Source organism: Elephas maximus, chromosome 3, assembly GCF_024166365.1.
Source record: "Elephas maximus indicus isolate mEleMax1 chromosome 3, mEleMax1 primary haplotype, whole genome shotgun sequence".
Classification (NCBI taxonomy): domain Eukaryota; kingdom Metazoa; phylum Chordata; class Mammalia; order Proboscidea; family Elephantidae; genus Elephas; species Elephas maximus.
Window position 1 is genome coordinate 164,465,273 of NC_064821.1, and position 288,358 is coordinate 164,753,630.

The following is a 288,358-nucleotide window of genomic DNA, read 5'->3' on the forward strand; positions in this document are numbered from 1 at the left end:
TAACATCCGAATAGCCTGAGCTAGAGGGAGAACTCTGATAGGGATCTGACTGCACTTTTTTTTAGCGGATTTTCTGGAAAAACTAGTTTCCCAGTGATGGCTCGGAGATAGCAGTCCATATCAAACCACATAAAGAAGCAGACCATGACAGCTTCTCCAACCCCCCAAACAAAAGAATCAAAATCTTTCCCAAATGAAGATACAATCCTGGAATTATCAGATACAGAATATAAAAAACTAATTTACAGAATGCTTAAAGACATCACAAATGAAATTAGGCTAACTGCAGAAAAAGGCAAGGAACACACTGATAAAACTGTTGAAGAACTTAAAAAGATTATTCAAGAACATAGTGGAAAAATTAATAAGTTGCAAGAATCCATAGAGAGACAGCATGTAGAAATCCAAAAGATTAACAATAAAATTACAGAATTAGACAACGTGATAGGAAGTCAGAGGAGCAGACTCGAGCAATTAGAATGTAGACTGGGACATCTGGAGGACCAGGGAATCAACACCAACCAAAAAACCAACCAACATAGCTGAAAAAAAATCAGATAAAAGAATTTTAAAAAATGAAGAAACCCTAAGAATCATGTGGGACTCTATCAAGAAGGATAACTTGCGAGTGATTGGAGTCCCAGAACAGGGAGGGGGGACAGAAAACACAGAGAAAATAGTTGAAGAACTCCTGACACAAAACTTCCCTGACATCATGAAAGACGAAAGGATATCTATCCAAGATGCTCATCGAACCCCATTTAAGATTGATCCAAAAAGAAAAACACCAAGACATATTATCATCAAACTTACCAAAACCAAAGATAAACAGAAAATTTTAAAAGCAGCCAGGGAGAAAAGAAAGGTTTCCTTCAAGGGAGAATCAATAAGAATAAGTTCAGACTACTCAGCAGAAACCATGCAGGCAAGAAGGGAATGGGACGACATATACAGAACACTGAAGGAGAAAAACTGCCAGCCAAGGATCATATATCCAGCAAAACTCTCTCTGAAATATGAAGGCAAAATTAAGATATTTACAGATAAACACAAGTTTAGAGAATTTGCAAAAACCAAACCAAGGCTACAAGAAATGCTAAAGGAGATTGTTTGGTCAGATGACCAATAATATCAGGTACCAGCACAATACAAGGTCACAAAACAGAACATCCTGATATCAACTGAAATAGGGAAAGCACAAAAACAAACAAATTAAGATTAATTCTAAAAAATAAATAAATAAATAAATAAAATACACATAACAGGGAATCATGGAAATCAATAGGTAAAAGATCACAATAATCAAAAAGAGGGACTAAATATAGGAGGCATTGAACTGCCAGATGGAGAGTGATATAAGGCGATATAGAACGATACAAGTTAGCTTTTTAATTAGAAAAATAGGGGTAAATAATAAGGTAACCACAAAAAGGAATATCAACTCCATAACTCAGGATAAAAGCCAAGAAAAACGTAACGACTCAACTAACATAAAATCAAACACTATGAAAATGAGGATCTCACAATCTACTAAGAAAAACGTCTCAGCACAAAAAAGTATGTGGAAAAATGAAATGGCCAACAATACACATGAAAAGGCATCAAAATGACAGCACTAAAAACTTATTTATCTATAATTACCCTGAATGTAAATGGACTAAATGCACCAATAAAGAGACAGAGAGTCACGGACTGGATAAAGAAACACGATCCATCTATATGCTGCCTACAAGAGACACACCTTAGACTTAGAGACACAAACAAACTAAAACTCAAAGGATGGAAAAAAATATATCAAGCAAACAATAAGCAAAAAAGAAGAGGAGTAGCAATATTAATTTCTGACAAAATAGACTTTAGACTTAAATCCACCACAAAGGATAAAGAAGGACACTATATAATGATAAAAGGGACAATTGATCAGGAAGACATAACCATATTAAATATTTATGCACCCAATGACAGGGCTGCAAGATACATAAATCAAATTTTAACAGAATTGAAAAGTGAGATAGACACCTCCACATTTATAGTAGGAGACTTCAACACACCACTTTCGGAGAAGGACAGGACATCCAGTAAGAAGGTCAATAGAGACACGGAAGACCTACTTACAACAATCAACCAACTTGACCTCATTGACTTATACAGAACTCTCCACCCAACTGCTGCAAAATATGCTTTTTTTTCTAGTGCACACGGAACATTCTCCAGAATAGACCACATATTAGGTCATAAAACAAACCTTTGCAGAGTCCAAAACATCGAAATATTACAAAGCATCTTCTCAGACCACAAGGCAATGAAGCTAGAAATCAATAACAGAAAAACTAGGGAAAAGAAATCAAATACTTGGAAAATGAACAATACCCTTCTGAAAAAAGACTGGGTTATAGAAGACATCAAGGAGGGAATAAGGAAATTCTTGGAAAGCAACGAGAATGAAAATACTTCCTATCAAAACCTCTGGGACACAGCAAAAGCAGTGCTCAGAGGCCAATTTATATCAATAAATGCACACATACAAAAAGAAGAAAGAGCCAAAATCAGAGAACTGTCCCGACAACTTGAACAAATAGAAAGTGAGCAACAAAAGAACCCATCAGGCACCAGAAGAAAACAAATAATAAAAATTAGAGCTGAACTAAATGAATTAGAGAACAGATAAACAATTGAAAGAATTAACAAAGCCAAAAGCTGGTTCTTTGAAAAAATTCACAAAATTGATAAACCATTGGCTAGACTGACTAAAGAAAAACAGGAAAGGAAACAAATAACCTGAATAAGAAACGAGAAGGACCACATCACAACAGAACCAAATGAAATTAAAAGAATCATTTCAGATTACTACGAAAAATTGTACTCTAACAAATTTGAAAACCTAGAAGAAATGGATAAATTCTTGGAAAAACACTACCTACCTAAACTAACACATTCAGAAGTAGAACAACTAAGTAGACCCATAACAAAAAAAGAGATTGAAACGGTAATCAAAAAACTTCCAACAAAAAAAAGTCCTGGCCCGGACGGATTCACTGCAGAGTTCTACCAAACCTTCAGAGAAGACTTAACACCACTACTACTGAAGGTATTTCAAAGCATAGAAAAAGACGGAATACTACCCAACTCATTCTATGAAGCCACCATCTCCCTGATACCAAAACCAGGTAAAGATATTACAAAAAAAGAAAATTATAGACCTATATCCCTCATGAACATAGATGCAAAAACCCTCAACAAAATTCTAGCCAATAGAATCCAACAACACATCAAAAAAATAATTCACCCTGATCAAGTGGGATTTATACCAGGTATGCAAGGCTGGTTTAATATCAGAAAAACCATTAATGTAATCCATCACATAAATAAAACAAAAGATAAAAACCACATGATCTTATCAATAGATGCAGAAAAGGCATTTGACAAAGTTCAACACCCATTTATGATAAAAACTCTTACCAAAATAGGAATTGAAGGAAAATTCCTCAACATAATAAAGGGCATCTATGCAAAGCCAACAGCCAATATCACCCTAAATGGAGAGAACCTGAAAGCATTTCCCTTGAGAACGGGAACCAGACAAGGATGCCCTTTATCACCGCTCTTATTCAACATCGTACTTGAAGTCCTAGCCAGGGCAATTAGGCTAGACAAAGAAATAAAGCGTATCTGGATTTGCAAGGAGGAAGTAAAGCTATCACTATTTGCAGATGACATGATCTTATACACGGAAAACCCTAAGGAATCTTCCAAAAAACTACTGAAACTAATAGAAGAGTTTGGCAGAGTCTCAGGTTATAAAATAAACATACAAAAATCACTTGGATTCCTCTACATCAACAAAAAGAACACCGAAGAGGAAATAACCAAATCAATACCATTCACAGTAGCCCCCAAGAAGATAAGATACTTAGGAATAAATCTTACCAAGGATGTAAAAGACCTATACAAAGAAAACTACAAAGCTCTACTACAAGAAATTCAAAAGGACATACTTAAGTGGAAAAACATACCCTGCTCATGGATAGGAAGACTTAACATAGTAAAAATGTCTATTCTACCAAAAGCCATCTATACACAGAATGCACTTCCGATGCAAATTCCAATGTCATATTTTAAGGGGATAGAGAAACAAATCACCAATTTCATATGGAAGGGAAAGAAACCCCGGATAAGCAAAGCATTACTGAAAAAGAAGAAGAAAGTGGGAGGCCTCACTCTACCTGATTTCAGAACCTATTATACAGCTACAGTAGTCAAAACAGCCTGGTACTGGTACAACAACAGGCACATAGACCAATGGAACAGAATTGAGAACCCAGATATAAATCCATCCATGTATGAGCAGCTGATATTTGACAAAGGACCAGTGTCAGTTAATTGGGGAAAAGATAGTCTTTTTAACAAATGGTGCTGGCATAACTGGATATCCATTTGCAGAAGAATGAAACAGGACCCATACCTCACACCATGCACAAAAACTAACTCCAAGTGGATCAAAGACCTAAACATAAAGACTAAAACGATAAAGATCATGGAAGAAAAAATTGGGACAACCCTAGGAGCCCTAATACAGGGCATAAACAGAATACAAAACATTACCAAAAATGATGAAGAGAAACCAGATAACTGGGAGCTCCTAAAAATCAAACACCTATGCTCATCTAAAGACTTCACCAAAAGAGTAAAAAGACCACCTACAGACTGGGAAAGAATATTCAGCTATGACATCTCAGACCAGTGCCTGATCTCTAAAATCTACATGATTCTGTCAAAACTCAACCACAAAAAGACAAATAACCCAATCAAGAAGTGGGCAAAGGATATGAACACACATTTCACTAAAGAAGATATTCAGGCAGCCAACAGATACATGAGAAAATGCTCCCGATCATTAGCCATTAGAGAAATGCAAATTAAAACTACGATGAGATTCCATCTCACACCAACTAGACTGGCATTAATCCAAAAAACACAAAATAATAAATGTTGGAGAGGCTGCGGAGAGATTGGAACTCTCATACACTGCTGGTGGGAATGTAAAATGGTACAACCACTTTGGAAATCCATCTGGCGTTATCTTAAACAGTTAGAAATAGAACTACCATACAACCCAGAAATCTCACTCCTCGGAATATACCCTAGAGATACAAGAGCCTTCACACAAACAGATATATGCACACCCATGTTTATTGCAGCTCTGTTTACAATAGCAAAAAGCTGGAAGCAACCAAGGTGTCCATCAACGGATGAATGGGTAAATAAATTGTGGTATATTCACACAATGGAATACTACGCATCGATAAAGAACAGTGACGAATCTCTGAAACATTTCATAACATGGAGGAATCTGGAAGGCATTATGCTGAGCGAAATGAGTCAGCGGCAAAAGGACAAATATTGTATAAGACCACTATTATAAGATCTTGAGAAATACAAAAAACTGAGAAGAACACATACTTTTGTGGTTACGAAGGGGGGAGGGAGGGAGGGAGGGAGAGGGCTTTTTATTGATCAATCAGTAGATAAGAACTGCTTTGGGTGAAAGGAAAGACAACACTCAATACAAGGAAGGTCAGCCCAATTGGACTGGACTAAAAGCAAAGAGGTTTCCGGGATAAAATGAATGCTTCAAAGGTCAGCGGAGCAGGGGCTGGGGTCTGGGGAACATGGTTTGAGGGGACTTCTAAGTCAATTGGCAAAATAATTCTATTATGAAAACATTCTGCATCCCACTTTGAAATGTGGTGTCTGGGGTCCTAAATGCTAACAAGCGGCCATCTAAGATACATCAATTGGTCTCAACCCACCTGGAGCAAAGGAAAATGAAGAACACCAAGGTCACACAACAACTAAGAACCCAAGAGACAGAAAGGGCCACATGAACCAGAGACCTACATCATCCTGAGACCAGAAGAACTAGTTGGTGCCCGGCCACAATCGATGACTGCCCTGTCAGGGAGCACAACAGAGAACTCCTGAGGGAGCAGGAGATCAGTGGGATACAGACGCCAAATTCTCATAAAAAGACCATACTTAATGGTCTGACTGCGACTAGAGGAATCCCGGCGGCAATGCTCCCCAGACCTTCTGATGGCACAGGACAGGAACCATCTCCGAAGACAACTCATCAGACATGAAAGGGACTGGTCAGTAGGGGGGAGAGAGATGCTGATGAAGAGTGAGCTAATTAAATCAGGTGGACACTGGAGAGTGTGTTGGCAACTCTTGACTGGAGGGGGGATGGGAAGATAGAGAGAGAGGGAAGATGGCAAAATTGGCACGAAACGAGAGACTGAAAGGGCTGACTCAACAGGGGGAGAGCAAGTGGGAGAAGGGAGTAAGATGTATGTAAACTTACATGTGACAGACTGATTGGAATGGTAAATGTTCACTTGAAGCTTAATAAAAGTTAATTAAAAAAAAAAAAAAGTTGCCTAAAACTATAGGGTTGGGGGTGGGAGTGGGGGAGCCCTTGTCATACCTAACAAGTCCATCCCGGCCATGGCATGTTTGTGTTTTGTGACTTAGTGTAGACAGTTTAATGAAGGTCATCCAACAGTTAGCCTTGGCCACCCTTCCTTTAAATGTATGATCTTCAAAGCCTTATTATCTTTTAAATGTGGTTCCTATTATAAACCAGAGCAAGATTTTTCACATGGTAACACAACTTCAGTTTTGAGAGGTCCGCTCATGGAAAAAATATAATCCTGTTAACCAAAAATTTTCTTGAAGCCATCCTCTTAAGAACTCATCTCTTTTGTAAAGTAGGTATATTTATGTTTCTATTTTCCTTTAGGGATAGAGGAGGGAAACGGAGTAGGCAAATGCAATCAGCTCACCAGTTATTAATGTTGTGGATTACATTCTCTGTGGATTATCAGGGGCATGTTTTTCATTCTGGGCCGACACTGGCCAGTCTACCTGGGGAATACAAACTCATTTTAAAATTATCCCAAGCAAAAATAAATAATGAGGAGAGAAAATCCATTGCAGAAAAGAATAATATGATACAGGTGAAAGCCCGATATAAATACTTCTTTGATCAATCACTGCTTGAGACTGTCTTATCCCTGCTTTCCCTTCATTTGCATGCATAATTGAGTGTTGACTACACAATGAAAATCAACATTTATGAGAAAGTATAGCTACCAAGATGATCAAGATCTGTTAAACTTCTGCTATAGATCTGTTAAACTTCAAAGCCCCCTTCAGAAAATTTCTCCCTTTTTCAGATACTATGCATCCTTAGATTTTAGGCCTGGTTTGTCTCTTTCGGGGAGTTGATGGACCTTCAAGAAGCCCTGGTGGCACAGTGGCTGAGTGCTCTACTGCTAACTAAAAAGATCATTGGTTTGAACACACTAACCGCTCTGAGTTTAACCCGATCCTACAAATGCCAGTAAATTCCCTTTAGTCCTTAAACTAGATCAAGCCAGACTTGGCCTGCCTGGTGTGCACAGAAGGGCCAGCTGTGACTGCTAATTGACCTCAACAGAGGACGCAGAAACAGGAGGAACAAATCAGAAGGAAAATCATCACCCAGACCCTATTCCAACGTGAGACAAGAACTATGTCATCTCCTGTTTCCTGGCTGCCTTCTAGAATTTTCCCTCCCTCATATGCCTGTGTGGCCACCATCTTGTTTCCCAAATCACATATAAGCCCGGCTTACCGGTAGCTTGGGGAGCCTGATCTGAGGAACTTCCTCCCAGCTTCTTGCTCTACGCGTTGCAATAAAATTAATTTCTCATTCTCAAAGATTGGCGTCAAGATAATCGGCAAGTCTGAGAGCCCAGAGAAGGACCCACCTTTCCAGGTTCAGTAAAATGAAAGAGAAAGATGTGGCAGTTCACTTCCCTAAAGATTACAGCCGTGGAAACCTGCGGGGCAGTTCTACTCTGTCTAATAGGGTCACTATGAGTCGGAATTGACTCATAGGCAACAGGTTTGGTTTTGGGTTTTTTTGGTGGGGGGATTCACTTTCTAGGGAAGGGATGTGAGGCTCTCGGCACTTCCATTAGTGAACACTAACGACATTTCATTACCAACTATTCTCGGGCTTTCACAATTGTTAGAGCACCTAAGATGCCTTTCTTAAAGCTCACATTTGCTTTGTTTTCCTCTTCCTTTCTCCTTTTTATTCTATGGAAAATATTTGAAGACGTAGTCTCCTTCCTTCCCCACGTACACAGTGACCTAAACATAGTAACTCCTTGGCAGTCTGTTTGTGAATCCCTTCATCCCTTTCTTATCTTCCTTTCCACAGGACTGATAATGTCAGAATTAACTCAAGAGGAGTGGGTGGAATTCATTTTATGCCCTTTTGAAAGAATAATCAGGATGTACCTATGTGAAACCCTGGTGGCATAGTGGTTAAGAGCTACCGCTGCTCACCAAAAGGTCGGCAGTTCGAATCCACCAGGCGCTCCCTGGAAACTCTATGGGGCAGTTCTACTCTGTCCTATATGGTCGCTATGAGTCAGAATCAACCGGATGGCAATGGGCTTGTTTGTTCGTTTGTTTGCTGTATATGATGGCAACACACCTATTGGAATAACTGATTTATTAAAACATAAGGTTTATAATATGGACAAAAGAAAAATTAATAATCTGATGGCAAATTCAATTTCCCATCTAGGGTAAATGTCCAGCCTGAATTTGGCGGAATAATATTCAGGAAATCTTTACTCCTGCCTTGAGGAGCAGCAGCATATATGAGAGTGTCTGCAAACCTTGTAAAATAATCCCTTGAGGGAGTTCCTTTGGGATTTAGGAGTCATGTCTCTCCAGACAACCTCTGTGAACAGCCGGGTGGGGGCGGGGGCGGGGGGAAGTTGTCTTGACCTTCCAGATAGTTGCTTGCCACGCTTTTGTGGACAAGCCATTGACCCAAGGGAAGGAGGGCAATGGGTTTTCTTGTCTACCACTAAAAAAAATTACAATATTTTCATGGACTCTTCTTAGAAAGAGAGGGAAGTGACTTCTTTTATTCCTTTTGTTATAATGTTAATTACCAGGACCTTGAATTCATGCAAAGGGAAAAATTGGTCTTCTATAACTCACACTGCACAGGTGGGTTACTCAGCCGATTTTACTACAGCCAAATTACTTTTCTTCCCTTTCATATTTTCCATTTTTTAATCTAGACTTACAAATGCAATCATTGGAAAAAAAAAAAACTAACCTTTGGGCCTAATGCATTTTTTAAAAAATAACGATTATTTCTTTTAAATGGAGTCTACATTGGCCTGACTTCCTTTTGTCTGAACAAAAGCTTCAGCACAGTGTAAAAGGGTTGCATGTGCTGAAATGTTGCCCAAGGATATGTGTTATTATTCCTCCCCCCTTGACCAGCAGGGTCTCGGTTCTCTTTCCCTTTCAGCCTTTGTTTGAACAGATGGGATTGGGGAAGCAAGGGAAAGAAAGCCATTCTGTTCTCATTAACTCTCCCCATACACAAACACAAACCTGGGCTTTGGGGACTCCGACAAGGGACAGCTCCCACTCCATTGCCATTGAGATCTGATGTAAGGAGATGCGAAGAAAGCTGGCTGAGGACCTACATCACCATATCAATGAGATCCCTAACCAGTGGGGCTCTATGAGTCTCATTTTGAAATTACGTTTATATATGGTTTCATAAATAGACCTACAAAAATATGTGCTTATGTAATACAACACATGCCATCTTACATGTATAGAATAAATCAATTATTATATATATATGTGTGAACCTATGGAATATTTTCAGAAATTCCCTTACCATGTATAGTGATATCTCAACTACACATGGTAAAGAGTGTAATGTATTTGTAATGAAAGATAGAGATAATATATTCTGTGAACTATGCAATTCTTTTCACTTTTATCATATCTTCTCTCTATATAATAGCTAGAATATAGACAGAAGCATGGGGTTCCTATTATTTCATGCTCTTTTGTTCAGTTGTGATGAAAAAATTACTATTAAAGTTCCCCACTTGGATGATGTTGCTGTGTGTGAAAGAATTCCTGACCAAGAAAAAGGCCACAAAATTTTTAAAAGAGGTCCAAATACTGAAGGCTTTTCTTTTAGGGGACCTTCTAAAAGTTTAAGACTTTTGTGAGACAAAGGGGAAACTTTTTCAGAACTAGATGAGCGGGTTACACTCCTGATGAGCAAATTCTGGATGTGGTTATCTTTTGTTCTGGATGCTGGATTAAAAACTGGTCTGGCCAATTTGTTACATAATGTTTGCTTTTAAATCTCCAGCCATCCTCATGACTCTGATGAGGGTACCGAGGAAAAGATAAACAGAGCCAGAAAAGATGTCTTCTCACGGCCAGATGCTATCACATAAGCTTTTGACTCCATGAGCCCTGAGTCTCAGGAGGGCAAAGAGCAGTCATATTTATATTCCATAGTAGATCCATGCATTCAGAATGCAAACTCCAGAGGAATGAGGCACCATTCTTTTTCATCTAGAAATATAGAATATGCAGAATAAAATCAAATATAAAAATGAAATGGATCTTCCCAGCATCTCTCTTGGCAGGATCCCCAAATGAGGGAATTATGTGTCAAAAGACAAAAGCATGTCTAGGTGATAAACAGTCTCTGTAGCTGTAGCAAATATTTCCTTGGCGTTTGTGATAAATACAAATTAGCCAGCTTACTTTATTTACACCTGGAGAAACTGAGGCACAAAATGCGCCAAGCCTGAGTTTGTGATCAAAAAGGAGAAACGGAGTGAAATGTTTATTCTTTATTAGCATGTTTATTCTTTGTTAGAGCCTTTTGAAAATAAAACATTTAGTCAACTACCCGGATAACATCATAATATGCTGATATTTAACAGCTTCTTGTGGGAAGAGGGGGAATTGGCTCTGTTGTTCAGTTTTTTATCAAAATTGTTTCCTACTGTCTGGAAAAAGAGTTTAGATTTTTCTACAGATTTCATTTTAGACTTTAACTGGAAAAGCCTGGGCTATCTCTCAACATTTTTACTTTCAAAATCGGTTCAGATTGACTCGGCTCCGAACAGGGGAAGATGACAGTAAATCGGCCAAACAACTCGAAGAAAAAAAGGCCACTGATAAAAGGCAGCCAGTCCCCAGAGGGATTGTCTAGCAGGGTGCAGCAGGGGTCAGTGCTGGGTTTAGTCCTGTTTAATATTTTTATTACCCATCTGAAGGGGGAGGGGAACCACATAAAAATGAAACCTGCAGATGGCGACTCATTACAGAGGATTTGCAGTCCCCAGGAAGAGCAGAAATGAAATTCAGAGGTGCGCTTGGCCAGAAGAGAACAAAGAAGACACAGGCTGGAAAGCCGTAAAGTAGTGACATCGAGGGTAAGAAGTCAGATGTGGTGGGTGAAAGGAATCTCATGCTGCAGGAATTCCGGAAATGCCCTGGCAGTGGCCTTGCACACAGGCAGCTTGTACCTCTGCTTGTTGAGGGGCGCACACGCCATTTTGGGTGTTTGCACTGATGAGACAAATGTCTTCTCCATCTAACCTTATGAGATTGTCCTTGGACTACAGAATTTAGTTATGAGAAGAAACAAGGACATTAAGTTAGAGCTCCTGACTTCATCACTGCAGGCGTTATTGCTGAGGGTGATTTAAGTACCACGGATGACTGGAAGGCCAGTGTGCAACCAGGGTCCTGCCGTGGGGGTCTATGGAAGGACATTCCTTGATGTGCACGGCAGCCCTGTTCTCGGAGCCTGTCACTCTATGTAGCTTGGCACTTTAGGTGCACACTTAGCACAAAGCTCTTCTTTAGGAACAGCCCCTATCCACCAGCCTGTTCTCCCAGGACTGAAGTTTCCCAAAGGCCCATTGTCTCTGTCTCATTATTTGAAGCCCCGCCCCTGAGATTACTTGTACATATTACCTGACAAAGAGGGGTCATCATCGACTGATTAGATCTCCCCTTTGCTCCTCTGTGGCTACCCACTGTCCATAGATACATCAACATTCCTTAGTCTAGGATTTTGGTTCGTCTCCCAAAGAGCATATAGGCCCGGGAACTGGTGAGACTGGCTTCAAAATGTAAAGTGTTTACACAGTATCTGACACACAGTAAGTACTCAGTGGAACCCAGCGACTGCTTATCATTTTACAATTACTTATACCTTACCCCTAAAGATATCACCTTATAAAATGTATTTTGTAAAATACTTTCTACTCTTTGTAATTATATGCTTTATGAAATATAAAATATGCTTTATAAAATCACTTTATAATCACTCTTGACGTATTTATACCATATGTTTTATCTTCCAGAAAAAGGTGTTGCCAGGAAAAGCATTTGCATCTGTCATACAAAAGAGGCATTTTCCCACAGAAGCTACATGGCATGTGTGTTAGTTTCTTAAGGCTGCTGCAACCAAGTGCCACACATGAGTGGCTCATGAGAACAGAAATTATTATCTTACAGCTCCGGAGGCCAGGAGTCTGAATTCAGGGCACTGGCAGAGCCATTCTCTCTGTTCACTTTAGGGGAAAATTTTTCCTTGTCTCTTAAAGTTTCTGGCAGATCCAGGCATTTCTAAGTGTTCATATGGCTGTTTTCCTCCTGTGTCTCTTCTCTTTAATAAGAACACCACTCAGATGGGATTAGGACTCACCCTACTCTGGTATCACCTCATATTACTTCACTGATAATACCTTCAAAGACCTATTTCCAAACAAGGTCATGTTCACAGGTACCAGATGTTAAGACTTTAAAATAACTTTCGGGGGGACAAAATCCAATTTATGACAACCTGTTCCGTGTTCAGAGCAGGTGCCGAAGTTTGCAACTCTGCCTTCCTATCTCACTAGCTTGTCATATAACACCTTCACCCTCTAATCGCAACCCAACTTTCCAGTCTCATCTTTTACCCCTCCCCTTCCCTGGGCCCTCTCACAGCATGTCTTCCAGACACATCAGACCACTCACCATGGTTCAGCCCACCATGAACATGAATGCAATTGCTCCTGCTGTTCCTTCTCCATACCCACCATGGATTTTCATGCCTCTATGTTACTCACGGAAACCCCGATGGAGTAGTAGTTAAGTGCTATGGCTGCTAACCAAAGGGTAGGCGGTTCGAATACGCCAGGTACTCCTTGGAAACTCTATGGGGCAGTTCTACTCTGTCCTATAGGGTTGCTGTGAGTCGGAATCAACTCCACAGCACTGGGTTTGGTGTTTTTTTTTTTTTTTTTTATGTTACTCACACTGTTCTTTCTGTCGTTCCATCACTCCCTAATTTGGAAAAATCAGTTATTCTCGTAAAGGCCAAACCAAGATGGCACCATGTTATGAGTTGAATTGTGCCACCCCCACCAAAAGAAGGTGTGTTAAAGTCCTAACCCTCAGTCGACTGTTTGGAAATAGGGCCTTTGCAGATGTAGTCAAGATAACGTCATACTAGATAAAGATGGGCCCTAGTCCAATATGACTGATGTCCTTAGATGAGACTCAGAGAGACACACAGAAGAGAATGCCATGTGAAGACAGAGGCGGAAACTGAAGCAATGCATCTACAAGCCAAGGAAGGCCAAGGATTGTGATAACTGCCAGAAACTAGGAAGAGGCAAAGGAGGGGCCTCTGCTACAGGGTTCAGAGGCAGTATGGCCCTACTGATGTCCTGAATTTGAGCTCCTAGCCTCCAGGATTGTAAGACAATACATTTCTATTGTTTTAAGCCACCCAGGTTGTGTAGCAACCCTGGGAAACTAATACATACCCATTTTGTGCAGTCTCTCAGAACTACTCCCCTCCACGCCTTCTCTGAGAGAACAAATCTCTTCTCCTTGGTTCCCACTATGATAATTCCTAACCTGTCTCCATCTCTCATGTGAGAGTTCCTGGGGTCCGAACGGTGCCTGACTCAACCTAGGTCTCATGTTCCCGGCACAGAAGTGCCTCAATAAACGCTTACCCAAGTGTTTTAGTTGAACTTGATCTTGTTCTTGCTAGAGAAAAGAAAAAAAGCCCAGGGAATCCAAGGATTGCATAGAAAGGGGCAAATCTGAGGTCTGGGGAGAGAAGAGAGCCTGGTCTGTCCACTAGGACCCCCTACTGGAAGGAAAAAGTGAGCACAAGTAGCTTTGAAATTAACCATGGGCCAGGGAGCCCCACTGCCTGGCGGATCTGGGCCTGGGTTAGCCACAGAGAGGTGTTGGAAGCAATTTCACAGTTGGAGCTGTTTTCGTTTTCCGGCGTGGTGGCAGCAGCAGCAGCGGCGTCTGTCCTGGGACAGGCACACAGACTGTGTAATCGGGCTCAGCTGGTGATCAGGGAGCTGCCAAACAGATAGGAGACTAAATTATCTCCCTATCCCAGATAGAGTGGCCTTCTAGATGAGGGTTAAAACCAGTGATGGTGGAAAAAACAAAAGGAAGGAAAGCGGCAGCTGCTACCCAACACCTGGCCAGTGGACGACTCCCAATCCATCCTTATTCACTGCAGACCCTCTAACGCCAGGGTTGCTTAACAAGAGATGGGTAAGTCAGACCAAAGGTATTTGGTGCCAAAGTCATCATCTGAGGAGGAAAAGAATTGATACCCACAGGGATAATGAAAGGGGGCAGAACCAATTTCCTGCCAATAGCTCTAACACTTGCCACTGCCTGACTGAGTAAACTCGGATCAGACATTGTGCCTCAGTTTCCCCCTTTGTTGACTGAAGGGGATGTGCCCTCACATCCTAGATGCAGGTGATAAGACCTTTTTGTGAGGGAGGATTCCTCTCTGTGCCTGCATTTGTGAACTTGAGGGGCTGGAAGGGGCCTTGCAGTCGTGGTCAAAACTGTATGAATTCATGAGCTGTGGGATACAAAGTGCCAGAGAAAGGATGGAAAACCCAGGAAACCAAAGGATTGCCTAGGAAAGAGACAGGTCTGCAGTTTGAAGAGAGACGAGAGCCAGGTCCATTGGGTAGATATTTATTAGACAGTCTATGTGCCAGGTGGAGCTCCTGACTGGTGTAAGCAGTTGACACACTCAGCTGTTAATCAAGAGATTAGAGGTTCAAGTCCACCCAGAGGTACCTTGAAAGAAAGGCCTAGTGATCTACTTCCAAAAATCAGTCATTGAAAACTCTGTGGAGCACAGTTCTACTCTGATACACACAGGGTCCTCACGAGACAGAATTGACTTCTCAGCACTGTGATGGGCACTGTATATGCAGCCATGAGCAAAAGAACAACCTGAAGCTTGCTCTTGCCACCTGAATTTTACAGACTGTATGGCAAGTAGACATTAAATGTAAAATTGTACCTCTGATAAGTGTTGTGAAAAAGCAAAGAATTATATGAATGGCTAGTGGGGACTTGATTCGGTCAGGGAAGGCTTCCCTGGGAAAGTGAGAACTGAGCTGACAGCTAAAGCATAAGTGGAGCTAAGTCTGTGAAGAAGGGAAGGATGGGCATTCCAAGTTGCTGGAATAGCAGGTGCGAAGAAAGACTTATGCCATTACAGGTGTGCTACGTCTTACGCACGGCATCAATTATTGTCTGGTTCTGACATTGTATACTAACAAGCCTATTGTTCTTGCTTGCCATTGTGTCAACTCCAACTCATGGCGACCCGTGTACAAAAAAAACCAAAATGTTGCCCAGTTCTGTGCCATATGCTCGAGGCCATCGTTGCAACCATTGTGTATTTTGTGTGCCTTCCAACCTAGGGGATTCATCTTCCAGCACCATATTGGACAGGATTTTGTTGTCATCTATAGGGTTTTCATTGGCTAATCTTCAGAAGTCTTTCATCAGGCCTTTCTTCTTAGTCTTTCCTAGTCTGGAAGCTCCGCTGAAACCTGTCCACCATGGATGGCCCTGCTAGTATTTCAAATACCAGAAGCATTGCTTCCAGCATCATAGCAACACTCAAGCCACCACAGTATGACAAAGTGACAGATGGGTGGTAGACTGTAAGTCTACAGAATACTGGAAAGCAAGCTTGTTTTCCACTGTGGGGGTGGGCGAGGAAGCGGGGGCTTTTCCTGGGTATGAATGGTAAACTTTCCCCTCATCAGGAGGCCGGAGTCAGGTCCTGTGTCTCACTCAGCTGTCTGGCCAGTAGGAAAAGGGTCAAGATGTCTTGATACAGCTCCTGGGCAGCAGAGAGGAAGGTGGACAGGATTCGAACCAATAAATAGGCTTTAGACAGGTCTCATGATGTTGCATTGCCTGTATTAGTCAGCTAGTGCCTCAGTAATGCCGAGAAGCCAGCCAGCCCAGCTCAGAGGCCCACCACAAGCAGCTGTATGCTCATGCTCCTGTGTCTGCAGGTTTTCTGTAGTTGAGCTGGTCTAGGGTGGGCTGCCTGGGAGGTGCTTCCTCAAGCTGCAGGTCAGCTAGGCTGGGCTCCTGGCTGCACATGGGGTTCAGGTCTGTTCCATGTATCTCATCTATGAGCCCGGGCTGATGGGGCAGCGCTACCCAAGGCATGTTCTCTCATGGTGGGTCACTGGACCCTTTAGGCTAGCCAAACCATGCAAGCACATTTAGGGCTTCCATTCACTTCTTGTCCACTAACATTCCAGTGGCCAAAGTTTCATGGCCATCCTCAGCATCAGTGGGACAGGGATGTATATTCCACTCATGGTAGAAATGGGAGGGCAATGAATATCTACTGAACAATAATTCAAATTATCGCACCATCCTGAAGACTGGTATGTGGTTATCTCAGGATCAGAAACTCACTATTTGTACTGTCTGCTATTATTTCCTTTTTGTTCTCCCTTTGTGTTTAGTTAAATTCTTTTTGAAAATGTCAGGCTGTCTCAGCTGTGCTACGGAGAACCAAAGGAAAACAATTTCATCCACCCTGGAGCCCAAGTTTTAAGTAGAAACTGGCATATCCTGGGGTGAGAATCCCAAGTGTGTGATGAAACCCAAGGGCACAGTTTCTAAGAATTCTTGTTCAGCAGCCCCTTCCGCTGGAGTGGGTTCTCCTTCAGCATTCTTCTCTGCTCGCTCCTGGGAGGGTTTTGGGGTTTGTTTTCATAAGGACATGGTTTTGTTGCACTGTGCACGATGTGCCCAGTTACAGCATAAATAAATGCAAAGTGCTGTCCAATCTATACCAAGATGTTGCCAGCTGACTTGCCAACGAGATTAAAAAAAAAAAAAAGCTGTCATCAAGTCTTGGAAGATTGCCAGGCTTTTCTTCTGAGACACCTCTAGGTAGGTTCAAACTGTCAACCTTTAGGTTAGTAGCCTAGCACTTTACCGTTTGTGCTATGCGGGGACTCTACCATGGAGACAAGCCTCCGTTAAGTATTTGCGGTTGCTTCCACCATCCTGGCAGAACTCTACAACCCTGGTTTTAGGCATGCCTTCACGTCCTGCCAAGGGAAGTGAAGTCCACAGATGCTCTGATTTTAGAAAGTGAGATGTTAGAAAGTTAGAAGCATACTTATCCTGTTCCTGAGAGAGACTGCTGGGGGAGCCCAGCCTTTACCACTAAAAATGAAAAGCTTCGTCAACCTCTGTGTTACAGAGGGGATCCAGACTCTCACCCCTCTTCTTATAGGCAGCGGTTTCTACTTGCCAGGGAACTTTCCAGACTTTAATGGGTGTAGAAATCAGTTGGGGATCTTGTTAAAATGCAGATTCAGTGGGCCTGGACTGGGCCTGACGTCTGCATATTTGATAAGTTACCACGTAATGCTGATACTGCTGGTTTGTCAATCACCCTCTGAGTAGCAAGGCAATTTGGAAATCAAGTTCTTTTCTTTCTAGGAACTAAACTACAGAGGGAATGAAACTGTCATCTTACCCAAAAACCAAGACAAACCTGTTGCCATCAAGGCAATTCCGACTCATAGGGTTTCTAAGGAACGGCTGGTGGATTCAAACTGCCAACCTTTTGGTTATGCAACCGTAACTCTTAATCACTGTGCCACCAGAGCTCCTGCCTGTCATCTTAGGCACATCAAAATGTTAAGGAAGGTATGGGGTGACGTTTGTCAGGCTTTGGTGGAGATCAAGACTGGATGCATATAGTTTCAGGAACAAAACTGGGGACAGAAGGGAAAAGTTACTGAAGGTGATTTATGCTCAATCCAAAACAAAAGCTTTCTAACCAGAGTTGTCTGGCAATAAGCCAAAAACCAAACCAGTTGCCGTCGAGTTGATTCCAACTCGTGGTGACTCCAAGTTTGTCAGGGTAGAACTGTGCTTCACAGGGTTTTCAATGGCTGATTTTCAGAAGTAGATTGTCAGGCCTTTTTTTCAAGGTACCTCTCAGTGAACTTGAACTGTCAACCTTTCAGTTAGCAGCTGAGTGCTTTAACTGTTTGTACCACCAGGGACTCCTGTCTGGCAAAAACATGGGCTTTTTCAGATGTACTGAATTCCCTGCTACTGAAAGCATGGAGAGGGGGCTAAGGAACCACTGATCTAAGGGTATGAAGAGCCTAGGTGTGGACTGGGACTGGAGGACCATTAGTGTGCCTTCAAGCTGTTGGCCTAGAGTTAGATTGTACGTGTGGTTTCTAAATCAGATACAATTCTTTCTAATATGTGATTTTTTATTTTTGTTGTGAAATGCTTAGAAACGATAGATACTATAAAGCAATATGGTTGAAGGAAAACATTTCTATCCCCCCACCCTGCCCCCATAAGATTTTTATTCCTAGATACTCTTCTGTTTGTTTGGAAATAAGGGGCAGAAGAGAGACTTGGTGCTTTGCACATAGACCTCAAGATACTAGCTTTGGAAGAGTCCATGAGAAACAAAGGGGAAACCAAAGCACAAGGGGACTCAGTAAGACAAAGGAGAGAGCACCAACCTGGGAGCCAGAGCCTGTGGGCCCGAGTGCTGTGTGCCAGTCCTAACTGGGTGCCTTGGATAAGCTACTGAACCCACCTGACTCTCCCTTTCTCCATGTGGGAATGAGGGAATTAGACTAGATCCATTTGCTTTGTTTTTTTTCTTTTTCTTTCTTTCTCTTTTTTTTTAAGCAGTGAAACCCAATATAAGAAGCAAAGCTGCACTCAGTGGAGCAGGGGCATCTAGAACCTTCCTGTAAGCCCCCTTGACCCTCCGTGGGATACATATTGGAAGCCAGCAGCTCCTGGAGCACAGTTTGCAAACCACGGCAAGCCACTGGCCTAAATAACCTCAAAGGTCCCTCCTGTTCCAAGGCCCAGGGATCATCTCATGTGCAAGAGTGTCCCCTGAGACTGGATGAAAGACTGGAGCTAAACCCCTCCCAACAGTAGGGCATCCGACTATAAAAGGTTTGGGGTTCCTTCCTTTCCTCTTCTACACACAAACTCAGGTTTTATGGGATTCAGAATTTAAGTTAAAATGGTGTACTGTTCACACTGTTCTGCCCTTTTGGTTGCAAGGGCAGAAACCAAACTTGACCCAGATTAAGCAAAAGAGGGAGAGAGAGAATTTTTTGGCTTACACATCCAAACTTCAGGAAGGATGGGGGAGCTGGTCTAAAGACAACTGGAAATAGAGACTCAAACGCCCTTTCTCCATTGAATTAACTTGATAACATTGTTGAAAACCAATTGATCATATTGATCATTGATCATATTGATCACTCATATGAGTTTATTTCTCAACTCTCTATTCTGTTACACTGATCTATATGTCTAGGCTTATGCCAATCTAACACTATCTTCATTAACGTAGCTTTATAGTAAGTCTTGAAATCAAGTAGGATAAGTTCTCCAACTTTCTTCTTCAAAATTGTTCTGACTATTCAAGATTGTTTATATTCTCATATAAATTTTAAAATCATCTTGTCAATTTCTATAAAAAAGACCACTGAGATTTTTATTAGGGTGTCATCGCATCTATAGTTCAGTTGAGGTCTTAACAATATCGAGTCTTCCAATCTATAAGCCTGGTATACCTCTTTATTTGTTTAGGTCTTCTTTAATTCCTCTTGGCAGTATTTTGTAGTTTTTAGTGTAAAGGTTTTGTACATCTCTTGTTAAATTTATCAGTGATACTTCATATTTTTATGCTATTGTATATAGTGGAGTCCTGGTGGCACAGTGGCTAAAGAACTTGGCTGCTAACCAAAAGGTTGGCAGTTGGAATCCACCAGCCCTTCCTTGGAAACCCCTATGGCGCAGCTCTACTCTGTCCTATAGGGTTGTTACGGGTCAGAATCGACTTGATGGCAGCAGGTTTGGTTCTTTTTTGATTTATTATACGTAGTATTTTAATATCGATTTTTAAGTTTTCATTGTAGTTGTTATGTGCTGTCGAGTCAGTTCTGTTATGTAGAAATATGTGTTTTTTGTGTATTGACATTGTATCTTGTGATCTCAATTAACTCATTAATAGTTTTTTATAGGCGAGTTCAAACTACTAACTTTTCATTAATAGTCATGCACTTAACTTATTACACCACCCAGGGACTCTTACATGTATGGTGGTGTTGTCGTTGTTAGGTGCCATCAAGTCAGTTCCAACTCATAGCAACCCTGTGTACAACAGAACAAAAAACTGCCTTGTTCTACGCCATCCTCACTATTGTTATTCTTGAGCCCGTTGTTCCAGCCACTGTGTCAATCCATCTCATAGAGGGTCTTCCTCTTTTTCACTGACCTTCTAACTTACCAAGGATGCTGTCCTTCTCCAGGGGCTGGACCTTCCTGATAACATGTCCAAAATATGTGAGATTGAATTCTCACCATCCTCGCTTCTAGGGAGCACTCTGGCTGCATTCCTTCTAAGACAGATTTGTTCTCTCTTCTTGCAGTCCATGATATATTCAACAGTCTTTGCCAACTCCATAATTCAAAGGCATCAATTCTTCTTCAGCCTTCCTTATTCTTTGCCCAGCTTTGGTATGCATATGAGGCTATTGAAAACACCATGGTTTGACTCAGGTGTGCTTATTCCTCAAAGTAACATCTTTGCTTTTCAGCACTTTAAAGAGGTCTTTTGCAGCAGATTTGCCCAATGCAATACATCATTTGATTTCTTGACTGCTGCTTCAGTGGTAAAAACCAAACCCATTGCCATTGAATTGATTCCAGCTCATAGTGACCCTATTGTTATCCACTAAATATTTTCCCACAGGTCAATAGAGCTCTGTGGTTTTTTGGGTTTATTTATTTGTTTAAATTTTTTTTGTCAGCACTTCATTTTAGATCATTTTTATTGCCATATCTTCCGGCTTTTGATGTATTCTTCTCCAATGTCTAACCTGCTTTTAATCTCATCTAGAGTATTTTTATTTGAGTTATTTTATTTTTCATTTCTAAAAATTTCATTTGGGTTTCTTTCATTTGAGATCTACTCTTGTCACTTAGATAATTTGACCAGTTCTGCCTACTGTCTAATAAGACCATGAAATCTCTTAGAAATAGCCCAGCAAAGACTAGAGAATTCAAAATCTACACACATGGATCACTGGCTTATTGGTTATGTCACCTCAGGAAAGTCACTTAACTTCTCTGAGTCTTAGATTTTCTACCTATAAAAATTGGAGTTATAATAATATCAACCGAATGTGCAGGAATTGGTTGGAGTAGCAAATAGGTGGAGGAGTTTTGGGGCCCTCAGACCCCTCCCTCAAGCTCTATAACCACACCGCTTTAGAAACTGGCTTTGGTTATGAGTCAGAGCGGGGATTAGCAGTCCCTTTGCCCTCAGGGGAGTGGCAAAGGAATGTTTCTAGATGTTACAAACGCGTACCACACATTGCAAGATATAGTGGCTATTTATGGAGTAGTGTTGAGGTGATGATCTAGAGGATAACGTCCCTGCTCCTGAGATCCCACTGTATCAACGCCAGAAATACCTGCCCCATGTTTCACTTTGGTCATATGTCCATGCCCTCCTTGGTGTTTGAGGATTGAGTACCTTAGCTCCATCAGGCTGGATGTGTGCAGAGGATGGATAACCAGGGAATTTCAGAGAATGAGCTCCTACCATGAAGCTCCAGCCAACAAGACAGACTGTATTAAAAAAAAAAAAAAAAAGAGTTGTCAAAGGACCATATTATAGCATAACTCCAGGAAATCTAAAGGAAGCAGGCATGCCACAGATATTTGTCCTGGACCAGTTAGGGGAAGGGTAGCCTTCCAATCTGAACTTACCCATAGCCTAGGAGGCAAGGAGACAGAGGTATAAAAATCAACAAATTATATAGCCAGAGCTAGAGCCATAGGCCAAAAGCACTGCTCATGTACCACACAAGGAACGAAAGTATGTCACATATTCTTGTCACATATTCTTTGGGTTATATGAACAGGGTCAATTTCATATGAGGTAACCCCAATGTCCACAGAGAGGGAATCTCAATTAGCACACGGAGAACTCTGTTTCAGTCTATCCCAAGGTTTCTCGATCTCAGCACTACTGACAGTTTTGGACGTTTTGGACAATTCCTTGTTGTGATGGGGTGGGAGGCTGTCTTGTACATTACAGAGTATTTAGCAGTATCCCTGGCCTTTATCCACTAGAGGCCAGTGACATCTCCCCCTCCCCTGAGTTGTGACAATCAAAAGTGTCTGCAGACATCGCCAAATGTCTTCTGGGACTGCGAAATCATCTCCTGGGGGCCAGAAAGAGGACCACTGATTTAGCATTCCAGTCCTAAGCCTCAGAGGAACTGACGGTCTTTTTAATAATATTTTCTGAGACTTGAAAGGTTAGATGGGAAGCTTTGGGGCCAGTGAGCTTATGTTAATAGGGGAGGAACAATTCAGAAAAAGAGGCTGATAATGATTGTTCCACTTGAAGAATATAATCGATGTCACTGAATGCTACATGTAGAAATTGTAGAATTGTTGTATGTTTTGCTATATATATTTTCAACAACATTAAAAAAAAAAAAAGAAGAAGAACACATATTCTGGAGCCAGACAGGCTGGCAATTCTTGAATCCCAGTGTCATTGCTTATTAATTTGGTGAATTTGGGCAAGGCAATTTCATCTCTTTGCACCTTGGATTTCTCATCTGCAAGCTGTAGGTAATCACAGTGCCTACCTCACAGGATATACACTAGTTGTCTCATGTAAAGTGCTCAGGCCAGCACTTGGCACATGGTGAGCCCAGCAGATGATCTATTTCAGCATTTCTCAGCTGAAGGCTGGTGACAGTCTCCCAAGTGTTCACAACATTAATGACACTAAAGCTTCTTTTGCAATTATATATTTTTTATAAATCACTAACATGTTTACTTAAATATCTTGCCTCTTAAAATGAAACTGTTTGAGAGCCTCTAATCAAATATTACAACATATGGCCATTAGTGAGATCGAATGAGCCAGCTCCTAACTCAGAAACTCAGATTATCACTTAGCTGCCATGGTGGTTTTAACTATTGCAGAGCTTTCAATTATCTTCGTTCTTAGTCATCATGAGGCCTATGGGTTTTCATGAGCAGGAATGATATCCTCTTAGCAATAATTTGTGCCTTTAATACACAATTGTATAAAGGCAAGAAATACAAGTAACATTGGATCTGAACCCCAAGTTAAGGGGAAGCATAAATACTAACTCTGCAAATTCAGCTGGAGGTAATCATCACGATCCATATTATTTATCTGACCCATACACTAATATACACATCCAGATTTCAACAAAATTTCTAAACTCCGTATATAAAAATTATTATAATTAGAATGAATTTGGCTTTTCATTTATTAGGAAAAAAGAGACTATTTACACTGTGTTGTGTTATTTCTACCAAAATACTTACAAATAGTCTGACATCCACCCAAGTGGACTTTGTGTTTGCTTCCCCACACACCCTTAACGGTAACCACGATCTGAGTGTTGTTTGAGCGTCCCACCTCCTCCTGGCAGCCCAGGGCTATGGAGGAGGCTGAGTCTATCAGAGCCTGAGTGATTCACTCCATGTGCATCTCCTGGACTCTGTTTTCCAGACTTGGGTAGGTGACCCCATTTGGGCTTATGAGATTGGAAAAGATGGTTTCTGATTGTTTCCAGGAAAAAATTATTTTCATGCTCTCTTTCTGGAAGTGGAAGAGAAAGCATGAAGCCCAGGAGCTGTTTGCAGGCATCTTCAACAACCAGGCAGAGCCCGTGATACCATGAGAGTTTAAGACAAAAGAAGGCACAACACAGAAATAAAAACAGAAAAGACCCTGAGGACATTTTTGAGCAGCTGAATCATACTGACACTGTATCATTCCTTTCCATCTCTAGTTATACAAGCCAGTAATTCCCTTTTACTGCTTAAGCCACCTTGCTTTGGGTTTTTGTTATTTACATCTAACATAATCTCACTGACATATTTTTAGCTTTTATAATTATCCAGAAATTAACTAAAAAATTATATGAACTAGTTGAAATAAATGAAATCTGCAAAAATGACAAATGCCAGATCAAAAAAGTAGTTTTAGTCTATTTTTGGTGATATAATCCATAGTTAAATTTTAATTTTTGAGACTTCTGCTTTCAGCCAAGATAGAGCAACAGGGACCGATTTACTCTCAAACCTGAAACAACCAAAAAGCCAGAAAGATCCATGAAACTAGTTTTTAAGACACCTCACATTAGGCAACAAAAGAGAATGATCCCTGAGAGATAGGAAACAAGTGAGGTGAGTCCTGAAATTACCCCAACTTACTACCTGGAGTTTCAAGACTGCAGAACAGGGAGGGGTTGCCAAGTGGAGCCCAGCGGAGTCCCTGTGTTGAGGAGATGAAACTAAGAGTTGGGGAAAACCAAGGAGACTAAAGTTCACAGCCCAAAGTACCAGAGAAGAGAGCTACACAGAGAGATAAAGATGAAGATCTGCAAAGGGCTTCCCTCAAGGATTCAGGAGAGTACTGATTGCATAGTGCATCTTGTAAGGAAACTACACAAGGATGGGGAAAAGAACAATAGAAAATTATTAGACTAGAGGGAACAGTACCCAGGGCTCACATAAAGCCAGTGATGGTGCCTGTTTCCACCAGCCAGATGGAAAAACTTCATAATTCACACGGCATTGGGTAGAATACTTAGAAGAGTCTTACCTTAATACCTATTGCCATCGAGTCAATTCCAACCCATAGAGACCCTATACGAGAGTAGAACTGCCCTATAGGGTTTCTAAGGAGCCGCTGGTAGATTTGAACTGCTGACATTTGGTTGGAAGTCGGGTTCTTAACCACTATACCACCATGGCTCCCTTGCCTCAGTAGTGGAGAATAATGAGATATATGCCAACTGATGCTCTAGTACCGCAAAAAATAAAATTAAGAACTGAAGGCATAAAACTCTTTTCAAATAACTCATCTCAGAACAAAGTTCAAGAAGATGAATAAACATTTTTTTAAAAATCCAGCACCCAATAAGGTAAAACTCGTAAGGTCTCTCACCCAATGAAATATTATCAGCCACTCAAAGTAGGAAAATATGACCCATAATGAGAATACTAATAATTGAAACTAACCCAGAACTGACTCAAAACCAAAAATACCAAACCCAGTGCCGTCGAGTTGATTCCAACTCATAGTGACCCTATAGGACAGAGTAGAACTGCCCCCATAGAGTTTCCAAGGAGTGCCTGGCAGATTCGAACTGCTGACCCTTTGGTTAGCAACCATAGCACTTAACCACTACGCCATCAGGGTTTCCAGAACTGATTCAGATATTAGAATTAGCAGACAAGGACATGAAAACAGTTATTATAACTATATTCCATATGTTCAAAAAATTAAATTGAGACATGGAAGACACAAAAAAGAACTAAATCAGACTTTCAGAGATGAAAACTATAAAGTCTGAGCTGAAAAATACTCTGACTGAGATTAGCAAAAGATTATATTTTGAAGAAGAAAAGATTAGTGAACTTGAAGACAGTGATAGAAACTACCCAAAATGAAACAGAAAAGAAGAATTTTAGAAAAAAGTGGCAGTGAGCTGTGAAATGACTTCAAAGGGCTTTACATATGTGTAACTGGAGTTCTTAAGGATGAGAGGAGACATAAAAATATTTTTTGAAAAAATAATGGCCACTAAAGAAAGACATGTCATAATCAAATTGCTTAAAACTATTGATTAAAAAAAAAAAAATCTCATGAATAGCCAGAGGGGAGAAAAAGATATGTACAGAGAACTAAAATAAGTATGACGCAATTGCTGTAAGAAGCGATGCAATCAAGACAATAGTGAGGCAACATCCTGAAGGTACTAAAAGAAAAAGAAAACTGTCAGCATAAAACTGTTACCCAGAAAAAAAAATCTTTCAAAAACAAAACAAAGACCTTTTAGATAAACACAAGCTAAAAGAATCACTGAAGCACTTACTGATGAAGGCCAAACACTACAGCCTTCAATATAGATTACACCTGAACGTGAAGAAAATGAAAATCCTCACAACTGGAACAATAAGCAACAACATGATATGTGGAGAAAAAATTGAAGTTGTCGATGATTTCATTCTACTTGGATCAACATTCAACACCATAGAAGCTTCAGACAAGAAATCCAAAGACATATTGCATTAGACAAATCTGCCACAAAAAGACCTCTGTAAAATCTTAAAAAATGAAGACGTCACTTTGATGACTAAAAAGGTACATCTAACCCAAACCATGGTCTTTTTGATCAACTCATATCCATTTAAAAATTGGACAATGAAAAAAGGAAGACAGAAGAAGAATTGATGCATTAGAATTTTGGTGTTGGCAAAGAATATTGACTATCCCCTGGACTGCCAAAAGAACAAACAAATCAGCCTTCAAAGATCTACCACCAGAATGCTCCTTAAAAGGAAGAAGTGAGACTTCAACTTGCTTATCTTGAACACATTATCAGGAAAGACCAATCACTAGAAAGGGACATCATGTTTGGTAAAGTAGAAGGCCAATGAAAATGAGGGAAACCCTCAATGAGATGGACTGATACAATAGCCATAACAAGGCCTCGAACACACCAACAATCATAAAGGTGACGCAGGACCAGGCAACATTTCCTTCTGTTACACATAATGTCACCATGAGTTTACATATAACAGAATAAACTCCATGGCAACAAACAACAACAACAAAATCATCAGCAGCAGAGCTGCACCGAAAGAAATGCTAAAGGCAGGCCTTCAGGAAGCAAGAAAATGATATCAGACGGCAACGAGAACGGACACAAAGAGCTACAAAATGATATACCTCATGAACATAGGTGCAAAATTTTAAACAATGTTTTAGCAAATCACATCTTAAAATATATAAAAAGGGTAATATGTCATGACCAAGTGAGGTTTATCCTACTTGGTTTAACTTTCAAAAACCAGTCAATGAATTTGGTGATGCACCAAATTAACAAGGTAAACAAAGAAAAACCACACGGCCACCTCAGTATATGTAGAAAAAACATTCGACAGGGTTCGGCACCCATTTCTGATAAAAACTCTTAGCAAACTAGGAAAAGAAGTGAGCTTCCTCAACCTGATAAAGGGCATCTGCAAAAATCCGCAGCTATCGTCATACTTAGTAGTGGAAGATTTCATTCTTTTCTGCTAAGATCAGGGACAAGCCAAGGATATTCCCTTTCACCATATCTATTCAACATTATACTGGATGTTCTAGTCAGTGCAATAAGGCAAGCAAAAACAAAAAAAAGACTTCCAAATTTTAAAGGAAGAAATAAAACACCTTAATTTGCAGACAACATGACTATGTAGAAAACCCAGTGTAATCTCCAATAAAACATCTAGAAGTAATAGGTGATTTCAGCAAATTTACAAGATACAAAATCAATATACAAAAATCAATTTAATTTCTACATACTGGCAACAAACAAAAGTTGAAAATTTAAAAATTTATCATTTTGATAGCACCAAAAATCTGAAATATGGATAAATCTGACAGAAGAAGTATGAGACCCACCTGTATACTGAAAACTATAAAACATTGCTGAGGGAAATTAAAGAAGACTTAAATATATGGAGAGATATGCCTTGTTCATGTCACAGAACATGAAAAGTTGTAAATTCTCCCCAGATTGATTTATAAATGCAACACAATCCCAACAGGCAATTTTTTTTTTTTTTTTTTTTGGTAGAAATTGACAGGCTGGTTCTAAAATTCACATGGAAATGTGAACAGCCCAAACTTTTTAAAAAAGAACAAAGTTAGAAGATTAACGCTACCTGAGTTCCAGACTTTTAAAGTTACAGTAACTAATACAGTGTGATACTGGCATAAAGAAAGATAAATAGATCAAAGAAAGAAAATGAAGAGCCCAGAAACTGACCTACGGGTACGGATAACTGATTTTTTACAAAAGTACAAAGGCAGTTCAGTGGAGAAAGAATAACCTCTTTAAGAAATGATGCAGTAACAGTTGAATATCCATATGCGAAAGTAAAAAAAACTTTGATCCATACTTACACCATATTAAAAAATTAACTCAAAATGGATCACAAATGTATAAATCTCCTAAAATTTATTTTGTTGCTTTTGAGAATATACACAGCAAAACACACATAAATTCAACCGTTTCTACATGTACAGTTCAGTGACGCTGATTACATTCTCCGAGTTGTGCAACCATTCTCACCCTTCATTTCTGAGTTGCTCCTCTCCCGTTAATATAAACTCACTGCTCCCTAAGGTTCCTATCTAATCTTTCAAGTTGCTGTTGTCACTTTCATCCCATTCAGATAGTTCTTAAAAGAGCATAATGGTCAAGGCAAATATTTTTTACTAGTTAAGCTAAGCTATTGTTTGGTTTTAAGACTTCAAGGGATATTTTTGGTTTAAAGTTTAAAGATTATCTTGGGGCAATAGTTTCAGGGATTCATCCAGCCTCCATGGCTCCAGGAAGTCTGAAATCCATAAGGATTTGAAATTCTGTTCTGCATTTTCTCCCTTTTAACAAGGATTCGTCAATAAAATCTTTGATCAAAATATTCAGTAATGGTAGCCAGGCACCATCCAGTTCTGGTCTCATGGCCAAGGAGGCAATTGTTCATGGAGGCAGTTAGCCACAGATTTCATAGCTTGCTCCTATTCCTGGTTCTCCTTCTTCCGCTGTTGCTCCAGGCGAGTAGAGACCAATTCGAGTAGAGACCAATTATCATGCCTTGGATGGCCACTTGCAAGCTTTTCAGACCCCAGGCGCTACACAACAAACTAGGAGGTAAAATAGAAGCCCTAAAGAAGTTATTTGGCCAGTTAACTGGGATGTACCATGAAACCATGACTCTAAACCTCAAAACCAAGGCACCAAATACAATGAGGTTTTTGGTTGTACATAAGCAGTCTCAGAAGCTACACTTTTTTTTTTTTTTTTTGTCGTTTTTGTAAATGTATCTGTGCTGAAGTTCCTACAATAATTGTGGAGCTGTCTATCTGACTTTTCAATGCTGATAGAGTTTGTTTTATGTATCTTGCAGCCCTGTCATTGGGTGCATAAATATTTAATATGGTTATATCCTCCTGGTATATTGTCCCTTCAATCATTATATGGTGTCCTTCCTTATCCTTTGTGGTGGATTTAACTCTAAAGTCTATTTTATCAGAAATTAATATTGCCACTCCTGCTCTTTTTTGATTGTTGTTTGCTTGATGCATTTTTTTCCATCCTTTGAGTTTTAGTTGTTTGTGTCTCTAATCCATTCTAATCCATTCTGCCACTCTCTGCATTTAGTCCATTTACATTCAGCGTAATTATAGGTAGGTTTTTATGAGTTTAGTGCTGTCATTTTGGTGTCTTTTTTTGTGTGTTGTTGACAATTTCTTTTTCCCACTTAAGTTTTTGTGTTGAGTAGTTTATATATTGCCTTTTCCTCTTATTTGTTGTTGATTTTGTTTCTGCCAAGTCTCTATTTTTTTCTTGTATTTTGTTTTGATGAGTAGGATAGTTAGTCTTCTTTGTGGTTACCTTACACTTTACCCCTATTTTTCTAAGTTTAAACCTAACTTTTATTTCTTTTATATCACCTTGTCTTCTTCTCCATATGAAAGATCTATGGCTACATTTCTTTTCCATAATGACATCACTGTTTCCCTGTTTTGAGAGTTTTTTCAAATCTTGATTTATTTTTGTGATTTCCCCATCTGGGTTGACATCTGTTGCTCTGTCCAGTGTTCTAGTCTTGGATTGATGTCTGATATTATTGATTTTCTAACCAGAGAACTCCCTTTACTATTTCTTATAGTTTTGGTTTGGTTTTTATGAATTCCCTAAATTAAAAAAACATTTTTATTATTTTTTTTATTTAAACTTCTGTTTATCTGGAAATATCCTAATTTTCCCTTCATATTTGAGAGTTTTGCTGGATATATGATTCTTGGCTGGCAATTATTTTTCCTTCAATGCTTTATGTAAGTCATCCCATTGCCTTCTTGCTCTGTGGTTTCTGCTGAGTGGTCTGAGCTTATTCTTATTGACTTTCCTTTGTAGGTGACTTTTTGTTTACCCCTAGCTACTCTTGGAAACCCTGGTGGCATAGTAGTTAAGTACTACGGCTGCTAACCAAAAGGTTGGCAGTTCGAATCTACCAGGTGCTCCTTCGAAACTCTGTGGGGCAGTTCTACTCTGTCCTATAGGGTGGCCATGAGTTGGAATTGACTCAACAGCAGTGGTTTTTTTGGTAGCTCCTCTGAAAATTCTCTCTTTATCTTTGGTTTTGGCAAGTTTGGTTATAATATATCTTGGTCACTTTCTTTTAACATCTACCTTATGTGGAGTTCGATGAGCATCTCGAATAGATATCTTTCACGATATCGCGGAAGTTTTCTGCCAACAAATCTTCAACAATTCTCTCTGTACTTTCTGTTATCCCTCCCTATTCTGGTATTCCAATCACTTGTAGGTTATTTCTGTTGATAGAGTCCCACATGATTCTTAAGGTGTCTTCATTTTTAAAAATTCTTTTATCTGATTTTTCTTCAAATATATTGGTGCCAAGTGCTTTATCTTCAATCTCACCAATTCTGCCTTCCACTTGCTCAGTACTGTTCCTCTGACTTTATATTGAGTTGTCTAATTCTGTAATTTTATTCTTAATCTTCTGAATTTCTGATTACTGTCTCTCTATGGATTCTTGTAGCTTATTAAATTTTTCATTATGTTCTTAAATAACCTTTTTAATTTCTTTAACTGCTTTATCTGTGTGTTCCTTGGCTTATTCTGTGTATTGCCTGATCTCCTTCCTGATCTTGTTCCGATGTCTTGGAGAGTTCTGTGTATTAATCTTTTGTATTCTGCATCTGGTAATTCTAGGAAAGCACCTTCATCCAGAAGACCCCTTGATTGTTTTGAGAGCTTGTTGAAGTGATCATGGTCTGCTTCTTTATGTGATTTGATATTGACTGTTGTCTCTGAGACATGTGTAAGTTATTGTATTAGTTTATGTTTGCTTACTGTATCCTAGCTTCTTGCTTTGTTTTCTTTTGATATGCCCAAATAGGTTGCTTGAGTGAGCTAGCTTGGTTATTTTCACCTTTGAAGCTCTAACTTCCTGTCACCAGATGGCTAGAGTTGTTATCAGGTATACGAGCCTGAGTCCATTTACTTTTCTTGTATGAATTCAGCTCAGGTGTCCAGGTAGTTGGTCATCAAGTGTGTGGTACAGGCCCTGTCCTACAGTCTTAGAGGGTTAGGGGTGATTGGTGTGGGTACCAGCATCTGGTTGCCACAGGGGGTCATGCTCTGAACAAAGCAGGGGGCTGGAAACCATCCCCCGAGTGTCTGTGAGTAAAGCGCATCCCTGTTCCCTAGAGCGCACACAGGCGGGTGGGTTCTGCAGATGGACCATAAGCACTCAATGCTTTTGGTTGTAAGGACTGGGAAGTACCACTTATCCTTGGACCCTTGTCGTGGGTGGCTAGGTGACCCGAGTGAAGCCACCAGTCCTTGGGCCCCTGATATGGGTAGGTGAGGAACCTGTTTAATAGGCATAGTGGAGTCAAAAAGTAAAACGCCCACCTCTCCACTGCACAGCTGAAACAGTTGCAGTCTGCCAACAAGAGCCTATTCTCCTGAAATAGGCCCACACAGGTCCATGCTGGAGGGAAAGGTATTCTAAGTCCACAGACAGTTTATGCCTGGACAGGAACCACTTCTGTCCTGAGCTCCCCAGGTTAGTGGAGCTGACAGATTATCTTTTCTCCCAGTTGTGAGTTTATTCCTTCTCCAAAGCTGGGGGGATGGCTCAGAGTGCACAGCAGGACCTATCTCAGGCCCAGAGAAATCAACGGCCACTGAAGCTGGCTTGGGGGCTAGGGGCATGGTAAAATATACACAAGTGCTTTGCTTTTAATGAAAGCATCATTATCCTCTGCTTCCACAGTAGGCTGTGTGGCTGGCTTTTTCTCCCTGACAAAACTGTGGCTGAACACTACCACCAACCCACAGTAGTCGCTCCCGGGAATGGTGCCTGAGGGTTCCTGGCAATTTAGGTCCAGCAAGTCCTCTCCACTTTTGAACCATCTCTCCCTCTCCCTGCTGCTCAGTCCATTTTCTAACTTTGCCGTTGATGTTCGGGGCTCCAAGCTTGTCATAAATATAATCGTTTCACTTGTTTTTTCAGGTCTTTGTTGTAAGAGGGATCACCGGAAGTGTCTGACTACTCTGCCATCTTGGCCCCACCTCTCTGTAAATATATCTGTCACCCAACTTTTCCAAGTTCAACTTTTTATAGGTTACAACTTCCTGACAGCACTTACAATAATCAGCTTTGCAACCCTACCTTTAATCAATGTGATTTTTGCATCACCATTAACTCCCCTTCTTCTCTCCCTCACCCCCCATCCCTCATCCCAACAACCACTATATAAACTTTGATCTCTATACATTTGCCTGTTCTTGTGTTTTTATATAATTTAGGTCATACAATATTTGACTTTTTGCGATTGACTTATTTCGCTCAGCATAATGCCTTCAAGCTCCATCCATATAGTAGCATGTATCAAGACTTCATTTCTTCTACTGACTGAGTAGTATTCCGTTGTGTGTATGTACACACTTTATGTACCCATTCATCTGCTGATAGACATTTAGACTGTTTCCACCTTTTGGCTATTGTGAATAGTGCTACAATGAACATTGGTGTACAAGTCTCTGAGTCTCTGCTTTCAAGTCTTTTGGGTATATGCCTAGGACTGGAATTGCTGGATCATATAGTAATTCTATTTTTAGGTTTTTGAGGAACAGCCACACTGTTTTCCACAATCACTATACCATTTTGCACTTCCACCAGCAATGGATAAGGGTTCCGATTTCCTCACATTCTCGCCAACATTTGTTGTTTTCTTTTTTTTAATCTTAGCCATCCTTGTGGGAGTGAAATGGTATTTCTTTGTGGTTTTGATTTGCATATCCCTGATGGCTAATGATGTTGAGGATCTTTTCATGTGTTTGGTGGCTATTTGAGTGTCCTCTTTGGTGAAATATCTATTCAAGTCCTTTACCCATTTTATGATTGGGTTATTTGTCTCTTTGCTGTTAAGATGCATAAATTTAATGTCTGTTATTGTTGTTGTGTACTGTCAAGTCAATTTTGACATATAGCGACCCCATGCAACAGAGGAGAACTGTCCCATAGGGTTTTCTAGGCTGTAATCTTTACGGGAGTGGATTGCCGGGGTGGGTCTGAACTGCCAATTTTTCTGTTAGCAACCAAGCACAGTTTTATTCTATAGCCTGTACGTGGAAACAACCTAAATATCTACCAATGGGGAATGAATAAAAAATTATGCATATTTATGGGTTTTTTTATACAATGTCATTCTAGTTAGCAATAAAAATGAACTGTTAATGCATGCAACAACATTAATAAATCTCAAAATAATTATGCCAAGTGAAAGAAGCCAGATCAAAAAGAGAGTACATAATGAATGATTCCATTTACATAGAATTCTAGAGAATGAAAACTAACCAAGAGTGCTAGAAAGCAGATCAGTGGTTGACTAGGGGCCGGGGGTGGAGTGTGGGGAGTGGGAAGGAACGGTGGAAGGGAGGAATTACAAAAGGACAGGAGGAAGCTTTTGTGGGGGATGGATATATTCATTATCTTAACTGTGGTAATGGTTTCATGGGTATATAAACCTGTCAAAACTTATCCAATTTTATACTTTAAATATGCACAATCTTTTTTTGTTGTATGCCATTGAATTGGTTCTGACTCATGGAGACTACACATTTTACAGAGTAGAACTGCCCATAGGGTTTTCTTGGCTCTAATGTTTACGGAAGCAGATTGCCACTTCTTTTCTCCTGCAGTGTCACTGAGTGGGTTCAAACCACCAACCTTTCTGTCACCAGCCAAGCGCGAAACTTTTGCATGTCAATTATACCTCAGTTAAAAAAAAAATTAAAAATTTCAACCTTCTTTTCTTGTATACATGTGTCTCCCAAACCAATTTATTATTTAAAAAATTGTTGACAAATCAATCTTTTTCTTGCATAATTATTTCAATTAAACAGAATAGATAATTTATAAATTGAGAAATTAAAATTTATGTTTTGTATATGTAATGATTATTACTAGGAATGATATTAAATGAACTTTTTAATAGAGTCTACAAAATAGACCAATCTAAAATGTTTGAAAACCATTTCTTTTTAATATATTATTCCACAGTGACATTTTTTTAATTTGTATTGAAAGGTATTGAGAGATTGTGTATCATGGTAAAAAGGTAAATCAAAAAGGTAGGTGAATGCTGATCCAGTTTATCTCTCTTATTTTAGAATTCTTTAGAGGGAAGTGACTTTCCTGAACAAACACATGTCCTGCTTCCTCATGGAATGTGGATAAAAAAAAAAATACAGTTGACTCTGATTCATGCTGACCCCACGTGTATCAGAGTAGAACAGTGTTCCACAGCATTTTCAATGGCTGAGTTTTTGGAAATAGATCTCCAGGCCTTTCTTCCAAGCTACCTCTGGATAGATTCAAACCATCAACCTTTTGGTTAGCAGCTGAGTGTGTTAACCATTTGTACCACCCAGGGACTCCATAGAGATCAAAAAGAAACATAAATATAAAAAGACCTGGTCAATGGTACTTGTGCTAAAGCGTTCTCTCATAACTTTTTGTTACAGGCCATGGGACTAGATAAAGATGCAAATTATTCTTACAGGTAAAACAGCTAAGGTCATAGGATAAGCAGGGTTTATTTATTCCAGGGGTCAATTTTCATTGATTTCCCTCTGTATTAGTGTCTTATTGCTGCTGTAACAAATTGCCACAAATTTAGTGTCTTAAAACAATATAAATTTATTATTTTATGGTTATAGATGTCAGAAGTCTAAAATGGGTTAGCAGGGCTGTGTGCCTTCTGCAAATCGTAGAGGAGAATTCATTGCCTTGATGTTTCCAGCTTCTAGAGACTATCTACATTCCTTGGCTTGTGGGCCCTTATCATTCCAACCTCTGCTTGCATAATCACATCTCCTCTCACTCTGACTCCTACCTCCCTCTTCTAAGGACCTTCCTGATTACATCAGGCCCACTGGGATAATCCAGGATAATCTCCCCACCTCAGGATGCTTAATTTAATCACATTTCCCAAGTCCCTTTTGCTATAGAAGATAACATAGTCACAGCTTCTGGGGATTAGCCGCTGGGTATCTTTGCAGGGCCATTATTCTGCTAACCACACCCTCTATCTGGACACCTTGATATGGCCTCTATATCCAGGCTTTTTTCTATTCTTTTGCTGCTTTCCCTGAGAAGTCTATGTTCTCCCACTAATTCCAGGACAAATAAACCCTAATCTTCCACTTATCTGCTCTTGTTAAAATTTTCTTCTGAGCTACATTTCTTTTTCCTTCTCTTTTATATGTTCCCTCCTGTCAAAACACCTGGTTTCCCTTTATTTTCTTGTCCTGTAAATTCTGCTAATCTAAATTTGTCCATTTTTGTTTTTCCCTTAAAGAGACAGAGGAGACTCCTGTTCCTTAAGCAGAGCAGCCTGGGGGCATGACAAGCCAGTCAGACCAGAGTTCTGTGTTACTTACTAGCTGTGTGACTTGCGGCAGGTTACTCGACCACGCTGAACCCCAGTTTCCTCATCTGTGAAATGTAGAAATAATACTTAGCTTGATGGGCTTTAAATGAGGTGATGTGTAAATGTAATGAGCCCAGTGACTAGCTCATAAACCAAAAAACCAAACCCATTGCCATTGAGTCGATTCCGACTTCATAGGACAGGGTAGAACTGCCCTACAGAGTTCCCAGGGAGCGCCTGGTGGATTCGAACTGCCAACCTTTTGGTTAACAGCCATAGTTCTTAACTCAGCAGAATTTCCAACTAGTAAGCATCAGAAACATTAGTTCCTTTCCTTGCTTCCCTCCTATGCATACAGAAAGCCCATACGTATGGTATCAGGTGATTCAGTGGAGGGCCAAAAACCAGGGCCTGTCCTGGGCATTCTCACGTGGTGGGCAGCCATTATTATTCTGAAGCAATTACTGGCTTGTCTGAAATGACTTCATGAGCCACCAGGGAGAGCCATCTATCAAAGAAAGAAAGATGCCATATTGTGCTTTGTCCACTGGGTGGAGTATTCTAGCCAAAGAAGGGACCTCTTTGGAGGCAGAAAAGTCCTAAGAAGAGCTATTTAGCTTGAAGAGGCAAGCTTCGACTTGTCCAGAGTGCCCAACTGTCAAACCCTCCTCCGCAGTAACATTCATCAAACTTCCTCAAGCTCGAGGGCTGCACCAAGGCCCGTCCTGGTAAAAGAAAATCCTCTATGGCAGCAATACATTTAAAAAATTTAGAGCCAGAAAGGGGGCCTCAGGAGATCAGTGAGCCTGACACCCTTTTTCACAAATTAGAAATGAGGACCCAAGAGGTAAGGAGGCATGACTAGGACCACAGATGTAGGTAGTGTCAGAATTAGACCAGAACCCACCCAGCTCTCCTGGCTTCCTGGTCATCATTCTCTCACACAATTACCTCAGAGTTGCTCAGATAGGCTTCTTGCCCTGTAAACCTTAGAATGCAAGTACAAACATTCCTTCATTTAAAAATAAGAAAGCCTGAGAGAGAAAACTAATCTTGACACCTGAGGAGGCAAGAGGTGGATAAAACCTCCTCAGGCTTTGTCTCCCTGGCAGGGCTGTGAGATCCCCTGAGGGCTTGAGAACAGAGGCACTGAGCTCTTCTCCCTGGGACTCAGTTCCTCAGTATTTTGCTCTCGGCCTCACTCCCCCATCTCCTGTGGGTCTCTGCTCCAAAGTTTCCTGCTCAGAGATGCTTTCCTTGACCGCCCCATCTGTAGAGCCACCGCTACCCATTGTCTCTCGCTCCCCCTCGCCCTGCTCAAGTAGAGTGGGTTCCTCTACTTGACACCGTATTTCACACACATACACACACCATGCATATATGCATTTTGTTTGTTTGTTGTCTGCCTCCCTTCTAGGATAAAAGCTCAGTGAGTTCAGGTTTAGCATCTATCCCTTGTGCCTACAAGAGCATCTGGTACATAGAAGATGCTCAATAAAAATCTGCTTAGTTAACAAATAAATGAGAGACCATGGCTTCAAATCCTGGCTCTAAAATGAATAATTGTGAAGTAAAATGAAATAATATATGAAAAATCATTCTGCCACTTTTCGAGAGTAGACAAATGAAAAGGGCTAGGTGAAATTAGGGGTCCCTAGGATGCGCAAGCAGTGTTTGTGCTCAGCTACTAACTGAAAGTTAGAGGTTTGAGTCTACCTAGAGATGCCTTGGAAGAAAGGCCTGGTAATCTACTTCTGAACAATCAGTCATTAAAAACTCTAGGAAACAGAGTTCTATTATAACACACACTGGGAGCCATTTATTGGCATCAACTTGATGGCAATTGGGTTTTTTTTTTAGATGAGATTAAGGGATTCTAGGTGGTGTCCATTCACAGAACAAAGGACTGGAAATTGTTAGCAGAATAAGAGACCTACCTCATATATTGTGAAAAAAATTAACTCTTATTTGTATTGACTTGTTTATTTTGTTTTATCCTTCTTCTTGTTCAAAAAAACAAAACTGAAAAACTCTAATAGCGGCCCGTAAACATACATAACGCTTCAACAAGATCACATAAATTAGAAGGAGCTGCCACACTGGCTTGCGCAGCAGCTAAAACTGAGAGGAGACAGCCAACTCAAAAGATGCAAAGACAAGATACAGTGAAACCTGTGAGAGCCAGAACTCAACGGGGCTGCCTTGTTTTTCCAGGTCTTGGGAGTTTTCCACCATGGACAGGGTGTAGTCTTACCACTTTTCTATTACTCTCTATTAGTGGAAAATGTTTGAATTTTCCTTCCCTGACAGGTTTCTGCCTTACACAGGTTCTGGCTTAAACAGGTTTTACTGTAAATAAATAAAAGTTGATGAGCGGTAAAACGGAAAAAAAAAAAAAAAAGGAAGAAATAAAAAGCTGGTACATAAAAAGTAGACCATGAAAACCTTGGTCTTACTAAGAGTGGGACTTACATTTGGATCCTCACGTCTGCCTGTGGACACGGAGAGAAGCCAGACTACTGCAGCATATGTCAGGGGTGTGCTGTCCTCAGGGTGGGGCCACAAGTCCCCAAATAGAGGCCAGCATTGGGACGCAGGAATTTGCACAATGGGGGCTTTTTTCTATTAATTCCTTTTGGTTGTAAGCTAGGCTTGAGGACTAAACTAAATTTTCAAGAATGATCCCTTTGTCCTGGTAGTTTTCCTCAGTTGTAAATCAGTGGGAAGTACAAAGACTCTGTCTTTAAAAGTCTCCCAGTTTTTCACTAATAGTAAAAAAAAGAAATTTGTATATTAAGAAAAGTGGAGCAAATTCTAAATAAAGGCAATTCAGTGAGATTGAGACAATTGGGAACGGTTTTGGGAGGCTGACCTGGAAAAGAAAAGACATACATTGTTTCACTCAGAAATCTCTTCCTCCTCCCCGCAAATGTTCTAAAGAAAGCAGAGGTCTCAAATGCTTACCAATGACCAAGAAAGCCAACCGCACCCAAGAGCTGTTATTCTTGGCTATATCTTTAAAAAAACAGAGAGATTACACCATTGGAAAGAATCGAATGCTGTCAAGGGTTTCAGTGATGGGTTCTCTGCTGTCCTGAGAGCTTTCCAGTCCAAACAACTTCTCTTCAGTCTGAATCTCAGTGTAAAGCACTCTGGCTGCGATAGAACACCCTCACCTCACTCATGTAGGCCTCTGAGCTCCTCTTCTTCTTCTGTCCCCTGCAAAAGTTGTGAGTGATGGAATCATCTTTATCTCCAAAGCTGATTTTCCAACTGAAGGAAGGTAAAAACTTGGCCAGGATCATAAGAAGAGAAAAAACCCAAACTCATTGCCATTGAATTGATTTCAAATCATAAAAGAGCCATAAGAAAAAAAAAAAAAAACGCGTGCAGTGGAGTCGATCCCAAGTCATCACAACCCTGTACGTGTCAAAGTTGAACTGTGCTCCACAGGGTTTTCAATGACTGCTTTTTCGGAAGTAGAGCACCAGGACTTTCTTTCAAGGTACCTCTGGGTGGATGCAAACCTCCAACCTTTCAGTTAGTACCTGAGTGCTTAGACATTTGCATCATCATGGTATCTTTAAGAGAGCCATTGTTGTTGCTGTTGGATGCCATGGAGTTGATTCTGATTCATAACAATGGATGGCCCATGGCAAATGGATAGAAAAGGGCACCTAATTATTATAATAACAAAAGTTCTGTCATCGAAATAATTAAAATACCTACTGTTTTTGAGGAGTCCCTGGGTGGTGTAAATGGTTAGCCCCCTTGTCTACAAACTGAAAGGTTGGAGGTTGAGTCCAACCTGAGGCACCTCAGAAGATAAGCCTGGCAATCTAGTTCCAAAAAATCAGCCATTGAAAATCCTGTGTAGTGCAGTGCTACTCTGACACATGTGGGGTCACTGTGAGCCAGAACTGACTCCATGGCAGCTGGTTTTAGGTTACTGTTTTTGAACACCTCTTTTTTTTTTTTTTTTTTGTGTCATGCTTTCAATCCCTATTTCCCAAACCTTACAATTACAGTTGTAATTATCCACATTTTACATGGGAGGGAACCAAGGATCAGAGAGGGTACGTAACTCTTCAATGTTTATTCTGCTATTAAAATGCAGAGGAAGGATTTGAACTCTGGTCTGCCTGGCTTTGACTCTACACCAACCTGTCTCGAATGAAGAGGAAAGGGGCAAAAACGACCGCTAAAGAGCCAAACTCGTTGCTGTCGATTCCGACTCACAGCAACTCTGTAGGACTGAGTAGAGCTGCCCCACAGGGTTTCCAAGGCTGTAAATCTTTATGGAAGCAGACTGCCACGTCATTCTCCAGAGGAGCGGCTAGTGGGTTCAAACTGCTCACCTTTCTATTAGCAGTCAAGTGCTTAACCACTGCACCACTAGGGCTTTTTAAAAATGATCACATTAGGAATTAGTGTAAAAAAGAAATATGACAGGGACAATAGGGAAAAACCTAAGGGTTTCTCAGGGGGCCTATAGAACTTTTCTTTTCAAGTGGGACCGGACGCAGCAGAGTTCAGCGATGGCCCAGGGCGGACTGGGTCTGTGGAGCCCTATATGTGCAAGGACTTGAACCTGGTGGGAGAGATGTCCTCACATCCCTCACCCAGTGACTGGCAGAGCCCCATGTGCCTGGCACAGCAGCACCATCAGAGCTCAGTCTCTAAGAGGAGAGGATGGGAGATGGGAATGGCACGTATCTAGTGAGCAGAAGTCCACCTCGGGGCTGAGCTTTGTTCTCATGCCAGCAGGGAGCAGGCAGAGAATGAGCAGCCTGCCAGAGGGGCACGGGCTGAATTACTTCCCTAGAATAATTTAACAGTTCAATAATATAGGCGTGGCATTCTGTATGTTCTAACCTCTCCGTTTGCTCGTTGGTGTCAGGCTCCCTAATCTCTCTCCTCTCATTTTCTCTTCCCCCTCGTGAGTGGATTTCTATTCTCTGACCTTTCCAGCCTCTTTAGTCCCTGTGCACACATGCCGTTCTTTTCCCTCCGGCCTCGTTCTTCTCCACCACGCTGACAGACTGTATCAGCAAATCCTTCAACAGTGTCATATCTATCTTTTTTATTCATTGCATGATTTATTTTTAGCCTGAAACAACTGCCTCCTAAAAATGGAGCTCCTAATGAGACAGGGGCTGGGCAGAACTATGTAAGTTATCTAGGGCTTGGCCTCCCAGCCTCCCCTGCCTGGCTCTGATTCCGCACACGCATGTGTGTGTGTGAGCCTCTGCGCTCTTTGTCCTGAGCCCGCGATTACAAAGCGAGCTGGACCCACGGAGGTGAAAAGTCTGGAAGGGCAAAGAAGAGAGACAAAATCAGCCTCTCTCTGTTGCCCCTACAACTCAGCAAGGCCTCTAACAGTCTTCTTTCCTCTCTCCTGGGAAACAAAAACAAAACTTTTCCCAAATGAAGAGAACTCACCTGTTTCTTCTGGGGGTCTACTTGTTGTCCTCCTGCAGGGCAGAAGAGGGGCTGAACTTCCCCACCTACGACGGGAAGGACCGTGTGGTAAGTCTCACTGAGAAGAACTTCAAGCAGGTTCTGAAGAAATACAACATGCTCTGCCTCTACTACCATGAGCCTGTGTCTTCAGATAAGGTGGTGCAAAAACAGTTCCAACTGAAAGAGATTGTCCTTGAGGTAAGCAGGGGGCATGCTGACTGAGTTGTCTAAGTGAGCACAGGGCCTAGTTGCATCTTTGGCCAAGGCTTGGGATATGGGGTGCAGCGGGAATATGTACCAAAATCTGTCTGCATTTTAGTCTCACATATATCTGAAGGTATTCTTGCTGCAAAGCTGGGACAAACAAGCAATGCAGGGTGGATCTGTACTCTTAAAATGGAGATAACTGGACTTTGTACAATGCATGGATCTCATTTAAAGGCTTTCACATTACAATCTCTTGATTTTCCAAGGAAATCATCCCAGGAGCCTTGATGGTGCAGTGGTTAAGAACTCTGCTGCTAACCAAAAGGTCGGGAGCTCGAATCCACCAACTGCTCCTTGAAACCCTGTGAGGCAGTTCTACTCTGCCCTATAGGGTCACTATGAGTCAAAATCAACTTGATGGCAATAGGTTGTTTTGGTTATTGTCCCAGTCACTTGTTTTTCTGAATGTTAAAACTGTTGGCTGAAATAAAACTCAGGGATCATTTATGGATTTCACACAGGGTACTAATACCCCACGCCTCAACCCCTTAAATCCCCCATGATCCTGGAGAAACAAAAGTCATTTGACCTTGCATCTCTTCCTGGGTCGGGTGGGGAGCATCACACATTACGCAGTACAAATGTGTGAAGGTCTTTACTGCACCTTCATTAATGGGACTTTTTTTTTTTCCTCAGAAAGTTCTTGGTGTGGGTTTAGGGCAAATGCTGAAGTCAGTTCTTATTTTATCTGTTTGAATGGTCCATTTATAACCTGGTGCTGGGGCCTGTCATCTCATTCTGTGTGCATGCCCCAGGAATGATTCTCATATCTCCTCCTGGACAGCTTAAGATCGTTTACACTTAGGAGTTCTATGGGGGCCAAGGATTCCTCAGCAGCCCCTACATCCAGCCCAGCTCAGGGCAAGCCTATAAAAAGGGGTTATTTGCAAATCACAGCAATTTATTGACCAGCCCAACCAGAGAACTCAGGTTAGCCAAATACTTAGATTGCCAGAATTACTATATAAAACTCATGTGGATTTGAATTCTGAAAAAAATTTTTTTTGACTGTAATAAAATCCGGAAAAACCATACCAAACATATAAACATGTCTTTGATGATTCTAAAAGCACTTCGGAATCCTAAGTGTCTCCTGATCATCGTACAAACATCTATTTTTACAGGATTTATACATGGTTGTGTGCTAACTAGAGGGAGCTCTAACTGACATAATGCTAGAGGTTTTAAAAATATCACCACTACAAGGTTATATTCCCCCCATCCCCCCTCCCCCCACCGCCCCAGACTCCAGCCTGAGGGCTGACTGTGACAGTTCAGTTCCCTCTGCGAGTTGCAAATGGGAAACAAAGCAGGGACAGCTATTAGGTCTTTGCACTACGTAAATGGGAAAAATCTTAAGCTGGAAAAAAATAGGACATATAACAGCTGCTTAGCCTGTGGAATCGTCAGTTACCTTACCATACCTGTCTCAAACTGCAGGACTCAGCTACTGAGAGAGATTTTTATAGAAAAGTTAATTGAGGGCATAAGGACTACCTGTTCATCACTGCTCAGTTAGCCTAGAACTCAAAAAGAATGCCTTCGGGTGCCCAGTGCAATGACTCCCATTTCTGATTCTCTCTCATATTAAAAAAATACGTATACCTGTTGCCATCCAGTCGATTCCAACTCATAGTGACACTATAGGACAGAGTAGAACTATCCCATAGGCTTTCCAAGGAGCAACTGCTGGATTTGAACTGCTGACCTTTTTGTTAGCAGCCAAGCTCTTAACCACTGTGCCACCAGGGCTATATATACATACATATATATATATGTATGTATGTACATACATACACAGGCCCTTGGGTGGCTAAAACGGTTAAGCTTTTGACTGCTAGACGAAGTGTTGGTGGTTTGACCCACCCAGAGACCTTGGAAGAAAGGCCGGACAGTCTGCTTCCAGAAGATCACAGCCTTGAAGACCCTGTGGAGCACAGTTCCACTCTGCACACGTGGGATCTCCATGAGTCAGAATCAACTCGACAGCAACTAACAACGACATACACATGTTCGTATGTATGTGTGTGTGTGTGTGTGTATCCTCTAAAAACATATCTCCCCCAAAGACCAAGCAAAATGACAAGAAGGGGCTTGCCCTGGGCCTCGCCATTCCTCCAGACACCTCTAAGAGTGCCCCTTTTGCAGGTGGCCACCTGGCTGGGCAGACTGATTAGCACAGCAGGTAGTCTGCTGCCCCACAGGTTCCTAAAGCTGGAACGAGCCATCATTAAGGGAAAAGAACACCACCCTCGGAGCGAGGAGATCCTGATTTAAGTTATAGCTCTGCCTTTCCTAGACAGATGGCTTAGGGCAGGTTGCTTGATTTCTCTCTTACCTACAAATATGGAAAAAACAATAACTATAAGGTTTAAATATGATTAAATAATGACAACTAACATTTGTTGAATGTTTGCTATGTGCAAGGACTGTTCTGAGTACTTTATACATGTTAGCTGATTTGATCCTTACAATAATTCTATGAAGTAGGCACAGTTACATTCCCCATTTTCCAGATGGAGAAACTGAGGCACAAAGAGGCTAAGTTGCTGAAGGTCTCACTAGTGCTGGTGAAGGCAGTCTTCGCCCCTACACTGCACCACTCCTGGAATCAAATGAACCCGTGTGCATGGAGCTGCTGGATACCCTGTCCAGAAGGGTTGCAAGAGTCGTGATTAAATAGAGCTACTGAGCCCTCGGAAACCCTGGTGGTGTAGTGGTTAAGAGCTACAGCTGCTAACCAAAGAGTTGGCAGTTCGAATCTGCCAGGCTCTCCTTAGAAACTCTATGGGGCAGTTCTACTCTGTCCTATAGGGTTGTTGTGAGTCGGAACCGACCCGACGGCAATGGGTTTAGTTTTGTTTGGTTTTACTGAGCCCTCGGGCTGAAACACATAGCCCTGGAGGCACTGCTCATGCATATGTCCAAACTCAAAAGGGGGCATGGGCCCCTTAGTGAGGGCTGGGGGTGGGGGAGCATTTGTCAAGATACAGGTGCAAGCTGTGTTTCTCAGAATCCACGACAAAAATGGCTCCAGGAATCCCATGGGTGGAAAGAGAAGGCAAGCGTGAACTTCAAAATTTTCTTCATTGTCAAAACAAGTATTTTTGCCCTCTTACTCCCCTGGGTCCCAAACCTATGCTAACAAAAGTATTCTACCAGTTCCAGGGGCTACGGTTGTGTTGCAGGAGTGGATGGAGAAGAAGCAGTTCCCGGAACTGTACATCCACATAGCAACGTGCTCTCTGCCATGGGCCAAGCAGCTACAGGGAGAGGCAGGGCTCCTTTCCCTCCTGGTAGTTTAGGAAGGTGGCTTTCAACATTTTTTTTTTATCATAACCCACCGTGACCCAGGGCACACAAGCACATGGGCATACGCATATACACACAGACACAACTGAAACAAAATTTCATGGAACAATACTTAGCTTTATTACTTATAGAACACTTGGGCTTATTATTATTATTTTCTTTTCTATTTCCTCCTGTTCTATTCTATTCTGTTTAACTTTAGAAAAAATATTGGTCCTGATCCATTAAATCAATTTCAGTTTCCAATGGTGAGCTGCTCCCCTCAGTCTGAAAAACACTGGTTTAGGGATTAGAAGTTCATTAATCATCATGCAGGGCTAACCCACTCTGATAAAAACCCAAAGGCAACTGTGGTGGGTCATGAACATTTTGTCTGCTTTAACGGACGGCAGTGAAAGGGCCCAGAAACAGCCCCATCCACAGGGAGAGGAGTTCACTGCCTGCTAAACCCAACCAAAACTCGTTGCTGTGGAGTTGATTCTGACTCATAGCGATCCTGTAGGACAGGGTAGAACAGTCCCATAGGGTTTCCAAGGCTGTAATCTTTATGGAAGCAGACTGCCTCATCTTTCTCCCAAGGACCAGCTGGTGGATTTGAACCACCAACCTTTCCTTTAGCAGCCAAGCTCTTAACCACTGTACCACCAGGGCTCCTTATTGTCTGCTAGGGGCCCTGGAAATTCAGTTCAAGTAGTTGTACACCTGTCAGGTACTGACTCTGTGCTGGGCCTTGGGTAGATGCCGTGGATACAGGGAGAATGAGACCTCAGGTGGCTCACAGCCTAATACGGAAGAAGGTATACAAACACAAAGCTACAGCGCAATGGGGTCACTGCATTAGTAGAGCTGTTTATAAGGTTCTCTGGGAATGCAGACAACAGAGGAAGAGCTGACTCTGGGAGTGACGTGGAAGGTGTGACAGGGAAGAACTGGTCTGTGAAAATGGGTAGGAATTTACCAGGTAAATAAGCAAGGGGAGGGGAGGGAACCACAAGAGCAAAGTTCTGATAAACCAGTTGCCATCAAGTCAACTCGGACTTACGGCGACCCCATGTGTGTCAGAGAACAACTGTGCTCCACAGGGTTTTCAATGGCTGGTTTTTCAGAAGTAGGTCACCAGCCCTTTCTTCTGGGGCACCTCTGGTTGGAGTTGAATCTCCAACCTTTTGGTTGGCAGCCAAAGCATTAGCCATTTACACCACCCAGTGTTTCAAGTATTTTCCCACCCACGAGCTTTTTCTTCAAATTTGACCATATGAGCCTCATTCCTATAGTATCAAATTTTGATCCCCACATAAACAAGTCTGTCTGGGAGAGATAGTACTTTAAGATGTTACCAGTCATTTATGCCTCCATGTGGCCAAGTTTTAAATCTGTCGTGAGAACAGGGTTTGATAAGGGGAAGAGGATGTAAGGCCACTAAAACTTAAGCAGAAAAGGAGCAAGTAAAATGACTCTAAGAAACCCCGTGCTCCAACCTTGCATCCCAGTTTGGTCTCGCACTAGCTCCAGAGGGCCCTAGGGTCAGTGCATGGTACAAAGTTCAATACAGATGTTCTATGAATGTTTGTTGAATGAATGAATAAAATGTTAGAGCTCAAAAGAATCTTCTGAATCATGTAGTTTGTTCTGACCCCTCGTTTCATAGATGTGGCCCTGTAGAGGCGTGATTTGCCTAAGATTACATGACTGGTGATCCTAATCCACAACACAGTGTATACTAACGTAGAAATGCTAGAATATGTGGAAAAGAATAAAGAAGGCAATAAAAATAACCACTGAGAAATTAACGTGGCTAATTTTCTGATAGATGTCTTTTCAGTATTTTTTCCTATGCATAAACATTATATTTTTCAGTTTTTCATTTATACAGTTTTGTTTCCTGCTTTTTAAAAATTTTCATTGTATTGTGAGTGTTCCTGTGTCATTAGTCTTTTTTTTTGCAAAAAAAAATTTTTTATGTGTATGAATTGTTTAATGAGAAGCTAGTTTGCTCTATAAACCTTCATCTAAATACAAAAAAAAAAAGTCTCCAAACATTGCCAAATGTCCCTGAGGGGCCAAAATCACCCCCCTCGCCATGCCTCCCTATGATGACTGCATCAGAGCTAGAAAGGCCCAAGCCAGTTTGGGCCAATGAAACACAAGGAGAGATTTCCTGTGGGCTTCTGGCAATAAAGAGTCCCTGGGTGGTGCAAACAGTTAGCACTCAGCTGCTAACCAAAAGGTTGGAGGTTCGAGTCCACCTAGCATCACCTTGGAAGAAAGTCCTGGCAATCCGCTTCCAAAACATCAACCATTGAATCCCCTACGACACACATGGGGTCGCCATGAGTCAGAATTGATTCAATGGCAACAAAGCTTCCTTACTTTTTTTTTTAATTTTTATTGTGCTTTAAGTGAAAGTTTACAAATCAAGTCAGTCTCTCATATAAAAATTTATATACATCTTGCTATATACTCCTAGTTGCTCTTCCCCTAATGAGACAGCACACTCCTTCCCTCCACTCTCCCTTTTTGTGTCTATTCCACCAGCTTCTGACCCCCTCTGCCCTCTCATCTCCCTCCAGACAGGAGATGCCAACATAGTCTCATGTGTCTACTTGAGCCAAGAAGCTCTCTCTTTACCAGTATCATTTTCTAACCCATAGTCCAATCCCTGTCTGAAGAGTTGGCTTTGGGAATGGTTCTTGTCTTGGGCTAACAGAAGGTCTGGGAACCATGACCTCCGGGGTCCTTCTAGTCTCACTCAGACCATTAAGTCTGGTCTTTTTAAGAGAATTTGAGGTCTGCATCCCACTGCTCTCCTGCTCCTTCAGGGGTTCTCTGTTGTGCTCCCTGTCAGGGCAGCCATTGGTTATAGACTGGCCCTGTCTAGTTCTTCTGGTCTGAGGCCGATGTAGATTTTGGTTTATGTGGTCCTTTCTCTCTCTTGGGCTCATAATAACCTTGTGTCTTTGGTGTTCTTCATTCTCCTTTGCTCCAGGTAGGTTGTTACCAATTGACACATCTTAGATGGTTGCTTCCTAGAGTTTAAGACCCCAGACACCACTCTGCAAAATGGGATGCAGAATGTTTTCTTGATAGATTTTATTATGCCAATTGACCTAGATGTCCCCTGAAACCATGGTCCCCAAACCCCCGGAAGCTTCTTTGCTTTTGGTTTAGTCCATTTGTGCTGACCTCCCCTGTACTGTGTGTTGTCTTTCCTTTCACCTAAAATAGTTCTTATCTACTATCTACTTAGTGAAAACCCCTTTCCCTCCATCCTTCCCCACTCTCATAACCATCAAAGAATATTTTCTTCTCTGTTTAAACTAGCAAAAAAATAATTTTAATGCCAGCATAGCATTTCACTATATAACCATACATATTTTCAAAATAATTTCCTTATTTTTAGATACTGACACAATTTTCATGGTTTTTGAAATCTTTGTGTATTTAGATTTGCATTGTTGTTTTAATGGCCATTTCTTTGATTACTAGCTAGATTGGATTTTTTTTTCATAAAATTAGTTGTCATTTACTTTATTTTCTTCCTTGAATTATTTTCCATACCTTTTCCCCATTTTTCTATTGGGATGTTGTCTTAGTCATCTAGTGCTGCTGTAACAGAAATACCACAAGTGTATGGCTTTAACAAAGAGAAGTTTATTTTCTCACAGTCCAGTAGGCTAGAAGTCCAAACTCAGGGTACCGGCTCCAGGGGAAGGTTTTATTTCTCTGTCAGCTCTGGAGGAAGGTCCTTTTCATCAGTCTTCCCTTGGCCTGGGAGCATCTCAGTGCAGGAATCTTAGATCCAAAGGACACACTCTGCTTCTGGCACTGCTTTCTTGGTGGTATGAGGTCCCCATGCTCTCTGCTCACTTCTCCCTTTTATATTTCAAAAGAGATTGGCTTAAGACACTAATCCTGCAGATCTCATCAATGTAACTGCCACTAATCCATCTCATTACATCATAGTGATAGGATTTACAAAACACAGGAAATCACATCAGATGACAAAATGGTAGACAGTCATACAATACTGGGAATCATGACCGAGCCAAGTTGACAGATACTTTAGGGGGACACAATTCAATCCATGACAGATGCCAACACAAACTATAAAAGGAATTGTAATTTTGCATGTTGTCTCCTTCAGCTTCAGCTCATATAGCAAATTTATTCATACCACAGTGGCCAAATCCTATTAGCATTGGAGGCCTCAGAGACACAAGAGGGGGATCTGGGCAATGAATTCAATTCCTCTCGACTCCTTTGTTTCCTGCTTCCTCGTTCCCCTGGAACCTGCTGGGCAAGCCACTGTTCATATCATGTTCTATGAATATTAGCAGAGAAAGTCCTCCAACATCACCAATCTTGTCTTGAGTTGAAGTGCTTGAGAGATGGTGTGCTCCAACATGGGCTTCCTCAGATAGACTTGGGTTCAATTCCCAAATGAAAAAGCCTCTCTGCATCTGGTTTTCTTATGGGTAAAGTGGAGATAACAGTGTTGCTGTCAAGAGTAAATGACATGGCTTCTGGCACAGGGAGTGTACTCAAACAAGTGGAGGCTGCTTTGACCCCCACACCTTCCATTTCAGTCAGGACTTTTGACACGACCCAGCCCAAACCCATCATTTTACACACTGAGGAAACCAGGCCACTTTCAGCGAGCTCAGGGACTTGGGATATTGATGCCATATTGCTTTCCCATGGTCAGTTGAGTCCCAGAGAGGAGGAGTGACTTGCCCATGATCACAGCTTCTTGATTTCCCCCATGTTCAACTCTCCCTCTGGTCTCTGAGGCTTTGTTCAGCCTGTGTCTGAAATATTCAACAATCTCGTCAATACCATTTGTTATATTATGCTCCCTTCACATTTTAAGTCACAGTTCAGTCTCACTCACTTTGAGAAGTGTTTCCAGTTTCCTTCAGGCTCCTTTTAACTTATTCTTTCTTCCAATGGAGATATGTGCTGGATATTCCCCTCTAAACTGGAAGTAACCTGAGGCCAACCTAAATTTAAAGCAAATTAGTAGTAACCAAAAAGCTGGTTGCCAACAAGTCAATTTCAACTCATGGTGTTCCCATGTGTTTCAAAGTAGAACTGTGCTCCATAGGGTTTTCAGTGGCTGTGACGTTTTGGAAGCAGATCACTAGGCCTTTCTTCTGAAGCACCTCTCGGTGGATTCAAACCACCAACCTTTTGATTAGCCTTGAGCACATAACTGTTTGTGCCACCCAGAGACTCTGTAAAATTAGTAATAGGGAGTAGGGGAAAAAAAAAAAACTGAATCAAGTTCACACTGGGCAAGGATTAAGTAATTGCTTATGGGTCAAAATACAACTGAATGAATGAACTGGTGATACTGATATAAAAATGTAGCAGGAAGGTACCTTGATGTTAGAAGGTGCTGGGGCTGACTGTGCATAAGTTCTATGGCATCCACATTACCAGTTCCTGAGGTGTCTGGGAACAGTATCACCCTTCTCCTAAACACCTAAGCCAGGGATGGAGAATATTTACTCCTTCCTCCTCCCCCTCCTGTCTTCACACAGATCTTATCCCTGACTCCAATGCCCATATCTTTTCCTCTACACAACTCCACCTCTAGGGAAGCAGCATTCCAACCTGAAAAAGAAGGAAGGAGAAGGACAAAATCTTCTTCACAGTCAGCTTCACACTTACATAGGCTCAAGTTCATGGCAGCTTAAGCCATCTCTAGAAGGAAAGGGGAAAAGAGACATGCGTGGCCCTCAGGGCTCAGTTTTACGATTTCTGGGCATTGTATGTCACATTCTGTTTTCAGAGTGGATGCTGTTACCTTTGTATGTGTGTTTTGGAGGATGAAGGGGTAGAGCAACTAAATAGGCCATCTGCTACCAATATACATTTATTGGAGTAAGGAAAGCTACAGAAGATTTTCTCAGGGCATGTTGTCACTGTTGTTAGGTGCCATTGAGTTTGTTCTGACTCACAGCAACCCCATGTACAACAAAACAAAACACTGCCTGGTCCTGCGCCATCCTCACAATCGTTGTTATGCTCAAGCCCATTGTTGCAGCCACTGTGTCAATCCATCTTGTTGAGGGTCTTCTTCTTTTTCAATGACCTTCTACTTTGCTAAGCATAATGTCCTTCTCCAGGGACTGGTCCCTCCTGATAACATGCCCAAAATACGTGAGACAAAGTCTCACCAACCTCGCTTTTAAGGAACACGTGGGTGAGTGTTTTATAACATGAAAGTAAGTATGTGAATTCCTTATTAGAAATATCCATTCATTAAATATTTATTTCAGTCAGCAGACACTCAGAAATCTTAGCATGAATAAATGAATGAATGGATGGATGGATGGTGAATGAGCAATATCTTCCACATCATACATGATAAAAATTGGTTAGTTTGTTTAAGGTAAGCCAAGTCCCTTGGACTGGCAAGCAGTCTGGGTCCTTGGCACAAAAATAGCCCCATCATCCCTGATAGTTGCACTCCTGGCTGACTGTTCTTTTTCAACAGGCATCAGTCGGGGCTCAAGGTCTGAGACTGCTCCTTGGCATTCCCTCAAAAGTTGCCTTCTGCAATTCTTGCTTAAGGAGGTCTCACTTCAGCTCACCACATAAAAGATGTGGGAATACTCTGCTGCCATTCACTCACAACCTGCCCAGGCACTCTCTCCCAAGGCCTCTTAGATATTAAATGACAGGATCACCACCTACAAATGATTGGAAAATAGCCTGTCCGCCAGCAGGAAGGCTTGTTGTTACAGCCAACTTTCCAGTGCCAGTAGACAGGTTATTTTCCAATAACTTTTAGGTGGTGATCCTAGCTTGGATTACCCATTAGACCTATGGGGCGGGGGATGGGGGGTACTGGTTCCATCGTCTATGCAGAATCAGGAATCAGAACGCTTTGCAATGTAGGTCTCTGGGTTCTGCCTCTGCTTGGTAAATGTCTTATTATCACTGCTCTCATCTGCCAAGATCCCTAAAGAACTGAGCTCCCTTTTTTTTTTTTTTACCATTTCAGTCTCTGAATTGATCAGAGCGAAGTTGATATCAGCGAAAAGTAGTCTTTGGCTGGGACTGATTGCAGCCTCTTCAGGCTCTGTGATACACCCACCATCATCAGCTTGGCTCTTGTGTGCACTTCGAGATCACAATCCTCATACATCTGACCTCAGATGAAGTAGCAGTGCTGGGGAATAGCAGAGGACTAGAAAGTCAGAGCACCTGAACTTGAGGTGCTTCTCTTCTACTTGCTCTAGATTTGATCTTGGGAATTCATAGAGATTCATCTCATTTGACTTATCTATAAAATCAACTACCTCAATGAATTAAGGGAATTAAAAGTGTGGAAGTGAATAAGAATTAAGGCACTATACAAGTATCAGGTATTATTATTCTGGTTCTGTCAGTTACTACTTAGGAAATTGTTGTTGTTGGTTGCCATTAAGCTGGTTCTGACTCATGGCGACCCCAAGGAGAACAAAATATTGCCTGGTCCTGTGCCATCTTCATGATCATTAGTATATTTCAGCCCATTTTTGCAGCCACTGTGTATTTTGAGTGCCTTCCAATCGATGGGACTCATCCCTCCAGCACTATTTTGAACAATATTCTTTATAAGTCATAAGGTTTTCATTGTCTAATTTTCGGCAGTAGATCACCAGGCCTTTCTTCCGAGTCTGGAATTCTCCACTGAAACCTGTCCACCTGGCTGACTCTGCTGTTACAGGTAGTCCCGGGTTATGAACGAGATCTGCTCCTAACTGTGTCTTTAAGTCGAATTTGTAGGTAAGTTGGAACAGGTGCACACGGTTCTTATTTAGCCTTACTTAGTGCAAGAAAAGGCTCAAAGTCTTTTCAATGATTTAAAAGCTGCACATGCAGCAAGTGAAGGTGATTATGATAAAGAATTTGTAGCGAGTAGGGGTTTTTTTTAGGGGTTGGATCAATCATTTTCAAAGTGAAGGCAAATTTACATGATGTTAAAGGCCAAGTATGAGTGTCTGTAAGTCAGATGTTCATAACCCAGGAACTGCCTGTATTTGTAATACTGGTGGCAGAGCTTCCAGCCTCATAGCAACATGCAAGCCGGCACAGTATAACAAACTGACAGACAGGAGGTGGACTTAAGAAATTAATGTATATAAAATGCCTATTCCAGTGACTGAAATATAGCTAACCCAAAAAGCTCATTGCCATCGAGTTGATTCCACCACTCATAGGGACCCTACAGGACAGGGTAGAGCTGCCCCATAGGGTTTCGAATTGTGGACGTTTTGGTTAGCAGCCAAACTCTTAACCACTGCACCACTAGGGCTCGAAATATAGCTAGTATTATCAAATGCTCTTTCCCTTCACCTGCCACTTGAAATTTAAAAACATGTTTTTAGCCAATTGTGGTCATTCTCAACCTTGGCTACATATTGGGATCACTTAGGGAGTTATTAAAAAATACTGATGCCGGGGTCCATCTCCAGAGATTCTGATTTAATTGGTCTTGGGGTGAGAGATGAGATCCAAGTACTACAATTATTTCTCTCTCTCTCTCTCTGTTTTTTTTTTTTTTTTTTTTACTGAAATAAACAACAATATTGTCTCTTATAGTTCTGGAGGCTGGAAGTCCACAATCGAGGTGTCAGCAAGGTTGGTTTCTTCTGGAGGTTTTGAAGGAGACTCTGTTCCATGCCTGTCTCCTAGTTTCTGGTGGTTGCCCATAACCCTTAGGTTTCCTTGGTTTACAGCTGCAATACTCCAATCTCTGCCTCTGTTGTCACATGGTGCTCTTCCTGTGTGCCTGTGTGCCCAAATTTTCCTCTTCTTATGAGGACATCAGCCATATTGGATTTACCACCCAAACCAAACTTGTTGCCATCAAGTCAATTCCTTAATAATCCAAATATTAATATGCAAAAGAAGGAAGTTCAAACTGGAAATGTGCAGATGATGTTAAATAAAGAATTAGATCAAAGAGCTAACAATTTTTAGTGGTAGAAGCAGGGGAAGAAAGCAATTTGGAAAAATGTACCAAAAGTCTTAAAAGGGTCTCTACCTCTTTACCCAGAAATCCCACATTATAAGAATTTATCTTGAGGAAATAATCAGAGATTTATAACAAAGATGTATATACAAGTATGTTCACCACAGCCATATTTACAATAGAGAAAAACTACAATCAGAATATTCAGGAAAAGGAAATGGTTAAGTAAATGATGTTACATGCAAATAAATGATGATGCATAACCAGTGATTGGATACAAAACAAAAAAACAAACGCACTGCCACTGAGTCGATTCTGACTCATGGTGACCCTGTAGGACACAGCAGAACTGCCACATAGGGCTTCCAACGCTATAAATTTTTACTGAAGCAGACTGCCACATCTCTCTCCAGAGGGGCCACTAGTGGTTTCGAACAGCCGACATTTCAGTTAACAGCCAAGTGCTTTAACCACTGTACCACCAGGGCTCAATGAATCAATGAATGAGTCCCAAATCAAGAATAGCCAGGAAACCCTTAAGAGAAGACAAGCGATGAGAGGGGACTAAAACAAACAAACAAAAAACAATTGCGGTGGAGCCAACTCCAATTCAGGCAAAACCATGAGTACCAGAATAGAACTATACTCCACAGGGGTTTCTCTCTTTTTTTTTTTTTCTCATTCATAAATTTATACACAAATTGTTTTGTGACATTGGTTGCAATCCCTGCATTGTGTCAGCACTCTCCCCCTTTCTTTTTCCACCCTGGGTTCCTCATGTCCATTAGTCCAGTTCTGCTGTCACTTCCTACCTTTTCTTCATTGCTTTTGGGCAAGGTATTACCCATTTTGTCTCTTGTACTTGTTTGAACTAGGAGGCACGTTCCTCACTTGTGTTATTGTTTATTTTATAGGACTGTCTAATCTTTGGCTGAAAGGTGGACTTGGGGGGTGGCTTCAGTTCTGGGTTTGCAGGGTACCTGGGGGCCATAGTCTCAGGGTTCCTCCAGACTCTGTCAGACCTGTAAGCCTGGTATTTTTTTTTTATAAATTTGAATTTTGTTCTACATTTTTCTCCCACACTCTCCAGCACCTTTTAGTGTGATCCCTGTCAAAAAGGTCAGTGGAGGTGCCAGGCACCATCTAGTTCTCCGGGGCTCAGGCTGGTAGAAGCTGTGGTTCATTAGTCCTTTAGAATAATATTTTCCTTGTGTCCTTAGTTTTCTTCCTTCTCCTTTGCTCCAGACAGGATGGGACCAATAGATGTATTTTAGATGGCTGCTTGTAAGCTTTAAAGATCCCAAATGCTACTCAACAAAGTAAAATGTAGAAGGTTTTCTTAATGAACTATGTTATGCCAATTGACCTAGATGTCCCCAGAGACCGTGGTCCCCAGTCCTCAGCCCCAGTAACTTGGTCCCACAAGGTAATAAGATGTGCTTAGGAAGCATCTTTGACTTTGCCTTGGTCAAGTAGTACTGACTTTCCCTATATTCTGTGTTGTCTCCCTTCACCAAAGTCAACGCTTGTCTACTATATAGTGATTTCCCCTCCCCTCCCTCATAACTATCAAAGATTTTTCTTCTGTGTGTAAATTTTTTCCTGAGTTTTTATGATAGTGGTCTTCTACAATATTTGTCATTTTGTGATTGACTTATTTCACTCAGCATGATGCCCTCCAGATTCATCCATGTTGTAAGATATTTCAAAAATCCATCATGGTTCTTTATCATTATGTAGTATTCCATGGTGTGTATGTACGATTTGTCTATCCATTCATTTTTTCATGGTCACTTCAGTTGTTTCCATCTTTTTGCTATTGTGAATAATGCTGCAATGAACATGGGTGTGCATATGTCTATTCCTGTGACAGCTCTTATTTCTCTATGATATATTCTTAGGAGTGGGATCACTGGATCATATGGTATTTCCATTTCTAACTTTTTAAAGAGGCACCATATCATTTTCCATAGTGGTTATACCATTTCATATTCTCACCAGAAATGTATTGAAGAGTTCCAATCTCCCCATAACATCTCCAATATTTTTTTTTTTCTGATTAGTGCCAGTAATTTTGGAGTGAGAGATGGTGTCATGAACTGAATTGTGTCCCCCCAAAATATGTGCCAACTTGGCTAGGCCATGATTCCCAATATCCTGTAGTTGTCCTCCATTTTGTGATCTGATGTGATTACCCTGTGTGTTGTAAATCTTAACCTCTATAAAGTTAATGAGGCAGAATTAGAGGCAGTTATGTTAATGAGGCAAGACTCAATCTACAGGATTTAGGTTGTATATTGAGTCAATCTCTTTTAAAATATAAAAGAGAGAAACAGAGAAGAGAGGGAGTTCTTGCCACCAAGAAAGAAGCTCTGAGAGCAGACTGCATCCTTTGGAACTGGGTGCCTGTGGTGAGAACCTCCTAGACCATGAGAAGATTGATGACAAGGACCTTCCCCCAGAACCAACAGAGAAAGAAAGCCTTCCCCTGGAGCTGGTGCCCTTAATTCAGACTACTAGCCTCCTAGACTGTGAAAGAATAAATTTCTCTTTGTTAAAGCCATCCATCTGTGGTATTTCTGGTATAGCAGCACTACATAACTAAGACAGATGGTATTACATTGTAGTTTGCATTTCTCTAATGACTAATGATTTTGAGCATTTCCTCATGTGTCTGTTAGACCCCTGAATATCTTCCTTAATTAAGTACCTGTCCATATCCTTTGCCCATTTTTTAACTGGATTTTTTTTCTTTTTGTTGTTGAGGTGTTGAAGTATTCTATAGATTTTACAGGTTAGACTCTTGTCAGCTATGTCATAGCCAAAAATTTTTTCCCAGTCTGTACTTTCTTTTTACTCTTTTGGTGAAGTCCTTTAATGAGCATAAGAGTTTGATTTTTAGAAGATTCCAGTTGTTTAATTTATCTTCTGGGGTTCATGCATTGTTAGTTATGGTTTATATTCTCTTTATGCTATATATTAGGGCATCTAGCATGCCCTATTTTTCTTCAATGATCTTTATCATTTTAGGTTTTCTATTTAGGTCTTTGACTCATTTTGAATTAATTTTTGTGTATGGTGTGAGGTATGAGCCCTGTTTCATTTTTTTTTTTTTTACAGATGGGCATCTAGTTTTGCCAGTACCATTTGTTAAAAGACTGTTGTGAGAGGCAGCGCTAGGATGGCAGAATAGTCAGACACTTTCTGTGGTCCCTCTTGCAACAAAGACCTGAAAAAAAACAAATGAATCAACTATATATGACATTCTAGGAGCCCTGAACATCAAAGACAAAATCAAGAAGCTGGACTGAGCAACAGGGGAGGGAGAGACAGTTCAGAAGCAACAAGGAAGTGCCAGACTTGACCTGGCTGGCACCTTGCAGGTTGGATCAGCTGGCTCGTTCGGGTTAAGGCAAGCAGTAGTGGTCAGGATGGGTTTTCTACAGTGGGAGAAACTGAGAGGCAGAGAGTCTGCCCAAGCCTCTGGAGCCAGGCAAAAGTGGCGCCGTATCTGCAAAAGCTAAGTGCAAGCATTTAGCCTACTGTGCAGGATCAAAATAGCCCTTCCCTCTCTGGGAAGTGCCTCTCTCTCCATCACCTGCCCCTGCCCCACTCTGCTCTGGTCTAGGTCCATCAGTGTTCAGCAGTTCCTGTGACCTGTAGGCCAGAAGTGGGACCTGTCATGCCCATGCCAGCCTCTTGGCTTTGGGGAAGAAACAAACAAACAAACAGGAAAAAAGAAACTTCCAGCTCCCCTAAGCTGAGAACTCAGGACAGGCATTAACTCTTTTCCTAGGCACAGGCAGGAGGGATCTACTGACTTCAAAAGCCTTTCAATCCTGTTTAGACCTGCTTGGGCGCATTTCAGCAGCATAGGCCCTCATTAGTATAGTACAACAGGGTATATACCTGGAGCCTATTTTCAACTGCAACGGCTAAGGGCGAGTGACAGATTTGTGATATTTGACACCACCCTGCCCATTAAGCAGGGTCCTCATCTACCCACATCAAGGGCCTGAGGACTGGTGGCTGTATGCACTCCACCCAGACACCCACAGCAAAGGTCTGAGAACAAGCGGTGCCTCCCAGTCCTTACATCCAACAGCATTGGGTGCTCAAAATCTGGATGCAAAACCCACCCACCTATGCACTCTAGGGAAAGGGACATGCCTTCCACCTAGGCACTCAGGAGCACCCATCAGGCCCCTAACTTGCTCAGCACATAAGCCCCTACTGCAGCCAGATGCCTGTGCCTGCTCCAACTACCCCTGTGTACCCCTGTAGGTGAGAGCCTGCACTACACACTTAGTGACCAGTGACCTGGACATCCGAGCTGAATCCACTCAAGAAAAGTAAATGGACTCCTGGGCACACACACTTATAGCAGCTGTAATCACCTGGTGACAGGACATGAGAGCTTCAAAGCCACCAATAATCAAAGTAGCTCACACATCCAGTCTATCTAGGCATATCAAAACAAAACAAAACAAGAAGCTAGGACACAGTAAGCAAACATAAAATAAATCAATATAATAACTTTTTGATGGCTTGGAGACAACAGTCAATATCAAATTGCATAAAAAGGCAGACCATGATGGTTCCAGCAAGCTAACAAAACAAGAACCAGGAAACCTCCCAGAGGAAGAGAAGGCCTTGGAATTACTGGAAGTAGAATTCAAAAGACTAATATACAGAGCTCTTCAAGAGACCAGGAAGGAGATCAGGCAAAACATGGACCAAGCCAAGGAATACACAGATAAAGCAATAGAGGAATGTAGGAAGGCGATACAAGAGCAAAACTACAAATTCAACCAGCTGCTAGAATCCATAGGGAGACTGCAAATAGAAATCCAAAAGATTAACAATGAAATTTCAGAATTAGACAACGCAACAGAAAGTCATAGGAGCAGAATTGAGGCAATGGAAGTCAGAATGAGTGAGATTGAAGATAAAGCACTTGACACCAATTTATTTGAGTAAAAATCAGATAGAAGAATTAAAAAAATGAAGAAACCCTAAGAATTATGTGGGACTCTACCAAGAGGAATAACCTATGAATGACTGGAGTACCAGAATGGGGGGTGGGTGATGGATAACAGGAAATAGAATTGTAGAAGATTTGTTGGCAGAAAACTTCCCTATATAGTGAAAGATGAGAAGGTATCTATCCAAGAAGCTCATCAAACCTCACACAGGGTAGATCCCAAAAGAAAGTCACAAAGACATATTATAATCAAACTTGCCAAGACCAAAGATAGAGAATTTTAAGAGTGGCTAGGGATAAACAAAAAGTCGTCTACAAAGGACAGTCAATAAGACCAAGCCCAGACTACTCAGCAGAAACCATGCAGGCAAGAAGGCAATGGGATAACATACATAAAGCATTGAAGGAAAAAATTGCCAGCCAAGAATTATATACCCAACAAAACTGTCTCTCAAATATGATGGTGAAATTAAGGCATTTCAGATAAGCAGAAGTTATGGGAATTTACCAAAACCAAACCAAAATTATAAGAAATACTAAAAGGAGTCCTCTGGTTAGAGAATCAATACCAGATCACAAACTGAGACTAGGACACAGGACGGAACAACCACATACCAACCTAAATAGGGAAGTCACAAAAATAAATCAAAGCTAAAGCACTGAAAATAGAGAAACAGAGACATCAATATGTAAAAGATGACAACGTTAGAGCAAAAAGGAGGGACTAGATAGTGTAATCATAAAACTTTCATATGGAGAGGAAGTTAAGGCAATATAAAAAAAAAAAAAAGACTGGTTTAAACTTAGAAAAATAGACATAAAGTTTAAGGTAACCAAAAGGAAACTAACAAACCTACACATTAAAATAAAAAAGAAGAAAATATAAAGACTCAGCAAATACAAAATCAATAAGAAAAGAAAACAAATTAAAAAAAAAGAAAAAGAACTCAGCACAGAAAATTAAGTGGAACAAAGAAACTGTCAACACCATGAAAAAAAAAAAATCAAAATCACAGTGCTAAACTCATAAAAAAAAAAACCTATCAATAATTACACTGAATATAAACGGACTAAATGCACCAATAAAGAGACAGAGAGTGGCAGAATACATTTAAAGAAAAACACAATCTGTCTATATTCTGCCTACAAGAAGCACACATTAGACTCAAAGACACAAACTAAAACTCAAAGGATGGAAAAAAATATATCAAGCAAACAACAATAAAATATGAGCAGGAGTTCCAATATTAATCTCTGACAAAGTTAATCTCAACAAAATCCACCACCAAGGATAAGGAAGGACACTATATAATGATTAAAGGGTCATTATACCAGAAATAGAAGTATCATACTATCTACCAATCCCACTCCTTGGAATATATCCTAGAGAAATAAGAGCCATCACACGAATAGATACATGCACACCCATGTTCATTGCAGCACTGTTCACAATAGCAAAAAGATGGAAACAGCCTAGTTGCTCATCAATAGATAAATAAATTATGGTACAGACACACAATAGAATACTACACAATGTTAAAGAGCAATGATGAATCCGAGAAACATCTCACAACATGGATGAATCTGGAAGGCATTATGGTGAGTGAAATTAGTTAATAGCAAAAGGACAAATATTGTATGAGACCACTATTATAAGAAGAAACACAGAAGAAAACATTCTTCGATGATTATAAGGGTGGGGACGGAGGGACAGGGGAAGTCACTAACTAAATAGTAGACAAGAATTATCTTAGGTGAAGGGAAGGACAACACACAATACAGGGGAAGTCAGCACAACTGAACTAAACCAAAAGCTAAGAAGTTCCCTGAACACAACCAAATACTTTGAAGGACAGAGTAGCTGGGTCTGGAGTCTGGGGACCATGGTTTTGGGGGACTTCTAGGTCAATTGGCATAACAAAGTTTATTTAAAAAATGTTCTGCATCCCGCATTGGTGAGTGGCATCTGGGGTCTTAAAAGCTTGTGAGTGGCCATCAATTGGTCCCAACCCACTTGGAGCAAAGTAGAATGAAGAACACCAAAGACACAAGGAAAATATTAGCCCAAGAGACAAAAGGGCTAATATAACCCAGAGACTCCATCAGCCTGAGATCAGAAGAACTAGATGGTGCCTGGCTACCACCAATGACACCCTTGACAGAGAAAAAAACAAAGAGTCCCTGACGGAACAGGACAAAAGTGTGGAGCAGAACTCAAATTCATGTAAAAAGACAGACTTAATGGCCTGTCTGAGACTGGAGGAATCCTTGAAACCATGGCGCCTGGGACTCTGTTAAGCCAGAACAAAAACCATTCCCAAAGCCCACTCTTACTATTAAACATAAAATAATACTCGTGAAGAGTGTGCTTTTTAGTTCAAGGAAATACACAAGAACGAATGGGCTGCTCCTGTCTGGAGGCAGGATGAGAAGGCAGGAAGGGACAGGAGCTGGTTGGAGGGATATGGGAAACCCGAGGTGGAAAGGAGGAGTGTGCTGCCACATTGTGGGAATTGCAACTAGTGTCACATAACAATATGTGTATAAGTTTTTTATGAGAACTTGAGCTGTAAGCTTTCACCTAAAGCCCTATATATCTGTCTCCGTCTCCGTCTCCGTCTCCGTCTCCGTCTCCGTCTCCGTCTCCGTCTCCGTCTCCGTCTCCGTCTCCGTCTCCGTCTCCGTCTCCGTCTCCGTCTCCGTCTCCGTCTCCGTCTATCATCTATCTATCTATGTAGAAAAATGAAAAGACTCTCCTCCCGCATTCATAAATGGACTTTGGCCCCTGTCAAACATCAACTGACCACTGGAGGATAGGATTTAGGTCTGGGTTCTTGATTCTGTCCCATTGGTCTATGTGTCTGTCATTGTACCAGTACCAGGCTGTTTTTACTATGGTGGCTGTATAGTAGGTTCTGAGATAGGTAGCGTGAGACCTCCTACTTTGTTCTTTTTCTTCAATAATGCTTTACTTATCTGCGTCCTCTTTCCTTTCCATGTAAAGTTGGTGATTGGTTTTCCATCTTGTTTAAGAATTCTGTTGGTATTTGGATAGTTATTGCATTATATCTGTAGATTGCTTTGGGTAGAACTGACATTTTCACAATGTGAGTCTTACTAAACATGAGCATGGTATGTGTTTCTATTTATGCAGGTCTCTTTTAAACCTGTTGGCATCAAGTCAATTCCAACTCATAGTGACCCAATAGGACAGAGCAAAACTGCCCATAGAGTTTCCAAGGATTGTTTGGTGGATTTGAACTGCTAACCTTTTGGTTAGCAGCGATAGCACTTACCCACTACACCACCATGATTTTCAGGTCTCTTTTAGTTTCTTGCAATAACGTTTTATAGTTTTCTTTGTATAGGTCTTTTACATTCCTGGTTAGATTTATTCCTAAGTATTTTATCTTTTTAGGGTCCATTATAAATGGCATTGTTTTCCTGAGATACTTTTCAAAGTTCTCTATCTTGGTGTATGGAAATCAAACTGATTTTTATATGGTAATCTTGTGTCCTACTACTCTGCTGAATCATTCTAACAGTTCCAGTAGCTTTTTCTGTGCAGTTGTTCAGGTTCTCTATGTACAAGGTCATATCATCTCCAAATTGCAATGCCCTTTATTTCTTTTTCTTACCTTTTTGCTTTAGCTAGGACTTCTAGCACAATGTTGAATAGGAGTGGTGATAAAAGTATCCTTATCTTAGAGGGGGGGGCCAAGATGGCAGAATAGCCAGACACTTCCGGTGAGCCCTTTTACAACAAAGACCTGAAAAAACAGGGGAAGTGATTATATTTATGACAAGTTAGGAGCCCTGAACATCAAAGGCAAAGTTAGAAAATGGATTGAGTGGAAGGGGGAGGGAGAGACAGTTCAGAAGCGGAGAAGAGTTGCCGGACCTGAATCACTGGGATCCATCAGCACCATTCCCAGGAGTGGCTGCGGTGTGCTGGTAGTAGTGTTCTGCCGCAGTTACCTCAGGGAAAATCAGCCAGCCTCACAGCCTACTCACACCATGGAACCAGAGAAGAATGGCGCTCTCGGCAAAAGCTAAGTTCTTGCATATATTTTACTGTGCCCCAAGCCCCCAGGCCAGCTTCAGTGGCTGTTGATTTCCCTGGGCCTGAGATAGGTTCTACTGAATGTTCTGAGCCATTCCCCCAGCATCAGAGAAGGAGTAAATTCAAAACTGGAGGAAAAGATAATCTGCCACCTCCACTAAACTGGGGAGCTCAGAACAGAAGTGGCTCTTGTCCAGGCATAAACGGTCCGTGGACTTTGAATAACTTTCCCCCTGCATGGACCTGTGTGGGCCTATTTCAGGAGAATAGGCCCTTGTTGGCAGACTGCAAACTGTTTCAGCTGTGCAGTGGAGAGGTGGGTGTTTGATGTTTGACACCACTTTGCCTATTAAACAGGGTCCTTACCTACCCACATCAGGCGCCTAAGGAATGGTAGCTCCACTCAAGTTAGCTAGCCACCTGCAACAGGGGTCCAAGGATAACTGGTACCTCCCAGACCTTATGACCAAAAGCATTGGGTGCCCGTGGTCCATCTGCAGAACCCACCCACCTATACGCTCTAGGAAAGAGGGATGTATTTTCCTCAGAGACACTTGGGGGATGATTCTCAGCCCCCTGCCTTGTTCAAAGTGTGTCTCTCTGCTGCAACCAGATACTGATACCTACACCAATGATGCCTGTCCCTCTAAGACTGTAGGACAGAGCCTGTACCACACACTTGTTGACCAGCTACCTGGACACCTGGTCTGAATCCATACAAGAAAAGCAAATGGACTCCTAGACTGATGTACCTGATAGTAGCTCTAGCCATCTGGGGACAGTATGTCAGAGCTTCAAAGGTGAAAATAATCAAGGTAGCTCACTCAAGCAACCCATTTAGGCATATCAAAACAAAACAAAGCAAGAAGCTAGGATACAGTAAGAAAACATAAACTAATACAATAACTTATAGATGTCTTTGAGGCAACAGTCAATATCAAATGATGTAAAGAAACAGACCATGATCACTTCATCAAGCTCTCAAAACAAAAAATGAAGGGATCTTCTAGATGAAGGCGCATTCCTGGAATTACTGGATGCAGAATACAAATGATTAATATACAGAACCCTTCAAGACATCAGGACGGCAATCAGGCAATATGCAGAACAAGCCAAGGAACACACAGAAAAAGCAGTTGAAGAAATTAAAAAGGTTATTCAAGAACATAATAAAAAATTTAATAAGCTGCAAGAATCCATAGAGAGACAGCAATCAGGAAATCAGAAGATTAACAATAAAATTACAGAATTAGACAACTCAATAGAAAGTCAGAAGAGCAGAATTGAGCAAGTGGAAGGCCGTATTGGTGAGCTTAAAGGTAAAGCACTTGGCACCAATATATTTGAAGAAAAATCAGATAAAAGAATTTTTAAAAATGAAGAAAACTTAAGAATCATGTGGGACTCTATCAAGAGAAATAGCATACAAGTGATTGGAGTTCCAGAACAGGGAGGGATAACAGAAAATACAGAGAAAATTGTTGAAGATTTGTTGGCAGAAAACTTCTCTGATATCATGAAAGATGAGAAGATATCTATCCAAGATGCTCATCAAACTCCATATAAGATAAATGTTAAAAGAAAGTCACCAAGACATATTATAATCAAACTTGCCAAAACCAAAGATAAAGAGAGAATTTTAAGAGCAGCCAGGGATAAACAAAAGTCACCTACAAAGGAGAGTCAGTAAGAACAAGCCCAGGCTACTCAGCAGAAACCATGCAGGCAAGAAGGCAATGGGATAACTTATGTAAAGCGTTGAAGGAAAAAAATTGCCAGCCAAGAATCATATATCTAGTAAAACTGTCTTTCAAATATGATGGTGAAATTAGGACATTTCAGATAAACAGAAGTTTAGGGAATCCATAAAAACCAAACTAAATCTACAAGAAATACTAAATGGAGTAATTTGGTTATAAAATCAATAATATCAGGTATCAACCCAAGACCAGAACACTGGACAGAGCAATCAGATGTCAACCCAGACAGGGAAATCACAAAAATAAATCAAGATAAAAAAATACACAAGCAGGGAAATAGTGACGTTATTATATAAAAGAAGACAACATTAAAACAATAAAGAGGGACTAAGAAATGTAGTCATAGATCTTTCATATAGAGAGGAAGACAAGGTGATATAAAGAAATAAAAGTTAGGTTTAAACTTAGAAAAATAGGGGTAAATATTAAGGTAACCACAAAGGAGACTAACTATCCTGCTCATCAAAATAAAATACAAGAAAAAATGGAGACTCAGCAGAAACAAAATCAACAAAAATGAATAAGAGGAAAAGACAATATATAAAGATAAACGACACAGCACATAAAATTAAGTGGGAAAAAGGAACTGTCAACAATACAAAAAAAAGACGTCACAATGACAGCACTAAACTCATACCTATCTATAATTATGCTGAATGTAAATGGACTAAATGCACCAATAAAGAGATAGAGAGTGGCAGAATGCATTAAAACACATGATCCATCTATATGCTGCCTACAAAAGACACATCTTAGACTTAGGGACACAAACAAACTAAAATTCAAAGGATGGAAAAAAATATATCCAGCAAAAAACAAACAAAAAAGAGCAGGAGTAACAGTATTAATTTCTGACAAAATAGACTTTAAAGTTAAATCCACCACAAAGGATAATGAAGGACACTATATAATGATTAAAAGGACAGTATACCAGGAGGATATAACCATGTTAAATATTTATGCACCCAATTACAGGGCTGCAAGATACATAAAATAAACTGTAACTGCATTGAAAAGTGAGATAGACAGCTCCACAATTATAGTAGACTTCAACACACCACTTTCAGTGAAGGGGAGGACGTCCAGAAAGAAGCTCAATAAAGACACGGAAGATCTAAATGCCACAATAAATCAACTTGACCTTATAGACATATACAGAAAACTCCACCCAACAGCAACCAAGTGTACTTTCTTTCCTAGCGCACATGGAATATTCTCTAGAATAGACCACATATTAGGTCATAAAGCAAGCCTTAGCAGAATCCAAAACACTGAAACATTACAAAGCATCTTCTCTGACCATAAGGCCATAAAAATAGAAATCAGTAACAAAAAAGCAGGGAAAAGAAATCAAACACTTGGAAACTGAACACTACCCTGCTCAAAAAAGACTGGGTTATAGAAGACATTAAGGATGGAATCAAGGAATTCATGGAATCCAGTGAGAATGAAAACACTTCCTATCAGAACCTTTGGGACAAAGCGAAAGCCATATTCACAGGTCAGCTTATATCAATAAATGCAGACATTCAAAATGAAGAAAATGTCAAAATCAAAGAATTACCCCTACAACTTGAACAAATAAAGAGAGCAACAAAAGAAAACTGTCAGGCACCAGAAGAAAGCAAACAATAAAAATTAGAGCAGAATTAAATGAAATAGAAAACAGAAACAAAATTGAAAGTGTTAACAAGACCAAAAGCTGCTTCTTTGAAAAAATTAACAAAATTGATAAACCATTGTCCAAACTGACAAAAGAAAAACAGGAAAGGAAGCAAATAACCTGAATAAGAAATGAGGTGGGCAATATTACAACAGACCCAACTGAAATTAAAAGAATCGTATCAGATTACTATAAAAAAATGTACTCTAACAAATTTGAAACCTAGAAGAAATGGATGAATTTCTAGAAACACACTACCTACCTAAAGTAACACAAACAGAGGTAGAACAACTAAATAGACCCATAACAAAAGAACAGATTGAAAAGGTAATCAAAAAACTCCCAACAAATAAAAGCCCTGGTCCGGATGGCTTCACTGCAGAGTTCTACCAAACTTTCAGAGAAGAGTTAACACCACTACTACTAAAGGTATTTCAGAGCATAGAAAAGGACAGAATACTCTCAAACTCATTCTATGAAGCCACCATATCCCTGATACCAAAACCAGGTAAAGACACCACAAAAAAAAAAAAAAAAAAAGAGAAAATTACAGACCTATATCCTTCATGAACTTAGATGCAAAAATACTCAAGAAATTCTAGCCAATAGAATTCAACAACATATTGAAAAAATCATTCACCATGACCAAGTGGGACAAGTGGGATTCATACCAGGTATGCAGGGATTGTTCAACATTAGAAAAACAATGCAATCCATCATATAAATAAAACAAAAGACAAAAATTGCATGATTTTATCAATTGATGCAGAAAAGGCATTTGACAAAGTTGAACACCCATTCATGATCAAAAAAAAGAAAACTCTCAGCAAAATAGGAATAGAAGGAAAATTCCTCAGCATAATAAAGGGCATTCATACCAAGCCAATAGCCAACATCATCCTAAATGGAGAGAGCCTGAAAGCATTCCCCTTGAGATCGGGAACCAGACAAGGATGCCCTTTATCGCCACTCTTATTCAACATTGTGCTAGAGGTCCTAGCCAGAGCAATTAGGATGGATAAAGAAATAAAGGGCCAAAAGTATCTCTATTTGCAGATGACATGATCTTATACACAGAAAACCCTAAAAGCGCCCTTGTCTTGTTCCTGTTCTCAGGGCGAAGGTTTTCAGCCTCTCTGCATTGAGAATGATGTTGGGTGTTGAATTTGTAGATGATGAATTTCCCTTGTAGTCCTATTTTATTGAGATTTTATATCAGGAATGGGTATTGGACTTTATCAAATGTTTTTCCTCTATTGATTGAGATGATCATGTGATTATTTTGTTTTGTTCTGTTTATGTGGTGGATTACATTGGCTGATTTTCTAATGTTGAACCATCCTAGCATACATGCTATGAATCCCACAGGGTCGCAGTGTATTTTTTTTAACATAATGCTGAATTCTACAGCTACAATTTGTTGAGAATTTTTACATCTATATTCATGAGAGATGTTGTTGTTAGGTATCAACTCATAGTGACCACGTGTACAGCTGAATGAAACACTGTCCAGTCCTGTGCCATCCTCGCAATTGTTATCCTTGAGCCCATTGTTGCAGTCACTGTGTCAATCCATCTCGTTGAGGGTCTTCCTCTTTTTAGCTAACCCTCTACTTTACCAAGCATGATGTCCTTCTCCAGGGACTAGTCACTCCTTATAACATGTCCAAAGTATGTGAGATGAAGTCTCACCATCCTTGCTTGTAAAGAACATTCTGGCTGTACTTCTTCCAAGACTGATGTGTTCTTTTTTCTAGCAGTCCACTGTGTATTCAATATTCTTCACCAACACCATAATTCAAAGGCATCAATTCTTCTTCAGTCTTCCTTATTCATTGTCCAGGTTTCACATGCATATGAGGCAATTGAAAATTCCATGCCTTGAGTGAGGCACACCTTAGTCCTAAAAGTGACATCTTTGCTTTTTAACACTTGAAAGAAGTCTTTCAAAGCAGATTTACCCAATGCAATACATTGTTAAAGAGCCTTCCTCCAATCCTGATGCCGCCTTCTTCTTCATATAGTTCAGCTTCTCAGACTATTTGCTCAGCATACAAATTGAATAAGTATGGTGAAAGAATACAACCTGATGCACACATTTCCTGACTTTAAATCAGGCAGTATCCCCTTGCTGTGTTCAAACGACTGCCTCTTGGTCTAGATACAGGTTCTGCATGAGCACAATTAAGTGTTCTGGAATTCTCATTTTTCACAAGGTTATCCATAATTTTTTATGATCCACATAATTGAATGCCTTTGCATAGTCAATAAAACCCAGGTAAACATCTTTTTGGTATTCTCTGCTTTCAGCCAAGATCCATCTGACATCAGCAATGATATCCTTTGTTCCATGTCCTCCTCTGAATCCGGCTTGAACTTCTGGCAGTTCCCTGTCAATGTATTGCTGCAACCGCTTTTGAACGATCTTCAGCAAAATTTTGTGTGTGATACAAATGATATTGTTTGATTATGTCCACATTCTGTTGGATCGTGTCATAGTTTGAATTATATCCCCCCAAAATGTGTGTATCAATTCAACTGGGCCATGATGCCCGGTATTGTGTGATTTTCTTTTATGTCGTAAATCCTGCCTCTATGATGTTAATGAGGGAGGATGGATGGCAGTTGTGTTAGTGAGGCAGAACTCAAACTACAGGATTGGATTGTGTCTCTAGGCAATCTTTTGAGATATAAATGATAGAAGCAAGCAGAGAGACAGGAGGACCTCATACCACCAAGAAAGCAGTGCCAGGAATAGAGAGCATCCTTTGGACCAGGTGTTCCTGTGCAAAGAGGCTCCTAGTCTGGGGGAAGATTGATGAGAAGGCTGACAGACAGAGAAAGCCTTCCCCTGGAGCTGGCACCCTGAATTTGGACTTTTAGCCTACTTTATTATGAAGAAATAAATTTCTTTTTTAAAGCCATAGCAGCACTAGATGACTAAGACAGAATTTGGTACCAGGAGTGGGGTACTGCTCTAACAGATACCTAAAATGTGGAAGCAGTTTTGAAACTGTGAATGGATAGAGTTGCAACAGCTGCAGAGGACCAGTGCAGCAGAGAACCAGCAACAGCAGAGAAACAGCAGTAGCAGAACCAGGAGACCAGCATAAGACAGTGTTGGAGCCTACCCACAGAAAAAGATAGCTGAGTGCCTGTGTGCAGAAGGCTTCCTGGTGGAGTGGGTGCCTCCAGAAACTTATCAGTGGAACTACAGAGCTTTGGAACGCTTGCCCCAGCAGGCAGATGTGGGCATGAGGCCCGAGGAGCTGAGAGGCCAAGAAACCAGGAAGAAGAAGCCGAAGATACAACAGAAGAAGTAGAGCTACCTCATTCTCAAAAGGTATGGCTGTGACCTCAGGGGTTTCAAAGCATGGAGCCATGGCCTCTGGTGTTTCTAAGCATGGGGTTGCCACTGAGATGGATGAGGAGAGTGGTGTGCCTAAAGCCGAGGGAGTAGAGCTGCTGTCCCGGTGGGCCTGGAAGGCAGAGCTGAAGCCCAGATCTTCACTCAGAAGCCCAGATTCCAGTCAGAATCTGAAGAGTGTGGCCAATACCTAGAGTCTAGAGGGCAGGGCCATTGTGTAAATTGTCTCAGAGAACAGAGGATTATTTTTAAAGCTTTGAGGGCTAATGTAACGTGTTCTGCTGACTTGTTTGGTGCCTGTATGCCTTCTTTTCCTCCAGTTTCTCCCATCTGTAATGGAAATGTCTAGCTTGTGCCCGTTATTCCATTGTACCCTTGGAAGCAGATAACTTGTATTCTAAATTTCACAGATGAAGAGGAATTTTTGGATTTTGGACTTGGAGTAAAGGCTTTTGCTATGATACGATGGGGTAAATATGTTTTGCACGTTGCAAGGGTGTAATTTTGGGAGTGCCAACGGGTGGAATGTCATGGATTGAATTATGTCCCCCCAAAATGTGTGTACCAATTCAGCTGGGCCATGATTCCCAGTATTGTGTGATTTTCCTATATATTGTAAGTCCTGCCTCTATGATGTTAATGAGGGAAGATGGATGGCAGTTGTGTTAGTGAGGCAGGACTCAACCTACAGGATTGGATTGTGTCTTGAGGCAATCTCTTGAGATATGAAAGATAGAAGGAAGCAGAGAGACAGGAGGACCTCATACCACCACGAAAGCAGTGCCAGGAGCAGAGAGCATCCTTTGAACCAGGGGTTCCTGCTCAAAGAAGCCCTTAGTCCAGAGGAAAATTGATGAGAAGGCTAACAGAGAGAGAAAGCTTTCCCCTAGAGCTGACACCCTGAATTTGGACTTTTAGCCTACTTTACTGTGAAGAAATAAATTTCTCTTTTTTAAAGCTATCCACTTGTGGTATTTCTTTTATAGCAGCACTAGATGACTAAGACAGATCTTCTGTGTTTGGAATGGGCAGCTATATGGTTCTCTTCCAGTTCATTAGCCAGGAGCTGTCTCCAAATTTCCTGACATAAGCAAGTGAGCACCTCTAGCACTGCATCCATTTGTTGAATCATCCCAACTGGTATTCCACCAATTCCTAGAGGCTTGTTTTTTTGCCAATGCCTTCAATGTAGCTTGGACTTCTTCCTTCAGTACCAAACTGTTGAAAGATTTTTTTATTACCTCTTCAATCTCTTCTCTTGTTATGGCTCTGTTGAGATTTTCTATCTCAGTTTTTGTTAGTTTAGGTATGTAGTATGTTTCTAGAAATTTGTCCACTTCCTCTAGTTTCTCAGCTGATGTGTTTTCATTCTCATTTGTTTCTGGGAATTTGTTATTCCCTCTTTAATTTCTTGTATTACCTAGTTTGTTTTTAAGCAAGGTGTTATTCAGTTTCCATGTATTTGATTTTTTTTCCTTGCTCTTGCTGTTGTTTTTATGGTATTGTGATCAGAAAGAAAGCTTTGTATTCTTTCAATGCTTTGAATTTTATTGAGTATTGCTTTGTGGCCTAAAAGGTGGTATATTGTGGAAAATGTTCCATGTGCTTTGGAAAAGAATACATACTTTGCTGCTTGTTGGGTGGAGTGTTCTATATGTATCTATGAGGTCAGGTTGGTTGACTGCGGCCTTTAGATCTTCTGTATCTGTGTTTTCTTTCTAGATGTTCTGTCCTTTACTGAGAGTGATGTGTCCATGTCTCTTACTATTATTGTGGAACTATTTCTCTTTTCAGTGCTGTTAGAGTTTGCTTTATGTATTTTGGAACCCAGTCATTGGGTGCATAGATATTTCTTAGGACTATATCTTCTTGGTGGATTGTACCTTTAATCATCATATAATGTTCTTCCTTGTCTTTTACGGTCATTTTGCCTAAAAGTCCATTTTATCTAAGATTAGTATTGCCACTCCTACTCTTTTTTGGTTACTGCTTGCTTGATATATTTTGTTCCATCTTTTGATTTTTAATATATTTATGTATTTATGTCTAAGGTGTGCCTCTTGTAGACAGCATATTGATGAGTCATGTTTATTTATCCATTCTGCCACTGTCTGTTTTTTTACGGGTGCATTTCAGCCATTTACATTCAGTGTGATTATCGACATGTGTGAATTTATTGTTGTCATATTGTTTTGCTTTTTTTTGTGGTGCTGATGTTTTCTTTGTTCCTCTTACTTTCTTGTCAGGTACTACAATTTTTAAGAGTCCCTGGGGTGTTTCTAGGTCTCTGGGTGGTGCAAATGTTTTGTACTTGCTCCAACTAATGCCACACAAGAAAGACCTGGTGACCTGCTTCCTTAAAGATTACAACCAAGAAAATCCTATGGAGTTCAGCTCTACTCTGTAACTTATGGGGTTGCCATGAGTCAGAATCAACTTGATGGCAATGGGTTTGATTTGGTTTGAGGTGCTTCTAATGTGCAGTCAAGTTTGAGTACAACTAGAGCCTTCACACACAAAATGCATGCCCGAAACCATCAGCAACTGTATCACCTGGGAGCTTAACAGAAGTGAAGAATCTCAGGCCCCAGAACAGAATCAGAATGTACATTTAAAAAGAAGACCCGGGTGATTCAGGAAAGTTAAGGTTTAAGAAGCAGCGTTCCAGCCTACTGGGTTGGATAAATTTTCCGGATGACCAGAATCATGTTGTACCTGTTTGATCTTTGGTCTGTTAAATCACCCGAATGATTTTGGACTTCTTAGCAAACCTCTGATTTGGAGAACTGCTGAAATGTTAAGATGGTTCTGGAGCTGCAGGGATTCATTCGGGTATGCTCTGGGACTTAGCCATCTTCCCAGGGTCCTTCCCACTGAACCCTCACTCACACAGTCACTGATGAACACTCTGGGCATCCTTGGAAGAGTGCGATCTGGGTCCTTGAGAAGGCTTACCCTACTTGAGAGATTTCCAGTTGAATGGCCCAGATTCCTAAGGCCAAATCAGAAGGTGCCCTTCTACGTACCATTAGGTCCACCACACTGCCAGTTGCTGTGGAGTTAATTTCAACTCATGGCAACACATATGTGCAGAGTAGAACTGTGCTCCATGGCCAGGCCTTTCTTCTGAGGTGCCTTTGAGTGGACTCAAACTGCCAACTTTTCAGTAAGCAACCAAGCATGTTAACCTTTTTGTACCTTCCAGGGACTCCACTCTTAGACCAGGGTATAGGGTTTACTTTCAGAAAGAAAGGGAGGGTGCCTATTTGGTTGTTGTGTCACATTATCCCTTTCCTCCAAAGCGATGGTAAATCTGAGAACCTTAGAGGAGTATGAATGTAGAATACTAAGATGTTATTGTGTTTAAAAGAAAACTGCGAAAGTTTGTTTGAGCAAGCTGGTGAGTATTTTATAACGTGAACCTAAGTTTTATAAATATCTGAATAGAAGTATTCACTATTTCATTTATTCACCAAATATTCAATCACTGCATTCTTACAAAGATTCAGATGACATGCCTCCTGATATTGAAGGAGATGTCCTTTTAGGCATGATGAGAACTCACTTCCTCCAGGTCTATGCTTAAATGTCACCTTTTCAAAGAAGTTATCTTCTCAGCCACCTATATAAATCACACTGTCCAAGCACTTCTTTTATCCTCCTACCCTGCTTTATTTTTATCCATAGCACTTAACTGTCATATTGCATGTTGTCTGACATCCCCCTAAAATCAAAAAAACCAAACCATTGCCTTCAAGTCCAACTCATAGTGACCCTATCCCCCTACAGAATGTAAATTTCAGAAAGGCAAGGACTTTGTTTTATTCATTGCATGTATATCAGTGCCTTACTCATAGTGGGCACTCAACAGTATCTTAGTCATCCAGTACTACTATAACAGAAATACCACAAGTGGATGGCTTTAACAAAGAGAAATTTATTCTCTCACAGTTTAGGAGGCTACAAGTCCAAATTCAGGGCACCAGCTCCAGGGAAAGGCTTTCTCTTTCTGTCATTCTAGGGGAAGGTCTTTGTTGTCAATCTTTCCTGAGCCTAAGATCTTCTCTGCACAGGAACTCCAGGTCCAAAGGATACACACTTCTCCCGGTGCTGCTATCTTGGTGAAATGAGGTCCACCTGTCTCTCTGCTTGCTTCTTTTCTATACCTCAGAAGAAATTGACTTAAGACACAAGCTAATCTTGTAGATTGAGCCCTGCCTCATTAACATAACTGCTGTTAATCCCATTGCATTAACATCATAGAGATAGGATTTACAACACGTAGGAAAATCACATCAGATGACAAAATGGTGGACAATCACATAATACTGGGAATCATGGACAAGATAAATTGACACCCATTTTAGGGGGACACAATTCAATAACAAACAGTATTTGCTGAATGAATGTTGAATGAACAGAAGAGGAAGGAGGAGAAAGGAAACATCACTTATCACAAATTTACCATAAACCATACCCATCATAGGCACTTTACATATATTATAGAAATCCTATAACATATATTCACATTTCAAAGAAATTATCCCAGAGATTTAAGTAAAATGCCCCCAAGTCATGAAGCTATAAAATGGCAGAGCATGAGGCAGGATTTGAGCCCATGTCTATTTGATTCCAAATGCCATGTTCTTTCCACTACAACAAGGAAGAGCTGGAAGGGATTGTTTCATGTTTGTAAACAGTGCCAATTTACTAAGGGACAAGTGTCTAGTTTGTATTCTGGATTTTCACTTACACTGGAGCAAAGCTGAGTTGTACAGCTGGGGCATGTGTTGAATTGAAATCACCAGGGTGAGTAAATAGGCTCACGCTTAGCACCTACTAGTATTTACTAAATGTTTGCTAGACAGATGGCTGAATGAAAGGATGGATGGAGAGAGGAGAAGCCAAGGAGTTATAAACACTGCCTAACTGAAGAAATAGATCTCCTTTTTAATTAATATTATTATTACTACTTTTAATATTGGGTGGAGTAAATAAAGAGTTGGAGCCCTGGTGGCGCAGTGGTTAAGAGCTCGGCTGCTAACCAAAAGGTCGCCAGTTCAAATCCAACAGCTGCTCCTTGGAAACCCTATGGGGCAGTTCTACTTTGCCCTATAGGATCGCTATGAGTCAGAATCAACTCCATGGCAAAGTTTTTTTGTTTGTTTTTTAACGAAGAGTTAGATTGAGTCTCAGATTCAGGGAGCTGTTGTTTGTCACCCTTGCTTCTTGTTGTTACTGTTAGGTGCTGTCAAGTCTATTCTGACTTACAGTGATCCTATGTGATACAAAGTAGAACTGCCCCATGGGGTTTTCTAAGCTGTAATCTTTACAGGAGCAAATTGCCATATCTTTCCCCCACTGGTGGGTTTAAACCACTGACCTTTCAGTTAGCATCCGAGCGCTTAAGGGTTGTGCTACCAGGGCTCCTTAGTGTCCTGAAATGTAGCTAAAAACTGACATTTTCTTTTTTACCACGGGTCTCTCAGTTTGAAATATCTACACTGCCTGAATAGAAACCTCTGGACTCTCTAAGGTTGATCCACATTCCAAACCTTTTTAGCCCTGGCAAATGTCCCAGTGGTTGCCTTTCTAAACCCTAAGAGAGGAAGCCAAAATCAAGTTTCTGGACCAAAGTAAATCTGCAGATGGAGTGATGTGGGAACACTGAACAGAGAATAGCAACACAAACAGGATTCCAGGTATTTTTTCCAACTGTTCACTGCCAAAGATGGCACTCTCCAAACTCACACCTGCTTCCCTCTGAAAAATCAGATGAGGTCGGGCTTATTTTGGTTTGGCTTTGGGAATAATGCTCGCATATGACCAGCATTATCAATGCTCGCATATGACCAGCATTATCTCAGAAGGACATACCCATACCATACCCGTGAGTCGGTTACAACTCATGGCAATTCCATGTGTGTCAGTAGAACTGCGCACGATAGGGTTTTCAATGGGTGATTTTTTGGAAGTAGATTGCCGGGCTTTTCTTCCAAACCTCTGGGAAGACTCAAGCGACCAACCAGTTAGTAGCTGAGTACATTAGCTGTTTGCAGCATCCAGGGACTCCTATACACCCATGCGGCTGTTGTGTCCGTCAAGTCGATTCCGACTCATAGCAACCCTATATGACCCAGTAGAGCTGCCCCATAGGGTTTCCTAGGCTGTAATCTTTATGGGAGCAGATCACCAGGCCTTTTCTCCTGCAGAGTGACTTGCAGGTTTAAACCACCGATTTTTCAGTTAGTAGCCAACAGCTTAATAACCATTGTACCACCAGGGCTCTTTTGAATACCCATATTGTTGTTGTTGTTGTCAGGTGCTGTCAAGTCAATTTTTAACTCATAGCGACCCATGTGACAGAATACAAGTGCCCTATAGAGTTTTCTAGGCTGTAATCTCTACAGGAGCTGATGGCCAGGTCTTTCTCACATGGAGTTGCTATGTGGCTTTGAACCACCAACCTTGCTGTTAGTAGCCAAGCACTTAACTGTTGTATCACCAGGGCTCCTGTATACCCATACAAGTACTCTTAAATTGTAGCAAACTCATCAAATAGTACATCCACTTTTGCACTCTAAGGAGAACTACAATTTAAGAGTATATCATACCTGCTGCCATCAAATTGATTCCGATTCATAGCAACCCTATAGGGCAGAGTAGAACTTCCCCATATGGTGTCCTTACAGAAGCAGACAGCCACATCTTTCTCCCACAGAGTGGCTGGTGGATTTTAACCACTGATCTTCCGGCTAGCAGCTGAGCACTTAACCACTGTGTCACCAGGGCTCCTTTACATACCCGTACTCACTATTGTAGTTCACCCTAACGCCCGAGTGCCAGTGGACTATTTGATGAGTTTGCTGTGTACTGTTCAGTAATAAGACTGACCTTGGTGAAAGGACAAGAAGGTCTATTTTAAGAGCATGGATTGAGTTCATTGTAGTTAAATTCTTCCTTCCACTTATAGAATAAATAGGAAAATAGAGATTTTAAAAAATGGAAAGTGCGCTGTTGATTCAGAGGTTTTTAGACATTTTGAACTTTCTGCTCTCACTATTCACCCCCAAAAGTCCTCAATAATACTCTAGCTCAAATGGAATATCAAGTCATTGTTGCCCTGAGCCACTGACCCTCTCCCAAAGCTATACATTTTTAAGTGGGAACATGAAATACCATGAAAGTCATCATTATAGAACTATTATAAGGACTATTATAATGTTAAGCAGTAAGATAAAAAGTATGAAATAAAATTTGTCTCAGAATCACAGTATTTCTCTTTAAAAGCAACAGCCCTGCTCTTTTGCAGTTTGAACTTACTGGATGGTGCAGGATGGTGCAGGGTACTTTTGTATAATTATCAAGTTAGTCTGAGCACACATCTAAAATGCCTTGTCCCACCAAGAAAGCCAGCGCCACTCCCTCCTGCCCCTCCCCGCAAAGTACTGAGCCTGTTCAAAGACGCTTTGAGGCCTCCCTCTTCTACAAATTGGATGTGGTAGGCCAGAATTACCCAGATAAGCTGTTTCTATTTGGACAGCCATGAAGGAAAATAGCCAGCACACCATCTTGCAGTGTGATGGGCTGGGCAGGCCAGAGCCACTTCTGAGTGCCCAAATGCCTGTTCCAGGGGCTCCCACCTTCTGCCTGGGTGCCCTATGCCAGGCAGGCCTCTCCTCACCATCTGCTGCATGCTGGGCAGAAAGACAAGCAAGGCCGACCAACAGGTACTCCCTCCCATGCTCACCTGCCTCTACCTTACACCGACACACACAGCCACCCTGGCTCAAATCTTTTAGTAGCCTGACCACACAATAATCAGTTGCCAGGGAGTTGATTCCAACTCATGGGGACCCCATGTGTGTCTGAGTGGAACCGTGTGCCACAGGATTTTCAATGGCTGATTTTTCAGAAGTAGATTGCCAGGCCTTTGTTCCAAGGTGCCTCTGGGTGGACTCCAACCTCCAACCTTTCAGTTAGTAGCCAAGCGCACAAACCATTTGCACCCCCCAGGGACTCCCATCCTGACCACACATACCTGGTTTATTTATGAAGGAAATGAAAGCATCCCCAGGACACAAAGGAAAAAGTGGCTACAATACACTTGTTAGCCCACAATATCACATAGCAGTGTAAGGAGCTCAGGCTGTGCCATTAGACCCACCTCAGTCTGAGTCCTAGCACTATCCTAGCTGTCTGAGCTCAGGCCAATGACTTAATTCCTGCAGGCTACTTCAGATCTCCACTCAAATTAGTTACCCATAGTATTTGTTGTCATCAGTAGATTTGTTGTCGTCAGTAATGACGACATAAATTATTTTGGTAACTATTTTTTTTATGTTTGCTTTAGATGAAGGTTTACAGAGCAAATTAGTTTCTCATTCAACAATTAATACACTTATTGTTTTGTGAGATTGGTTGCCGGCTCCATGAAGTGTCAACACTCTCCCCTTCTCAACTATGGGTTCTCCGTTATCAGCTTTGCTGTCCCCTCCTGCCTTCTTGTCCTTGCCCCTGGGCTGGTGTGACTATTTAGTCTCATACACATGGTTGAACTACACATGTATTATTGTTTGTTTTATGGGCCTGTCTAATCTTTGGCTGAAGGGTGAACCTCAGGAGTAACTTCAGTACTGAGTTAAAAGGGTGTCCGGGGGGGCCATACTCTCAGAGTTTCTCTAGTCTCTGGTCAAACCAGTAAGTCTGGTCTTTCTTTGTGAATCAGAATTTTGTTCTACATTTTTTCTTCAGCTCTGTCCAGGACCCTTTATTGTGATCCCTGTCAGACCAGTCAGTGGTGGTAGCTGAGCACCATCTAGTTGTGCTGGATTCAGTCTGGTGGAGGCTGTGGTACTTGTCATCCACTAGTCCCCTGGGCTAGTCTTTTCCTTGTATCTGTGGTTTTCTTCATTCTCCCTTGCTCCAGATGGGGTAGAACCAGTGGAGTATCTTAGATGGCCACTCACAAGCTTTTAAGACCTAGATACTACTCACCACATAGGGTGTAGAACATTTTTTTTTATATAAAGATTGTTATGTCAATTGAGCTGGATGTCCCACGAGACCATGGTCCCCAGCCCTCAGTCCAGTAATTTGGTCCCTCAGGGATTTTAGATGTATCTACGGAGCTTCCAGGAACTTGCCTTGGTCAAGTTGCGCTGACTTCCCCAGCATTGCGTACTCTTTTACCCTTCACCAAAGTTAGCATTTATCTATTGTCTAGTTAGTGTTTTTCCCCGCCTACCTCACCCCTCCCTTGTAACTATCAAAGCTTGTTTCTTTTTGACAAATAACCCAATTAAAAAATGGGCATAAAATATGAATAGACACTTCATTAAAGAAGGCATTCAGGTAGCTAGCAGATATATGAGGAAATGTTCACGATCATTAGCCATTAGAGAAATGCAGATCAAAACTACAATGAGATTTCATCTCACTCCAACAAGGCTGGCATTAATCCAAAAAACACAAAATAATAAATGTTACAGAGGTTGTGGAGAGATTGAAACACTTATACACTGCTGGTGGGAATGTAAAATGGTACAATCACTTTGGAAATCGATTTGGCGCTTCCTAAAAAAGCTAGAAATAGAACTACCATACGATCCAGCAATCCCACTCCTTCAAATATATCCTAGAGAAATAAGAGCCTTTACATGAACAGATATATGCACACCCATGTTTATTGCAGCACTGTTTACAATAGCAGAAAGATGGAAGCAACCAAGGTGTCCATCAATGGATGAATGGATAAATAAATTATGGCATATTCACACAATAGAATACTACGCATCGATAAAGAACAGTGAGGAATCTGTGAAACATTTCATAACATGGAGGAACCTGGAAAGCATTATGCTGAGTGAAATTAGTCAGTTGCAAAAGGACAAATATTGTAGGAGACCACTATTATAAGAACTTGAGAAAAGTTTAAACTGAGAAGAAAACATTCTTTTGTGGTTACGAGACGAGGGAGGGAGGGAGGGTGGGAAAGGGGCATTCATTAATTAGATAGTAGATAAGAACTACTTTAGGTGAAGGGAAAGACAGCACACAATACAGGGGAGGTCAGCACAATTGCACTAAACCAAAAGCAAAGAAGTTTCCTGAATAAACTGAATGCTTCGGAGGCCAGCCTAGCAGGGGCAGGGTCTGGGAACCATGGTTTCACGGGACATCTAAGCCAATTGGCATAATAAAACCTATCAAGAAAACATTCTGCATCCCACTTTGAAGAGTGGTGTCTGGGGTCTTAAACGCTAGCAAGCAGCCATCTAAGATGCCTCAAGTGGTCTCAGCCCACCTGGATCAAAGGAGAATGAAGAACACCAAGGACACAAGGCGATTACGAGCCCAAGAGACAGAAAGGGCCACATGAACCAGAGACTCCATCATCCTGAGACCAGAAGAACTAGATGGTGCCCAGCTACAACCGATGACTGCCCTGACTGGGAACACAACAGAGAACCCCCGAGGGAGCAGGAGAGCAGTGGGATGCAGACCCCAAATTCTCATAAGACCAGACTTAATGGTCTGACTGAGACTAGAAGGACCCTGTGGTCATGCCCCCAGACCTGCTGTTGGCCCAGGACAGGAACCATTCCCGAAGCCAATTCTTCAGACTTGGATTGGACTGGACAATGGGTTGGAGAGGGATGCTTGTGAGGAGTGAGCTTCTTGGATCAGGTGGACACTTGAGACTATGTTGGCATCTCCTGCCTGGAGGGGAGATGAGAGGCTGGAGGGGGTTAGAAGCTGGCAAAATGGACACGAAAAGAGAGAGTGGAGGGAGAAAGTGGGCTGTCTCATTAGGGGGAGAGTAATTGGGAGTGTGTAGCAAGTTTAGCAAGGTGTATATGGGTTTTTGTGTGAGCGACTGACTTAATTTGTAAACTTTCACTTAGAGCAAAATAAAAATTATTTTAAAAAAAGATTGTTTCTTTTTGTACGTAAACCTTTTCATGAGTTTTTATAGTAGTGGTCTTATACAATATTTGTCCTTTTGTGATTGACTTATTTCACTCAGTGTAATGCCCTCCAGATTCATCTATGTTGTGAGATGTTTCTCAAATTCTTCACTGTTCATTATCATTGAGTAGTATTCCATTGTGTGTACGCACTATAGTTTGTTTATCCATTCATCTATTGATGGGCACTTAGGTTGTTTCCATCTTTTTGCTATTGTGAATAATGCTGCTGCAGTGAACATGAGTGTGCATATGTCTGGTGTTGTGATGGCTCTCATTTCTCTAGGATATGTTCCTAGGAGTGGGATTGCTGGATCATAGTGTAATTTTATTTCTAGCTTTTTAAGGAAGCACCATATCATTTTCCAAAATGGTTGTACCATTTTGCATTCCCACCGGCAGTGCAAAAGAGTTCCAATCTCCCTACAGCCTCTACAACATTTGTTATTTTCTGTTTTTCGATTAGTGCCAGTAATGTTGGGGTGAGATGGTATCGCATTGTAGTTTTGATTTGCATTTCTCTAAAGGCTAGTGATCATGAGCATTTTCTCATGTATCTGTTAGCTGCCTGAATGTCTTCTTGAGTGAAGTGTCTGTTTATATCCTTTGCCCGTGTTTTAACCGGATTGTTTGTCTTTTTGTTGTAGAGGTGTAAGATTTTCCTATAGATTTTAGAGGTCAGACCTTTGTCAGATTTGTCGTAACCAAAAATTTCTTCCCAATCTGTAAGTTGTCTTTTTACTCTTTTGGTGAAATATTTTGATGAGCATGTATGTTTAATTTTTAGAAGATCCCAGTTATCTAGCTTATCTTCTGGTATTTTTTTGTTGTTAGTTATAGTTTGTATTCTGTTTATGCCATGTATTAGGGCCTCTAGCATTGACCCTGTTTTTCTTCTATGATCTTTAGAGTTTTTGATTTTATAGTTAAGTCTTTGATCCACTTTGAGTTATTTTTTATGTATGGTGTGACATATGGGTCCTGTCTCTATTTTTTTTGCAGGTGGACAGCAAGTTTTGCCAGCACCATTTGTTTAAAAGACTGTCTTTTCCCCATTTAATGGACTTTGGGCCTTTGTCGAAATTCAGATGACCATAGGTGGATGGATTTACATCTGGGTTCTCAATTCTGTTCTCTTGGTCAATGTATCTGTCGTTGTACCAGTACCAGGCTGTTTTGACGACTGTAGCTGTATAGTAGGTTCTGAGGTCAGGTAGCGCAAGTCCTCCTACTCTATTCTTCTTCTTCAATAGTGCTTTACTTATCTGGGGCCTTGATAACTAGTTTTGATAAACATTAGTCAGACATTTCATAAAGTTCAGCCAAGCGGAAACAGGTCCCTCTTCTGATTTTTAATGTGCAGGGTGGGAGGGACAAGTCAAAGATCTCTTCTTCCACTCATTGTCTTACAGTTAGGAGTTCTCAGGAGCTGAAAGAAGCCCTGATGGTATAATGGTTAAGCACTCAGATGCTAAATGAAAGGTTGGCCGTTCAAAGACACTCAGCAGCTCCAAGGGAGAAAGGCTTGGCCATCTGCTCCTGTAAAGATTACGAATAGCCTAGAAAACTCTATGGGGCAGTTCTACTCTGTCACATAGGGTCGCTAAGTCAAAATGGACTCAATGGCACCTAACAACAACAACACGAGCTGAAGCCCTCCCCCTGTTTTTTTAAATAAAAAGCACCAGCCTAAGGAGGGCTCAGTTAGAAAGGGAGAGATCTCTGTCTGGGTTCAGGAAGCCAGTGAATACCAGATAGGATTCCTTCCTCAGAGAAGGCTTTGGCTCTGCCCTTGAGCATACCTCTTGTGAGGGTTACCAGAAGATATTTATCAGGGCTTGGGCTACCAGACTGCATTTTCACCAGTTCTCAGGCACAGACTACTTTTGAGAAAACTTAGGAAAAGGTATGGCCTAACTCCTTGTCAGTCAAATCTACTTTTAAAAACTTCAATTGCAATGTTAGTTTCAGGATTTAAAAAAATCTGGCCTCAAGGAGCAATCTCCCTTGTGAAGTCAATTTAGACATCTCAAAATGCTACACAAAGATTATGGGTTATATGTCAGAGCTTGCTGTAGATCCGTGGTTGTCTACCTGTGGTCCTGGGACCAGCAGCATCTGCATCAGCATCACCTGGGATTTTGTCACAAATTCTGAATCAGAAACTCTGGGGTAGGCCCCGTAACCTGTGTTTTCATAAATCCTCCCTCCCGGGAATGTTGGTTCATGCTCAGGTTTGAGAGTTTCTGGCTTACAGTAATAGAGTTTGCCCCATAGAGGATTTATAGGGAGCATTCACTAAGTACTTGCATAAATATTCAAAACAAAACCAGTTGCCATGGAGCCAATTCTGATTCACGGCGACATCAAGTGTCAGAGTAGAACTGTGCTCTGTAGGATTGTCGATGGCTATCTTTGAGTAGTAGATTGCCAAGCCTTTCTTCCAAGGCACTTGTGGGTGGACTCAAACTTTCAACCAGGGCTTCAAACCAGACCCCTGCTGAGAATTTGCATTTCTAACCAGACCAAACCAATTCAAAGCCCTGCTGTGGATCTTTCCATTAGCAGAACTCACATAGTTACTGTTTTTGTGATTGTTAGGTACTGTCAAGTTGGTTCTGATTCATAGTGACCCTAGGTACAACAGAATGAAACACTGCCTAGTCTTGTGCCATCCTCACAATCACTGCTATGTTTGAGCCCATTGTTGCAGCCACTGTGTCAATCCATCTCATTGAGGGTCTTCCTCATAACTGTTACTCCTACAAAAATTAGACCTCATTTTTTAGATTAGAAAATTGAGATTGAAAAAACTGTGACCTGATCAGATTATCACAGCTGATAATTTTCAGAGCCAGGATTTAGACCCTGTCCCTCTAAGGTCCAGGTGCTGGGAGTAGAATGTAATGGATGAGAGCTTGTAGCCAGAGTGCCTTATTGGACCCCAGCATTATTACTAAAGAGCTGTGTGGCCCTGAACAAGTTGGTGAACCTCGCTGTGCCTCCATTTCCTCATCTGTAAACATCCATCTAATGAGGTTTTTGTGAAGATTCAATAAGATAATCCGTGTGAGGTAGTTGGAGCAGTACCAGTCATTTAGAAAACACCCAACAAATGCTGGTTTTGTTGTTGTTGTTATACTGTCTCTCAGCCTGGTGGAGTGGAAGGAACATTGGTTGTTGGGGTCTCTTCCTTGGCATTGACCAACACTGAAGTCAAATCATTCTCCCCAAAAGCACCAATATAAACAACCTCCTTCTCCCACACAGCTCTTTCAGAGGCCACCCAATCCAGCCTCCAGAGCCAACTGACATCAAGTCAGTTCCAACTCCTGGTGACACCATGTGTGAGAGTAGAACTGTATTCCAGAGGGTTTTCAATGGATTTTTCAGAAGTAGGTCACCAGGCCTTTCTTCTAGGGCACTTACGGTGGACTCGAACTACCAACCTTTTGGTTAGTAGCCAGGCATATTAACCATCTTCATGACCCCCAATATTCTCTTTAGTATCATAAAAGAGCTGTTCCATCCCCTTGGCCTCCTCCTCCATGGACACATCACATGCTACCTCCCAGCTATACATAGCCGAGGCCTCATTTGAGGGCAGTGGAAAGTGACAGGAGATTACCGGAGATAAACGCCAGCTCTCTGATTTCAGGGGAGGACATACAGTTGTTGAATTGCTTGGCGTGTTGCCCAATTGTATCAGGGACAGTGGGTAAGAAAAACAGCCGCGTTTGACTCTTGGCTTACACGGAGGGAGCAGGAGTACAGCCAGAGCATTTTTAATGGCTGGCCTGAGAGACACTCGCTTGGAGCAAAGATTTGTGACATTTTCCCCCAGGGTCCTCAGTTCTCAGTTTTTTGTTTGTTTTGTTTTGTTTTTCAGGTTCTGAACCCTGCAGTAAATATTGTGTAAGACTCCTTCCTCAGAGAGGGGTTGGGTTCTGCGCCCTAAGCATGTCTGTGTTGGGGGTTACTCACGCCCTTCAACAAGTAACCATTCCTTTTTCCTCCACTACCCCACTCCTTCTCCACCTTCCCTCTGGCCAGGAAGTGTCTTTCTCTAAAAAGGTGGCTCTCAGGGACTGGAACAAATGTAACTTTCTTCCTATATTTCCCTGAATAAGAGCTGATAAAACCCTGATGAAAAGACTAGACTTGGAGGACAGACATAGACATAGAGGGCCCCAAGGAGTCCCTGGGTGGTGCAAATGGTTAACGCACTTGGCTATTAGCCAAAAGGTTGGAGGTTCAAGTTCACGCAGAGGTACCTCAGAAGAAAGGCCTGGTGATCTGCTTCTGAAAAATGAGCCATTGAAACCCTGTGGCTGACTTCCGGACATTCTGCTAATCCAGAACGGAAACCATTTCCATAGCCTACTTTTCAGCCAAAGATTAGACATGCCTATAAAACAAAGATTAACACGTGTGAGGAACGTGCTTCTTACTTCAATCAGATATATGAGATCAAATGTGCAACTCCCAATCAAAGGCAAGATGAGAAGGCAGGAAGGGATGGAAACTAGACCAATGGGCACAGGGAACCCAGGGAGATTGCAACCAATGTCTCAAAACAATATGTGTATAAATTTTGAATGAGAAACTAACTTGAGCTGCAAACTTTCACTTAAAGTACCATAAAAAAAGGAAAAGAAAAGAAAGCCTGTGGAGCACAGTTCTATCTTGACACACATGAGTTCGCCATGAGTCAGAATCAACTAGACGGCAACTGGTTTAGCATCACTGATGTACTGTCCTCTCTGCCCAGGGGCAGTCACGCAGCACAGGGAGCATGCTCCTCTCACTGCTGTGCTAGTTGACTCCCTCCTTTCAGGGGCACACTTCTTGAACAAGTGATCCACACCTGCTCTGACATGTCCTTGCCACCCACTCAACTGCTCAACTCCCAGCGCTTTGGCTTCTTCTCCAGCACTTCCGTGAAAGGTCAGCCATGACTTACCGGTCCTGAAATGAGAGCCCTTCTGGTGGTCCCACCCCTCCTTGGCTCCCTGGAACATTTGACATAACCACCCTCTCCTTCATAAGGTTCTCTTCTCCCACGACTTTGGAGTCAAAATACTATGATCGTTTTCATCCTCCTACTTCTCCAAAGGCAACTTCTCTGCCTCCTGTGCAGGCCCCTCTTCGTGTGTGTGTGTGTGTGTGTGTGCGTGGGAGTGTGTGTGTCAGTCTGTGAGAGTGTTCAAAAACAAAAAACTTTGTTACAGAAAATCTCAAACACAAAAAGTAGAGGAAAGAGTGCAATGAATCCCCATGTTCTCCCAGCTTCAACAACTATTGCCTGTTTATAAAAAGATATACTTTAAAAACAATTGTATTTTTTAAAACCTTTTATTGTGCTTTAGGTGAAAGTTTACAGAGCAAATTAGTTTCCCATTTGATAGTTTGTACATAAACTGTTCCACGACAGTGGTTAGATTCCCCTCAATGTGTTACCACTCTCCCCATTTCTGTCCTGGGTGCCCGATTCCTTTCAACGGGGTTTTCTACCCATTCCTGCCTTCTCGTCTTTGTTTTGGGGTAAATGTTCTTTTGATCTTGTATAATTGATTGTTCCAAGGAACACATTCCTCTGAGGTGTTGTTGTTTATTTTATGGGCCTGTCTATTGTTTGGCTGAAAGGTCGTCTCCGGGAATGGCTTCAGGCGGGCCCCTCTTCTTGCTCTTGCTTCTACTAGACAACCAGTCTTTGACCCTGTGGTGTTCTTTGTACACAGTCTTCCCTGAAGATGTCACCTCTCTCAGTCCTTCACCTCTCACTTTCATAGCTCTGTTCAGTACCTTTCCCTGAGCTCCAGAGCAGCACCTCCAGCTCTTGGCTAGACTCCCATGACCATGAACTCAGGACACCTAAATTGAACCTGAGAACCTTGTCCCAAGTTTTGGCATGCCCACCTGGTGCCACTGTTCTGTCCTTCCCTCTGTTCCCTGGCTGGAGACCCTCAGATCATCTTGCCTCCTCCTCTACCTTGGTCTCCCTCCATTCTCTGTCCAAAAGCAGGGAGAGCTAGCAGTTCTGACTGATTCCTTTCACATAACATTACCTGCGTGAGTTACTTGTTTTCTACCCACTGCCAATGCCTTAGTCTTAGGGTCATGCCCCACCTAGACCATGGCATCAGCCTCCAAACTGGCCTTCTTTCCTCTCCACTCTCTTTCTCTCTGTCTGACGTATGCCATTAGATTAACCCTCCCTGAACTCAAATCAATCCTATTGTTCCTCTTCTCAAAAATCTGCCAAATCAGAACTTCTAGTCCTAATAGTCAAGGTCCTTCACATTCTTTTTCTAATATGACTTAAAATCACTACTGCTTTCAGCTCCCTAAAATAAGTTCTCAGCTCAAATAAGCTAGCCCATTCTCCTATACCCATCCTGAACATCTGTACCTCCAAACCTTTGCTTAAGCCATCTCCCCTTCCTGGGCTCACCTTGCTGCTCCCCTTTGCCTATCCACATACTCTGCTTTTAAGATCTAGCTGGCCTCCTTTCTTCTATTCAGTCTTACCTTTCATTCATCTAATATTTTTTGAGCTCTACTCTACCCAGGTACTATACTACTTGCTAGAGATAGCATGGGGAGAAACACAGACATGAACCCTGCCCTCTTAGAGCTTACAGACTATCAAATGGATAGTTGGTAGACAAATGATCATATAAGTTAGTATGCAATTACAAGTTGAGAAAGGGTTGTGAAGGAAAAGCACAGAGGGCTATTGTCATGGATTGAATTATGTCCCCTCCCCTCCCCAAATTTGTGTATCAACTTGGTTAGGCCATGATTCCCAGTATTGTGTGGTTATCCTCTATTTTGAGATTGTAATTTTATGTTAAAGAGGATTAGGGTGGGATTGTAATACCACCTTTACTCAGGTCACCTCCCTGATCCAAGGTAAAGGGAGTTTCCCTGGGGTGTGGCCTGCACCACCTTTTCTCTCTCAAGAGATAAAAGGAAAGGGAAGCAAGCAGAGAGTTAGGGGTCTGATACCACCAAGAAAGCAACACCAGGAGCAGAGTGCATCGCTTGGGCCCAGGGTCCCTGTGCCTGAGAAGCTCCTTGACCAGGGGAGATTGAGGACAAGGACCTTCTTCCAGGGCTGATAGAGAGAAAGCCTTCCACTGGAGCTGAAGACTTGAATTTGGACGTTTAGCCTACTTTACTGTGAGGAAATAAATTTCTCTTTGTTAAAGCCATCCACTTGTGGTATTTCTGTTATGGCAGCACTAGATGACTAAGACAGCTATGAAGAAAAAGGGACCCCAATTTAGATTGGGTGGCAGGGGAATGCCTGTTGAGGAACTGACATTGATGTGAAGATTTCAAGGATACATAAGAGTTCGTGAAGAATAGTGGAAAGGGTCTTCTAGACAGAGGGGAAAGTGTATATGTATATGGAAACAGAGCCATGTTTTTGTGCCTTTGTGTGAGTTAGAACACAGTGTACCCTTCAGGCAGCTGCAGCCTGTGCCAGGCCTGGGTCTTGAGAGCAGAGCATGACTGACTTTCACCTCCCTCTTTGTTAGGTACCCAGTTGTTTTGATCACCTCCTCTTTACCCCTTTGGTGAGGGAGCTTAAGATTATAGGGATGGTCAATACACAACATCTAACACTGGAGGGATGAAATTGACAGTAGTTTATTACTCACACATGCTCACAGTCAGGAAAGGGAAACCACACCACACAGAGTCACATGGCAGTTGCACTTGGAAACAGAGTGAACAATCAGGGGCTGTGGGAGGTAGGTTTTTAGTAACAAGAGGGTGAGGTGACCCCTGGGTTTTGTGAGAGGATAAGATTGACTTGTTTGAATAATTCTGTGAGCCGTCAGGGAACTAAAGCCCACTACTCTAGGATTAGCAGACACAGTGCCTGGACCCCATGATAAGGAAGGTTGTTTGGCTTGGGGATTTTATCTATGGGAGTAAAGTGGTTAGGTGGCCTTGCTGTTAAGCTATTTGAAACCTTCCTGATTTTAACAGATGTCAATGTAACACATAACATTGGACCTTAGTTTCAGGTCTTACATCACACCTGTGTGATAAACAACCTGCACAATTGAACAAGGTGATCCTGTGCAAAGGCCTAAGGAGGAAAGGGCTTGATGTTTTGAGGCACCGAAAAATAGTATATTAAGTGAGGGGGAGAGTGGCACCAAATGAAGCTGAAGAGGCAAGGAGGGCAAATCATGTAGGTTCTTGTAGGCCATGTTAGGGATCTGAGACTCCATTCTGAGTGCAATGGAAATAAAATCCACAGTACTTAACACAGCCCACTGGGCTCTGCATGACCTGACTTCCCTGCCTACGGAGCTCCCGCTCTCTCCCATAGCACTTGTGTCCTATCCTAGTCCTTGCACACATACCAGAATCTCTGTGTATTGTTATAAGTTTTCATTAGCTTCCTCAGGTGTGCATGCCATGCCTCCCTAACTAAGTCATAGGGTCCTCGGAGCTGAGACATGTCTTGCACATTTTTGTTTAGCACAGTATCTTGAACATAGTAGGTCCTCTATTAGTAATTATTGTTCTATTTCCATTCTAGTAAGTTAGGCTTTGGTGTTTCTGAATTGACGTTAAGTCCCTGAACTCTATCCAGCTGTCATAATATTAAGAGAAAATCTAATATTTATTAAGCACTTTTTATAAGCCAAGAACTGTGCTATGTACTTTACACGCATTATATCATTTAATCTTCAAACAGCTTTATGAAGTAGATATTGTTATTGTCCCCATTTTAAACTGAGCTACAGCACAGGCTTATGATCCAGCCAGGAGTCCAGATCTCCGATTCTAAGACCTGTGCTCTTAACCACTGGGACACACCACCCCTGGGTCATTTACTCCCTTAACAATGAGGTATACTTGGATCCCATCATTACAGAAGTAAAATGCTAGTAAAAGTACAATAAGTATATGCACAATACAATATAAAAGGAGAAAGAGTAACAATATGCTATAAATAGCCACTTCTTGAATTTTGAATTATGCATATTATTTACCTAGAACTTTTTTTTTTTTTAAGTTCTTTTTACACTCAATGGAACCTGCAATAGTGAAAGCAAATTCTACTGTTTCTGGAAAGGATGAGCATTGCACCAGTGCTCAGGGGATGCCACATGACCAACCAATAAGAGATAACCCCTATTCCCTAGGAGAGACTGACAACAGGAGTGACCATCTGGGAAGAAACCAAACAAACAAAATCAGCAGGGGGGAGATTAAAATTCAAAAGGAGAAAATTGTAATCTGAATTAGTAAGAGTATTCCTGTTTTCTGGGAACTTAGGAAGCTGATGTGACTCTACCTTTTCTTCTCGTATCTACAACTTCCGGTCACTATATATTGATAAAATTGCCACCTTTCCCACTGGCTCACAAGAACCTAGAACTTGTGAAGTACATGGGTCAGTGCTTTTATTCATCCACAAGAATGTTGAGTGTTTCCAAGGAACTGTGCAAGATACAAAAGAAGCAGAAAACGGGGTCCTTCTCCTTAAAGGTGGAAAGATTCACAACACAGAAGAGATTTATATCCATTGGAAACTCTGGTGGCATAATGGTTAAGTGCTACAAAGGGTTGGCAGTTCGAATCTGCCAGGCACTCCTCGGAAACTCTATGGGGCAATTCTATTCTGTCCTATATGGTCACTATGAGTCGGAATCAACTCAACGGCACTGGGTTGGGTTTGGTTTTTTGTTGTTGTTGTTGTTTATATCAGTTGCTGTCCAGTTGATTCCAACTCATGGCAACCCCATGTGTGTCAGGGCAGAACTGTGCTCCATAGGGTTTTCATTGGTTCAATTTTCAGAAGCAGATCATGAGGCCTTTCTTCCGAGATATCTCTGGGCAGACTCAAACCTCCAAGCTTTGGGTTGCACCAAAATAAGTGCTAGAATACTGCGTCCTTGTGATAGGGTGTGGGGATTAACAGAAAGGAGAAATCTATGGGGACTAGGGTATAACATAAGACCGAAGCTGGGCTTTGCACAGTTTGGATTGAAAAGAGGTGAGAAGGTGACATTTGAGCTAGGGAGTTAGAGATTGAGCAGAGGTAGAAGCAAGACTTAGTCAAATGTGAGAGGCAGACAATGTCATGCCAGCCTCACTGGCTCAGCAGGGGTCACTGGTCCTGAGGGGGCCAGATAATGCCAGGAGTCAGCCCAGAAGGCTCTAGGCTTTCGCTACGGTCATTTTCTTCCCACGCAGTCTCACTGTGATGCCACTGGTCACTAGTAGCCCAGGCCACTCCTGGCATATACCCATCGGCATGCTTGCTGGGCTGCTGAAAGTGATGACGGGGCTCAAGTGGGCAGACTTTGGGCCTAGTCAGTGTGGGAGGCGAGAATGACAGGGTGCTGCAGGAATTGTGAGGCAGGGTGCCAAGGAGGAGGCGGGGCAGGTCTCAGCTAGTTCCAGTTCCTGGTACATCTCTGATTGCTGGCTGTTTTATCCATTCGTGGGAGAGGACAGTGACTGGTTGTACTTAGTTAAAAAGGAAAACAGAATTTAGTTAGTCTGAGATATTACCTTCCACTCATATATCCTAAAAAAAAAAAAAAAAAAAACCCTGTTGAGTCGATTCCGACCCATAGTGACCCTATAGGACAGAGTAGAACTGCCCCATAGAGTTTCCAAGGAGCGAGTGGTGGATTCCAACTGCTGACTTTTTGGTAGCAGCTGAGCTCTTAACCACTATGCCACCAAGGCTCCATATCTTCAAAAGTCACCTGAATACCAGTTAGGTAACTAGCAAGGCCATGCTTAACATGACTAGGAGAGGCACACCACTTGCATCTACCTGAAAAAAATCAAAACATGTCTGTGTATGCAAGGAGAGATGACAGTTAAATTCTCTGTTTAATTCTCAGATTAAATTTTTCATTTGCTCTTTCATTTCTTATATTCTCACTGTTACTAATTCTTTTTACCTACACGAAAGGCAGAGGGGATGAGAGAGCCAAGCATGGCCCCATGGGTCACAGTTGGAAGAACACTAGGCCAGATTACTTTTGGATGAATTGACAACCATTTATAGCAGTGTTTTCCAGCGTGTGGTATGAGATGTGCTGTGTCAGAATCATGGGGTGCGGTTGTGTGGTTTATAAAAATACAGATTCCTGAGCCCCACCCCACCTCTACTTCACTTTCAGAGCCCCAGTGATTCTCCTGCACACTGGAAGTTTAAGAACCACTATTAGAAGCTCCTACCCTAGTGTACAGAAACTTTCTAATATCACTGTTATGAGTAGTCAAAACAGCCTGGTACTAGTACAACAACAGACACATAGACCAATGGAACAGAGTTGAGAATCCAAACATTAACCCATCCACATATGAGCAGCTGATATTTGACAAAGGCCCAGTGTCAGTTAATTGGGGAAAAGATAGTCTTTTTTAACAAATGGTGCTGGCATAACTGGATATCCATCTACAAAAAAATGAAACAGGACCCGTACCTCACACCATGCACAAAAACTAACTCCAAATGGATCAAAAACCTAAACATAAAGTCTAAAACGATAAAAAGCATGGAAGAAAAAATAGGCACAACTTTAGGAGCCCTAATACAAGACATAAACAGAATACAAAACATTACTAACGATGACGAAGAGAAACCAGATAACTGGGAGCTCCTAAAAATCAAACACGTACGCTCATCTAAAGACTTCACCAAAAGAGTAAAAAAAAGACCACCTACAGACTGGGAAAATATTTTCCTCTATGACATCTCCGACCAGTGCCTGATCTCTAAAATCTAAATGATTCTGCTAAAACTCAACCACAAAAGACAAACAACCCAATTAAAAAATGGGCAAAGGATATGAAAAGACACTTCACTAAAGAAGACATTCAGGCAGCTAACACAAGGAAATGCTCTCGATCATTAGCCATTAGAGAAATGCAAATCAAAACTACAATGAGATTCCATCTAACTCCAACAAGGCTGGCATTAATCCAAAAAACACAAAATAATAAATGTTGGAGAGACTGTGGAGAGATTGGCACACTTATACACTGCTGGTGGGAATGTAAAACAGTACAACCACTTTGGAAATCGATTTGGCACTTTTTTAAAAAGCTAGAAATAGAACTACCATATGACTCAGCAATCCCACTCCTCGGAATATATCCTAGAGAAATAAGAGCCTTTATACAAACAGATATATGCACACCCATGTTTATTGCAGCACTGTTTATAATATTACTGTTACGGATTGAACTGCGTCCACAAAAACGTGTGTCAACTTGGCTAGGCCACGATTCCCAGTGCTGTATGATTGTCCTCTATTTTGTGATCTGATAGAATTATCGTACGTGTTGTAAATCCTAACCTATAAATTGAAACTGACTTAAGGGCACCTAACAACAATGACAGTGATGTTAGTGAAGCAGGACTAGAGGCAGTTATGTTAAATAAGGTAGGACTCAATCTATAGGATTAGGTTGTATATTGATTCAATCTCTTTTGAGATATAAAAGAAAGAAGTACGCAGAAAGGAGAGGGACCTCAAATTGCAAAGGCAGAAAAGCCAGGAGAATAGTGCATTTTTTGGACCTGGGGTCCCTGTATTGAGAAGCTCCTAGACCAAGGGAAGATTGATGACAAGGACCTTCCCCCAGAGCCAACAGAGAGAGAAAGCCTCCCCCTCTATCTGGCACCCTGATTTCAGGCTTCTAGCCTTCTAGACTGTGAGAGAATAAATTTCTGTTTGTGAAAGCCAACCACCTGTGGTATTTCTGTCGTAACAGCACTAGATAACTAAGATAATCACCAAGCCATTAGGTCTCAACATCATTGGCTTTGAATGATAGACAAGGAGACATTTAAGGTAAAATTTTGACAGCACTAGATAGGACAGAATGACTTACACTGAAATCCAGGAAGTTCATTCAGAAGTGATCTTTTCTAACAAATTTAATGCAATACTCTAAAACCAAGTGAGTTTCATAACAACTGACATGTGCAGGCATTGTAGGGAAGCTCAAGATGAGTCACAGCATAAATATTAATGATAATGCCTTTCATTCTAAGCCTTCCCTAATCCCAGCCAAAATCCAAGAAAAAGAAAAGCTGTAGAGGGGAGGGTATCATTTGTACATCCCCCTCCCCCCGAGCCACCAAGACACTACACAGAGCAGCTTTCTGTGTTTCTGCCCAATACCCTTAGCCTTCAAAGAAGGGGTTTTGGGGAGGTAGAGAGAAAGAGACTGAGGACCAGGTGAGAATGTTAGAGAGGAAAGAATAAATAGCCAAAGGAAGACCTCAGAGACATTAACAACAAGAGAATAAATCCAAGGAGAGAGGCCACAGATGCTGGGAAAAATGAAGAAAGATGTGGGAGTGAGAAGAAAGAAGCAAACATAAAAGAGAAAGTAGAGGGTTTTTCAACATACCTTGTAGAGCCAAATAGACCTAGACTCTAATCAATCTTCTACTACTTACGTCAGGTTCACAATCCCTTATCCACAATTCCAAAATCCAAAATGCCAAACCAAAAGCTGGAAACCAAAAGCTCTTTTGTCAGTTTACTGGAAGCTTATTTGGTGACAAAACCTAACTGAAGTGATATGAGGATATTTACAGTCTTTATTTATCCTGCTTAGTACAAATATGCTATAGAAATATTAGTGTGTTTGACACTTCCTGCCCAGACTGTGATCAGGGTTATGTAGTATTTGATATTTGTACCATATTGCCTTTGTAAACTGAAGGAAAAAAAAAAAAAAACTGAATTCAGATGAATTGGCTCTAAAGGACCAGTTCCTAGAAAAACACAAACTACCTCAACTCATCCAATATGAAACAAATCATTTTAATTTCTCAAGGAATTTGAATTTGTAATTTTAAAGTTCTCAAAAAAGAAATATCTGGGCCCACATGGTCTCACTGGAAAACTCTAACATTTTTTTTTTTTTTTAAATAATACCAATCCTACACAATCTCTTCCAGAAAATAAAACTCTCAGCAAACAAGGAGTAAGAGGAGCTTCCTCAACTTGATAAGGAGCAGCTACATAAAACCCACAGCTAACACTATACTTAACAGTGAAAGATTGAATGCTTTCCCCCTAAGGTTGAGAACAAGGCAAGGACGTCCTTTCTCACACTCATATTACTATAATGCCGGACATTCTAGCAAATGCAATAAGGCAACACAAAGAAATAAAAAGCATACAGGTTGGAAAGAAAGAAACAAAACTGTCCCTATATGCAGATGACATGATTATCTATGTAGAAAATCCCAAGGAATTTACAAAAAAAAAAAAAACCTTCTGGCACAACAATTGGTCTTTATTCACCTGGAGCAACAGAGAAAGAAGGAGAGTCAGAAATAAGAGGAGGACATGGAAGGTGTGGCTAATTGCCTGCATGAACAATCACCTCCTTTGCCACGAGACCAGAAGGACTGGATCAGGTGCCCGGCTACATTACTGAACATTTTGATCAAAGATTCCACGAAAGAATCTTGATCAAACGGGGGAATATGCAGAACAGAATCTCAAATTCTCATGCACTCCGGACTTCCTGGAGCCATGAAGTTTAGGTAAACCCCTGAAACTATTGCTCTGAGATAATCTTTAAACCTTAAACCAAAAATATCCCCTGAAGTCATCTTAAAACTGAACAATAGTTTAGCTTAACTAGTAACAAAGTCTGCCTTGAGTATTATGCTCTTTTAAGAACTACCTATATGGGGATCAAATTGACAACAGCAACTCTAAAGATTAGATAGGAACCTTAGGGGACAGTGAGTTTATGTTAATGGAGGAGGAAAAACTCAGAAAAGCTGGGTGAGAATGGTTACACAACTCAAAGAATGTAATCAATGTCACTAAATTGTACATGTAGAAACTGTTGAATTGGTGCATGACTTGCTGTATATATTCTCAACAACAGCAAAATAAATAAAAATAAGAAAGAAAACAAACAATAAAAAAAAACTAGAATTAGTGAGCTCAGCGGGGTAACAGAATACTAGATAAACATACAAAAATCACTTGTACTTCTATGTACTAGCAATGAACATGTGGACACCAAAATTTAAAATATGATGCCAATTTAAATTTTTTTAAAAAATTAGTTAGGTGTAACTTTAACAAAACATGTATAGGACTTGTGTGCTGAAAACTATACAATGCTGATGAAAGACATCAAATGATATCTAAATAAATGGAGAGACATAACATGTTCATGGATTGGGAGACCAACATAAAATAGATTTCAATTCTCCCTAAATTAACACACAGATTTAACACGATTCCTATCAAAGCCTCAGCAAGAAGTTTTATACTTCTAGACAAGATTGGTGGCACAGTGGTTAAGCGTTCGGCTGCTAACCGAAAGGTCAACAGTTCAAATCCACCAGCAGCAACTTGGAAGCCCTATGGGGCAGTTCTACTCCGTCCTATAGAGTCACTGTAAGTTGGAATTGACTTACAGCAACAGGTTTTACACAAGATTATTCTTAAATTTATAGGAACAGGCAAAGGATCTAGAATAGCTAAAGCAATTTTGAAAAAAAAAGAATGTAGTGGTAGAAATCAGTCTATTCAACTTCAAGACTTATCATATAGCTACTGTAACCAAGACTACGAGGTATTGGTGGAGGGATAGGCACATAGATCAATGGAACAGAATTGAAAAACCAGAAATAAATGCGCACAAATATGCCAACTGATTTTTGACGAAGGTGCAAAAGCAATTCAATGGAGGAAACAAATAGTGCTGAAGCAATCAGATATCCGCCGGCAAAAAAAAAATCAAACCTCAATCTAAGTCTCACATCTGAAGCAAGATTTACCTGAAGATGAACCATGAGTTTGAACGTAAAATATAAAACTTTTAGGGAAAAAATAAGAGAAAACGTTGAGATCTAGAGCTAGGCAGAGTTCATAGACTTCACACCAAAAGCACAATCCATGGCAAATAAGCACATGAAAAATATCTTTAACATCATTAGCCATTAGGGAAATGCAAACCCAAACCACAGTGAGATCCCACCACATGCTTGTCAGAATGGCTGAAATAAAAATAGTGACACCACCACATTCTGGCAGGTTTGCAGACAAGCTGGATCACTCATACATTGTTGGTGGGGATGTAAAATGCTACTGCCAGTCTGGAAAAGCTCGTTACTTTCTTTAAACACTAAATATGTGGCTAGTATGTGACCCAGCAATTGCCTGCCTGGGCATTTATCTCAGAGAAGTTAAGATCAACATTCACACAAAAACCTGTACATGAATGTTTATAACAGCTATATTCATCATGGAAACCCTGGTGGCGTAGTGGTTAAGTGTTACGGCTGCTAACCAAGAGGTCGGCAGTTCGAATCCACCAGGCGCTCCTTGGAAACTCTATGGGGCAGTTCTACTCTGTCCTATAGGGTTGCCATGAGTCGGAATTGACTCACTGGCAATGGGTTTTGGGTATATTCATCATAGCCCGAAAATATAAATAGCCCAGATGTCTTTCAACAGGTGAAGACTAAACCAGCTGTGGTACCTCATATCATGAGCTACTACTCAGCAATAAAAAGGAATGATCTATTGATACACGTAACAACCTGGATGGACCTCCAGGGAGAGAATTATGCTGATGAAAAAAGTTAGTCCTAAAAGTTACATGCTGTATGATCCTGTTTATAAAACACTCTTGAAATGAAAAAATTATAAAAATGGAGAAGAGATCAGTGGAGGTGGGAACTGGAGTAAGTGAAGGTGGCTGTAAAAAGGCAATACAAAGGGTCTTTAAGGTCATGGAAAAGTTCTATGTCTTGACTGTGTTGATGTCAATGTCCCAGCTGTGATAGCATACTATAGTTTTGCAATATGCTACCATTGTAGGAAATAAGGTAAAGTGTACTGTCTGTATTCTTTCTTACAACTGCATTCTAATCTCCAATTGTCTTTTCAAAAGTTTAATTTTAAAAAAGTAAGATTAGTGTCTCATGATCTCTCCAGTAGCATCTCCACTCTATTTCTATTTCAAGCCTCCATTCAGCCATATGGCAGGGATTAGATCTCAGGCAACTGAGGGTCTCCCTATCTCCTCATATCTAAGTTTCAGGGAGCTTAGCATGGTGCCAATCTCGTGCTCTGTGGCATCCTCAAAACTGGTATCAGCCCAGAGTAGTTTTCAGCCATCTGCCCACTGAGGACACTGCTGCATCCACCTTACCTTTGGAGCTGAAGTCTCTCTGTGCTTTCCTCCCTCCCCAACTATACTTCCTACTGTGTCACTCTTGGCCACACAGGAGACACTCTACCACTCCTTCCTGTCAATGGGCTTCAGGAAATCTGGAGAGGCCCTCTCAGGCCTATTTGCCAGATACACCAAATGAGCATTTCTATGCCACAAGCACTGGGTGGGGGGACTGGGGGATTATGCTAGGATATAGGGGATTTGGGCCTCCTTTATTCTAAGATCCCTCAAACTATCTGTGGTCCTCTTGCGTCCCCACCCTATTCCAGGTTGACCTGGCAGCAGGGGCAAGGCTCAGAGCCACTTCTCAGGTACTTTTGCTTCCTTTCTGATTCTCTCTTCTCCCAATTCAATTTTACCTATGGCAAAGGCAGAGGAGGGTGTCACATTGGATATATTCTTTCAGCTCTTTTATCTTAGGCCTGGTCTTCAGATTTGATCTCCTTGGTTCTCAGCATTCTGCTGAGTCATCCTTCACCTGAGATAATAAGCACAGAATTCCTTAGCTGCTGCTTCAATTGCCCAGACTAACAGGAAGTATGGAGGAGAACCATCCTGTCAATACATCAAAATATTGTTTTGTGATATTTTCTACCGTCTTTCTCCCTCAGCCCACTTACCCTCCTATTTGTCTTTCCCTTCAGCTTGTGGCCCAGGTCCTAGAGCATAAAGATATAGGCTTTGTGATGGTGGATTCCAAGAAAGAAGCCAAGCTTGCCAAGAAACTAGGTAAGTGTGACTTTTGGGATATACAAGGAAAAAACAAATATCTCTTGCCAAAAAAGGACAGTTGCATTTATTCTCCAATGATAGTTGGACTATTTTTAAGATAAATATAAAATGATGGTGCATAGCTTAGTTTGGGTTGGAAAGAGTTTCATAAATATAAGTCCCAGCCTGATCTGAATAGTTTCACATTAATCATCTGATAATATTTTTGTTTCTGTACAATGAGCAGTTCCTTCCTAGAGAAAATAACACTAAAGAACTAAGCCTTTATTCTTCAGCAACTAGAGCAAGCTCAAAGGCTAGATTCTCTATTTCTCCACCATGGTGATCTCTCTGAGAGATGTCGGATCTCTTCTTCCATCACCTATTATCTCCTTGTCTCTTGGCTGAAGCAAGCAACAAAAGATAGCTTTAATAGTAGTGACTCTGGGGTCCCAAGTGGCTTCTAAATTTAAGGCTAAAACCCAGCCGGGCATTATCACAAAGGATGACAGGGAGCATTGAGGAGAGGAACGGGTAAGTGACTACACAGTGGAAGTTGTAATCTCTTGTGTCCTTAGGTCATACTTAAATGCAAGTGCTCTTTAAGATTCTTGTACCTGTAATCCCAAGCACAGAGAGTACAGGTAACTCCTCCAGTTTTCAAACACCCACACACATGTTCTGCGCATTTGCCTTTTTCTGCATGGTCAGTGAAGAGAGGCTCTTTAAAAAAATAGCAGCAGATTATAAAACAGGACCTTTGAAGAAAGGTTGATTGGATTCGGAGTAGTAAGCATAGGGAAAAAAAAACATTATTAGTGGTGATTCAATAAATATTTTCAGGCCCGTGAAAGTTCATTATCCTGGAGAATTACAGACAACTGTTTTCTATTTTATTTTCAAGAAGTCCAGATTTTTTCAAAAAGATTTAAACTACAGGAGTCAATATTTAGGTTAGACAGGAGGAAGAACTCATGACTGTAAAATGGTAATGAATTATTAATACGAATGTCTGCGGTATCTCCTTCCCTGGAGATAAATTAAGGAGTGTTCTTTCCCTTGAGCAGGGAAGCAAAGTATGTTAAACTCTTTCCGTAGAGTCAAAAGCAGCTTAGTGAGTTCTGCCTTCTCCCCTAGCAGCCTATTGATTCCTTAGTAGTCCCCCTTCCCATTGTTTTAGTGAGAAATTCAATTTGGGAGAACTTCCAGTAAACTTAGCTGCAGGGAAACAGTGGCGTTCCAGTGATTTAAAAGTTTGGGTAGAACAAGCTGGGGCAAGCACTCGTAAGAATGGACCAGTGGGTATTCTTCCAGCAAAGACATGATGGGGCTTGGTACGTCTTAAGGAACCTTTCTCCAAGCTCAGCCTAGAGGAATTGGAGTAGCGTCTTTCTGGCTATTTGACCCTTGGAGTTACTGGACAGTTGTTGTATTTTGTGAACTTGCTCTTTTCATGTTTATCTCTTCTCCATTTGCCTTAGATTGGCTCCCATCAGGCTCTGCCTGAACTAGTGCAACAGCCTCCTAACTGGTCTCACTCAGAAAAAATCTAACAGTGGGCACTGAGTGACGTGTCTATTGAGATTGGCCATTGCTGACTTCAAGCAGTGCGGGCACGATGCTCCTTTAGGTTTATAACCAATGATCCCCAGTGTGCCAGGGGATCCTCAGAGTTGCCTTGAGGCATAGCAGGCAGCAGTCCAGCTGCCTTTTCCCTGGAGGTTCTGCAGAAGAATTCATTTGGAGAAAGCATTCTCCAGCAATAGAGAGTTTGAAAACAATCAATCTAAGGAGTTAGGATGCCAGGCAGTTGGACTAAATGCCAACCTCAGCTATTTAGCATTCCTGGGGGAAAATGCGGTTTTCCAGAAAGCATTTGTTAAGTACACAGACTTACACCAAGGGCAGTGGAGGGTAGGAAAGGAGAAGATGCCCTTGCAGTGTTTACAGGCTAAATGGAAAAGCAGATATACAGGATTCTGCTAGAACAGGAAAACAAGGAATTCATTCTGTCCACTCATTCGTTATGTCCAGGCTCTGGGCAAGGAACTAGGATACCAAGAAGACTGTGGTCCCACTCTCAGAGAGCCTTCTGTTACAGTTAACTACCATCACATCAACTTTGACTGATGGCAGCCCCATGCACAACAGAATCAGATCCATAGGGTGTTCTTTGGTAGGTTTTTCAGAAATAAATCACCAGGTCTTTCTTCCTAGTCCATCTTAGTCTGGAAGCCCCATTGAAACAGGTTCGCATCATAGAAACACCCAATTCTCTACTGATAGAAGGGTGGTGGCTATGCTTGAGGTGCACTGACTGGGAATTGAACCTGGGTTTCCTACATGGAAGGCAAGAATGCTACCACTGAACCACCACTGCCCCCTTTCTGTTATAGTGGACACCTGTAAATGGAGCTGGGGACTATCAATAAAGACCCCAGTGTTATTGAAGTGGCCTCATTAGTAAGATGAGTCCTAGGTGAGGTCTGAAGGAGCCAACTGAGCTGGGGGTTGTGGAGGGTGGAGGCTTCTCCAGGTTTGGGAACAGAGAGAATGTAAGTATAGAGAATTCTGCTCTGTCATGTTTCCTTTTATTGCCCTTACATCTCAGCACGTGTACAAGAAGCATAAGGAGTGGCACAAAGGATTAAGGGAGTGTTTTTCAAAGGAAAGCAGGCCTACCCAAGGGAGGATGCAGGAGATAAGGTTGGCACTAGAGTGTGGAGGGGCTTGACTGTCAGATTTAGGAGTCAGGTGGGCAGTAGAATCATTAAACCTTTTTAATAAGGAGAGTGACATGGGGTCACCAGTGTTTTTGGAAAAGCAAAGTAGTGGTGGTATGGAGAAGAGATTTTTCTTTGAAGTTCAAATTCAGGTTGGTTCTTGACTATTTCAAACTCAATTCCCAGTCTGGGAGCTCTTCAGTGGTGGTGTTTCCAGGGAACTGGTCCTTAGGTTAATGCTAGTTCCTCTGATCCTGATCCACTGTCATCGAAGACCCAGAGCCAGGCCTCAGACAACACGATGGCTACTCCTACATCAGGACAACCTTGTCCTGGAATCTTTTTGTTTCTTCCAGGTTTCGATGAAGAAGGAAGCCTGTATATTCTTAAGGGTGATCGCACAATTGAGTTTGATGGCGAGTTTGCAGCCGATGTCTTGGTGGAATTTCTCTTGGATGTAAGTATATATGCACAATGGCCTGCATAGAGCTATTTAGGCTCAAATATAGGTGGAAGGTAAAACCCCAATGTAAGCGCAGGGAAACTGGAGAACCTGACCTGGTCTGAGACAGATTTCTCAGGCTTCACAGAACAGAGTTCCTACATCGCTGTGCTATTTCCTTCTCCTAGGAAGCTGACCCTTAAGTCACCTTTTATTAGTGACCAGAGGGTCACAAATCAGGACTGTGTGGTAGTAACATGCTAATTTTCTTACCAGTTATACAATGACATCCACCGAAATTCCCTTGGCTTTATTCCAGCACTACTAAGGAGAGTGTGGGAAAGAGATTTGAAGATAGAATAGGGAGAGGAGTAACAATCGGCTAAGTTACTCTGAGTTACCCTCAGAGCAGAATAAAGAAAAGACAGGACTAAAGAGCCCCCCAATATCTCACTCACTCTCAGCCATGGAGGTATACACACCCTCGGATCTATATGCTCAAACAAACAGAGAAACAAACACAATAAAAATACTTTCCCCATAGATAAACTCACACTTTTAATAGCAACTGTGAAGCTAAATGTTTGTGAATACAGGTCCCTGCACAGACAAAGGAACTGCTGTTGAACATCCATACTGGTTATTCCTATTGACCAGCTGGTACCCAGTGGCCTATTGCTTTTCTTCAGAGCCTCCAAAACCCAGTGAGAAGATTAGAAGTGAGTTGAAGGCCATCTCTTGTGTAAAAGTGCCCATAGACCCTGCTTTGCTATTTCATTGACCCATACTCAAGTCCTAATAAAACCGAGGGGGCACCAGAGCAGCTCTGGGACAACACGGTGCTGTCCCAATTCTGTCAGCTCAGAGGCTTTTAGATGCAAGTAACAGAAACCAGACACTAACTACCTTAAACAATAAGCAATGTGGTTGACCTACATAGGCTGAAGATCAGACTTCGGTCAGATTTTAGACTTGATCAGGGCTCCACCTCCATTTTTCTCTGTAAATCCAAGAAAATGCTGTTTTCAGTAGGTTGGCTTTGCCCTCAAGCTAGTTACAAGGTGGCCAGCAGCAGGTACATCGTATTCCCTCATTTATATGTAGTGGCTTCCCGTGCTCTCTCAAGAATAAACAATTTTCCAAAGCCCTTCAGCAAATCTGTCCTGAAGTCTCATTGGTCAAAATCAGATCACATGCCCATTCTTGAATCAATAACTGGCAAAAGAAATAGAATTGCCTACGGATCAGCCAGCCCCCCTCTTAAGTTAAGGCCAATTCCTCAAAAGGCACTGCTGATGCTGCTCATTGGGGGAGGGGTGGGATGGATGCTGAGGCGCCAACCGCAAAACTCACTACAATGTCCATCTGAAGCATTCTATATACGTGCCCGATTTCCTGGCTGGAAAAAGAATAGCTCTCTTATTTGGATATTTGTGTGTGTGTGTGTGTGTGTCTGGCTTTTCAGCTAATTGAAGACCCAGTGGAGATCATCAATAGCAAATTAGAAGTCCAAGCCTTTGAACGCATTGAGGACCAGATCAAACTCATTGGCTATTTCAAGAGTGAGGACTCAGAATGTAAGTTGTGTCTCAATTCCAGCCTGTGAATCTGAAGGCTAGATTCCAGATAAGGGATGTTAGAGTATCCCCAAAGAGGATGCATCATCAGCATGGCCTACACCCTGAGCAGTGAAACAAGCATGCAAAAACTATGTAAAACCTGCCAGGGAGTGTAAAGAACTTCAAGGTTGAGCCATGTTCTTTGACCTTGAGGGTGACAGAGTAGAGAGGGGGTGTTTTACAGAGAGAGAAAAGTACTCCCTCGACTTTTCCTACTGGCCCACCTCCCAGTCAGATTCTCCCCTAAAATGGAGTGAACAGTGGGCCCTCTCCCTGACATTGGCAGCTTCCATGGTCACCAGTTGGAGAGCTTCTCAGTCACTTGGAAAGCACTACAGGAAAATTGGGGTAAGGATGGGCTCCACAGCTGCTGTACAATGTCAAAAATTGCTGGCCAAGCCAACAGCTGACCACTGAGGCTGTCTGCCATGCCCCAGCCATGCCCTTGGGCATGTTCCCTTTGAAAGCTTTGTGGTGAGGTTTTGGGTGGCCACCAGGACGTATCATTGGGTGACCACAGTCCGTAGAGGGACGAGGAGATGGTGGGTAGGCATCAGGAGAGCATGGAAAAAAGACCAGGAAGGGTAACTACTTGAGTACATTTTTTAAATTGCTTTGGTAGCAGGACTCCTATGCTTGAAATAGCAACATGCAATTATTGATCAAAGTTTTAAATGATGACCTCTTCAAATTCTTGATACACCATTGACAAGAAGCTTAGCTTGCACACGCGGACAGTGGCAAAGGGCAGGACAACATTCTATGCTTTTGCTTTAATTAATGAACTTTCCTTCCTTGCTATCAAACAGAGCTCAGATAATTCAATCTATAAATTATCTTTCAAGGACGTGAGTGTTCTTTCCACCTAACAGCTATTACTTTTCATTGACAAGTGTAATATTGACACTTTTTATACTAATTTGGATGGATTTCAAATCCACTTGAACTTTCTCATATTATGTATTTCAAAATAATGAAGATTCTTCTTGAGGAATATACAGATAATGCTCTGTTGTTTTGGAGCCATTGAGCTGGTTCTGAGTCACAGCGACCCCTATGCACAACAGAACAAAACAGTGCACGGTCCTGTGCCATCCTCACAATTGTTATGCTCGAGCCCGTTGTTGGAGCCACTGTGTCAATCCATTTTGTTGAGGGTCTCCTGCTTTTTTTGATGACCCTTTACCAAACATGATGTCCTTCTGTAGGGACTTGTCCCCCCGATAACACGTCCAAAGTATGTGAGATGAAGTCTCACCATTCCTGCTTCTAAGGAGCATTCTGGCTGTACTTCTTCCAAGACAAATTTGATCCTTCTTCTGTCAGTCTGGAGCCTGGGTGGTGCAGTGGTTAAGAGCTTGTCTGCTAACCAAAAGGTCGGCAGTTTGAATCCACCAGCCACTCCTTGGAAATCCTATGGGGAAGTTCTACTCTGTCCTATAGGGTTGCTATGAGTTGGAATTGAGTCAATGGCAATGGGTTTGGGTTTTTTTTTGGTTCTGGCAGTCCACGATATATTCAATATTCTTCAACACCATACTTCAAAGGCATCAATTCTTTTTCCATCTTCCTTATTCATTGTCCAGCTCTCGCATGCATATGAGGCGATTGAAAACACCATGGCTTGGGTCAGGCGCACCTTAGTCCTCAAAGTGACATCTTTGCTTTTTAACACTTAAAAGGTGTCTTTTGCATCAGATTGGCCTGGTGCAATATGCTGTTTGATTTCTTGACTGATGTTTCCATGAATGTTGATTGTGGATCCAAGTAAATCAAAATTCTTGACCACTTCAATCTTTTCTCCATTTATCATGATGTTGATTATCAATCCAGTTGTGAGGCTGTGTGTGTGTGTGCGTGTGTGTTTTCAGGTGTTATCCATAGTGAAGTGTGTAGTCTTAGGTCTTCATCAGTAAATGCTTCAAATCCTCTTCACTTCAGCAAGCAAGGTTGTATCATCTGCTTGTCACAGGTTCTTAATGAGTCTTCCTCCAATCCTGATGCCACATTCTTCTTCATATAGTCCAGCTTCTCAAATTATTTGCTCAGTATACGGATTGAATAAGAATGGTGAAAGGATACAACCCTGATGCGCACCTTTGCTGACTTTAAACCACGCAGCATCCCCTTGTTCTGTTCAAACGGCTGCCTCTCAGTCTATATATGGCTCCTCATGAGCACAGTTAAGTATTCTGGAATTCCTATTTTTCACAATATTATTCATAATTTGATATGATCCACACAGTCAAATGCTTTTGCATAGTCAATAAAACACAAGTAAACATCTTTCTGGTATTCTCTGCTTTCAGCCAAGATCCATTGGGCATCAGCAATGATATCCTTTATTCCATGTCCTTTCTGAAATCCGGCTTGAATTTCTGGCCGTTTCCTTTCGATGTACTGCTACAACTGTTTTTGAATTATCTTCAGCATAATTTTACTTGCATGTGATATTAATGATATTGATTGATAATTTCCAAATTCCATTGGATCACCTTTCTTTGGAATGGGTGTGTTTATGGATTTCTTCTAGTCAGTTGGCCAGATAGCTGTCTTCCAAATTTCTTGGCATAGTCAGATAAGCGCTTCCAACACTGCATCTGTTTGTTGAAACATCTCAATTGGTATTCTGTCATTTCCTGGAGTCTTAGTTTTTTTGCCAATGCCCTCAGTGCAGCTTGGACTTCTTCCTGCAATACCATTGGTTCTTGATCATATGCTACCCCCCTCAAATGTTTGAATGTCGATCAATTCTTTTTGGCACAGTGACTCTGTGTATTCCTTCTATTTTCTTTGATGCTTCCTACATCTTTCAATTTTTTGCCATAGAATCCTTCAGTATTACAACTCGAGGCTTGAATTTTTCTTCAGTTCTTTCAGCTTGAGAAATTCCGAGCATGTTCTTCCCTTTTGGTTTTCTAACTCCAGGTCTTTGAACATTTCATTATAATACTTTACTTTGTCTTCTCAAGCCGCCCTTTGAAATCTTCTGTTCAGCTGTTTTACTTCATCATTTCTCCCATTCGCTTTAGCTACTCTAAGTTCAAGATCAAGTTTCAGAATCTCTTCTGACATCCATTTTGGTCTTTTCTCTCTCCTGTCTTTTTCCTTTCTTCAGTGTCCTTGATGTCATCCCACAATTCGTCTAGTCTTTGGTCATTAGTGTTCAATGCGTCAAATCTATTCTTAAGATGGTCTCTAAATTCAGGTGGGATATACTCAAGGTCGTACTTTGACTCTCATGGACTTGTTTTAATTTTCTTCAGCTTCAGCTTGAACGTTCATATGAGCAATTGATGATCTGTTCCTCAGTCGGCCCCTGGCCTTGTTCTAGCTAATGATATTGAGCTTCTCCATCATTTCTTTCCACACAGAGGTATTCAATTTGATTCCTGTGTATTTCATCCAGCAAGGTCCACGTGGGTAGTCACCCTTTATGTTGTTGAGAAAAGGTATTTGCAATGAATAAGTCATTAGTCTTACAAAGTTCTATCACATGATCTCTAGCATCATTTCTATCACCAAGGCCGTATTTTCTAACTACTGATCCTTCTTTGTTTTCAACTTTCAAATTCCAATCACCAATAATTATCAATGTGCCCTGATTACATGTTTAATCAGAATGCAGAAGTTGGTAAAAATCTTCAATTTCTTCACCTTTGGCATTAGTTGTTGGTGCATAAATTCAAGTAATAGTCATATTAACTGATATTCCTTAGAAGAGTATGGATATTATCGTATCACTGACAGCACTATGTTTCAGAATAGACCTTGAAATGTTCTTTGTGACAATGAATGTGACACTGTTCCTCTTAAATTTGTCATTCTTGGCATAGTAGACCATATGATTGTCCCATTCAAACTGGCCACCGCTTGTCTGTCAGCTTGTCATACTCTGGTGGCTTGTGTGTTGCTTTGATGCCAGAAGCTATGCCACCAGTATTTCAAATACCAACAGGGTCATCCATGGTTGACAGGCTTCAGCGGAGCTTCCAGTCTAAGACAGACTACCAAGAAAGACCTAGTTATCTATTTCTGAAAAATATCAGCCTGTGAAAAACTTATGGTTATCATTTTTTTGATATTGCTGTACTGGCCTTAAAAACTATTCTTAAGATTTAAATGATAGAATTGCTAGTGAGTCATTATAATCTCCTTTTTAAAGTTCAATTTTTGCTTTAAATTCATAAATTGGCCAGTACATTGTATGGTCCTTGCAATGTTCAATTAAGTTCATTCAGTGCTCAGCAAGATCCAGCATTTTTTGAAGTCAGTAATTATCTTTCAAAAAATTTTTCAAAGTGGGGATAATCCACAATTATTCATTAAAAAAATAAATTCATAAGCACTTAATAAACTCAATAAACTCAGCATTGGATGGTTAGCCTACTTTAATGTGAAACAGCGGAGACTGGTATTCTGAATTATTTTCTTCACCTAAAGCTAAAGAGACAGGGCTATGAAGGTTTAGATGCTACTGAAATCACCTTTTTTTTATAACAACCTTTTATGTGGAATTCAGATCCACAGGCAAACCTTTATAAACCAGAGCATCTCTGTGAGTAAATATTACTTGCATCTCAGAATTCTCAGAACAAACTCAATGTGAACTCTTCCCACCCTCTTGTCATGGCAGCTGTACCACCAGTATACAAGTTTGAGGAGTATTTCCATAATCTGTTTCAACATGCTCATCTATTTCTTGGAATATTTTATCCCCAACAGCTTTGTCTGGTTCTTCTTTGCAAGACAAATGACGTTGTTATTCCCTGAGTTTCTTTTCACTGCTTTCGCTAATGCTATCAAACACACCCATTACTAATATCAGTAGACTCACCGATCTGCAGTGGGGATGGTTTTGATGTGGTCATCTTCTGGGTCAGCACCATCTCTGTGATACCTAACTTATCATGGGAACATTATCTAACAGTATCATTCAAAATAGCCCATTTTCTGTTTTCTTTGCTTCATTTATCCCAAACATTGTATTGACAGTTTCCATGGAAGTATACATAATAAGTGACTCCACAATTGTGGGAGGCATTTTTACTGGTTAGTGTTTAGATGCCCTATGTTTTAACCAGTTTCTTATACCTGATCTGGTTCTCTTCTAATCAAATTCATTTTTTAAAAAATTTAATTTCTAGTTCTTTTTGTACTTGTCTAAGCTTTAATACAGGAGTCCCTGGGTAGCACAAATGGTTAAATGCTCAACTGCTAGCCAAAAGGTAGGTGGTTCAAACTCACCCAGAGGTACTTTAAAAGACAGGCCCGGTGACCTGCTTTTGAAAGGTCACAGCCTTGAAAACTCTATGGAGCAGTTCTATTCTGCACACATGGGGTCGCCATGAGTTACAATTGGCTCGACAACAACTAACAACGGCAACAACAACAGGCTTTAATGCATTGAAATCTTTTTTCTCCTTGAGATAAATATTTTGTGTTAAGGGGCGAGCATGGGTTACATCATGGCACAATTTCTTATTCTGATGCTTCCACACAAATGAGACGTTTAGGCCAAGGAAAAGAAAGATGCTGCAATGCTAATTTGATATAGTACTTAAAATGAGTACTCATAATGAGGCATAATTAGTCCCAGGTGTTTTTGGACTATTTTACTTGTGACTATGACTTTCCAGTAAGTCCATTATTGTGGAAAAATAAAAGAACTTTAAAAATGAAATCTATTTAAATGAAAATACTTAAGGAAATTATAAATATTTTTTACTTCAGAAATTGACTTTTTAAATAATTTGTATTTTCTGCATTTTAAGACTGGTAAATTAAAAAAAAAAACAAGCATAGAGGAAGCATTTAAATGTTAAATTTCGTTTGATTCAAAAGTGACAAAATATAAATATTACTTTCACTGTTGGAGTGAAGCTAAAGGTATAGTCACATTTTGACGCACCAACTAGGGAACCAGCTTGCTCCAACCTTCCTCACCCTAAAAGGCATGTAAACTAGTTCCTCAAGAGACAAAGAGAAGCTCCTGACACAGTTCAGATCATTGTTCCCATCAGGGTAGGAGTTCGTGGTGGTGGGAAGAGATTCACCAGGGATATCAGAGTCAGGGAAAAGAGGATTCTATTAAAAGCTTGCCCCAATTATGATTAAGAGAGACGGAATTCTATGAAATGGAAAAAAAAAATCTTGTTATGAATGAATCATAGGATTATTGACTCTCGGGATTATATAATTTATTCAGAAGAACAAATTCCCACACCTCCACTCACAACTATCACCATTGCCATCACCCTCACATCTAAGGTTTAAGTAGCAATCTCTTACCAAGTACCTGTCTAGATCTACCAGCACATAACATTGTCATACTCACAAGGTCTTGTGTTCACCTTGGCCAATTTGGACTCAAGTGTGGGAACAGAGTCAAGTTCAGGCTTGATTAACTTTGAATCATTCTCTCAAAGAATTAGAATTAAAAAAAAAAAAAAAACACTTTAAAAGAAGAAAAAAAATTAGAAAAACTAGAATTCACCAACAGGAATACTGATGCTAAGAACTGCAAAATACTTATATGATATTTATATGATGTCATTTTTGACTAAGTGGATTTTCTTCTTACTTAGGGCCCCATTACACAGCAAGCTACACTTTCTCTACAGGGCACAATTATAACCAGCAGTGAGTTTGGAGTTTTTCATTTTCTTTTCTCTCCTTTGTTCTCTCTCAGTTTTTGTGTTTTTCTCCTTTCCACCTATGAACTTCATAAAAGTGTGATAAAGATGTCTTCTCTTGGGTTACTAAATGTCAGTTGAGTCAAACTCCTTGCAGGGTGGGGCAATGCTGGGTTTCAATTGTACTAAATAATTATCTACATTGCTCAGGATTAATTGGCTTGCTACTCTCTCTACATAATTTAAAAAGAAATTTTTCTTGATTGTGCATCTTCAAAAACTATTTCACCCTTTCATCTATTCCCTGTTAGATTACAAGGCTTTTGAAGAGGCAGCTGAACACTTCCAGCCTTACATTAAATTTTTTGCCACCTTCGACAAAGGAGTAAGTACCTATAAAAGTCCAATTTGAACACTTTTGTAGGCAGAAAGGAATAAATTTTGGAGAACTTTCCAATTTTCCTTTTCTTTTAATCATCTCTTCCTTCGCGTCTTTCTCCAGAAGCATTAGAGATATGGCAATAAATCACTGTTGAATAAGAGATGAGTACAAAGATGGTTAATTCAGAGAATCTAAAGATATTTCTTAAAATGCCCAATGAAAAGTATTGGCGTGCCCGTTATCGTCTCAGGAAACCCTGCTAGCGTAGTGGTTAAGTGCTATAGCTACTAACTAAGAGGTCAGCAGTTTGAACCCGCCAGGCACTCCTTGGAAACTCTATGGGGCAGTTCTACTCTGTCCTATAGGGTCACTCTGAGTTGGCATCGAATAGACTGCAGTGGTTTTTTTTTTTTTTTCTTATCTTATCTTCTCATACACTATGAATGAGAAATACGTGAGCCCAAGCTGTGCCCAGCCACTGAGTCACTGCTTCTTAGTTCTTTAGGAAGCAACCTCTCCACTCCTGGGCTTGCATACTTCCACCTCTGGGTTAGGATGAATAATGGGATGGGGAAAAGCATTGAGCACCTGAAGCATTGGGTGCTCCGGAAATTTCCTACCTCTTCAGGTAAAACTCTCCTATAATTCAATTTTTCGTTATATTCTGGACATGGCAAATACTTTTACAAACTAAAGAACAGCAGAGATAGAGGGACCTTGAACCAATGGCTAATTTGTCTGAGGCTACTCTGGATAGAATATTCTACTCTGGTTCCGGTTACTATTAAAATGACAACTATTTACTGAGTGCTTTCTGTGTGTTGGGCTCAGTTCTGTGCATTACATCTATATTATTTCCAATCCTTTAAACAACTCTGAAGGTGAATCATTATCCCCAGTTCTCAGATGAGAAAACAGACTTAGAGAGGTTAAGTAGCATTCAAAGTTTCCAGAGAATTAATGGTAGAGTTGAAATCCTGACTTAGGACAATCTGGGTCCAAAACCTGTGCCCTTTATTCTGTACCACACTATTAAATAGAAGACCCTATACCTGCCATTGAGATTCAAGACACACAAACACACACACACCCCAAATTAAATTACCAGATTTGTTAGAACAAATAAATCTAGGACAAAATAAGTCTTTGATCAAAGTCACGTAAAGGCTCGTCAGAGAGTGGCCTACTAAGGAGTAAGACAGTGACAGGTAGTGCTCAAGGCCCTTTATACTAAGAAGAGTTCAGGACTTCCCTGCAAAACGAGAGGAAGCCTCTAGGTGCTGGAGGGGGGAAGTGGCATGATGAAAAGAGTTCACATTTAATTCATATATATATTGAACATCCTCTGTGGATATGGCTCCTGTCTTCAAGCCTATAACCCAGAGGGGAGATCTATAATACCAGTAATGCTGGAGAAAATTTACTCTAATTGGTTATATTTGCCAAAATATACTCCAATTGGTTATAGTTGACAAAAGAATAACAACTATCATTTATTAAGTACACATTATATGCCAGACTCTATGCTAAGAGCATTCTATAGGTTTTCTCATTGAATCCTCTCAACATTCCTATTAGAAAAGGATTTGTATTCTCATTCTACAGAGAATGAAGCTGAGGCACCAAGAGGTTAAGTGATTTGCTTCATGATCACCCAGCTAGTTAGTAATGAAGCTTGGTTTAATCACAGGTCAGCCTGACTCCTAAGTCAATGCTCTGTGCTACTACGCTCCAGAGAAAGGATATGTATATGTAAAATGCTCGTCTGATGTTTGGCACACAGTAAGCATCCAGTAAATGTTGGCTAGTTATTAAACTTGTTAATAAGAAGGGAGTCTTTGGCATATCGTAATCCATATAGATAATGTTCTACATCCTGCCTTGGTGAGTGGTGACTGGGGTCTTAAAAGCCTTCGAGCAGCCATATAAGATACAACAATTGGTCTCTTCCCATCTGGAACAAAGAAGGGTGAAGAAAACCAAAGATCAAACTGACCACTCTGACCAGGACAACAATAGTAGGTCATGGACGTAGTGGGAGAGAAATGTAGAACAAAATTCAAACTCATAAATAAGACCAGACTTATTGGTCTGATAGAGACTGGTGGAATCCCTGAGACTATGGCCTTTAGACATCCTTCAAACTTGGAACTGAAATCATTTCTGGTGATCACATTGTAGTCATACCATAGATCCAAAAAATAACCCGTTACCATCGAGTCGGTTCTGACTCATAACAACCCTATACAATAGACAAGCCTATAAAATGAACAATAACACCAGTGAGGAATGTACACCCCAGAGCAATCAACTATAGGAGACCTAAAGGGCAGTAGTTGCCCAAAAGCAAAGTTCAGAAGGAAGGTAGGTGCAGCAAAGCTGGACAAATTGACACAGGGGATCCAAGGAGGCAGGGAAGAGAATGCTGACACATTCAGGGGTTTGCAACCAATGTCATGAAACAAGCTGTGTATAAATTGCCGATTGGGAAATTAATATTCTCTATAAACTTTCACCTAAACCACAATAAAATTTTCAGAAAAAGAAAGAAAGCCCTACGGAGCACATTTCTACCCTGATATACACTGGGTTGCCATGAGTCAGAATCAACTTGATGGCAACTGTTATTCTGTTTAATTTAATTTAAAAAGACAAAGGAGGGAGTCTTCTAGGCCTCCAAGGAAGGAGGTTGGTATATCACTAGAAAAGGGGAAGTAAGGAGAAGCCTAAACTGAATCCATCACTGAAGTTTACTCATGATGGGTCAGGAGAAGGGCAGATCAACCAGTAAGCAAGGTATGCACCAGCTTACAGTAAGCAAGTTACATACAGACGTAGTTGTGTTTACTTATTAATCTGTAGTGCACAATTTCACATGGGTTTCACCACATCTTTCATGTGATGAAGAATAGATGAAATTGTGCACTACAGATTAGTAAGTAAGCACAAATAAGCCCGTGCGTACATTGTTTATTAGGTAACCCGCTCCTGGTCAGGTGTGACTAACATGGCTCCCTGGTAAGAACTCTTCTAAAGGGAAGAGGGTCAGGCAGACAAGCTTGGTCAATCAGCAAAGCCTTAGTTCTTAGAGGGATGGTCTAGTTCTAAATTCAGGGTAGTGACTGTTTTCAGAACTGCCTCCCAGCCCAACCGCATGGCTTCGTGTCTGTAGCTCATGAAGAAGGTTAAATAAACAAACAAACAAAAAAAAAACCCGTTACCATTGAGTTCATTCCGACTCATAGCCACTGTATAGGACACAGTAGAACTGCCCCACAGGGTTTCCGGGGAGCAGCTGGTGGATTCAAAATGCCAACCTTTTGGTTAGCAGCCAAGCTCTTAACCACTGTGCCACCAGGGCTCCTAGAAGAAGGTAAAGTCAGGCTATAATTAAAAATTCAAAAAGCTGCTTCACTTAAAACTCTGTAAGACACTGAGTCATAAGTGCCACCACTGTTCATGTAGCCTCATGGGATTTCATAACACTTAAAAAGAGAAAGAGACCCTCTCTCTACCACTGCATGGAACCCAAAGGGAGGGGCTGTTGCACTGAGGGGACTCCAGTGCCATTTGGCACTTAAAAGCTTGCACCCATTTGAGGGGGGTCAACAATGCTCAGCGGGAGATGTGGGGTCCAGAAGGCGTGGCTGCACCCAGGAGAAGTCTCAGTGGTTCCATCGTGAAGTGCTAGAGAAAAGCAGGGAAAAGTAATGGGTGTCAGTCATGTGGTGGCTAAAAAGTCAAAGATGACTTGTGAGACACTCCCTAGGGAATCCCAGAGTGACCTAGGGGAGGGGAAGTACTCTGTAGATGTTTCAGACCTGGTGAGCAAGGGCCAAGGAAGCACTAGCTACAGTCCAAAAGACGGAAAAAAATAACTGGCAAAGGATGAGCTGGTGAGAGGACCTGACCACTGATGAATTGAAAGAGAAAGAAAAGATCTGAAAATAACTTTACAGCAAAGACTGTAAAGCTAATAAAAGCTTCCAAGACAACTCTGGGTGGATTTGAACCGCCAACCTTTCAGTTAGTAGCACTTAGCCACGTGGACCACCCAGGGACTCCCATACAGACACACACACAGACACACACAGACACAGACACAGACACAGACACACACACACACACACACACACACACACGGTGGTCTGGCCATCTGCTTCCAAAAGGTCACAGCCGTGAAATCTCTATGGAGTGCAGTTCTACTCTGCAACACATGAGGTCACCATGAGTTGCAGTTGTCTCTATGGCACCTGGTTATTTACTTTTCAATTGTATAATCCATCCCTGCATAATTGTAATATAATTATAAAGCTGACGAGCCAGGTCTGCTTCTAGAACAGTGCCTTGGATATAGTGGGCCCAGGAAATATTTACTGAATAAATGAATTAACAAAGTTCCTCAATCAATCAAATCTCCTTCAGTCATTAACTTCAGTTGCCTATCATCCAAGACACAATTAAAAGAATGAAAGAAAGGGCACTCAGAGTAATGGTGGTAGAGTCTTGTGAAGAGCTTCTGGGAAACTTAGAGTTCCCAAGACTGAAACTCAAGGACATGACAAGCCAACTTCACACTGGTGGATTTAACAGTGTGGACTCAGACACAGGTGTTCAGACACCAGAGACTACCCCCACTCCCAGACCCACACCTCTCCCATACACACTGCTTACCTTGACATGTGGGTCTGATGAGCTCATTCTCACCTTCAGGAAGCCTCAATTATAGCCAACTGTGATGGAGGAAGAACGATGAGAGCACATTATAAGAGCCAAGGACACGTCGCACTAAAACATGGCGTGTGCCAATGTAACATTTATTGAGAGATCCATTCCTTTCTTTACAATGTCAAGGAGAAGGTAATTCTCAGATGATAGGAAAATTAGAATTCAGGCAAATTGTTAGTTTACAACACTTCACCGCCTGGGTTTGAATTCTGGCCCTACCCCCTCAAGGTATTTACAAATTACCCACATTGTGTCTCAGGTTCATCATTTGTAAAGTAAGCATAATAATACTTCTTGCCTTATGTAATGAACCAAAACCAAAAACCAAACTCATTGCCATCAAGTCGATTCCGACTCATAGCGACACTATAGGACAGAGTAGAATTGCCCCATAGCATTTCCAAGGAGCAGCTGGTGGATTTGACCTGCCAACCTCTTGGGTAGCAGCCGAGCTTTTAGCCACTGTGCTACTAAGGCTCCTATGTAATAAAAGTGAAGACTGAAAAAAGTAGTAAACATAAAACACTTTGCAACAGTGCCTGGCCTAGTAAGCACTCCATGTCTTGTTGTTATGACTGTTTTTGGTCAACCAGTCACCCTTATTCCCACTTCATACAATAGTCCTAGTTCCTAGAACACGTAGTAAGTGAACTCAAAACACTAGAATCCAATGTCATTTTTGAAGCCCATTCTGTGATAGGCCTATTTTGTAAAGAACTGTGTGTAAACTCAGACCCTGCTGGTAGGTTTGTTGTTTCTCACCTCCTTGCTCCCACTCCACCATCCATTATCCCTCCCCCTTGCCCCCGTATAAGTGGGGAAAATGTAAGCGAAAAAAATTATACCTCCCTGTCTCTCAAAACAATATGATGATTAAGTCTCTTTTGCCCAACTATAGCTCTTAACCTGGCCTCTTTTCTTTAGCTGTGAGTTGGGATGCTGAGGTTTCTTTCCCTTAAAGTACCGTAAGAAATGTTGTAGTGACACTATAGGACAGAATAGAACTGCCCCATAGGGTTTCCAAGGCTGTAAATCTTTATGGAAGCAGATAGCCACATCGGCCTCACATAGAGTGGCTGGTGGATTTGAATCACCAACCTTTAGGTTAGCAGCCCAGTGCTTGACCACTGTACCACCAGGGCTCCTTTTTTGGAAGACAGTGACATGAAATTAATAACAATTGATAACAATCTCCCATGAACACCAGTTTCCTTATGATGGACCTCCTTGTGTAACTGCTTGTGCAACACCCAGCTCCTCTCCTTCCCAATTAGTCACGGCAGCCCTGGGCTACTGCTTCCTTGGTTACCACCACAAAGCGTCAGCGCTTAGGCAATCCCTCTTTAGTTTCAAGGGAACCACTGTTCATGCCTGTGCTTTCTTGGACCACAGCTCTGAACTAGAAAAGAATGGCATTTGGTTTTCTATAGAGCTTTGCACATTCCAGGCCTCTCACATCATTTCACAAAGAAAGGTCCTGGGTTCAGCCACCCTTCAGGCAAACAGCAGTAACTCTGGCCTGACAACAGATCACGTGTCTGCTTTATTCAAGAGAAGAATGTTTTCAAACTACGGCTCGTTCTCCAAGCCTTTTATCAGTGATAGGGTGACCAACTCGTCCTGGTTTGCCTGGGACTTGCCTGGTTTTAGCACTGAAAAGTCCGGTGTTCCAGGAAACCCCTTAGTTCTGGGCAAACCGGGGCTGTTGGTCACCTTATGACTAGTAATCTGAGTTGTAATCCGAGTTGTTCAGCTGCAAATGGGTCAGTTCCCTGCAGCTGACAAACCACCAAGTAAGCCCAGCCCTAGAATACCTAACCCCAGGGCCAGAGCTTCAACCTAAATAAGGATTAGGGTTTATGAGCTGATTGAGGATAGATAATGGCTTAGCCTCTGATTTTGAGTACCTGTTCCATGAAAATTGGTTCCAATCCACACATCCCAGGACACTGAGCGTGTTCCATTGACATTTGCTTCATCCTTCAGCCCTGCCAAATGCAATGGAACAATGGTGATGATAGAATTAAATGTTCCAGTTTCCATGTCAACTGCTCCCTGCCCCTGCTTGGCCCTCATTTGCCAGATAGGTCTTTTTCTCCCTTCTGCCCTTCTTTGATCGCAAAAGATCAATCCAGCCCAGGCCTTAGGTGATGAGTGTCTATCACCTCAGCATTTAAGTTAAAGCCGCCCATGCACTTGCCAGAAAACACACACACTTGTCGGAGTTGGATAGCCCACTGCTACTCTAGACTACCATTCAAGGAAACTATTGTTTGATTTCTAATTATTATAGGTTGCAAAGAAACTATCTTTGAAGATGAATGAAGTTGATTTCTATGAGCCATTTATGGACGAGCCCGTTGCCATCCCCGACAAACCTTATACAGAAGAGGAACTCGTGGAGTTTGTGAAGGAACATCAAAGGTGCCCTAGATGGCATGCAGGGGCTAGGGTGGTCCAGGGTCTGGGGAATGGAGAGAGCCTCTCAGTCCTAACACTTCAGACTCGCCAAAAGCAACAGTCTACTGTTAGTATCCCAGCAGAGCTGGGCTCAATAGTATGACTTTCTTGGTCAATGATAAATTAACCATGAATATTGCTACAATTTTCTGAACATGGGCTTATGTTTACAGCCATGGTTAGAACACTTCACCCCAATCAGCAAATCCCCTCAAAGTCAGAGCTACATACAGGTAAAATTCTGCAATAATAATGTTAACCATTTAGTGACAGTCTCCTATATGCCAAGTACCATGCTAAGTGCTTTATGGAAGGTATTTTATCTAATCTTCAGCTTTGTGTGGGTAATTATCACTATCTCAATTATACAGATAAAGGAATTGGTCTCAGAGAAGTTAAGTCACTTAGCCAGGATAAACATTCTACGCACAGAACTTCTGGGAAGGGAAGGAATATTTGATACCACTTAGAGTGGTATGATCAGCATGATCAACAAACTTTTTCTGTAAAGGACCAGATGATGAGTATTTCATGCTTTGTGGGCCAGATGGTTCCTGTTGCAACTACTCAGCTCTACTGTTGTAGAATGGAAGCAGCAATAGACAATATGTAAACAAATGGATGTGGCTGTCTCCTAATAAAATTTTATTTACAAAAACAGGAGTTACTGGCCAGATCTGGCCCATGAGCTGTAGTTTGCCAATCCCTGTCCTAGAGGGACAATATTGGAACATAGAACATGGGAGTGCAATCACTGCCTCACCCTTCTACCCTCCCACACACATGCACACTAAAGTTCATTGAGCTTGGAGCACATGATCCCATCACCACCACAGTCCTAGCCCTGCAAGGAGGCAACACGTCGGGGAACAAATGTGAATTCTTCTTTGAATTATGGGTTTTAGTCTTCTGAATGTCTGGCACCTTTACCAACATTCAGAACAAAATGAAACTATGAGCAAAATATAGATCCTATCTGCTCCCCTAAACATCTTTAACGGGCCTTTGATGGATGACCCTGATGATAAATTCTTGCAGTTCTGGGCTGGGGTTGCCAAGACATCCTCAGGTCTCCTTACTCTGAGCCTACTCCAGACTTTTGGGAGGGGTATTTGTCTGTGAGGAAGGAAATGGCTTCTTGCCCTGGGAATGAGCTAATGCTATGCCCTCCAGCCTGTTATTTACAATAGACCTTATAATTCTTGGATCAAATAGGTCTATTAAAATGCTGAGAAAAAGGAAGTCCATAGGATGGTGTGGTTGTAGACCCAGGTCTCTGTGTGATAAAGAGTGTAGAGTAGCTCCATCTCCTTGGGGGCGAATCAGGTTCTAGAGCAATTCATGTTCCTGAAAACGAACTAGCCTCTCATTTTCCATATCATTGGACTAAGGCTGCAATGTCTGCTATGTAAGGCCTGGTAAAGAAACTCCTCTTTTTTTTTTTTCCAGACCTACGCTACGGCGCCTGCGCCCAGAAGATATGTTTGAAACATGGGTAAGAAGGTGGCAAACCCTTTCTGCCTTGTGGAGATGAATATATTCCCCAAGAGGGATGCCGTTTTGAATAATTCCTTAAATTCAAACTAAGCCTTATTCTGCTGGGGTAAATGTCTGGATGGTACGGTAATTGAAATGCGAACAATATCACACTCAGTTAAATTTCAATTATCCACGGATCCAACTTAAGTCTCTTTGGTACTATCTATAAGCAAAATTATTCCATCTCTGAGTTCATTTCCCAAAGTGACTACTGGCTTCTGTTCACTGGCCACCAGAGACCCAGGGTCACATAGTTCAGGCTATGGAGACTTGGGCTCAAATCTGAAATCTGCCACCTTGTTAGCTTTGTGTCCCATATTAAGTCACATGGTCTTTCTGAGCTTTAGTTTCCCCATTTAAAATTGGTGCTTTTGTAAAGAGCCCAGGACATGAAGCTGCTCAATGAATGGTAACTGTTTTTTAAAAAATATCAACTCAAGGCACTGGAAGGCAGCTACATTTCTTGTCCTCTAGGTCTGTGTCAGAACCGTATGTCAGTTGGATCAATTCCTATTAGAAAGAGGGCCTTAGAGATAACTAACCTCCCCCCACACATACACAAGCTTTATATAAATTCCCATAATCAATAACAATCAAAGTCTGTGGAGCATTTTTCAAAGCATTTCATAGATCCTTCTCCTTGGACCTTTGAATGTCTCTAGCAAGTGGCCTAGAACAAGTATTTTAGCCCCATTTTACCAATATCATATGGATTCAGTTAATTACTCAAGGACACATTGCTAGTAAGCATTTCTTCTTGGGACTTAAATTCAGGTCACCTGGTGCCAAATCTCATGTTCTTTACAGTGTGCCTGCCTAGAGTGGGCCATGACCCCACAAGGCACCATTTGGGAGGAAGGAAGGAAAGGGATTGACACAGAAGCATTTATTTGTTAATTCTTTAATTCAGAGCCTGAAGTGAGGGATGCACAGAGCCATGGAGTAACTTGACATTGACTGTTTTCCTGGCATGTAACTTAGTTGGATGTCTGAAGATGGAACAAACATTTCTCAAGGCACCGAAGGGCAAATAATCCCGCCTAGAAGAGTGGACTATTTAAGAACAACCCAGCACAATAGAAACATATCTTCTTAACATTTAAACCATTCAAAAAATTAATCTTTAAAAGATCTCATCTTAGACTTTAAATAATAACGAATTGTTATAATGGTGCTTTAAACAGAATATTCCTTTTTACTTTGAAATAATTTCAGACTTGGAAAAACAGTACAAAGAATTGTCTTATATCTTCACCCAAATGCCACACATGTTACCATTGTACCACCTTAGCTTTATCACACTCTCTCTCTCTACGTGTATATATTTTTTCTCAACTGTTGTAAGACTACGTAGCAGATATAATTCTCCTTTCCCCCTAAATACTTCAGTGTATTTCCTAAAAAGAAGGCCTTTCTCTTACATAACCACAGTACTAGTATCAAAATCAGGAAATTAATACCAACACAATTTGGTTACCGAACCTATAGATCGGAAACCCGGTGGCGTAGTGGTTAAGTGCTACGGCTGCTAACCAAAGGGTCGCCAGTTCGAATCCACCAGGCAATCCTTGGAAACTCTGTGGGGCAGTTCTACTCTGTCCTATAGGGCAGCTATGAGTCAAAATCGACTCAACGGCAGTGGGTTTAATCTATAGATCTTATTTACATTTGCTAGTTGTCACACTAATGTCCTTTAAAGCAAGAGATAATTTTTTTTTCCCCCTGGCCCTGGATTCAGTCCAGGATCTCACAGTTGCATTTCATTGTTATGTTTCTTTAGTCTCCTTTAATCTGGAACAATTTCTTGGTCTTTCTTGGTCTTTCATGACACTTTTCTTAAATAACATTTTAAATTGAGAATGATTATTGCTGTCCTCCTCTGCTATGCCTTTATCCTTGGTTCTTTTTTTGTTTTTTTTCTCCCTAAGAGACAATACTCAATCATCTGGATATCTGGAAGGGAGAGAAATACAAAATTGTGCACCTATTCACCCAGGGCTTTCCTCACTGACACAACAGATTCCATAGCCGCAAAGCGTACATCCAGCCTCCTTCCCCTCCCCCAGGACACCCCCGGCACCCCACTTTGCCCTACAGACATGTTCCCACTCGTCATCTCAGAGGGAGCATTGCCAATTGCACTGAGAACAGATGTCTGGCCTCATTGGAACTCATTCTCTGCTTTCTTTTCACTTAATGAATAAGTTATAGCCTTTTGCTGCAATATAAAATAACTGTGAGGGCTCATATTTTCCACCTTATTATACATTCAATTTTTGTTTTCTAATTGGGGAAGGGCTTTGTATTGAATTTAACCAGGTAGAGAAAAGAGCAACTGGAATGGGTTACACTTTTCCAACACCCCATTCTGGAATAACCGCATGACTCCCAGAAGCCGGAACCAGTCCTGGTGAGCTCCCTCATCTAAGTCTCCAACATGGGAGGGAAGGCAGGACAGGGCCTCTGGGTCATCTTCACATCCTTAAGAAGAAACAGAAATCAGTCTATCAGGAGGACCTCTGGGAGCTACTCCCCAACCTCCTCCCCATTGCCCAGCCCACCCAGAAGGGCTCTGCTCCTCAAAGCAGAATCTCCATGGGCCATGTGGCCACAACAGAGCACAGACGTCGGGAAGTCATCAGCGAATGCACTTACAAACCTTTATCTTCAACATCTACTTCCCAGACATTGCAAAATATTTAAATAAGATAGGAAAGTAAGCTAGGGCTAAAAGAACTATTTACCCTTTTCCTGCCCAGTCGTGCAGTTTTTTTAAAGCACCAAAGCATAGAAAATACATTATTTATTATTACTAGAGAAAGCCGTGCCTAGTCATATTTGCTGTGTGAAAATTGATTCGCTTTTAATTTTCTTTTTCTAGAATATTCAAAGAATGTGAAGGTGAGGCAGGCAATGCTGACCTAGTACTGATCTTTCCTTCCCCTTGGGGCTGCACCCTACAGACCACTCTCCGTCCCAGCAAGCAGTCAGTCACGGTCCTGGGCAAATCCCACAGAGGGTGGCAGTCAGTGGTTCCTCTAAAGGAACCCTCCCTCTGTTACAACAGCAAAGTATTTCATAGGACCGGCCGGAGACACCCAGATGAGCCCTGGGGTCACTCCGTTCACTGCACCCTAATCAGGGAGCCTGCTTGTTCTGACCGCCTCTTTTCTTTGTGTCTCTCCATTCAGCAGCAAACATTCAACAGAGACTGGAAGGACATAGAGCAAAATGTTAAGCTGTGGTTATATATGGGTAATTGAGATGTTTAGTTTCTTCTTGGTCTTTCCAATATTTCTAATTTTCTTCAGTAAGTATGTAAGATTTTTATCATCGTATTTTTTTTTTTATGTTTAAGTCAACAAGTATCAATAAGAGCCTATCACATTGGGCTAAGGGCTGAGGTTATGAAAAGGAATGTTGCTGTCCTGTCCTTAGCAGTTAGGGGTGGAGTAAATGAAACAGTTTCAAAACATACATCGCCAGTCTAGCATGCCCATTGCTATGACAGAGAGTTGTACGAAGTGCTGGGGAACCCAGAAGATACTCACCAAAGTAACTCCCAAATCACCAGTTCTTTGGGGAGCTTGATGCTTTTTCACTTTACATACAGACCCCTTCTCAGCCTCTTTCAACGTAAGTAAGAGCCATTGTGCTGAGTGTCAATATCTTCCGCAAACCTGCAGATTGACAGTTGGTGCAAGGGGCCCAGGGTGCTGCTGTTGGTGGGAAAGAAAGAATGTGGGCTTTGGGACCAGAAAGAATTGGCCTGACTCCCAGTTCCTTGAATGTCCCTTACTAGCTGTGTGGCCTTAGGTAAGTTCCTTCAATTCTTTCAGCATTAAATAGAAATTAGGCTTTCATTTGGGATTTAGAGATAACGTACTTACGAAGTACTTATACCATGAATGGAATTAAATTATCGTTATAATTTTAAGGCATAATCCCTTCCCTCAGAGAGCTTACCATCTAGTTGAGATGGCAAGAATCATGCAATTTAAAAAGGTAATTGCTGAGGTAATATGTTGTAAAGACCAAATGGGTGATTTGGGCAGCAAAGGTCATGGGGTTCAGAGAGCTCCCCATGGGCTGTGCTCAGTCTGTGGCTGTCAGCCCCGCTCTTCCTTACCCCTGCACCTTGCATTCTCACTGAGTAACCTCAACTCACCAGCTTGCCCATGGTCCCTTACTCCTTGAGTTTATTACATGAAAATACCTGGCACCTAGCAAGTGTCTGTTTCTTAGCAGGTGTCCGGTAAAGGTTGGTGTATTGAATCTTCTAGACATACAAAGAGAGAGCCTCTTTCCTTTGGTTACACCTCTCCACACTGGGGCCATCACAGGCCTGGGAAGTGACAGCCTCTTAGAAAACAAATATGGATTCTTCATTCTGAAGTCAATTTTCAAATGGGTTCTGGAAAGGCACACAGAAATGAAGCCTACTTCGCAGAGTTAGCAAGGCTCACTTTCCACTGATGGCAGGAGACAGACACTGGGCAGCCTAATGAGGACTGCTCAGGAGATTCTGTCTGGCAATAATAGCAAATGTAAAACAGTGAAACCTCAGACTTCCCTTCTGTTTGCTGTCTGATTTGTATAATAAACTGGCACACACACACACACGTAAAATTCAATTTCCCAGAGAATCTGACAGACAGTGCCCACTCTCTTGTTTTCAATAATAATATTTTCCATTTAATCTCTCTCTGAGTTTTTGGAGGTTTTGTCCTTTCCAAACTCAAAGGGAAAAAAAATTAGCATTTAGATAGGATTGCACCAGCATTAAAATCAATTGAAATGGAAACGGGGATCGTGGGAGGGTTGAGACGCCTGGAGTTTTTTCCATGGAATGACTCTGCTGTGACATTCAGTGTGCCCAATGGATCCCTCTCCCCACGTCAGCCATAATCAGTGTTCACTCAGCTTTGTCTCTGGTGCCTCTTTCTCACACCTCTTCCTTTCCAAGTCTCCTGAGGACTGCATTCTTTATGACAGAGCCCCCTCCAAGCTTTCTCCCTGGTTCTCCACGAATAATCACTGCAAAGAAGACACAAAGCATGTGGCTCTCTCTGCCCAGGATGTAGGAACATGAAATGATTCCTGCTTGCCCCATGGCTTTGAAATACTCTCTCTGGCTTCTTTGTCTGGCCCTCTCCTCCCTCAGCACCCACAGCTGTACCCACTTGTCCCTGTCCCATACCCTCAACCTTCTCCAGGCCGAAATTTGAGACTCTTCCAGGAGCTCCCACACTCACAGAAATGCTTCTGAGGCCCACACTGCTTTGGCAAGCTTTGGGTCCAGAGGCAGAAAGGACACCAAGAAAACAACCTGGAGATCCCAATCACAAGGTGTCCCCTACTTACTACATGTTGTCAGTTGTTAACTGCCATAGAGTCAGCCCCAACTCATGGTGACCCCATGTACAACAGAACAAAACACTGCCCAGTCCTGCACCATCCCCACCATGGGCTGGAGATCAGACAGTTGTGATCCATAGGGTTTTCATGGACTGATTTTTGGAAATAGATCGCCAGGCCTCTCATCCTAGTCAGTCTTGGTCTGGAAGCTCCAGTGAAACCTATTGTGCATCATAGCAACTTGCAAGTCTTCAATAGAAGGGTAGTGGCTGTGCATTGGCTGGGAATTGAACCCTGGTCTCCTGCATGGAAGGTGAGAATTCAACCACTGAACAACAAATGCCCCATAATGCCCCATAAAAAAATTTTTTTTTTTTTAAATGCCCCCATTTTTTTTTTGGTTCTGTTTATTCAATAAGATGTATTGATGGAGTCTTAACAAAGAAGCACTATACCTGTACATGATTCTAGTATGAACAAAACAGCCTTTACATTCTAATTTACCTCAAAGATTCCTATCTGGTGCCTGTTTGGGGATAGTTTCAAGATCTGCCAGTAGCATTCAGAAGTTTCCATAAGCTGGTACATCCCTGATTATATTTGCTGCTGATGAATTCTTGAAACAGAAATGGACAACTGCAATCGCTGAGCTCTGTTCAGAGTGCTTGTTGCCTTTAAGAGACGCTGAGAAACCGGACTCAACGTTTTTCCTCATTTTGTCTTTTTTGTCTTTTCCTGAAGCTTTCCTGGACCCTCCAGAGCACGGGAGTGAGATCCATTTAGTGCTAATGTCTTGTGTGTAGTCGTTCCTGTCTTGCAAACCCATTTATCCACATCTTTTTTTTTTTTTAATCAACGCTCCACGTGTCCCTCCGCCTCCACGACCCCCAGTGACGTTCATCAGCATCCCCGTCCTAAGCGTGTGCCCACACCGGCTCTGTTTCTCTGTGCCTGTGTCCACTGCCCCTTCCACGCCTCCCCCTTTCCTATTTCCCTTCCACCTTCTCTGTCCGTGTCCCTCTGAAGCGCTCCACCTGGGAGTGTAACTTCTGATTCGTTTCTTCCACAGGAAGATGATTTGAACGGGATCCACATTGTGGCCTTTGCAGAGAAGAGCGATCCAGGTAGGAATCCCTGATCTGCTCTTTTATACCTTAAGCAAGAACTGACTTCTCACCTTTGTCATCCCTCACCCTTTCTCTTTCCTCACTGCCCATTCACAATGTAACTGTAAGATACTGGGCACCCCCTGGTGGTCACCTGTTAGGTATCTTGTCAGCTTTCAATTGTGCACAACAGCTAAGGGAAGAACTAAGAACAAACAAAACCCACTGCCATCGAGTGGATCCCAACTTACAGGGACCGTGCAGGACAGAGTAGAACTGCCCCATAGTGTTTCCAAGGCTGTAAATCTTTACGGAAGCAAACTGCCACATCTTTCTCCTGTGGAGCAACTGGTGGGTTCAAGCTATCGACTTCTTGGTTCACAGCCGAGTGCTTTAACCACTGTGCCACCAGAGAAATGTCAGAACTTCAAAATATTCAGCTTAGCTGCCAAAACAAGGAAGAAGCACTGAGCACTGGGAAGAGTATTAAAACATCCTAGCTTTACAGAATGTGTGTGTGTGTGTGTGTGTGTGTGTGTGTGAACTTCCTTTCACATTAAAAGTTTATTTGCCAATTTTGTGATCTTGCCAAATAAACCGCAGTCCTTATCGTAAAATAGCAAGTCTACCCTTTGATCTGGAGTCCCTAGGTGGTAAAAACAGTTAAGCGATAGGCTTAACTGAAAGGTTGGTAGTTTGAGTCCACTCAGAGGCACCTCAAAAGAAAGGCCTGGAAAACTACTTCCAAAAAATCAGCCATTGAAAACCCTGTGGTGTACAGTTCTACTCTGACACACGGGGGGTTGCCACGAGTCAGGGCCAGCTCTACAGGAGCTAACAACAAGACGCTTTGATCTGTAAAGCAGTGTCAGCGCTTAGGAACCTGAATAGAAAAGTATCCGTCAAAATAATGAAGCAAAAAAAAGCAGCTTATTTCTAAAGTGCAAGATGATTCTATAAATGGATGAGCAATTTTGTTTTATTTTTGGAACTTGGATAACTTTTTTTTCTCCTTTCACTCTTTTTTAACACCAGTGGGAGTGAAGCACAGGAAAAATGAATTTTGTAGGTGGAAAACATTGGCTCCTTTTGCAGCCAATATGTATTGTCCCCAGGAGAAAGTGTAAGCAAAGATGCTAAAGCATGTGGGGAGGGCTGAGACATTCCAGAATGAACCAGAGAAGGCATGGTACTTCATTTAGGATGGGTTAGCAGCCAGGCTCTGGGCCATGCGGTGCCTGGGGCATTAGTTCCAAAACCTGACAGTGCCCAGACCTACAAGCACCACAGCCACTGCAGGATGACTGAATCAGAACCCAGAACCATTGGAAGCGAATCCTGTGAGCCTGTGATTTCACAGAACTGTGAGGCAAATTCTGATTCATCATTAGGTCTGAGAACCCCTGCTCCAAGCACCGCAGAACCATAGAGTATTCGCCTAGGGCCTCTTCCTCTCGGGCACTCAGGCTAGAAGGGAGGAATCTAGAGATGACCTCTACTGGACAGGTGAGGAAACCCAGGCTCAGAGAAGTTAAACAAACTCCAAGAGGACACAGTGAGCTAGTGGAAGGCCGTCAACAGGGAAAAAATGTCTTGTTCATCATGCTATACCTGGTTCTCACACAGTGCTTTAACACATAGCGGATACTCAATAAATATTTGCTGGATGATTAGATGGACAGATTATTTTAGATATCAGATGATTGATGGGCTCAAGTCTGAGCCAAACTTTTTACTATCAGATCAGCCTTTTTATTTATTTATTTTTTTAATAATGAATTATGCAGCCTCCATAGTTCCTTACAGACACAAACCCAAATTTTTTTCTCATATAATTTTATTGAGATATAATTTGATACCATAAAAGTCACCTTTTTAAAGTATATAATTCAGTGGTTTAGTATATTTATAAAGTTGGACGGCCATCCCCACTATCTAATTCCAGAACATTTTTATCACCCCAGAAGAATCTCCAAACCATTATCGGTCTCGCCCCATTCCTACTGCCCCTCACAACCATTCATCTATTTTCTGTGTCTACAGATTTGCATATTCTAGACTTTTCATATGAACGAATTCATACAATATGTGGCCTTTGGTGTCTGGCTTCCTTCACTTAGCATGTTTTCAAGGTTCATCCATGTTGTAGCGAGTCAGTACTTCAGTCCTTTTAATAGTCAAGTAATATTCCATTGTATGAACCCAAATTTGTGCTCCAAGTTATGAAAGCCTTTTTTCCTGTTTTTTACTCACTTTTTCAAATATCCACTGATATTCCAGATTCAGAGAAACCCTTTAAGGATATCTCATCTTTGTCCAAAATGCTAGTGCAGTTCCAGCTTCTTCCTACCAACTCTGGCCACCCCTCTGCCTTAACTAGGGGAGAAAATGGCAAAGGAAGCCAGTTGCCCAAGGCTTACAAGCTGTAATCAAACAGAATCTGTCCCTAGTGTTGTGTGAACAGAGATGAAATTGCCAGCACAACTGCCTGCTGGCCAGACTCCAGGCGACTTCCTCCCCACCCCAGCTGCCCTCTTCCAGGATTGTGGGGAGGCTTGTCTGGCTCTCTGGAACAATAGAACAAAGAGGCCTCCCTGAAGTTGCAGGAACCTGTTTGACCGAGATTGCTGCTAGAATGAATCCAGCTCCTGAAACTCTTTCCACCTCCTCCCTGTACAAATATCCCTGGGCCCGAAGCTGTACCTTTTCCCAAGAGTCCAAGCTAGGGCTTGTCACATGGAAGCTGTAAGAAAGGCTCTGAGATGGGGGTGGGGAGAGGTAGGATCTTGAAGCATCTTTTTTTTCAGTGAGGGAGGACCTTGCCAGCACAGGGCTGGGAAAGGGACAGACTTATCTGTGGAAGTCCCGGATTCTGTGGTTAGTCAGTCATTTACCAGCCGGTCACTGGTGGGTAACCTGGGGTGGAGGAGACCACCAGCTGCCTGCGGGAGGAGGAATTGCATTCCTGCATTCCTGCATTCCTGCACAGGCAACAGTTCCTCCTATACGTTTGCCCTTGCTGACTCATTATAAACTGCCTATTGCTCCAACCGTACTCCTACTCAGCCACCAAACCAAGAAGGCCCCCCTACATCCAGGAAAGTAATTCAGCTCCGCTTAGAGGGAGAACATTACTGAGAACTGTACTTTATGGAGCTTTACATAGATTATCTCATTTGGTCTCTAAAGCCACTCTGATAGATGCATGATTATTACCATCCCATGGGGCACTGGTGATTCAGGGGTGGAATCCTCACCTTCCATGTGGGAGACCTGATTCAATTCCCAGCCAGTGCACCTCATATGCAGCCACCACCCATCTGTCAGTGGAGGCTTGGGTGTTGCTATGATGCTGAACAGGTTTCAGGGGAGCTTCTAGACTAAGACAGGCTAGGAAGAAAGGCCTGGCTATTTACTTCTGAAAATCAGCCAATGAAAATCCTATGGGTCACAGTGGCCCAATCCACAACCAATCCTGGGGATGGTGCAGGACCAGGCAGTGTTTCACTCTGCTGTGCGTGGGGTCATCATTGAGTAGGGGCCGACTAGACAGCAGCAAATAACTTATTATCACAATATCAGATAAGAAAAGTGAGTCTTAGAGGTTAAATAACATGCCCAAATCACTCACTACAGTTAAATCAAGACTCAGATTGAAGCAGGCTCTCTTGACTTCTAAACTCACCATGACTATGATGAATATGATCGTCACTTATTACATGCTTATGTGACATAACAACCACATGAGGTAGGTCCTGTTTATTTCTATTTTACAACTGAGGAAGCTGAGGCTCAGAAAGATTAACTTGCTTGGAAGAGGTGAAGCTGGAATTAAGTTGAGGGCTGGCCTTACCTGCAAGGCCCTGCTGTATAGCTGCTCAGAGATACTACCTGTGACTATATCCCAGTGACCTCTCAGTCTGCCCTCCCTCCTCTCTGCTGTCCTTCACCACCCCTCCACCTCCAGTGAGAACAGAAAACTAAGACGCAGAGAAGTTCAATGATGCATTAGTCATCACTTGGTTGGTTAAAGGCACAGCAGAAACACAAGCTTAGATTTCCTGACTGCTCATTCTGGACACCCTCCATCATATCACATGACTTCTCTGATGGCCCAGCCAGCTGCAGGGTCTGAGCATGTACAGTGCTCCTGCAATGAAGGGCAGGGAGGAGCGGGGAAGGCAGGAGGAAGGAGGAGGGAAATGAGAGGAGAGAGAAGCCACCTGGAAGGGTGTGAGCACAATTAATGGAGAAAAGTCAAGCTTCCTCCCCACTGTCCACTGATGTTCCTAGATTTGGAATCTAAGTCTTAGTGACCTGGGTTCTTAGGGGTTCTGACATTTGCAGCCAGGAGCTGGTAATTACTGACTGCAGAAAGCTGGGAGCGGGCAGTGTCTGCTCTCCCAGAGAGGCCTGCCTTGACCCCAGATCCATACTCGTCAGTCTCTTCTGCTGTGAGCGCTCATCCCAGCTGCCTGGCAGGTAGGCCTGGCTGGGAAGGCCGTGTCCCCCACTATCTGCTCCTGTCATTGCCTGGTCGTGCTTCCTGGTCTTCTCCGCTCCTGTACCCAGGATGTCGGCTGGAGGAACTGCTTGGTTGACAGGTTTGAAAATGAACAACTCTCTTCCCTGCCGCCTCCAGATGTGCCTGCAGTAAGCTGACATCTTCTTTATAAGGCTTGATGAAAGGTTTGCAAAGTGGTGTTTCTACATGAGCGCACGCTGGATGGCTATCCTCCAAGGGCACTGAGAATATTAGCGCTAACAAGCTGGAGATGCAGGGCTGGGCTGCAGTGTGTGCGTGAGCAACAGAATTCGGTGACAGGCCCTGGGATGAACGGCTCCCAGACCTGTTCTGCCCGAGCTTCAGCTGCCCCAGGTTCTTGTGAGTGTTTTAGAGACCAATTGTCTCAAATATGATTCCTGGTGGCGCAGTGGTTAAGAACTCAGCTGCTAACCATGAAGGTCAGCAGTTCAAATCCACCAGCCGCTCCTTGGAAACCCTTTGGGCAGTTCTACTCTGTCCTCTCAGGTCACTATAAGTTAGACTACACGGCAGAAGTTTTGTCTTGTTTCCTTCGTTTGCCTCAGAAAGGAGCGCTGTGTATCTGAGCTTTCAAATTTAAATTTGATTTATCCATTTTAACACTCGTTACTTACAAAGTGCTGAATGCTGTTCCAAAGACTTAACAAATATCAAAGCATTTAATCTTCACAACAGTCCCATGCAGTAGGTACTGCTATTATCATCATCTCCATTGTACAGCTGAGGAAGCAAAGGCACAGAGAAGTTAAATGACTTCCCAAGGTCTCATGGATAATAAGTGGTAGAACCAGGATCAAACCTAGGCAGTCCAGCTCCAAGTCCAGGCTCTCTAGCTACTATCTTGTGTTCCTCTCCATCACAACACCATATAATTTGCCTTTTCACTCATCCTGGGATCCTAAGACTAGAAGAAAGGTGACAGAGAAAGAGGATTGTGACAAGCAGTGGTAGAGTGTTCAGATGTCTCAAGTGCCATCACAAGACACGGAGCCCACACAATGTCCCCTTGTTTTAAACAGCTGTCTCACTCTTACAGGTGGCTTCTGAGATATTCTACGGTGTCAGGGACAGCCTCTGGCCTTGTCTTCCCTGAGGCTCCCCCAGGGGCTCAAATTCAGATGTTATGATGCTGCTTTTTGAGAATTCCACACTTGCTGGGTGGACTCTGGCCTGAGGACCAACTGGACCTTTCCGAGAGGAGGCCTGAAGGCAGTCACCTGTCCTACACTCTTTTGTGTCCCAGCACCTAGCCCTAGGCTGATAAATTGTGGGCACTCAAAATACACCTGCCTGATGAAAAAATAAATCATTCCCATCAATGAATGATATAAGTCATGAAAAACATTTAAAATGAATAAAAGGTTGATAGGGATAGAGGGGAGCCCTTGTGGCGCAGTGGTTGAAAGCTCAACTGCTAACCAAAAGGTCAGCAGTTCGAATCCACCAGCTGCTCCTCGGAAACCCTATAGAGCAGTTCTACTCTGTCCTATAGGGTCGCTATGAGTCAGAATTGATTCGACAGCAACTGTTTTTTTTGTTTGTTTGTTTTGTTTTTTAGGGGTAGAGGAGGGAAAAGAAGACAACAGAGGAAACCTTTACAGACTTTTTTGCGTGTGTCTCACTGTCTTTAATAATAATAATAATAATAATAATAATAATAGACAAGCAAAAAAAAAAAAAAACCCGTTGCCATCAAGTCAATTCCAACACATAGCAACCCTATAGGACAGAGTAGAACTGCCCAATAGGCTTTCCAAGGCTGTAATCTTTACGGGAGCAGACAGCCACATCTTTCTTCCGAGGAGCAGCTGGTGGGTTTGAACCGCTGACCTTTTGGTTACCAGCCAAGTGCTTTACCACTGCACCACCAGGGCTCCTTAATATTAATAATAATAATAATAGTATCTCATTATTGTCAGTGGGTCTGAGAAGTAAACAAGAACTCCATTTTCAGAAAAGGAAAAGGAAGTGCCTGTGAGGTTAAGCAGCCTGTGCAAGGTCTTCAAACTCCAAACCTGGTGTTCTTTCCACACATAACCCCCAAACTGAATGGTGCCCCCCACTGCCTAGGCTGACCACACAAGCAACAGCAGGACCACACTCTAAGAGCTTGGCTCCCCCAAACCCAAGCCTCTCTTCCCAGAGCAAGAGTCACTGAGTCTCATAACACAGTGTGGGGTGGAGTCAGGGAGGGCTCCCTCCAGTGCCTTAATGGAATGAGCACACCCAGCTCCCTCAGGATTAGGTCACAAGGAGGCGAGGCAAGGGCAGGGCAGGCAGCGCCCCGTTTGCTCCTGGGCTACTGCTTGGTCTAAGACATATGTGCCTTTGCCAAGCAAGCCCTTGGCTCCTGGAATGACTGGGACTGGCGTGGAACTGGTGCCCTAGGGCTTGGTGCAGTCTTGTTCCCAGGCAGGAGCTGGTGGGAATGAGGACAGCATAATCACCGGTTTACCCTCCCACAGAGATGCAATTCCCAGAGGCCTCTCTCTTGCTGTGGGAAACCTTTTGGCTCAGTGTGCATCCCTCCACCCTGGTAATGGAGTCTCCAGATTCAAAGCCTGTGGGGCAGTGAAGGAATCTCAATTCTCACAACTCTGTGTCCCTCTTCTTATTTAGGTTGGTCTCTGAGTCTCTGAGGCTCTATTCAGACCATTGCTGAGTTAACCAACGATCCCACTGTGGCTGTGGGAGGACAGGGCCCAGCAACATGGTTCTACCCCAACTGCTCCATGGGAAAGGCAGCAGCCTAGCCCACCCAGCACGGAGCTGCACCCCCTATTCCTTGGTGCCCCACCTCAGCTTCCCTGATGGCAAAGTTTTCACACTGGGCTTGGGGATTCCATGCATAAACTTGAAGATGGAAGACGGAACCAACATTAGTAGGAGTGGGGAGGGAGGAAGGATGGTGGAAATGGCTCTAGATGAGTAGGTAGAAGACCTGAGTTGTCACCCTGGTTCTACCATTTGCTATCAAGTGATGCTGGGCGAGTCACTTACTCTTTCTGGGTCTCAATCCCATCCTCTTTAAAATGGAGATAATGAAATCTTTCTTACTTCCATCAACACTAGATGTGAAGACTTAAAGCCAAAGTACTTGGCACCCAGTAAGTTCTCAATAAATAGTCATAAAATAAAGGCTGGGGAAGCATGACTACAGGCTGCACATAACGGACAATGTCCTGTGTCCATAAAGGGAAAAGTCTGGAAAGTGAACTTCTTGTGAAAAAGAAGAAACAGTCAGATACAATAAGAAGATTCTTGACTGGTAGGGTTATTAACACTTTAAGCGGCCTTGCCACCACCTGTCTGTAAGTTTATCATACTGTGGTAGCTTGTAAAAAAGTCCTGGTGATGCAGTGGTTAAGCGCTTGCCTGCTAACCAAAAGGTCAGCGGTTCGAACCCACTAGCTGCTCCCATGGGAGAAAGATGTGACAGTCTGCTTCCTTAAAAATTTACAGCCTAGGAAACCCTATGTAGCATTTCTACTCTGTCCTATAGGGTTGCTTATGAGTCGGAATTCAACTCGACAGCAATGGCTTTGGTTTGGGTTTTTGGGTGGTGGCTTATATGTTGCTACAATGTTGGAAGCTATGCCACCAGTATTTCAAAACCAGCAGGGTCACCCGTAGTGGACGGGTTTCAGCAGAGCTTCCATACTAAGACAGACTAGGAAGAAAAGCCTGGTATCTACTTCCAATGAAAACCCAATGGATCTCAACAGAATATTCTCTGATATGTTACTGAAAGATGAGCCCCTTAAGTTGGAAGGTACTCACATATACAGTGGCCTCAACAATGGACTAGAATATACCAATCATCATAAGATGGCACGGGACTGGGCAACATTTCCTTCTGTTGTATGAACTCAACGGCAACTAACAACAACAACAATGGGCCTTTAGGGAGATTGAAGGGTCTCAGCCCTGGAAATATTCAAGGGCCAAGGTAGGCATGTTTCCTGGATGGAGAGCTAGTCGCCTGCCTGGATATTTGGAATGTTTGGGAGTTATGTCTGCCTCTGATGCTTTTCTGACTGATAATTGTAGAAAACGGTCCTTTAGTTGCTATGACTAAACATCTAGCCTACAAATCTCTGAATAATATTCCCTCTTTCTCCCTACCTACTTTTTGAATTATGGGGTATTTCTTCTGAAAGACACATGGTCACAATCTTCAAAGGTCTCTAACCTCAGTATATCACAGATAAAGAAAATGTTTATTCATTTCAAACTCATTCATTTCATCCATTCATTCATGTAATTTCAACTGTGGACTAGTCCTGTATTTAACGTTGTATTACCAGAGTGAAATACAATTTCCTGCACATGTCCTTCCTGGTCAAAAAGGGAGGATGCACAGTGAATGTTTCCCTTGTCAAGCACAGCTGCCAGTTTTAAAAAGGAACAGAAGCTCTCTCTAGGAGAAAATGAACTTGGAACTTTCAATTTTAGCAACGGAATGCACATGAGACCTGTTTAGCTGCCTTAACTCAGCTTTCCCAGATGAATGAGATTCTATTCAAACAGGTCTTCATTCAAGACCTGGGGACTGGAGAGGGGAGAGCCTATGAGGCTTGAATCAGGAATATCCAAGTCAGCGTAATGATTTAAAACCAACGGAATTAAACCTGGGTCTAATCCATATATTGAAGCAAGGTTCTCATAGTCACACCAGCTGGCACACCATCCCTGAAGCCTTCAGCTATAAATCAGGAACAGGAGCCAGTAGGAACCGCCCAGTGAGGGACTATCTTGTGATTTTCGGTGACTGTATCTTCTCTACCTCATGGGTCTAGGACTGCTGTATCTAACCCACCCCTTGTGCCCAGAACACTGGACCTAATTTATATGAGATGAATGAGCAGGTAAACGGTCGGTTTCAGAGGGTTTCACGCAGCTCCTTGCATTCAGGCATAAGAATGTCAGATCATTTAGGGAGAATAATGTCTAACCCTCACTATGTGCAATTACTATATCCCAGGTGCTGTCTAGGCAATTTAAAGATATTAAAACATTTAATGCAACAACCCAATGAGGTAGGTACTATTATTATCATCATCCCCATTTTACAGACTAGGAAAAAAGATGGTATACAACTTGCCCTAAGTCACGCCATAAGTGGCAGAATCAGGATTTGGACCAAGGCCATGTGGCCCCAGAGTCCATGTGCCTAACAGTCATTGCTGTGCTGCCTCTCTGGAGAACGGAGCGCTTGAATGGGGTTCCTGAAACTACCTGCAGATTCAGGCAGTTGCCCGTTACAGAATTCATCACCTTAAGAGTCAAAAAGCTTCCCCAGGATCTGGAGAAAATTCTCCAGCTTTAATGTAAACCTCATTTATCAAGTTATTCTATGAATGTTTCTTGAGCTTTCCTTGTTACTCAGTAGACACAAGGAATATTCTCCTCATGCAAACCTTTCGTATTCTTAAAAATAGGCATTAAGCTCCACTCTTGACTTCTCTTATTTTCATAAAAATTTGAATCCATTCAATCTTCTTGCAGGAAAATTAACAACAACAACCAGTTGCCGTCGAGTTAATGCTGACTCATGGTGACCCCATGTGTGCAGAGTAGAACTACGCTTCTCCAAAGGTTTTTCTTCCAAGGTACTTCTAGGTGGATTCAAACCTCGACCTTTCAGTTAGTAGTCGAGTGCTTAACTGTTCGCACCACTCAGTGGCTCCTTCTGTTCCTTGTGGAACCCATCTTTTATTCCTTCAATCTTTTCTTTTTCGATCTTTAAATCTGCTGCTGGATGTAGAATAGAAAAGATTCTTGTACAGTATGTAACATCCCAACATTATGTGTTTTAATTACTTATTTGGGGTTTTTTTGCATGTGTGTGTGCGTGTGTGTGTGTGTGTGTCCCATCAGAGACCTGCAATGCTACCTCACATTCAGCTTATAATTCTGATCGCAGATCTTACCCCTGTACATATGTGCCTTTCTCCCTTTTCTTTAGGTGAATTGGTCTTTCGCACCTTAAGTCTACCTTCTACTTGAATTTGTGTCTGTGTTATTGAATGTCATTCTCTTCATGAATTTCTGATTTGTCGAGGTCACTTTCAGATTTGATTCTCATCCTCCAGAGTACTGTTGACATTTGCCTCACTTAATATCATCGCTTTTTTCTCTGTTGAAAGCAGTAACTATACATGTTTTAGAGGAAAGCTCCCTGTGGCCTATTATGATACACAAGAGCGCAGGTTACAAAGGTGGAGCCATATTTCCCTCCGGACGGCAACAGGTTTGGTTTTTGTCGGATTTAGCTCAGCAGCGTGCCCAGAAAAGGAGCCATATATCCACAGAGCAGCAACTGGTGACACTCTGGAGGGGCTTGGACCTCTCAGCCACACCTAGTGGCAGCAGGAGTGGCCTCCACCCTCAGTGAGAGATTAATGATCTCCAAGGCACAGGTCTCTCTCAATCTCCGGTGTCTGTCACACAATCTAATTTGCAATACGACTCAGAGCATAGATTGAAAAATCACCCAGGCAGGCCCAGCATCTCTGCAGGAAGGGGCCACAGGCTATGAAGACCTTCTCCACTGGAGGTTACTCTGCTTTCCAGGTTATAATACCTGGGGTGGGGGCGGGGGGGGGTATTGTAACAATATGTTGTAAAAATGAGCAACAACTGAAGTGGCGACTTCATTGACTCAAAAATGAGCTGTTAAAAGTGGCACGCACATTGTGTGGGATACATTAGAGATGAGGAAGTACAGAGACAAACCTTGACCCAGAGGCCAAACAAAGACCAGCATGCCGAAAGTTTTGGCTGTTGCACTAGGAGAATGGAGGGGATTGTTAAACAGAGGCCACAGGAAGAAGCTCAAGTTTTCTGAGACCCCAGCTAAAGAAGGAAACTTTTTTTAAATAATATTTTATTGTGTTTTTGGCCAGAGTTTACACAGCAAATTCGGTTCCCATGTAACAATTTCTACACAAATTATTCAGTGATATTAATTATAATTTTCACAATGTGTCAACATTCTTATTAATTCCATTCTGGTTGTCACATGAGTTCTTTTTTTTTTTTCCTTCTAAATTTTATTTATTTTGTTGTTGAGAATATATACAGCAAAACGTACATCAATTCAACAGTTTCTACACGTACACTTTAGTGACATTGATTACATTCTTTGAGTTGTGTGGCCATTCTCACTGTCATTTTCTGCGTTCTTCCTCCTCATCGACATAAACTCACTGCCCCCTAAGGTTCCTATCTAATCTTTTGAGTTTCTGTTGTTGATTTGATCCCACTTAGATAGCTCTTAAAAAAGCAAAATGCTAAAGGCAAAACTTTTTTTACCGGTTAAGCTAAACTATTGTTTGGTTTTAAGATGACTTCAGGTGATATTTTTGGTTTAAGATTGAAATATTATTTCAGGGTAATAATGTCAGTGGTTCATCCAGTCTCCATGGCTCCAGAAAGTCAAGTGCACGAGAATTTAAAATTCCGTTCTACATGTTCCCGCTTTTGATCAGGATTCTTCTATGGAATCTTTGATCAAAATGTAAAAGAAGTAAACTTTGCAAAGAAAGAGCAATTGTCATACTGCATTCTCAAAAATAGATTTAAAGAAAATTGCGGTTGAGCCAATTCAGACTCATGGCAACCCCTTGTGTTACGAAGTAGAACTGTTTCATAGCATTTTCTTGACTATAATCTTTATGGAAGTAGATCACCAGGCCTTTCTTTACATGATGCTTTTGGGTTTCCAAGGAGCACTTGGTGGATTTGAACTGCCAACCTTTTGGTTAGCAGGTGTAGCACTTAACCACTATGTCACCAGGGTTTCCATTTTAGGTTAGTAGTCAAGCACAAATCATTTGTGCCACCCAGGCGCTTTAAACTACTTAATAATAGAAGGTATAAATTTCAGGCCACAAATTCAACAGTGCACAAAATGTTACTTTCTTTATTATTTAGAACTGAATCTTAATTTCTATTTTGAGCTGTATACCACTGGAAGGTGGGAATTGCATCTGACAATTGATGCTTTTCCATCCCCAGGGCCCATAGATAGGGGTGGGGTGTGTGTATCTGGTAGGAGTCACTGTCACTTATCCACACTGGCATCTGTAAAGAAGTCTGTCATTCTGTCTGACCTCTAACCCTGGTCCTGAGTAGATGTCCTGGTTTTCTCCATCCCAACTGCAGGGCTTCTTCAGATCTGCCCTCCCCCCACCCAGCTTCTTCCATGTTTCTCAGAACAAGAGAACATGGTGGGGGCGGGGGGAGCTAAGACTCTTCACCTCCTCCGTGCTGTGTTCAGGGGCAAAGGGCCTCTATGAAGTTCTCTTGGACCTATTGCCAAAATCTTCTGGCAGACATTTCTGCCATCATGCTCCTGCACTGCGGGGGTTCTTTAAGGTATCCTGGGGCCTTTCAATTTTCCCGAGTTTGATTCTGAAAGTATCAGTCCCCTCTACTCAGGGATTCCCTGAAACTATGGAGTTTCTGCATATGGACACACGTGCACACGTGGCTGGGGTTCATGCACTCACACACACACAGGCACAGAACTTATTCTCTGGTACCTTTCAGAATCTAATCTCTTTTCTCTGTTTCTAGTTGGGAGATGGGGGCAGTGCTGAGGGTTTACAGTATGCTTTCTCTTACTAAACATTGTTCAAAAATATTTCTTTCTGGCATAAATTTTATGTTCCCAGTTATTCAAGATTTAGGCTTTTGAAAGCAAAAAGTCTGTGTCCTTGAAGCTTACAAGGCTTGTCTCTGTTTTTCCTATGAATCATTCCTCCCCTGGGGGCAATGAATATTGCTGACTGAATAGGGGACCTGGTGTCACAATGGTAAAGCGCTCAGCTGCTAACTGAAAGGTCAGAGGTTCCAACCCACCAGCCACTCCACTGGAGAAAGATGCAGCCGTCTGTTTCTGTAAAGATTACAGTCTAGGAAACCCTATGGGGCAATTCTACTCTGGCCTATAAGGGTTGCTATGAGTCAGAATCAATGCAACAGCAACAAGTTTGGTTTCGGTTTAGAGTATACAAAGAACTGGTGAGAGAGGGTAGAAACCTCAGTTACTATCTCAAAGCCTTTTCTAACCACTCTTGCAAAGGAAGGGATTACCATGAAACCAACTAAATCAGAAGCTTGCTTGGATTGAAGGTCTTAGAATTCCAGGTCGCAGAAAACTAAAGGTCCAGTTTACATGCTCACATAACCATTGGTCCATAGAGTGAATGTTATGGGGAATTCAAGGGAACAGTAATTTAACTGTCTCAAGAGATGGCACAGAAGCAATGAGGCCCAGGCAGGACTCTTCTGCTCTGGGGTTGAGCTTCCTGACCCAAGGCTGGTCAGCTTTCACATGCCTTCAAGTTAGAACCAGCCTGTTTCTGTGGGCTTTTAATCTTCTTACTGAAAATGTTATTATTTCCTTGGCATAAGCTGTTTTGTGGCTGGGGTTCTCATCTGACTCCTTTTATAAAATAATCCTGTAACTGAGGGCATGTATGCCTCAGAAGCCTCCAAGAGACAACAGTACTCTCTGCTCTCCACGTTAGGAGCTGTGTGGGTACAGGGGTTACTTGACCTTCTTAAACCCTCTTGCAGATGGCTACGAGTTTCTGGAGATCCTGAAACAGGTTGCCCGAGACAATACTGACAATCCTGACCTGAGCATCGTGTGGATCGACCCGGATGACTTTCCTCTGGTGAGTGGTTCAGGCCAGGGCCCCATCCTTGGTTCTTTCCACAGCCCCATGTTTGTGTTTCATGTGAGACCCTGAAGCATGGAAGAGGAGGTGAAATAGGTAGGGGCGCTGGCAGAAACCCGGTGGGCACCCTCACCCACTGTGGATCGAGATCTTGGCCATAGGGACAGCCTTGAACTTAAGGCCTTGTCACAGTTCTCATTCCCTGGAGACCAGAAGGTGTGGACTCTCCGAAGGGCCCAGCCAAGTAAGCTGGGTGAATTTCTTCTGCCAGCAGCTCCGTAACTACCCCTCCCTCCACCACAACCCCTTCCTATAACCTTCTTTGTTTTCTGGGTTGTTATTAGCCGTCTTTGAGTTGGCCCCAACTCAGAGAAACCCTATGTACAAAGGAATAAAATACTACCAAGTGTAACACCATCCCCATGGTCAGTCGCAGATTGGACTATTGTGGCCCATAGGACTTTCATTGGCTGATCTTCAGGAGCAGATCACTAGGCCTTTCTTCCTAGTCCATCTTAGTTGGGAAGCTCCACTGAAACCTGTTCAACACCCACTGATGGACAGGTGTTGGCTGCACATCAGATGCATTGGCCAGGAATTGAACCTGGGTCTCCTGCATGGAAGAAGAGAATTCTACCTCTGAACCACCACTGCCCCCTCCTTTTCTGGGTAGAAACTATAATTCTGAGGCAACCTGAGTTACTAAGCACTCAAAACCAAAGATGAACATTTTGCCTAGAGTTAAGAGAACTTCACGGAGAGAAGGAGTAAGCTCTTTAAGGGCAGACATTATGTCTGTCTTGTTCATCATGTTGTTCCCTGGACCTAGCATAGCATCTAGCACATGTTGAATGTGCAAGAAACTTAAAGTCCAAACTCTTGCTCATGTCCACCATCAATGGCCAGAAAATTTTGATTATACTTTGTTTTAAAAATGAAAAAACAGAGTTTGTATAATACATGAGCCCAGTGGTAATAATAATGAACAAACTAATATGCCTTGCTGTATATACTTTATGTCTGGAACTAGTGTAGGCACTTTACATGCATTGTCTCATTTAATCCTCACAACCAACCTATGAAGTAGGTACAATTACAGTCCTCATTTTACAGATGAAGAAAACCCTAATTGCTGGAGAGATTAAAGCTAGTAAGTAGTGGATGTAATATTCCAGCCCTGGTCTGTATGAAGCCAAAGCTTAATCGATTGACTGCTTTAGGTAAGCGTTAACAGCTAGTAGCCAGTACAAGTTTAATTATTTTGATGGTTAAGGTTGTCTGTCAACTTGGCTGGGCCATGATTCTCAGTGGTTTGGCAGTTATGTAATGATGTAGTTTGACAACTATGTAATGATATAATATGGCAGTCACGTAATGATGTAGTCATCTTCCATAATGTGATCTGATGTGATCAGTCAATCAGTTATAAGGGCAGTTTCTTCAGAGGTGTCGTCTGCATCCAATATATACATGGACTTTCTAGCAAAGCTCACTTGTTTGCTCTGGATCCTGCATCCAGCTTGTCATCATCTGACCCCTGGTTCTTGGGACTTGAGCTAGTGGCCTGCCATATTGCCTGCTGATCTTGGGATTCATCAGCCTCTGCAGTCTGTGAGCCAGCAGCCTGCTGTCTTATCTGCCAATCTTGGATTCAGCAGCCTCCACAGGCTGAGACAGCAGCCTGCCATCTGACTTGCTGATCTTGAGTTTGTCAGCTGTCAGGAGAAGCCTCCAGCCTGATGCCTGATCCATGAACTTGGGACTTGCCAGCCTCTACAACTATGTCAGCCATTTCCTTGGGATAAATCTCTCTCTCTCTCGTATATGTAAGCTTCACTGATTTTGCTTCTCTACACAACTCAGGCTAAGACAGTTATCATTAGGTTATACATGATAACTTCATCTTCTGCCAGGAATGATCACTAGTTGCAGTAATCATGACTTGTCATACTGTGATTAAACAGAATTGAGGGGGTTTAGTGGTCCCATTAGAACAAGACCAGAGAATGAGAATTCTGGAACACTTAACTGTGCTCATGCAGAACCCATACATAGACCAAGAGGCAGTCATTCAAGCAGAACAAGGAGATACTGCATGATTTAAAATCAGGGAAGTTGTGCATCAGGGTTGTGTCCTTTCATCATACTCATTCAGTCTGTATGCTGAGTGTTATGGTTTGAATTGTGTCCCCCCAAAATGTGTGTGAACTTGGCTAGGCCATAATTCCCAGTATTGTGTGGTTGTCCTGCATTTTGTGATCTGATATATTTATCCTATGTATCTTAAATCCTAACCTCTATGATGTTAATGAGGCAGGATTAGAGGCTGTTATGTTAAAGAGACAGGACTAAATCTACAGGATATCTTGAGTTAATCACTTTTGAGATATAAAAGAGAGAGGCAAGCAGAGAGGAGTGGGACTGCATACACTAAGAAAGCAGCACGGGGAGCAGAGCTCGTCCTTTGGACCTGGATTTCCTGCACTGAGAAGCTCCTTGACCAGGGAAAGATTGATGACAAGGACTTTCCCACAGAACGAACAGAGAGAGAAAGCCTTCCCCTGGAACTGGCACCCTGAATTCAGACTTCTAGCCTACTAGACTGTGAGAGAATAAATCTGTTTGTTAAAGCCCTCCACTTGTGGTATTTCTGTTACAGGCAAAACCAAAACCCAAATCTGTTGCCGTCGAGTCAATTCCAACTCATAGCAATCCTGTAGGACAGAGTAGAATTGCCCCATAGGGTTTCCATGGAATGCCTGACGGATTCAAACTGCCAACTTTTTTGCTTAGCATCCAAACTCTTAACCACTATGCCACTAGGTTTTCCTCTGTTAGAGCAGCACTAGATAACTAAGACACTGAGCAAATAATCCAAGAAGCCAGACTGTATCAAGAAAAATGCAGCACCAGGGTTGAAGGAGGACTTATTAACAACCCTGATATGCAGATGACACAACCTTACTTACTGAAATCAAAGAGAACTTGAAGCACTTACTGATGAAAATCAAAAACTACAGTGTTCAGTACGGATTACACCTCAACATAAAGAAAATAAAAATTCTCACAACTGGACCAAGAAGCAACGTCATGATAAACGGAGAAAAGATTGAAGTTGTCAAGGATTTCATTTTATTTGAATCCATAATCAATGCCCATAGAAGCAACAGTGAAGATAACAAACAATGTATTGCATTGGTCAAATCTGCTGCAAAAGACCTCTTTAAAGTGTTAAAAAACAAAGATGTCACTTTGAGGACTAAGATGCACCTGACCGAAGTCCTGGTACTTTCAGTAGCCTTATATGCATGTGAAAGCTGGACAACGAATAAGTAAAACCAAAGAAGAATTGATGCCTTTGAATTATGCTGTTGTCAAAGAATATCGAGTATTCCATAGGCTGCTAGAAGAATGAACAAATCTGTCCTGGAGGAAGTACAGCCAGAATGCTCCTTGGAAGTGACGATTGTGAGACTTTGTCTCATATAACTTTGGTCATGTTATTAGGAGGAACAGTCCTTGGAGAAGGACATCATGCTTGGTAAAGTAGGGTGTCAGGGAAAAAGTGCAAGACCCTCAGTGCGGTGGACTGACAGCGATTGCAACAATGGGCTCAAGCGTAACAACGATTGTGAGGATGGTGCAGAACCAGACACTGTTTCATTCTGTTGTACAAACTATGAGTTGAAGTGGGCTCGACAGTACCTAACAGTGATCCCATTGTGGTTACTTCCTTTGAGTCCCTGGGAGATGCAAACGGTTAACATGCTAACTGAAAGATTGACGGTTCAAGTCCACCCAGAGGATCCTCAGAAGAAAGATTTGGTGATCTACTTCCAAAAAATCAGGCATTGAAAACCCTATGGAGCACAGTTCTACTCTGATACACATGGAGTCACCATGAGTTGGACTCGACTCAGCAGCAACTGGTAAGTGATCTCAGGGGTCCTACTACCCAATCCTCTGTAAAGGGTGGTGAATCAAAGGCAGAGACTTCCATCACACTTGAAACCAATGTTGTAATTCTAGGTAATCATAACAAAGCCTTGGCCATAAAAACCACATACAGTATAATTATGCTTGGTTGTGTTTCTAGTGCATCTGAACTATTAAGTAAGCTGCAGTTTTCCTGTCCTACATATTTGCCTTAGTTTGCAAGAGAGAAATTCTCAAATTATTCTGATTTACAAATTCCTAAATAACACTAGTCCTCATCAGGCCATATATGTTCTTGGGAGGCTTTCTACCACTCAACATTCCCGTTCTCTTAGCCCCTGGGCCCCTTGCTCCTTTAGTCCTGCCCCAGTCAGAAATTTATCCACTTGGAACCCAAACCTGACTAAGGGAACAAACCTTATTTACTCGTATGCCAACTTCTGGCACAAAATTGCTTTTCCAGCAATCTCATGTAGCAGAGTGATTCAAGTAAAGGATTTCAAATAGGATACTGAAAAAGAGGCAGAGAGGAATGTCTCCTTCACAATATATAAACTATAAAAGGGCCACTAGTAATTTGAGAAACAACTTTGGACTATCTCTGTAATGGTCTTACTTACATTGCAGTTGTAGAAGTATTTATGTTACATGTTTTCATAGTTTGTGTTCTGACATCTTTTTTTTTTAATACTTGTTTAAAGTGCTTGAGGGCTGAGTCCAAGTCTTCAATTTCCTAAGTGCCTACAGCTGTATTGCAAACTTTTGCCCAGTGATGACCTAGTCACTGTAATGGGATGGCAGGTGGGTCCAGCCACAAAAAGTGGTTTTAACTGGAAATGCTCTCGGCCTGCTATGTAACCTTATTCTCTATTGTTGCAGCTCGTTGCCTATTGGGAAAAGACTTTCAAGATTGACCTGTTCAGGCCACAGATTGGGGTGGTGAATGTGACAGATGTGAGTATCCCCCATGAAAGGTTGCTTAGGCACCGTCAGCCTGCCCTGTTTTCTGCCATGTGGCCTAGACTGTGAGATCATGTGGAAGAGTTCAGCCCCTTATGACACCAGCAGGACCCTTGGCCCTGCCTGAGGCTCAGGCAAATTGCTAGTGTGGCCCATGCCTGGTCTCTTTGCCAGTCCCCATCTGATTCCATGACTCTCTTCCGTGGGCACCATTCCATACTTATGTGGCCAGCTAAACCCAACTCACTGACTACTTGGGACTTTCTACCCAAGTAAATGCTCCTGGAGCTGTCATTACACAGTGGGTACTGGGTCAGCTGTGGCTCAGAAGCCCACACAGACAACTACCCCCCAGCCAGAACACCAGGCAGGAGAGTAGGCCTACAGAAAAGGAGGAAGAAAACAATGTGGGAGTCAGGGTAAGGGCATTTTCCCCACCATTCAGGCACCATTGAACTGAGGGTGGGTAAGGCTAGTGAGGTGGGCTGGCAGAGTATGAGGAATTGTAGACCTCAGTCCCCACACCTGATGCGGGTCCATGATAACAAAACAGGAGCATGACAGATACAACCAGGCAAATGAGAGACAGAAAGTGATGGTCACAGGGGATCTGCTAGAGCCATAATAAATTGTGATGGAATCTCTTGTGAGTGGGGGCCGGTTAGCATTATCTTTTTTCGCTCTTAGCAGTGCTTCATCACCTGGAGAACTCTCCATTCATTTATTTTGTAAACTACTTTTTCAATTAATAAGAATGACAATAACAACAACAACAAAATTTGCTCAAGATAGAACATTTTAAAACAAGACTCTAGGATATAAAATGAAAAGGAAAAGTTTTCCCGCTGCCCTAACTCCATCCCTAAGGGAACCATTGTGGGAGTTTCATGGGTGTCTTACCAGAAATTTCACATATATAAAACGGAATGCATATTTCCTTTGGTATTATACAAACAGGATACTACACATACCATTTTTCAACTTGACATTTCCATTTAACAATGTGCACACATTCCTGATAAAGTGAAGTGACCTCAGGGCCCACTCAACACGCTACTCTGGCTCGTCCTTCACGCACGCACTCACTCGCTCTCTCATTCTGTCCCTCACTGCAGGCTGACAGTGTCTGGATGGATATTCCAGATGATGACGACCTGCCCACAGCCGAGGAGCTGGAAGACTGGATTGAGGATGTGCTTTCTGGAAAGATAAACACTGAAGATGATGACAATGAAGACGAAGATGATGACAATGATGATGATGATGACAATGATAATTCTGATGAAGAGGATGACAGTGATGATGATGAATAGCCCCGACTTTAAATGATTCTGATGAAAACACAATCACATCTACCCACTATCATGCAGAAAGCAAAGGGTGGCAGCAGGTGGCCATGCCCCACGCTCAGCCAGCTCCTTTCTTTCCTCTAACATCTCCTTTCCCACCCCTCTGTCATCAGGAGCAGTACAGTTCAACAAATAATGCCTTGCTAAATCCGGCAATCCCACCCAGCAGGGGCCAGAAGGGAATTACTCCCATGTTGACTGTCTTGACTGCCATGAAACAGCTCTTGTTCTTTGCCAGACCATCAGGAGTCATGGCAGTCCCCAGGTCTGGCAGTTTGAGAAGAGTCCCCTGATACCTCTACTCAAATTTATTTTTTTCTGACTATAACAGTAACAGAACTGACATCTTACTAACTCACAAGTAGCCATGACCTTATAATCAGAGCCCAGGGAAGAAACACGATTAATCCATTTAGCACCTGCACCTGGAACATCAGTTAGGATCCCACCTCAAGCTAAGAAGATCCTTCTTAGGGAGGCTCAACCTTGGAAACAAGTTTATAAATCAACTTCTCTAGCTTTATTAAACGTATTACTTATAATGTAGGCCAGGCCATTATGAGCTCAGATCCAAGCCTTTGGATGGCTTTTGAAGGGCTTTGAAACACCTGTGTACAGGTGTAACCATCATTTCTAGCAAATTAGGATACTGGGATGGGGGGGTTGATTTGCTCTCTGAATTTCTCTCTAGATGACAAGTTTCACATATACACATGAGGGGGTGGGAGCTGGAAGGATTAAAGGCTTTTAATTTTGCTGATGAGTTTTTGTCTTTGACTTGGTCAGCTGGGTTACTAGCCTGAGCTGGGATCTGGATTTCCCTTCTGTCCTTGCTAGTGAGCCAGTCCATTTCAAGTAAATGTTGGTTTTACCCCGAGGTCGATTCACTCGCCATTTACCAACACTCCCACTGTTGACTAGTACAACAATAATCGGAGTTCATAATAATGCCCTGAGGCGCTGAAAAAAATCCCTAAGTGCCTTCTAAATTGCCATAAAAGTTATATTATGCTCCGTAGTTTTAGATAATGTTCCAATTTATTCTCTTTCTTTTAACACATGTGTAGGGCACTGCACAAATTCTTTGAAAATAGGGCAATCCTTTTATAGAATAGTAGCTAACTCCACCATTAAACTCATATTTTGAAAACATTGAGACTCTTGAAGCTCTTCTCTCAGTTCTTCTGATCCTGCTCATTCAGAGAGATCCTGGCTTCTCTTCTACCTCTGATCGTTCCTTCTCTGGTTTCCCTTCTGACCCCACTTCCTTCAACTGTCCTTGAAATGTTAGTGTTCCAGTTTCTCTTTCAACGCATTTGCAAGGCAATATCTTCCATGGCCATCAACTACCACCTATGTGCTAATGACCTCCAAATCTGGGTCTCTAATCTTGATATCCCTCCTTGGTTTTAGACCATCTTTCAACTACCTCAGGGCATCTCAGCATTTCCATTTCCATGTCTCTTTCAACTCTATACTCACTTCCATGGCAATATCATCCATGGGGCATCAGTTATCACCTATGTGTTAATGACCTTCAAATCTGGGTCTCTGATCTTGACATCTCTCCTTGGTTTTAGACCCAGTCATTGAACTGCCTCTGGACATCGTGGCTTGCATATTGCACAAGCTATTCAAACTCAATACAACAAAACCCAAACCCGTTATCTTTTCTGCTAAATTCATGCTTTTCCTCATCACGGAGTCCCAGTTTGGATGAGTCATATCATTATCTATCCAGTTGCCTAGGTTATCTGAAGGTGCGCCTTTCACCTCTGCTCCCATGGCATTTTGTGCATATCCTGAATTGTGGCATTTATCATTTGAACTGTAACATACATTTGTGTGCCTGTCCTTTCACTAAACTGTAGGCTCCCTGCTGGCAAGACATATATCTTTGTATCCCCAGCACCTAGTACTTTGCCCAGCACAAATTACTCTTTTATTGAGTATGGATGGATATAGGTGGGTGGATATTCGATTAATCAGAATATCCATAATTCACCTGCACTGCCAGGTATCAGAGCTTACAGTGTCTCCTTATTAAAAAAAAAAAAAAAATTTTTTTTTTTTTTTTTTACAAAACAAGGCAGATGCTTCCCAAGCTGGGCTGTGTTGCCAGCCAGCCAGGCCCAGCTGCACCTTAAATAAGATCTTGGGAAAGTAAATTTTCAAAGCCATCTTGAAGCTAATCTTACAAATAGCCAAGGACTGTAGCCCATCAGGAAAGTGAGAGCATTCACTCATTCGCAGGGGCCTCAGTGATATGCATTAAGTCTAAATCACACATCGTGCTTCTATATTAAAAGGACTGGATGTTAAGCTGGGACTATCTGTAAGTAGTAGTGATGTTAGTTATTGATCTAAAACATTTTAAGCTGATATTTATGGAACACTTTTTATATGCCTGAGCTAAATGCTTTATATATATTATCTCATTTAATCCTCACAAAGATCTAATGAGGTGGGTCTTATTATTATCCCCATTTTACAGATGAGGAAAATGAATGAGACAGAGAAGGATCAAGTAATTTTCCCAGGGTCACACAAACACTTTTAAAGGATGTAAATGTAGCCCCATTTTTACACTTAAACCAAAGGATTTTTTTTTTTTTCCCCTCAGAAAGTCCGGAGATGGACTCAAGTGAGTTCCCCATAATCCTCTTTACTGCTTGAACCACAAAAACATGTCCAGAGTAAACACAGAGAACACAGCCAAAAGTCAAATACAGTTTGGGGTTATCCATGCCAACATTAGCCTCTATAACTAGAAGATGCTTGTATGTCACACTGACACCAATATGAAATCGCCAAGTCTCTCCTGAAGCAGGGATATCACCCATGCCCACACTACTGCTGGGTGGCCCCATCTCCAACACTGGTACCATGTCAATATCCCTTACTCCACTTCCATAATCTGATAGCTTATCGTCTGAGGTATTAAAAACTCTTCCAAATTTCTATAGCCCCATCATGGGTAAGTAGTTCCTGGGTGGTGTTGAATGTTTGGCTGCTAACTGAATGGTTGGAGGTTTGAGTCCACCCAGAGGCACCTCAGAAGAAAGGCCTGGCAATCTACATCCAAAAAATCAGCCATTGAAAGCCCTATGGAACCTACCCCCAAAAAAACCAAACCCAGTGCCGTCAAGTTGATTCCGACTCATAGCAACCCTATAGGACAGAGGAGAACACAGAGTTTCCAAGGAGCGCCTGGTGGATTCAAACTGCCAACCCTTTGGTTAACAGCCCTAGCACTTAACCACTATGCCACCAGGGTTTCCTCTATGGAGCATCCCAGAAAACCAGTGCCAACGAGTCGATTCCGACTCATAGTGACCCTATAGGACATTTAAAAAAAAAAAAAAAATCCCTTTAAATAAATTTATCTAAAATAGATGCATCAAAAATATCTAAACATCTAAAATAAATCAATAACTTAATTACCAAACCTTCCACAAAAATGATCCAATATCCTTCCAAATCCAGGTGTCTGGTATGTTTCTCCCACCCTACTTAACTCATAAGATCTTTTGCTTGCTGGTTTTCTCAGAAAGCCTGCTCCATTTCCAAGTTTCATAGCCTAAGAGTTTAATTTTTAGTAATCTACTCATTTAAAACATGTTTCTTGACCACAAAATGATTGACAACCTAGTAGTCTTTCTTACAATGGCAATTAAACTTTCCCTTTCAACTATCGTAACCATTGTCATGGTTCTCATAGACAGTTGACCAGTTACCTTGAAGAGGGTTTCAAAATTATGCAAGAGTAAAAATGTTCCCTAAAAAGTAAATAATTTTTTAGATTGAAATAATCATACGAAAAAAAGACACAATATATGATTTGGGATTTCAGTTTATTTTCCAAGTTTACAGTATAAAAAATGTAAAGTGTGAAATGTTTTACAGTCAATTGGGACGGAGGAGGGCTATAACTGGAAGACCAAAAAGAGAACAAAATAACTTGGATGCAGGTCTGCTGTATGTCCGTCATAGAGGTTAACATTGCTATTAAGTTACAGTGAAGAGGTTCATAGCATAAATCTTAGGATGGTAAGTGAACATACATGTGCAGATGGTTGCTGGTTGTATAATTCATTCATTTACATGTTTTAAAACATCTCCATGGAGCCCATCACCCACTTAATGCAGGACATCATGCTCAGGCTTTGCCATACACACACAGTGGCCATGAGTAGAGGCTGGTTAGCAAAATTGTCCCTCCTGGTTACCAAGTACAGTATTAACTAATCAGAGAGAACACAAAAGTTCCTGGTCACGTATTTGCACAAAAAGTTATGACTCCATCAGACAAACAACTTCATTACTGAACTTGTCTAGGTTAATGCTGGATTCTAAATACAAAGCTATAAAGTCCTTTCAACTCAAGCAATTGTCAAATAAACTTCTCTCAAATAAGACCTGGCCCAGGCCTCTCTGGCCCACTCCCTAGCATCTTTTTTGAGGAAGTGGTCTGTCCTCATGGCAAGTTGAGTTCACCATCTCAGTGAGCCAGTATCCATCCGCCTCCAACTCCTATCCTTGCTGGTTTAGGACCAGGACAAATGTCCTTCGCTCTAAGCAATATACTCATGAACAATTGCTTGGAAATCAAATTTGGTTCATCATAATTTAGGGGTCCCAGAAGAAATTTGTCATTTAATGAAACCCTATAGTAAATCCATTATAAAAATAAGAAATCATCAAAGTTTGGGTCTTCTTATGTTCCTTAAAAAAACGCAAAATTATGATCAACACTAAGTGAATAGTCCATTACTTCTGTAACTGAGAGGCACTGGCAAATGAAAAGCAACTGCTGCCTCTTTCCACCTGGTCCCTGGAATGGCATATGCGACTGTTCTAAAGTTCCCCATCATCATGATTTGAACTAAACTTGTCGCCTGCAGATCAGATGCCCCGAGTCCCATTACTAATTCCCTGAGCAGGTCTCTGGTCCTCAGAGATGAAGCTTTGATATGCTAAGGGACATACAAAACCAGACAATTGCATAATCAAATATTTCTTATCCAAATATTTATTTCAGTGCCAAAGACACTCTTAAGAGAAAAGGCTGAGGGTTTATCACATTTGCCCTCAAGGCTTAGGACTAAAGTGTTTTATTTCACTAAGGCGCAGGATAAAATATTGATGTTCCTAGTCTGAGAGAGACCTTCAAATTGGTAAACTCTTGGCGCCATACTGGAAGTTACCCCTCAATGTGCTGCTTCAGGTTTTAATAATCTGTTGTTGTGTTGGAGAAATTCTAAAACAACCCACTGATGAGATTTATTTTACAAATGAAACAAAACCAACTGGGTTATCTAAGTAGAAATAAAGGACCCCTGGTGGCACAATGGTTAAGCACTCAGCTGCTAATCTAAAGGTTGGAGATTCAAACCCACCCAGAGGCTCCTCAGAAGACCTGGAGATCTGCTCCCATAAAGATTTTGGCCTTGGAAGCCCTATGGGGCAGTTCCGCTCTGTCCTACGGGGTCACTGAGTTGGACTGGACTAAACAGCACACATGTAAAAATGGGCAGGGCCTGGCAGAAGGGACCACCCGTGTCCTGAAATCTAATATTATTCAGTAGTTTGATATTTTTTATCCACCCTTTGGAAGTCTATCTTAGTTCCTAGAGTGGCAACACAGGGATGTGAATGCCACCTTCCCTTCCTGTCCTCCAATGAAAGCAAACAGTGGGAGAGAAAATGAGTTTATGCACATGGATCAAAACTCAAAGGCACTGAAGTAGAGAAAAACACCGCATTTTACAGTCCTATTTTATGTCTCGTCTTTTTTTTTTTTTCTATCACAACTCCAAGTGTAGGGAAAAGCAGTGAAAATGTGAGCCTCCTGCTGAGAACATCGATTTTGAGGAGAGGACTCTAGTTCCAAACTTCCCTAGAGCTGGGCCTGCACACAGACCCTCTCCCACCCCTAGCAGTTAAGAGGCTGGACGTGATTTTATCACAGCACCAGGAAGGCCAGGGCAAGCCTCTGTACACCTCACTGTGGCCAAGACTCCAGGGGGGTAGTCCTGCTGTGCACTGCGCCCAGGATAAAAAAAAACCCACTGCCGCTGAGTCGATTCTGACTCATAGCTACCCCATAGGACAGAGTAGAACTGCCCCATAGAGTTTCCAAGAAATGCCTGGCGGATTTGAACTGCTGACCTCTTGGTTAGCAGCTGTAGCACTTAACCACTATGCCACCAGGGTTTCCATGCCAGGGTAAAAAAAGTAGAGGCAAAACCAAAGGGGAGCTGCCAGGAACAATGCACCTGTGTTCTACATCAGGTGCAACCCTGGCAGGGCTGGGTTCGCCTGGGGGAGTAGGCGATTCTGAATTCTTTCAACTGAAATCTCCTAGGAATCAGCCAGCACTATGAAGTAAGGCCACAGCTCTCACACAAACCCAAAGTATAAGACCAGAGTGATTCTACCCTCACCAAACATCCCACTCCAGGTTCTGGCTCAATGGTAAGTGTCGCTAGGTCCCTCTACTTCATCCCGAAATGCCAACTCGTTTATATCCTTTGGTTCATACCTCTAGGTACCGAGGGAAGAGGGTTCAGAATCAAACACTTTGATTTTTTAATTCCATTTACTAGCCAGGAGGCATTGGACAAGTCTCTCCCTCTTTGATGTTTCTTTTTTTATTACCCATAAAAGAGTTAACCCCTATCTGAAGGGACTGGGAGGGTAATATGGCTGCCTACAACAGTGCCTAGCATACAATGCCTGATGTGAGTAGCCATCCCCTCTTTGACCAAAATATGCTTTGTCAAAAACATGACTCAAAAACCTAATTTTCTTCACATCCAGTTGGTTAAAGCTCAATACAATGAACTTCAGTGACGTGTCTAAGCTATCTCAAATACTATTGCACTGAACACCATTCAAGAACTGTGCTATGGGCTTAAGGATATTTTCTATTTATAATAGAATATGACTATGAGGTTACATAGTATTCACAGTAGTGATTTATTTTTTATAATAAGACCTATAAAGCCCAAACTCTGCAGAGAAATACTTACATCACTTTACAACCGCAGGACTTTAAATAAATATGTTAACATTTCCGTGCTTTGAGTAAGCAATCATTGCTTTTTTACAATTTCTAAGTCATACTGTGAGATTTTATATAGTAAGGCTTTCAGGGTAGCCAAGCTTGAGCAGTAATTATCACAGAGCTTCACCTTTCTTTCTGTTACTTGCTGTTTGGGGGTAGGGTCTTGGAGAAAGATAGATTATAAATGGATTTTGCTTGCAGGGTAGCTGGCTCACCAGAAAGTATTTCTGTGCTAAAGCCATTTACTCCTGAGAACCAATGGAACTGAAGAATAAAGGAGGGGAGGGAGAAGTAACTGGCTCTGGCTTTAGAGTAACCTCCCAAAAGACAGGCACTATTGAGAAGTCTCTAAAACATAGGGCATACATAGAAACACAATTATACACCCTCACACTCACCTATATAAACACATACACAAATATCTGCTGGCATACACGCCCACCTGCTACAGATAACTAGGATGTCAGGATGTCTAATGTATAAATGTGCTATCTGGTAACATACACTCAGAATGTTCACATGTATGGAAACAAATACATGTCCCCATGTAGGGAGCCTTACATAGCAGGATTTGTGGTTGGGGGTTAGGAGGGAGAGGGCAATCAATTTTGGTCAGCCAATAGGCTCACAGCATCCCACAGAGGTACAGCCATATCTAAATACATGCGGCACCCTAGGGTGAAGATGAGATGTAACAATGCGAATACTCAACTACCACCAACCATGGCAGAGGGGAAGGGCGAGCACCCCGTTCCCATCCAACACACCAGCACAGCTGCAATCTCCCCCTTGACAAGGACTTCCAGTGAGCCGCAACACAACAGGGCCATCTACCTCATACCATTTGCTGTACAAAATTTGCCTTCTACATAGATTGAGAAGGGGAGGGCAGAGAGGGAGAAAGGGAGACAATAGTTGGGCAAAACAAAAATAAAAAATTGGAGGTCAAGCAATCACAATAGCTGTTGAGTTTTTCTCAGGGGGCTTACTTTATAAACTTGAGCAAAAGTGTTCTGCATTTTGACTTAACTGATAATGCAAAGGGTATATGAACCGAATAATCTTAAAACTCTTTCCAACTCTAGGAACACAGACTTTTTTTTTTTTTAACATTCAGCTTATGGCTTATTAAAAACTCACACCTTCACAAAACTATATGCTTAGGAACAAAAAGTAAACTCTTGGTTAGAACATCGCCAGGGAAGAGAGCAACTGCAGACATACACTCTTCATAAAGCTCACCTACGCTAACACTTCATGCTCAGATTTTAATAACTTCGGCTGAAAGTTATGGAAAAATCTATAAACATTTAAGGCAAACGCAATCCTGTATCCTCTAAAGTGATCGTATATTCTACTAGCCTCGGGGCAGTTTACCCCCTTTTAAAAAGAACAGCCTATTGGTCTCAAGAACTAAAATAAAAATGCATTGTGTTGAACTGTGTGATGCAGCTTTCTGAAACCTGAAATTTTTAAATGCCATTTACACTGTTCCCAGCGCACCAGTAACTCAAGCTATTAAGAGGTTGAAAGCGCAAAGGCTTTACAAAGATCCTGTATTTTATTTTGTTATTCTTTCAAAAAGGACTCAATACATTGTCAGTGTAAAAAAAAAAAAAATCGATATTCAATTTAAAAGCAGAACAATAACTTCAGAAAGTCTGACAATCTCCTACGCAAAGGATGGGAGGGGGGAGAGAGAAAATAAATTCCTTAATTTAACCTTTCTCCACCAGGCCGGGAATGCAGATGGCTCCAACTCAACCCCTTCTGGACTGGTAATGTAAGATAGGGTCTGAAGCATAGAATTTTAAAACACTGATGAACAGTGTCAGTAACTATGCTGCTGTTGTTAGCTGCTGTCAAGGCCACTCAAATTCAAGACGCTTTTAGGTCTAACAGAACGAAATGCTGGCTGGTCCTGAGCCATCGTCACGATCTTTGATATGCTTGCGCTCAAGTAACTATATGTAGTTAGTTGGTGGCGCAATTAACTGTAAGTAGTTAACTGGTGATGCGATGGTTAAGCACTCAGCTGCCAACTGAAAGGTTGGTTGGTGGTTCAAACCCACCCAGTGAGTGGCTCTGCGGGGGGACGACCTGGCGATCTGCTTCTATAAAGATTACAGCCAAGAAAATGCTATGGGGCAGTTCTACTTTGTCACATAGGGTCGCTACTGACGCAACTGCACACAACAACAACAAAGATACATGTATGGCATTTCCAACTGCACTGTGTTCATGATGCAGCAGCCATCAACGCCTTCTCTCGTCTGGACATTATCATCTTTATGCAGCCAAAGTCTCACACACATTCACCATCCTCCACCATCATTCACCCTATCTTCCAAAATATATTTCCTGAGAAAGCATCATCATAAGGAACTTCCAGTATGAAGGGACCTCAGGCAAAAACTAAGAAGAAAAGCACCACAGTTAGATGGCATGTATTTTTCATCAACGGAAACATGCAGTTAATGTACACCTTGGCTCCCTGCCACAGCCACTCACTTCCTCTTCCTTCTTTCCCAACATATCTTTGTGAGCTGTAAGCTGTCTATTCAAGAAGGGTGTTTACTTTTTCAGGTACAGGTGTATTACAAATATCCAAAGCCAATTTTGATTTTAAAAATGATAAATACTGTACCATGTCCAAAACACAGAACAGTGAGAGTATGCACACTGTTATACAGAGCATTTTGACAGTGCCCTCCTTCGCTAAAGCAAGGTAACTGATTTCCCTAAATACCTAGCAAAAGCGAGACTGCATACTTTCTCAAGGTCTGCTGTGGAGGCGGGAGGCAAAGACAGCCCCCCGCAAGGTGGCTGCTGGACTCTGGGATGGCTCCGGCCCCGGGCAGCCTCTGTCCCCCAGGGCCAGGGGAGAGCATAATGAAACCAGCTGCATTACAGAAACAGACCATGTATAAATCATTCTGGACCCAAACCTTTGTTCCCTACTTCCCCTTCTCTAAACTCGACGGCCTATACATTTTCCTTCTCCCCACTCTACCAGCTCCTCAAAGTAATTTAAATGTCAGAGGCTGAACCAGCTCCTTCACTGGTAGTAACCAGCAGGGGTGACGGGTCGCACAATGATGGTGGTCAGAAAATGCAGGGACTAGACATCAGCAGTTGCCATTGTGGTAGGCAATGTTTGGTCTCTCTTGACAGGGTGGCTTGGTATTAAACTTGGTGAGAACTTATCTCCCTGGAAAATTAGATAGCACCAAGCTGTACCAGGCAATCCCAAGGTCACAGTGTTAGTCTCCCCCTGATTGGTGTAGGCTGTGGGGAGGGGAACTGGGTTGGTTGGGGTTCCTGCTGGCTTGCTCTCACTGTCCTCCTGGCAGGCACTCCACACTTCTCATATGGAGGACTGACCTGTGCAAAGGGCCTGAGAGCACAAAGAGGCAGGTCCCAACAGGCCCTGAAAGACCGACCCCTCCTGGTCAGACCTTCTAGCCAGGTGGGGCTGTGTGGGGCGTGTGTTAGGGACGGTGGGATGGAGCACAGACGTGGTAGACAGTCACAGGCACAGGGAGGGGCTACTTGTTTTGTCAGTAGGGAAATGGGGTAAGAAACAGGGCACGTAGGTTTTCTCTTTGGGAAAAAAATAAACTGATAGTGCACATTTTTTTTGTGATATTTCTCTGAAGAACCTAAGGCAACAAAGAACAAAGATAAAGGAAGGCATTTTCTGAACTGCCCATGGCTCCATAAAGGTGCTGTGGAACTGGACATTTGCACACCGATATACGTGGACATGTAGTGTCTGGTTTCTTGAAAGAGTAAAGACGTGTGCCCTAGGCGTCTACGGGTGGGTCCAAAAGAAGCAATGGGAAGACGTGGCCATGGAGCAAAGACAGGGACTAGTTGTAAGGCAAGGTTCCCAAGAATGCACCAGCTCTAATTTGGTTTACAGCTGCAGAGAAACTGCAGGGAACAGCTTCTTGAGAAGTCCCATTGACAACAGTCAGACGATGTCAGTCATTTTTTCCAGGGCAGATGTCCCCTGCTTCCTTCCAGATAAAGTGCAGATGGTCAAAGGGTACTGGTCTATCATCTGCCAGTTTCAGTCAGCAATCAAGAATCCAAAAAAAAGACACCCCTCTGATATACATATATATTTCTATATATATTCTTTTTTTTTTTATAAAGCCACAAATATAGAACTTTTAAACCGACGTCTCAGACTGTAAGCGAAGGACGAATTTGTGAGACTTGGGGTCTATGAACTCTTCCGAGAGTATAATAAAAGGAATTTTCTTCACATTGACCACGAGGCTGAAGTCCAGGCACTTAAGGACGAAAGTGATTCCATCCTTTAGCCCGTTAGTCACTGCCTCATCACTGACAAGTCTCCACTGTGTAGAGAGCCACCGATCCTTGTCATACTGCAGGGTGGGACCAGCGCTGAGGTAACGTTCTAGGAAGGCCTGAAAACAGAGGAGAAAGATGGTTAAGGAATAAGCACCCAGTTCCAAGCAGAGCCCTGCCTCAATCTCTTCCAGAGAGCTATCCATTCTTATGCTGACAACAAATGACTTTCAAACAAATCGAGACTTTATACCAGAGCCCAGCTTATCACACTAAATTCCCAATGGATTCTCACAGTGGAGTCACTATTGCGGAGGGAAGACTTTTTAGGTTTCCTCAGTCTCCTTTGCCATTTTCCAAGTTAAAGGCTGAAGGTGGTGGTAACCACAGAGGAATGGGAAGGTAGGACGGCTGGGATCAATGTTTGCCCAGAAGCCTTCCCTGATCCACCAGCCCACTCCAACAGTATGAACCCCACTGTACCCTGGTGGTGCAGTGGTTAAGAGCTCAGACTGCTAACCAAAAGATTGGTAGTTCGAATCTCTTTGAGGGCAGGATTCTGTCCTATAGGGTTGCTATGAATTGGAATCAACTTGATGGCAATGGGTTTTTTGGCACCTACGCTCAAGTCATATGGGCGCCTATCACTGCTTTTACATGCTTGTAGGTCTGTCTCCTCCTACTAAACTGAAAGTTCCTTTGAGCACAAATACACAAATATACTTGCACACCTCAAAATGCATGCTCTATCATTTCCAGGCTGTGTGACTTTGGACAAGGTATTTAACCTCTGTGTACCTTGGTTTCCTCAGCAGGAAGTGGAGATACTAACAGTACCAAACTCAGAGGGCCACTGTGAGGATAAAATGGGAGAACTCTTATAAAACATGTACAGTCATGCCTGGCACCCAGTAACTGTGCAATCAACATGCATGATGGTTATTACAGGTTGAACTGAGTGTGTACATGGCAAGTCCAAGGGATGAGCAGACAACATCCACCTGCCTTCTCATGAGTTCTCTTCTCCAACAGCACCGAGCTCCTTGGAGTTCTGTCAGCCCTGTGCCTTCACGTATGCTGCTCTTCTTGCTACTTACCATTAAGTCTTCGCTCACACCACCTCCCTGAGTCTCTCAGACCGATTACCATGGCCTCCTCTAAGCTCCTGTGATCCCTGGGCATGACTCTAGTGGGAGATCTTACTTCCTGAACATTTACTACTGATTTGCCTGTCCGTCCCTGACACTAGTTCTTATTAGCATTGAGCGTAGGAACCATGCTTTTGTTTTTGTTTTTAATTTGAATTTCCAGTGTGCCTTCCTTGCATATAGTAGGCATTCAAGAGCATGTGCATTAAATCAATAAATACACAGATTTAGCATGGGGTGAGGGAAAAAGAATGAACCACTAACACAGACAGAAAAATACTGGGCTATATCAATCTTGTCCTAGGCAGAGGCCAAGGATAATTTTTTTAGTGGTATCGCCTTCAGTGCACACCTCACTGCTACTTCCACTTACATTATTTCTGATCTGTGGGGCAGATTCTAAGGCAGAAAGGAGAGCTGTATCTGTCATATAAACATGTCAAATGTAAAAATAATTTTTAGGGATCGGTAAGAAAAAAACTCCAAATATAGAGAAATAAATTAATAAGATAAACTTTAGACTAATAATATTAATGGAAATTAAAAAAATAAAAATTAGAGAAATATGAATTAAAATTTAAAAAATCTCTATTTTCCTCCTGCCAAATGGGCAATGATTAGAAAAGAACGATAACACGCAATGCTGTCAAGGATGCAGAGAAACAGTCTAAAGTATAGTTCTATATGGAACATACTATCTTCTGCATATTCAGACACATTTTGCCTACTTGCAACCATACTGTTCATACTATTTTGTATTCTGCTGCTCTTGAATTTAATATTTTAACAGATATTTTCTCACATTTCAACAGGTGAGATACCATACAATTTTTAAGCCACTGCTCTGTTATTTCCAGTTTGACGTTATTACCAGTTTTTTTGCAAAAACCACCTTCATGTATATTCATGGATATTACCTGCTTATGCTGAATACTTTTCTTAGGATGAGTCCTAGGAGTCAGATTCTGCTGAATCAAAGAAAATGGAACTCTTTATGGTTTCTTCCTGAATATTCCTAAGTTGTTGTTATGATTGACAACGCAACCAGCAGTGCGCAAGTATACTCCTTCAACCTCACCAGCATGGTGTTATGTATGAATGGTTACGTATTTACTTATGTCAAGTTCATTTAGTCCCCACCAGGTGATTTATGTGCCATGTTGCCATATTTAATATGATTCTTACACAATGACCTTGTCAGGTACTGCTATCATTATTTCCATTTTACAAACGAGGAAACAAGCGTACAGTAACTTGTTCAAACTCACAAACCCAATAAGTGGTGGGGCCAAGATTTGAACCCACCTTTGTATGCTCTGGTGTCACAGTGGTTAAGAGCTACAGCTGCTAACCAAAAGGTAGGCAGCTCGAATCCACCAGCAGCTCCTTGGAAACCCTATGGGGAAGTTCTACCCTGTTCTGTAGGGTCATTATGAGTCAGAATTGACTCAACGACAACAGGTTTTTGTATGAAGAGAGATTATTTGCTAAACCCTTACTCTATTTTGCCTCCTTGACCACACCCCTCTATTAGCAATATGGCCATTTCTTGTAATATCTCTAACATCATAAGCCAAATGACCATTCCATAAAACTAATTTTATAACATTCAAAATGTCTAACAAAGTGACAGCATTATTTCTACTGCCAATAGTAATAGCCACTTACTGAATCCTTACCAGAGTCAGGAGCTCTTTTAAACATGTCACATAAATTAACTCTTTTAGTTCCCACAGCAACCCAATGAAGTAGGCATTAAGTATAAGCCCCATTTTACAGATTAGAAAGCCAAGGCACAGAGCCATTAAGCTATTTGCCCAAGTTTACACAGCTAGTTGGTGCAGAGCCAGGTTGGAACAAGTCAATCTGGCTCCAGAATGCCTGAACCACTACTCATACTGTCTCTAAGTGAAAGTCTTTCCTTTGCTTCAATCTTACCCATTGCCGTTGAGTCGACTCCAACTCAGCAACCCTACAGGACAGAGTAGACCTCCCCCATAGGGTTTCCAAGGAGCAGCTGGTGGATTTGAACTGCCAACCTTTTGGTTAGCAGTGGAGCTCTTAACCACTACGCCACCAGGGCGCTGCTTGAATCTAGAGGCCTTCAAAAGACATATTTAAAAAAATGTACCAAAATAATATAAAATAAGTGAGAACCACGAATTCTTATTAACTGGTGTTTTAGAGAAGCCTTAGATTTTATCATTTGTGGAAACACTCAAAAATGTGATTTGTCAAGCTCTATGACAAACCTGGCGGGGGTCGGCAGAGCCAGCCCAGAGAAGCTCACCTTTGGGGTCATGCTGTTGGTGATGCAAAAGGCCAGGTGCTGCAGAATGCTCTCCATGCTGTGGTAGTTCTGCTGCCGAGTGGTCCGCAGGTACTTCTGCAGAGCCCTGGCCATGGAGGGGAAGATGGCCTGGGCAGCCTCCCTGGGGTCCATCACCTCCCCTGGGGCTTTCTGCTGCTCCTCAGCCTGGAGACGCTGGATGTGGATGAAGGCCTCTTCCACTGCAACCACCAGCCTGGGAAGGTGAATGGCAACCCAGTCATCAGCATGGTGCCTACCACAGGCTTGAAAACCAAGTTATCATGATTCCTGATCAACTTGCTGCCTCTAGTCCCTGACCACCTCACACAAGGCCCAGTTATGGTGCTCGCTTCCTTAGTTGTCAGTCCAGTTGGTTGAGAGGAAGGGAAGTGACAAAGGAAGTGTTATGGGTTAAATTGTGTCCTCCAAAAGATATGTTGAAGTCCTAACCCCTGCACCTATGAGGGTGACCCTGGCTGGGAAATAGAATTGTTTTATTATGTTAATGAGGCCATATCAGAGTGGGGTGGGTTCCAAACCTAATCACTTCTGAATGGGTCTTATAAAAAGGGTAGATAGACCTGGAAAAACACACACACATACTCACTCACTCACTCACTCGGGGATGAGGCCACATAGGATCCACCTATAGGCCCAGAAATGCCAAGAAATGTTCAGGGCTACAGAACCTGAAAGAGATAAGGATCTTCCCCTAGAGCTGACAGAAAGAGAGAAAAGAACAGAGGCTTATTGATGCCCTGAATTCAGACTCCTAGCATCTAAAACTGTGAGACAAAAAATTTCTGTTCTTTAAAGCCACTCTCCCATGTTTTTGTTACGGCAGAACTAAGTAACTAAGACAGAAAAGTAACAGCAAAAATAACCTGTGGGATGGGAGCTACAGGGTAGCAGGAAAGGAGCCCTAGACTTTGGGTGATAAAGTCTCATTTCTGCTGCTAATGAGCTTGGGTAGCTCACATCAACCCTTTTTTTCATCTCTACAATAAAGTGGTTAGATAAAAAGTGTTCTAAGTGCCCTCAAACTCTGCTAAAAAAGGCTCTGCACCCACTGAGAGAGGGTCAGTGATGCAGATCCCAAAAACTCACTGCCATGGAGTCGATTCCAACTCATGGCGACCCTACAGGACAGAGTAGTACTGCCCCACAGCGTTTCCAAGGCTGTAAATCTTTACGGAAGCAGATTGCTAAAACTTTCTCCTACAGAGTGGCTGGTGGGTTTGAACCACCAACCTTTTGGTTGGCAGCCAAGAGCTTTAGCCACTGTGCCACCAGGGCTCCTCCAGTGGTGCAGAAGCAGGCTTATAAAGAACCAGAGCTGAAAATAAAAAAAAAGGACTAGAGCTGTAACCCCCTTGATCCAAGCAACCCCTCACCCACCAGCCCCTGGAACGAGGAGGGGAAGAAAGAGACACAGCACACATGGTGAAAGCCACCATGTCCACTTCAACTAATATGCTCAGATCCTGAAAACCAGCAAGGCCTGGCGGTGCAGACCAGGGACCGGCAGCTTCAGCATCGCCAGGGGATTTGTTAGAACCATGTCTTTGGCCCAGCTCCAGACACTGTTGTTGTTGTGGGCTGTTATGTCGGTTCTGACTCATAGCAACCTTATATGACACAGTAGAACTGCCCCATAGGGTTTCCAAGGAGCAGCTGGTGGATTTGAACTGCTGACCTTTTGGTTAGCAGTCTGAGCTCTTAACCACTTCGCCACTAGGGCTCCATTCCAGACGTACTGAATACTAATCTTGGAGGTGGGGCCTGAGGCCTGTGATCTGTATTTTAAAAAGCCTTCCAGGCAGAGCTTACACATACTGAAGTTTCAGCAACACGGGAGCAGGACACAGTCCAAAGACTCTAACAGGTCACGTTTATAAACTGATAGTTCACTCTGGCATTAAAAAAAAAAAAGTATAATCCATGAGGGTGTTAATGTCCAGGAGGCAGGGGGGCAATGGGGCATACCTTGCTCTCCGCTTTTTTACCCGACGTTCATGCTCCGCTTCTTCGTAATACAACTCGTTGTGGCTTGAGTCCCTGCGCCGAGCTGCTGCGGCAATCATGGCCCTGGACTGACCAGTGGCGTTGTTACTGGGGCCTTTGGGAAGGACGGTGAAGGAAGAACAGTTTGAGTGCCAACTAGTACCAGCGTCTGTCAATATCATCCACCTATCTCCATTTAGCATACACAACAAATCCTCAAAGTAACTTCCTAGGAAGGAGAGCCATAGCCTGGCTCCACATTCGCTATGCCCAAGGAGAGGAAGTAAATCTTCCTAAGCCCCAATGTGACCTGCAGAAACGGAAACAGGACCCCGAAGGGGACGGAGAATGCTCGACAATTAAAATATGGGCCAAAAATAACAGAAAGTGACCTGAAGATGTTACTTACCATCTGTTACATAAAGTTTCAGTTTGGCCATAAAGACAAGCTGAAACATTACATTTCAGCAATAAGACAATGAGCAAGAATGAGAGGGGTGGGGAGGACAAGGACAGAGAAAAAAAGAATGTCAAGGGAGGTGGAGACACCGCTCACACACAGGACAACAAGCTATGCTGGAACATCACGGCAGCCACAGCGTTAACAGAAAGCACCAATACTTGAGAACATGCCAAGGGGCCCATATATTAATCCACACTCGTAACTCCTGCTCTCATTCCCTGAATACTCATCATCTAAACTTTTCGGAAGGACAAGGCACATTTTATGCATACTTATGTTTCGTCTACCTAGTGACTTGGTTTTGCTAGTGGAAATTTTCACTAAGGTTTCTGGTGACTGGTGAAATTTACCAACCCTTCAGGATTCAGGAGGAGCACGCACCGCAAAGAGATAAAAACACAATGGTGAAGTTATCACCTCCAAAACTGACACTGGCTATAAATCACTTGCCTTGCTGACAACATGATCCTCTTCTACGGTTTGCAAAGCTCTTGCCCTGACCCAAACAGTCCAGGAAGAAATGATACCGTGTCCTGTTTCTTGCACTAAACCATCTGATACCCTGAAACAACGCTCTGACTTCCCCGCCTGGCCTCCGGCCTTCTGTCACCCACTCAAACCCAGCTCCTAGCCAGGATTGAGAAACGCCTGTAAGTATCTCACCAGATGCCAGAGCTACAGAGATTTCTAGTCTTAACTAATTTGGATAGCTTTCTGAATCTTTGGGCAGTTTATCCAAATTTTGAAAAGCAGCCCTTTCCTAATAGCTTTCAATAAGATGTTCCTAGTAGGAGGCGAGAGACACACACCACTATTGTTTTCAACCATATACTCCCCAAATGAAGGACCCTCCCACATATGCAGATTGTAAATCAACATTCCTTTGAAAATCTGCCTGGCTGCAACAAAACAGAAATTGTTCTGAAATGAGAATGTACCATGAAGACAAACACTGAGACGAGGCAGAACCAAACAGACCACAAAGTTAAGCTAAGTGACCATCTGAACCGCGCCCCCTACTTCCACCACAGGACTGTTTCAAGGCACCTACCGTCTACATTGTAGACTTTCAGCCCCGCCATGTTCTTGCCTGCTCGGAATTTGGAGGCTGTGAGGAGGTTGGGGTTATAGATGGTGAAATCTTTGTAGTAATTTTCCAGAACCACCAAAGCTGCTCGCTGGATACTGAGAAAAGAGGACAAAATTAATGCAAAGCTTTGCCATTGAAGAAGCTGGTTCAAAATGATAAATCCCCTTTTTGCGGCAGGTAAAGAAAAAAAAAAAATTTTTTTCTTTTTTTTAAAGTCATAAAATACCAAAGATAATCTCTCACAGAGAAGGCTAATGGGTCTCTCATCACACCTGTCTCCAGGATGAAAATTTAAAGATGAAAAAAAATTTCTGTGGCCAAGTGGCTTCCAAGTCCTTCCCAGGACATATCATCAGCCACATCTCATCCAGCCTATAGATGCAAAAGGAAGAAATTACGACTTACTTACATTTGTATAGATGACATGGGCTTTATTTCCTCCCCAGTTTACAAAAGAAGAAACTGAGGCCCCCAAAGAGGTCAAGAGATCTAATGATGGTCACAGAGCTAATGAGTGGAAGAACAAACAGTAGATTCAAGTTTCTTAGGTTCTACTTCAGTGTTTTCTCCCCTATACCTCATTGTCCCTTGGCATAAGGAATCCTGGGTTTTAGGTTTTATATTGATCAGGACAATTACAACCACACAGGGCAGGGCTCACTTAAAATAAGCAGGATGAAGACATTTAAAAAAAATCCAAACTCGGGGTGGGGCCAAGATGGCAGAATAGCCAAATACTTCCTGTGATCCCTTTTATAACAAAGACCAGAAAAAACAAGTGAAATGATTATATTTATGATAAGCTAGGAGCCCTGAACATCAATGGCAGAGGTAGAAAACAGACTAAGTGGAAGGGGCAGGAAGAGACGGTTCAGAAGTGGAGAGGAGTTTCCAGACCTGAATCACTGGGATCCCTCAGACACCATTCCTGGGAGTGGCTGTGGCGGGCTGGTGGTAGCGTTCCACCACAGTTTCCTCAGGGATAAGCAGCCAGCCACACAGCCTACTCACACCTCTGGAACCAGAGCAGAATGGTGCTCTCGGCAAAAGCTAAGTACATGCATATATTTTACCACGCCCCCACAGCCCCCAAGATGGCTTCGGTGGCTGTTGATTTCCCTGGGCCTGAGATAGGCTGTGTTGAGTGTCTGGAGCCATCTTCCTGGCCTTGGAGTAGGAATAAATTCACAACTAGGGGAAAAGATAATTTGTCAGCTCCACTAACTAGGGGCCTTGTTGGCAGGTTGTAACCATTTCAGCTGCACGGTGAAGAGGTGGGTGTTTGATATGTACCGCTTTGCCTATTAAAAACGGTTCTCACCTACCCACATCAGGGGCATAAGGACTGGTGGCTCCACTCAGGTCACCCAGCCACCTGCAACAGGGGTCCAAGAATAACTGGTACCTCCCAGTCATTACAAACAAAAGCATTACGTGCCCATGGTCCGTCTGCAGAATGCACCCACCTGTACGCTTTAGGGAAGAGGGAAGCACTTTCCTCACATTCAGGGGACGGTTCTCAGCCCCCGGCCTTGTTCAGAGTGTGATCCCCTACTGCAACCAGACACCGGTACCTACACCAATTACCCCTGCCCCTCTAAGGCTGCTGGACAGAGTCTGTACCACACACTTGATTACCAGCTACCTGGACACCTGAGCTGAATTCATACAAGAAAAGCAAATGGACTGTTAGACTGAAATACCTGATAACAGCTCAAGCCATCTGGTAACTGGACATCAGAGCTTCAAAGGTAAAAATAATCAAGCTAGCTCACTCAGGCAACCCATCTGGGTATATCAAAGCAAAAACAAAGCAAGAAGCTGGGATACAGTAAGCAAACATAAAATAAACTAATACAAAAACTTACACATGGCTCGGAGACAACAGTCAATATCAAGTCACATAAAGAAACAGACCATGATCACCTCAACAAGCTCTCAAAACAAAGAATCGATGGATCTTCTGGACGAAGGTGCCTTCCTGGAATTACCAGATGCAGAATTCAAAAGATTAATATACAGAACTCTTTAAGACATCAGGAACGAAATTTGAAAGGAGATCAGGCAATATACAGAACAAGCCAAGGAACACACACGTGGTTCAAGAAATTAAAATGGTTATTCAAGAACATAATGAAAAATTTAATAAGCAGCAAAAATCCACAGAGAGACGGCAAACAGAAATTCAGAAGATTAACAATAAAATTACAGAATTAGAAAACTCAATAGAAAATCAGAAGAGCAGAATTGAGCAAGTGGAAGGCAGAACTGGCGACCTTGAAGATAAAGCACTTGGCACCAATATATCTGAAGAAAAATCAGATAAAAGAATTTAAAAAATGAAGAAATCATAAGAATCATGTGATACTCTATCAAGAGAAATAACCTACAAGTGATTGGAGTACCAGAACAGGGACAGATAACAGAAAATACAGAGAGATTTGTTGGCAGAAAACGTCCCTGATATCATGAAAGATAAGAAGATATCTACCTAAGATGCTCATTGAACTCCACATAAGGTAGATTCTAAAAGAAAGTCACCAAGATATATTATAATCAAACTTGCCAAAACCAAAGATAAAGAGAGAATTTTAAGAGCAACTAGGGACAAACGAAAAGTCACCTACAACGGAGAGTCAACAAGAATAAGCTCGGACTACTCGACAGAAACCATGCAGGCAAGAAGGCAATGCGATGACTTATATAAAGCATTGAAGGAAAAAAATTGCCAGCCAAGAATCATATATCTAGTAAAACTGTCTCTCAAATATGAAGATGAAATTAGGACATTCCAGATAAACAGAAGTTTAGGGAATTCGTAAAAACCTAACCAAAACTACAAGAAATACTAAATGGAGTTCTTTGGTTAGAAGATCAATAATATCAGGTATCAACCCAAGACTAGAACAATGGACAAAGCAATCAGATGTCAACCCAGACAGGGAAATCACAAAAAAAATCAAGATAAAAACACGCTCAGAACAGGGAAACAACGATGTTATTACAAAAAAGAAGACAACATTAAAACAAGAAAGAGGGACTAAGAAATGTAGTCATAGATCTTTCATAGGAAGAGGATGACAAGGAGACTTAAAGAAATAAAAGTTAGGTTTAAACTTAGAAAAATAGGGGTAAATATTAAGGTAACCACAAAGGAGACTATCTTAACTCATCAAAATACAAGGAAAAAAAAGAGACTCAGCAGAAACAAAATCAACAATGAATAAGAGGAAAAGCCAATATATAAACAACTCAGCACAAAAAAATTAAGTGGGAAAAAGAAACTGTCAACAACACACAAAAAAGGCATCAAAATAACAGCACTAAACTCACACCTATCTATAATTACGCTAAACATAAACGAACTAAATGCACCAATAAAGAGACAGAGAGTGGAAGAATGGATTAAAAAAACAAGATATGTCTACATGCTGCCTACAAGAGACACAAACTAAAACTCAAAGGATGGAAAAAAATATACCAAGCAAATAACAATCAAAAAAGAGCAGGAGTGGCAGTATTAATTTCCAACAAAACAGGCTTTAGAGTTAAATCCACCACAAAGGACAAGGAAGGACACTATATAATGATTACAGAGACAATATACCAGGAGTATGTAACCATATTAAATATTTATGCACACAATGACAGGGCGGCAAGATACATAAAACAAACACAGCAGTGAAAAGTGAGATAGACAGCTCCATAATAATAGTAGGAGACTTCAACACACCACTTACAGTGAAGTACAGGACATCCAGAAAGAAGCTCAATAAAGAAATGGAAGATCTAAATGCCATAATCAACCAACTAGACCTCATAAACATATATAGAACACTCCACCCAACAACAGCCAAGTATACTTTCTTTTCTAGTGCACACGGAACATTCTCTAGAATAGACGTATTAGGTCATAAAGCAACCCTTAGCAGAATCCGAAACACTGAAATATTACAAAGCATCTTCTCTGACCATAGGCCATAAAAGGAGAAATCAATAGCAGGAAAAGCAAGGGAAAAGAAATCAAACACTTGGAAACTGAACAATACCCTGCTCAAAAATGACTTGGTCATACAAGACATTAAGGATGGAATAAAGAAATCCATAGAATGCTATGGAAATGAAAACACTCCCTATTAGAACCTTTGGGACACAGGAAAAGCAGTGCTCAGAGGTCAATTTATAGTAAATGCACACATACAAAAAAAAGAAAGAGCCAAAATCAAAGAATTATCCCTACAACATGAACAAATGAAAGAGAGCAACAAAACAAACTGTCAGGTACCAGAAGAAAGCAAATAATAAAAATTACAGCAGAATTAAATAGAAAACAGAAAAACAATTCAAAGAGTTATTAACAAGACCAAAAGCTGGTTCTTTGAAAAAATTAACAAAATTCATAAGCCACTGGCCAAACTGATAAAAGAAAAACAGGTGAGGAAGCAAATAACCTAAATAAGAAATGAGATGGGTAAAACAGACCCAACTGAAGTTAAAAGAATCATATCAGATTACTACGAAAAATTATACTCTAACAAATTTGAAAACCTAGAAGAAATGGATGAGTTCCTAGAAATGAACTACCTACCTAAACTAACACAAACAGAGGTAGAACAACTAAATAGACCCATAACAAAAGAAAAGAGTGAAAAGGTAATCAAAAAACTCCCCCCTCAAAAAAAGCCCTGGGTTTATTGCAGCACTGTTTACAATAGCAAAAAGATGGAAGCAACCAAGGTGCCCATCAACGGAAGAATGGATAAATTATGTTATACTCACACAATGGAATACTACGCATCGATAAAGAACAGTGAGGAATCTGTGAAACACTTCATAACATGGAGAAACCTGGAAGGCATTATGCTGAGTGAAATTAGTTGCAAAAGGACAAATATTGTGTAAGACCAGTTACGAGAGGGAGGAGAGGGTGGGAAAGGGGTATCCCCTAATTAGATAGTAGATAAGAACTACTTTAGGTGAAGGGAAAGACAACACACAGTACAGGGCAGGTCAGCACAACTGGATTAAACCACAAGCAAAGAAGTTTCCTGAATAAACCGAATGCTTCGAAGGCCAGCCTAGCAGGGGCAGCGGTTTGAGGACCATGGTTTCAGGGGACACCTAAGTCAATTGGAAGAATAAAATCTATGAAGAAAACATCCTGCATCCCACTTTGAAGAGTGGTGTCTGGGGTCTTAAACGCTGGCAAGCAGCCATCTAAGATTCATCACCTGGTCTCAACCAACCTGGATCAAAGGAGAATGAAGAACACCAAGGACACAAGGTAATTATAAGCCCAAGAGACAGAAAGGGCCACATGAACCAGAGACCTACATCATCCTGAGACCAGAAGAACTAGAAGGTGCCCGGCTACAACCGATGACTGCCCTGACAGGGAACACAACAGAGAACCCCTGAGGGAGCAGGAGACCAGTGGGATGCAGACCCCAAATTCTCATAAAAAGACCAGACTTAATGGTCTGACTGAGACTAGAAGGATCCCAGTGGTCATGGCCCCCAGACCTTCTGTTGGATCAGGACAGGAACCATTCCCAAAGCCAACTCTTCAGACATGGATTGGACTGGACAATGGGTTGGAGATGGATGCTGGTGAGGAGTGAGCTTCTTGGATCAGGTGGACACTTGAGATTATGCTGGCATCTCCTGCCTGGAAGGGAGATGAGGGTAGAGGGGGTTAGAAGCTGGAGAAAAGGACACAAAAAGATAGAGTGGAGGGAGAGAGCAGGCTGTCTCATTAGGGGGAGAGTAACTGGAGTATGTAGCAAGGTGTATTTAAGTTTTTGTGTGACAGACTGACTTGATTTGTAAACTTTCACTTAAAGCACAATAAAAATTATTTAAAAAAAGCACTGGCCCTGACGGCTTCACTGTAGAGTTCTACCAAACTTTCAGAGAAGAGTTAACACCACTACTACTAAAGGTATATCAGAGCACAGAAAACGACGGAATACTCCCAAACTCATTCTATGAAGCCAGCATATCCCTGATACCAAAACCAGGTAAAGACACAACAAAAAAAGAAAATTACAGACCTATATCCCTCATGGAAACCCTGGTGGTGCAGTGGTTAAACACTACAGCTGCTAACCAAAAGGTTGGCATTTCAAATCCACCAGGCGCTCCTTGAAAACTATATGGGGCTGTTCTACTCTGACAAATAGGGTTGCTATGAGTAGGAATCGACTCGACGGAAACAGGTTTGGTTTTTGGTTTTATATGCCTCATGAACTAAGATGCAAAAGTCCTCAACAAAATTCTAGCCAATAGAATTCAACAACATATCAAAAAAATAATTCATCATAACCAAGTGGGATTCATACTGGGCATGCAGGGATGGTTCAACATTAGAAAAACAATTAATGTAATCTACCACAAAATAAAACAAAAGAATCACATGATTCATCCGTTGATGCAGAAAAGGCATTTGACAAAGTTCAACACCCATTCATGATAAAAACTCTCAGCAAAATATAATAGAAGGAAAATCCCTCAACATAATAAAGGGCATTTATACAAAGCCAACAGCCAACATCATCCTAAATGGAGAGAGCCTGAAAGCATTCCCATTGAGATCATGAACCAGACAAGGATGCCCTTTATCACCACTCTTATTCAACATTGTGCTGGAAGTCCAAGCCAGAGCAATTAGGCTAGATAAAGAAATAAAGGGCATCCAGATTGGTAAGGAAGAAGTAAAAGTATCTCTATTTGCAGATGACATGACCTTATACACAGAAGACCCTAAAGAATCAAGAAAACTACTGAAACTAATAGAAGAGTTCAGCAGAGTATCAGGATACAAGATAAACATACAAAAATCAGTTGGATTCCTCTACATCAACAAAAAGAACATTGAGGAGGAAATCACCAAATCAATTATCATTTATAGTTTCCCCCAGGAAGATAAAATACTTAGGAATAAATCTTACCAGAGATATAAAAGACCTGTACAAAGAAAACTATAAGACACTACTGCAAGAAACCAAAGTGACCTATGTAAGTGGAAAAACATACCTCGCTCATGGATAGGAAGACTTAACATTGTAAAAATGTCTACTCTCCCAAAAGTGATCTATAGATACAATGCAATTCCGATTCAAATTCCAACGACATTTTTTAATGAGATGAGAAACAAATCACCAACTTTATATGGAAGGGAAAGAGGCCCCAGATAAGTAAAAAAGCATTACAGAAAAAGAAGAACAAAGTGGGAGGCCTCACTCTACCTGATTTTAGAGCCTATTATACCGACACAGTAGTCAGAACAGCCTCAAACTGGTACAACAACAGATATATAGACCAATGGAACAGAATTGAGAATCCAGACATAAATCCATCCACATATGAGCAGCTGATATTTGATAAAGGCCCAAAGTCAGTTAAATGGGGAAAAGACAGTCTGTTTGACAAATGGTGCTGGCATAACTGGATATTCATCTGCAAAAAATGAAACAAGACCCATACCTCACACCATCCACAAAAACTAACTCAAAATGGATCAAAGACCCAAATATAAAATCTAAAATGATAAAGATCATGAAAGAAAAAATAGGGACAACATTAGGAGCCCTAATATATGGCATAAACAGTATATAAAACATTACTAACAATGCAGAAGAAAAACTAGACATCTGGGAGCTCCTAAAAATCAAACACCTATGTTCATCCAAAGACTTCACCAAAAGAGTAAAAAGATTACCTACAGACTGGGAAAAAGTTTTTAGCTATGACATTTCTGATCAGCATCTGATCTCTGAAATCTACATGATACTGCAAAAACTCAACTACAAAAAGACAAATAACCCTACATAAAAAATGGACAAAGGATATGAACAGGCACTTCACTAAAGAAGACATTTGGGTAGCTAACAGATACATGAGGAAATGCTCATGATCATTAGCCATTAGAGATATGCAGATCAAAACTACAATGAGATTCCATCTCACTCCAACAAGGCTGGCATTCAGCAAAAACACAAAATAATAAATGTTGGAGAGGTTGTAGAGAGCCTGCAACACTTACTGCTGATGGGAATGTAAAATGGTACATCCACTTTGGAAATCGATTTGGCACTTCCTTAAAAAACTAGAAATAGAATTACCATACGATCCAGCAATCCCAATCCTTGGAGTATATCCTAGAGAAGAGCCCTTACACGAACAGATATATGCACACCCATGTGCACTGCAGCACTGTTTACAATAGCAAAAAGATGGAAGCAACCAAGGTGCCCATCAACGCAAGAATGGATAAATAAATTATGTGTATTTTAAAATATTCACACAATGGAATACTACCCATCAATAAAGAACAATGATGAATCCATGAAACATTTTATAACATGGAGGAATTTGGAAGGCATTATGCTGAGTGAAATTAGTTAGGTGTAAAAGGACAAATATTGTATAAGACCACTATCATAAGAAATGGAGAAATAGTTTAAACAGAGAAGAAAATATTCTTTGATGGTTATGAGAGGCGAGAAGGAGGAAGACCAGGAGAGGGGTTTTCACTATTAGATAGTAGAGAAGAATTATTTTAGGTGAAAGGAAAGGCAACATGATACAGGTGAGGTCAGCACAATTTGACTAAACCAAAAGCAAAGAAGTTTCCTGAATAAACTGTATGCTTCAAAGGCCAGCGTACCATGGCCAGGGGTTTGGGGACCATGGTTTCAGGGGACATCTAAGTCAACTGGCAGAATAAAATCTATTAAGAAAACATTCTGCATCCCACTTTGAAGAGTGGCTTCTGAGGTGTTAAATGCTAGCAAAGGGCCATCTAAGATTCACCAATGGGCCTCAACCCACCTGGATCAACGGAGAATGAAGAACACCAAAGACACAAGGTAATTATGAGCCCAAGAGACAAAAAGGACCACATAATCCAGAGACTACATCAGCCTGAGACCAGAAGAACTAGATGGTGCCTGTGTATAACCAATGACTGCCCTGACAGGGAACACAACAGAGAACCCCTGAGGGAGCAGGAGAGCAGTGGGATGCAGACCCCAAATTCTCGTAAAAAGAGCAGACTTAATGGTCTGAGGCTAGAAGGACCCCAGAGGTCACTGTCCCCAGGCCTTCTGTTAGCCTGAGACAGGAACCATTCCCAAAGGCAACTCTTCAGACAGGGATTGGACTAGACTATGGGATAGAAGGAAACCCTGGTGGCATAGTGGTTAAGTGCTACAGCTGCTAACCAAAGGGTCGGCAGTTTGAATCCGCCAGGCACTACTTGGAAACTCTATGGGGCAGTTCTACTCTGTTCTATAGGGTAGCTATGAGTCAGAATCGACTCGACCAGAATTGACTCGGCGGCACTGGGATTGGGATGAGATAGAAAATGATACTGGTAAAGAGTGAGCTTCTTGGATCAAGGAGACACATGAGGCTATGTTGGCATCTCCTGTCTGGAGGGGAGATGAGAAGGCAGAGGGGGTCAGAAGCTAGCCGAATGGACACAAAAATAGAGAGTGGAGGGAAAGCAGCATGCTGTTTCATTAGGGGGAGAGCAATTAACAGTATATAGCAAGGTGTATATAAATTTTTTGTATGAGAGACTGACTCGATTTGTGAACTTTCACTTAAAGCACAATAAAAATTAAAAAAAAAAAAAAACTCATTGCCATATGTCTTAGTCATCTAGTGCTGCTATAACAGAAATACCACAAGTGGGTGGCTTTAAAAAAGAGAAATCTATTCTCTCACAGTCTAGGAGGCTAGAAGTCCAAATTCTTGGTGTCAGTTGAAGGTGAAAGGCATTCTCTCTCTGTTCACCTTCTTATCAATGCTCCCCCAGACTAGGAGCTTCTCTGTGCAGGAACCCCGGTTCCAAAGGACATGCTCTGCTCCCAGCACTGTTTTCATGATGGTATGAAGTCCCCCTGTCACTCTGCTCCCTTCTCTCCATTATATCTCAAGAGATTGCCTCCAGACACAATCCAATCTTGTAGATTGAATCCTGCCTCACTAACACAACTGCTGCCCATCCTCCTTCATTAACATCATAGGGGCAGGATTTATAACATATAAGAAAATCATACAACACCTGGAAGCATGGCCCAGCCAAATTGATACACACATTTTTGGGCAGACATAATTCAATCCATGACACCATAGAATCAATTTCAACTTATGGCAACCCCATGTGTTACAAATAACTGCTCCAAAGGGTTTTCTTGGCTGTAATCCTTACAGAAGCATGTCATCAGGCCTTTCTTCTGCAGTTTGAACTGCCAACCTTTCGGTTAGTAGCTGAGAATAAACCATTTGCCCCACCCAGTGACCTTATGCAGACATTAGATATTAGTCAGCCCTGACTCCTCTTCTTTGTCCCATCTATCTCTCCCTGGGCCAGCCTGAGCTCCCTCTTTCCAGACCTCAGGAGCTCCCTGCAGTCTCAGCTGAGGCTGTTTTCTCTTCCTTGGTCCACACTCCTACCTCTTGGATTGCTGTCTCTGGCCCTCAGCAGAGGTGCATGAAGGCGGACTACTTCTGCCTCAATGTCCTATGATCTCCAACCCATTCCCTGCTCGGACCCTTGAAGAACAGTGAAGGAGGCAGAATGTAGGATACATTCCTGTTTTAGTTGTCCAGTGCTGCTGTTATGGATTGAATTGTGTCCCCAAAAATCTGTGTCAACTTGGCTAGGGCATGATTCCAAATATCCTGTGACTGTCCACCATTTTGACATCTGATGTGATTTTCCTATGTGTTATAAATCCTACATCTATGATGTTAATGAGATGGATTATGGGCAGTTATGTTAATAAGGCAGGACTCAATCTACAAGATTAGGTTGTGTTTTCAGTCAGTCTCTTTTGAGATATAAAAAAGACAAGTGAGCAGAGAAACACCGGAACCTCATACCACCAAGAAAGCAGCGCTGGGAGCAGAGCAAGTCCTTTGGACACAAGGTTCCTGTGCTGAAAAGCTCCTAGATCAGGGAAAGATTGATGACAATGACCTCCCCCAGAGCCCAAAAAGAGAGAGAGCCTTCCCCTGGGGCTGGTACCCTGAATTTGGCCTTCTAGCCTCCCAGACTGTGAGAGGATAAATTTCTGATTGTTAAAGCTATCCACTTGTGGTAGTTCTGTTACAGCAGCATTAGATAACTAAGACAGCTGCTATAACAGAAATGCTACAAATCATAGTTTTAAAAAACAGAAATTTTATTTTCTCACAGTTTAGGAGACCAGAAGTTCAACTTCAGGAGATGGCTTTCTCTCTCTGTTGGCTCTAGAGGAAGGTCCTTGTCTCTTCAGCTCCTGGGTGATCTTCAGGGCTGGCATCTCTCTTCTCCCATGTCTGCTCTGCCTGCTTGTTTAATCTCTTTTATATCTCAAAAGAGATTGACTCAAGATACATCCTACACTAATCCTCCTTCATTAACATGACAAAGAACCCATTCCCAAATGGGATTACAATCACAGGCATACAGGTTAAGATGTACTACACATATTTTGCGGGGAGGCGAAATTCAACCCAGAATAATTCCAAAGGCTCAAATGAGTGGTCATGTTTGTAAAATACACTTCAGCTTGTACACTGATGCTGACTTCCCTTGTCTGTGGGCTCCCTGCGCCCATCGGCCTAGGTTGGCTCTATTCTGGACGCAGACAATACTCAACCCTGATGTAGAGCAATCAATGGGAGAGGATCTTTCCCCAGTTCCCACTCTTGGGGAGCCAGAGGGAAGGAAGAGATGACCAAGGAGCTGCCTGTCTGGAGAACAGAGAGGTGGAGCAGGTAAGAGAGGAGCCTGAAACCAAGGTGCTCAAAACTGAGAACAACACACAGCTCCTCCATCACCCTGCCCTCTTCAGACGGGCATTCCCAGCTCTATCCTCAGGCCCTCTGTCCACTGCTCAAATGCGTGGCTGGCCACCTTTAGGGCAAGTCTGCTTTGAAGCCGAACCTTGGGAAGCCCCCCCAGGCTGGGATGACATAGCTGGGGTCTGAACAGCATTGCTGAGATGGCAGATAGACCCCACATGCCCTCCTGGAGCCCTGGGGGAGAGCCTGGGACAGCAGGAAAGAGGTAGGAAACAGGAGAGTAGACATGGGAAGGGTGGTCAGGCCTCAGAAAGGAGTATGGCAGACAAAAGAACACAGTCTTGGTCTTAGATGCAGGACACTCGCCACTTCAAAGAGCTACATGCAATGACAACCAGGGTGTGTACATATATCACCTCTTTTGGCCATCACAATCATGTGAAGTAGATACTATCATCGCTCCCACTTTACAGACAAGAAACTGAGGCTCAGAAATCTAAGACCTACACAACAGCACACATCTAATGAAGCACAGAGCTAGAACTCCAGTCTGGCTCACAAACCTCCCACTGGTGCCCTCTCCCCCGTGGTGCGTGGCCTCTGCCTAAGAGCGTGCACAGTGATGCCTCCTGCTCTCCAAGCTGGTCAGCAACCACCATTGTGCTAAGCACCACTCATTCTTTTTTAATTTTAGTTTTTTCCTTCCTAGTTCCCAGCTACATTGATGAGTTTACAAAGATTATTTGTAAAGCTGGTTTATAATGGCCTGAGCACCAAGATGGGGCTACCTTTGATTCCTGGGTAACCACACTGCTGTCCACAGCTTTCAGAGGGATTCAGGGAGCTTCCCTCCACACCAAAACAGCACAGCGCCAGAATTTTCAGCTGGACACACTATCAACTTGACCTTCCCTTAGGGCTCTGCCTCCAGAGTTTACCACGAAGTCTAAAAATTTTCTAGAAGTCAATCCATTGACTTCCTTAAGAAAAACGTCCTTTCTCAGGTATACACACCCAACAGTGCCTCCATTAATAATCTGCATGCAGTTGTTTAGTTTAGTATCAACCCAGCTGTGTACACTCACGCAAGGCCGATTAACATTGCCAGGAGAAATCTGGAGAGGCCAACCTTGTAGAGTGGAAGTATAAAATTCCTAAGAGCAAATCCAGATTTTGAAAGTCCTAGTCATTCACTTACTCAACTGCTCACTCATTGTCCTCATATTTAAGTTCCTACATTGTTTGCCAAGCACTAGGGATACAGAGATCAGGAGGAGGGAGTTTCTCCTCAGCCAGGCACAACTTGGAACATAAGCTATGTGACCACGTGCCCTCATGCTGGGTAAGCACTGAGAAGAGATCTTAACTGCCTGGAAAGGGGTTGAAGGTTCGGTGTGGTACAGGAGTAGCTTCCAGGAACAGGCGATTTGTGTGTCCTTACATGTCTTTGTGCAGGTGTCCTCTGTGGAAGCTTCAATGGCCTCACCAGGTGGACCCCACCTGTTGGCACAGCCCCAATCGCCCCCTTCCCCCCCTTTCTGTGGCATACTCTGAAACAGGGCAAGTGAGACTTCATCTCCTGCTCCATCGAGAGATTCCCCACCACCCTCTCCCTGATAACGCATCACCAACATACTGTTTTACACACGTATACCACCTCCCTCCCCCCACACATTCCCTCACGTTGCCCTTCCAGATCCTTTTGGCTTTTGGGAGACTAGTAGCTCCTCCACACAGAAAGGAGTCTCGTTTTCTACACACAGAGACACAACGGGATTCAAACTACTTCATCTCTTTCTTACAGAATCCAAGCTTACTGGACCCACTGAGGCTAGAAGGACCACAAATCTGTTGCCCTGAGGAAAAATTTAAACCTTGCACCAAAACTATTCCCTGAAGTCATCTTCAAACTAAACAACAGTTTAATGGAAAGAGTAAAGAATCTTCACCTTGAGCATGTGCTCTGTTTTAAAGAATTATCTATATCAGATCAAATCAACAGTAACTCTAAAGCATAGATGAACAGTTCATGGGGCAATGTCCATAATAATATGGGAAGAGAGAGCAAGGATGGTGACACAATGTGAAGAATGTAGCCAATGTCACTGAACTGTACATGTAGAAATTGCTGAATGGGTTATGTTCTGTTGTGTATATTTTCACCAAAAATAAAATATTTAGGAAAAAAAAATTATCCCACACTCATATACTGACACGGAAACATCCAGCCAACATCTCTAGGGGCCTGAATTCCAGCAGAAAATTACTTCCCTGATCAAAAGCAAAAACTAAAAAGGCAGTTTTCAAAGGTTATTCTCAGGTTTGTCTTCAAAGCAAAACCACTTTTGGTTGGTGGGTTTTGCTGTTCTATCCAGCCAGGCCACTAGAAGGATCCCAGGAAATCATCCTAACTCAGCAGGGATTTGGGAGATGAGACAGAGAATAGCTGGATTGGAGTCTCACATCTCAACCTCTCCAGTCTGCAGTCAGAGAGAGTGGCCCCTGCTTCCTGGAGGGGCACCCAGCTCCCACAGGGCTTCCCCTACACAGGGTATGTCCCACACCCAACCACCCTTCCCAGGCAGAGGGTCTCCAGACTGGGCAAGCACCATAAGCCCAGAGCTCTAAGTCTACAGCCTACCTCACAGCCCAGCTCAGACCAAAGACCCAGCAAGTGTTCAGGGACTGGACCAGGAACATCGGACAGAAACCATGGATACTGCCTGCATGTCTCACAGTCCTCCCAAAGCCTGAGAACCTTAGCCCAGAAAAACCCAACAAGGGAAAAAGTTCAGATGTCCCTCTCTTCAGCGCTCTCGTTTCAACTGAGGAATCAAATGACTCAGAACCCACAATGGACCTGGCCAGCCTCCCAGGCAGACCAGCTAACACCAGAGATGAACGGGTCTTGGGTGAAGTTTATAAAGGCCATTAAGAATTGTTCGCACCCTCACCCAGAGTAAATGGCCTGTTTAACACTCAGCATATCTAGCAGTATCAGGGAATGAGAGTTTCCACTTAAGTAAAAATGCAGTGACACATAATTGAAGTGCCTGACTTTAAAAAAAAAAAAAAAAAAGTGGTTGTGATATTTTGGATTAAAATCTTTTATATACCTTTCTTTGCCTTTTTAAAGACAGTAAATGGAATATGATTTAACACTTTTTGATGATGCAGGATGATGTTGTTGTTGTTAACTTTATTTTTTTCAATATATTATTGACTACCTAGGAAAAGAACTCAGCACCTACTTATCTACATCCAAGAGCAAGTTTCACAGGCTCTTATGACATCCATTTTGGTCTTTTCTTTCTTTCATTTTTTTTTTTTAATTTTTATTGTGTTTTAAGTGAAAGTTTACAAATCAAGTCAGTCTTTCATACAAAAAATTTATATACCCTTGCTATATACTCCTAATTGCTCTCCTCCTAATGAGACAGCTCGTTCCTTCCCTCCACCCTCTCTTTTTGTGTCCATTCCGCCAGCTTCTAACACCCTCTTCCCTCTCATCTCCCCTCCAGACAGGAGATGCCAACACAGTCTCAAGTGTCTACTTGATCCAAGAAGCTCATTCTTCACCAGCATCTTTTTCTATCCCCTTATCCAGTCCAATCCCTGTCAGAAGAGTTGGCTTTGGGAATGGTGCCTGTCCTGGGCTAACAGAAGGTCTGGGGGCCATGGCCACCAGGGTCCTTCTAGTCTCAGTCAGACCATTAAGTCTGGTCTTTTTATGAGAATTTTGGGTCTGCATCCCACTGCTCTCTTTCTCCCTCAGGGGTTCTCTGCTGTGTTCCCTGTCAGGGCAGCCATTGGTTGTAGCCAGGCACCATCTAGTTCTTCTGGTCTCAGGCTGATGTAGTCTCTGGTTTATGTGGCCCTTTCTGTCTCTTGGGCTCGTAATTACCTTGTGTCCTTGGTGTTCTTCATTCTCCTTTGGTCCAGGTGAGTTGACACCCATTGATGCATCTTAGATGGCCACTTGCTAGCATTTAAGACCCCAGATGCCACTCTTCAAAGTGCAGGATGTTTTCTTAATAGATTTTATTATGCTGATTGACTTAGATGTCCCCTGAAATCATCTTTCAGGTCTTTTTAATGACCTTTTGCTTTCTTCACATATGATGTTGTTCACGTCATCCTACAACTCATCTGGTCTACAGTCATTAGTGTCCAACGTGTCAAATCTATTCTCTAGATGGTCTCTAAATTCAGGTGGGATACACTTAAGGTCAAACTTTGGATCTCCTGTACTTAATTTTCTTCAGCTTCAACCTGAACTTACATATAAGCAATTGATGGTCCATTCCACAGTTGGCCCCCAGCCTTGTTCTGACAATATTGAGCTTCTCCATCATCTCTTTCCACAGACGTAGTCAATTTGATTCCTGTTATTTCATCCGGCAAGGTCCATGTGTACAGTCGCCACTTATGTTGTTGAAAAAAATGTATTTGCAATGAATAAATCATTGGTCTTGCAAAAATCTATCATGCAATCTCTGGCATCATTTCTATCACCAAGGCCATATTTTCCAACTACAGATCCTTTTCTTTGTCTCGAACTTTCATGTTCCAATCACCAATAATTATCAATGTATCTTGATTCCATGTATGATCAATTTCAGACTGCAGATGTTGGTAAAAATCGTCAACTTATCTTTGGCATTAATGGTTGGTGCATAAGTTTGAATAATAGTCGTATTAACTGGTCTTCCTTGAAGATGTATGGGTATCATCCTATCACTGAAAGCACTGCACTTCAGGAGAGATCTTGAAATGTTCTTTTTGACAATAAATGGAATCATTCCTCTTCCATTTATTATTCCTAGCACAGTAGACCGTATGATTGTCCAATTCAAAATAGCCAAGACCAGTCCATTTCAGCTCACTAGTGCCTAAGATATCGAACTTTACGGGTTCCATTTGGTTTCTGACAAGCTCTCAGTTTTCCTGGATTCATACTTTATACGTTCCACACTCCAATTATTAATGGATGTTTGCAGCTGTTACTTCTCATTTTCAGTTGTGCCGCATCAGCAAATGAAGGTCCCAAAAGTTTGAATCCATCCACGTCATTAAGGTCATCTCTACTTTGAGGAGACAGCTTTTTCCCCAATCGTATTCTGAGTGCCTGCCAACCTGAGGAGCTCATCTTTCAGCACTATATCAGATAATGTTCTACTGCTATTGATAAAGTGTTCACTGACCAATATTTTTAGAAGTAGACCGCCAGATCCTTCTTCCTAGTCTGTCTTAGTCTAGAAGCTCCGCTGAAACCTATCCACAATGGGCGATCCTGCTGGTATTTGAAATACCAGTGGCACAGCTTCCAGCATCACAACAACACGCAAGCCACCACAGTATGACAAACTGACAGATGAGCGGTCAGGTATTCTGGTTAAGTGAAACTACACCGTACAACATTATTTCTACTTTATATAGGCTGTGTATTTATCATAGCACTCTCACTCTTACTATGTATTACTGTTATTTTAGATCTTATGTGTTATTTGGTATGATTTGGTATGCTATTTTTTGGGTCTGGGAACACTCAAAATTTTTCCCATATAAATTAATGGTAATTGCTTCTTTGCTTTAGTGGGGCCCTGACAATGAAGTGGTTAAGAGCTCAGCTGCTAACCAAAATGTGAGCAGCTCAAATCCACCAGCTGCTCCTTGGAAACCCTATGGATACAGTTCTACTCTGTCCTATAGAGGCACTACGAGTTATAATCAACTCAACAGCAGCAGGTTTGCTTTGGTTTTTTGGTTCTTCACTTTATGCCATTTCAGCTCACGAAATGTGTCATAGAAACATTTTACTTTCGGATAGAGGGGGAATCCTGTATACATATAAAAAGACAACATGGATAATAGAATATTCAGGATCAGAAGAAGCTGATGTTGTTACTAAGGGAAACAGCAGAGGCAGAGATTGGAGAAGTGATACAGCTACAAGCCAAGGAATACCAAGGATTGCTAGGAGCCACCAGAAGCTGGAAAACAGCAAGAAAGGATCTCCCCTATGGCCTTCAGAGGGACCATGGCCCTGCCAACACCTTGATTTTGGGCATTTAGCCTCCAGAACTATGAGAGAATAAATTTACGTTGTTTTAAACCATCCAGGTTGTGGTATTTTGTTACCACAGCTCTAGGAAACTAATACATGTGTTCGGGGAAAGAATGGAGTAGAAAAAGTGCAAGGCTGGACTAAAGTCAAAGGTAACTGAGGCTCTAGACAAATGGCAAAGGTGAGGAAAGAGAGAGGACAAGTGAGTGGGGGGAGGAAGAGGGTGGGAACAGGGCTGGGAGTTTGTGGGTCCAAGAGAAGGTGAGCTGGCAGTGAAGCAGGCAGCAAACGCTGCTTGAATACTAAGGTCACAGTCTCCTACTGTTTAAGGCGTGCCTGCTCAGGTGACTGCATTTTGGGGCCCAAACCCAGATCTTTGAGGACCCAGAATGAAAGCTGACTCAACTGTTTGTGAAAGCCCCCTACTTACAAGAGACACCTCATGACTTCTGTTTTACCTGACTGCTACTTCTCCTCAAGAAAAATCAACAAGAGCTAAATCTACCTGGATGAGCAGGCTTCACTGTTCCCTGGATGTGGAGATAAACTGGGTATTTACAGAAATATGTGCGTGAACCCAGAGAAGCAAATATAATTACCCCCTGAACACCGCTGCCTCTGCTGAGAACCAGGACACAAGTGTTTTTATCTCCTGGCCCTTCTGCCTTTTAATTAAAATGTTTGTCTCACAGCTGCCTTCAGGAAGCTAGCATAAACAAGTTCCACACAGATAACAGGCAATGATCACCTTGAAACTTGAGGAGAACAAGGAAGGGCAAAAACTGGAATAACCTTGTGTTTGCTGACAGGTTTGAGTTAAACTGCGAAAAGATCTAGGGAGAGACACTGGATTTTCTGGGACTTTCTCAGGACAGACTGCTGGAAAGGCCCATGAGAAGGCCCTTCTCCTGGGTCACTCATGATTCCAGACATGTCAGACCCCAAGTTTGAGAATGAATTCACCAGGGCCCCATGCCAGTACATGGAAGATTCAGGAACTAAGTTCTTTTCATCAATATTCACAAGCTGGGAAGTATCTCTGCCTATGCTTTGAATATCATGGCTGCAGGAAAAGCAGGTTATCCCCACTGGAAGATGAGAAAACTGGGATTTGAGCCCCAGTATATCTAATCCCAGAATCCCTTGGTGGTACAAATGGTTAACGGGCTTAGATGCTAACCAAAAGGTTGGAAGCTCAAATTCACCCACACATGCCTCAAAAGAAAGGCCTGGCAATCTAATTCTGAAAAATCAACCATTGAAAACCCTACTCTGACACACATCAGTCACCATATGAGTTGGAATCGATTTGATGGCAACTGGTTTATATCTAATTCCAAACTTCAAAGCAGTTAGAATCAACAGGACTTGGTGATCATGGAATGGCCCCCAAAATGTAGTCCGGAGGAAACCATACCCCAGAGGACTTCCCCATGCTTTTTACTGCCCCTACTTTTAAGTTTCTGATAATGAGGTATAGTATAACCCTGGAAAATGCCCACTCAAATGATACAGAGTGTGCCCAGATGAGCCTGCTCCACCAACATTGGGAGGAGTCTGGAGGACTGAAGTAGCTAACAGCTACATCCAACAACCTGCTTCTTTCAGTCTCAGGTGGTAAACAACAGCTGCCAGCTGTGTGCATCCCCGTTGGGCACACCACCGTGATCCCCCAGGGGGATTCTCTGTGCAGTGTCTGTCATCACGGGCAACACTGACAAGACAGCCTCCTTCTGAGCAGATCGGTGCTCCAGCCATAGCTGGCCATCCCTCTTGCTCCCTTCCCCACAGCAGAGAGATGCTGGTCGACTTCTCCCACCATGGGTACCTGCAGAGATGCTTTTGCTCAGTAGACAGTCTGGCCACTACCACAGTCTGCCTGGGGAACTCGCAGCCCGCTCCCAGGCCTCAGCACAGGACCACCACCTCCCTGCACAGCCCAACCTGGGCTGTGCCTCCCCAACCTGGGGTGGGAACTCTGCTTTCTCAGGGTTTTAAATTACTGTGCTGAATCACACGAAGATAAATACCAGAGACACGGGTATGAAAGACAACCGCCTGTTCTTAACTTTTGATGATGTGGGTTCTCTAAGAAGTACATTTAGATGTGGAGTCAGAGCACTCTAGACCATCCCAGGATGCCCAACTGGCCTCCCCTAATCCAGCCTCGGACTCCTCGACCTCAGAACCTCCGGCTTTGGGAAAATCTACATGAGCACACAATGGGAGTCTGAAGTCTGAGGCAACCCTCCTTGCTAACCAGCCTGTCCAACCGGACCTCTGCTCACAGGGGCCAAAGCAGGCCAGGCGCTGAGCAGAGCTGGGGAGTGGTTTTCCAGGACAGGTAAAGGGGTCAATTTCTATCTTAGTTATCTAGTGCTGCTATAACAGAAAAATATCACAAGTACATGGCTTTAACAATCAGAAATTTATTCTCTCCCAGTCTAGGAGGCTAGAAGTACAAACTCAGGGTGCCAGCTCCAGGGGAAGGCTTTCTCTCTGCTGGCTCTGGGGGAAGGTCCTTGTCATCAATCTTCCCCTGGTCTAGGAGCTTCTCAGTGCAGGGACCCCAGGTCCAATGGACAAGCTCTGCTTCCGGCTCTACTTTCTTGGTGGTATGAGGTCCCACTCCTCTCTGCTCAATTCATTCTCTCTTTTATATCTCAAAAGAGATAGACTCAAGACACAACCTAATTTTGTAGTTAGAGTCCTGCCTCATTAACATAACAGCCTCTAATCCTGTCTCGTTAACATCATAGAGGGAGAATTTACAACACACAGGATAATCACATCAGATGACAAAATGGTACACAACCACACAATACTGGGCATCATGGCCTAGTCAAGTTGACACACCTTTTTGAGGGAGACACAGCTCAATCCATAACACTGTCCATCTGCTCTCTCAAGTGATTTTAACACCTCAAATCACACTCATCACCTCAAACTCATCAACTCCTGGGTGAGTGCACAGAGCGCCGGGCCCTGTCCACAGTGTAAATCCTGCAGGGAATGGAAGGGCACCAGTCAGGGTGCATAACCCACCTCCAGCTGTCTGTCTGCCCCTCAGGAAGACCGTTAAAACTAGATTTACCCCAACTGGCTCTTTCCTCTTCACCCAGTGCTCTGTGAGGCAGCAGCTCCTCACTGCCTTAGTGAGGCTTGTGGGCAGACCGCATGCAAAGGAGGCCTTCCCAGCTGCGACTGCTGCCAGCAGGCAGCTGTATAAACACAAGGGTCCAGTGTCCAGCACCTTACACTCTCATTAAAGCCAATTTTAACAAGCACCACAGGACCAAACCACAAACGGCAGCTCCGTTCCTGCCTTAGAAATTCTCCCACAGCAGAGTCTGAGGAAAAAATCCTTACACTCTTAACTTTTTAGTTCTTACTAGTTTTTATCCTTTGCTTTTTTAAGGAGGTGTGAGTGGCAAAATATCTTTATTGAAAAGCAGTTACATTAGTAAAAACACACATTGCTGAAAATGAGACTATATAAAACCAGGATCGTAAATAACATGAACCCAAACCTCTGATGGTCATTTAGAAGCACTCCCTGACATCAAGATTAATGGCTCTGGGCCCTCCCAGGACCGTTGGTATTGGTCCTGAACATGAGAGAGGGGGGCCACAGCCCAATGAGACAGCCAAGCCAGCTTGGTTATTACTTGACCAGAATCACAGACAGAAGATTTCAAGGCGAGCTGGTCATACCCAAGAATTACTGAAGTCACTTTAGCCTCCCCAGGAGACTCTCACTTCTGTTTGGGAAACCAACGTGCAAGCAAGAGAAGCAAGGTCCCCACTCAAGCTGACAGGACGCATGGGTGAGCACGGGGACATTATGTGATTTGTTTCAGCAGGGTCAAGCTGGGCTTCCTGACCCATGGTTTCCTGGTATGTGTTACGCTCTTTTTTCAACACGACAATGTGACAGTCACGCACAATCATAAACTTAGAGTGCTTGACAGGCATTCCAAGAGCCATTTCTTCTAAAGCACAGGTGGATCTGTGCTCAGTTACCAAACCTTTATTAAAAAGGCCCATGGTCACCACCAGTTCATAAGATACTCTTAGTCTCAATGAATGAAGCATGCCTAGAAAACCCAAACAGTGAAAACCTTTTGGCTGAATTAGGAACAATGGAGCTCTAGCAATATGAAAATCTTAGAGAATGGGTCATTGTAAATAGTCAAGTTTTCCAGAGGGCTGAGAACTGAATCCGCTTTTGCGCTTTCTGTCTCTCTCCTTGCTGACAACTCTCAGTTATCACTTTTCATTGACGCTCATGCACCTACTTAGAGCAGCTCTTTCCCCGACTTGTAATGGTGCCTCTGGAAATGAATAATTAAATTTTTTAGAACTACATGCAAAGTAAGAACAAACAGACTTTGAGGAGGAGAACCTGAGGAGGTTGTAACAGTCTGTCACAAATCTTCGGTCCCCAATGAACTATGCCCTCCAGTATTCCTACCACCTTTGTGTAGTGCTCTCTCCTTAAACCTAGGCTGAGCCTGTGACTTGCTTTAATCAAAAGAATGCACTGGAAGCATTATGCCTGGGAGCCTCTGCTTTTGTGCTCTTGGGAGCCCTGAGTTGCTGTGTCTTATAAATTGAACTGTCCCCCAAAAATGTGTGTCAACTTGGCTAGGCCATGACTCCAAGTATTATGTGGTTGCCCACCATTTTGTCATCTGATGTGATTATCCTATGTGTTGTAAATCCTAGCCTCTATAATGTTGATGAGGCAGGGTTAGAGGCAGTTATGTTAATGAGGCAGGACGCAACCTATAGGATTGAGCTGTATCTTGAGTCAATCTCTTTTAAGATATAAAAGTGAGAAGGGAGTAGACAGAAGAATGGACCTCCTACCACCAAGGAGGCAGAGCTGGGAGCACAGTGCATCCTTTGGACTCGGGATTCCTATGTTTAGAAGCTCCTAGATCAGGGAAGATTGAAGACAAGGATCTCCCCCAAGAACAGACAGAGAGAAAAAGCCTTCCCCTGGAGCTAGCACCCTGAATTCGGACTTCTAGCCTCCTACGCTGTGAAAGAATAAATTTCTGATTGTTAAAGCCATCCACTTGTGTTATTTCTGTTACAGCAGTACTAGATTACTAGGACACCATGTATGAAGGCCAGCTACCCTAATGAAGGAACCCAGAGGAGAGGCCATGAGGGGAGGGAGAGAACCTCAGAATACAGTTGACTCGACAAGTGAGTGCAATCATACAGTGACCACTGGTAAAACCAGCAGAAGAACCTCCCAGCTGAGCTCAGCCTAGCTCACAGAACTGTGAGAAACAATAAAATGGTTGTTGTTTTAAGTTACTAAGTTTTGGGCTGGTTGTTACACAGCAACAGATAACGGAGGTCTTCTATGAGACATGTGTAAGTATATACACTTAAAGAGGTCCGTTGTCTAAGGCCACTGACCAAAGCAGAATACCTCCTGTTATGGTGATAAGGACCAGGCTTTGTTGACTGATTGAATTAAAGAGCTAATGGAGCTAAGGAATGAACTGCAGAGTACAAAGCCAGCCACCTCTGACAGTCATCTTCATTCACTCCTTTCCAGGCCTGAAGTTGTGAGACTAAATAAGAAAACGTACCAAAAAACAGGAAGCACTCAGCCTTGCACATAGTAAGCACCCAAAACATGCTTACACACTTGTTCAGGAATTTTTAAAGCAGCGACCTATTCAGAAGCAGGAAGGTGAAATGGTTACACTCACTCTGAAACCAGATAGCCTGGTTTTAAGTTCTGGCTCCCACAACGACAAACTGTGAGGCCTTGGACAATTTACTGAACTTTTCTGTGCCTCAATTTCTTCATATGAAAATGGGTATCCCTCATGGATTGTTCTGAAGGTTGAATGAGTTGAATGTTAAAAGCTTAGCAAGTACCTGGCATGGAGTAAGGACTACGTAACTGTTAGTTGTGAAGCTTTTCTTTGTTTCTTCTATTGTGGTATATCTCAGATTCAATCAGCTGATTACAGGAGCATCTATGCTCCAGGATTCACATTCTTTCCCTTTAAAGATTTCAAAACCAAGAAATTAAGATAATTAATTGTCATTTTTAGTCTCTTCTCACCATTCTTCTGGCTTCCTCCCCATTTCCAAGCACCAGATACAGTCAGATTTCTAACATCTGTGTAAATCACTAGTCTTACATGCAATCTGAGAAAAGTTCACAACTCAGTTTGAGAACAGGTCCAAGAAAAATGCCAGGTGAGGAGTGTGTAGGGGATTATGCACCAAACATGCCGAGACACCAGGGTGTGATGAACAGGATGGTGCTGGTACCTTGTGACCTTGAGCAGGCCCCTGAACCTGGAGCTCAGGACCCTCAACTGTAGAACTGGGACACCACCTGCCCCGACCCTCCCAGGGCAGCAGAAAAGAAGAAATGATATCAAACATATGAAAAGCCCTTTGTAATCCCTAAAGCACTGTGCAAAGGTTAGTACTTAGCATCATCTATTCATGGTACCTGACTTTCTATAACAATAACCTTTCCGTTTCTGAAAATTTTCAAATAAGCCCAAACTTCCTGCCAACAAGCAGAGCCATGGTAAGTACCCATTATGAGAGCTAACAAGAAGCACATTTTCTTTTAAGAACCCAAAAAGCAGGCATTCTTTTGACAACTCTCAAAAATAGCTCGGTCAATTCAACAAAATCGTCTTTGAAAATAGAAGAAAGGAACTCACCAGAGGTCTGCACCTAAGCCCAATAGGTTGCTGCTCAAGGGATGGCTGTACATAAAGGCAGTGAAGAGCGGCTTCCGACTCTGCCTGGGTCTGATGAAGATCTGCTATTCTGATCCTCCCAAGACTCTCCTTTGTCTCTCATGACTTCCCCTTCACTCCTGTCAGTCTCTACACTTTACAAAATGTGCTTGGAAGTTATATTTCTGGCCCAGTGACTCTTCCAGCCACTGCTGGGTTTAGACCAGATTTAGCCTGAGCCAAGACAATGCCAGGACGGCATGATGCCAAGCCTGTCCTAGCTTCCGCAGACTAGCTGCCCCACAGGCACCGACCCTGCCTGAGGGCTCCATTTGTGACGTCTTCTTTCCACCCCATAACCCACCAGGGTCCATATGTGAGGGACAAAGGGGGCCTTATTAAAAGGCAGGGGGAGGAGAAAAACAAACAGCCCCAAAGAGGAGCCGAAAAAAAAGGACTGAGGGCCCCTCACACGCTCTCCCCCACAGCTGCTGGGAGCCTGCCACCATCTAGGTCTCCCAGAATCAGGAGTTGCTGGCTTTGGTGTTTGAAAGCAGGGACTGGGCAGTTGCCGGTCATGGTGCAAACAGACCAAGAGCTTGGCAACAAGTCCTGAACCACAAGCGCTCCTACTGCAAAACCAGTCCGCCTCTCCCGCCCGCTTCTCCCTCCTCCAGCAGAGCTACGTGGTGAGACGCCAGGCTGCTGCCAACACCATCCCACAAGCATGCTTTCCTGGGGCTGTTTTGTCTCTCCTCCCTGCCCCCACCCTGATCCACGGGCAAATCAACCAGGCTCAGAGGGGCAACAGAGTCCTCATCCCACCAAAGTGGACGCCCATGGAGAAGGGAGTCATGGAGTCAGACCCACCCCCTGAACCACCAGGTGAGAAGACGCTCTTCCATCTCCCACCTCCACAGCTCTGGATTCACACAACTAAGACTGAAGCTCAGAAACACAGCAGGTCTCGCTATAGGCCAGTGTCCTCACTATATTGACGTAGAGTCCAAGTATCAGTCATCTTCACCGTGGCCAGAGCTGGATTTCTCTCTACCACCTTAACTTTCAGCAAAATCTAACCTGACACAGATTATTTCCCACTAGGCTTTATCACTGCCACTGTCTGAAATTCACCCGTCCTCATGTGTTCCTGTGGCCCTGTACCCAGGTATGTTTTAGTACTTACCCCCACAGCAGTGCGCTGGGCTTTGCTCACCAAGTGCACTGTGAGCTCCACAAGTTGCAAAATAAAGAGCTTTGAAGACAGCCATCCTTGTGTTTCAACAGCCCCAGCCAGATGCCCAGAGTACCAGTAGCCACCAAGTTGACTCTGATTCATGGTGACCCCATGTGTCATGGCTTGAACTCTGTCCCCAAAAAATGTCTGTCAACTTACTAGGTCATGATTCCTGGTATTGTATGATTGCCAACCATTTTGTCATCTGATGTGATTTCCCTATGTGCTGTAAATCCTATTACTACGATGTAAAGAGATGGATTAGTGGCAGTTATATTGATAAGATCTATAAGATTAGATAGTGACTTAAGCCAATTTCTTTTGAGATATAAAAGAGAGAAGGGAACAGAGAGGCATGGGGACCTCATACCACCAAGGAAGCAGTGCCAGGAGCAGAATGTGTCCTTTGGACCTGACGTTCCTGTGCTGAGATGCTCCCAGACCAAGGGGAGACTGATGACAAGGACCTTCCTCCAGAGCTGACAGAGAGAGAAAGCCTTCCCCTGGGGCCAGCACCCTGACCTCGGACTTCTAGCCCACTGGACTGTGAGTGAATAAATGTCTCTTTGCTAAAGCCATCCACTTATGGTATTTCTGTTATAGCAGCACTAGATGACCAAGACACCACGTGTATCAGAGTAGAACTGTGCTCCATGGGGTTTTCAATGGCTAATTTTTTGGAAGTAGATTGCCACGCCTTTCTTTCAAGTTGCCTCTGGGTGGACTTGAACCACCTCACCTTTCAGTTAGCAGATATCTAACACAAGTCTGCTGGCCATTCTCCAACGTGCAATGTAGGGAAAGAATGGTGCCTGAGACGAGTAAGTGGCACTGACTTGCCTTCAGAGCCCTGTGAGCATTTGCGAAGGACTCCAAACACCAGATTTTGCTGCAGAGACCATGTGAATCCAAAACCTATTACCTCTGTGGATTGGTTAGCATGGCAGCTCCCTTGAACACTAAACCATTCAGTCCTCAAGTGGTGCAGACAGAGCCAGAGGAATGAAAGCTGGTATGTGCCAACACAGAGATGGTTTGGCAGTGTGACCTGACTCCACCTCCTGGGTTCCAGCCAAAAATACAACAAAGCAAATTGCTCTGATACCCAGTAAAGTGCCCTTGCCGACTTTGGCTGCTTTGTCTGCTACGGTATCACAGCAGTAATACCTACGATTTACTAAGTGCTTACTGCATGCCAAGCAGGTTACACAAATCCGCATATACTACCTAAAGAGGCAGAAGAGCCCTATAGGAATGGCGAAGGCTTTCAAGTCAGACCTTCCAAATTATTCATTCCTCCAGTGGCCACCTGAGTGCCGACTTTGAGCCATACTTTGTACAAGGCACTGGAGATGTGTAAAAATGACTTGGAGGCGGCATCTGACCTCCTCTAACTTCACTAGGGGGAAGGAGAATCAAGATCAACAGCCCAAGGCTGACTCCTATGAGGCAGAGGTCAGGCATGCCTCCACCCTCTAACATTTTCACCAGTGCTGACACCAAATGTCCCTCCCATGGCACTCTCTACTCTGCTGGTTCGAGAATTCGTTGCAATGGCCACACAGCACTCACAGAAAATACTCATGATTATGGGGTTTATTTAGGGAAGTAAAGGTTACAATTCAGGTTGAGGAACACTCACAATACAGTTCTTCCATCAGGACAGCCTCTCCTTAGCTATGCCTGCAGGCATACCTCTCTTTGGTCTGTAGGTGTCTCAGCCCAGCCTCTGCCCTACTCACGTAAGTGTTACAAAGGTCTCTTAGCACTGTTGATAAAAAAGTGCCCAATGGCACCCAACCCCACCAGTAAACCTCGGCCAGAAGGCGCTCAGCCCTAGCTCAACAGGTCAGCAAACCTAGCTCCATCGGCGCCTAGAGGTATCCTATTCCACCAGCAAGTCTCTTGCCTGAAGGCACTTAGCTTTCGTGCTCAGTAGGTTGGAAAGCCCACCACACTGTCTTCTGCCTCTGCTTCCACCATTTCTCTGTACTGCTTCTCACTGTCTTACATTGTTACAGCTCTTTCCTTCTATCTCCTGGTTCCAGGAGCTTCTCAGCACAGGGATCCTGGATCCAAAGGACATGCTCCACTCCTGGCTCTTCTTTTTTGGTGGTGGTGAGATCCTCCCTTTTCTACCTCTGATATGGCTCATTTTAAGCCTGGCCAGAAGGTGAAACTGACCAATCCCCTCGTTAGAGTTCTATACACCTTATCTGTATGGTCCCACTCCCCCACAAGGGTGCCACGCATCTTATTTACATTATTACCAAGTTATCTAATCCCCTTTGTGGGTCACAAGCACCTCATTTGCATAGTCCCACTCAGTCATTTGGTGGGACTTACAAAGACTATGGCTAGAAGGGCCATATTAAGTAATTCACTGCACCACAGGATGCAGTGAGGAGGAAGACACAGCCTGTATCCTCAGGGAGTTCATCATTTGTAGAGGGAAACAGATGAAAAAAATAAATCAGTAAATACAACGTAAGAGATGATATACTGGGGGCACTTAACTCAGCCATAGCTTCATGACATCTGGGATGAATCCTAAATGAGGTTAGGCATATTATTTTATACAAATCCTCAAATCCCTCAAACCTCAGTTTCCTCACCTGTAACATATGGATTACATCACGAGGCTCTGTAACGACTAAATATGACAATATATACAAAGTGCTTACCCCAGGGTAAATAAGGATAAATGATTAGCACTCTTCTAATTAAGCAAAAAAAGAAAAATTAGATTTATGCATAAAGTATGGCATCCCAATTTATCACCACATTTTCTCATGCATACATTTTCAAAACAGTCATCTGTTGCACGTTTAGTGCCTCTAACGTGCACTTAATTTTTTACTGGTGGGTCTCTAAAGTGATTATATAATTTATTGATCAAACTAGGGCACCCCTAAAAGTAGACAAAACAGAGTGATTAGGAATTACATTGGAGAAAAAAAAATTACACTGGGACACCAGGGTATACCCAGTGTACCATTTGGGGCAAAATGGAACTGCCGATGACCTTATCCATCATCAACAGGCCAATTTCATGAGCAAGGTCAGCAGTCATCACTACAGATTTATTTGCCATCATTTTGGGGAGCTGCCAACAACTTTGAGAACAGGCCCAGCAAAACCCCAACCTAGATGAGAGCCAGCAACCACCCTGCTCCACTCACGAGTCAGGAGAGTCAAGGCACATAAACAGCCCCCTGCACTCACCCTCTCCAGACACACCCACACAGCTCCTCCCACAACCAGAAGAGAAAGAGTCCACCGGTGATCCCAGCATGTGCATGAGTCATCACGCCCCATGTGATGAGGACCAGCTATCTTCTATCAAGGCACCGGTGGCCCTTTGCCGCCTCCCCAGTATCTCCCCTTACCTCAGGTGTCCCAGGCTGTAAAAGCGTGATTCGCCATCGGTGGAGCGGACCACCTGCAGCGTGAACATGGGCTGCAGCTGCCTGAGCTCCAGCAGGACGATGGCCAGGTAGTGGATGAAGAGGAGGGCGTCCACGAGGGACACTGCATATTGCACAATGCCCTGGTAATTCCGGTCCCGAGAGTCCAAAATGCGGACCCCGTAGAAAAGCCAATAGGAAATGACAAACAAAAAAATGAGGACCAACAGAAGGGCACGGAACACAAATACCCGTGGCACGTCAGCTCTTTGCTTGCGGAAAAAAAGTGCCCAGGTCCCGATGAGCAGAATGAGGAGTTTGAAAGCCACGGAAATAAAGAGTCCCTCACAAATTGTGCCACAAGGCTCCAGTTCCTCCCTCCACAGGATCGGGGGTAACAGGATGAAGGCAATAGGGGTGAGGAAAACTAGAAGTCCAAGAAAGGCGGCAACGGTGAGGCCCAGGTAGCGTTTGCAGTCCAGTCCCACACTGTCCTCCATGTCCTTGCTGATCCTAGCAATGTCCTCCTGTGAAATACTGTGCTCTGAGGTGCCTGTGATGGCTGTGGTGGTCTCTCCCCAGTTGTCATCCTGATGAGGAGAAAACAGTGAGGATAAAGAACAACTCGTGCAGGTCACTCGTAAAAACCCCAAAGCAAGCACTTGGAGACAAGGAGAACGCGGAGGGCCGGCCTCACTTAACCAACCCACAAGCAGGGGCTTTCTAGAAAATGGAAGCTTAACTCTTTAAATATACAATTTTTTTGACTTTAACAATATTCATTGACATTTTTCAAAATGTGTTACGTATCTACCTGATCAAACAGAGAAAACATAACATAACCTGTTTGTTTGTTTGATTGTTTTGGCAATTCATTACTATATATACTATAACATTACCATCTTGCTGTGTTGAAATCCCCTGAGAAGCTCCGAGGGACCTCGGGCTGTTGGCCCTGCAATAAACAATCCTGTTGTTCGAATAACCACGTGAGAACTCACCTGCGGAATAAAACTCTGCGTTTTCTTCTCAACTCATGGCTGGGTTATAAAAGGTTACAGAGTCCGACTTCTGTAAGCGGGGAGTCTTACTGTACCCTCCAGTAGCTCTGAGGAGCTAACGGCACATATAACAAAGGAACTTACGTATACGTATGGCTATACACAGTCAATTCTCATTATTTGCAGATTCTGTATTTGTTAATTCTCCTACTCAATAAGATTGATTTGTATCCTGCAAATCAATACTCAGGCTCTGTTTTAGTTATCTAGTGCTGCCATAACAGAAATACCACAAGTGGATGGCTTTAACAAAGAGAAATGTATTTTCTCACAGTCTAGTAGGTTACAAATCCAAAAATTCAGGGCGTCGGCTCCAGGGGAAGGCTTTCTCTCTCTGTCTGACTCTGGAGGAAGGCTTCCCCTGGTCAAGGAGCTTCTCAGGCACAGGGACCCCGTGTTCAAAGGACGCTGCTCCTGGTGCTGCTTTCTTGGAGGTATGAGGTTCCCAACTCTCTGCTTGCTTCCCTTTCATCTCTTGAGAGAGAAAAGGTGGTGCAGGCCACACCCAAGGGTAACTCCCTTTACCTTGGATCAGGGAGGTGGCCTGAGTAAGGGTTGTGTTACAATCCCACCTTAATCCTCTCAACATAAAATTACAATCACAAAATGGAGGGCAACCACACAATACTGGGAATCACGGCCGAACCAAGTTGATACACACATTTTTGGGGGGCATAATCCAGTCCATGACAGACTCTTTCACAGTCAAGTACACAGCAGCAAAAAATTTTACTTGCCCAGTACACATGGTTCCAGCTGAGGTCAAACAAGCTGACACTCTAACTTTTTGTTTCAGCTTTCAACAAGTGTCCGTTTTTTTTTTGTTTGTTTGTTTTTTCTTTTTTTGGTGATTCTGCTGTTTAAAATGGTCCCCAGCCATAGTGCTGAAGTGCTATCCAGTGCTCTTAAGTGCAAGAAGGCTGCGATGTACCATTCAGAGAAAATGCATGTGTTAAATAAGCTTTGTTCAATTTATAGTGCTGTTGGTGGTGAGTTCAATGTTAATGAATCAATACCAAAAAAATCTTTGCTGTCCAGTCCACTCTGACTCATAGCGACCCTATAGGACAGAGTAGAACTGTCCCCATAGGGTTTCCAAGGAACGCCCAGTGGATTCGAACTGCAGACCTTTTGGTTAGCAGCTGTAGCTCTTAACCACTACACCACCAGGGTTTCCTAATGAATACATTACCTTGCTTTATGTGTGTTTCTGTTTAAAGACACATAAAACAAGGTAATGTACTGATTGGTTCATGAAAATGTTGTAATCAGAGACTTGCAAGAACCTAACCCTGTATTATTCCTTGGAGTATTTGTTAATTCAGTGCTTACAGCAACTTAATAGAACATAACTACTGAGAATAATGAGAATCAATTGTACAAATAATGGTTTACCCGCAACTAGTTCATATATTTTTTAAAATCTCTTCAAGAAGTCAAAACCCACTTATAAAATACCAGTATCACTCTTTGACAGCATTTCTCATTAATCAAGTTAAGAGAATTCAAAAATATACCTATAGTGAGCGGTCATCTAGGAGACAACTATTGGTCCCTTCCCACACAGAGCAAAGAAGAGTGAAGAAAATCAAAAACTCAAGGAAACAATTAGTCCAAGGGGTAACGGACCACATGAACCACAGCCTCTACTACTCTGAGACCAGAAGAACTAGATGGTGCCTGACTGCCGTTACCAACCACTCTGATCAGGATCACAATAGAAGGTCCTGGATAGAGTGGGAGGAAAATGTCTAATAAAATTCAAATTCATGAAAAAGACCAGGCTTACTGGTCTGATAGAGACTGGTGGAACCCCCAAGACTATGGCCCTTAGACACCCTTCAAGCCTGGAGCTGAACCTACTCCCAGAGATCACTCTTCAGCCAAACAATAGACGGGCCTATAAAGTGAACAATAACACCCATGAAGAATGTGCTCCTCAGAACAATCAACTACATGAGACCAAAAGGGCAGCATTTGCCTAAAAACAAAGTTCGGAAGGCAGGAAGGGGCAGGAAAGATGGGCAAATGCAAACAGGGAACCCAGGGAGGAAGGGGGTAGAGTGCTGATACATTGAGGGTATGCAACTAATGTCATGAAACAAAATGTGTGTATAAATTGTTGAATGGTAAACTAATCTGTTCCATAGACTTTCACCCAAACCACAATTTAAAAAAAAAACAACTACCTGTGACCAAAATAGCTCAAAAAGGTTTCCCAAAACATCCAGGGCATACAAACAACCAGGATTACTATAATGTATCTTCTCTTGCTTTCTCTCTCTTTTGAAACTTCTAAGTAGTTTCTGGTTGGAGCAATGAATCTATTCATTTAACAAGATCCAACTGTTAGGATTTTAAACCATTTTGCTATTTCACTGGCAACTATGACTACTCCAAAGCTACACCAGAGCAAGAAGGTTCTAAAAAGTTCACATGGGGTCCAAAGAGGTTTTGCCTCAGAGGCTTGTGTATATGATTTAACTTGGAAAAAAACAATCCAGATGTAGTGACAAGTAGGGTGAAATTAATGACTAGGGTACCAACTTAGGAAAACTGGATCGGCAAAGTAGAAATTTCTTATAACAGGATAATGATCTCAAATCCAGAAATATTCAAAATGATAGATTTGTGAGATGTATAGGCTGTGGCAAGGGATGGTGGTAGTGGTGAAGGTCTCAACCTATGAACAATAATAGTTCTTCAACTTGGGAAGTCAGGAGTATCCCATACCACGAGAGACACTGCTATTTAGGACAACAGCCAAAAGCAACCAGGACACTCATCCCTTTGGAAAATGGTCTGACAGTTTCATATAAATTTAAATTATCTATACCTTTGGCCCTGAAATCCCCCTTCTAGGTTTTCACCTAAAAGAAATGAAAATATATGTCCACAAAACAATTTGTACAAGAACGTTCTCACAGCTTCATTCACAATATCCCAAAGCTATACAACCCAAGTGTCATCGGGGGAATGGATAAATTGTGGTATGCTCATACAAGGGAATACTACCCAGTGAAAACAAACAGTGAACAGCTGATACTCACCAAAACATGGATAAATCTCAAAATTATTATGGTGAGGGAGAAAATGTCTAAAAAGAATACCATTTATAATTCCAACCATATTAAATTCTAAACCAGGCAAAACTAATCTAAAAAAAACCCAAACCCACTGCCATCGAGTTGATTTCAACTCATAGTGACCCCCTTAGGACAAAGAGTTGCCGCGTGGGGTTTCCAAGGCTATAAATCTTTTTTGAAGCAGACTGCCACATCTTCCTCCTGTGGAGCGGCTGGTGAGTTCAAACCACCGGCCTTTTGGTTAACAGCCAAGCACCTTTATCACTGTGCCACCAGGGCTCCTTAAAACTAACCTACAGTGATAGAAATCAAAAGAGGAGTTGTCTTGGAGGGATAGAGGTAGGTAGGGGCAGTATGGACCCGGAAGAGCATGAGAGAACTTTCTGGACTGATGGAAATATGTGTCCTGATATGGATGTGCATTACATGGGCATATGCATTTCTTAAAACTCATCAAACTATACCCTTCTGATCTGTTCATTTCTTCATATGTACATTTAGTTCAATTTAAAAAGAAAAATAAATGGAGGGGGGAGAGGAAGGAGGGAGTTTAAAACTAAACTCAAAGATGTACTAAAAAAACAAAAAAACAACCTATTGCCGTTGAGTCGATTCCAACTCACAGCAACCCTATGGGACAGAGTAAGACTGTCCCCTAGGTGTTCCGAGCAGCGACTGGTGGATTTGAATTGCTGACCTTTTTGGTTAGCATTTGAACTCTTAACCATTACGCCATCAGGGCTCCCAAAGATATACAACATCGTTTACTATAAGGTGAGCTCACAGGCCATATAAAATTACTTACTTTGTAACGTTTTGACTGAAGTCAAGTACTGGATACCATGTTTTATACTGGGCCTAGCATTCAACTGATTATCAATGTTAAAGTCATTATCATTAGTATCTTGTGGTCACTTTTTGTGACCACTACACTGCCCTGATCTAGCCAATCACCCTTTTTCCTGCAGGCAGAGCTGCGCAGCACAGTGGTTAAGAGCTGTGGCTGCTAACCAGAAGGTTGGCAGTTGAAATCCACCAGGCACTCCTTGAAAATTCTATGGGGCAGTTCTACTCTGTCCTATAGGGTAGCTATGAGTTGGAATCGACTCGATGGCAATGGGTTTATTTGGGGTTTTTTTGGTTATTCATTTTAAGAATTTGTGCACATCTGTGCCTAAAAGGAGACCTCTGGTGGCGCAGTGATTAACCACTCGGTTGCTAACTCAAAGGTCATCACTTCGAACCCATCAGCCACTCCACGGGATAAAGACGTAGCAGTCTGCTTCCATAAAATTACAGCCTTGGAAGCTCTCTGGGGCAATTCTACTCTGTCCTATATAGGGTTGCTATGAGTCAGAATCAACTCGACCGTAATGGATATTTGGTTGGATTTACACTAAAAAAATGTAAAGGTCCAAAAGGTCCTCTTAAGCATGAAGCTCTTAGAACAGGAAGGATCTAAAATCCTCTAATCCAATCCCCTAGTTTTTTGAAGAAGCAACTGAGGCCTGCAAAGGTTGTGATTGCCCGAGGTCACACAGCTACTGAGGAAGTACAGCCTCTAAATGCCCATTTCAATGCTTTTTCCACCACATCATCCTGGTATGAACATAAGAGCTTCCAATGCAGCTTCCCGGTGAGCTGCAACTTATACAGACGCTGCAAACAAAGAGATCCCTCTGCAATGGGCCAGAAGTACCTCCAACTCCACATCTAGAAGGAAATGACCTCCTAAACCATTTATTGGTGGTCCAAACACACAATCCTAGAATTGGCCCCATCCATTCACCATCCCTCCACCCATCACCTATGCAGGTACTGCAACAGCACTGAAGACATTTGCTCATCACTGAACAAACCCCACCTTCGACCCACAATGGCAGTTTGGGTCCCAGTAGCACCTGTGTGTTCTGAAAATTCTAACTCCAGTCCATATTTCTGCTTAAAAATGCAGATCTGTGTACACCTCCAGCTGTGTACCAATATATGCTTATCTATATATCCCTATATCCTTACAGCTGTGGCTGCATACATCACTTTGTTTACTTAGGGGCAAGGCAGGACATGCACCTATTTCAGGAGCTGTGGAGGGTGTGCAAACATGCTTCTGAGTGTAGCTCAGATGTTTATTTAAATCTGGTGGGCTGCCAGCCAGTTGAAACTGAGAGAAGAACCCACACGGTTTTTTTTTTTTAATTAATAAACTGTCAATATTTTTAAAATTTGATGATTTCACATAAAATCCTAATTTCCAGTGTTCCTTAAAAATTGCAAGACCCAGTAACACTAAGCCTGCATGCCTGTGGTAACAAGTGTCTGGAGCTAAGGGGCCACTGCTCCCTTTACATAGGAAAAATAGTCTCCAGTTTGCCATAAACCATGTCCCTAAACACCGAGGTGTTGCACCGATTGTAATTCACCCCCAAGGTTGCCTGCTGTATTTTTTTCCTTCTTTTTCACCCTGGGCCTTTTTCATTTACCTATATGTTTCCCAGACTGAAAGGCTGACAGTCGCCATAAGTCGGAATCAACTCAATGGCAACTGATTCTTTTAACCAGGCATCTGAGTATACAGCCCCTGATTTATTTCATCTGTCTATTAATGATGCTCAGTCTGGGCTGTCCCAACTCTTTCCTTTTCTTCCCAACACTGATTTAGGTTCTCTGGAGAGGGAGTTTCCTTCCCTCTCTTATACTGTTCTATTTTGGAATGAGTCTCTGGAGACTCTAGCCTGTAACTTTTCCCTTCCCTGCCCTGTTGTCAACCTTGCTGGCTTCTTTTCAACACCATTCAAAGACAGCCAACCAGTCACACTTGAGAAAAATCCCCAAGCTAGCCAATGGCAGCACAGAATGTCTTTAGACCAAAGAGAAACCACTGGACATAGATAAACTAATTAACATGCTAGAAAAACAAAGATAAAAACCCTAGAGAACCTATGGCAGCAAAACTTAGGAAAACATTTACCCAAAAGGAGCACTGGTCAAGTGGCAGTATGCTTCCAGAACACCTTTGATCCTTACCTGAACTTCCTCTGTCCGAGTGGAATCATTTGCCAATAGGGGCTCTCCAGTAGGTGCTTGGATGCTGACAGATTTTTCTGACCCTCTGCCATCTTTATTCCGGGGTGATTTGTGTCTCTCTCTATTTCTATCCCTGAAAAAAAAAAAAAGATAATCAGCTGGCACATTTATGTTACGATAATTAATTCTCCAAGGAGCCCCGGTGGCACAGTGGTGAAGCACCCGGCTGCCAACCGAAAGGTCAGTGGTTCGAACCCACCTGCCGCTCTGAGGTAGAAAGTTATGACAATCTGCTTCCGTAAAGATTTACAGCCTTGGAAACCCAATGGGGCAGTCCTACTCTGTCCCACAGGGTCGCTGAGTCAGAACGACTAGATGGCAGTGGGTTTCATCAAAATGTTATAAACTTCATTTTGAATTTATGAAAATTCTACAAGTCCAGGCAATTGTGCACACAGACACACACACGTACACACACGGCACCAATACCCACCCATCCCAGCCCCCTGGCAAGGACAGTAAGCTGATGTTTCCTCCCTACTTAGTATTTTCTTTCTACCATTTCATTCCAAGACCCCAAACAAAGCCTGTCTCACTCCTCTGTTAACAGTGATACTCTTTTTTCAAAGTCTAAAACTGTGAATTTTAGAATTTCTGTAGTTAAAGCACACTTTATTGTAAAAACTACTGACGTGGTTTGGTTATCATTTGCTGAAACTAATGTTCTAGGACTTTTTCACTAGGACAATGCTAAACACAGAATTTTAAAGCTTTGGTCTGCCCAAAAAAATCTGGGACACATTGTCACCCTATACTTTTGGACAAGAGAAGAAAGGAAATTCTAAACGTGTACAGAGAATTTACTTTTTGGTTCCCACAACTTCAAAACTAGAAGTCATTCCCATAGGGTTCTAGCTGAACTCAAAGACACCCATAGGAAAAACAACGCTAGAACAAAAGACACGGGGGGGGGGGGGCGGGGGTGTGTATGTGTGTGTGTGGTATTCACAACTCCTAAAAGCAGGCTACTGCACCATTTTACCCCAGATGAACTTCCTGGGTGGTCTTCCTGGATGACTGTGAAAGCACCTTTCTATGGGTCAATATTGAAACTACAAAAAGGAACCCATTACTGTGGCAAAGCCTAGGGGTCACAACCTAGGCATTAAATACCCATGGAAACTGGCACTCCTGCCCCCCCGCAGCTAACAGCAAACCCAGGAGCCTCCACCAAAGGAATGCTTTGGTGTCCAAGAATTAGTTAAGGGCCCTCAGTCTCCCATCCCCACAGGCTGCCTTTACATCAGATATCCTTCCTACAATCACTTGCCCTCTTTACCAAGGTTTCCAAGGCAGGGTAGAAGAAGCATTACACACACAGACTTTGGAGACAAATACAATCGTCCCTCAGTGTCCATGGGGGATTGGTTCCAGGATCCCCCGGGATACCAAAATCCGAGGATGCTCAAGTCTGTTATATAAAATGGTGTAGTATCCACATAAAACCAACGCACAACCTTCCATATACTTTAAATCATCTCTAGATTGCTTATAATACCCAATATAACGTAAATGCTATGTGAATAGTTGTTATACTATTTCATTTAGGGAATAATGACTAGAAAAAAAAGTCTGTACATATTCAGTACAGGTGCAACCATCGTAGTCCTAGCTACACGGCACACGTCAGATGCAAGGTGAACAACGCTCCAACAAGGAGTGCTGGAGAGAGACTGAGGGTCTATGAAATGATGGGAGCCTACAGCAGGCTGTGCCCACACATTACTTCATTCGTGTGCATTCAGCGTAGTGCTTGTCAAGCAGCAAATTCAAGTTTTGCTTTTTTGGAACTTTTTACTTGCCTCAAATATTTTCAATCCGCGGATTCAACCAGAACCCACAGATGTAGAGGGCCGACTATAGTCAAATCTCAGCTCTCCCCTACTAGACAAATATGTGACCTTGTACAAGTTATTCGACCTCTGAAAACCTCAGTTTCCTCACCTGTGAAATGGGGCCAATAACACCACACAAATAACGTATGTGATGCTCAATACAGGGGTGTAGGAGTCCCTGGGTGCTGCAAAACAGTTAAGTGCTCAACTACTAGACAAAAGGCTGGTGGTTCGAAGTCATCCAGAGACACCTTGGAAGACAGGCCGGGCAATCTGCTTCACAGTCCTGAAAACCCTATAAAGCAGTTCTACTCTGCACACACAGGGCTGCCCTGAGTTGGAATCAACTGGATGGCAACAACAATGCTGTGCTGAAGAGCGGCTGGAAGATTTTATAGCATAAATATTCCTAATGCTCACCCTCACACTCTTATACTTGACAAAGTACTAGAGCTATGAAATATGCCTCTGAAGCTACCGTTACGAGTCACAACTGGACTGTGACCTTAGACAGCACAAAACTCTGGGCCCAACTACCACTGTTTCAAAAGGCTCTCACTGTCAGAAACTATTTGGGAGTGATTTCCCACTGCTTGGTCAGCCTTTAGGATGAGTGCTAGACTAAGTCAAGAACTGCTGCTCCACCAGCCCCACCTCCTCCAGCCAGACAATGGGGGTTTGCCTTCTATCTTACTCCACTTCCCCTCTCCCCAACTACTCTCAACAATTACCACTCCTCTGCCATCAGCCAAGTTACATGCTCACTAACACATCTATCTATTCTCCAGCCCCATAGGGTCAAATCCTGTCACAGCAAAAACTCCACAGGAAATCAAAAATTCCTTTACTGAGTATCAATTCCTTGAGCTTGAACACTACCAGGGCAGAAGAACAGGTGGGGAGCCCCCCCAGGGCTGGATACAGCCCCTCCAGAGCCAGCCACCACTCTTGACCAACCCCCAACTCCCAGAACCAGCTCTTAAAGGGCCAACAACAACCAAATACAAAACAATTATCTACATAATTTTTCTGGTGACATCCGAGGCAAACCAGGAAGACCTACTACCTGATAATCCAATATTTCTCACCCTCTAGAGCTTGAAAACCCTAACTAACGCTTCCCAAACCTGAGTATGCAGAAAAACCATGGGGGGAGGGGGGAGAGCGGATTTAAGTACAGATTCATTTGTTGGCCCCACACCAAAGAATTAGTCTAGAAAGGTGACAATAGGAATTCGCATTTTCATCAGTACCCAGATTGCAGAGTTGGTCCAAGAAAATGTTCCCCACCCAACTACTCTGGGTGGAGAGAGGGATGGGGTGTTGGGAGTGGTTGCCTGGGATGTCCACTTGTTTGTAAAACGCACCATGCTCTATACAGAGTGGGGGCTCAATAATGGGACCCACGGACATAATGTTGAGCAGTACCATGTGACATGGCTTCTTTATAAAAATATTAAGTGGATGAGGCTGGGGGAAGGGCTCAGGATAGCTGGCAATCATGACTGAGCGATGCCCAGCGCTAAGAACCTTCCACTGGCTGTCCAGCAAGTGCTGAATGTAAGGCGGGTCCTATCGACTCAGCACCCAAGTTCGTTGCTTATTGTACCAGTCCTGGGAGCGAGCTCTGTAATATGGCTGTTATAAAAATCACTAGTCCTGAATGGCTGGCTGCTCCAGGAAGGCCTGTGCGCCAAGCCAGGACTTAAACAGTGAAGTCCAATAAAAACACTGCTGTTCAGTGTTTCTAGTTTGCAGAGCTCTGAGTCTGAGGATGGCCACTTTGCTGCAACAGGTACCCAAATGCTCCTCCCCCTAGCTCCAGATGTTATAACACAAAGGAAAACCTGCAGCTGCCAGTGTCCTCTGGAAGAAGGTTCCCTGATGACGAAGACAATTAGTTCTTGGTGTCTAAAAGTACGGAAATTGGAGATGAGGAGTAAAGGGCTATCAAACCGCCAAAAGGGCTGGGCTGTTAGAAACATATGCATCTGTGTGTGTTTTCAAACCTGCTAAGTGGTCTATCTAGCTCACCTCTGTGCCTTTGCTTGGCAGGTGGGTGCTAAGCACAGGAAGCTCTGTATTTTTATCTCTGTATCTGTCTCCACATAACATCTGCCCGTATGAGTAAAGATAAGTTTTTATTTATACACATGTGCGCGCACACGAAAGAGGCAAGAACGAGAGACAGCATGTAGGAGGCATGCGCCCGTGCTGCTTGTGTGTGTGTCAGTGCCTCTATTTAAATGAGTCCAGAGCTGAGCCCTTGGCGGCTGCTTTAAACCCCCCTCGCCCCAGCCAGAATCCCTGTCACTGCCACAGGGTCCTCACATAAGCTCAGCACTTCCTGGGAAGATTATTTAGTCCTGTTTCTGTTTGTCTATTTGGGGAAAGCCAGCCACACCGGTTACTCCTCCCTTTCCTCCCCTACCCCACCCACTACCTCTCCTTTCCCTCTACTGCCGAAGGCTGGCTGCTTCCTCCAGCACTGACTGGGGCGGGAAGGCTGGGCACAGGGCAAACCAAAGCAGCCTCCGAACAAAAGCACCCATTCCACCACACCACAGGCAACCCTATTTTGGACAATGTATTTAAACACATGCATCACCTAAGTTACCCTCCACTGTCCTCTCCACCCCACACAGGCCCCAGGGGAAAAAGCCTGAGCTTCCAAAGGAGCTAGAAGTCTGGCCTGATTCCTGCCTAAGGCACTGACTGACCTTGTAACTGCAGGTAAATGCTGCAGCCTCTCTGTGCTTCAGCTTCATCACCTGTAAAATGGGGATGCCACCCATCTTTTCCGGACTGCTCTGAGGTTAGCACGTGATAACTGTGAGGGTCCAGCAGCAGCTGTATTTAAATCAGGGCACCGGTGCTCTTTTCCAGGAAAGGTCTGCTGGAGGGTGCACCATTTTCCCAGCAAGCCAGCTGGACACTCTCTGGAGACTGCAGGCATCATAAAACCAGGCCACCAACCTCTCTGTTAAAACAGAGCCACCTGTCATCGGCCTGGAACCCCGCCAGTCCTCCAAAGATGATCACAATGTCATTAGGCATATCAAATTAAGTGCAATTTATCATTCCTCTGAGTCAGATTACTACTAAAATTTCTGAAAGCAAGGTCCCTCCCCTTTCCTACTCTTCCATTCAAATTCCTGACACAACCAAAAGGTCAACAATTACTCTAAAGCAAAGATGAGAAGATAAGGGGGCAGGGAAACCAGAGTAATGGAGACAGACTAACCAGAAGAATTAAAGAGAACATGGACACATTGTGAAAAATGTAACATATGCCAATGAACGATCTGTACAGCAACTGTCAAAAGGGAACCTAATTTGCTGAGTAAAATTTCATGGGAAACATAATAAAATATTTTTTTTAATTCCTGATACATCATTAAGCAAAGTTGCTTTCACTGGGTCACTCCTGGGTGATATAATATACGCTTGGCTGGGTCTACGGACCTGCACACAAGCCTGCTGAGGGGGTACTGTTATTGCTTAATATCCTTATGGGGGCCCCAACCAAGTATTCCATGCACATACAATCTACAAATTACCTCCTTCACCCCACAATTACCGTTATGGATTGAACTGTGCCCCTCAAAAGAAAATGCGTGTTGAATTCCTGGCTCTTGAACCTGTGGATGTGATCCTGTTTGGAAATAGGGTTGTGATGGATTGAACTGTGTCCGCCCAAAGTATCTCTCAACTTGGCTAGGTCATGATTCCCAGTATTGTATGACTGTCTACCATTTTGTCATCTGATGTGATTTCCCCACGTGTTATAAATCCTATCACTACGATGTTAATGAGATGGATTAGAGGCAGTTATATTGATGAGATCTACAAGATTAGATGGTGTCTTAACCCAATCTCTTTTGAGATATAAAAGAAGCAAGCAGAAGAGACATGGGGACCTCATACCACCAAGAAAGAAGAGCAGGAGCGTACATTCTTTGGACCCAGGGTCTCTGCACTGAGAAGCTCCTCAGCCAGGGGAAGACTGATGAAAAGAACCTCCCTCCAGAGCCGACAAAGAGAGAAAACCTTCCCGTGGAGCTGCTGCCTTGAATTTGGGCTTCAAGCCTACTAGACTGGGAGAAAATTAATTTGTCTTTGTTAAAGCCCTCCACTTGTGGTGGTTCTGTTACAGCAGCACTAGATGGCCAAGACAGGGTTTTCCTTTTGTTATGTTAATGTGGTCATGCCAGGGTGCATCCTAAATCTAATCACTTCCTAGTTATAAAAAGACCAGAATAGACAGACAAGTGAATTGGAGTTGGGGAGAGGTACCATGTTAAGGATGATCTATAAGCCAAGGAACCAAGAGACACCCAGGACTAACAACGAGGAAGGAATCCACCTGGCTGAGACCCTGATTTGTATTTTTAGCCTTGAGAACTGTGAGGAAATAAATTTCTTTTCTCTAGAAGCCACCCACTCATGGTATCTGTGTGGGAGCAGCACTAGGAAACTCAGACAATTACTATACCCTACATTGCCTGGGTCATGCCCTTCAGTGGCGGAATTCACCACACACGGATGGTTTGTTTGTTTTTTAAAGAGCCCATGGAGTGCACCTCTAAATCTAATGCCCACCCTCTGAGCTCTGCTGAGAGTAGGCATGCGGTAATATTCCTCTGTTAACTGATTCAAAGTCTCAGCTCATATTATCGTTTGCCAAGCACTTTCCACAGGGATCCAAGAAGGCACTAAGAGTTCCACACACTATTTTAATTGAAAGTTACAGTCTCTTAAAGCCTCTACCACAAGAGCATTGGAGTATCAATTTCTGGAGGCCTCAAGAGGCCTGAGGAAACAACAGAGCATAGCAATGGGCCCTGAAGCACCACAGCTGGGACATGAGTATAGATAAATGGAGCGAGAGATGGTTCCTTCCCAGAACCCTCCTCCGTTCATCCCCAAGCACCAGAGTACCCTGAGTTCCGACTTCTGTCAGTGTGCTGTGGGCAAGGGAAGCGGGGCACACTGACAAGAGAACTGCTTTCTCCAGGCAGGTCCAACGATGTGATATTTTGAAAAACAGCTGTTTCTGGTACTTAATCGTGAATTTGATGTGTTTACCAACCGGTTTAAACTTGTTGGACTAAATTTTCACCACCAGCAAGTTTCTGACCTTCTGAGGATCTTGGTTCTGGTTTGTGACTTAAGGCCCCTGTCTTGGTTATCTAGTGCTGCTATAACAGAAATACCACAAGTGGATGGTTTTAACAAAGAGTTTATTTTCTCACAGTAAGGTAGGCTAAAAGTCCAAATTTAGGGCGTCAGCTCCAGGAGAAGGCTTTCTTTCTCTGTCCGCCTTCTCATCAATCTTCCCCTGGTCGAGGAGCTTCTCAGGCACAGGGACCCCTGGTCCAAAGGACACGCTCTGCTCCTGGCACTGCTTTCTCAGTGATATGAGGACCCTAACTCTCTGCTTGCTTCCCTTTCATCTGTTGAGAGCTAAAAGGTGGTGCAGGCCATACCCCAGGGAAACTCCTTTTACCTTGGGTTAGGGAGGTAACCCGAGTAAGGGTGGTGTTATAATCCCACTCTGATCTTCTCAACATAAAATTACAATCACAAAATAGAGGACAACCATACACTACTGGGATTCATGGCGTAACCAAGGTGATGCACACATTTTTGGGGAGGACATAATTCAATCCATGACAGCCCCCCTCAACAGCACTGTCAGCATTGCCTACACCTGAGTCCTTTCCATTTCCCATCCTCACTAGAAAGCCTTGCCTGGGCTCCAGCATAAGCTCGATTACATCTTCTCAAATTTTTATAAGAGCACTATATACAAATTTAGAAAATAATGACAGTTTAAAGCAAAACCACCCATAATCCCATATTCAGAGTTATGGTCAATATGTTGATATTCATCTTATCATATACATATACATGATAAGATGAATATCAACATACAAGACTTTGTACATTATAATAGGCATATATAAAAAATACATATAACACATACATATGTTTTATATACATATATATATATATATATAATCATATATAACATTGGAAATCCTGGTGGGGTAGTGGTTAAAAACTAGGGCTGCTAACCAAAAGGTCAGCAGTCCGAATCCACCAGGCACTCCCTGGAAACTCTATGGGGCAGCTCTGTTCTGTCCTATAGGGTTGCTATGGGTCAGAATCAACTCTACGGCAGTGGGTTTTTGTTTTTGTTTTTTTTTAATATATATAACATTATAACTATTATAATGTACAAAGTCTTGAATCCTGTTTTTCATAAGATGGTCTCAGGACATTTTCTCACATCATCAAATAACCCTTGAAAACTCTTCCTTTACACTCATTTATTCCATTTTTTTAATTACAAAAAAAAAAAAATACGACCTTATAAAAAACTGAACCAGTACAGAAATAGGGTCCAAAGTGAAAGTTTGGCCAGGCACCATCTTCTGCCAAGCCCCTTCCCTGTGGCTGACTACTCCAAGCAGTGTGGAGAAAACACTTCCACACCTCTTTCCGTTTGGGTACATCCATAGGGATGTGTAGATAAATAAATTAGACATACAGATCTTTTTGCTGTTTTACAAAACAAACCCTCACCCCACCACCCCACCCGCCATTCAACTGCTTGTAAAGGGCATGGCTCAGTAAGTGAATCCCCACTGAGCTGTGGCTACAGGGGTGCCAGGAGTGGCTTGATCCTTCCTTTTGGGCTGGGGCTGGCTCGTGCCTATGAACATGGTGTTAAAGTGCCAAAGCCATTAACAGCATTAATACACTGTCGACTCTGTCTGTATTAAATACTTTACATGGATAATCTCATACACGGTACTGCTCTCAACAACCCTGGAAGGTGAGCATTGCTGTACTCATTTCACAGATGAGGCCAGGTGAGTGGTAGCACTGAAGTTTCACCAACGGCAGGTCCTAACCCACATAGCACCACCTCTTCATTCATTCATTTGTTCCCTTCCTCCCCTACTCACCAAACATTCTACAGGCCTGCACTACAGTCAGCACGATATATACTAGTGCAGACGAGGGGGAATTTGGTTGCAAAGCTTTGATGGTCCCCATCACCCAGGGCAGCTTTTCAAAACCCAGGCCTGTTCACCAGGAAGACTCATCAGAGAGAAATAAGGCGGCAGGCCAATCCCACCAGTTCACTGTACCAGCCTCACCGCAAATGCATAACGGACGATGAGTCAGTAGCTTTGGGTGAAAAACAACAAATTGACATTCTTTTTTAAAACTTTCATTTGCATTCTTGGTAAAGCTTCGGGAGAGCTGTCATCTATGGGAAGTACTCAGAAAGGAAAAACATACCGACTACAGGCAGAAACTTTAATTTCAAATCAATTGTGAGAAATTAAGGTCATCAACTCTAATGGCAGCTATAAAACGTAAATTGGTGGTGTAGTTACTCCCAACGCGTGTTAAATGCCATTAAACTCAGCTTCTCACGCACCAATGGACTCGAACTTCCAGCCATCAGCAGCCCTGCAAGCTGGAACTGTTTTTTGTAAAAAGAGTTGAGAAAGCCTCAGCCAAGCAAATCACGGCCAATCTGCAAGTTTCCCCACAACAAAAAGCAGAACAATATAAAAGCTTACATACCCTTGTCTGTGAGATTTCTTCGAATGACTTGAATAGTAAGAATATCCAGAATATGTGGATTCGGTATCCATAGCAAAGGAGAACAAAGGACCAGGTACTGTTTCTCCTCAGAGATAGAGAACTTCGTCCACTAGACTTCTTAAACCACAAGGACCCTGGGAATTGGAGAAGGCACCACTCTTCAACAGGAACAAATTCTGGGAAGAGGAAAAAAGTATGTATCAATCTTCAAAGCCAATCTAAATGGGGCCAGAATATAAATGATGGTAGCAGTGTTCTGTACACAGCAACCTCTCTTCTGGGGTCTCCGTTATGAACAAATGACCGCGAGAGTGAAGCATCTGACTCTAAAGGCCCACTAGTGCAGGAGTGAGCTTCCCCAGGGGTCTGGGAGGGGGACAGGATGGGAGCTGAGCAAACCAATCCTGTCACAGCGGGAGGAAAATGGGAGGCAGCCAGCCCCTGCCCTTGTCCATTTCCTGGCCACAGCCTCACCCCTCACTGCCTCTGAGACTGCAGGATGGGACCCCCCACACGGACAGCCCTGGACACTGCCCAGCCACCCACTGCCCGTTTGCTGATTTGTAAAAACAATATCCGGAGAAGTACCTTTGTGGGATCTGGTCATAGTTTCCAAACCTGATGCTGCTGAGTAGATTCCTACTATAGTTTCCAAAAGCCAATTTTTTGAAAAATGAAGTGCTTAGTTCTTTGATCTGGGAATCCAAACTCCTGAGAATATATCTTAGAGGTCTCATCTCTTTTTCAAAGAACAACTATTAATGCTACAGAATCCCTGAGCTGCTAACTGAAAGGCTGGAGGTTCAAATCCACTCAGATGCACCTCAGAAGAAAGGCCTGGCAAAAATCAGCCACTGAAAACCCCATGGAACACAGTTCTACTCTGACACACATGGGGCCCGCTGAGTTGGAAATGACTTAACATCAACTAGTCATTTATCACCACGTTATAATAGTGAAAAACTAGAAACAATCTAAATGCCCCTAAAAAACAGAGGAACAGGTAAGAAAAACATGGTTCACCCACCCAAAGAAATACTATGCAGTTGTTTAAAATTATAATTATAATTATGAAGAATGGAAATTTTTATGATACAATGGTAAATAAAAGGAGGATACAAGATTGTAGACGCACCCTGAATCTATGTTATACTTACAGTCATATTAACAACTCTTTTGCAAGGATGAGGATTAGAAGAAAACATCAGAAAATGAAAGCAGGTTATTTTTTTGTGGCAGGATCTTGGGCTTTTCTCCCCATTTTCATTGGATATTGGTTTGCAATAAAAATAAATTGAAAATATTTCCAAGTACATTCGTTTCACCTGAGCCCCAAATACCTTTACTTCTAGAAAACTGAGATTCGCAAGTTCAGTTTCTCCCTGCACCCCACCTGGAAGCTGTGACCGCAAACACAACCAGTAGGATTAGCATGAAGAAAAAACAAAGAAGCTGCAAAATGCATGCTCCTGCCCCTGTGGGGAGGGAGACAAGTTTCCCTGAACCCGACAGGGACATGCAAAAAGTCTTGAGGAAATCAGGCCAGGACACTGACTGTGCCTGCAAATCACACCAACACAGCCTCCTCACCCTCCAATACCGGTTAGGATGAGTTTGCCCTTCCTGGTTCTTTCTGCCTGGAAGTGAGGAACATTCACTTACAAGGTCTGTGACCCAGGGCTAACTTCCCTGGTCCTGGACGTCTGACTCGTCATTTTGTTTCTCCTCTGCTCTCAGGAGCCCAAGGCCAGCAGTGCGGAGGGAGACCTGAGAGTACAATCTTGGATAAGCCACTTGCCTTCTTGAGCCTCAGTTTGTTCATTTGTAAAATGGGGATAAATCAACCAGCCATCATCCTCAGAGGGTTGACCTGAAGATATAAGGGCGTGTGGTATCCAGAGTTGGGTTCCAATCCTGTAATTTACTCACTTACTAGCTATGTGATCTCAGCCAAATTATTCAACCTCTCTGAACCTTCATCTGTAAAATGTGAATAACAGGGTTTTGGTGAGGATCAAAAGTTCAAACGACTGTGAAAGCAACCATACCTGCTCCAGAACATATTATCTTTGCAACACTTTCATTTAACAGCTGGATAAATGAAAATGGTGGCTATCAGTACTGTACTCCTTTGCCAGCTCCAAACCCTGAAGTTCTCCTTGTCTTTCTCAATAAGAGAAAGGTTTGGGAAAGAGTGAGGCAGAGAGCCAGTGTCTGTGCTGGCCTTCACAACATGAGGCTGGCAGTCAGCAGAGCTGGGCTCACATCTCAGTCTACAGCTTACTATCTGGCTGTGTACTTGAGCGGCTCAGTTTTCCCCCTGGAGCCTCAGGTTTCCTCATTTGTAAAATGGGAACAAGGCCACCTCCTTGGTAGGATTAAATGTGAGAACAAACACAGCAGGCATTTTTTAAAATGTCCCTTTTACTCTCAGACCTACCTCCACTTTCCTAGAAGACCTCAAGAGCTGGCTCATCTTTTTTCTCCCTACCTGGTCTCCCACCGCGTCCCCAGGCAACCTCAACAAGGGTACCAATGAACTTTCAGCATCTTAGATTCTCACTTCCTTTCTGTTCCTGGCTCTGCTGTTTCTTGGTCTGCTTCATACCTGGCAGATACCAACACGAAGAGGTACAGCCAAGATCTCCAGCCCTGCCTGCCCTGACCAGAGCCGCTTTCCCTGACTCGCCCTCTCCCAGTGCTGATACGCAGATTCTAAACTTCTTGGCCCAGACAAATGACTGCCCTCTTCCAGATTCATCATTAACCCTTCATAATTCCTACCCTTTTTGCTGCCTTCCAACCCCAACTTTTGTTTTTAATATTTACTTACAGTAGATCATACACCCATTCAACAATTTCTAAATGTACAGTTCAGTGCAACCCATAACTCGATTTCCCTTTCCATTCCAACTTCTAGCCAATTCCTTTTACTTCCGCACCTCCAGCTAAATGCTACTGTGGAGGCTGCTGTGGTAGGACCTGGGCTGGTCCTACCTTCCTGCTTTCTACCTGTGAGACCTCGGGGTAGACACTTACTTCTCTGAGCCTCTGTTTCTCTCCCCATAATATGAGGTCATTTAATACTATCTCTTTTTAGGGTTGTTATGAGGATTAAAAGAGACTCCCTATGTAAAGACTCTGGCACATGGTAACCGAGTGTCATCTCTCCACCTCCCCCGAACCAAGGGGATGTCATTCCTTGTCCTCATGAAAACCATGGCCATCCATTAAGGCAATTCCATGCACGTTCCTTAAAGGAAAGGCGTGGGTTTCCAAGTGCCCTCTGAGAAAAGGCTTTACTGAACTCCAACCACCCTTGTCTGGTCTCTCCCATAAGTCCTGCCTACCCTTGCCACTCCTTCCTCGTGGTCGTCACCTTGAACCCTCAACCTCAACACTCCACTGAAACAACTCTAGGTTGGCCAGAGAGTGCTGTGAGCCAAATCCAAAGGTCACATCCCTGTCCGCCTTCCCCTAGACCTCCTTATCCCATTGATTCATTGCATTAATAATAATCGACACAAGGCGAATCCCCAAAATGCAAAGATAATTCACATCCCCGCTTTGACTTCTCCGTCTCTGACAGCAGCCACCCATGTGGCATTTTCTCTCTCCTTCTGACCCTAACCATGCAGAGTTAGTCTTAATGAATGCCTGCACAACCTCCTTCTGTCTGCCAGCCACCCAAGGCTGGGGTCTTCACAAGTTAGGACTCTGTCCTTTAAATTAACTCCCAAATAGGTAGACACCAAGCCCAGCTGGCCCCCGCGGGCCCTGGTAGGTTTGATAACTTGCTAGAATGACTCACAGAAAGGGGTATACTCACTGTAACATTTTTAATATAACCACAAAAGGAGATACACAGGCAGGAACAGATTACTCAAGAAACAATACGCACTGGCCAGCTTGTGCTTACTAATCCGTAGTGCGCAATTTCACATCTCTGATGTGGTGAAACCCATGTGAAATTGTGCACTGCATATTAGTAAGTAAACACAAGTAAGCATGTGAGAACCTTGCTTACTGGTTAATTCACCCCTGTGCACAGGTGAGGTCTGGAAGGAGTTTTCCGCGTGGAGCTGCATGTGCCCAGGGACATGCTGGCCCTCCCACACGCGTCAGCAATCTGGAAGCGCAAAGGGAAGCTCCAAGGTCCAGGGTTCTATATAACAGTCATTGTGGCCTCAGTTGTGCCTGAATGCATAGTCACTGATAGTATAGTCACTGATCTCAACTGAATCACTGAATATGCATGACTGCATCATGGTGGGCAGGGGGAGGCCTTTTCCCTGAAGTTAGCTCCAGCTAAGTGTGGTCCTAGGGCTCCCACCTCATTTGCACAAGCTTAAGTGTCCCCTGGCTGTTTCAGAAAAACTAAGAGAACCTTGGATCGCTGAGGAATTCCAAAAGCTAATTTCAGAAACCAGAGACAAAAGGCCAAATCCAGTTCCTGGTCCCACATATTCACTCATCCACCCATGGGAGGGGCAGGGCAATGTTGCAGGCACAGAGGTCTCCGCAGCTGGCTACCATCCTATCTGATGACACTCATGCTACCTACCACTCCTGCTACTACTTCCCCATCACTTCTTCCTCCTGCCCCCATCAAGCTCTCTCTTAAGACTCAAAACTCACCCTGCAATTCTTCTCTATCTGTGGATTTACTATATTATAAGCTCCTTGGAGATAGGAACTATGGCTTACTGGATACTCTGAACATAGTAGGTACCCAACGAATACTTATGGAAAGAATAAATTCCAAATCTCTATTTCCTACTCAGATGCCTCTTGATGAACTTGGGATTACCATTACCTGCCACAACTGCTTCACAGTGTCTGGGCCTACCCTTCCCAAGTCCCTCCTCCAGGTCAATATAATCATTCTATAGATCTTATGGAGCCCTGGTGGTGCAGTGATTAAGAACTCAGCTGCTAACCAAAAGGTCAGCAGTTCAAATCCACAAGCCGCATTTTGGAAACCCTATGGGGAATTGACTTGTTTTTTAATCGATCTTATAAGGAGCCCTGGTGGTGCAATGGGTAAGCGCTTGGCTGCTAACCAAAAGGTCCATGGTTCAAGGCCAGCTTAGGGCTCCATGGGAAAAAGACCTGGCAATCTGCTCCCATATAGATTAAAAAAAAAAAACCCATTGCCTTTGAGTCAATTCTGACTCAAAGCAAGCCTACATGACAGAGTAGAATTGCCGCATAGGGTTCCAAGGAGCAAACTAGTGGATCTGAACTGCTGACCTGTTGGTTAGCTGCTGAGCTCTTACCCACTGCAACACCAGGACTCCCCCATATAGATTTAAAAAAAAATCCTATGGGGCAGTTCTACTCTGTCACATGGGGTCACTATAAGTCAAAAATTGACTCGACAGCACCTAACAATAACAGCATTGATCCTATAGATCCAACCCTGTGCCATTTTCAATACTCTCCTGGCCGCTTCACTCACACACTTAACCATCACTAAGTTCTGCCCAGCCTCAGGGATCCTCCTCTCATTCTCTCAGTTCAGCCACTTCCTCCAGGCTCCCATCAGTACAGGGCTGAGCTATTACAAAAGCCTCCAGGTTTCCTAATAGAATCCAATCTACGCGGAGCTAAGGCGCCTTCTACTAATTCACACCATGTCCGTCTATCAGAGCCATCAACTCTTGTCCAAGATCTGAGTGAGGATTAAGGTGGAGCAATAAGAGGCAAACTAATAAAACCCAGGTGAACTCATTTTAAAAGAGGGCTTGAGCCAAGGTAACAGCTTCCATACCATTAACAGAAAACACACCCTGAAGCTTATCACCTGGATGATATACTGACAAGATAGTCTCCCCTCCCCCTTTGTATACACAAGAAATTGACAGAACTCAGATAAGGTCAGAAGGGAGCCCTTATCAACAAAGATAATAAAGTAATGAAAAGGAGTCAGGTTCCCTGGGTAATAAACTGATATGTTGCTGCTGCCCTCAGAAGGAAGAAGCATATAAAGGTGTAAATGTGGACCTCAGAAGCTAAGTGTCTTTCATACTGACCCCTGACATGACCGGCACTGGGCTTGGCCCAGGGTGGGCAGCAGCCAGGGTGATCTTTTTAAATCACAAGACAGAGTTATTTCCCTATTTAAAATCAATTCTTCTATGATGTCCTGAAGCCCTGGCGGCACCACAGTTAAGATCTCCGCTGCTAACCAAAAGGTCAGCAGTTCAAATCTACCAGCCACTCCCTGGAAACCCTATTGGGCAGTTCTACTCTGTCCTATAGAGACGCTATGAGTCGGAATCGACTTGACAACAGGTAGGTAGGTATATGATGTCCCACTGCACTTCGAATAAAATACAGAATCTCTCATTTGGTCTGCAAGGCCCTGCCATCTCTCCAGCAACCTCCTCCTCCTCCTCCTACTCCAGTTCTTCTAAGTCCCCAGACTCTTTCCAGCGTGGGCGCCTGTGCAGAGTCCAGTATCTGCCTGATACTCTACACACACCCCACTTTGCCTAATTCCTACCACCCATCCCTCTCAGTTTCACTACTGCTTCTAACAGGCTGCCCTGATCCTCCAATCTAAATTTACACCCTTCCACACCACTTTTCCTTTATATCACAATCTCCAATGATATATTTATGTGTGCAGTTACTTAATGTTGGCTCCTGTAATAGACTGTAAGCTCCATGAGGGCAGGGACCACAGTTATTAGTCTCTCTAGTACCTAGAACAAAATCCACCACCACCACCAGCTGCTATGGCGTCAACCTCGACTCACGGCAACCTCCTGTGTGTCAGAGTAGAACTGAGCTCCATAGGGTTTTCAATGGCTACTTTTTCTTCTAAGACGTCTCTGGAAGACTTGAATCTCCAAACTTTTGGTTAGCAACCGAGTGCATCAACTGTTTGCCCCACCTAGGGACTCCTAGAACATTAAAAAAAACTAAACCCATTGCCGCTGAGTTGATTCTGGCTCATAGTGACCCTATAGGACTGGGTAGAACTGCCCCATAGGGTTTCCAAGGAACAGCTGGTGGGTTCGAACTGCCGACCTTTTGGTTAGCAGCTGAGCTCTTAACCACTGCACCACCAGGGCTTCCAGAACATAAAAGGGACTCAGTAAATGACTGTTGAATGAGTGAAAGGTTTTGTGGCAGCCCTCAGCACATGGAGGCCCTAGATTCACCATGGAAGAAAGGTTAGAGATTATTATCTACTTCAATTCCTTAATTTTATAGGTGAGGGAAAAGATGCAGAGAGAGTAGATTGATTCAGCAGGGACGTCAGAAGTACCAAGAGTGAAACTGCACTCATGGTTTGCATGGCAGCCTCATTCAGTGGTTCGAGTTTATATTACAGATTCGCTAAGTAAAAACCTGCAGCAGCCTCTCCCAGCCACCGCCCAAGGACACCCTGACCAGCTGCCTCCTCCTCCCTCTGCTGTCACCCACCCCTGCAGACCTACAGACATTGCCTGGGGGGCAGCCTGGAGCTTGTCAAACCACATCTCAGGCGAGCAAGACCACTGTGGACACAGGTGCACAGTACACTTCCATCTGAGTGACAGCATCTTAAATCCTGGAATTCCCAGGCAAAATGTCAGAAAGAACCTCCTTCACCGCCCTTTATTGAAAGCAAAGTGAACATCAGTGGCCTCAAATAGAATCTGCCCCTAAAGTCATGTTTGCTCATATAAAATATGACCAACTTTTACTCAAAAGAAAAACAGTCTTCAGAAAAATCATATGAGGGAAATAATATGTTACGGTAATGATAGTGGTAAACATGAGCTACCATTCACCAAAAGGAAATTATAAAAAACATCAGCAGCTCTGCCTAGAGCTATTTAAGTTTTTTAGTTCAGAGGGAGGAAAGTTACCTTGCAAAGCGTGCAGGACACGCTAAATTTAAGAAGTCGTTCAGCTCCCTCTCCAGCCGATATTTTCCCAAGGAAAGGTTCTGGTACAACTGTTTTTACATATGATCTGTACTGTGTACATTACTTTGAACTCTAGATTTTTATCATAGGTAGAATATTAAAAAGTTTATTGCATTTTGAAGCTAACCTTTTTCTCAAGGTACCCATTTTTAATTATATGGTACTCAAGGGGAAAATGACAGTTTAAATAATTTTGTTTAGAAATCAACTTTTCTCCTAGAGAATACAGGTTCTGGAATTAAGACTTGTTTTAGCTACTTTCAAGTCACCTCCTGCCCCCACCCGACTCATGGCAACCCAAGGGGATGGAACCGTTGCGCTCCACAAGGTTTTCATTGGCTGATTTCTCAGAAGTAGCTCAAATACTGGCTCAGGTACTTATCAGCTGTGATAAGAGCAAGTTACCTAACCTCTCTGTGACTCAGTTTCCTTAACTGTAACAACAATAATGTATTTTACCTACCATACAAGGTTGTGGTGAGTATTTAATAAGATAATTTTTTAAAATCACTTAGATGCCTGGCACACAAAATCAGCACTCAAAACTGTTAGCCATTATTATCATTCTGCAAAGTAAAATTTCTTTAGTCAGGAAGAAAACCTTTGTATCACAAGTAACATATGCACCATCTTAACTGAACAGAAGTATTTTTTGGCCTATGCCGGTTAATTTTCAAGGCTACCTTTAACTAATTACCATTGACTGAGGTTAAGTTACTTAGTGATTCCATTCTGTTCCTTGCAGGCCTTTTTTTTTTTTTTTTACTGTTCCTAGTTTATAAGTGAATGTCAGAGAGATCGGAGAAAACTGTGTTTTAGTGGGTTTATTTGGAGGACAATACAGTTGGAAGGCAGGGTACAGAGAAGTGAGGTAAGATCTCCAAAACATTCTGTCGAACCTGTGGCCTGTAAGGAAACCCTGGTGGTATAGTGGTTAAGTGCTATGACTGCCAACCAACGGGTCGGCAGTTCGAAACTGCCAGGCGCTCCTTGGAAACTCTATGAGACAGTTCTACTGTCCTATAGGGTCGCTATGAGTCGGAATCGACTCAACGGCACTGGGTTTGGTTTTGGTTTGGTGGCCTATAAACCATAAAACACTCATCCGAGTCACCAGTGTGGGGATCAGCAGGTCTGGTGGCATTTGTGACAAACCCAATGATTCTTTCATTACAACAGAGCTCTTACCAATGAATGATCCTGGGTCACTATCTGCAAAGAAAGAAAATGGCAACCTCACTTTACCTGTCTTGCCCATGATTTCAACACACCTTCCCAGAATAACTGCTCCTGGCTCAAGTCATTAATTACCTCGGGAGCACCTCCAGCAGCTGGGTGTGGATTTCTGTAGAGCTGTGTAATGGTTAACGTGTCTGCAGTTTTATGATGTATATTTGTTTCCAAGTGACCCCTTTCTCCCCTGCTAGATTTCTAAGCTTCAGAAAAAATAGATTTCATGAGGACTACCTCCTCTGTAAATCCCATGGTGCTGGGTCCAATGACCGCTCCATCTAATAAGTGAGAGTAAGAAGGATACTGATGGAGACTGAAGCAGCACAATGAGTGTGGGCGGACCTTTTCATCAGGCTTCAGGGATAGCAAGAGAGCTGCTGAAAACATGGTCCAGCCCCAAGTCCACTAAACCCTGCCTAGTCCACCTTACAGAAAATGCCCAAATCACACTTTACGCACAGCTTAGTCCCCCTAACCATAGCTAGTTCACTTTACAGAGATGATGGCTGTAACAGTCGGACAGTTTACAGTTATCGAGTGCTTTCTATGTGTTAGGCACTAGTTTAAGTCATTTGTATGTAATATTCCACTTAATTCTTAGAATAAGCCATTAAACCTGCCGCCACTGAGTACATTCCCACTCATAGTGAACATGTAGGACAGAGTAGAACTGCCTCATAGGATTTCCAAGGAGCGGATGGTGGATTCAAACTGCTGACCTTTTGGCTAGCAGCCGAGTTCTTAACTACTGAGCCACCAGGGTTCCCAGTAAGCTGTTTAAAAAAAGCTGTTTACAGAGGTAAAATATTATTCTCATGTTACAGTTAGGGAAACCAAGGTCACGCACCTCGTATGTGCGGGAGCTAGGCCTTGAACTCTGATAGTTTACCTCCAGAACCTGTGGGCTCTTGAGTACGGAAAATTTATAGCAATGCAGCAATTACCAGAATTGTTTATTTGCATAGGGGTAGGCAACAATCATAATTGTTCCTAGCCATACATAACCTCCAAAGAATTCCACAATTTCAAATCCTGCTCACAGGCTTGGTGTTCTAAGCATTGTGCAGTCTAAGGAGAAAAGAAATGAACCTGAAATGGTGCTAGCTCCTAAGGAGCTCAGAGCCCAAGTGTGAAGACAGTGGATTGAAACACAATGTGAAAAAGGCTCAACCCAAACAGCTGTTGAGATTTAGTGCAGCAAACAGTGTTTGTGTGTGTTGGGGGGAAGAAGAAGGGGCAGGGTGGACACCTTCTTTACTTAACACTTGTTTATTCTTCAATAGACAAGGGTGACATGGAATTGCTGCTTGGTAAGAAAACTTTAAATTTCCTTTATGGCTTCCATCCTATTGCTCAAACATGTGAGACAATAAAAATGCACTGCCTGGCAAGCAAGCAGTCCTTAAAAATATGCCATTCTCAAAAATTCTTGTCCCATTTTACTTACAAATTAAGTCGCAACCAGTCACACTGCCAACACTGTTACCAGCTCACAGTGAAAATTTCACACTAGGTGTTTTCACTAATTATGGAAAGACATATTATGGAATGCTAGATGTTCACGGATTGGTAAAGTGTGTTATTTCTTTGAACTGTAGAATAAAACAGTTTCCTCCCACAAATCAAAGCCCCCAACTATATGACATTGATTTAATTCAACTCTAAAAACTCTAATTAGTGGTTACATAAAACGGCTAACGAGGTCTCCCTCATTCAGACAGTTTCTGCCATCTCACTTAAACAGCCCAGGAGCCCTATAATCAAACAACCCACCCACTGAAAGGAGAATACTAATTAGCATTGTTGATTGGTGACACAAGTTGCAATATTTTTTCAGTAACCCTGTAAAATTTATAAACATGTCAGCGAAAATGCCCGATTTCTTTACAGCTTGCTAGCTTTTGGAATAAGTGTCTAAAAATACATGCCTTTCCAACCACAGCCCCGACCAGGGTTTTAACAAAATGCACATGCCATCCTCAAGACCATCATAATAGTGCGGTTTAAGGATCTGCTTCCCAAAGGTCACAGCCTTGAAAACCCACACGGGGTCGCCAGGAATCGGAATCGGAATCGGAATCGGCTGGACAGCAACTAACAACAAACGGCAACAAAACGCCTGTTAACAAGCAGCTAAACGAGCTCACAACACGCTTGAGGCGTGGGTTTTATAACTCAGGTTTGGCGATGTGAAAAGTGAGAAACAAGACTTCCCAGCTCCGAGTCTCACCAGCTCCTCACCGAGCCGCCAGGCCGCGCGGCTCCGCCCCACTCCAGCCTCCACCACCGACGCGTTTAAATTTTTATAAAGCTTCACACTTCTCTGGGCGCAATGCTTGGGGGGCAGTTCAAAGACTGCAGGAGGAAATCAGGTCCCACCCGTGGTTAAAGCTGCCTGGCGTGGAGAGGTTTCCTCAAACAGGGACATTTCGGGGCAGGCTTGCCGGACGCTTTCTGCTCCGCCACGGCGTTTTTGAAAGTAAACTCCTACCTGCCTGTTGCGCTCTCCCATGCGCAACCCGACGCACCCCCCAGCCTTCAGAGCCGGCTCAATTTGGAAAACGAAGTGGGAACACAGGCCAGCTCTGTCTCGGTTTCTGGCGAAGGGCCACGCAGCCCCCGGGCGCTGGCGATTAACCCGGGTCGAGCCCCGCAGCGGGGTGGGGACAACGGTGCTCCGGCCGAGCGCAGGGGCAGCCCGGCCCCCGCCCCGCAGCGGCAGATAAAGGCGCTCCGGGCCCCTCCAGGAACGCTCGGCCACTCCCTGCCGGCCGGCCAGCCGCACGACCGGAGCCCCAGAACGCACACGCCCGAGGGGCGCACCCCAAATCCAGGCGTTGGAAAGGAATCCTGGGGCCCGAGGAAGTGGGGTGCGGCCGAAAGCGCAAGCAAGGAGCAGGAGGGGCGCATCATGCCGAGGTGGAAAAGGAGTGGGGTCCAGGGAAGCGCGAGACGGTGGTGCGGACCTCAGGAGGGGAGGGGGCTCCCGGCCAGCGGTGTGAGGGCGGTGAACCCGGGATCTGAGTCCGGGGGGTGCGGGAGGAGGGCGCAGGGGTACGCGAGCTCCAGGTGGGGGCGTCTCCCTGCGGGAGGTCTGCACCCGGCGTCCGCCGCTCGGGGCCGCTGCACCCGGCCTCTCTCGGGACTCACCTCTGCGCCGGCGGTGCGGGCTCCGCGGCCCGAGGTCTCGGCTCACAGCAGCCCCGGCTCTGCGGCCTGCGTTGGGCTCCGGTAGAGGCAGAGCCCCGCCGCCGCTGCTGCACTGCTGCTTTCCGCTTCCTGTCCCGGCGCCGCCCCGCAGCTCGAGCCCAGCCCTGAAGCCCGGCGCGGCCGCGAGCCAAGAGCAGCGAGCGCTGCCGCCCCAGCCGCGGGTCCGGCCCACCTGCAGCGGAGGGTGGGGCCCCGCCTGCGTCTCCCCCTGCACCGACACTCTCTGGACGCGCGCGCACACACAGATGCGCGCAGAGTCACAGTCACATACACACAAGACCCAGGGACTGACCCTCCCACCCACCACCACACACACACATACACACTCAAGTGATGACCCTTTTCTGGGACACACGCACACACAAACACACTCGTACTAACACATGGCCCAGGGATTCACCCCCCCAACTCAGCACCCTAACATACTGCACCCTGAAGCTCACACACATACGCACTTTCACACATAGATGTGCATGCACCCTCACACTCATACACATACATGGCCCGGGGACTGACCCTCTCTTGGTGCCCTAACACACACAGATACTTTCATTCATACATGGCCTACGGACTGATCCCCACCCACCCGGTGCTCCAGCCTCAAAGGCACACACCTTCGCATGCACACACAACCCAAGCCAGCTTGTCCCACCTGTACCCCAACACACACATTGACGTGACCCAGGGTGTTACTCCCACCTCACGCTAATACCCTCACCACACACTCACTTATACACATGCACACAGTCCAGTAACGGACCCTCTCCTGACAGACACACACGTACACTAAGTATGTCATAAGCACATGCCCCACAGATTGACCACACCCAGCATCCCAACATGCTTGTACCCTCAAGTTCTCACACACATGCGTACACACACATACCCCCCCTCAAGGTGCACAAACTTCAAGCCCATTTGCCCTCACCGGAGTCCCATTCACATGACCCAGGGCCAAATCCGCATACACACACTCTTACACACATACGAAGAACTGACCCACAAATATCTGCACACACCCATCCTCAACCCATTTACACACTCACTCACACAGACTCACACAGAGCCTAGGATACCAGAACCCCACATATGACCCCACAAATAACCACACACACTCAGACCCCCTACCTGGCAACCACAGCCAGCCACCACAGCCAACCCTCTTCCTCCTCCTCCCCTGACTGACCCCCTTTAGACACTGCCCCTCCCTCCACAGTCCCCAGTGTCTGAAAAAACTGCTAGAGGAGCATATCTCTGAAGGCAAGCAGCCCTGGGTTTGAATCCCTCTGAAGGTAGGTAACCTGGGTTCAAGTCCTAATTCAACCAGGTCTGTTTACCTCTTTGAGCCATTGTTTCTGTCTATAAACCCAAAAAAAAAAAAAAAAAAAAACTCATTGCCATCAAGTCGATCCCAACTTTTAAAAAAAAATTTTTTTTTTTTATAGGACAGAGCAGAATTGCCTCATAGGGTTTCCAAGGAGCAACTGGTGGATTCCAACTGCTGACCTTTTTGGTTAGCAGCTGAACTCTTAACCACTACACCACCAGGGTTTCCTCTGCCTGTAAAGTGGAGAGGATATAATGCCAACCTTGCAGGATTGTGGTGAGAATTATGGAAAGTGGCTGGTGCCTAGAAGGCACTGAACAATTGGCAACTATTGTCATGAGTATCTGCACTCTTCACACTTGGTTGTCTGTTAAGCCTGTGTGAAGAGTCTTGTGTGGGTAGGGTTTAGAGATCCATGTGGAGAGTTCTGTCTGGCTGGGTCTCAAAGCTGCCTACAGGACAGAATTCTCAAGTGAGAGTGGTATATAATGAAGTGCTGAATTTTTCAGGGTCATGTACAAGAGCATGGTGGGGAGTCAGGGTGGGAAAACACACCCCTCCAACTACCCTTAATCAGAGATCTCTAACCCCACAGAGAGCCAGCTCCCTGAAGGTAAAGCTAGTTGTCTACACTCCCTCCCAAGTCAGTGCTCAGGAGGAGAATGTAGACCTTTATTAAAACGTCTCTTTCATCTTTAAAGGAGCCCTGGTGGTGCAGTGGTGAAAGCATTCGGCTGCTATGCGAAAGGTCCGTGGTTGGAACCCACTAGTCACTCTGCAGGAGAAATATGTGGCAGTCTGCTTCCATAAAGAATTACAGCCTTGGAAACCCTATGGGGGCAGGTCTCCTCTGTCCTATAGGGTTGCTCTGAGTTGGGGTCCACTCGACGGCAGCGGTTTTGGATTTTGGTTTCGTCTTTAAAATGAAGACCCTTCAAAATTAATACAGGCCTGGGATTCCCTGAACTCTTCAGTGATGCCCCTATAAGAGTTCCAGTGTGATGTACAGATCTTTGATGAATTTGCACGGAAAGTAATTCTAATTCATCTCACTTTATTATGTTAGCTACCTGGCTATATAGGGCATTTGTGGCCGAGACGGGTAGTGCAAAATAAAATCTTATTTTAAAATAATAAATTCGCCATTAAATGCCATTCACTCTTTTTGTCTATCCAACAATGTTAAGTATTCAAGCCTAAAAGGTAAGTGTTGGACAATGTCTTACAAACTGAATAACAATCTGTATAACCTGAAAGCCTGCCCTGGCCCACATTGCCTATCACAGAACGGGTCACCTCATTTTGGGCTTCAGTGAGCAGGCTCATTTAGCTTTCAGCTAAATTAGAGTCCTCCAGCTTAGCCTTTTTTTTTTAGTATATGTAATATTGTGGGCTCCATCTGCCACTCCTTTCTCTCACTTATCCATTTATTCCAAACTCAAGTGGGGAAGCGGGGTACTATGTATTGAGTCCTCTCAAGCCTCCAACATGACTGTATGTTCCACAAACACATGCATATGTTTCTCCCTCCCTGCCCATCCTCACAGCTTTCCCAATCCCTGGAAAGCCACCCACTAAAATTCTTTCTGTCTACCAAAACCCAACTTAAATGCCATCTCTTACACCAAGCCTTCTCCAGTTCTTCAAACCCAAAAGTGGTCTCTTTGCCCTACTTGAATTCCCATAGCACGCTGCATTTTGTGCTTGCTTTTTTTAAAATTAAAGATTGAAAAGGATTATTTATTATGTAAAATACCTAGAAAATGAATGGTTTGGGGAAATAACATCTTTATCAAAAAAAGAGAGATGAGAGGATTTTCTATTACCATAAAGCTTTCTGCGACCCTCATCTCCTTTCATCTATAAATCAGAACCAAAAACACATGCAGCCACCTGGAGGAAAAGGCACTCAAGAATAACAAATTAAGGTTTCTCTTCTCTGCATAATTATGAAGCCGTGTGAATATTCCTCAAGATACAACCAGAAAGATATTATGCATAAAGTTCGTTGAAGGACTCTGCAACTAAGAATCACATTTAATTGATATGTGACCTATGCAAATTCCATTTTCAAAGGGCTCCTATGAAGTTTAGGGCTTCTAAATTAGAAATCTGAGTTCATGATTTTCTAATTTCCCCCTGCATTTTATAACAGTTACGATTTATGTGTCACTGACTTTTGTAGTTAACAGTGACTCTGTTCTTTTGGCTTTCTAGCTAAATTATACCTTGTGTGTGTGTGCTTTAGGTGAAACTTTACAGAGCAGATGAGTTTCTCATTCAACAATTTATACACAAATTGTTTTGTGACATTGGTTAGAATCCTCAGTGTGTCAACACTCTCCCCTTCCACACCCCAATTCCCTATTTCCATCCATCTGTTTTTCCAGTCCCTTCCTGCCTTCTCGTCATTGCTTTTGGGCGGGTGTTGCCCTTTGGGTCTCGTATACGTGATTGAACTAAGAAGCATGTTCCTCATGTGTGTTATTGTTTGTTTTATAGACCTGTCTAATCTTTGTCTGAAGTGTGAACTTTCGGAGTGGCTTCAGTTCTGAGTTAAAAGAGCGTCCCAGTGGCCATAGTCTCAGAGGTTCTTCCAGTCTCCATCAGACCAGTAAGTCTGGTCTTTTTTTGTGTGTGTGTATGTGAATTTGAATTTTGTTCTACATTTTTCTCCCACTCTGTCCTGGACCCCTGTCAGAGCAGTTGCTAGGTGGTAGCTGGGCACCATCTAGTTCTTTTGGGCTCAGGCAGATGGAGGCTGTGGTGCTTGTGGTCCGTTAGTCCTTTGGACTAATATTTCCCTTGTGTCTTTGGTTTTCTTCATTCTCCTTTGATCCACATGGGATGGGACCAGTAGATGTATCTTAGATGGCTGCTCACAAGCTTTTAAGACTCCAGATGCTACTCACCAAAATTGGATGTAGACCATTTTCTTTATGAACTTTGTTGTGCCAGTTGACCTAAATGACCCGCATGTGCTCACTTTTTTACCTTGTCTTAGTTATTTGCACCTTACCTCCTCAATAATCTGGAAATGCTGTGTCTTATTTATTTATTTTCTATCACAGAACTTTCTATATAGTAGTTGCTTTAAAAAATATCTAGCAAATGGGTGAATGACTATATCTTACCTTTGGGAAGTTAATAATCTAAGCAAATGGGTGAATGACTATATCTTACCTTTGGGAAGTTAATAATCTAAGCAGAGAACAATCTAATTGAAAAGACAAACCTATGCACAAAAAGTACCTAACAATGAAAGATAACATATAAAATGTGAAATGTACTCAGGGCACACTTTTTACTAAGTCACTTATCCAACCTCAAGAATCCTGAATGCACCCAAAATGTGCATTAAGTGAGAAAAGCCTCTAATCAACAAAATGTTTTTATTTTAGCTGCTGTTGAGTTGGTTTCCAATTCATGGCAACCCAATGCACAGTGGAACAAAACAGTGCCCTGTCCTGCTCCATCCCTGTGATTCATTATGGATCGGACCCTTGTGATTCATAGAATTTTCACTGGCTGATTTTCAGATGTTGATTGCCAGGCCTTTCCTCCTAGATTAACAAAATAACAGAAAAAAAAAATTGCTATCCAGTGGACTCTAACTCGTGGCAACCCCACGTGTATGTCAGAGTACAACTAAGCTCCATAGGGCTCTCAATAGCTGATTTTTCAGAAGTAGATCACCAGGCCTTTTTTGCAAGGCACCTCTGGTTGGACTTGGAACTTCCAGCTTTTCAGGTAGCAGCCTAAAGCTTACAGACTTTATAACTAGGAGAATCTTTCAGGCGCTCCCTTAGCTCCCTTAAAATTCCCTTAGATACTGTTTAATCTCAGTTTACATTGTTGCAGGAAAGTTGTTGAAAACAAAACCTACTACCAACCATGAAAAACAAAAAGCAAACCTGTTGCCAGTGAGCCCATTCACCCTCATAGTGACCCTATACGACAGAGTAGAGTTGCCCCATAGGATTGCCAAGGAACAGCTGGTGGCATCGAACTGCCAATCTTTTGGTTAGCAGCTGAAGTTTTAACCACTGCACCACCAGGGCTCCAACCAGGAAAACCTCTCCACAAAAATAGAAAAGGAAGAAAAGTTTTACTATTGAATAAGCATTAAACCAGAATAGGAGGCAGCACAGGCAACCTATTAAAGAGATTGCAAAGACAGAAAGGAAACTTACCCCTTATATAGCTAACTGGATATAACCCATTACTCTTCTGTTTTCAAGATAATATTGTTAGTTTTCCAGTATCTTTCTAAAAAATCCTGGCAGGAGGTAATTTGCAATTTGGGGCTGGGCCATCTGAGGCCCTGCTAATCTGCTTCCTGTTAAGTGGAAGGTAGGGGAAGATGACCTGAAGTTATATTTCAAAGAGGTAGCTGTGAGATCCTTGAGGAGGCATTTTAGAGTTAAACACTTTTTTTTTTTCTTTTTTTACAGTTACAAGTTCCGTAAGTGAGTTCTGAAAGAACAGGGGAGGATAGGAGTCTCTTCCCTTATTTTCAACAGGGAGAATTAAAGCCTCTTCTTTTCTATTTGTATTTTTCCTTACAACATACAGTTCTAATAAACATCATCATCTGATTCCTAAACCCACTGTAGATTAGAAACAACACATTAAAGGAGAATCAAGGAATCACCTCAGGGAGCCGGCAGGGACTGCAAAGGGGGCCGCTGGGAAGATTGCTTCATTCCAAACCTCATGCCTTTCCTTTTACCTGCTCCTCCTCTAGGCACACTGCCACATTACGGAGAAACAGTTAGTGTCCATCCTGATGACCCTGAGTTGTAAAAGGTTAGATGAATATTCTGTATTTAAAAAACAAAACAAAACATTGCTGTCTAGTGGATTCTGACTCAGAGTGAGTCTGGAGGACAGAGTAGAACTGCCCCATAGGGTTTCAACGAGTGCCTGGTGGATTCAAACTGCCAAACTTTTGATTTGCAGCCATAGCTCTTAACCACTAAGCCACCAAGGTTCCTGGATATTCTGTATACAGTACTGTATTTAAGGAAACAGGGAAAGTGTTGTTAAAAAAATAACCAAAATTTGAACATAAGGTTTATTCTGAGCAGTTATTCTATATGCATATAGGAAGACCATTTTGATTCCAGGAAAAATGAATGGCTCAAAGAAACTAGTTATAAAGAGGGAGAAATCGAGATCAACCACTGGCTGTCTTAACAGGATTGATTGCATCTGCCTTCTCCCTTTACTGAGGTCAACTGATACCAGGTTAGTTCTGGCCTGGCTGCTCATAATTTGGCCTCCCACCCACCTGCAGCCCTGAGGCTTTTTTTTTTTTTAATAACTATTATTAAGCTTCAAGTGAACGTTTACAAATCCAATCAGTCTGTCACATATAAGTTTACATACATCTCACTCCCTACTCCCACTTGCTCTCCCTCTCTTGAGTCAGCCCTTTCAGTCTCTCCTTTCTTGACAATTTTGCCGGCTTCCCTCTCTCTCTATCCTCCCATCCCCCCTCCAGACAAGAGTTGCCAACACAATCTCAAGTGTCCACCTGATATAATTAGCTCACTCTTCATCAGCGTCTCTCTCCCACCCGCTGACCAGTCCCTTTCATGTCTGATGAGTTTCTTCGGGGATGGTTCCTGTCCTGTGCCAACAGAAGGTCTGGGGACCATGGCCGCAGGGATTCCTCTAGTCTCAGTCAGACCATTAAGTTTGGTCTTTTTACGAGAATTTGGGGTCTGCATCCCACTGATCTCCTGCTCCCTCAGGGGTCCTCTGCTGTGCTCCCTGTCAGGGCAGTCATCGATTGTGGCCGGGCACCAACTAGTTCTTCTGGTCTCAGGATGATGTAGGTCTCTGGTTCATGTGGCCCTTTCTGTCTCTTGGGCTCTTAGTTGTCGTGTGGCCTTGGTGTTCTTCATTTTCCTTTGCTCCAGTTGGGTTGAGACCAATTGATGCATCTTAGATGGCCGCTTGTTAGTATTTAAGACCCCAGACGCCACATTTCAAAGTGGGATGCAGAGTGATTTCATAATAGAGTTATTTTGCCAATTGACTTAGAAGTCCCCGCAAACCATGTTCCCCAGACCCCCGCCCTTGCTCCGCTGACCTTTGAAGCATTCATTTTATCCCAGAAACTTCTTTGCTTTTGGTCCAGCCCAATTGAGCTGACCTTCCATTTATTGAGTGTTGTCCTTCCATTCACCTAAAGCAGTTCTTATCTACTGATTAATCAATAAAAAACCCTCTCCCACCCTCCCTCCCTCCCCCCCTTGTAACCACAAAAGTATGTGTTCTTCTCAGGTTTACTATTTCTCAAGATCTTATAATAGTGGTCTTATACAATATTTGTCCTTTTGCCTCTGACTAATTTCGCTCAGCATAATGCCTTCCAGGTTCCTCCATGTTATGAAATGTTTCAGAGATTCGTCACTGTTCTTTATCGATGCGTAGTATTCCATTGTGTGAATATACCACAATTTATTTACCCATTCATCCGTTGATGGACACCTTGGTTGCTTCCAACTTTTTGCTATTGTAAACAGAGCTGCAATAAACATGGGTGTGCATATATCTGTTTGTGTGAAGGCTCTTGTATCTCTAGGGTATAATCCGAGGAGTGGGATTTCTAGGTTGTATGGTAGTTCTATTTCTAACTGTTTAAGATAACGCCAGATCGATTTCCAAAGTGGTTGTACCATTTTACATTCCCACCAGCAGTGTATAAGAGTTCCAATCTCTCCGCAGCCTCTCCAACATTTATTATTTTGTGTTTTTTGGATTAATGTCAGCCTTGCTGGTGTGAGATGGAATCTCATCCTAGTTTTAATTTGCATTTCTCTAATGGCTAATGATCCCCTGAGGCTTTCTGAGATTTAAATTAGGAGATAATGATTTGACAACTATCCTTTTTCTAGCTGGATAAGACAAATTTACATTGCTATAGAGCAGTTTCTGGCAGGCTTTTGCTATTTGGGTTAGAGTTTTTATGGTTAAAATGTTTGGCTTCCTGGAAAGAAAAAGCTTAAAATCAAAGTAAGATGTCTGTTATTAATTTTCCTATTCAATGGTGTGAAATAAACATTAGAAAGATTTCTATCCAAAATGTTTGGAATGTTGAAAAGTGTTGACTCTTTAAAGGGTCAATATTCTGTAAATCTACACATGTGCAATGAATGTTTATTGGTTAATAATGCCAGTGATAAGGTACTAAGTTATGGGTCATTAATGCCCAAGGAGACTTTCTCACAGGACAGGGAAAGTTCCCAAGTGAGGGTTAGCTTGTCCTCACCTTGAAGACAGAGAGAATGGAATAGACATAGACGGAAGACAGTGACTGGAACAATGACTGGCAGATGACAAGTGCTGAATAAATTTGTGTTGAGTAAATGGGTAAATAGTGTTTTGTTTGGCGTGTGGGCAAGAGTGTAACGAAAGCAGTGCCAGGGATAGAATCATGGGCAGTGGGCACAGCACAGAGCAGTTACAGTCAGGATAAGGGCTCATGTTGAGACATAAAACCCAAAACCAAATCCACTGCTGTCAATTCTGATTCATAGTGACCCTATAGGACAGAGTAGAGCTGCCCTATAGGGTTTTCAAGGCTGTAAATCTTTATGGAAGCAGACTGCCAGGTCTTTCTCCTGAGGGGTGACTGGTGGGTTCGATCTGCCAACCTTTTGGTTAGCAACCGAGCACTTTAACCACTGTACCACTAGGGTTCTTTGAGGGTTCTTTGTGCTGAGACATAGGGGATTCAAAATTGAGTGACTAGGATCAGAAGGTAGAGAACTGTGATTCCAACACTAGCGTTTGAACTGTTGTGAACAGACTAGCAACATTGTATTCACTCATCCATTCATTTACTGTATTCAAAACCATACATTTAGTACCTATGACATGCCAGACAGTTCCTGGGTGTTGTAAACACTTACAGTGCTCAGCTGCTAACTGAAAGGTTGGAGGTGCCAATCCACCCAGAGGCACCTTGGAAGAAAGGCCTCGTGATCTACTTCCAAAAAAACAAATATTGAAAACCCTACGGAGCACAGTTCTACTCTGATGTACATGGGGTCTCTTTAACTGGTAGCACATGCCAGACAACGTGTAGGTACCAGGGGTACAGAGCCAGATAACGTAACATTGCTCAGTGATTCTACAATTTATTCAACAAATATTTACTGAGCACTTACTATGTGTCAGTTGCTATTCTAGGCTCTGGGTATACATCAAAACTGACAAAAGTTTCTACCTGCAGAGCATTTATATTCTAGTGGGGAGAGACAGACGCGCCAGTAACGTGCAGTATGTCAGACTATGACGAGTGCTAAAAAAAAAAAAAAAGGGGGGGGGAATAAAGCAGGAAAGGAGATGGGGAGTGCAGTAGGGGGTGTACAGCACTGTCCTGGAGGAGCTCAGATGCTACTGGATGAGATAGCCATGTAAACTAAGCCTTGCCATCAAAGAGGAGAGTGCTGTGACAGAGACCACAGGCAGGAAGGGTGCGCTGTGGGCACAAAGAGAGAAGGGCCAGTTCAGCCCGGGGAGGTGGCTGGGCTTCACCTGGACCCTGACCCTGGGGACCAGAACTTGAAGGATGAGCATTTGACAGATAAAGTGGGAGGAAGCGTTCTGTGCAGCAACACAGAAGTGTGACAGAGTTTGTCCAGAAAGGCATATCTGATGACGGTATGCAGTACTGGTGAGCTGGGGGGAGTGGGGCCCTGAGGATACACAGGAGGCTGCTGTAGAACGGAAGGTCTGGAGGGAGGAGAACTAAAACGCATATGGTGTTATCAGGAAGAAAGGAAGGCACAGGGCGTTGAAACAGGATGGTTCCTAAAGCGCCTGCCCGGGCTTTGGCATATGGAGGGCAGAAGGGAAGAAGCAGGGCTGGAGGTGGGAGACGAGTGGGGATGGGCCTGAAGAGAGGGGCAAACAGAGACCAGAGCCCAGAGGGCCTTATATGGCAGGCCTGCAAGTTTGGATTTTCCCTGATAGGCAACAGGGAGCCGTTGATGGTAATTTACGGAGAGGAATGAGCTGACCAGACTTGTGGATTCAGAAGACCCATCTGACTGCAGTGTGGAGAGTGGATTGGTGGAGGGGGAAGTGAAGGCAGGGAACCAACTAGGAGGCTGGTGAGACATAGGGAGCTGGAAGCTGTGCCAGGGCGTGAGTAAATGCTGCCCTTCTAGGCAAACCTCAATCACGCAAATGGGGAACCAGGAGGAAGAAGGTCAAAGAGGAAAGGTAAGTTCAGTTTTAGGCATATTGAATGTAAGGTACCTATGGGAAGGTGCAGGTGAAGGCAATAGCAGTTCCCATTTATTGAGCATTTATTTTGTGCCAGGCACTGTGCTAAGTATTTTACATGTATGATTTATTCCTCACTACAACTCATGGTGTGTATCTACATTTTGCAGACAAGGAAACTGGAGCACAGAGGGGTTCAGTAACTTGCCTGAGATCACACAACTACTAACTGGTGGGGCTGAGCTTTGAACCCAGGCTGGCTGACCACAGATTCCACATCTTTAATCCATAAACCCTACTACTTTTTGGCAGCTTGGGTTTAGTACTTGAGAGAAAGTAGGCTGGTGATGATAAATAGAGTTTTGGGAGAGTACATGTAGCTGATGATGCAGCAGAGAGAGAGGAGCAAGAGGTAGGTAGAGAAATGTAGGACTTGTGAAGCAGAGAGATAAGACAGAGACATGCGGAGGTGAGACAGGTGGTGGTGTCCCTTTGTTTCAGCATGGGACAGGGGAAACCCGTAACTTGTTTATAGATTCCCAGCCCTAAAGGACAGAATAAAACCACCCCATAGGGTCTCCAAGGAGCACCTGGTGGATTCGAACTGCTGCCCTTTTGATTAGCAGCTGTAGCACATAACCACTGTGCCACCAGGGCTTCTGTTTATAGATTAGGGAGAAGAAACCAGGAAGAGAGAGGTTCAAAATTTAAGAAAGAAGGGGTGATTTGGGGGACAAGGAGGATGTGTGATCAAGAGCACAGGTGGAGGGACTAGCCCTGTGTAGGTGCAGGTAGAGGTGAGCTGACTGAGTGGGCTCAGGAAATCAAGGGTGTTCTCCCTGACCATCTCGGTATTCTCCAGGAAGTAGAAGGCAAGAACCTCAGACAGAAACTGAGAGGCCAGGACCAGATGTCTCAGACCAGAGAAAGGAGATATAGCTAGGTGGCTTCTCAGGGGCCCTTAGAGAATCTGATTGCAAATGGGATGGAAACCACAGGAAAAATGCACATCCCCCAAGCTTTTTTCCAAACAATTTGAATCGGTTCACAGAGCCTGGAGCCCTTCCAGGAATCCAGACATCATGATCTCTAAAGTCTCTTATACGTGTAAGAATTTTTATCTTGGATGCGTTGAGTTCTCCTCATTATAGATCATATTCAAATGGTGGTGAAATCTTCAAGGGGAAATTTCAAAAGAGCTGTTGAAAGATGGTATTTTCTGTTTAAATAGCTTTGCACGGCTCTAGGTAAAGCCACCGGGCCCATGGAGGGGCCTGAACAAACTCCCCTCTTGAGCCGGTCACTGGTCCTCGGCCACACAGCTCTGCAGGCCTAGTTTGGCAGGCCCACTCCCAGGTCCAGTGGCTGTGATTATCTTGGGGTTGGGAGGGCGCTTAATGTCAGGCAGATCTCAGATGCAGGGTACTGCCAAGCCTACAGTCAAGCCCTGAACTTCTGCAGCCCTGTTATCAGTGAAAGGGATATGCAATGAGGGGCAGAGAGCCTGACAAGGACACTGACCAGAGCACATGGCCTCGGGGATTCTTGATTCCTCCAAAAAACATCCCACTTGCCTAGGAGTGCAAAGGATCACACTCAGGGCCAGTCATGGGTGGGGCTGCACTAGGTTAATAATACCTTTTGGGACCTGGAAAGTCCTTCTTCAGTGTTGTTTTTAATCTGTAGAGGCATCATCAGTAATTCATGAACTATTTATGAGAAACACTTTAATAAAACCCCACCCACCCCACATACAGTGTTAAATTAATTACTTGGACTCACATCAGGTAGCATTATTTCCCAAGGGTGAGCTAGCCTCTGGCATTGCTGGCCGGGGCACACTAGGTTCCTGGCTGTGGAGGAGATGCAGGCTGGGAAGGAAAGCCTATGCTTCTGGCCCACAAGCAGATCCACTCTCCCTCCCGAGCCCCAAATGGCCTCCAAGGGCGCTATGGAATGGTAGCCTTCGTGGTGGTAGGCCAAGTCTGGACATAGTGGGACAACACAGCTCATGTTAGGGATCAGGGTTTCTACTGAACCTTTACTGGTTGTGAGCTATTTAAATAGCCAGATAGAAGAAAATAATATTTACTGCACTCTCGGTGTCAGGAGGAGCCCTGGTAACACAGCAATTAAGAGCTTTGCTGCCAACCGAAAGATCAGCAGTTCAAATCCATCAGCTGCTCCTTGGGAACCCTATGGGGCAGTTTTACTCTGTCCTGTAGGGAAACCTTGGTGGCGTCGTGGTTAAATGCTATGGCTGCTAACCAAAAGGTTGGCAGTTTGAATCCACCAGACGCTCCTTGGAAACTCTACTGGGCAGTTCTACTCTGTCCTGTAGGGTTGCTATGAGTCAGAATTGACTCGACGGCAGTGGGTTTGGTTTGGTTTTTTGGATATAGGGTCGCTATGAGTTAGAATCGACTCAAAGCAATGGGTTTGGTTTGGTTTGGTTTGGGATGTGTCAGGCATTGTGATAGTCTTTTACCTATGATTTTATTTAATGGTATTTTCCTAGTAACACTATGACATAGATATTTTACAGAAACTGATCAGACTGGGGAATTTAAAATATCTATGATTCAAAAGCAAAGAGCTCTAATGGAAAAGGGGAACCATGTGCAACAGCAGATGGGTAATGTAAGCAGAGGGATAGAAACTCCAAGAAAGAATCAAATAGGTTAAGCGACTTTCCCAAGGTCACAAAACTAAGGCTAAACCCGGTCTAGGAGATTCTACCACACTGATCATAGATAACTGAGACAGGTTTCTTTTTGTTGTTTATTTCCTCTTCCCTTTATTTTTTATTTTTTTCCTTGATTGTTGATCACTGACTATCCCACCCCCCACCACTCTTCTTTCTTCCTACCTTTCCCCTTCTTCAAAAAATTATTGCTTTGCAATGTTGTGTTCCTTTCCCCCAAATGTCTTTCTTTTAAAAGACAGATAAATTTCAGGATATAACAAAATTTCTTCTTTTGGTTATAAAAACAAACAGGACTTTAAGTTTTAAACTTATGTTTTTTTGCATTTTAAGTTCAATGATAAAATCTTCAAATATGTGCTTTGTTTTAAATGTTTTTTAAAAACATCAGATACAATACAGTAAGAGAACCAGATTTACACTCCAACCTGAAATAACTGAAGATTAGGACAAAACATATGAAGCAACCCAAACCCAGTAAACCCAGTGCCATCGAAACAACAGGATTCAAGAAATTGAACATCAGGCAACAAAAGGTAGTAATTACTGAGAGACAGGGAACAGATGAGATGATCCCTACAATTCCCCCAGCTTGTAATAAGGTCCCTAGGTGGTACAAATAGTTTGTGCTCATTAAACCTAAAGGCTGGTGGTTTGAAATCACCCAGTGGCACTGTGGAAGAAAGTCCTGGGGATCTGCTTCCATAAAGATTACAGCCAAGAAAACTGTATGGAGAAGCTCTACTCTGTAACACATGGGTTTAGTAATGTTGGAATCTACTCAATGGCAATGGGTTTGGTTATTCATTTATTTATTTTTGTAATGCAGGAAGAAGAACCCAAGGAGAGCTTAGTGGTCTCTCTGCACTGAAGAGAGAGAGAGCTAGGAGTCCAGGAAGGCCAAGGAGACTAGAGTTTGCAGGGCAGAGTAACAGATGAGAAAGCTGCAGGTAAAGAGAACTCTAGAAATCTGCAGAGGGTCCCCCTCAAGTATTCAACCCAATACTGCTCGACACATGTGCCTGAGGAAAGAATCACCTGAGTGGATTACAAGGAACAATACCTAGAGCTCATACAGGTAAGTATATTACCAGCCAGACTGGAATATCTCATAATCCTGGGGCATTTGGTGGTGTAACCAGAAAATTCTTGCCTCAGGAATAGAGCAAAAAAAAAAAGCACTGGATTAAATGCTGCTCTGGTTGTGCCAAAAATAAGGCCTCAAAGTGTCAAACCGTTGCAGTAGTTTGTTTTCTGAAGCAAAGCTTAAGACTATTTATAGAAAACAAAAATACCGAACATCTAACAAAGTAAATGTTCAATAACTGTAATCCAATTAAAAAAAAAAGACATGTACAGAAGCAGGAGAAATACATGTACAGAAGCAAGAAGAAATATGACCTGTAATAAGGAGAAAAATCTATCAAAGGAACCTCACCAGAACTGACACAGATGATAGAATTAGTAGGGACAGTACATTTAAGACAGTAATTTTAACTGTATTTCATATATTTAAAAAACTAAAGGAAGGGTTAAATATGATAGTAGAGAAATGGAAGATATAAAACAAATCTAAATCAAGCTTCTAGAGATGAAAATTACAATGTTGGAAATAAAAAATACACCAGATAGAATTAACAAAAGATTAGACATTGCAGAAGAAAAGATTAGCGAACTTAAAGACAATAGAAACTACCAAAATGCAACACAAAGAGAAATAAGAATTAAAAATAAAAAGTGAACAAAACATCAATAAACATGAACAACCTCAAGTGACATAATATACATGTCCTAGGAGTCCCCTGGAGCCCTGGTGGCACAGTGGTTAAGAGCTCGGCTGCTAAACAAAAGGTCAGCCATTGGAATCCACCAGCCGCTTCTTGGAAACACTATGAGGCATTTCAGCTGTGTCCTATAGGGTTGCGATGAGTCAGAATCAACTTGATGGCAAAAGGATTTTGGTTTGGCTTAAGAGTCTCCCAGGAGGGGGACAGAATAAATAAAGGAGGAAACAGTGGCTCCAAATTTTCCAAATATGATGAAAGCTCTCAGGTACAAAAGGTTCAGGCACAAGAAACATGAAGAAAACTACATCAAGGACGGATCAAAATCAAATTGCTCAAAACCAGTAACAGAAAAATCTTCAAAGTACTAGCCAGAGAAAAAATAGGAACAAAGATAATAACAAAATCAAAATTCTCATCAAAAACAATGCAATCATGTAGATAGTGCAGTAATGTTTTCAAAGTACTGAAAGAAAAAGCTGTTAAGGTAGAATTCTGTACAGTATACTTTTGTACCCAATGGAATTACCTTTAAAAACCAAGGTGAAATACTTTTTTTTAGACGCAAAAAATTGGAAAGAATTCTCCACAATGAATTCATTGATCTTTTCTTCTGCAATGTCTAATCTGTTGTTAATCCCATCCAGTGTATTTTTCATTTCAGACATTATAGTTTTCATCTTTAAAAATCTGATTCGAATCTCTTCCATGTTTCTACTCAAAAATTTTAAAATATAGAATGCCATTATGATAAGTATTTTAATGTCCTTATCAGCTAAATTTAGCATCTGTGTCAATTCTGGATCATTTTTGAATGATGGATTGATTTCCCCCCCTCATTATTGGTCGTATTTTCCTGCTTCTTTGTATACCTGCTAGTCTTATACTGGATGGTAGGCATTGTGGTTTTTACATTGTTGATTACCGGATATTTTTGTATTCCTATAAATATTCTTGAGCTTTGTTCTGGGATGCAGCAAGTTACTTGAAATCGGTTCGATAGTTTTAGGTCTTACTTTTAAGATATGTTAGGTAGAATTAGAGGCACACATACTCTAAGGCTTATTACATCCCACCACTGAGGAAGACCTTTCTGATTACTCTACTCCATGCCCCTTGGATTATAAGGTTTACCAAGCTGGCTAATAGGAAAAGGCGCTATTCCTAGGTAGTGCAAGGGCTGGGCACTGTTCCCTATAATCCTTTTGTTTGGTTCTTTCCCCAGTCTCAGGATAGTTTCTCAGATTCACACTCATGCACTCATCAGCACTCTCCCTGCAGAATACTCACAGGATCCTTTGCAGATCTCTGAGGTTCTCTCTCCGTGCAGTTCACTTCTCTCGTGTACTCTGTCCTGTGAACTCTACCATAAAAAAAAAAAAAAAAATTGCCGTGGAGTCAATTCTCACTCATAGCAACCCTACAGGACAGGGTAGAACTGCCCCATAGGGTTTCCAAGGCTGTAAATCTTTACAGAAGCAAGCTGCCACATCTTTTTTCCATGGTGTAGCTGGTGGGTTCAGACTGCTGGCCTTTTGGTTAGCAGCTGAGTGGTTAACCACTGCATCACCAGGGCTCATTTTAACTACTCTACTCTCTCTGAAATCTCAACTCTGCGTCCTCAACTCAGGTAGTCTTCTTGAACCACCTAAAACTCTGCACAGCAGTCATGTTGGGCAATCATAGGTCTCACTTCATTTGTTTCCTGTCTCTCAGAGATCACTGTCATCTGTTGCTTAATGATTAGTGTCTTAAAAGCCATTGTTTTGTATAATTTGCCTAATTTTGGGGTTGTTTCAGGCAGGAGGGTAAATCTGGTCACTGTTACTCCATCCTGGCTGAGAGCAGAAATCCTAGACTGTTTTAATGTAATCATTGATGTAATTGGCTTTACATCTATCACATTGCTAATTGTTTTCTGACTATTCAATTTGTTCTTTTCCTGCTTTCATTTGTATTAATTATTTCTTTGTGGTTTTGCTTTATACCCACTGTTAGTTCATTAATCATACTTTTTTAAAATTGTTTTACACCCTTTAAACTTGGAACTGAAACCTCTCCTTTCACCTTTCAGTGAGATAAATTAGCTCACAAAATAAACATCACCCATGAGCACTGTGCTATTAAAAACAAACAACCAACCTTATGGGACCAAATGATCAACATTTACCATAAAGTAAAGATGAGATGTTAAGGGGAGGCAGGGAAGCTAGACTAATGGAAATGAAACAACCAAAATGAAAATGATGAGAATGTTGACACATTGTGAAAAATGTAACCAATGCCACTGAACAATATGCATGTTGTTGTTGCTAGGTGCCATCGAGTTGGTTCCAACTCATAGCAACCCTATATGCAACAGAACAAAACACTGCCTGGTCCTGTGCCATAGAATGAAACCTAGTATGCTGTGTAAACTTTTACCAAAAACACAATAAAACGTTATTTAAAAAAATTGTTTTACAGCGGTTGACCCTGGGTTGACAATATACATCTGTATCTTATCACATCTGCCTGTGAATAATACTATACCAGTTCACATAGAGTATAAGAAACTTGTAACAATATACTTCTGATTTTTCCCTCCAAACCTTTTGTCCTATTTTGGTTACATATTTTATTTTAATATGTGTTACAATTCATACAATGTATTTTTTTTTTTTTTTGCTTTAGTCAACCAATTATCTTACACAATTAAAAATAAATAGAAGAAGGTCTTTCATATTTACCTTAATGTTATAAATCCTGGTGGCATAGTGGTGAAGAGCTATGGCTGCTAAACAAAAGGTCAGCAGTTCAAATCTACCAGGCGCTCCTTGGAAACCCTATGGGGCAGTTCTATTCTGTCCTATAGGGTCGCTTTGAGTCAGAATCAACTCGATGGCAACAGGTTTGGTGGTTTTATCTTTTTATGTGCTTTTCCATTCCTTGAATGTATTCAAGATTCCATTTTTTATCATACACCTTTTACATGAAGAAATTAATTTTAGCATTTCTTGTAAAACATGTCTGAAGAAAAGTAATTCTCCTAGCTTTTGTTTTTTTGGAAAATCATTATCTTACCTTCATTTTTAAAATATAGTTTTTCTGGGTACAAAATTCTTGCTTAACAGGTTTTTCTTTCAATTCTTTAAAGATATCACTCCATTCTCTTTTGGCTTTTATAGCTTCTGACAAGAGTATTTCTGTATTTCTAATCGTTTCTCTATACGTTATTCTTTTTTTCTCTGGCTGCATTTGAGATTCCCTAGAATCGGTTTTTAGCAGTTTGGCACTGATGTGTCTACGTGTTTTAAAAGTATATATCCTGTCGGGGGTTCTCTGTAATTCTTACATCTATGGTTTCATGTATTTCATTATTTTTGAAAAATACTTGACAATTATGTCTTCAAATATTTCTTGTGCACTGTCCTCTTCCTCATTTCCTTCTGGGACTTGAATTGCATGTATGTTAGACCATTTGATATTGTTTTACAATTCTTAAATATACTAATTTTTTCACTTGTTTTCCCCTTTGTGTTTTAGTTTGGATAGTTTCCTTTGACCTTTCTTCAAGTTCATTCATTCTTTTCTCAATTGTGTCTACTCTACTCAGGGGCACATCAGAGGACTTCCTCATCTCTGATATCATGCTTTTAATTTCTAACAGAGACTCCTTCTTAGAGTTTCCATCTCTCTGTTGAAGCTCCCCATCTCTTCATTCATGTTATTCACCTTTTCTCATAGAGTCTCTAGCATATTATTTAGTTATGTTAAAATTTCTGTCAGATGGTTCTAACATCTGGATCATCTATGATTCTGGTTATGTTTATTGTTGTATTTCTTGGTAATAGGATGTTTTCTCTTGCTATTTTGCTTATCTCATTTTTTTTATTGCATTCCAGACATTATGCATAGAGTAATAATAGAGACTAAGGTAAATAAATGGTGGTGGTGGAGGTGCAGATTGAGTTGAGCCAAGCAGGATTTGAGCTAATTCAGGCTTTAAATTCCTAGCAGTGGACCACCATTACCCTTGGATTAGAATGGGACTGGAGTGCTAAAGAGTTTTTCTCAGTGTTTCTGTTTCCCCCTCAACTTTCCTCTGTTTCTGAGTGTTTGCACCTCAGGGGGAAATCTCTCCCCATGCTTTTCCCTCTTCTCCAGTAATAGATTTCTTGTTATACAATGCTGGGTTAGTGGTGGGGCAGGAGATATTCTCTCTTGTCCCACTCCATCCTCAGTCTGAGGTGAGCCCTGTGCACCTAGGCTCATTTCTGAGCCCAGAGGGGAGGCTTATATCAACAGTCATGCTCTCCTCACTGTGAGAGCCAAACTCTGCTTTGTGTCTGTTGTTGGCCTTGGGTGGAAATTACTGCCCCTTTGTAGCTGTGCAGTCCTCTTCTAGGAATTGATGCAAGACTCTTGGCTCAAAAGGTTCCTGTTCCCCTAAGGGTAGAGAGTTTTTGCTTCTATCCTTCTTCAGTGGCTGCAACAATGGACTCAAGCAAAGCAAAGATTGTGAGGATGGCACAGGACTGGGCAGTGTTGCGTTCTGTTGTAGATAAGGTCACTATGAGTCAGAACCAACTCGACAGCACCTAACAACAAACAACAACTTCATTCTGTAGCAATGAATCTTTGCCTGCATCCTGAAAGAAAGGAGCCCTACTGGCACAGTGGTTAATGTGCTCAGCTGCAAACCAAATGTCAGTGGTTCAATCTCACCAGCCATTCTCTGAGAGAAAGATGTGGCAGTCTGCCTCCATAAAGATTTACAACCTTGGAAACCTTATGAGGCAACTGTACTCTGTCCTATAAGGTTGCTGTGAGTTGGAATCAATGGAAGTGGGTTTTTGGTTTGGTCCTGAAAAAGAGTGTCCTACCTTCTCCATAGGCAGAAAGGTTTTACTTCTGCTCTTCTCCCAGAAGCTATGAATCTAGAGGATTTGCTACCTCTCCCTCAAGGGCTTGAGGTTTTTGCTTTACAGGAGAGAGGGGTCCAGAGAAGCAAGCAGGGCTTTGTGCCTGTTTCCCTCAGCCATCCATTACCTTCTTCCCTCTTGTACCAGCCACTCTTCAGTTGCCTGCCCTGCCCCCATTTTTTTGGCTTTAACAAAGAGAAATTTATTTTCTTCCAGCCTAGTAGGTTACAAGTCCAAATGCGGCTCCAGGGGAAGGCTTTCTCTCTCTCTCAGCTCTGGAGGAAGGTCCTTGTCCTCAATCTTCCCCCAGTCGAGGAGCCTCTCAGGGGCAGGGACTCCGTGTTCAGATGATGTGCTCTGCCCCTGGTGCTGCTTTCTTGGTGGTATGAGGTTCTCCCCCACTCCCTCCTCCCCCCATCTTTCTTGTGAGCACCCAGTGGAGGCTCATGAAAAAGAGTTTGCAAGTGCAAGTGTTCCTTGTGACTATAACTCCCAGCTACTCTGAACTGACATTCTAGCCCATACTTGCTTGGCCTTTAAGAATTTGTTAACATTTTAGTTTAGCTCTTCTTACTCCCTTGTTTGGCAGGCAGCTCTTTCTCCCATACTCTGACAAAGGAGAAACAGTTGGTATGCCCCATCTCTCCCTTGAGGGGCTTGTCCCTCTTTGGAATTTGGTTTACTGGCTTGCCTTGTGATCTCAGTTCTCTCAGGGGCTCCATGAAAGTTACAGTTTTGTAGCTTATCCAGCTTTTACTCATTGTTAGGGTGGGAACAACATTCTTTCCAGCTTTCTTCATCCTCAGAGGAAGCCCCATTTTCTTATCATTGAAGTTTCTCTTTTTCTCAAAGACAAGAAGTGTGTTTCCCATTTTATACACAGGAAATTAAGGACTCAGGAGAGGTTATACTCCTCGACTGGTTGGCGATGAAACTAGGATTCCCATGCTACTGAAACTGTGAGGTCTGAACTGGGATGGGGGAGGTGGGTTTACAAGCAGAAAGCCTGAGGGTCCTGGAAGGTGAGAGAGCATGGGAAATAGAGACTGCCTTGGGGTGAGACATTCACAGCTCTACCAGAGGGAAAAATCTGGTGATCAACCAAGAAAAAGCATCTGAGGCTTTTTTTTTTTTTTTTTTTTTTAATCTGGATCTTTTTTAAACATCCCTGGCTGGGAATTTAACCACACAGGATAGGGAAAGGAGGATTTGTAAGATTACTGTGGAATCCCTGGTTGGTGCAAAGAGTTACCACACTTGGCTGTGAACCAAAAAGTTGAGGGTTCCGGTACACCCAGAGGAACCTTGGAAGAAAGGCCTGGCAATCTACTTCTGAAAAATCAGCTATTAAAAATTCTATGGGGCACAGTTCTACTCTGACGTATATGGGGTCACCATGAGTCAGAATTGACTCGACAGCAATTTTTTTTTTTTTTTTTAGATTACTCTGATGGGTTTATCTGCCATACTGATCCACCACATACAGGATAAAGGACAAAGACTCTCCACTGCATACAGGATAAAGGATGAATGCTTCGCCCTCCACCATCTGGCTCTCCAAACCTTACACCTGTGTTTTCCACCATACTCCCAACTCTTTCCACCCCTGCCATTCATGATGCAGGCACGCTAGCCTACTAGCCATTTCTTAAACACGCCTTTCCTTTCCTCCCATTATGGCCTTCTTTAAGGTGTTCCCTCACCTCTAATGCCCATCCTACCTCCACAAGGCTGCCCTCTCCCCAGCAGTTCTTCCTACCCAAAGGAGAGGATGGGGGATAAAAGCTCTGTGTGTGTCTGCGTGTCTGTGTGACAGTATAACTGTATTGCTGCCGAGTTGATATGAAATCATAGTGACCCTATAGGACAGAGTAGAACTGCCCTATAGGGTTTCCAAGACTAATCTTTACAGAAGCAGACTGCCACATCTGTCTCCCACAGAGTGGCTGGTAGGTTTGAACTAATGACCTTTTGGTTACCAGCCAAGCGCCTAACCACTGCACCACTGTTGCCAGGTGGAAACCCCAGGTTCTGCTCAGTGAGACTCATCTTAGCCAATAAATGAGAGACCAAGGTGTGGGAGTGGAAAGGCACCTTTATTTCATTGTGCATGGAAAGGGAACAGTGGGAGCTGCTGCCGCCAAGACTGTTCAGCGAGGGCGAGGGGAAAGGTTACTTTTAAGCGGTTTACAGGTAGAAAGTTCATACAAGTTATATCAACAACATTCTTAATCATACCATGCAGGCACAATGGGGTTTGCATATAACTTCATGCACTGTGTGTTCAGAAAATGGCAGTTGAACTCTACCCAGAGGTGGGGAAGTTACTATGTATTAGGTCTGAAAGGTTATCCTGAATGTCAACATGGCACCTAAACCAGTTTCCCCAAATTTCCTCTTGTTCTGGGCAACAGTTAAAGACAAGGGAACCAGAATTTTAAGGTAAAGCTACGGATTGTGCCAAGCAAGCTGCATCAAGTAGTGGAATTTTCTGAGAAATAGAGGCATGTAAATGAACTAAAAACATGGCCAGAGAGACTTAGCAAGAGACTGAAGAAATGAAGGAGGAAGAGGCAGCAACCATGTGTATAATGTGTGTGAAATAACAGAAAGGGTGTGAGAGTGAGTCAGAGGCAGAAGGAGAGTACACCAACGAAGGAAACCATGAGACAACCCCAGAGGGCACTCAAATGAAAAAAAAAAAGGTAGGCACAAATAGAAATGATAATTTTATTGCAATTTTAGAGGAACTGGAAAGAAGCGTCTCATCTCTCAGCACTCATTTTTCAGGTAAGGTACAAGTGAAACAGAATTGCTGTAGTAGGGTATAATAGCAGCCTGCACTGGGACAATGCTTTGCACGACATCTGCCCAGGTGTCCTCTTTTTAGCCTCATCACCACCCTATGAAGTGGACTGAGCAAGGCTGGGCTCAGAGGAGTTTCATGTCTTGCCCAGGTCACCCTGTGAACACATGGTAGAGAAGAACCTTGAGTCTATATGTTCTGAGTATGGATCTATCCAGTGCTCCTTTCATAGCCCCAGGTGTCTCTGATATCCTGCAGAAATCTGCCCACATGAAGAGGAATGTTCATCTGGGCTAGCTGTATGACGAAGGGCATGTTGAAGCTCCCCACTCTGCAGACAGAGAGAGAAGAAAGGGTGGAGGCACCTTTGTGAGATGGCTTGAGGGGCCAGGGAAGGTCTAGTGCCAGAGTATATGAAATTCCACCATTAGAGATTCCGTACTTTAGCATGTTCTCCATCTTGTGTCTTTTCAAATGCAAATCTACTTAAGAAGCATGCGAGGGCTAAGGTTGTGTGTCGACTTGGCTGGGCGATAACCCTCAGTGGTATGGCAGTTATGATGTAGCTTGACAGCTTTTTCAAAATGATGTAATCACCTACAACATGAAATATGATCTAATGTGATCACCTCCATGATGAGATCTGTTGTGAGCAGCCAGTCGGGTGGAAGGGAGTTTCCTTGAGGGTGTGGCCTGCATCCAACATAGGTGGACTTTCTGGCAAGGCTCTTGGGCTTTTGCTTGCACTGGATCCTGCAGCTGGCTCCTGTTCATCTGACCCCTGATTCTTGGGACTTGAGCTAGCAGCTTACCTGCCATCTTACCTTCCAATGTTGGGATTCATCAGCCTCCACAGCCTGTGAACGAGAGGCATGCTATCTCACCTTTTGATTTGCCAGCACCTGCTACCATGTGAGTCTGGAGAAGCCTCCAGCATGACCCATGGACTTGTGAGCCATTTCCTTCATATAAATCTCTCTCTACATATATATTTATATGCTGCACTAGTTTTGCTTCTCTAGAGAACCCAGCCTAAGACAAAGGGTAATATGCTTTATTCCTTTGGGCTGAGTTTCTGTTAACAGCATAGGCTATTAGAATTGAGTTCAAACAGCCCAGAATTGAGTTCAATCACTGCCTGTACCACTTACCAGCCATAAGCACTGTGAATCTTTGTTTTCAGTTGTTAGCCATTCTGAGCCTTCATTTCCTCATCTGTAAAGTGAGGATAAAAACACCTATCTGTGTTAGTCTCCTCAGGCCACCATAACAAACTACCACAAACTGGGTGGCTTAAAACAACAGAAATTTATTCTCTCTCAGTTCTGGAGGTTGAAATCAGAGTGTCAGCAGAGCTATGTTCTCTCTAAAGGCTCTAGGGCAGACTTTTTCCCTGTATCATCCAGCGTTTGGTTGCCCCAGGCATTCCATGGCTGTGGCAGCATAACTCCAATGTCTGTTGCTGTCTCTACATGGCCTGCTTCCCTCTGTGTCTGTCTGTGTCTCCTCTTCCATTTTTAAAAGAATACTGGCCATTGGGTTAGGGTCCAATCTATTCCCGTATGACCTCATGTTACTAATTCCATCCTGTACATCGACAGGTGCTAGGGGATGGGATTCAAGATCTCTTTTGGGGGATCCCGATTCAACCCATAATACCCTCTTTCAGGTTTGCTGTGAATAAATGAGATAATGTACATAAAATGCCTTGCGCAGTGTCTGCCACAAGAACCATTCATTTGTTCATTCACTCACCAAATATTTATTGATCAGATACTAAGTGTCAGGTGCCATTCTACATGCTGAAAATTCCCCATTTTCATGGAGTTCATATTCTAGAGTAAACCCAAAACAAACAAAAAAAAAAAACCTGTTGCCATTGAGTCGATTCTGACTCATAGAGACCCTATAGAATAGAGTATAACTGCCTCATAGAGTTTCCAAGAAGTGGCCAGTGGATTTGAACTGCCAACCTTTTGCTTAGCAGCTGAGCTTTTAACCACGGCACCATTCTACAGCAGGATGTTAGAAAATAAATAAACAAGTAAATACAGAGTATGTTAGATGGTAAATGCTTTGACTACTTCCTGTCTGTCAGCTTGTTGCACTGTGGTGGCTTGGGTATTGCTGTGATGTTGGAAGATACGCCACCGATATTTCAAATACCAGCAAGTCACCCATGGTGGACAGGTTTTAGCCGAGCTTTCAGACTAAGACAGACTAGGAAGAATGGCCTGGTGATCTACTTCAGAAAATTAGCCAATGAAAACATTATAGATCACAAGAAAACACTGTCTGACTTGCTTGCTTTGGATACGTCATCAGGAGGGATCAATCACTAGAGGAGGACATCATGTTTGGTGAAGTAGAGTGCCAGCAAGGGAGAAAGCAACTGTAAATATGGCATGGGGCGGTGTCTGACCTCCTCTAACTTCACAAGGGAGATGGAGAATCAAGATCAACGGCCCAAGGCTGATTCCTGTGAGGCAGAGGTCAGACATGCCTCCTCTCTCTGCCATCTTTACCAATTCTGACACCAACCGTCCCTCCTGCGGCACTCTCTACTTCTGTGCCGGGTTCGATAATTCATTGCAATGGTCACACAGAACTCACAGACAGTACTCAATTATGGGGGTTATTAGGGAAGTAGCAGGTTACAATTCAGGCTCAGGAACTCTCAGGGTATAGTTCTTCCATCAGGAAAGCCTCTTTTCAGCTGTGCTCACAGGCTCACCTCTGTCTGGCCCTAGACCTCTGCCCTGCTTAGGCAAGTGTTACAAAGCCCTTCTATAATAAGCCCCTGCCAGTTAGTCCCCAGAGGCAACCAGGCAGTCAGCTTTCTTGCTCCATGGGCCGAGAAGCCCACCATGCCATCTCTGCTGGTCTCTCCTGTCACCACTTCTTGCCATCTTCAGGGCCACAGCTCTCTCTTTCTGTGTCTCCTGGTTCCAGTAGCTTCTCAGAGCTGGAACCAGGGTCCAAAGTACATGCTGGCTCCTGGCTATTCTTCCTTGTTGGTGGTGGGCTCTTTTCCTTCCCATCTCTGGGGCGGCTTATTTTAAGTCCTGTGGAATGGCAAAACTGACCAATCCCTTTGGTGGGCGACAATTACCCTATCTACACAGTCCTGCCCAACCACCTGGGTGGGAGTTACAAGACTATGGCAAGAAGGTCCACACAAAAGTGATCTATCACACTGCTGCAACCCTCAGTGGTGTAGACTGGCACAATGGCAGCAACGATGGACTCGAACATGCCAACAATTGGGAAGATGTCACAGGACTAGCTGACATTTTGTACTGTTGTACATAGGATCAAGTTGGGGTCAACTCAATGGCAGCTCTATCTATTGATCTATCTATGTGCTTTGGAGAAAAAGCAGGGGAAGGAAGTCCAGGTGAAGGGTCATTACTACAATTTTATATAGGGTAATCAAGAAGGCCACTTTCATGAAGTGGTATTTGAACAGGGGCATGAAGGAAGCCAGGGAGCATGTGTTAGAGATCTGGAGAGAGAGAGTTGATGGAAGAGGGAAGAACAAACATCAAGGTCCTGAGCTTGTAGCATACTTATACCTCCCGAGGAACAACAAGTATGTCAGGATACCTGGAGTGGAATGAGGATTTGCAAATCATATCTTAAATAAACTTCAATCAATTTCTATTATTGGCTTAGCATGATTTTTGTTTTCACAGTGTTAGATGGGTGAGGGCCCATATGGAAGCATGTGGAGCACTGCGCTTTAGAGGGAAAGAGGGCAGAAGATGGGCCGCAGAGCTGCCTGGAGCTGCTCTTGGAGTCAGCTTCCCAGGCTCACTTTCTATAAGCCTGACCATGCCAGCAGTTGTGTACCCTGTTCATTTTGCAGCTCAAACATGAAAGCTCCAGCCTCCTGAGAGAAATCACTGCCTTTCTTAAAGGGGGCTGTCTCCTTACTTGCATCACAGTCGGAGTTGCACAATTCAGTGCAGTCTTCCAGTTCTACAGCTAACAGAGGGAAGTAGGTCTTGGACCCAAAACCCTCTAGTCTGTGATTGGTGGCCCCCAATACTGACGAGGTGGAAACTTCACTTATCCAAGAAAGATATTAAAGAGTGTTATTAGTGTTTCAAGTTGTCAAAAGAGAGACTTATGAACAAATAGTCATTAAATAAAAAACAAAAATAGTCAAGTTAAATTGAATATAAGTCAGGGCATGGATGTAGTGCTTGCTGGGATTTAAATACAAATGGTTGAGAATTACACTCAACGAGTGGCTCATTGCAACGGTCGCACTCATAAGAGATGAAGCCCACAATCAGAGGGTCAACAAGGTATTAGCTCTAACTCCTTCACAGCAGGAATAGGATGCAGCCTTCATTTTCCTAAGTAAGGGAAGGTGTAGACAAGAATGATAAAGGGCAAGTATCTCAAATTCGGCTATGCATTAAGTGTCACCTTTTAAACTGGCAGATTCCCGTGTCCATCCCAAGAGATTCCGTAGGTTTGAGATGTGGCTTGGAACGCTTTGGTTTAACAAGCACCTCAGGTGATTCTGCTTCAAGTGATCCATGGACCAGCTTTGAAGAAACATTGGTTAAGGAGGGGAGGATGCCAGCCATGGAGGCTGGAATTTAAGGGAGGGTTTAAGGCAGCAGTAGGAGCAGATTTTCAACTGTGCCTGTGCAAGCTCTTCACGGTGGGCAACTGTTGGGTCCATGTAAACAGAACATACTCTCAGTTCTCTAGGCAAGGGAGTGGGACAGCTAGGAAGAAGCAGAGGCAGAGGAGGGTATCTGTGACTCTATCTGGGATAAACAGAAAAGGGAGAAGCAGACAATTTGCTGCTGAACTATATGATCGGGAACAAAAAAAACAAAAAACCCAAACCCACTGCTGCTGAGTCGATTCTGACTCATAGCGACCTTACAGGACAGAGTAGAATTGCCACACAGAGTTTCCAAGGAGCACCTGGCGGATTCGAGCTGCCGACCTCTCGGTTAGCAGCCGTAGCACTTAACCGCTATGCCACCAGAGTTTCCAAACTATGTGATAGGCAACAAAGTTTATGAGGTGTTTGGGTGTGGGGTAGGTGTGTGCTTCAAGCATGACTAATTTTGAAATGAAAGGGCTTTGTTTCCAGAAGATTCATTAATGGAAGTGTTACCACTACCTGGTGCTTCTTGGCTGAGTACAAAAGGACTTGTTTTTGAAGCGAGAGTTACATTTTATAAAGATGGAAACCTGTTTTGGAACCTTGTTACTCTAGATAGGAAGATGCTTTCTAGAGAGGTGGGCTAACATTTTCCCATTTAATCTTTGGTGTGGAGGAGAGGTTACGTTCTAACCATGAGGATGTGTAAATCCAAGGTTTGTAAACCAGGCTGTGGTTACTAAAGAGGCCTAGTTGGCTTGTATGACCGCTCCGTGTACAGTCTTGTCACTTGTGCATGGTAACACAGGACTGTAGAAAAAAGCAGAAGTAGGCAATGAGATCGATGAACAAGTAATAAGAGACTGAGGGTGCAGAAGCCTCTCAAAAAAGGTAGTAAAATTAGGCAACTTCAACCTTCATCTAGGATAGGATCGTTCTGCTGAGATTGTAATTTTGTTTCCCTTGGTTGGGGGAGTAGTTTAGGATGCTAGGCAGGTATAGGAATAAGAATGGAGATGATAAAAAACTAATACAGAATTGATTCTTTCAAGCGGGTTGTGTTTATACGGGAGTGGTAACAAAGCTTGAAATCATTGGGCTGCTCTGTGTATGCTTTCTCCCCTTTTCTGTTTTTATAATGTTTGAAATGGGAAGAGAATCTGCCTTGTCACATTTACAAATTTGATTTATTGATTTACAAAAGTAGTATAATTGCCAAGAATAATTTTGATTGTTAAGTTTACCCCCACAGGCATTAGATTGCTTGAAAGGATCACATACGTTGAGTTTGTGATTGTAGGTTTTAGTGTCCAAGAAAATGTGATGAATTAAAAGATAAGCAGAGTGAATGTTTAAGAAGGATTTAATCTATTGAACTAAAGTTAGTGGAACATTGATCAAAGAGTAGGTAGAAATTTTTGAAATTCATTTTAATGACTAGATTTGTAAACAGAGCAAGAAGGTTTGGACGTTGAACTTAAAGGCTTAAGATAAATTAGGTTTTAAAAATTATAACTTGAACATTTTGCATGTTAGATAAAAAAAACAATTAACTATAATTAGTGGTTTTCCCCATATGAGAAAAAGAAAGAAAATAAATATAGCCACATGTTCGGGAGCTCTGGCAGAGTTGCTACAGGTCCTGCCCACCGCTGGCTACAAGCAGTCCCTGGGTTACTGATATCTGACTTACAGACAACTCCTACTTGTCCTTTGATGTTATGTAAATTTGCTCTCACTTTGAAATGATTGAACCAACCCCTACTTGCAATAAATTCTTCATCATAATCACCTTCACTTGCTGCACGTGCAGCTTTTGAATCACTGAAAAGGCTAGAAAAGACCAGTGTGAACCTGTTCTGACTTACCTACAAATTCGACTTAAAGACACAGGTTGCCTTTAAGGGGGCTGCCTGTATTATTGCTCTTATTCATTTCTGTCAACCTTATGAGGCAGAAGTGACATTTCATTAAAGCTTTAATTCAGATTTCCATGACTACAGTTGGGTTGAACATCTTTTCGTGTTGAATTAGATGTTTCCGGTGGTCTCAAGATTTCTGCTGAAGCCTCAAAGCTAAAAACAACAGGTGACAAATGCCACCACATCCTAAAGAGAGGCACAGGACAGGTCCTCCAGGACTTGCTAAGTGCTGGGCAAACTGGTACAGAGATTCCCTCCCATCTCCTGTGTAAACAGAGACAGCAGGGAGTCAGTGAAGAAGGAAGGAGATCCTAAAAGGGAACTGATAGGAATGGAGAACATCACAAGGGTTCTCCTCTTCCCTGTGAGTAGGGGAGTCCGTTACCACCAAGCCAAACAGGAGGAGCCCAGAGAATGCCACTCTTAGAAAATGGGGAGGACTGAGTGACATTTTACTAACCTGGCTGATTGTTTACTAAGGGGGTGGATGATAGAGAAAGGGTTGTGTGAATTCCACCAGGGGGCATAGTAAGGTTCCACTGCAAATGAAACTATAATTAATACCTGGCCATTTTGGTGTCTTTGTGCCAGTAAAGGAACCCTGGTGGTGCAGTCGTTAAAGTGCTCAGCTGCTAACTGAAAGATTGGTGGTTCCAACCCATCAGCCACTCTGAGGGAAAAAGATGGGACAGTCTACTTCTGTAAAGATTTACAGGCTTGCAAACACTATGGGGCAGTTCTACTTTGCCCTATAGGGTTGCTATGAGTTGGGATCTACTTGATGGCAACGGGTTTTTTTGGCAAAGAAAGGAGTTGCAATGTTGGTTGGTATGACTGGCCCCAGTTACCATGAAGAGCTAGGGTTGGTGCTACATGGTGGCGGTGGGAGGAAGTGCATCTGGAAACCAGGGGATTTCCTGGAGTATCCTTCTCAGGCCTAGTGATAACCATGGCTCAACAAGGGCTCTAACCCCTCTGAGATGAATCACCACACCAGGCAAGCAACCCAGACCCACTGAAGACCTGGCTGAGCAGAAAGAAAATCTAGAATGAGTGCAGGAAGAGGGACATGATGACTCTAGTTTATGTTGCTGAATCTTGGGTATTAAGTCCGGCCACAACCTGTAGGCTCTATAACAGTTTGGGCTTAATGTCAGGCACATATCTGTGTGGTGCAAAGGGTGGCTGGTTGTATCAGACCCTGTTGTGTTTGGCTTCACATCATCTCAGCTCACCTTTTTACTCTAGCCATTGCTGCAGAGACCAGCCCAGCACAGGTGTAAATCTTGCCTTAGCTGCATTGCCTCTCTATAGTTTTCTCCCTGGGGGTTTCTCTGGCACCACCATGTGATTTGCCTGGGTGAACCCACTCAGCCATTCTGAGACGTGTACAAACCTGGAAGTAGGAGGGAATTAATACCCCATGGGGCAATCCTTGACTCCATCAGATAGCAAAGCTGAGATGGAGTTAGCAGCGCAGTTGGATTATTTCCATATAACTCCTATGAAAGGTAAAAACGGAGGAACAGAATTGGCCAGGAAAAATCTTCAGGCAACGTTACTGATCTGACACCTGTGAAAGGAAAGGGGGAGGGAGAAGGATTGGACAGGGAGACCGTCAAATGGCCATGCAGATCTGACAGTCTTAGCCCACTCAACAGGGAGTTCTGGAGCAAAGATTGCCTGTTAGAGGAATCCCATATTGGGCAGAAAAGGCAAGGCTTTAGGATCCCCGCCATTCACATTCATTAACTGGGTGTTGCCCCAGAAGAATATGACCTTGGCACAAAAGGATATGGCATATCCTGAAGGCACTGAAGCTGGAGACTTTTGGCTAAGTGTACTTCTTGTAGCTAAGTGGCAAGTTCTTTCTTGAAGGAAGATTCCAGCAGCACACCTCCATGACTGCTAGTAACCAGTGGAGGTGGAACCAGTGGATTAAATACTCCCCTCTTCTATCCCTCTTCTCTCCCAAGGAGTCCCTGGGTGGTACAAATGGTTAAGTGCTTGACTACTCACCAAAAGGTTGGGAGTTCAGATCCACACAGAGACACAGCAAAAGAAAGCCCTGACAACCTGCTTCTGAAAAGTCACAGCCATTGAAAACCCTATGCACAGTTCTACTCTGAAACCTATGGGGTCACCATGAGCCGGAAACGACTCTACAGCAGATGGTTTGATTTCTTGCTTCTAACCCTACGGCAGACAATTATGCCTTCTGCACAGCTCCATAAAGGGTCCCCAGCAAGAGTAAGCCCTAGTTGCCCACAGCAGTTCAGTAATATACATTTGTCTTGACTTCTCTCCTTCTGTTTTGACCTTTCACCACCCCTCAGCCCTTTTTCTTTTTATTGTGCCTTAAGGGAAAGTTTACAGCTCAAGTTAATTTCTCATACAAAAATTTTTACGCATATTGTTATGCGACCCCAATTGCAACCCCCACAATATGGCAACACACTCCCCCTTTCCACCCCACGTTTCCGGTGTCCATCCAACCAGCTCCTATCCCTTTTGGCCTTCTCATCCTGCCTCTGGATGGGAGCTACCCATTTAGTTTCATGTATCTGCTTGATTTACGAAGCACACTCTTCACGAGTATTATTTTATGTTGTATAGTCCGGTTTAATCTTTGTCTGAAGAGTGGGTTTCAGGAATGGTTTTAGTTCTGGGTTAACAGAGGCCTGGGGGCCGTGGCTTCTAGGGTTCTTCCAGTCTCAGGCCATTAAATCTGGTCTTTTTATGTGAATTTGAGTTCTGCTCCACACTTTTCTCCTGCTCTGTCAGGGACTGTCCATTGTGTTCCCTGTCATTGCAGTCACTGGTGGTAGCAGGGCACCATCTAGTTCTTCTGGTCTCAGGCTGATGGAGTCTCTCTGATTTATGTGGCACTTTAGTCTCTTGGGCTAATATTTTCCTTGTGTCTTTGGTGTTCTTCATTCTCCTTTGTTCCAGGTGGGTTGGGACCAATTGATGTATCTTAGATGACTACACACAAGCTTTTAAGATCCCAGACGCCACTCCCCATAGTGGGATGCAGAACATTTTCTTAATAAACTTTGTTATGCTGATTGACCTAGATGTTCCCTGAAACCATGGTTGCCAGACCCCAGTCCCTGCTACTCTCCCTCAAAATGTTGGTTGTATTCAGGAAACTTCTTAGTATTTGGTTTAGTCCAGTTTTGCTGACTTCCCCTGTATATTTTTTTTTCCTGTATTGTATGTTGTCCTTCCCTTCACCTAAGATGATTCTTATCTACTATCTAGCTAGTGAGTTCCCTCTTCCTCCCTCCCCACCCTCATAACCATCAAAGAATGTTTCCTTCTGTGTTTAAACCTTTTTTTGGAGATCTTATAATAGTGATTTCATACAATACTTGTCTTTTTGTGACTGACTAATTTCACACATCATAATGCCTTCCAGATTCATCTACGTTGTGAGATGTTTTTTGAATTCATCATTGTTCTTTACTGTTGCATAGTATTCCATTGTGTGTATGTACCACAATTTGTTTATCCATTTGTCTGTTGATGGGTACCTAGGTTGTTTCCATTTTTTGCTATTGTGAACAGTGCTGCAATGAACATGGGGGTACATATATCTATTCATGTGATGGCTCTTATTTCTCTGGGATATATTCCAAGGAGTGGGATTGCTGGATTGTATGGTACTTCTATTTCTAGCTTTTTAAGGTAGAACCAAATCAATTTCCAAAGGGGCTGTACCAGTTTACCTTCCCACCAGCGGTGTAGAAGTGTTCCAGTCTCTCCACAACTTCTACGACATTTATTATTTTGCGTTTTTTTAATTAGTGCCTGGGTGTCTTCTTTGGAGAAGTGTCTATTTATATCCTTTGCCCATTTTTTAATTGAGTTATTTGTCTTTTTGTTGTTGAGGTTTTGCAGTATCTTGTAGATTTTAGAGATTAGACCCTGATCAGATATGTCACAGCCAATTTTTTTTTTCCTAGTCTGTAGGTTGTCTTTTTACTCTTCTGATGAAGTCTTTTGACGAGCATGAATGTTTGATTTTTAGTAACTCCCAGTTACCTAACTTCCGTTCTGGGGTTTGTGCATTGTTAGTTATGGTTCGTATTCTGTTTATGCCACGTGTTAGGGCTCCTAGCATTGTCCCTATTTTTTCTTCCATGATCTTTATCATTTTAGATTTTGTTCAGTCCTTTTTCTTGAGATCGCTTCCTAAGTTAAATTATCAGCATGCAAGCCCTTTGTCCCAAGCTCTGCTTTTGTGAAAACCCAGGCTAAGGGACTGCTGGCTTACTGGATTTCTTAATTCAACAGTGCCCTCTTCTGTTGGTATGATGAATTTCAATTTCTTTAATGAGTGTGTGTGTGTTTGTGTGTGTAGGTGTACGTGGGCATCCATGAGTGTAGTGTCTGTGGCATGCCTTGCGTTCCTGTGATACTATCTTGTTTCTGAGGATACCGATTTCTCCTCCTTCCAAGTTACCTCCCTCTCTTCCTAAAGTGGGACCTTTGTTTTGCTCTGATCCACTTAATCTCAAACTTATTGCTAGTATTTATTTCTCCACTCAGGATGAAAACCTCTCCTTCTGATGATGTACTCCTATTGAGGTTCTTCATCTTCTGCCACTCTCTGGATCTTGTTGCATCTCTCTTCTGTAAAATACCTGCTGGATTCTTCATTCCTGAGTGGCCTCTAAAGCTGGCACTGCTCATGGCATATGTTTATTCCTCATTTATATGTAAATTGTCTTTCCCTATACATGTGGATTGAGGGTAATCTTATTAGTTCTCCTTACTTTTCTGTATGGTTTTTGGAGCTTGTTTGTAGAGATCCTCTTTTTGGTGGCTGCCATTATCCTATGGGAATCCTGATTCACCTTCTATTGCAGTTTCATATTATTTCTTGAGTCAGTATTGAAGTTATAACCAGGAAATTGTCCTATCTTGAAATACAGTTTACTGACATAAAGTTTATTAAAAATATTAGCTTATTAAAAAAATCTTTACTATAGTTTTTTCCCTCTCTTCATTATTATTTTGGTTATTTGTGCCTTTATATATTTAAATGACATACATAACTGACAGTGTTATAATTTTTGGATTTTCAATTTTTTTCTTAGTCATCCTATCATAGGTTTTTCTAAAGTATTTTTACTTTCAAAGAACCAACTTTTGGGTATATTCATCTGTTGTTCTTAGGTGCTATCGAGTTGACTCCAGCTCATAGTACCATATGTATAACAGAATGAAATGTTGCCTGGTCCTGCACCATCCTCACAATCATTGCTATGTTTGAGCCCATTGTTGCAGTCACTGTGTCAATAATCTCATTGAGGGCCGCTTTTCCATGCATGATGTCCTTATCCAGTGATTGATCTCTCCTGATGAAGTGCCCAGGCTAAGTGAGACAAAGTCTCGGCATTCTTGCTTCTAAGGAGCATTCTGGCTATACTTCTTCCAGGACAGATTTGTTTGTTCTTCTAGCAGTCCATGGCATAGTCAATATTCTTCACCAATACCACAATTCTCATGCATCTATTCTTCTTTTGTCTTCATTTTTTATCGTCCAGCTTTCTCATGGATATGAGGTGATGGAAAAGACCATGGCTTGGGTCAGGTACACTTTAGTCATCAAAGTGACATCTTAGCTTTTTAACACTTTAAAGAGGTCTTTTGCAGCAGATTTGCCCAATGCAATACGTTGTATGATTTCTTGACTGCTGCTTCCATGAGCATTGATTGTTGATCCAAGAAGAATGAAACCCTTGACAACTTCAGTGTCTTCACCATTTACCATGATGTTGTTTATTGGTCCATTTGTAATGGTTTTCATTTGTCTTATGTTGAGGCACAATTCATATTGAGGGCTGTAGTCTTTTAACTTCATCAGTAATGGCTTCAAGTCCTTTTCACTTTCAGCGAGCAAGGTTGTGTTGTCTGCATATCGCAGGGTGTTAATTAGTCTTCCTCCAATCCTGATGCAGTGTTCTTGTTCATGTAGCCCAACTTCTCTGAGTATTTTTTTCAGCATATAGATTGAGTAAGTGAGGTGAAAGAATGCAGCCCTACCACACACATTTTCCAATTCTAAACACCACAGTATCCCCTTGCTCTGTTCAAATGACTACCTCTTGGTTCAAGTACAGGTTCTGGACAAGCACAATTAAGTGTTCTGGATTACCCATTCTTTTTAATGTCATCCATAATTTGTTATGATACACATAGTCTAATGCCTTTGCATAGTCGATAAAACACAGGTAAACATCTTTCTGGTATTCTCTGCTTTCGGTCAAGATCCATCTGATATCAGCAATGTATCTCTTGTTCCATGTCCTCTTCTGAATCAGGCTTGAACTTCTAGCAGTTCCCTGTTGGTATAAGGCTACAACTGTTTTTTAAACTGTCTTCAGCAAAATTTTGCTAGCATGTGATATTAATGATATTGTTCGATAATTTCTGCATTTTGTTTGCTCTCTTTTCTTTGGAATGGGCACAAATATGGATCTCTTCCAGTTGGTTGGCCAGGTAGCTGTCTTCCAAATTTCTTAACATAGATGAGTGAGCGCATCTAGCATTACATCTGCTTGTTGAAGCATCTCAGTTGGTATTCTGTTTATTGCCAATGCCTTTAGTGTTTTTTTTTTTTTTTTTTTAGTGTGTTTGTACTTACTTTTTCAGTACCAGTAGTTTGTGATTATATGCTTTTCCCTGAAATGGTTGAACATCAGCCAATTCTTTTTGGTACAGTGACTCTGTATGTTCTTTCCATCTTCTTTTTATTTTATTAACTATTTCTCTTAGCTATTATTTTCTTCCTTTTGTTTCCTTTGGATTTATTCTTTTATTCCTTCTTAGGCTGGAATTGACTCGATGACAACTAACAACAACAACCATCTTAATTGGGCAGTTGTTGTTACTTGCTGTTGAGTTGGCTCCAATTCTTGGTGACTTTATGTATAACAGAGTAGAACATTGCCCAGTCCTGAGTCACCTTCATGATCATTGGTAAGTTTGAGTCCATCGTTGTGAGTATTGTATTAATCTCTTTCATTAGGGGCTTCTTTGTTTTCACCAACCCTCTACTTTAGCAAACACAATGTCCTCTTCTAACAATTCGTCTTTTCTGATGATGTGTCCAAAGTAAACAAGCCAAAGTCTCAGAATGTTTCTCAGGAACATTCTGGTTGTATTTCTTCTAAGACTGATTCGTTCATTCTTCTGACAGTCCAACACAGCAATTCCAATGCATACAGTTTTCTCCTCTCTTCCTTTTTCATTGTCCAGCTTTTGTAGGTGTATAAGGCAATTGCAAAGAAAACTCACTAGTTTTCAGTCTTTTTTCTTAATATAGATAAAGCACAAAGTTTCCTTTTAAATAACCTGAGTTGTATTCCAAAAGTTTTGATATATTGTGTTTTTATTATTATTCACATTTAAGTTGTCTTAATCCAGGCACTTTAGAAAGCAAGAGTCTGAGGCAAAGATTAAGATGTTAACATGTTCTTTGAAAGATGAGAGAAAAAGAAATGAGACAAGGGAACACACAACGAAATGTGATAACAATACATTCTTGTGCCGCATACTACTTCACAATGTGAAGGCAGCTACCTGCTCAGCAGCGGTGTTCATTCAGTGTGTTGGACTTCTCCAGAAAGGTTACAAGGAGGAGCCTCACCTGAGGGTAGTCTGTAGGAAAGAAAAAAGAAGAGGAATTTATCTTCCCAGCTCCCTTTCATCTCCCAGTTCCAACTGGTCAAGATTCATCTCATGGGAAATTCATTACCATACATTTCCAGGGTAAATCACCAGGTCATTCACTGACTGCTCAGGATTCTAATCCCACACCCCACAGTGAGGTGTTCCAACAAAACCCAAAATGTAGAGGCAAACTGGTGTGGGTGAGCCACTGACCAAGAAAGAGAAAGAAGATAGTTAAGAGACTGAGAAGGCACACAGATTGGCTTCCCAAAATATAAGTAATACCTAATTTCCAGTATGATTAATTTTTTGACCCATGAATTATTAAGAAGCATGTTTCTAAGTTTTCAAATGTATGGATTTTAAAGCCATCATTTCTTAAAATTGATTTTACATGTGCTTGAGGAAAAGGTGTTTTTTTTTTAATAACCCGTTGCCATTGAGTCGATTCTGGAGATCCTGTAGGACAAGAATTGTGCTCAATCTTAGTAGGAAAGTATTAAGTATGATGTTACTGGTTGTTTTTGTTTTTAGTAGGTACCTTTTTTTCAAGTAAAGTGAGTTTCTTTCTATTCCTAGTTTTATTATTTTTTAAAAATCATATATGTGTTTTGAATTTGTCAAATGCTTATACTGCATATACTGAGATGATCATGTGATTCTTTAGTCTGTTAATATGATTAATTATGATATCTGTTAATATGATACATTTAAATGAATTTCAAATGTTCAACCAACCTTGTGTTCCTGGGATAAGTTCTGCTTGATTGTGATGTATTTTTTTTTTTTTAGCAACTTTTGTTTTTTAACTATTTAGTGGTTTCTAGTATATTCACAAGGTCGTGCAACAATCACCGTTATCTAATTTCAGAATATTTTCATCACTCCAAATAAAGAAACCCTGTACTATTAGCAGCCACTCCCTATTCCCCACTTCCTTCAGCCCCTGGCAAACACTCACCTACTTTCTGTCTCTAAGGATTTGCCTATTCTGGACATTTCAGATAGCTAGAAGCATACATGGAAACCCTGGTGGTATAGTAGTTAGGAGCTATGGCTGCTGACCAAAAGGTCAGCAGTTCAAATCCACCAGGTGCTCCTTGGAAACCCTATGGGGCAGTTCTACTCCGTCCTATCAGGTCACTACAAATTGGAATCGACTCGATGGCAATGGGGTTTAGAAGCATACAATATATGACTTTTCGTGTCTAGCTATGTCTCTTTATATTTTTTCTGTGTGGTTGCTCTAGAAATATATATATGTATGTATGTGTGTGTGTGTATAGAAACATATATAGCATATATATTTAAAATGTCCTTTTAAGCCTACTTAGAGTTAACGTATTTACTACTTCAAGCAAAATGTAGGAGCCTAATAACCATATGTCTCTTTACCATCATTTATATTTTTCATATATATTTAAATGACATAGAAGATTGGCAGTGTTGTAATTTTTGCTTTCAACAGTCATGTACATGTTAGAGAACTTAAGAAAAATAATCTTTTGTGTTTACTCAGATATTTTCTATTTTTATTCTTCCTTATTTCCTTCTGTTATCATTACCCTTTAGCAAGAAGAACTTTCTTTAGCATTTCTTTTAGAACAGGTCTGCTTGTGACAGAGATCTTTGTTTTATTCACCTAAGAATGTCTTTATTTTGCTACCATTCCTAAAGGATATTTTTACTCTATATAAAGTTCCAGGTTATCAGTTCTTTTCTTTTACCACTCAAAGAGGTTGTTCCCCTGTTTCTGGGCTCCGCGGCTTTTAATGAAAAATTCGTAGTCACTTAAACCATCGTTCCCCTATAGATAATATACTATTTTTCTCTGGGTGTTTTCAAGATTTTTTTTTTTTTTTAATCTTTGGCTTTCAGGAGCTTGATAATGATGTGTCTGGGCATATTTTTCTTTACGTTCACTCAACATATGATTTTCGGAAGGTTAGTCTTTCATCAAATTTGGGACATTTTAAAGACCAGACTTGCTGGTCTCACAGAGCAGAAGAAACCCCAAGAGGATGGCCCCTGGATGCACTCTTAACTCAGCACTGAAGTCACTCCCATGGTTCATCCTTCAGCCAAAGATTAGACAGGTCTATAGGGCAGCAATGGGTTAGGTTAGGTTATAGGGCAAACAATAGCACATGTGAAGAGGATGCTTCATAATTCAATCATAAATACGAGTCTAAATGGGCACACCAGCCCAAAAGCAAAGAGGAGAAGGCAGGAAGGACAGAAAAACTGGACTAATGGAAACAGGGAACCCGGGGTAGAGACGGGGAGAGTGTTGACACATCACAGGGTTGACAACCAATGTCACAAAACAATTTGTGTGTTAATTATTTAATGAGAAATTAATTTGCTCTGTAAACTTTCACCTAAAGCACACACATACACACAAAACTGGGGATGTTTTTGGCCATTATTTTTTCATTTTTCTCCTCAATCTTTCTCCCTCATTCTGTCACTCCAATGATACAAATGTTAGGCCTTTTAAGTTGTCTCATCAGTACTTGCGACTCTATTCATTTTATAAAATCTGTTTTCTTTCAGTTCTCCAGAATGATTCTCAAGTTTGATTCTCTCCCCTGTTGTCTCTATTCTCCCATTCATTCAGCCCACTCAGCGAGTTTTTCTTTTTCAAATATTGTATTTGTTAGTTCTAAAATGGCAGAATTGGGTAGTTGTGACAGAGACCATATGGCTCACAAAGGCTAGCATATTTCCTGTGTGCCCCTTTATAGAATAAGTTTGCCAAACTGCAATCTAGGAGATGGGAAACAACTGAGGGGTTTTAAACAGAGAGGCAACACATACATCACTCCAGTTGGTGTATCTAGAATAGATTTAAGAGCGGTGAAGAGAAAACCAATAAAATCACTTAGGAGGCTGTTGAATTGTCCACAAAAGAGTAGATAAGGGCCTGAACCCAAGTAGTAGTAGGAATGCAGAAGAGAGGACTTAAATTTATGAGGCAAAATCAGCTTAAAATCCTGACTGAGTAGCTATGGGGGGGTATGGAGGATAGCAGACTAAAGATATGTCCCAGTTTTCTGATTTGGTATCTAGAAAGATGGTAGTGCCTAAAAGAACTAAAATCAGGAATAAAGAGTTATCTGGGGGTTGGGAATGAGGTATAGAGATTAAGACTCAGAAATGGCCATGTTGAGTATGTGGGGTCTGTTTCTGGAAATGTCAAGCAAATAACCTAAAACCCTTGTGATTTGGCCTGAAGATACAGATTTAGGAGTGAGGAGTGTCGTTCTCAGAACCACGCAAATGTACATAATTATCCATGCAGAACAGGTCACTTTACAGAAGACACATTAGATACATTCTTAAATACGGTCCAGCATCCTGCCTCATAATCATCTTGAGAAGCTAGTTAGAAAAGCAGATTCCTGGATCCCACCTCAGACAAAGTAAATTAAAACCTTGAGATCTGTATGGGCACCTTCATTTTTAACCAGCATCCCGGGTGATTTTCACACACACCAAAGTCTAAGAACCTCTGCATATTAAGAAGGCAAACCAGCTGCTGAGGAGAGCAGTTGGACGGGGTGACAGGTGGACCCTGAATCAATCAATAGATGGCGCCAGACTCACAGTAATTCTGCAATTTCGCGATCAGAATTACAAAGGGTTTGTAAAAGGCAGGATTTCTTCCAATCCCTCCTACACTGAGGGAAAGACAAAGACCGCAGGCTGGCTGCAATGGCTGTACTGGCACTCTCAGTCACCCCAGTTAAGGTCCGCCCAGAGAAGGCTAACGATATTGGCAGGGAACAAATAAGTAAAATGTTCTGCTGATTGGCTCTCTTGGCCCACACATTGTTTCACCAGGCAGTTCTGGGAAGTAATGGTGTGACCCTGTCAAGACGTAGAATGGTGGAGAACTCAGGGGTCCGGCTCCTTTCCCAGACTGCCAGCCCACCCAGTCAGCGTGGGCATGTGCCTCCGACAGAGATGAAGCTTTAAGTCTGGGGGTCAGACACAAATCCTGGGTTGTACTCCCAGAACCAGACACACCCTGTCCTCTTCTCAGAAACAGTACCTCCTTCTGCCTTTCCTAGGGGACCGGATGATACTACAGTCCTCTCTAACATCCAGGCTCAAAACGTTCACACCTCCTACCTCTGTTTCCATATCCACACAGTCCTGCAAGCCTCTAACACAACTAGGAACCATCCCTTCCTTTCCACCCACGTGCAGTCACCCTAGGTCTTCGGTGCCTCATACTTGAATGTACTCTCCATGATCTCCCTTCCAGCCTGCCTACATCCAGCTATTAGAGCTTCTTTAAGTTCTACTGTTCAGAAGTCTCAACCACTGAGCTTAGCATCCAAGAACCTCCATCTTTTGTGCCCTGCGGTACAAAAGACTGTTGGAGCCCCTGTTGGAGGTTCAAGCCCACCCAGATGAGCCTTGGAAGAAAAGCCTGGCACTCTGCTTCCAAAACATCAGCCACTGAAAACCCTGTGGAACACAGTTCTACTCTGAAACACATGGGGTTACCATGAGTTGGATCGATCTGATGATAACTGTTTATTATTATTATTAAAAGAGGGGTACTGGGAAGTGAAGAAGAGACCTGGAAGGCCACTGGGTACTGGGTGTGGGGAGGCAAGAGTATCACAGCTGGGGAAAGGGAGCAAAAACATTGAGTGTATCTGTTGGGAACCCTATGAGAAAAAGAAGCCATACTTGACAGGGTGACTGATGAGAGTTTCCTGAAGAAACAAGGTACAAGGGAATGGACAGGACGAGGAAAGCCATCGAGAGGTGATGAATCACCATGGTGCTAGCAAGAGGGAAGAAGAGAGCCATTGCCATCCCTGGGCCCAGAGGTCAAGTGGAGAAGCACTTACTGGAATCTGGTGGGGGAGCTATAGCTACAGGAGCAAGACCGGAGGGATCCAGAGGAGTAAATCCCCCATCTCAGCATCCTCCATTGGCGCTTGCCATTGGCCAGACCCACGTGAAGTTCAGCTTGGGGCAGAGAGCAGAATGGAGAAGGCAGGACTAGGCATCTGGAGGAACAGGTAGAGAATATGTAGTATAGGAAGCTGGAACCATGAAAGAGACTTTAATATTCAGTCTTTCACAAGTTCATTCTGCTGTAGTGGGGCCAGCGCTGGGCTTTTGGAGCCAGAGGGACCTGTGCCCAGCTCTACAACTTCCTCCACTGTGGACTTTGGGCTGATTCCTTAATGCCTAACATGGACCAATGGGAATAACAGCACGTAGCTTCCAAGTTTTGTACAGATTCAGGGAAATAATGTGTCTGGTGCATATTAGTTCAAACCATATGAAATTGCTGATATCTGATTGTTTTTGAGCTACAAAAAAAGCAGTTGCATACAGTGAATAATAGGTGTTCAGTCCATGTTAGACACCTCTCCCTTTCTTCCCTTTCCTTGTTCCTCTGCTTGCTTCTGTGATTTACAATAAATATAGGGAGCCTGGGAGATGGTTTGTCTGGGCCTCTCTTCCTCACACCCTGGCCCGTCCATTCTGTGCCTTGCTATTCTAAGGGAACAATTGGCTGTCTCTCACCCCTCAGCCTCTCCAGAGAGACAGCAGCTAGGTTCCCTTCAGCCCGCATTTTCCTGTCCTATTTTGAAAAGTAGAATGGAGGTTTCGTGAGGCTGAGGAGACAGCTGACTTCCCTTTTCCAGGCGTGGAGGAAAGAATCAGGCAGCGAAGTCTAAGCTCTCCTTCTACATGTCCCTCAACCCAGGAGCAGCCTCCCCTCTCTGAGTGATAAGCAAAATACAAAACCTTTGCCCAGAGGCAGTGCTCACTGACAATTTGATACATGAATTAATTAATGGCCCTTTGGCGTTACCCTGGTCTCAGCCATGGGGGGATGCAGGAACCCTGGGCAGAGTCCCTCTTCTTGCCCTGTACTTAAATTAGACACCCAGGAATCCAATGGTTCTGCCAGAGGCTTCTATTCCCGTGGCCAGGCCCAGCAGCCTGAAGCCCACCCAAGCCGGCCCTCAGCCTGTTCACTGGGCCCCAGGACAAGCACAAGGGCTCTTGCTGCACTCTCTGGACCAAGGACAGCTGCAGGGACTGAGGCAGCAGGTCAGCTCTCAGCCTGGCCAAACTAGACTGGCCCCGCACAACTGTGCCCAACCTGTTTCTTTAACACAAAGACCAAGGGCCTTAGTTCTGTTCCTCCAGAGATGGCAGCCTCGAATCTTTATGATTATCTTTGTAGTGTTCTCTCCGTCCCCCTCCCCCAGTGCCTTCCCACTCCTGTCCTCGGTTCTCAGGCCCAGTGAGTACCCCCATGAGCCCAGGCGGGCCCAGCAGTACTCCTGGGGCCCAGGGCTGAGTATGGGAAACTGGCCCTGCAGCAAGGGGACTTGGCAGTGCTCCCAGGGTCAAAGAAATGACCATTCACAATGGTCATTGTGAATGTGCCAGGAGACTTGATTGGATTGGCTCCAAGGCTATTAGAGCCACTGAAGGAAGAACTGGGGTCCTCTGGTCCTCCTTATACCCAGGTCAGGGGAAACTGTGTCTCCACACCCAGCACCAGCCTTGGACTTGAACACCAGTTCACTTCCTTTCATATTCAGTCTGCTCCCTTCGGACACACACCACACACCAGACCAGCAAGGCACAATGAGGGGGTGAGGGGTTGGTGGGGTGGGATCAGGAGGGCCTGGGTTTCCTGTTCACAAAAAGCCTGATATTTGACTCTGATATTATCTCAAAATGTGGTTCTTCAGTTGTTACGCTACTTTTGTTAAAAGCATTAATGCAAAATTTATAAATTGACATTCTTATTCCATATAGGCATGTTAAAAGATTTCCATGATATTAAATTTGTGTACAAATTCATAAGCTTTATTTTTCAATTCATGAATTGGGGAACATCTGGTCTGAGAGTCAGATAAAAGTTCAGAAGTGTGGTACAAAGTGGAGGGGTTTTTGAAAGCACAGATACTGGGGATGAATTACCCAATAAGCATGTGTTTAGGCCAGCAACAAAACAGGTGCACTGGTTATTCAAAACAAAGACCCATAGATGCCAAGCAGACAGGACACAAGGATAAACAAGCGCCACAGTGGAAGGGAACTGGCAGGGCACTAAATGAAATTGGTACTGACGCTGTCCGGTAAGTGAGAATGTGCCGGCCAGAAATAAAGTTCGCTTGGGGTCACGAGGGTGCTCATGCACCAGGTGGTTTAAACTATGAGGCCCCTACCACTTCAACACTTTCATCGGCATCTGTCTCCTATGATCCACTCCTGTGTAATTGAAACTCCTTATCTTGGCTGGTCCCTTGGGAGCATGCTCTTTCTTTCTAATAAACAAGAGGTAGAGGTGGGCTGTCATGTCTACCTCTTGCTACATTCTCCAAATACGCAACTGGATCCAACATGAGCGGTTACTGGGCAAGGATGGATTATATTAACAGATTACGGGCCTCTAATCCATTTTGAGAAAACCGTTTGTACATCCACGACTGCTGATCCGGCAAATCCAGCCAGGAAGGGCTAGCAATGCTCTTTGCCATGGTATTGTTGTAGTGAAACATCAGACTTACACTCTCTGAGAAATAAAAATCAAGAGTTTTATTAAAGGATAAAAACCTTTGGAAAACTGGGAGACACACAAGTATCCAGGCAGGATACTACAGTGTTCCAAATTGGAGGAAGAACAGTGAGATTTTTATCAGATGGAGCAAAGGAAGACTTAGTGCTTGCAGGCAGGGTTTCAGAAAGGAGGAAAAAAAGTTACAAAGAGGTTTGTTAACTGCAACCTTTCTTTACATCAATCTGTAACTTAACATTTATCTCTAACTTCTTGGAATATGTTTGACCAAACAAAACATTGTTTTAAACACCAGCAAGTCTATTAGTTAACATCCTGGGGAACAACTGAGTCAGCTTTCTGCATGTTTACTTTTTCCTCTTATCTTAAAGAAAACAAGCTATACTTCTACCTTAATTATAGATTTTACAAGAAGTCAGTAGAAATGGGGCCAAGGTCTCAGTGAGTGAATAAAGTCTGGTTTGAGAGGGTTAGTAGATTAGATTATGACTTGGTTAACTGGCTTTTACTTCATCTTGATTACAGTTAGGAAACAATTTCAGGGCTTCATCTCTACTTAGCATTATCAAATTTTATTTTCTAACCTCATGTTGACTGAAGTATTTTTCCCTAGGACAAGCTGCGTAAACATCCTTGACAAACACCTTTTAACAAACAATTCTTAGTACAAGCTAAAAAAAATTCTGACCCTTACTTCTTTTGTGTTAAACTTTTACAAGAAGCTGAATTGCCTCTTCAGGACAGTAGAGGCAGAGACTTTGGTCAGGCTGCAGTTTAATTTCACATGAAGTTAATTTAGGTCTGAAATTAGCCATTTAGTTATGGCAAGCACCCCGTATTTTGAAGTGCTCTCACATAATACAAACACAAGGGTATGCTCGTATGCACATCCTGGTAAACAACCAACGGGAACTCCTATTCCAGATGACACACAAAAGCAAGGGAACCTGAATAAGTTGACCAATGCAACAAATTCAATCAAGTTACTTTTTAAATGTATAGCATTTACATAGAGTTATGTCTTAAGTTTTATAAACAATAATACTTATAATTTTAACTTCAAAATATATTTGGCATATATGCGGACACAATCTAGCATATATTTACTATAATACTGATTTAGGAACTAATATTGGAGTCATTATTCTCTGTGCTTGAGCGTAGAGAACGTGACCTAGCTGGAGCTGGGCTCACAAGGACTCACAAGGACACATCAGCTGGGCCCTGAGGTATGAAGACAATAGATAGGATAATCTTGGGAAATATCTTTTGGGGAAACTTTCACATAAGCCAGAACACAAAAGACTTTCCACTCTTACCTTTTTCTATCAGTGAATAGAAAATTGTTGGACCAATGAAGACCCTCCTGACTGTTGTTACTGAAACCTGTAGTAATGATTAAGAAAGGCAATTCAAAATGTAGGATGACAGTCTCTAGCCAATCTGTGAAAAGATGAACCTTTCAATGGTTTTGTTCATTTTGTAATGTTGATATATACTAATGTCTCTGTAACATCCTTGCACTCAGGCAGACATGGCTGTGGCCGTGTGCCTGTCCATTCTCCCATTCTTGCTTATTCTGTAATATTTCTTGGACTTGGGCAGACATGGTTCTAGCAGCATGCTTGTCCACTTTCCACTTTTGCCTTTTTGAATACATGCTGAATAAAACTTTCTTCTTGCTTTACTAAACTTTGTGATTTTTTTTACCCTACAACAATACTAACATTGCGAATACCCAAAAAAATACATTTACATACATACATATACATATATAGATAGATAGATATAGACATAGTTGTTAGTGTTAGGTGCCGTGGAGTTGGTTCCAACCATAGTGACCCTATAGCTATACACATGTATATACATAACACACATATCCCTTTGGAATGCGTGAGTAAGCAGATGAGGAGACACCACACATTACCAGCGTTTAGGGCCCTCACATGCCTTAATCTGGCCCTGAAGGACACACAGGAACAAGGAAGCTATACTGGCCTGGACCAAATTTCAGGCTGGCTGCCAGGCATTTTCTTTCCTTATTTGGTATCAAGGGGAAATTTTGAACTAGGTTAAACTGAGCAGGCTGGTCATAACCGGCTAGCTTAGGTTTCTGTTTCTGGGAGAGTCAGTTGATTGACTTGGGTTTTCGCTCCTGGGAAGGTTAGACATTTACAAAACATAGAAATTTAGCTAGGTTTCAGTTTGTTGATGTGGGGCTTGGCATAAGTGACTCCATCTTGGGTTTAGTATAGTCAGGTTTATATTTATTTTTAATTTCATCGGAAGCTTCAAGAAACAGAAAGAAGCTTCAGAAAGTGTCAAGATTTTGGATCTCTCTCAAACTCTGAAACGACCTGCTCAAGAGGATCAAGAGTATCTAAAACAATGTAGGTGCCGGTATCCCTGAGTTCTACCTCCCATCCCATCCCCTTCCCTTCTCTCCAAGGGAATCTCTTGAGTTAGGAGAAGCCTACAAAGTAAATTCTGCTCTGTCTGAAGCAGAGTTTTCGAGGGGCTCCCCAGCCTTCCCTCTGTTTCCTCTAGGTGGGTGGGCCAGCTCTTCTCTAGGACTCTGGACTGAGCCTGAGATCCACCCAAGAGAGGCCTGGCCTCACAGCCTAGCTTCTCTGGCCTCAGCAGCAGCTGCCAAAACCCACAAACATGGAGCAGGCATGGGACGCTGAAGAGACCTTTTCAGGGAACTAACTCGCAGGCTGGGTGAGGTCACCCTGAGCATCCAGAGCCTCACAGAGTCCCAGAAACACACAACCCTCTCAGGGAGGAATTACTAATTGTGAACGCTGACCTCCAGAGGTAAAAGCCTTGGTTTGTACATGCAGCCACCAGGGATTAAGAATGTGTTAAGGGAGAGCAATTAGGTCAGGCAACCTATTAACTTGCTAATATAGTGCTTGCTGGGAAGCCTTGAGGGAGGAAATGATGATGATAACAATACAATAGCTACCATTTACTTGGTGCCAGTGGCTAAATGTTTTACAGACATTATCTGCCTTAATCCTAATAGCCGTCCTAGAATATGGATATTGTTTTTCTCAATCCGTAGAAGAAATGAAGGCTAAGAAAGATTAGGTAATTTGCTGGCTCAGATAAGAATAAGGGATGGAGGTTTCCTGATCAGATTTGTCTCCCAAGGTTTTAACACTAGGGCTTCACACCCCCATCTCTGGGATGGACAGGGGTGGGCCAATGTTAAGTAGCGTCCTCAAGACCACCCTCACCCCTGATTTTAAAATCTGCTATCTCTGAAATCTCAATTCAAATGCTATTACCTCTTAGTTGCAAGCCATTTCTTCATTCATTCATTTATCACTTAATGGTTCATTCAGTAGTTATGTTTTCAGCTTCCATGTTGTGGACACGCTGGATTTTGCCCTGGGCATGAAGATTTGCAAGTGCTTTGAGAATATGGGACAAAGATGTTTTTTCTGCCTAGAGAAGTCTTTCCTGAGGAGGAAATGTTTGAGCTTGGATGCTAGGGTTGCTTGGTTTGGCGTGGGATTCTTCAGACAGAGAAGTGGAGGTAGGGATTTTAGTAGGGAAAACGGCACGGAGAGAAACTCTCCACCAGATTTCACAGTACTTATAACTTTGAGTGGAAACCCTGGTGGCATAGTTGTTAAGAACTACAGCTGCTAACCAAAAGGTTGGCAGTTCGAATGTACCAGGTGCTCCTTGGAAACCCTATGGGGTAGTTCTACTCTGTCCTATAGGCATGCTATGAGTCAGAATTGACTTGATGGCAATGGGTTTAGTTTTGTTGTTGTTGTTTGTTTATAACTTTGAGTAAATCCCTCTCTTCTCAAGGTCCCCTGAATTTGCGAAGGGCTCTGGCCTTCAGGGAATTGACCTTTGTTAACCTGACTATACTAGGCCCAAGATGGAGTCACTTGTGCTAAGCAAACTGAAACCTAATTAAGGCATTTCCTGTAAATGCCTGACCTTCCCAGAAGCCGAACCGAAGTTAACCAATCAGGACTTGCCTGCTCAACTTTACCGGGTTCAAAATTTCCCCTTAATCCCAAATAAGGAAAGGGAATGCCCATCAGCCAACCTGAAATTGCCCAGTGTAGCTTGCTCGTTCCTGTGTATCTGTGTCTATAAAACCCTTGTGCTTTGTACCAATCTCCGAGCTCTCTCTCTGGTCTGACTTCCAGACCAGAAGCTTCCCAATTCATGAATTGCAGATAAAGCTTATGAGTTCCTACACGATTTTGATCTTGTGAAAATTTTACCACCTGTGAGAATGGGACCCTATAAGCTAGGAACCCAGCCCATATTCCCAGGAAATCTTTGTAGGCATCAGCTCCTTAAATAAACTCAACCCTTGTTCCTAAAACTGTCTGATCATACTAGTTCAGTGAGGCTTATTCTCAAATGCAGTAGGGCAGCTAAGGCCTTGGTTGTACAATCACTTTGTCCATTTATATCCTGGTAGGACCTATGTAAATAATAATATTGCCATGACAATAAAGAGATTTGGAATTTAAAACTTCTGATTTGGGTTCAAGGATAATCGGATATCACTTTTAAATGTATTATTTCAGTTTACAAAGGTAGAGTTTACTAAATTGTCTTGGATTACAGATAGCTTAGGAAGAGGAAGCACTTCCCATATATGTAAAAAACTAGACACTTAAAACAATATCAGCAATATCCAAAATAGCCACAATGAAAGCTGCCTCATCGCTTATTCAATCTTACGTAATTAATTCTCCTTCTGCTGGATCTTGAGTTAACAGTCTGCTTTTGTGAAGTCATCTGTTTCTAAAACAGTTTGGAAATTCTGACTCAGCCCGTTGCTACGGACTGAAAGTTATCTAGCAATGTCAGCACAGAAGCCTGTACCTAAGAGACCAGTCTTTGAAGGGTCAATAATTTGCAGGACCTGGTCCAGTCCTTCTGTATAAGTCAGGCTCTGAGGGTATACTTTGTTGAGGACACAGACTCTGCTATACCTTACAGCAGAGACTTTGAGCCAGTACCTGAGTGAAAACAAAACCATCTCTAGATGACAGAGATTAATGGTTGTGGTTAATTTACAACAGATAACTTTCAAATGTGAAAGGTCTGATGAAGGTTCATAATATGAAAAACACAACTGTCAAGTAAATTTGATTGTTTAGTGGCACATAAAGATAAAAAATTCTGAGGTTAAATTATAACAATCCCAAAGCATAATTTTTTCCAAGAATATTAAGAGATTTGGTAAGACTGCAGTAGGGCCTACACACCTGCATCTTTGCTGAACTCCATGGGTAAGTCAGTCATGTACATCCCCAGTTGAGAGCCACTGATAACCAAAAAGCCAAACCCACTGCCATCGAGTCAATGCCAACTCATAGTGACAGAGTAGAACTGCCCCATAAGGATTCCAAGGAACGACTGGTAGATTCGAAATGCTGAACTTTTGGTTAGCAGCCATAGTACTTAACCAGGACTTAACCACTGTGCCACCAGGGCTCCAAGAGCCACTGATAAAAAAAAAAATTTTTTTTTTTTTTTTCACTGATAGAAGAGGCTAAATGCAGATTAGAGAATTAAGCTTGTGGCCAATGAAAAATTTTAATATGTGAACATATTGCTGATAACATGATGTTATTGCCTAATATCAGGCAAAGTACCTCTAGGACTCTGATAAATATAGGAAAATGCAGCAGAACTATTCATTAGAGTTTTGATCAGTGTTATCACTGAGGGAAAAAGCATTCTGTATTATAGGCAGCGAAGACATTGGCAAATATCCAAGGACTTCACATAAAGCATATAATTTCTGAAATATTTATATTAATAACATTTTACCTCTATAAATGCAACCCTGGGCGTGTGGGTGTGTTTTCTGACTTGACAACTCTTCTTCCCATGTAACTGACAATTGGAGCACATCGAATACACCTATTTATTTCTAGTACTCTTTTTTTAAAAAACACATTTTTTCATTGTTCTTAAAATATAGGTAATACAATGTTTGCCAATTCAACATTTCCACGTGTACAACTCAGTGGTACCAGTCACATCAACTGTGTTGTAGAACCATTGACAGAAACTCACTGCTCCTTAGTCAATGATTTCCTCCGTCCTCCCTCCCTCCCACCTCTGGTAACCACTGTTAAACCGTCGCCCCTAACATTTGCCTAGTCTAAGTATTCCTTTTTATAAGGTAAAAGAATGAATCTTTGTGATTTTCTAGGGAACTGAAAAGATAATTTCAGGAATAAAAGAGATCTTGAAAAGTTTTATGTTTTTCGTATATTTAGGATCCAGTTTTGAGAGTGAAAAAAAAAAAAGGTGTAAGAGGAGATGTGGACATTTGAAGACAGAATCATCGGTGACTAAGAAAAAGTTCTTGGTGACCTGTTTAATCCAAATATCAATAAAACATTTAAGAATAAATAAAACATAGAAGGTAACATTACCAAAAAGAATTTTAAGTGAAGAAACTTTGCTTTGTTTTGTTTTTTTCTTAAATCATAAAAGTCTTAATAAAGTCCACATAAAGTTCAGAAAATTCTTTCGGTCAGATGCAGAATCTCTATCATTATACTGTAGAAAAATGCACTGACCAGTAAACTATGGCGTAAGCCCATGAAAATTGAGTGAACTTTGTTATAATTTAAACACCTTTCATAGTTGTTGTTTTTTTTTTTTTCAGACACAGATGTATTAAACTAAGGCAAATAAATTTAAGTTTCCAAATTTGTCCTTCATTATGCTCTTTCATATTCTGGAACAAACTGATGCTTTTCTTTAGGGTATCTATTCTCTCTCTGGTGGCGTAGTGGCTAAGTGCTACGGCTGCTAACCAAGAGGCTGGCAGTTCAAATTCGCCAGGCACTCCTTGGAAACTCTATCGGGCAGTTCTACTCTGTCCTATAGGGTCGCTATGAGTCGGAATCGACTCGAGGGCAGTGGGTTTGGTTTGGCTTTTTTTATTCTCTCTCAAGGGCCCATGAGATGAAAACTATTTTCAGAATAATGCTGAGATATTATTTATGATAAAGTGCAATGCATTTACTATTGCTATCTTCAAATGAATCAATTAATAAATAAATATATTAAAATTTCCTTATCAGTTTTTAATACAGATAATATTGATAGGTAAAACTCAAATGTATAAAAGCTTTCTGAGGTCTGTGGTAGGTAGATTCTAAGATGATCACCAATGATCCCACCTCCTGGTATTCATGCCTTTGCATGATCTCTTTTTCTTGAGAGTGGGCTAGGCTTACCGACTTGCTTCAAGAGTAAAATGTGGTAGAAGTGTTGGGATTTCACTTCTGAGATTAGGTTACAAAAAGACTGTGACTTCCTTCTTGGAGGTGCTCTTTCTGGTTCACTCACTCTGAAGGAAGCCAGCTGCCGTGTTATGAGCAACTCTATAAAAAGGCACATGTGATAAGGAACTGAGGGAATCATCTGGCCAACAGCCAGTGAGGAAGCAGGCCCATATTCTGACAGTCTGTGGTGAACCAAATTCCTCTGACAACCACATGAGTGAGCTTGGAAGTGGAAACTTCCCTAGTCAAGATTCATGTGAGACTGCCACCTTGGTCAACATCTTGACAGCACCTTCGTGACAGATCTTGAGCCAGAGTTATGCTAAGATTCCTGACCCACAGAACTGTGAATGGAAAGTAGTCTAAGCTGGGAAGTCTGTACCCAAGGGTGTATCTTTGAAGTATCAGTAGTTGGAAGTCCCTGATGCACTCCTTTCCTCAAAGCTCTGAGACTCTCCTCCTTTGTGAAGACCTCGTAGGAGAGTCTTGTGTTTTAATGAAGACACAAACCCTAGCTTGTAGCTTATTAAAGGGTCTTCAGGCAAGCATCAGAATAAAAGAAAAATTATTTGTAGATGACAATGACTGAAAGGCTGAGGTTAAGGTTAACTTATTATAGTAACCAGTAGTATCAGAATGTAGAGAATGTAAAATTCTTTATTGGCATATGTGTAGGTTAATGCTATGTATCAACTTGGCTAGGCTATAATCTCAGCGGTTTGGTAGACACTGGACTGGGTGACCTTCCATATTGTAATCACCTTCCACTATGTAATTTGATGTGATCAGCCAATCGGTTGAAAGGGGAGTTTCCTTGGGGTTGTGGCCTGCCTCTAGTATACAAAAGGATGTTCTGGCAAAACTTACTGTCTCCCTCCAACCCTCCCTTACTTCCTTACTCCTTCACTTCCTCCCTCCTCTTTTCTCTCTCTTTCTCTCCACTATACTTTTCTTGTCGTCTGACCTCCAGGGCTTGGGACATAAGCCTGCAGCAGTCTCCAGCCTGACTCTTGACCTGCAGATTTTGGATTTGTCAGCCCCTGCAACCCTGTGAGCCAGCAGAGGACACCAGCCTACCACTTGACCCATGGGTTTGGAACTTACCAGCCCCCACCGTTGGGTAAGCAATTTCCTCACAATTATGTTATCCATCTCCTTGAAGTAAATCTCTCTCTATATATTTCTATATATGTTTCACTGGTTTTACTCCTCTAGACGACTGGGCAGTGTTTTGTTTTGTTGTATATAGGAACACTATGAGTCAAAACTGACTCAACAACACCTGTCTTAGGCTGGGTTCTTTAGAGAAGCAAAACCAGTAAAGTGTATAAATACATATAGAAAGAGACTTACATCAAAGGAATGGCTCACAGTTTTAGAGGCTGAAACGTCCCAAGTCCATGGATCAGAATAGAAGTTTTTGATTCAAGTAGCCACAGGTGCTGACGAGCCCAAGATCAGCAGGTCGGAGAGCAGGGCTTTTGCTCATAGGCTGTGAAGAGCTACGAATTCCAAGATCAGCAGGTAAGCTGTCAGGTCAAGTCCCAAGAACTGGAGGTCAGACGAACAGGAGGCAGCTGCAGGATCCAGAAAGTCTACTTATATTTGGATACAGGCCACATGCCCAAGGAAACTCTTTCAAATGATTGGCTATTCACAGTAGATCCCATTATGGGGGTGATCACATATAAATACTGAGAATCATGGCCCGGCCAAGCTGACACACAATCTTAACCATCACAGCACCTAACAGCAACAACAGAGAACCCAGACTAAGACAGGGTGCAATATGTAACTATTTCATAAGTGTTTGATCAACATTTTCTCTGAAGGTAAAAATATATTATGGACAGTGAGATCACTGAGAAATCTCCAGGGCCTTCACATGAAGCAAGCAATTTTTGAAATGTTTACATTGGCAATATTTTACCTATTCAAACTTAATTCAGGGGAGACTGAGTGTTTTTTTATAATTTGATGATTCTTCCTATCCAACTCTTACAATAATGTTAAGCTAGTTAAGGAATATGGAACATAGCAAACAAACCTAATTGTTTCTAACATGTCTCCCCTTATAAGGTAAATTAAGTCATTGACATTTTTCATGAGCCTTCTAAGTTATCTCAGAATAGCTTTAGGTATAAATGATATTCTGGAAGTTTTACTTCATATTTTCTAAATCTAGGATCTGATCTTGGGAGAGCAAAATCAAAAGGGTCGATTCTGTTAAGACATAAAATCTTTGATCTCTGGGCAGATCACACAGATGGTAAAGAATAACTTTTCACATGGTAGATGAAGGCATTAAGCAATAAGTCAAGGAAGTAAACCCATCAAAACTGACCAAAATTTACCAAAATTTTAAAAGTTCATAGTTTCTTTTCAGACTCAGATGTTTTAAACCAAACCAAATAAAATGCATTTTCCTGAAGTTTTGTCCTTTGATATGCGCTTTCTCATTATGACCGGAACAAACTGACAGTTCAGGACAAAACTCTTCTGTTTCCCTCGAAAAACAAAAATGCATGGTTATTTTTTTTTGTCACTGTTGTTCCTAGTATGGTTTTAACCTCCTATATTATATTGACTTTTTTGTTTTAAATAATTTTTATTGTGCTTTAAGTGAAAGTTTACAAATCAAGTCAGTCTCTCTCATATAAACTTGTATACACCTTACTACATACTCCCACTTACTCTCACACTAATGAGTCAGTCCACTCCCTCCTTCCAGACTCTCCTTTTGTAACCATTTTGCCAGTTTCTAGCACCCTCTACCCTCCCATCTCCCCTCCAGACAGGATATGACAACATAGTCTCAAGTGTCCATCTGATGCAAGAAGCTCACTCCTCATCAGCTTCTCTCTCCAACCCACTGTCCAGCACAATCCATGTTTGATGAGTTGGCTTCGGGAATGGTTCCTGTCCTGGGACAACAGGAGGTTTGGGGACCATGACCGCTGGGATTCTTCCAGTCTTAATCAGACCATTAAGTCTGGTCTTTTTATGAGAATTTGGGGTCTGCATCCCACTGTTCTCCTGCTCCCTCAGGGGTTCTCTGTTGTGTTCCCTGTCAGGGCAGTCATCGGTTGTAGCCAGGCACCATCTAGTTCTTCTGGTCTCAGGTTGATGTAGTCTCTGGTTCATGTGGCCCTTTCTGTCTCTTGGGCTCATAATTACCTTGTGTCCTTGGTGTTCTTCATTCTTCTTTGATCCAGGTGGGTAGAGACCAATTGATGCATCTTAGATGGCCGCTTGCTAGAGTTTAAGACCCCAGATGGCACACTTGAAAGTGGGATGCAGAATGTTTTCGTAATAGAATTTATTTTGCCAATTGACTTAGATGTCCCCTGAATCCATAGTCCCCGAACCCCCACCCCTGCTCCGCTGACCTTTGAAGCATTCAGTTTATTCAAGAAACTTCTTTGCTTTTGGTTTAGTCCAGCTGTGCTGACCTCCCCTGTATTGAGTGTTGTCCTTCCCTTCACCTAAGGTAGTCCTTATCTACTGTCTAATCGGTAAACAACCCTCTCCCTCCCTCCCTTCCTGCCCCCTCTTGTAACCAAGAAAGAGTGTGTTCTTCTCAGTTTAAACTATTTCTCAAGTTCTTATAATAGTGGTCTTATACAATATTTGTCCTTTTTCAACTGACTAATTTCACTCAGCATAATGCCTTTCAGTTTCCTCCATGTTATGAAATGTTTCACAGATTCCTCACTGTTCTTTATCAATGCATAGTATTCCATTGTGTGAATATACCATAATTTTATAATGATTTTTAAACAAAGTAACTAGTTTCTGTTTTACAGAGAAAATTGGGAGGTAGGCAATTCAAAACTACCTATTCTATACAGGCATTTTAGCAGACCCTCAAAGATCTTGAATACACATAACACAACTTTCTACAGCTCCCTAATCCTTTTATACCTTCTTGAAGTGATAAAAGTGAACATACTCATTAACATGATCCAAAGATAGCATCTGAAAATAAACAGCAAAAGTAAACAAACAACATTATGGTTAGTAATCAATGCTTGTATCCAATATGTTTCTTTATTAGCTCAATTTAATATTAGTTCAAGGTTTTAAGTTACCAAAAGATCTTGACCACCACCCATCTCTCAGAATTGTGGTGTCTTGTGTGCTGCTATGATGCTGAAGCTCTGCCACCGTATTTCAAATTTCAGCAGAGTCACCCATGGTGGACAGGTTTTAACAGAGCTTCCAGATTAAGACAGACAAGAAGAAAAGGCCTTGTGATCTACTTCCAAAAATTAGCCATCAAGAAAATTTTATGAATCATAACCTAATATTGTCCAATATGACACTGGAAGATGAGTCTCCTAGGTTGGAACACATTACACAATGGCTGCAACTATGGACTCAAACAAGCCAAGGATCGTGAAGATGGTGTAGGATCAGGCAATGTTTTGTTCTGTATAACCAGGTTCGAATTCCACACCAACTAACCACAAAATTTCTTGAAAATTGTGTTTAAGTTGACATACAACAAAACATAATTGAGGTTGATATAAAAAGTTTGTCAGAATAATGAGCCAATTTATTTTAACACAAATTTATGTAGTTCATAATCTTAAACATTATGGAAGAGTATTGTTAGGTGATTTGATCAATCAATGTGTATAAATTTAGGAACTTCAGATTAATCAGTCTCTTCATGAGAAAACAATCCAAATAAAATAAAAAATAAACTTGTATTATACTTAACCTTGATAAATCAGAGAAAAACATAGCCATTTTATCTAAACAAAAATTAAGTCAGTCTGATTTGCCAAAGACGTACTTTAATTATTTGAAGTTAGATTCTTAAAATGTTTCTGAGCCAGCTGTTTCTGAAGGCTTTTAATTCTAGCACATTTAAAATATTGGAAGTTGTTTTCTTATTTTCTGGGAACTTGGGGAATATTTGATATATATGAATACTTATTTATCTCTACATATTTATCTCAGAGCAAAGCTCCCTTAATTTAAGAGACATAATAGTCCAACTTATAAATACCCTCCAGAAGTAGGAAAGCATTTCATACTTACATGAGAAGTCAAGGCCTTTCTCTATTACAGGCACACAGACACACAGAGTGCCTGTAGCTATGGTTCTACAATTCAGGCACAGATCAAGAGTAGACATACAAACAAAGAAGCTCCCCAGACCAGATCTCAAAGACCTGTTCTACCAAATAGGCCTGAAAATTTTAATCGATTTGAGTTCACAGGTAGAGAAATAGATAAGCAAAATGAAGAATAAACTGCATTCTGTATTATCTCTCACTCAATAGAGAATAAATCTCTGTAACCCATCTACAAGGATTACCAAATGATCAGACCATAAATCCAAATTCCCGTTTTTTGCTACCACCAATGGGAAATAAGATATTGACCACGCATGAACCAGAAACAAAGACAAAGCACAAAATTGTAGAGAGCAAAAAAACAAACTAGAGAAACAGATGAGCAACATGATGATAAACAGAGAAAAGACTGAAGTTGTCAAGAATTTCACTTTACTTGGATCCACAATCAACGGCCACGGAAGCAGCAGTCAAGAAATCAAAAGATGCATTGCATTGGGCAAATCTGCTGCAAAGGACCTCTTTAAAGCGTTGAAAAGCAAAGATGTCACCTTGAAGACTAAGGTGCACCTGACCTAAGCCATGGTATTTTTGATCACATCATATGCATGTGAAAGCTGAACAATGAATAAGGAAGACCGAAGAAGAGTTGACTCCTTTGAATTATGGTGTTGGCAAAGAATATTGAATATACCATGGACTGCCAGAAGAAGAAACAAATCTGTCTTGGAAGAAGTGTGGCCAGAATGCTCCTTAGAGGCAAGGATGGCGAGACTGCGTCTTACATACTTTGGACATGTTGTCAGGAGGGATCAGTCCCTGGAGAAGGACATCATGCTTGGCAGAGTACAGAGTCAGCAAAAAAGAGGAAGACCCTCAACGAGGTGGATTGACACAGTGGCTGCAACAATGAGCTCAGGCATAACAACAATTGTAAGGATGGCTCAGGACTGGGCAGTATTTCGTTCTTTTGTGCATAGGGTCAGTATGAGTTGGAACCGACTCGATGGCACCTAACAACAACAACAACAACAAGAGATACAGAAAATCAGCAAATTTAATATTGGTTCAAGGTTTGAAGTTACTCTAAGGTTTTGAAAAGTATGTTTAAGCTGTGCACAATAAATATAATTACTGCTGATATAAAAATTTTATTGATGAAAAAACTTTAGGATTGAGGAACAGAATTTTTAATTCTTATGGAATCCAGATGTCTGGATTCTATGGAGGTTGAATATGACCTACCCAAACTATCACCTTGAGATAATCTTTGAACCTTAAGCTCTGAGCCAAAACTGGTCTCCTAAAAGTCACTGTCTTAGTCTGAGTTCTCTAGAGGAGCAAAACCACTGAACTGTATATATAAATACATATAATCAAAAACCAAACCCGTTGTTACTGAATCGATTTCAACACATAACAATCCTATAGGACAGAGTAGAATTGCCCTATAGGGTTTCCATGGAGCAGCTGGTGGATTTAAACTGCTGACCTTTTTCTTGTCCGCTGAGCGCTTAACCATTATGCCACCAGGGATCCATAAATATACACAGAGAGATTTCAAGGAAATGGCTCATGCAATTGTGGAGGCTGGTTAATCCAAAATCTGTTGGTCAGGCAGCAGGCTGGAGGCTTCTCCTAACTTAAGTGGTAGCAGGGGCTGAAGACTGCAAAATCTGCAAGTCAGGTGGCAGGCTGCTGGCTTGCGTCCAAAAACTGGAGGTCAGAGAAAATGCAGGATAGAATGTGGGACTGAAAGAAAGCCAGCTTTGCCAGAATATCCATATATATTGGATGCAGGCCACACCCCAAATGAAATTCCAATTTCAACTGATCGGTTGTTCACATCAGATCACAAAATGGAAGATGATCATATATCTGCCAAACCACTGAGAATCATGGCCAAGCCAAATTGACTCATAACCTTAACCATCACAGCTTACCCCTTGTCAACTTGGCACCTGTACACTTCTCCTTATAAACCATACATAATCTCCAAATAAAGACAATGATAAAGTCATACTTGCACCTAAGATGATACAACTAACATGCATACAACAAAAATACACTAGCTCTGTTTACATCTTATATTTTATAATAACTAATAGAATAAGGGGGGAAGAAAACAAAGATATTTGCTATATATAAGTATATATACATATTTATACACACACGCACAAATACACTTAAAACAAGGAAGAAATACTCATAAAAATTACATTCCTTGTTTCTGCAATGTGGTCATAGCTGGTATTTAGAACTACCTTCTCCTACTACCCATTTCATATTCCCTTTGCCCTCAGCAAGCACCACAGCTGGTCGTGGTGGGGTGACCCCAATCTTCATTTCTGAAGGGTCTGGGCCATTAGCAGTTGTGTAGGAATTGGGTTGCTGTAGTTTTCCATTGGCTTTAATCACAGGGCATGGTAGTACTGAGACAGCCTAAGTGGTCTCCTGTAGTCCAGACATACTCTTCTTTAACTCCATTATGTAATATCAATCTGATTTCCCCTTGGTTAATCAGGATAAGTCACACCAGCCAATATGGTAACTCCCTTCTTTGCTTGTTGATCCAGAGGCATGAGGAGCCCAAAGTGGCTGGGCGGCATTCTTAACTTCCAGTTCGATGTAAGCAGTGTTGTGTCTCCTGGTGGGAGCTTCGCTCTCTTTGGAACTAAGACTTCTAGACCTACAGAGCGTAGGGTTACAGGGGCAGGAAGCAAAAATTTTGTGGGTGGGTCACTAGGGGTAATAGTGAGTGGAGCTACTCTCATTTTCACCGCTTGATACCTGAACTCATGAATCCTGGCTACGAGAGAAACAGCATCATATACTGAATGCTGGCTTAGAGCATATATAGCCTCTTGGAGAACATTGTCCCAACACTGCAAGATATTGCCACCTGGGGAGGTGACATAACTGTGTCTTTAGAAGGCCATTTCATCATTCTATCAAGCCAGCTACTTCAGGATGGCAAGGAACATGGGAAGACCAATGAATTCCATGAACATGGGCCCATTGGCACACTTCACTTGCTATGAAGTGAGTTCCTTATTCCAAAACAACACTGTGCGGGATACCATGATGGTGGATAAGGCATTCTGCAAGTCCATGGGTAGTAGTTTTGGGAGAAGAATCGTTCACAGGGAAGGCAAATCCATATCAGGAAGAACAAAACACTGCCCTTTCCATGATAGAAGTGGTCCAATGTAATCAAACTGCCACTGGGTTACTGGTACTTAGGAATGGTGCCATATTTGGGACTCGGTATTGGTCTCTGGTGCTGCAAGCAGTGTCTATAGTCAAGTTGGCCTTTGTGAGTGGAAAGTCTGTGTTGCTCAACCCATGCATAACCTCCATCACTGCCACTATGATCACACTTTCATAAGCCAATTGGGAAATGACAGGAATAGCTAAGGAAAGAGGCTGACCCACATCCTATCCACTTGATTGTTAATATCCTACTTTGCTGAGGTCACCCTTTGGTGAGCACTCACATGAGACACAAATATCTTCACTTTTTTGGCACATTCAGAGAGGTCTATCCACATGCCTCTTCCCCATACCTCCTTGTCACCAATTTTCCAATCATATTCCTTCTAGGTCTCTAACTATCCCACCAAACCATTGGCCACAGCCCATGAATCAATATGCAATCGCACATCTGGCCATCTCTTCTTCCAAGCAAAATGAACAACCAGGTGCACTGCTAGAAGTTCTGCCCAGTGGGAGAATTTCCATTCACTGCTGTCCTCGAAGAGGAATGGTGTTGCATTCATCACCAAAAAGAACGTTTCAAGATGTATCCTGAAGTACAACGCTGTCAGTGATAGGATAATATCCATACGTCTACAAGGAAGACCAGTTAATACAACTATTATTCAAATTTATGCACCAACCACTAGGGCCAAAGATGAAGAAACAGAAGATTTTTATCAACTGCTGCAGTCTGAAATTGATCGAACATGCAATCAAGATGCATTGATAATTACTGGTGATTGGAATGTGAAAGTTGGAAACAAAGAAGAAGGATCAGTAATTGGAAAATATGGCCTCGGTGATAGAAACAATGGTGGAGATCAAATGATAGAATTTTGCAAGACCAACGACTTCTTCACTGCAAATACCTTCTTTAACCAACATAAATGGTGACTATACACATGGACCTTGCCAGATAGAACACACAGAAATAAAATTGATTTTACATCTGTGGAAAGATATGATGGAAAAGCTCAATATCATCAGTCAGAACAAGGCCAGGGGCCGACTGTAGAACTGACCATCAATTGCTCATATGCAAGTTCAATTTGAAACTGAAGAAAGTCAAAGCAAGTCCACGAGAGCCAAAATATGACCTCGAGTATATCCCACCTGAATTTAGAGACCATCTCAAGAATAGATTTGATGCGTTGAACCCTAGAGACCGAAGACCAGACGAGTTGTGGAATGACATCAAGGACATCATCCATGAAGAAGGCAAGAGGTCATTGAAAAGACAGGAAAGAAAGAAAAGACCAAGATGAATGTCAGAGGAGACTCTGAAACTTGCTCTCGAACGTTGAGCAGCTAAAGCAAAAGGAAGAATTGATGAAGTAAAAGAACTGAACAGAAGATTTCAAAGGGCTTCTCGAGAAGACAAAGTAAAGTATTATAATGATATGTGCAAAGAGCTGGAGATGGAAAACCAAAAGGGAAGAACATGCTTGGTGTTTCTCAAGCTGAAAGAACTGAAGAAAAAATTCAAGCCCGGTGTTGCGATAGTGAAGGATTCCATGGGGAAAATATTAAACGACACAGGAAGCATCAAAAGAAGATGGAAGGAATACACAGAGTCATTATACCAAAAATAATTAGTCAACGTTCAACCATTTCAAGAGGTGGCATACAATCAGGAACCGATGGTACTGAAGGAAGAAGTCCAAGCTGCTCTGAAGGCACTGGTGAAAAACAAGGCTCCAGGAATTGATGGAATATCAATTGAGATGTTTCAACAAACAGATGCAACGCTAGAGGTGCTCACTTGTCCATGCCAAGAAATTTGGAAGACAGCTTCCTGGCCAACTGACTGGAAGAGATCCATATTTATGCCTATTCCCAAGAAAGATGATCCAACAGAATGTGGAAATTATAGAACAATATCATTAATATCACACGCAAGCAAAATTTTGCTGAAGATCATTCAAACATGGCAGCAGCAGTATATCAACAGGGAACTGCCAGAAATTCAGGCTGGTTTCAGAAGAGGACATGGAACCAGGGATATCATTGCTGATGTCAGATGGATCCTGGCTGAAAGCAGAGAATACCAGAAGGATGTTTACCTGTGTTTTATTGACTATGCAAAGGCATTCGACTGTGTGGATCATAACGAACTATGGATAACCTTGCAAAGAATGGGAATTCCAGAACACTTAATTGTGCTCGTGAGGAACCTTTACATAGATCAAGAGGCAGTTGTTCGGACAGAACAAGGGGGTACTGATTGGTTTAAAGTCAGGAAAGGTGTGCGTCAGGGTTGTTTTCTTTCACCATACCTATTCAATCTGTATGCTGAGCAAATAAGACGAGAAGCTGGACTATATGAAGAAGAATGGGGCAATCAGGTTTGGAGGAAGACTCATTAACAACCTGCATTATGCAGATGACACAACCTTGCTTGCTGAAAGTGAGGAGGACTTGAAGCACTTACTAATGAAGATCAAAGACCACAGCCTTCAGTTTGGATTGCATCTCAACATAAAGAAAATCAAAATCCTCACAACTGGACCAATGAGCAACATCATGATAAACGGAGAAAAGATTGAAGTTGTCAAGGATTTCATTTTACTTGTATCCATAATCAACAGCCATGGGAGGAGCAGTCAAGAAATCAAAAGACACATTGCATTAGGTAAATCTGCTACAAAGGACTTTTTTAAAGTGTTGAAGAGCAAAGACGTCAACCTGAAGACTAAGGTGCGCCTGACCCAAGCCTTGGTATTTTCAACCGCATCATATGCATGTGAAAGCTGGACAATGAATAAGGAAGACCGAAGAAGAGTTGACTCCTTTGAATTATGGTGTTGGCAAAGAATATTGAATATACCATGGACTGCCAGAAGAAGAAACAAATCTGTCTTGGAAGAAGTGTGGCCAGAATGCTCCTTAGAGGCAAGGATGGCGAGACTGCGTCTTACATACTTTGGACATGTTGTCAGGAGGGATCAGTCCCTGGAGAAGGATATCATGCTTGGCAGAGTACAGAGTCAGCAAAAAAGAGGAAGACCCTCAACGAGGTGGATTGACCCAGTGGCTGCAACAATGAGCTCAAGCATAACAACGATTGTAAGGATGGCTCAGGACCGGGCAGTGTTTCATTCTTTTGTGCATAGGGTCGCTATGAGTCAGAAACGACTCAATGGCACCTAATAACAACAACAACAACTGTCCTCCAGGGAGGTCCTAGAAAAGGGCTGCAGTGCTGTCACTGTCACTTTTGAACGGTACCTGCATATCGTGCATAACCATCCGTAAACCAGGCAGTAGTTTTCTATTCCTCAGTCACCTGATTGTAAGGAACTCCTCAGGAGGACATAGGTTCAGACTGGAGGATGGAAGGTAATGTAACAGGAGTGGGGATCATGGGCTTTTGGGCCACTTCCTCATGTAACTTAGGACAGAGCAGAACTGCCTCCATAGGTTTTCCAAGGAGCAGCTGGTGAATTCAAATTGCAGATCTTTTGGTTAGCAACTTGGTTCCTAACCACTGCGTCATCAGGTCTAGATCCTGGTCGAGTCTGATCTTGTATATATTGCTTCCTTTTAATGATGGAATGCTGCTGTGCATGTCTGACTTTATGACTGTGTGGGCCAGACAACACCCAGCTCATGGTGGGCAGTTCAGACAGCAGGGTGACTTGGTGGCCCATGGTAAAGTATTCAGTCTCTACTAAGGCCCAGTAACAAGTTGAAAGCTGTTTCTCAAAAAGAGAGTAGGTATCTGCAGAGGATGGCAGAGCTTTGCTCTAAAATCCTAAGGGTCTGCTCTGTGGTTCACAAATAGCAGCTTGCCAAACACTCCAAACAGCATCTCTATCTGCCACTGATCTTTCAAGCATCATTGGATCAGCCGTATCAAATGGTCCAAGTGGCAGAATGACTTGTATGATGCCCTGAACCTGTTGCAGAGCCTTCTCTTATTCTGGACCCTACTCAAAATTAGCAGCTTTTTGACTCACTTGATAAATAGGGTGGAGTAGCACACCCAATGAGGGACAAGTTGCTTCCAAAATCCAAAGATGCCTACCATATGTTGTGCCTCCTTTTCAGCTGTAGGATGGGCCAGATATAACAACTTATCCTTCACTTTAGAATGAATATCTTGACATGTCCCACACCACTGAACCCCTAGTAATTTCGCTGAGGTGGGATTAATTTCTCACCTTCTAGACCTGGTGACGCAGTGGTTAACAACCAGGTTGCTAACCGAAACGTCTGCAATTTGCATTCACCAGCTGCTCCTTGGAAACCCTATGGAGGCAGTTCTTCTCTGTCCTATAGGGTCTCTATGAGTCGGGATTGGCTCGATGACAACAGATTTGACTTTGGTTTCAGTACGCAAATATTTTACTAAAAAGCCTAGAGTAGTTGATATTTCTTCTTTACTAGATCCAATCAGCGTAATGTCATCAATATAATGGACCAGTGTGTTTTCTTGTGGAAGGGAAAGGAGATCAAGTTTCCCGTGGACTAAATCATGACATAGGGCTGGAGACTTGATTTACCTTTGCAGTAGGACAGTCAAGGTATATTGCTGGCCTTGCCCACTGAAAGCAAACTGCTTCTGGTGATCTTTCAAAACCAGAACTGAGAAAGACATTGTCCAGATCAATAGCTGCATACCAGGTACTAAGAGATGTATTAATTTGTTCAAGCAATGAAACCACATCTGGAAGAACAGCTGCAGTTGGCATTACCACCTGGTTACATTTACGATAATCCACTGTCTTTCTCCAAGATCTGTGTTTTGCACATGCCAAATAGGTGAGTTGAATGAGTGCCTTAGTTATCTGGTGCTGCTATAACAGAAATGTCACAAACATATGGCTTTAACAAAGAGAAGTTTATTTTCTCACAGTAAAGTAGGCTAAAAGTCCAAATTCAGGGTGTCAGCTCCAGGAGAAGCCTTTCTCTCTCTGTCGGCCTTCTCATCAATCTTCTCCAAGACTAGGAGCTTCTTTGCACAGGGACTCCGGGTCCAAAGGACATGCTCTACTGTCAGCACTGCTTTCTTGGTGGTATGAGGTCCCTCTGTCTCTCAGCTTGTTTCTCTCTTTTATATCTCAAAAGATTGCCTCAAGACACAATCCAATCTCGGAGGTTGAGTCCTGCTTCGCTAACATAACTGCTGCCCATCTTCCCTCATCAACATCATAGAGGCAGGATTTACAACATGTAGGAAAATCACACAATACCGGGAATCAGGGCCCAGCCAAATTGATGCACACGTTTTTTGGGGGACATAATTCAATCCTTGACAATGGAGATGTGGCATGAATTACCATACCTGTCTCCTTTA

General features: G+C 42.4%; 2 protein-coding genes across 2 annotated transcripts; one reads left to right on the forward strand and one right to left on the reverse strand.

Moving 5' to 3' along the window:
• The first annotated feature begins 98,470 nt into the window (after nt 1-98,470).
• On the forward strand, nt 98,471-146,498 carry CASQ2 (calsequestrin 2). The gene is made up of 10 exons (XM_049875991.1): nt 98,471-98,662; nt 101,724-101,824; nt 103,275-103,386; nt 110,375-110,448; nt 117,467-117,597; nt 119,083-119,128; nt 125,600-125,654; nt 139,771-139,871; nt 144,690-144,764; nt 145,886-146,498. The coding sequence occupies exons 1-10, from the start codon at nt 98,473-98,475 to the stop codon at nt 146,081-146,083; spliced, it is 1,083 nt and encodes a 360-aa protein (XP_049731948.1). The 5' UTR covers nt 98,471-98,472; the 3' UTR covers nt 146,084-146,498.
• Nucleotides 146,499-149,967: 3,469 nt separating this feature from the next.
• Nucleotides 149,968-222,910, reverse strand: VANGL1 (VANGL planar cell polarity protein 1). Its single transcript, XM_049880002.1, has 8 exons — nt 222,772-222,910; nt 210,443-210,639; nt 200,940-201,072; nt 193,751-194,358; nt 164,486-164,619; nt 162,954-163,086; nt 160,947-161,181; nt 149,968-157,627 (listed from the first exon to the last, which is right to left on the reverse strand). The coding sequence occupies exons 2-8, from the start codon at nt 210,511-210,513 to the stop codon at nt 157,367-157,369; spliced, it is 1,575 nt and encodes a 524-aa protein (XP_049735959.1). The 5' UTR covers nt 210,514-210,639; nt 222,772-222,910; the 3' UTR covers nt 149,968-157,366.
• Between the last annotated feature and the right edge of the window lie 65,448 nt (nt 222,911-288,358).

What these genes read in the sequence shown, in the direction of transcription:
- VANGL1 (XM_049880002.1), bottom strand. Translation starts at nt 210,513, where the DNA reads ATGGATACCGAATCCACATATTCTGGATATTCTTACTATTCAAGTCAT. An exon ending in AAGAAATCTCACAGACAAGG is followed by an intron (nt 201,073 to 210,442) that starts GTATGTAAGCTT and finishes TTTTTTTTTCAG; the next exon opens with GGATAGAAATAGAGAGAGAC. An exon ending in TACAGCCTGGGACACCTGAG is followed by an intron (nt 164,620 to 193,750) that starts GTAAGGGGAGAT and finishes CTCTTTTCTCAG; the next exon opens with TATCCAGCGAGCAGCTTTGG.
- CASQ2 (XM_049875991.1), top strand. Translation starts at nt 98,473, where the DNA reads ATGGAGGAGAACCATCCTGTCAATACATCAAAATATTGTTTTGTGATA. An exon ending in TGGTGGAATTTCTCTTGGAT is followed by an intron (nt 101,825 to 103,274) that starts GTAAGTATATAT and finishes CTGGCTTTTCAG; the next exon opens with CTAATTGAAGACCCAGTGGA. An exon ending in TTGCCACCTTCGACAAAGGA is followed by an intron (nt 110,449 to 117,466) that starts GTAAGTACCTAT and finishes TAATTATTATAG; the next exon opens with GTTGCAAAGAAACTATCTTT.